General features: G+C 49.8%; 10 protein-coding genes and 2 long non-coding RNA genes across 25 annotated transcripts in view; 7 read left to right on the forward strand and 5 right to left on the reverse strand.

Annotated features, from left to right (window-relative positions):
• Positions 1 to 9570: 9570 nt before the first annotated feature.
• On the reverse strand, positions 9571 to 25021 carry LOC132380628 (proteolipid protein 2-like). The gene is made up of 5 exons (XM_059949568.1): positions 24768 to 25021; positions 15172 to 15327; positions 14337 to 14429; positions 13505 to 13598; positions 9571 to 10645 (listed from the first exon to the last, which is right to left on the reverse strand). The coding sequence occupies exons 1-5, from the start codon at positions 24873 to 24875 to the stop codon at positions 10623 to 10625; spliced, it is 474 nt and encodes a 157-aa protein (XP_059805551.1). The 5' UTR covers positions 24876 to 25021; the 3' UTR covers positions 9571 to 10622.
• A 278-nt stretch (positions 25022 to 25299) lies between these two features.
• LOC132380629 (membrane-associated guanylate kinase, WW and PDZ domain-containing protein 2) lies at positions 25300 to 77500 on the reverse strand. Of its 4 annotated transcripts, none has more exons than XM_059949570.1 (15): positions 77410 to 77500; positions 72408 to 72695; positions 70798 to 70914; positions 70209 to 70328; positions 62910 to 63062; positions 60569 to 60731; positions 60244 to 60281; positions 55262 to 55441; positions 50167 to 50619; positions 49412 to 49684; positions 45490 to 45559; positions 44958 to 44994; positions 44294 to 44437; positions 44006 to 44144; positions 25300 to 26553 (listed from the first exon to the last, which is right to left on the reverse strand). In XM_059949570.1, exons 2-15 carry the CDS (start codon positions 72691 to 72693, stop codon positions 25799 to 25801), a joined length of 2928 nt encoding a protein of 975 aa, XP_059805553.1. In that variant the 5' UTR covers positions 72694 to 72695; positions 77410 to 77500; the 3' UTR covers positions 25300 to 25798. The 4 variants fall into 4 exon arrangements, with proteins under 4 accessions (XP_059805553.1, XP_059805554.1, XP_059805555.1 ...); XM_059949571.1 differs by lacking the exon at positions 77410 to 77500 and adding an exon at positions 76327 to 76466; XM_059949573.1 differs by lacking the exon at positions 77410 to 77500 and adding an exon at positions 42948 to 43038 and having other exon boundaries at positions 26410 to 26553; positions 72408 to 72824.
• On the forward strand, positions 60288 to 77394 carry LOC132380632 (uncharacterized). 2 transcript variants are annotated; one of them, XR_009507829.1, is made up of 4 exons: positions 60288 to 60466; positions 70234 to 70443; positions 76391 to 76475; positions 76567 to 77394. It is a non-coding gene; the product is annotated as an uncharacterized LOC132380632 (long non-coding RNA). The 2 variants fall into 2 exon arrangements; XR_009507828.1 differs by lacking the exon at positions 76567 to 77394 and having other exon boundaries at positions 76391 to 76516.
• Positions 77501 to 77619: 119 nt separating the features above from the next.
• LOC132380631 (uncharacterized) lies at positions 77620 to 81066 on the forward strand. Its single transcript, XM_059949575.1, has 2 exons — positions 77620 to 77962; positions 78625 to 81066. The coding sequence occupies exon 2, from the start codon at positions 79790 to 79792 to the stop codon at positions 80879 to 80881; it is 1092 nt and encodes a 363-aa protein (XP_059805558.1). The 5' UTR covers positions 77620 to 77962; positions 78625 to 79789; the 3' UTR covers positions 80882 to 81066.
• A 2866-nt stretch (positions 81067 to 83932) lies between these two features.
• On the forward strand, positions 83933 to 104654 carry gpkow (G patch domain and KOW motifs). The gene is made up of 11 exons (XM_059949574.1): positions 83933 to 84124; positions 91190 to 91350; positions 93283 to 93422; positions 94046 to 94152; positions 96728 to 96932; positions 97800 to 97932; positions 98226 to 98352; positions 101616 to 101742; positions 102227 to 102296; positions 103498 to 103583; positions 104075 to 104654. The coding sequence occupies exons 1-11, from the start codon at positions 83970 to 83972 to the stop codon at positions 104204 to 104206; spliced, it is 1443 nt and encodes a 480-aa protein (XP_059805557.1). The 5' UTR covers positions 83933 to 83969; the 3' UTR covers positions 104207 to 104654.
• Positions 104655 to 108341: 3687 nt separating this feature from the next.
• timm17b (translocase of inner mitochondrial membrane 17 homolog B (yeast)) lies at positions 108342 to 127384 on the reverse strand. The gene is made up of 6 exons (XM_059949578.1): positions 127224 to 127384; positions 118643 to 118742; positions 116249 to 116312; positions 115598 to 115726; positions 109017 to 109127; positions 108342 to 108606 (listed from the first exon to the last, which is right to left on the reverse strand). Exons 1-6 carry the CDS (start codon positions 127247 to 127249, stop codon positions 108527 to 108529), a joined length of 510 nt encoding a protein of 169 aa, XP_059805561.1. The 5' UTR covers positions 127250 to 127384; the 3' UTR covers positions 108342 to 108526.
• A 205-nt stretch (positions 127385 to 127589) lies between these two features.
• Positions 127590 to 143703, forward strand: pqbp1 (polyglutamine binding protein 1). The gene is made up of 7 exons (XM_059949577.1): positions 127590 to 127742; positions 129161 to 129285; positions 134660 to 134771; positions 140135 to 140235; positions 141171 to 141278; positions 142771 to 142834; positions 143117 to 143703. The coding sequence occupies exons 2-7, from the start codon at positions 129219 to 129221 to the stop codon at positions 143262 to 143264; spliced, it is 600 nt and encodes a 199-aa protein (XP_059805560.1). The 5' UTR covers positions 127590 to 127742; positions 129161 to 129218; the 3' UTR covers positions 143265 to 143703.
• A 10855-nt stretch (positions 143704 to 154558) lies between these two features.
• On the reverse strand, positions 154559 to 163539 carry LOC132380635 (sialic acid-binding Ig-like lectin 14). Of its 2 annotated transcripts, XM_059949579.1 has the most exons (3): positions 163456 to 163539; positions 157280 to 157363; positions 154559 to 155165 (listed from the first exon to the last, which is right to left on the reverse strand). In XM_059949579.1, exons 2-3 carry the CDS (start codon positions 157317 to 157319, stop codon positions 154750 to 154752), a joined length of 456 nt encoding a protein of 151 aa, XP_059805562.1. In that variant the 5' UTR covers positions 157320 to 157363; positions 163456 to 163539; the 3' UTR covers positions 154559 to 154749. The 2 variants fall into 2 exon arrangements, 1 of the variants encoding a protein (XP_059805562.1); XR_009507830.1 differs by lacking the exons at positions 157280 to 157363; positions 163456 to 163539 and adding an exon at positions 156069 to 156398.
• A 13249-nt stretch (positions 163540 to 176788) lies between these two features.
• On the forward strand, positions 176789 to 213281 carry LOC132380637 (coiled-coil domain-containing protein 120-like). Of its 6 annotated transcripts, none has more exons than XR_009507834.1 (11): positions 176789 to 176929; positions 188925 to 189042; positions 189800 to 189883; positions 190718 to 190851; positions 193890 to 194009; positions 196324 to 196504; positions 197960 to 198071; positions 206104 to 206190; positions 207122 to 207444; positions 209791 to 211393; positions 212968 to 213281. XR_009507834.1 is itself a non-coding variant. In XM_059949585.1 (10 exons), the coding sequence occupies exons 3-10, from the start codon at positions 189832 to 189834 to the stop codon at positions 213072 to 213074; spliced, it is 1116 nt and encodes a 371-aa protein (XP_059805568.1). In that variant the 5' UTR covers positions 177125 to 177332; positions 188925 to 189042; positions 189797 to 189831; the 3' UTR covers positions 213075 to 213281. The 6 variants fall into 6 exon arrangements, 1 of the variants encoding a protein (XP_059805568.1); XR_009507832.1 differs by having other exon boundaries at positions 176790 to 176929; positions 189797 to 189883; XR_009507831.1 differs by lacking the exon at positions 176789 to 176929 and adding an exon at positions 177123 to 177332 and having other exon boundaries at positions 189797 to 189883.
• An 8139-nt stretch (positions 213282 to 221420) lies between these two features.
• On the forward strand, positions 221421 to 236724 carry praf2 (PRA1 domain family, member 2). The gene is made up of 3 exons (XM_059949586.1): positions 221421 to 221659; positions 234836 to 235053; positions 235481 to 236724. Exons 1-3 carry the CDS (start codon positions 221472 to 221474, stop codon positions 235618 to 235620), a joined length of 546 nt encoding a protein of 181 aa, XP_059805569.1. The 5' UTR covers positions 221421 to 221471; the 3' UTR covers positions 235621 to 236724.
• Positions 236725 to 238129: 1405 nt separating this feature from the next.
• LOC132380639 (uncharacterized) lies at positions 238130 to 246680 on the reverse strand. The gene is made up of 2 exons (XR_009507836.1): positions 246562 to 246680; positions 238130 to 244293 (listed from the first exon to the last, which is right to left on the reverse strand). It is a non-coding gene; the product is annotated as an uncharacterized LOC132380639 (long non-coding RNA).
• Positions 246681 to 246897: 217 nt separating this feature from the next.
• The window catches only part of tfe3a (transcription factor binding to IGHM enhancer 3a), a 48748-nt gene continuing 11791 nt past the window's right edge, over positions 246898 to 283854 (forward strand). The window contains exons 1-7 of one of the 4 annotated variants that reach the window (XM_059949582.1): positions 250060 to 250249; positions 251553 to 251669; positions 258422 to 258491; positions 274914 to 275133; positions 280893 to 281120; positions 282024 to 282119; positions 283843 to 283854. The exon at positions 283843 to 283854 is cut by the window's right edge and continues 103 nt beyond it. In XM_059949582.1, coding sequence (XP_059805565.1) covers positions 274960 to 275133; positions 280893 to 281120; positions 282024 to 282119; positions 283843 to 283854 — 510 coding nt within the window. In that variant the 5' untranslated portion in view covers positions 250060 to 250249; positions 251553 to 251669; positions 258422 to 258491; positions 274914 to 274959. Of the gene's footprint in view, positions 247155 to 250059; positions 250250 to 251552; positions 251670 to 258421; positions 258492 to 264893; positions 265618 to 274913; positions 275134 to 280892; positions 281121 to 282023; positions 282120 to 283842 lie in introns of those variants that run through there. The other 3 variants (XM_059949580.1, XM_059949581.1, XM_059949583.1) reach the window with 3 other exon arrangements.

Below are 283854 nucleotides of genomic sequence, written 5' to 3' on the forward strand. Positions count from 1 at the left end.
GAGCTTGGCTGTCCTGACTTATACTCTCTATATTGTGTTGTGGTTGGTCTGGAGTTGCTGTTGTTTTTTCTTGTGTTGTGTGGGCTTGGGGAGGACACTAAGTTTACTTGTCTTCAATTTAGGTGCTTTTTTTTAAATTCTCTCTCTCTGTATCATATTGTCATTGTATGCTTAATTTTGCACTGTATTAATGTTCCTTATTGTAATTTGGGTTTTTTTAATCTGTAAAATGTATTTAAAAAAAATAAAAAATATTTTCTTAAAATTATCGAAATTCAGAATGATGAGGAAGCAACAATGCTTCTCAAAAATATTGGCTTTGTGGTATATGACTGTGAACCACATACTGACAAAAAACAGAACCCGCTTGGACATTGTTACGCATCGAGTCTTAAAGCTTTTGCTGTCCCAACTTGAACCAAATACTTCACCTCTTGTTAAGGATCACTTTGACGTCAAACCCATTGTACAGCGCAGAAACTGTGCAAGTTAGGTTTAAAAACCAATAAAATAATTAAATCAGAATAATTTTCCCGTGTTAGCATATGGTAGACATGTTTTGTGCACTACGGAGGCGCTGGAGAGTATATTGTGCCTAAGAGGGGCCTTGGCAAGCATGAAAGTGCTTTAAGGTGGTGTTGGGCTCACAATGGTTGTGAAACACTGGTGTGGATTCATATAGACCAAGTCAGACCAAAACGGCCCTCGGGCCTAACGAGTCCATGCTGACCACAGTGTGCACCCGGCTCGTCTCTATTGCCTACGTTCAGCTCAGATCCCTCCAACCCTTGTGTCCTCAATATATCTATCCAAGGGCTTCTTAAATGATACTATTGTACTATACCTGCCTCAACGACTTCCTCTGATAACTCGTTCGATATACGGACATGTTACCCTCAAACTCCCATTTAAAACTTTGCCCTCTCACCCTGCACCGGTGTCCACTGACTTTGAGCTCCCCTTCTCTCGGGAAGAACACCATCCACGTTCTATGCCTCCCATTATTTCACAATTCAGTAACCCCTCGTTCTCTGGTATTCCTTTAACCGAGGTTTTCAAGTATTTTTTGATCCTTCTCCAGTCGATCCATGGCTTTTCTTTCACAGGATTTACCAAAACTGTAAAAACGTTCAAGGTAAATGTATTATGGGTTGGTGTCTGTCCATCGTGTCCGACAATGACCCAAAACCTGAGGTTTTAAAGTGAGAAAAGCCCTTGCTCTGGGGCAGTTCCACTCTCGACCACGGAAGTCCAGGTCCAGTGGGACCAACAAGCGTCACCAACTCCATTGTTTGCAGCGGGTGACCATGGCTTCTTCTGTGCTCTGGCATGCACTTCGCTCTCCGTGCAGCGTTGCCTTCTTGGCCGCTTGATTATATTTATTGAGATACAGGCGGATTTCGCCCTTCCAACCCTTCAAGCCGTGCCGTTCACCAATCCCCTAATTCAAACACTGAACAATTAACCTACAAACCAGTACGTCTTTGGACTGTGGGAGGAAACCAGGACACCTGGAGGAAGCCCACGCGGTTACGGAGACAACATATGAACTCCTCACAGGCAGTGCTGTGCTAACCACCACGCTACCGTGCCACCGAACTCGCTGTAGAGCTCACCGGCGCCATCTGCCGGAGATGACTTCCAATGCTAGGACAGGCGGCGGCCCTCAGCCGGTTCAGCCCGCCTGTAACACCGAGTGTTACATGCATACAGCTACTTGGAGCCACAGGTGAGAGCTGGATGTCCACTGGGGACCAAAGATGAGCAAGCCACTTTACCAGAAGCGCTACCCCTCCCTGGACACCCCATGCACCCAATTTATTATCAAAGTACAGTTACGTTACCATACACTACCTACACATTCATTTACTTGCGAGCATTCACTGGAACAAGGAATCAATTAAAAGCTGCACCAAAACACTGACATACAATGGAACAACCCTGAAGTCTGAGGAAATGACTTTGATCATTCACCTTATCCATCCCCTGCATCATTTATTAGCCTCCTTTGAGATCGACACTCTCTGCCCCGCGTGGGCTTTCAGGACCTCCAGTCAAAGTAGTTTCCTTGTAAATCTTCTGCACCTTCTCCAGCTTGATAATGTCTCTGCTACAACAGGGGGGGCAAAACTGTACTTAACACTCCAAGTGCGCCCTCACCGACGGCTTATGTAACTGCGACATAATGACCCCGCTCCTGAACCTCATACCCTGACTGATGAGGGTCAGCATGCTAGCTGACTTCTTCAACGCGCTGCCAACTTGCGCGTCCATCTCCAGCGAATTCTGTACCTGCACTGCTCTGTTCTACCACACTTGACCGTGCCCTATTACCTCTAACTGTATAGATCCTGCCTGCTTTGAATGTCCGGAATGCATGACGTCACAGTTGTCTAAGTTCAAATCCATTTCTCATTCTTCAGGCTGTCTCTACAACTGACCACATCTTTTTGAAAATCAAACTGCTGCAGCAAGCTCCCCGATTTAATGCCATCACGGGTAACGTTCCCCCTATTGTTTTTACAGCTGCAGGGCGTCAGAAGGGGGATGAATAGGGAGGGGCGCATAGGAAGCGATCCCTGCAGAAAGGGGAAAATGGGCGGAGGGGCGGATGTTACGGAGAATTATGTGCTGGATGCGGAGGCTAGTGGGGTGGTAGATGATGACAAGATATGGCGGCTGGAAGATGGGATGAGGGAAAATGTGCATGAAAGAGATGCCGATGAGGACAACATCCTTGGTGGAGAAAGGGAAACCCCTTTCTTTGAAGAAGATGTACATCTCATTAATTCTGGCATGAGAAGCCTCACCCAAAGAGCAGACGCGGCGGAGATGGAGGGAATAAGAGAAGTGGGTGGCATTTTTAAAATTGACGGGGTGGGAAGAGTTATAGTCCGGAGAACTGTGAGAGTCCGTGGGTTTTCAAAAGATATGTAGTTAGACTTTCTCCAGAGATGGAGCAGAGAGCTCGAGAAAGAGGAGGGCGGTGTTGGAAATGGACCAAGTAAATGTAAGGGCAGGGTGGAACTTCGAGGTAAAATCCATGAAATCGACGAGCTCAGCATGCATGAAAGAGGCAGCACCAATGCAGACGTCGATGTAGTGTAGGATGAGTTGGAGAGCGATGTTGGTGCAGCATTGGGACGTGGACTAATCAACGTAGCCGACGGATAGGTAGGCAAAGCTTGCACCCATGCGACAGCTCACGGCTACACCTATGGTTTGAAGTAAGAGGGAGAAGCCGAAGGAATAATTATTGGGGTTGAGGACCAGTTCCACCTGACGGGGGAGAGTGGTGGTGGTGGGGGTGGGGAGAATTCTAGTTGGGTCTGTCGTCCAGAAAGAAGTGGAGAGTTTTATGGCCCTCCTGATGGGAGATGAGGGCATATGGGGACAAGACATCCATCGTGAAAATGAGACGATCTGGGCCAGGGAACTTAAAGTCATTGAAAAGATCAAATCAAGAGCATATGAAGTGTCATGGAAGTAGGTATAAATGGACTGAAGGGACTAAAACAGAGTTGAGGTATGCAGACACAAGTTCAGTGGGGCAGAAGCAGGCAGAAACAATAGGTCTAACTGGATTGTCAGGTTTATTTGTGTGCGTTCATTCTGTGCTGCATCTGCAAGGCTGAGTCCGGCGGCTCCGTAGAACTCAATAGCGGGGGTATTCCCTTCTGCCGCCGGCGTGGGATGACGAGTCAATCGGGGACCCTGAGGACTTGTGGAAACTGTGTGGTGGTTTCTTTCGAACTTATAGTCTTTTAACATCTCTGGACTATTTTTACTGTGCCCATGGTCTGTTTTTTTTTTATCAATTATGACATTGTTTGCACTGTTGTAACTGTGCGGTTTTATGTAGCACTTGTATTTGTTTTCGTTTTTGGTTTGTAGGTGGTAGAGTTGGTTTCCTGACTTGGTGTGTCTGGGTAGTCTTGTTTAGTCTGTTGGGTTTGGAGCTCCTTTCCGGGAACGTGCTAAGATGGTAGCTCGATATAAATACGCAGCAGCCTCTCCGGACTCTGGATTTAGAGATTGCCAAACGTTATGTGGAGTTTCTGGTGTGGTCTGTTTTGTCGTGCACTTTTGTGATATCATTCTGGAAGAATGTTGTTTCACTTTTTAACTGCATTGCAGTTGTGGTTTCTAAATGACAATAAACCGAAATTCAATTCAATTCAACTCAATTGAATTATGAATCTTGGGTAGGAGCTAGGAACGGGAGGTGTGGGGTAAGGGAACTATAAAGTTGGTGGCAGTAGATGGGAGATTCTCAGAGTCGGTGTCAGTGTAGGAGAAAATGGCCTAGTGGCTGCTTAAGGGGCACTTTTTAATGTTTTTGTAATATGCATACTATGAATATGTCGAACGAAAAGCGAAAATTGATTTTATTTATTAATTAATGTGTACGATGAAATACAATGCACCTTTTTTCTCATCTTCTTTTATTTCAGCTGCGTGGCACCAGAGGATATGTGCACGAGAGCATCTCAGTTCCTGTACGGCCACGCACTCACACGGCTCAGAGGAGAGTCACCGGTACTCCTCTGTTCCTCTGTCCTACCACACTTAACTGTGTCCTGCCATTCACTCCATAGGTCCTACCTGGTTTGAACGGTCGAAATGCATCACCTCATACTTGTCTAAACTGAAATGCATTTTAAGTTCCTCAACCCATCTCCTTAACTGATCACGATCTCCTGGAGAGTCATGGTTACCTTGTTTCCCTATCAACATGAACCTCTTGATTTAATATTATCACAAGAGTTGAGGTCTCTGTTGTAGGCACTGTTCCCTCTCAGCTGCACAGTCACACAGTAACTGAAATGCTCCCACACACAGAACTTTGGTTGCCACGCAACTGGTATTTTCTGCGACATAATGTGAACATAACCTTGAAATTGTATTAATATAACCGTGAAATCTATGTTAATATCGTTGTGAAATACCCTGTAATTATGTTAACGAATATAATCCATATTTTTTCTAAATAATAAACGTACCACAAAATTTACTTCGAAACATTTTAGAAATTCAATGCATTTACATTGCCAGTGTTTCAAGTTACAACGCTGTTACAAATTGTAAGAATAAACGCAGAATGAAAGTTGGTAGCTCATTGTTAATAATCCGCCAGCCTGCTGAACACCGATGGCATCTAGTCAAAACATTTTACTTTTGCCGATGTGCCTGTCTGTTGTTTTGACTGCCTGACATCTTTTACTTGTATTGGGAACTATGGTTTGTATTTGTTCCATGTACATATTACAAAAAAAACACATAGCAAGAGGATAAGATGTGAAAGAATAGGACCTATCAAGTGTGAGAGTGGGAAAGTGTATATGGAACCGGAGGAAATAGCAAAGGTTCTTAATGAATACTTTACTTCAGTATTCACTGTGGAAAAGGATCTTGGTGAATGCAGTGATGATTTGCAGCGGACTGAAAAGCTTGAGCATGTAGATATTAAGAAACAGGATGTGCTGGAGCTTTTGGAAAGCATTAAGTTGGATAAGTCGCCGGGACCGGATGAAGATGTACCGCAAGCTACTGTGGGAGGCAAGGAAGGAGATTGCTGCGCCTCTGTCTCTGATCTTTGCATCATCAATGGGGACAGGACAGGTTCCGGAGGCTTGTAGGGTTGCGGATGCTGTTCCCTTATTCAAGAAAGGGAGCAGAGATAGCCCAGGTAATTATAGACTAGTGAGTCTTACTTCAGTTGTAGGTAAATTGATGGAGAAGATCCTGAGAGGCAGGATTTATGATCATTTGGAGAGGTATAATATGATTAGGTATAGAAAGCTGGCTTTGTCAAAGGCAGGTCGTGCCTTACGAGCCTGATTGAATTTTTTGAGGATGTGAATAAACACATTGATGAAGGAAGAGCAATTGATGTCGTGTATATGGATTTCAGCAAGGCATTTGATAAGGCACCCCATGCAAGGCTTATTGAAAAAGTAAGGAGGCATGGGATCCAAGGGAACATTGTTTTGTGGATCCAGAAATGGCTTGCCCACAGAAGGCAAAGAGTGTTTGTAGACAGGTCATATTCTGCGTGGAGGTCAGTCATGAGTGATGCTCATCAGGGATCTGTTCTGGAACTCTTACTCTTCCAGATTTATATAAATGACCTGGATGAGGAAGTGGAGGCAAGGGTTCGTAAGTTTGCTGATGACACTAAGGTTGGAGGTGTTGTGGATAGTGTGGAGGGCTGTCAGAGGTTGCAGCGGGACATTGATAAGATGCAAAACTGGGCTGAGAAATGGCAGATGGAGTTCAACCCAGATAAGTGTGAGGTGGTTCATTTTGGCAGGTCAAATATGATGGCAGAATATAGTATAAATGTTAAGACTTGGTAGTGTGGAGGATCAGAGGGATCTTGGGTTCCGAGTCCATAGGATGGTCAAAGCAGCTGCGCAGGTTGACTCTGTGGTTAAGAAGGCGTACGGTGTATCAGCCTTTATCAATCCTGGGACTGAGTTTAAGAGCCGAGAGGTAATGCTACAGCTATATAGGACTCGTGTCAGATCCCACTTGGAGTACTATGCTCATTTCTGGTCGACTCACTATAGGAAGGATGTGGAAACCATAGAAAGAGTGCAGAGGAGATTTTCTAGGATGTTGCCTGGATTGCGGAGCATGCCTTATGAGAACAGGCATTTTCTCCTTGGAGCGACGGAGGATGAGAAGTGACCTGATGGAGGTGTATAAGATAATGAGAGGCATTGATCGTCTGGATAGTCAGAGGGTTTTTTCCAGGGCTGAAATGGCTGTCATAAGAGGGCACAGGTTTAAGGTACTGGGAAGTAGGTACAGAGGAGATGTCAGGGGTAAGTTTTTTATGCGGAGAGTGGTGAGTGCATGGAATGGGCTGCCGGCAACGGTGGTGGAGGCGGATACGATAGGGTCTTTTAAGAGACTTTTGGATAGGTACATGGAGCTTAGAAATATAGGGGGCTATGGGTAACCCTAGTAATTTCTAAGGTAGGGACATGTTCGGCACAACTTTCTGGGCCGAAGGGTCTGTATTGTGCTGTAGGTTTTCTATGTTTCAACATGTTTAAAACCACGCAGTTTTCAGGCTGTGTAAATATTTCCAGCTCAGAGCAGAGGTTGTGTGCCAAATCCTGGACGTTTCCCACACAGATGAATCGCCATAACCCAGGATCAATCCATGGTCACTGATGTGTGGAGACAGTGCTTTTACCCGCTGATCTTATTACTAAATGGCCATCGCATTCATGATGGCCCAGAGGGCCTTTTCTTCTGCTGTACTGGACCTGAGGGCTGGGCTGCCGGTTCGGTAGATTGAGAGCAAGGAGGGATAAGGTGGGCCCAATGGCCGGCTCTTCTGGGAGGAATCTTCGGTTCTGCTCCCTCGATAATTACCACCGAGGACACGGATAGTTTGGACCTTGATCTGCAGACGTGTGCCAAATGTGAGGGCAAGTTATTGTTCATAGCGTGAGGGAGGTGGGACGGCGAGGAGGGAGCAGCAATGAGGAGGGAAATGCCGACTGTTGGATGGGCAGTGAGGAAGACCAGTGAAATCTTGAAACCCGTGGCCATGGGACACAGTGCTTTTAAGAAGGCGTATGGTGTAATGGCCTTCATCAACTGTGGGATTGAGTTCAAGAGCTATAAGGTAATGTTAAAGCTATACAGTATAAGACCTTAGTTAGACCCCACATGGAGTACTGTGTTCAGTTCTGGTCACAGAATGTGGATGCTGTAGAGAGAGTTCAAGGATGCTGTCTGGATTGGAGAGCGTGCGTTTTCAGAATAGGTTGAGTGAACTCGGTCTTTTCTCCTTGGAGCGACGGGGGGGCGGGGTGAGGGGTTGCCTGAAAGAGGTGTATAAATCGGTAAGAGGCATTGATCATGTGGCGAACCAGAGGCTTTTTCCCGGGGCCGAAATGGCTTACGAGAGGGTGATATTTTAAGGTGCTTGGAAGTAGGTACAAGAGGGGCGTCAGAGTTAAGTGTTTACACAGAGTGCGGTGGGTGCGTGGAATGCACTGCCAGCAACAGTGTTAGAGGAGGATACAACAGGGTCTTTTAAAAGACTCTTAAATAGGTACTGGAGCTTAGAAAAGCCCAGGATCAACCCATGGTCACTGGTGTGTGGAGACAGTGCTTTTACCCGCTGCTCTAGGCTATGCGTCAGGGAAATTCGAGGCAGTTTCTAGACTGGTTACATGGTCGGCACAACATTGTGGGCTGAAGGGCCTGTCATGTGCTGTCGAGTTCTATGTTTCTATATGCCCTTGGTGGCAGTTGATTACCGAGGGGCAGAACTAAAGAGATCGCCACAGGGTACCTGGCGGTTGGATGTGGGGGGGGAGGAAGAAGTATTGGACCACAGGAGGGGCGGCGAAGAGACGGTTCCACCCTTGTGGACAGAAAATGAATCTCCGCACTGCTGAAAGGGAGGCGATGAGAAGCCTGCCGGAGAGGGGGGTGAGGTGGAAGCACCAGTCCAGGTACGGAGTGGGGTGGCAAGGTGTGCGGACCGGGAGGTGCGGCCGCGGGGGAAGCGAGAGAAGTTGGAGCGTGGCCCGGCTGAGTGTAGAGGGAGGGGGCTGTAGGTCGGGGGGGGGCAGCCCTACCGCTTCACTCTACCGCCAAGGGGGCTGAATTGTCTGCCACCGGGGGCGGGATGTCCACAACCACTTTTCTAGAGGGGAGGGTCTATCCTGGGCCCAACACATTGAAACAATTGCAAAGGCGGCGGCCCGCCTGCGACTGTACTTCATTGCGGGTCTCAAGTGATTCTAGCAAACTTCTACATTTGTACCATGGAGTGCGTTCTTACTGGCAGGATCTGCTATGGAGTGACCTCTGCACGGGATTGCAAGAACCTGCAGAGCGTTGTAAATTCAGTCAGCTCCATCACCGGCACTAGCCTCCCCAGCATCCAGGACATCTTCAAAACTCGATGCTTCGCCACCCAGGACATGCCCTCTCCTCGTTACTGCCATCAGGGAGGAGGTACAGACTCCTTGAATTGTTGAGTGTGCGCCTTCAGAACTTCTTCCCCTCCGCTCTCAGAGTTCTGAACAGTCCATGAACTCTACCTCCTTCACGGTTTCCCCTCTTTCTTTGCAGTCCTGTTAAAGGGTCTCGGCTCAAAACATCGTGTCATTTCCCTCCAAAAACTGCTGCCTGACCCTCTGAGACCCTCCAGCATTTTGTGTTTCTACCCCGATATTCTTTCTTTTAACAATTTTGTTATGCAATATTTAAGCTTTTGCGCTGTACCGTTGTCGCAAAACAAGTTCTCACGTCATTAATATAAATATGTAAAATATTCTGCAGGTGCTAGAAATCCAGAGTAACACACACACAAACAGAATGCTGGAGGAACTCAGCGGGCCGAGAACCTTATTTTCTGACCTCGCTGGTGCCCCTTGCGGCGGGATGACCTCAGCTCCCTGGAGTCTCGGGCGTCCACCACAATGGGAACCGAAGGTCAAGTGCAGGGCAGGCTCGCAGTGGGAAGGAAACTCGCCCCACCCCGCAATGCAGCCACCCCGCCCACCCCAACAAACAACAAGCAACAGTCGCAGGTTCTGCAGCAGGATCAGTGTATTAGATCGGGAAACATACATTACTGTGCAAACATTGGCCCGAGATTATCAAATTCACGCCGTCAGTAATGACAGGAGCAAAGTCAGGCCACGGAAACCGGGGCCAACATAATCTGATATTTCCCCTAGAAACCGACAATGAATCTGTGTTTGTGTCTGTCTGCTTGTTTGCGTCTGTGTACGTCTGTCTGTGTGTGTGTCTGAATATCTGATGTTGGTATGTTTGTCTGTATGTGTGCGTGTATACGGAGTTTGCACGTTCTCTGCAGTTCCCTCCCCCAACTGCTCCGGCTTGCTGTTTCATCCCAACGACCACCTGCGGGGATAATTGCCCCAGGTGTGATGGCGAGCCGGGCAATTGCTTCAGTGCGGCCCTCGACGAGGTCTCTGTGTGGAAAACTAATCCGGAAGATTGAGGCAACAGGGGGTTCAAGGCGAGCTGGTGAATTCAATGCAGAGCTGGGGAAAGGAGTGAGGGGGAGGGGGGAGGGGCTGCTTTTCCGACCGGAACTCTGGGATCGGTGCAGTAAGCACAACTGCGGCTGGGTGCCGGGACCCTTGCGCTTGTCAGACTTGGATTGACAAAGTAAGAGGGGCCTCGAATAAGTCGGTGATTTGCCAGAGTCATCGTCCAAGATTACAGCAACGATATTGATCAGGTGGGTGGATCATTGGCAGATTGCATTTATTCCGGACGAGGGTGAGGTCGTCCGGAAAGTCAGATAAGGCCACAGATACAGTAACTGGCAGGGTGCGCTAAATGGTTTTTTTTAAAACGAACAGAGAGGGTTCATGGTTCTAGGAATTAGGTCAGACAATGGGTAGGATGGCGAACGCGGTTTCGTGCTAGCGTGCCTTCATTGGCATTGGATGCAATGGCGGGGGGAGGGGGCAGAATTAAGACATGTGAGATCGGGACGTGTTCCTGAGTCGTTATGTCTGGCAGTGCTGGGTTCTGGAGCCAAGAGTCCGGAGCTCCTGTTCCAGGATTCCTCCATCCCTCCTCCTCCTCGTCCTCCTCCTCCTGCGGGGTTACGGCGAGTTATCGGAGGGTTCTGTGGAGAGACAAGGGAAGTGGTGAGGGAGCAAGTGTCTATCAGCCAGGGCAGCCTCCTCCTCGCCGCTTCACCGCGATAGCAGCCAAATGTTCTTGGAGTCCCAGCTAAGGGCATCGTCGCAGACAGGGAGGGTCAAATGGAAGCCACATTACACAGAAGGAGGAGGGGTCTCCAACCCCCCCCTCTCCCCCACAGAGGGACCAGAGAAGCACTCAGTGACAAATCGAAGCCCAATCCCCAGTTCCCCGCTGCTCGCTCCTGCAGAGCAGACCTCTGTACCCTTTCCAATGATTCCCCATCCTTCCTATAGTCAGGCAACCAGAACTGGACACCAAATGTGGCCTAACCAGAGTTTTATAGAGCTGCGTCCTTCGCCTATGACTCTTAAACTCTATCCCTCGTATTATGGAAGCTAACACCCCATAAGCTTTCTTAACTACCCTACCTACCTGTGAGGCAACTATCAGGGATTGGAGGGCGTGAACTACAGTTGCAAGTTTGTGAACCTTTGCAACTATCTGGTTTTCTGCATTAACGACTCTGATCTTCATCTAAGTCACCTGGAACTTGCATGACTGACAGCAGAGAAAAGCTGAGAAGAAGCTACTGAAACAATGAAGGAAGCCATGCACACAGCCAGAGACGGAGGACCTGCAATGCTGCCCTAGACGCAAGGGGAGTAATGGGCAAGGGGAGTTTATCCAGGGGGTGATAAGCAGCAGTACGAGTTCGGTGTCGGGGGAGATCATTCAGGGTGAGTGGGTTAAGGGGGTGGAAGTTCCCTAAGGGTGACAAGGAGAGGGGAAACAGTACAGCATGAGAGGCAGGAGTTCAGCAGTGTTGGGGAATTTCAGTGTCAGGGGTAGTTCAGGGTGAGTGCAGCTGGGCGAAAGGGGGAGTTCAGATTTGGGGTGACGGACAGTGGGGAAAAGGTTCAGCATGGGGGGGTGGAGTTCGGTACGGGGGTAGTTCAGTGTGAGCGGGCCAGGGGTGGAGGTTAGCCTGATGGCGACAAGTGGTGGGGGCAAAGTTCTCGTGGGATGGGGGGGGTGTAATGAGGACAGCGGTGTGAGTTCAGAGTATGGGTGACGGAGGAAAGAGTTCAGTGTGAGTGGGACAGGGGGTCAGTACAGCTTGGGGGTGGTTGGTCAGGGAGTAGGGGAATGGTTCAGTGTGGAGGGGCCAGTTCAGTGTGGGGGTGTAGGGGAATCATGGAGAGCTCAGAGTGGGGGTGGCGGAGGAAAGAGTTCAGTGTGAGTGGGGCAAGGGGGTGACAGGGATAGAGGGGCAGATTTCAGCTGAGAATAGAGTATTCAGGGTGGGGCATGACGGAGGGCGCAGTATAAGTGGGATGGGTTTCAGTATGAATGCCTGGGGCAACAGGGAATGGGGAAAAGAGCAGCATCAGGGGAGTCATTCCGGGTGAGTGGGGTACAGCTGGTGCGTACCCTAGAGGGCCAGGGAGTGAGGCTAGAGTTCAGCGTTCAGAGGGCAGTGAAGTGTGAAGGTCACAGGTCAAGGTGCTGGGAGACAGGATGAGTTGGGGGGGGAAGGATTTCAGAGTGGTGACGGCAATGTCAAAGTAAATTTTATTATCAGACTATATATGTCACTATATAACCATATAACAATTACAGCACGGAATCAGGCCATCTCAGCCCTTCTAGTCCGTGCCGATGCTTACTCTCACCTAGTTCCACCGACCTGCACTCAGACCATAAACGTCCATTTTTTTTAAATGACAATATCGAACCTGCCTCTACCACTTCTACTGGAAGCTCATTCCACACAGCTACCACTCTCTGAGTAAAGAAGTTCCCCTCGCGTTACCCCTAAACTTTTGCCGCTTAACTCTCAAATAATGTCCTCTCGTTTGAATCTCCCCTACACTCAATGGAAAAAGCCTATCCACGTCAACTCTGTCTAGCCCCCTCATAATTTTATATACCTCTGTCAAGTCCCCCCCTCAACCTTCTACGCTCCAAAGAATAAAGGCCTAACTTGTTCAACCTTTCCCTGTGCTGAAACCCTGAGATTCATTTTCCTTTGAGTATACTCAGCAAATCTAGAGAATAATAATTGTAAACAGGATCAGTGAAAGATCAACCAGAGTGGAGAAGATAAACTGTGCAAATATAAATAAACAGCAATAATTAACGAGAACATGAGATAAGGAGTTCTTAAAGTGCGATCATTGGTTATGGGAACATCTCAATAGATAAGTGTAGTCATCATTTGTTCAAGAGCCTGATGGTTGAGGGGTAGTAACTGTTCTTGAAGCTGCTGGTGCTGGTCCTGAATCTCCTGTACCTTCTACCTGATGGCAGCAGCGAACAAAACAAGAGCGTGGCCTGGGTGGCGGGGATCTTCGAGGGTGGGTGTTGCTTTCCTGCAACAGGTTGGTGGGTGATAGAGGGCAGAACTGGAGTTCAGGGTTGACGAGGGAGCAGGAAGAGGCTGTTGAGGAGTTCAGCATTGGAAGGGGTATCTCCGCACACCCTGACATTGGCGTGACTACTTTGCCAGCCCCTCCACCACAACGTAGCCGGGTGGCACCGGACTTCGGAGCGAGGGCTCCCGAGTCCAAATCCAGCCGGCTCCCTTGCACGCTTTCCATCCGTGCTGGGTCGAGCGTCGAGCTAGCAACTCGGCCTCATAAAAATAAGAAAGCCTGCTAAAAAAAAACGCTATCATGACGGCGCCCCGATGACTCCACTCGGAGATAAGGGCTTTCTTCTTCTCCACCACAACGGGAGTCCCTGTAAACACGCGGAAAGCTGGGGAGACGCAACTCACCCCACCTCCCCACCCCCTGGCAGAGACCCCACCCACCCCGCCCCTGCCCCTGCTTCTGACCTGTGGGCGCAGGAGTGTGTCGTTTCAAATTCAACATCTGGAAGGCTATGTAACCGTCGTAGGCAAAGATGGCAGCAGCTATCAGGGAGAGAACCTGGGAGGAGCAGGAAGGGCCAGCAAGGATGGGGGAGGAAGGAGAGATTGTGGGGGAGAGGGGTGAGGTGGTTGGTGTTGGGGGGAGAGGGTGGACAAAGAGTGCATCGGAGAAGTTAAACACTGAATAACACTGGTCCCATCCCCATTGTCTCAGTGATCACTCATCCCGCCCCTCATGGCTATTCCCCAGTGCTCCCCCCCTCAAAAAACAGCAGCAAAGAGCAAACTGCCCCACTGTGGTGGGGGCAGTGGAGAGGGCTCTGCCTCACTGTGGTATGGGCAGCAAAGAGGGTCTTGCCCTGCTGAGGGGGGGTGGAGAGGAAGGATCGCCCTATACCAAGGCAGAGGCAATGGGGAGGGAGCACAGTGCTGAGGGAAGGGCAGCAAAGAACGATCTCCCCCTCCAAGGGTGGGGTAGAGAACAGGGACCTCCACTGCCACAAGATGGGAGACAAAGAGGCATCTTCATGTCATGGGGAAGGGAGAGCAGAGGGGGAGCTCCCTGCTGCATGAGAGGGGCCTTCCCCACCCACCCCGCTGCAGGAGGGTCTGTGAAGGGGGATCTCCACCATCACAGTGAAGGCCATGAGAAGGGGCTCCCCAGCCATGGGAGGTGTGGTGGGATGTTGACCCTCACTCACAGTGTTGCCATCCTCCAAGCCCAAGCTCTGTTTGAGCTGGACATGTCTCTGCTGTACCACGCGCCTCAATCACCTCCCGCAACCCCGACACTTACCCCGGCAGTGATCGTGGCTCCATACCCATTGATAACTCCAATTATCCCAATAATTATGTAGATGATCACGGCGATGCCGCACCGGATGAAGTCCTGCATGGGGCGAGAGGGTAGGCATAGTCCACTCCATCCGACAATCACAGAACCTTCAGCCTTAAGTACTCCCTGCTGACCATGGGGTCCACCCAAAGTCAGTTGTGATGGGACACTCCCCACTTGCTTGGGTGGAGTTGGTCCATGCACTCCACATCCACCACATTACCTCTTCCCCATCTACAAGTCGGGAGTGTGATGGGTCACTCCCCACTTGCTTGGGTGGAGTTGGTCCATGCACTCCACATCCACCACATTACCTCTTCCCCATCTACAAGTTGGGAGTGTGACAGGACACTCCCTACTTCCCTGGGGTGGATGCATCTCTAACAATTCTCAGTGAGCTCAACACCATCTGGGATAGAGAAGTCTGCTCATTTGGCCCAAAACACCCTCCCTCCTCCACGGTCAAGACTATTACCCAGGACTATTCCAATTCCAATATCTCCTCCTGAACCTGCCTCCCTCTCCCACCAGCAGGACCAGAGGAACTTCATCGCCCACAGTTTTCCCCCTCCTTTCCAGAGTCCCAACTCGGGGATCAACCAGCCATTCTTTCACCATCAGAGCCTAGTGCCAGAACTTCTCCCTCCACACTCCCCCCCCCCCCCACCCCCGTGACTACACCGTGGAAGCTCCTTCCCCTGAAAGGAGCTTAGATCCCGAGGAACAAAAAGGAAGATTGGGGATCCTACAAGATCTAAAGAAGAAAAGGCAGAGGAGAGAGAAATGGGGACCTTACCGTGCAGGGCCAGTGGATGAAGGAGAGTGACTTGTCGTAGCCGTTCATGAAGATGATGAAGATAGCCAAGCTTAAGAAGAACTCGACGAGGGGAGCGGTCGTGTACCCAACTGAAACTGAGGCACAGAAGCAGATGAAGATGATCAAGCTGATTACCTGTGGGTGGAGAGGATCAACACAGGTAAGCATCCAGGTGAAAATTGCAGTCAATCCTCCCTGCCTCTCTCCAGACCAATGACTCCTCTCCTATTGTAATTGTACCACCTCTATGACGTCCCCTGGGCAGGCCTTTCTCTAGGTGAAACACTTACCCCTCAGGGCCCCTTTAAACCTGTGCCCTCTAGTTTTAAGACTCCTCTATCCTGGGGAGAAAAAGAGTGTGACCATCCGCCATATATACACTGCTTGTGGTTTTATAAACATCAAAGGGTAGTGGGGTAGAGATGTGTCTATCAAAGGAGGTGTGAGGCACTCCCCTTTGTTAGCCTGCAGGTCACCTTTGGGCAAGATGTTGCACCAGCTTATCCCTCCCCCCCCGATCAGGGTCATGTTAAACCATGGGAGCAGGTGGTGGATGGTCATATGAGCAGCTGGGGCATATCGCAAGTGCTGGTTATAGCCACCCCTGACGCCAGACAGACAATCTCAGAAGAGTATTGATAATGACTGTTGGGTGGGTGTGGTCCACCCATCTTGTAAAGGCACTGCCCCAATGGTAAACCATTTCTGTACAAAAATTTCCCAAGAACAATCATGGTCATGGAAGGCCCATGATAGCCCACATCATACAACATGGTCGTAAAGAACAAACAATAAGGTCACCCCTCAGCCTCCTTCACTCCAGGGAAAACAGTTCCAGCTTGTCCAGCCTCTCCTTATAACTCAATCCCTCCAGTCCTGGGAACATCTTAGTGAATCTTTCTTGCGTCCTTTACAGCTTAATGACATCCTTTCTATAGCTGGGAGACCAGAACTACACACAGTACTCCAAGTGCACACTTACTGACATCTTGTAGAGCTGTAACATCTCAACTCCTGTTCTCAGTGTCCTGCATGATTATGCCCAGTGTGCCAACGTCTTCTTCACCACCCTGTCTACCTGCATCACCACTTTCAAGGAACCATACCCTGCTGTTCACTGTGAAAGTCCCGCACTGTGTTTGACTTTCCAAACACAACCTTCATGCTTTGTCTGAGTTAAACTGCATCTGCCGTTACTCGGCCCATCTCCCCAGTATATCTCAATCCCATACAGACCAGTCTGTGGATGCCAGACTGGGATTGTTCAGCAAATACAGGTAGACAGGAGAGTGAAAAATCTCCAGCTGGGCAACCCCGGATTACGGTACCAATCTAGATAGCCTTACACCTGTGGGTGCATGACACATGCCCTTCAGTGTGTCTGCAGTAAGACTTGGGGAGAAAAACCCCTGTGCCTAAACATTACCTGGGTCTGGCTGCAGGACACTGAAAGGTGAATGGTTGTTTAACATTACAGAAGAACCTAGGTCAGCTAGGAAGGTGGGCTGAGGAACAGCAAATGCAGTTTAACTTGGACAAGCGTGAGATCTCGTATTTTCAGAAGATAAACCAGGGCAGGACTTACACAGTGAAAGGCAGGGCCTTGTAGAACAGAGAGACCAAGGGGTACAGTGCATGGGTCCCTGAAAGTGGTGTCACAGGTAGACAGGGCAGTGAAGAAGACGTTTGGCACACCATCATACAGAACATTGAGCTACAGGAGTTGAGATGCTACAGCTCTGCAAGATGTCAGTAAGAGTGCACTTGGAGTGTTGTGTGGAGTTCTGGTCACACGCTATAGGAAGGACGTCATTAGGCTGGAGCAAGAGCAGGAAAGATTCTCCAGGATGTTCCCGGGACTGGAAATATATTTATCTATTCATTCATCCATTTGTTGAGATGCAACATAGAATAGGTCCTTCTGGCCCTGTGAGGGCAGCAGTCCCTCAGGCCTAACCAATGTGCTTTGGACTGTGGGAGGAAACCCATGCAGTCACAGGGAGCACGTACAAACTCCTCACTGACCTCACTGTCCTCACTGACAGCAGCAGGAATTGAACCAGGGTCGTATTGTCCAAATACTATGCCTGAGTTACAAGGAGAGGCTGGACAATCCAGGGAGGTTTTCCCTGGAGTGAAGGAGGCTGAGGGGTGATCTTACAGAGGTTTATAAAACCACAAGGTTGCAGAGAAGGTGGATGGTCACAGTGTTTATCCTCGGGGTAAGGGAGTCTAAAACTAGAGGGCACAGGTTAAAGATGAGAAGGGGCAGATTTAAAGGAGACCAGAAGGACAACTTTTTCCCCTCAGAGGATGGTCTGTATATGGAACGTGCTGACAGAAGAAGTGTTGGAGGCAGATCCATGAACAACATTAAAACATCTCAATTCCTATGCTCAGTGTCCTGAACAATGAACGATATTAAAGACTTAGCAAGATGTGAGCCAAGCACTTTTGTATAGCAGGGCGACAAGAACTGTACACAATACTCCAGTGGAGTTTCAGCAATCCCCTCCTTTTTAAATGTAATTGTATCTGCCTCTGCCACATCTTTTGGCAGTTTGCTCCTTTGGCTCCATGGATAAAGAAGGGAAGATAGTGACTTTACCACATTAGGAGTTGGAAGAGATTTGGTACGTCAACAAAAACTCTAGATGTACTGTGGCGAGCAGTCTAACAGGCTGCATCACTGTCTGCTGTGGGGGTGGGGGTAGCTACTGCACAGGACCGAAAGAGGCTACCGAGGTTTGGAAATATAGTCGGCTCCATCTTGGGTACTAGCCGACAAAGTACCCAGGACATCATCAAGCAGCAATTTCTCAGAAAGGCAGCGTCCATTATCAAGGACCTCCAGCGCCCAAGGGCATGCTCTTTTCTCACTGTTACCATCAGGCAGGAGGTACAGAAGCCTGAAGGCACACACTCAGCGATTCAGGAACAGCTTCTTCCCCTCTGCCATCTGATTCCTCAATGGACATTGAACCCCTGAACGCTACCTCGCTTTTTTTAATATATATTATTTGTTTTTTGCACAATTTTTAAACTATTCAATATACATATAGTGTAATTGATTTACTTATTTATTATTATATTTTTCTTCTGCTTCTTTTTCCATGTTACGTATTGCAGTGAGCTACTGCTGCTAAGTTAACAAGTTTCAGACTCATGCCAGTGATAATAAACCTGATTCTGATATCTGCCCTGTAAATCTCTCCAGCTCCTCAAAGCAAACCAGGCAGAGCCTGATTTTCCTTCTCAGAATCTGCTGCGAATTTTTTTGATTCTACATCTCTTTTTCAGGGGATGAGGAGGAAGTGAGGCAGGAGCTCTGCCTGTTCAGAAACCACCCATCCTCGCCCTCCCACCGGCAGCTGCCGTGCCTACAGAATTGGCTCGGTCCCATGTGCCAGCCATCGCCCTCTCCAGCCCTTGCACAACAGGGTCATTGATGTGAGGACACGCCCCCTGCATCTACTGCCAGCAGTTTGGAACAGAGCAGGCCAGACAAACACACAGAGAGACACGTCCCAACGGCAGACCGGCACTAGAAGGTGGGGGGGAGTGGAATGGGGAGGGAGAAGGGAGGGACAGTGGAGAGAGTGGGCGGAGGGGGAAGGGGGTGTCAGGGCAGCAGAGGGAGGGGGAAGAGATGCGTTGAATGGGGAGAGAGGTCTGGTGTATAGGGGGAGCGAGGAGGAGAGCATTGGGATGAGTGGAATGGGGGAGAGATGTGCGGAGTGGAGGGGGAGTGAGAGGGAAGGGATGAATTGGGGAATGGGAAAAAGCAGTGACACAGAGAAGGGAACGGTGAAGACAGAAAGATATCAGGAAGAAATAGAGGAGACACCCTTGAGGGACTGACCATCAGGGTACAGGGTGAGGGAGGTATTGGGGGTGTGGGGGGGGGGGCTGTTGAGGGCAGGGGCAGCAAATAACGTGGGATGCAGGGCTGTCCCAGAACCCTGCATTTAGCCCGCATGTCTCTGAACTTTTCCTATCCATATACCTGTCCAAGTATCTTTCAAAGGTTGTTCCTGTACCTGCCTCAACCACTTCCTCTGGCAGGGTCGATCCATATTGTCACCAACCTCTGGGTGAAAAAGTTGCCCTTCAGGCTCCTATTAAATCTTTCCCCCTCACCTTAAACCTGTGCCCTATACTTTTAGACTCCTCTGGCCTGGGGTAAAAGACTGTGACCTCCACCTTATCTACGCCTCTCATGGCTTTATAAACTTCTATGTCACGCCTAAGCCTCCTCCACTCCATGGAGTCCCAGCCTGTCCAGCCTCTCCTTACAACTCAGTCCCTCCAGTCCCAGAAACATCCTGGTGATTCTTGCATGTCCATAAGACATAGGGACAGAATAGGCCATTCAGCCCATCAAGTCTAACTCCAAGTGTAGTCTGACCAATGTAAAGCTTCAGGGTTACATCACTGCTTTGATCCTTTCAATGTGGATGCTCACATTGCATTTACCTTCCTTACCACTGACTCAACCAGCATGTTAACCTTTGGGAAATCCTGCACGAGGACTCCCAAGTCCCTTTGCACCTCTGGTTTCTAAATTTTCTACCTGATTAGAAAATAGTCTATGCCTTTATTCCTTCTACCAAAGTGCACGACACTGTATTTCATCTACCATTTCTTGACCCATTCTCCCAACCTGTCCAAGTCCTTCTGCAGACTCCCTGCTTCCTCAGCACTGCTTGCCCTTCGACACAGCTTCGTATCGCTCACAAGCTTGACCACAGCCATCAATTCCCCCATCCAAATCATCGACACATAACACGAAAAGAAGAGGTCCCAACACAGACCCCTGCGGAACACCACTAGTCACCTGCATCAACCGAAAAGGCTCCCTTTATTCCATATAACCACATAACAATTACAGCACAGAAACAGACCAACTCGGCCCTTCTAGTCCATGCCGAACGCTTACCCTCACCTGGTCCCACCAGCCTGCACTCAGCCCATAACACCCCATTCCTCTCCTGTCCATGTACCTATCCAATTTTTTTTGTAAATGACAAACTCGAAACTGCCTCTACCACTTCTACCTCATTCCACACAGCTACCACTCTCTGACTACAGAAATTCCCCCTCGTGTTACCCCTAAACTTTTGCCCCCTCTCAACTCATGTCCTCTTGTTTGAATCTCCCCTACTCTCAATGGAAAAAGCCTATCCACGTCAACTCTATCTATCCCCCTCATAATTCTAAATACCTCTATTAAGTCCCCCCCTCAACCTCCTACACTCCAAAGAATAAAGACCTAACTTGTTCAACCTTTCTCTATAACTCAGGTAACGTTCTAGTAAATCTCCTCTGCAAAATTCCCAATCTTTGCCTCCTGCCACTCAGCCAGTCTTCTATCCATGCTATCACAAACAAGAGAAAATCTTTAGATGCTGTATATCAGAGCAGCACACACAAAATGCTGGAAGAACTCAGCAGACCGGGCAGCGTCTTTGGATAAGAGTACAGTCGACGTTTCAGGCCTCCAGCATTTTGGGTGTGTTGCTTCTATCCATTAGAGTATCTCTCCCGTAAAACCATGGGCTCCTATTTTCTTTAGTAGCCTCATGTGTGGCATCTTTCCAAAGGCCTTTCTTGCCCCCCTTCCAGTTTAATGACATTCTTCCTATTGACCAGACCTATGACCAGAACTGCTCACAATACTCGGAGTGCAACCTCACCAATGTCTTGTACAGGTATAACGGGACATCTCAACTCTTGTACTCAGTGCCCCGACCCATGAAGGCCAGTGTGCCAAATGCCTTCTTCACTGCCCTGTCTACCATGTAGCTATTTTAATGGAAACACATACCTGTACCCATAAGACATAGGAACAGGATTAATCAGGCCATTTGGCCCATCGAGTCAACCCTGCCGTGGCTGAGTTATTACCATCGATACTTCAACATTAAGAGGATCTCAGCATCCACCGCCTGCTCAGAGTGCATTCCAAATTCTAACGCTATCCGAGGGGGCAAAATACTCTCTTTTGGGCCCTGTGATGAACTCTGATGAGTGCAAATTGTCAGAGTTCATCACGGGGTCCATGGGCAGGACCAACTGTGAATGGCTGAGTCCTCGGCGGCGTTGCAGAATAGAGGGACTCGGGTATCGTAAGCAGTTTTGGGCCCTGTATCCAAGGATGTGTTGGCGTTGGAGAGTGCCCAGAGGAAGTTCACGAGAATGATTCCAGGAATGAAAGATTACCATATGAGGAGCGTTTAAAGGATCTGGGCTTGTACTCGCTGGAGTTTAGAAGGATGAGGGCGGGGTATCTCATTGAAACCTATTGAATAGAGTGGATATGGAGAGGATGCTTTCTGTAGTAGGGGAGTCTAGCATCAGAGGGCACTGCCTCAGAATACAAGGAGATCCCTTCAGAACAGATTTGAGAAGGAACGTCTTTAGCCAGAGTTGAATCTGTGGATTCGCTGCTCTTGACTGACAGACTGCACAGAGTAAAAATGTTGCCAGGTCTGGAGGACCTGAGTTATATGGAAAGACTGAATACGTTAGGACTTTATTACTTGGAACATTAAAAAAATTGAGAGGAGATTTGATAGAGGAAAGCAAAATTATGAAGGGTATAAATAGGATAAATGCAAGCAGGTTTTTTTCCACTGATGTTGGGTGGGACTACAACTGGAGGTCATGGTTTAAGTGTGAAAGGCGAAATGTTTAATGAAAACATGAGGGGAAATGAGAGTGTGGAAAAAGCTGCCAGCGCAAGCGGTGCAGGTGAGCTCAAATTCAATGTTTAAGAGAAGTTTGGCTGAGGACATGGTTGGAAGGGGTACAGAGGAATATGGTCCCGGTGCAGGTCAATGGGATTAGGTAGTTTCAATAGTCTGGCATATACTAGATGGGCCAAAGGGTTGTAGTTTTCTATGACTCTACAGGCAGCAACACCTCCACCATAATTATCCACAACACCGGGTGCTCCACAAGGTTGCATTCTCTGTCCTGTCTCTCCCCCCCCCCCCCCCCCGCAAACAATCTGCTCCCTGAACACTCGCGGGTGCATGGCCAGATTCTTCTGTAATTCTACCTACAAGTCTGCAGATGACACCACTGTCGTGGGCCGTGTCTCCAATAACAATGAGTCAGAGTACAGGAAAGAGATGGAGAGTTTCCTGCCGTGGTGTCGTGACAAAAAAAAACTTTCCCTTGAAGTCAGCAAAACGAAAGAGCTGGCAATCATCAACTTACAGCTCAGCACATCACAAAAACCAGCCTCGCCTCCACGGACTCTGCCTCACTAAAGCAGCCAGCAGGATCAAAAACCCCCACCCACTCCAGACGTTCTCTCTTCTCCCCCCACCAATCAGGCAGAAGGCACAAAAGCCTTAAAGCACGTCCCACCAGGCTCAGTAGAAGCTGTCTGGACAGGATGGAGATGTGTCTCTACCAAAGGAAGTAGAGGGAGCTCTTTCCCTGTAATACCTTACAGGTCACTCTTGGGCAAGGTGTAGTTTTAATCCTATCAGGGTCACATGAACCCACTGTAGCAGGTGGTGGACAGTCGTATGAGCAGGTGGTGGATGGCCTGCGGGTGCAGGTGGTGCAGGTGGTGGGTGGCCTGCGGGTGGTGGATGGCCTGCGGGTGCAGGTGGTGAATGGCCATATGCGCAGCTGGTGCAGGTGGTGAATGGCCTGTGGGTGCAGGTGGTGCAGGTGGTGTGTGGCTGTATGAGCAGCTGGTGCAGGTGGTGAATGGCCTGCGGGTGGTGGATGGCCTGCGGGTGCAGGTGGTGAATGGCCATATGCGCAGCTGGTGCAGGTGGTGAATGGCCTGCGGGTGGTGGATGGCCGTATGCGCAGCTGGTGCAGGTGGTGAATGGCCTGCGGGAGGTGGATGGCCTGCGGGTGCAGGTGGTGAATGGCCATATGCGCAGCTGGTGCAGGTGGTGAATGGCCTGCGGATGGTGGATGGCTGTATGAGCAGCTGCTGCTGCTGGTGAATGGCCTGCGGGTGGTGGATGGCCGTATGAGCAGCTGGTGCATATCGCAAGTCCTGGTTGGGCGACCACAGATTCCGGGCTTTAGTGAAGAGTATTGATAATGGCTGCGGTGGGGGAGGGGGGTTGGAACAGAGCTTCACTCTTGTGAAAACACTGCCCGGAAGAAGACAATGGTGAACCAAAACTTTTCTGGAAAACTTTGCCCAAAACAATCGTGGTTAAAAGAACTCGATTGCCCACTTCATACAACACGGCCCATAATGATGATGATGAAAAGATTCCTTAGTATAAACAAGAGAAAATGATGCTGGAAATCCAAGCAACACATGGAAAATGCAGGTGGAACGCAGCAAGCCGGGCTGCACCTATAGAAAGAAGCACTGTCGACGTTTCAGGCTAAAACCCTTCAATCCTTTCCGTTCTCCAGCTCTACACCCCTTTTGCCAATCACCTTTCCAGCTCTTAGCTTCACCCCACCCCCTCTGCATTTCACATTTCCCCCTCCCACTTTCAAATCTCCTACTATCTTTTCTTTCAGTTAGTCCTGACGAAGGGTCTCGGCCCGAAACGTCAACAGCGCTTCTCCCTGTAGATGCTGCCTGGCCTGCTGCATTCCACCAAAATTTTGTGTGGGTTCCCTTATAGTATGTTAAGATGGACTCTTGAATTCAGTCTACCTGGTCAAGACCATCCACTTTGCCGTTTACCCGCACTGCACGCTCTCTCTGACTGTGACACTTTATTCTGCATTCTGTTATTGTTTTATCTTGTTCTACCTCACTGCTCCGTGTAATGATCTGATCTGTATGAACAGTGTTCAAGACAAGATTTTCACTGGGTCTTGGTACAGGCAACAATAAAAAAAAATCAAGGTGGCACCGTTGGTGTTCCAAGTATCATTCCCTCCTGCTGAACGTCCTCACGTCTGATGGGATTTCCCCCACCCCCGGATTTCAATGGATGGAGGAGAGGGACAGTGGACCCCATCCGACCATCTGAGTGAACCTGGGTCCCTCACTGCCCGTCTCTCCCAGCGAGAGCTGCCTGCGCCTCAATGGTCCCGAGGTACTGCGCGGTAGGTTAGTGTCTGCGCGGCAAGTGAGCAGATGGGCGGGAAGGAAGAGGGGAGGGGAGGCAGCGGCAGAGCTGTGTGCAGTGGTTAGGAAATGACTCACTGTGCACCTGAGTCATCAAAGCTCGATGGAAGATGGAGGTGGGGGGGGGGTAGGGAGGGGGAGAGTGAGGGAAAGGGGAGGGGAGAGTGAGGGAAAGGGGAGGGGAGAGCGAGGGGAGGCACTGGAGGGGGGTTAGAGTGAGGGAAAAGGAAGGCAGTGGGAGGGGTGAAAAATGTTTAAGAGGGTGGGGATGATTGGTGAGGGGTAGGGCGTTTGAGGGATGAAGGCGAGACATGAGGTTACAGTTTGGAGGGGTAGGGTCGGATGGTAAGGGGAAGGATGAAGGCTGGAATGGAGAGAAGTAGGGGTGTGAGGGCGGAACGGGAGAGAATGGAGGTGGGAGGGAAAGAGAATTTTTTTGCATATGGGAGCCAAGCGCTGTTCGGCGGAGCCCCTCCCCGGTGCCCAGGCCGCTGCCTCTCACCATCTCCGCCAACAAGATGGTTCCTTTCCTGCTGCAGGCATAGGCTTTGAAGCGGCCGAGAATCCCGCCATCCTGATCGCCCGCTCCTTGCGTCTCCTCTCCGGCCATGGTGTGTGGTACTGGACGGGTTCTGGAGCAGGAAGAGGGCAGGCGGGACGGAAAACTTCCGCCGATTTCCCCTCACCGCAGCTCCTTTCCACTCTCTTTAACTGCTTTTCACTCAACCACTCCCCTTTCCTCCTCCTGTTCATTCACACCTCCCGCCCCTTTTTTCATTCCTTAACCCTTTCTACACCCTCAGCCTCTCTACCTCTACCCCGTTCTACTCCCTTTCCCACTCACTACATCCTCACCCTCCCTCCAGCCCGTCCCACTTCCTGCTAAACCCTCCTCCACACCATCTCTAACCCCTCTCCCTCCACCTTTCCCCCTTACTCCTCCACCCTCCCCACACCTCCTGCCCCTCCACGCCTTCACCCAGTAGTAGGGTTAATTCAGTTATTAAGCTGAAGACAGGACCAGTTGGAATTGTGTAAAGAGATTTTAATTAATTCTCAGCATGGAATATATACAAGCAGTTTTAAATCATTAAAATACATGGACTCTCTATAAACCAATTATATAATTCTCTCTGTTTCTTTCCGGTGGTGTGACGAGCGTCCCATCCCACTTGGGAATGCCGGTGGGGTATCAGAGCGGGGATCCCGGGGTCAGCCGGATCTGGGGCAGTGGGGTTTCAGGGAGATTGGGGATCCCCTCGCTCTCTTCGCGTCTCCCTTACTGCAGAGCTCCCTCGGTACTGCCGGCTCCGATACTCCACTCCCACGGAGATCCCTCACTGCCGTCCCCCGGAGCGCGGAGCTCCCTCGCCATCCGTCCTGCAGCACGGCGATCCCTCACCGCCCCTCCTGCAGCAGAATTTCCTCCTCACCGTCCCCCTCCTTCGGCGATTCCCTCGATTTAGGGGGAAATATTCAGCTCAACCTGGTCAACCTCCAGCCCCCTCCCGTCTAACGCCCCCTCCCCACCGCTCAGCCCGGCGTCCAGCCCGCCACCTCGGCCAGCAGCCTGTCCCTCGCCGGCACCCTCCAGGGCCCCGGAAGGACCGGAGGCCTCAGCCGGTCCCCACCTCGCCGCCCGCAACGCGGGCACCGTCTCCCGACGCGACACTGGACACGGCCCCTCCTGGTGGAGACGTCGGGAACCTCCAGCTGCTCTCCCACCAGCGAGTTGAGCAGCCGCTGCCGCTCGAAGGCGCAGAGCTCAGCAGACCCCGGCCACCACCCGTCTTCGTCGCTATCCCGGTCAGTCCCGCTGCAGCTCTCTTCTCCGGGCGAGAGGCTGGGCTCCCGAGGGACGGTGTTCCGGGACGGGGGCTCCTGCGTCTGGGCGTCCTGGCTCAGGAGCTGCCGAGGGCGAGTTCTAACGGGCTCGCCCAGCTCCTGCGGTCTCGACAGACAGTCAGGCCGCTCGGACCTGGAACCGGAAAAGGCCAGGAGCCCGGGCTGGTCGGTGAGAGGCCGATCCTCGGCCCCGTCCACTGAGGAGCTTAAAGGACCCGGGACGGCTGAGCTATCAGCGTCACTCGGTAGTGCCTCCGGGTCAGCCGAAACATCCCACTGGCGGCGGTCGGGCCGTGGGGAGGGTAGCGATGCAGGAGGGGGCTGGGTCTCCCGCAGAGAGTGCTGCAGTTTCGTCCCCGCTTGCAGGATGAGCGACAGCAGCTCCTGCGGATTGGAGGACACGGCCTCGCATCCTCCCTCCATCCCGTCCACCGTTTCAGGAGCTGCGGAGGAGAGAGGATCAGAGTGTCACAGAACATCACGGGAGCAGAGTGATAGTCCTGCGAAGAGGGAGCTTCACTCTGTGTCTGACCCCGGGAGTGTGTGATGGGACAGTGTGGAGGGAGTTTCACTCTGTGTTTGACCCCAGGAGTGTGTGATGGGACGGTGTGGGGGGAGTTTCACTCTGTGTCTGACCCTGGGAGTGTGTGATGGGACGGTGTGGGGGGAGTTTCACTCTGTGTCTGACCCCGGGAGTGTGTGATGGGACGGTGTGGAGGGAGTTTCACTCTGTGTCTGACCCCTGGAGTGTGTGATGGGACCGTGTGGAGGGAGATTCACTCTGTGTCTGACCCCAGGAGTGTGTGATGGGACGGTGTGGGGGGAGTTTCACTCTGTGTCTGACCCCGGGAGTGTGTGATGGGACAATGTGGAGGGAGTTTCACTCTGTGTCTGACCCCGGGAGTGTGTGATAGGATGGTGTGGAGGGAGCTTCACTCTGTGTCTGACCCCGGGAGTGTGTGATGGGACGGTGTGGAGGGAGTTTCACTCTGTGTCTGACCCCTGGAGTGTGTGATGGGACCGTGTGGAGGGAGATTCACTCTGTGTCTGACCCCAGGAGTGTGTGATGGGACGGTGTGGGGGGAGTTTCACTCTTGTGTCTGACCCCGGGAGTGTGTGATGGGACAATGTGGAGGGAGTTTCACTCTGTGTCTGACCCCGGGAGTGTGTGATAGGATGGTGTGGAGGGAGCTTCACTCTGTGTCTGACCCCGGGAGTGTGTGATGGGACGGTGAGGGGGGAGTTTCACTCTGTGTCTGACCCCGGGAGTGTGTGATGGGACAATGTGGAGGGAGTTTCACTCTGTCTCTGACCCCGGGAGTGTGTGATAGGATGGTGTGGAGGGAGCTTCACTCTGTGTCTGACCCCGGGAGTGTGTGATGGGACAGTGCAGAGGGAGCTTCACAGTGTCTGACCCCGGGAGTGTGTGATGGGACGGTGTGGAAGGAATTTCACTCTGTGTCTGACCCCGGTGTCGAGGGAGTCGCTCTGCTCTGTGCCTGGCAGTATGCATTTAGAAATAACACACACTGGAACAGTGAGTCTGGACTTGTTGGAATGTTGATGGAAACACCCTCACACAGCCCAAAGGGCAAAACTCCTCCCAGCAGTTCAATCTATCTTCTGGAAACATTCCCTTGGGACACCACTCCATGCAGGGAAAAGAATGTGGTTAGTTGTGGATCTGACATGGGACAGTGGAATCAGTTTGGGGACTGACACAGGACTGTGGGGAGAGAGTGGGACAGTGGGATTAGTTTGGGGACTGACACAGGGCTGTGGGAAGAGAGTGGGACAGTGGGATTAATTTGGGGACTGACACAGGGCTGTGGGGAGAGTGTGGGACAGTGGGATTAGTTTGGGGACTGACACAGGGCTGTGTGGAGAGAGTGGGACAGTGAGATTAGTTTGGGGAGTGACACAGGGCTGTGTGGAGAGAGTGGGACAGTGGGATTAGTTTGGGGACTGACACAGGGCTGTGGGGACAGAGTGGGACAGTGGGATTAATTTGGGGACTGACACAGGGCTGTGTGGAGAAAGTGGGACAGTGGGATTAGTTTGGGGACTGACACAGGGCTGTGTGGAGAGAGTGGGGCAGTGGGATTAGTTTGGGGACTGACACAGGGCTGTGGGGAGAGAGTGGGACAGTGAGATTAGTTTGGGGACTGACACACGGCTGTGTGGAGAGAGTGGGGCAGTGGGATTAGTTTGGGGACTGACACAGGGCTGTGGGGACAGAGTGGGACAGTGGGATTAATTTGGGGACTGACACAGGGCTGTGTGGAGAGAGTGGGACAGTGGGATTAGTTTGGGGACTGACACAGGGCAGTGGGGAAAGAGTGGGACAGTGGGATTAGTTTGGGGACTGACACAGGGCTGTGTGGAGAGAGAGGGACAGTGGGATTAGTTTGGGGACTGACACAGTGCAGTTTGGGATGATGTCACCCCCCCCCCCCCCCCAGTCGCTCACCGCCAGTGTTTTTCAGTGTGTGAAACTCAGCTGTCGGGCTCTGATTGCGCTGGCAGGGCCGTTGCTATGGAGACCCAGTAAATTAACACACAAATACTGCACTCCCTGATGGAAATTAACCCTTCCACTGCCAAACCTGGATGGCATAACACTCCACGCCCCCTTGTCTGGTCTGTCTGAATATTGCCTACCCTGCCCCTCTATTTCTCCTATAGTGGCTCCCTTTACTTAAATTGCTTACCACAGGCAGGCAGGTGCTACTCAATGGATCTTCCTGTCTCTGGTTCACAAACGAAGCACCCCAACTCTGATCAGCATCAGAATCCCACTACCCCACCCTTCCCTACACCTACAGATTGTCCTTCACCCAGGGCTTCTTAGACAGCCCCTCCCAAACCTGCCCTCCATCTGCTACCCTCCAATGAATAAATTCATAGCCTGTCCAAACTCAGTCCCCTGAGTCCTGGAAGCATCTTGTTCTGTGCTCTTTCCAGTTTAACATCATTCCAACAGAAGCGCTGGGAACCCCTGCTCCATAAGATCATCCCTCCGTCTGCTACCCTCCAAGGAGTAAAGTCCTAGCCTGTCCTAATTTTCCCCACAACTTCGTCTCTTGAGTCCTGGAAACATCTTGGCCTGCACTCTTTACAGTTCCACATTGTTCCCATGGCAAGGTGACCAAGACTGAACTGATGTGGCTTCTTACACACGAGCACGATGGCATCGCAAACTTTAGACTGCGGGCCTAGGCATTAAAAAAAAAGTTGGGAATCTCTGCTCTAAATCTTTCCCACCCGTGTACTTGCCTCAACCACTTCCTCTGGCAGCTCATTCCACATAATGACCACTCTGTGTGAAGAAGTTGCCCCTCGGGCCCCCTTTAAATCTCTCTCCTCTCGCTTTAGCTCTCTGCTCGCTGCTGAAGAAAGAAGGTTCAAGAGTCTCAGGACGCGCCACTGGGTTCAAGAATAGTTACTGCCCTCAAGGGGTACCTTGGGGTACCGCAAGGCTCAGTGCTGAGACCCCAGTTGTTTACAATATATATTAATGATTTAGACGAGGGAATTAAATGCAGCATCTCCAAGTTTGCGGATGGGGGTGTTCGCTGTGAGGAGGATGCAGGATGACTTGGATAGGTTAGGTGAGTGGGCAAATTCACGGCAGATGCAATTTAATGTGGATAAATGTGAGGTTATCCACTTTGGTCGCAAGAACAGGAAAACAGATTATTATCTGAACGGTGGCCGATTAGGAAAGGGGAGGTGCAACGAAGGTGTCATTGTACACCAGTCATTGAAGGTGGGCATACAGGTACAGCAGGCTGAGAAAAAGGCAAATGGTATGTTGGCATTCATAGCAAAAGGATTTGAGTACAGGAGCAGGGAGGTTCTACTGCAGTTGTACAAGGCCTTGGTGAGACCGCATCCAGAGTATTGTGTGTAGTTTTGGTCCCCTAATCTGAGGAAAGACATTCTTGCCATAGAGGGAGTACAGAGAAAGTTCACCAGATTGATTCCTGGGATGGCAGGACTTTCATGTGAAGACTGGATCGACTAGGCTTATACTCACTGGAATTTAGAAGATTGAGGGGGGATCTTATTGAAACGTATAAAATTCTAAAGGGATTGGACAGGCTAGATGCAGAAAGATTGTTTCCGATGTTGGGGAAGTCCAGAACGAGGGGTCACAGTTTAAGGATAAAGGGGAAGCCTTTCAGGACCGAGATGAGGAGAAACGTCTTAACACAGAGAGTGGTGAATCTGTGCAAATCTCTGCCACAGGAAACAGTTGAGGCCAGTTCATTGGCTATATTTGAGAGGAAGTTAGATATGGTCCTTGTGGCTAAAGGGATGAGGGGGTATGGAGAGAAAGCAGCTGCAGGGTTCTGAGTTGGATGATCAGCCATGATCATACTGAATGGCGGTGCAGGCTCGAAGGGCCGAATGGCCTATTATTCCTGCACCTATTTTCTATGTTTCTCAACCATCAGGCTCTTGAACAAAAGGGGGCTAACTGCACTCACTTGCCTAATCATCGAGACATTCCCCCAACCAAAGATCTCACTTTCAAGGAGGCTTTATCTCAAAGTTCGTTTCAGTTTCAAAGAATGAATAAATTATACAACCTTGAGATTTATCTGCTTACAGGCAGCCACAAAACAAGAAACCCAAAAGATCCCAGTTTTAGCAAAAGACCAACACCCAATACGCAGAGAGAAAAAAAAGCAAATTATGCAAACAATAAAGTAAGCATCAGCACGCGGAACAAAATTGAGTCGTTATCTCATGTTCTTGTTATTTATTGCTATTTATTTATATTTGCATTTGCACTGTTTGTTGTCTTCTGCACTCTAGCTGATCTTTCACTGATCCTGTTTACAGTTACTATTCTACAGATTTGCTGGGTACGCCCGCAGGAAAATGAACCTCAGGGTTGTATATAGTGACATATATGTACTTCGATAATACATTTACATATTTACTTTAAACTCCTGCTCTCGGGTTTGTGATTCCCCAACTCTGGGATACATTGACTGCATCTATCCTATCCAGGCCCCTCGTGACTTTCTACGGCTCCATGAAGTCACTCTTCACTCTGTAATCTTCATAATTATAAATCCTAGACTGTGCAATCTCTCCCTATGACTCAGTCGCTCAAGTCCTGGCAACGTCCTTGTAAATCCTCTGGTTTGCATTGAATATTTAATATCCGAGTAATATTTTGTGTGTGTAACAATTACATAGATATATAACAGACACACACCGTACATATATCTATATACTGTATATATTGGTTAATTAAGCTTTCTTGTTCATTTAATTCATTACAGGCTGTATGTGTAAATAAATGTTGAGGCTTTAGGATGAGGGTTCACTTGGAGTATTGTGAGCAATTTGGGGAGAGGGTTCAGAGGATGTTCACGAAAATGATTCCAGGACTGAACGGCTTGTCATATGAAGAGCTTTGATGGCTCTGGACCTGTATCCACTAGAATTCAGAAGAATGAGGGGTGACCTGTCAAATAGTGAAAGGCCTCGATAGAGTGGATGTGGAGAGGACGTTTCCTATGGTGGGGGGAGTCTAAGACCAGAGGGGACAGCCTCAGAAGTGAGGGGCATCATTTTAGAACAGGAATGAGGAGGAATTTCTTTAGCCAGAGGGTGGTGAATCTGTGGAATTCATTGCCACGGGTGGCCGTGGAGGTCAAGTCACTGGGTATATTTAAGGCAGAGGTTGATAGATTCTTGATTAGTCAGGGCATGAAGGGGTATGGAAGATGGAGAATGGGCCGGAGAGGTAAAGTGATGAAATAGCAGCCTCCAAGAGGACTATAACCTTGTCATGGTTTGGAGGCAACCCAGAGAGCTATGTTGGCTGGAGTCAGGCCTTTATGGTAGGGGTACCCATGCCAAGCAGGTCAATGGGTACAGGCCAGACCAAGAGTGGTCCATTGGTCCTCCACGTGTGGGGGTTCAACTAAGAGCAGAGTTAAGCCCTGACAAAATTGTTATGGAAACAGCAATGAAGAATCCTTCCACATCTGAGTGCGACTGTATTCCTGAGTCTCCGCCCGGGACTCGTGAGACTGACAGCAGTGAGAACCAAGAGTAAGCTACCGACATGATGGAGGACCTTCATTGCTGCCCTCAGGTTCACAGCGAATCTGAGGAATTTGTTGCCACAGATGGGTGTGGAGGCTGAATCATAGGGTGCATTTAAAGCAGAAGTTCACTGAACGTCCTGTTCTAGTCTGACTTCCCAGAATGCAATGTCTCCCAATTCTCCGAATTGAAAGCCATTTGTTAACCCACTTACCCAGGTGATCAAAAGATTCCCATATATTCCTTGACTGTCTACACCACCACTTTACTGCAAATTTACTAGCCATACCTTATATGAACAATTTGGATGTGAATGTATAAGTAATGAACAATGGTTCCAGCATTCATCCCTGTGGCACACCATTAGTTCCAGTGTGAGAGACAACCCTTGACCACCACCCTTTGCTTCCTACCATTGAGCCAATTCCAAATCCAATCATCTGGCTCTCCCTTGATCCCATGCAATCTCGCCTTCTAGACAAGTCTGCCATGAGGGGCCTTGTCACAGGCAGGCTCGTCAGAATCTCAGACGCTGATGAGGTGATGTGCAGGAGTGACACAGATTGACGAGTTGAATGGTGTTGCACCAACAACCTTGGACTCAACATCAACAATTTCAAGAAACTGATTGTGGCCTTCAGGAAGGGGAAATCAAGGAAACACACTCCAGTCCTCATTGAGGGATCAGTAGTGGAAAGGGTGAGCAGTTTCAAGCCCCTGGGTGCCAGCATCCGTGAAGATCTATCCTGGGCCAAGCATATCGTGCAATTACAAAGGTAATCCCTGGTTAAGATTTTTACTGCTGTGCTGCAGGTACAGTACTTCACGTTAGCAGTTCTGTGAGAGCAGTCCGTTCTGCTTTCAGCATGTTTGGGTTTGGGCTAAAGATAAGGGGCGACTTAGGAATGCTGTGTCAGCCAGTCAGGATGGTGGAATTGTGAGAAGGTTCTACAGAACGCTGGGCAGAGAGGATTTTGTGTCGCACACTGGCGTGGGTCCAGGTCTTTTGGGGGGGGGGGGGGGAGTTGGGAGAAGAATGGAGGGAAGATGGCTGAGGAGGCTGCCCCGTACCACGCAGTGCTTAGTGCAGATGAATGGCTATATCCCGTCAGGGAGCCCATTTGTCTGACATGGATTTCAAGCAACATTTCATGCAGACTGAGGGTCCAGCGCACAAGTTAAAGACAACCTCAAGGTGAGCTCCAATTTATGTGCACATTTGGATGGGGTTAACTGTAATGGGCCCATTTTAATTTTGTTTTTATTTTCCCTACTAACTGTTCAATAAAGCTAAAATTTGTAAATATGCTTTCTGCATAATTGTATGCAGTGCATGATCTGTTATTTCTTGCCTACGGGCAATTGCAAGTGGGCAGCATTTACACAGCATTCGCTCAGATTGGGGTGGGGGGGACAGTCGCAATATCCCAGCTCTCCTGCTCTAGTGAGACCCGTCATATCGACCCTAGAAATACAGCGTTCGAGAAGGGAGGTTTTCTCACCACTGAGTCCATTGGTCTGCTTGAGAGGGGCTAGCCAGCCATGTTTATCCAGGTAAAAAGGGATATCATTGTGGGGGCTCGACCGGGATCTGATTCACTATATCACCATGTATTTGCTGTATGAATTGATGAGGTGGGTTGCGTGTTTAAACTAGTGTCCGGGAAAGTGATTAAGATAAGTGATTATGGACATCGCAGAGATTAAGCTTTAGTTCGATGCAAAGAGATTAATCACAACTAATGCTTGTGTTCTGAGTGGGGTGGATATCCAAATTGTTGCTTAGGGTTTTAAGTACTGTTAAAGTATTAGGGAAAGTTACCCTCGTTGAATGGCGTTTTGATCAATTGGCTGTAAGTTAGTTCAGAACAGCACGGACACGATGGGAGTGTATCTGCCAGGTATGATTGGAGAGACGAGGCCATGCTTTTAAAGAAGAGGGGAGGGTAGTCAAGGGTGAATAATTGGGAAGCGAGTATCCCGTAGCTGAGGGTGAAGACTTTAAAGACAAGTTGCTCTCGTTTCTGCATTGTGAAGGGAAGTAGTCTGTTGTGAAAGAGCTAATGAGTCTTTCAGCGGTTGGTTTAAATTCTGAGCTCATTTTGACTATTACATCACGGGTTGATAAATGCAGAAGGATATCTGCAGAGAACCAAAGTTATTTTAGGCTGGTAGTGTCTCTGGTGACAAACCCATATCCAATGGGGAAGAAGAATATGAGGCTTGGGCCGAGCAGACTGGAGTGGCAGTGCTCAGATAAATGAGAAAACTGAGACCAATAGAGAGCTTAAGGGGGTCCAACGGTTGATATAGTGAGGTTCCTCAAGGCAGAGAATTACCTGCCAGCTCTGAAAGATGCTTTTGGCTCTGCTGGAAGTGCAGCCGGTGTAGAGAGAAGTTTAGTCACACAGTCCAGGAGGAAGGAGAAAAGATGGCTGCCTACATTTTCGGGTTAAAGAGGCTGCTGCATTTTTTGTGGGACAAAGGGAGCATTCAACCGTCTTGAGAGGAATTGCTCGAGGATGGAGCAAGTTGTAAAGGGCGCGCTGTCACATGATGTGATTCACATGACCCGCAGGATGCGCCCTCCTCCACCTTTTACTCAGAGAAGTTGGAGAGGTGGAAAACGCGTTTGAGGAGCAGGAGGCTTCCGTCAGTGGGGCAAAGCCCTCAGCAGTAGCCCCTGCTGCTAAAGCAACCCCTGATGTCACACAAGTGGGGGTTTTGCAGGACGCCGTGCAAGATCCGGGATTTTTCAGGTGATATTGACCCACTGGCGGGTCATAGCGAGGTAAAGGGCTGCTGCTGAGCGGGGTCCCTCAGCCGGGGAAATGACCGATATTTTCTCTTACAACCGTGGAGAAAATGACCATTTCAAGCGGGAGTGTGAAGGACAGAAAAATCTCCGGAAAGTAAATCTCCGGTTAATCGAACAGATAAGAGGAAAAACTATGGAGGGACCCAGTAAAGAAATGGGCAGGCATTTTGGAGAGGATACATTCCTACCAGTGTAGGAAGGGCAGCATTTACACAGAATTCGCTCAGATTGGGGTGGGGGGAGGGAGTCGAAACAACTCTGCTCTTCCGGCCCACTCGACATACAGAGTTCGAGGAAGGTAGTTTTCTCAACACTGAGTCAATTTTCTTGTTAGCGAGTGGCTAACAAGCCACATTTCCTCAGATGTCCGGTAAAAAGTGGTTTACTTGATATACTTGATTAGGAGTTTGAGGGGATTAGATATGTCAGCAAACACTCCAGCAAACCTACACAGATATACCGTGGTGAGCATACGAACTGGTTGCATCGCAGTCCGGCATGGAGGGGCCACTGCACAGGATCAGGAAAGACTGCAGAGGGCAGAATACCCGGCCAACTCCATCATGGGCACCGGCCTCTCCAGCACTGAGGCCATCTTCACTGTTGCCTTAAAAAGCTTCCATAATAAAGAACTGCTCATCACCCGCGCCATACCCTCTTATCACTACCATCAAGGAAGAGGTACAGGAACCCAAAGACAAACACTGAAATTCTAAAAACAGATTCTTCCCCCCGCTATCAGATTTCTGAGAGGACACTGAACCAACCCACAGCTCATTATTTTTGTCTGCTTTCTGCACACTTGCTCAATCTTACCCCTTGTTTCAATTCCCACCATTTTTACATGCGGCACTAGACTGTTGTCGCAGAGCAGCACACACACTGCACAGGATCGGAAACCGCAGGAAGTCGGAAAGTCAGTCAGCTCCATCAGGGCCACTACCCGTCCAGCATCCAGGACATCTTCAAGGAGCGATGCCTCACGAAGGCAGCCTCCATCGTTAAGGACCCCACCATCACCTGGGACATGCCCTCTTCTCATTGCTACCATCAGGGAGGAGGTACAGAAGCCCGAAGACACACACTCAACATTTTAGGAACAGTTTTTTTTTCCTCTCCACCACTGGATTTCTGAATGGACAATAAACCCATGCACACTACCTCAGTATTTTAACTCTCTTCATGCACTACTTAGATATTTTAATATATACATCAAATTTCACAACATATGCCAGTGATATTAGACCCAATTCGGATTCTGATTATGGACAGTGTCCACTGCCCTATCTATCCTTTTGGTTAACCTCTTCCAGGGACTCCAAGACAAGATTTCCCACAGACACACAAAGCCATGCTGACTAACTGTAGTCCGATGTTGCCTATCCAAAGGCTGGTAGACCCTGCTCCACAGAACCCCCACAGTAACTTGCCTGGCACACCACACTGAACACCCTGGCTTGCTGATCCTGCCCTTCCTAAACAGCACAATGGCGTTAGCCATGTCTTTCGGAACTTCCGTTGGTGAACGATGGAGGTAATATCTCTGCAATTTTGACTCTGGCCTTCCTACAAAGTCCAAGGATGCACTGGGTCAGGCCCTGGTGATTTATCCACCGCAGTCTGTGTCCAGGGAGAATTGGAAGATTCTCTGGAGTCTTTTTGCAGTCTCTGCCACCACCTCCCTCTTCAAATGATGATGCACTCCCTCTGGATCAGGAGACTTGTTTACTTCAATGATCATAGCATTTCTGGAGTTACCATTGAGATATGGGCGGCAACCTCTTCCTCAGTAAAAAAAAAAAGTGTTCTGTGTGTTTTTAATCAGCTTCAGTCATTCCTACGAACACGACTGCAGTAAGGTCGGTGGCGAGGAAGACAAACTCAATGTTAGCATTCATTTCGAGAGGACTGGAGTGTAAAAGCAAGGATTTAATGCTGAGGCTTTGTAGGGTACTGGCCAGACCATGTTTGGAGTACTGTAAGCAGTTTTGGCACCCTCCTCTAAGGAAGGATATGCTGGCATTGGAGAGGGTCCAGAGGAGATTTACGGAATGATCCTGGGAATTAAAGATTTAAATGTACAAGGAGCTTTTGATGGCTCTGAGCCTGCAATCGCTGGAGCTTAGAAGAATGGGGGGGGGGGGGGGGTGGAGGAATCTCATTGAAACCTTTCAAATATCAGAAGGTTTAGATACAGTGTACATGGCGAGGATGCTTCCTATAGCGGCCACTGCCTCAGAATAGAAGGATGGCACTTGAGAACAGAGACGAGGGTGAATTACTTCAGCCGGAGGGCAGTGAATCTGCGGAATTCACTGCAATGGACGGCTCTGGAGGCTGAGTCACTGGGTATATTTAAGAGATTGACAGTTTCCTGATTAGCAATGGAGTCAAAGGTTATGGAGCTTAGGCAGGAGAATGGAATTGTGAGGGATATTAAATCAGCCATACTAGAATGATGGAACAGCTCGATGGGCTGAATGGCCTAATCTGCCCTTATGCCTTAACTCCGCTCCACTTGGCAAAAGCACAATTTCTTGGTGCCAGCCACTTGAATGCCTATCCCTATTCCGACACGTCAGTCCGCAGCCTCTCGAGGTGAGGCCACTCGCAGGGTGGAGGAACAATACCTTATATTCGGTCTAGCTAACCTCCAACCCAATGGCATGAACATTGGCTTCTCATTCTGGTAATTTTTTCACTCTCCCCCTTGCCTCTTTTTCCGTTCCCCAGTCTGGCTTCTTGCCTCTTCTCTTCACCTGCCTAACGCCTCCCCTTGCTGAGTGTGTGCCTTCAGGCTCCTGATGGTAGCAATAAGAACAGGGCACGTCCTGGGTGATGGGGGTCCTTGATGATTGACGCCGCCTTTTTGAGACACCGCTCCTTGAAGGTGTCCTGGATGCTGAGTAGGCTGGTGCCCATGGTGGAGCTGACTGAGTTTCCAGATATATCTGTGAGTTTCCGAAGATAGCTGTGGAATCCCTTGGGATTGCCTTTAACCCTGCCTGCCTGATCCATCACACGGCTTCTCTCTGCCCTCCCACTCCTCCCCCAAGAGCACTCCTCAGAACATACAGGAAAAGGCCATTCGGCCCACAATGTCAAGCCAAACTAATTAAACTAGCATTCAAATGCCCAAGTAATCTAGCCCCTTCTGCCTACACAATGTCCATACTGTGACGGAGAGAGCGCGGTAAGCACACTCCTGGCAAACGGGCATTTATTTACACATGTTCAGATAGCGCCTCAGTTGCCATTGCAGTGAGTGTGCGCACCTCAATGTCTTCCCCCAGTTCATTCTCGTAATGGGTCCCAAACCGAGCTGATGTGCTCCAACTGGAGTTTACAGCAGAATATTCCATTTCTTTAGGAGTGGGGGATGTGTAAATCTTTATCTATCTATACTATATTTAAGGCAGATTATTTTGTAAAATGATTGTAACTACATTGTGGGATCCATTATTGTGGGGGGACCAATATCCTAGCAGGAAGGTTTGCTAGGGCTACAGGGCAGACATTAAACTAGTAAGATGGGGGGGCAGGAATCAATTTGAGGAAACTATGGGAGAGGAGGTTAGTTCACCAGTAGAGCAAGTAAGTAGACAGTGTGTGAGGGAGGAAAGGCTGGTGATGGAGAAGGGATGCACTCAGCCTGAAGATGTAGGGGAGAAGAAAGAAAAGGATAATAAATTTGAATGCATTGTTAGGGATGGAAAGAGAGGAGGAGGTGGAGAGGATCTTAAATGTATCCATTTTAATGCTAGGAGCATTGTAAGAAAGGTGGATGAGCTTAAAGTGTGGATTGATACCTGGAATTATGATGTTGTAGCTATTAGTGAAACATGGTTGCAGGAAGGGTGTGATTGGCAACTAAATATTCCTGGATTTAGTCACTTCAGGTGTGATAGAGTAGGAGGGGCCAGAGGAGGAGGTGTTGCATTGCTTGTCCGAGAAAATCTTATGGCGATGCTTTGGAAGGATAGATTAGAGAGCTCCTCTAGGGAGACTATTTGGGTGGAATTGAGGAACGGGAAGGGTGTAGTAACACTGATAGGAGTGTATTATAGGCCACCTAATGGGGAGCGTGAGTCGGAAGAGCAAATGTGTAAGGAGATAGCAGATATTTGTAGTAAACACAAGGTGGTGATTGTGGGAGATTTTAATTTTCCACACTTAGATTGGGAAGCTCATTCTGTAAAAGGGTTGGATGGTTTAGAGTTTGTGAAATGTGTGCAGGATAGTTTTTTGCAACAATACATAGAAGTACCGACTAGAGATGGGGCAGTGTTGGATCTCCTGTTAGGGAATGCGATAGGTCAGCTGACAGATGTATGTGTTGGGGAGCACTTCGGGTCCAGTGATCACAATAGCATTGGCTTCAATATAATTATGGAGAAGGACAGGACAGGACCTAGAGTTGAGATGTTTGATTGGAGAAAGGCTAACTTTGAGAGATGCGAAGGGATTTAGAGAGAGTGGATTGGGTCAAGTTGTTTTATGGGAAGGATGTAATAGAGAAATGGAGGTCATTTAAGGGTGAAATTATGAGGGTACAGAATCTTTATGTTCCTGTTAGGTTGAAAGGAAAGGTTAAAGGTTTGAAAGCACCATGGTTTTCAAGGGATATTAGAAACTTGGTTCGGAAAAAGAGGGATGTCTACAATAGATATAGGCAGCATGGAGTAAAGGAATTGCTCAAAGAATATAAAGAATGTAAAAGGAATCTTAAGAGATTAGAAAAGCTAAAAGAAGATACGAGGTTGGTTTGGCAAATAAGATGAAAGTAAATCCGAAAGGTTTCTACAGTTATATTAAAAACAAGAGGATAGTGAGGGATAAAATTGGTCCCTTAGAGAATCAGGGTGGTCAGCTATGTGTGGAGCCGAGGGAGATGGGAGAGATTTTGAACGATTTCTTCTCTTCGGTATTCACTAAGGAGAAGGATATTGAATTGTGTAAGGTGTGGGAAACAAGTAAGGAAGTTATGGAACCTATGACAATTAAAGAGGTGGAAGTACTGGCACTTTTAAGAAATTTAAAAGTGGATAAATCTCCGGCTCCTGACAGGATATTCCCCAGGAACATGAGGGAAGTTTGTGTAGAGATAGCAGGAGCTCTGACGGAGATCTTTAAGATGTCATTAGAAACTGGGATTGTGCCGGAGGATTGGCGTATTGCTCATGTGGTTCCATTGTTTAAAAAGGGTTCTAGAAGGAAGCCTAGCAATTATAGACCTGTCAGTTTGACATCAGTGCTGGGTAAATTAATGGAAAGTATTCTTAGAGATAGTATTTATAATTATCTGGATAGACAGGATCTGATTAGGAGTAGCCAGCATGGATTTGTGCGTGGAAGGTCAAGTTTGACAAACCTTATTAAATTTTTTGAAGAAGTTACGAGGAATGTTGATGAGGGTAAGGCAGTGGATGTAGTCTATATGGACTTCAGCAAGGCCTTTGACAAAGTTCCACATGGAAGGTTAGTTAAGAAGGATCAGTCGTTAGGCATTAATGCTGGAGTAATAAAACGGATTCAACAGTGGCTAGATGGGAGATGCCAGAGAGTAGTGGTGGATAATTGTTTATCAGGATGGAGGCCGGTGACTAGTGGGGTGCCTCAGGGATCTGTTTTGGGCCCAATGTTGTTTGTAATATACATAAATGATCCGGATGATGGGGTGGTAAATTGGATTAGTAAGTATGCCGATGATACTAAGGTAGGTGGTGTTGTGGATAATGAGGTGGGTTTTCAAAGCTTGCAGGGAGATTTATGCCGGTTAGAAGAATGGGCTGCACGTTGGCAGATGGAGTTTAATGCTGAGAAGTGTGAGGTTCTACATTTTGGCAGGAATAATCCAAATAGAACATACAGGGTAAATGGTAGGGCATTGAGGAATGCAATGGAACAGACAGATCTAGGAATAACTGTGCATAGTTCCCTGAAGTGGAGTCTCATGTAGATAGGGTGGTGAAGAAGGCTTTTGGAACGCTGGCCTTTATAAATCAGAGCATTGAGTACAGAAGTTGGGATGTAATGTTAAAATTGTACAAGGCATTGGTAAGGCCAAATTTGGAATATTGTGTGCAGTTCTGGTCACCAAATTATAGGAAAGATATCAATAAATTAGAGAGAGTGCAGAGATGATTTACTAGGATGTTACCTGGGTTTCAGCACTTAAGTTACAGAGAAAGGTTGAACAAGTTAGGTCTCTATTCATTGGAGCGTAGAAGGTTGAGGGGGGATTTGATCGAGGTATTTAAAATTTTGAGAGGGATATATAGAGTTGATGTGAATACGCTGTTTCCATTGAGAGTAGGGGAGATTCAAACAAGAGGACATGATTTGAGAGTTGGGGGCAAAGGTTTAAGGGAAACATGAGGGGGTATTTCTTTACTCAGAGAGTGACAGCTGTGTGGAATGAGCTTCCTGTAGAAGTAGTGGAGGCCAGTTCAGTTGTGTCATTTAAGGTAAAATTGGATAGGTATATGGACAGGAAAGGAGTGGAGGGTTATGGGCTGAATGTGGGTAGGTGGGACTAGGTGAGATTAAGAGTTCAGCACGGACTAGGAGGGCCGAGATGGCCTGTTTCCATGCTGCGATTGTTATTTGGTTATATGGTTATTAAATCCTACGTTAACTTTGTTGGTAATTAACGATGCCGATTTAAAGGAGCTCTTTGCTCTCAGTGAGAGCTGCAATGAGTTCACACTGGACAAATGGTATGGAGCTGTATACGTTTTCTGGTAAATATCTTTTAGTAAACATTGGCAGTTTTCTTGTCGCTATTTTGGACACACTTAATAAACACACTTGCACTATAGTGCGAAGCAACTCCAGCCATTTTTTTCTTCACTCATAATCCACATATCTAATACACACCCTTCCATTTTCTGCAAATAACAGCCCCTTCAATGCCTTTATCATCTTTGGCCCCACAACCACCCTGGCACCAAACACTCCGTTCAAAAGAAAAACTTGCCCTACACATTTCTTTCAACGTACCCCCACTCACCTTAAATGCATTCCCTCAACCATCAGGCTCTTGCTAACTTCACTTTCCCTGCCATTGAAATGTCCCCACAGCCATTCGACACACTTCATCTCATGTTCTCGAAATTTATTGCTTATTTATCTATATTTGCATGTGCACCGGGTGTTGTCTTCTGCACTCTGGTTGATCTTCCTTGATCCTGTTATAGTTACTATTCTACAGATTTACTGAGCCTGCCCGCAGGAAAACAAATCTCAGGGTTGTATATGGTGACATATTTGTACTTTGATAATAAAATTTACTTCGAACTTTTTCTATATAGGAGACGTTTCGACCCTGGAAAATGGCGATCGGCTCTTTTGATGCCTCTCAATCTTCTCAACCACTCTCAGGTCTCCCCCCCCCCCCCCCACCCTCCACTGTTCCAGAGAAAACAACCAAAGTTTGTCTAACCTCTCATTCCCTCTAATCCAAATGAACCTGTTCTGCACCCTCTCCCAAGTCTCCTGAAATGGAGCAACTAGAATTCACTGCAATACTTCAAATGCAGTCCACCCAGAGTTTTATAAAGTTGCAATGTACATTCCTGACTCCTGAACTCAATGCCTCGATTAGTAAAAGCAAGCACGTTGAATGCCTTTAAAAGCGCCCTGTCGACGTACAGCCACTGTCAGGGAGCGGTGGACTTGGACCCCAAGATCCCTCTGTGCATCAACTTTATTAAGAGTACATCAGCTCCCTTTCAAGACTTCCCTGGATGCATCATTTCTCTGACCACATCTACGACTCATCTATATCCCACTGTACCATTTGGCAGACTCCTGCACTGTGCTCAATGCCACCACCTTTGTGTTAACCCTTCAGCACAAGCTCCATCCCAAACCGATGCATGCTTCCACATACTCCCCGCCCCACGACACGCGGCAGGGGAGGGGGGCAGGGGGAACGGTACCCACCGAATATTGTCAGATCGCCCCAGGAGGAAGTAGCAGGGCTCCCCGTGCCTGGAGTTGGTGACACAGACGGACATGTTGGAGGGGCTCCTCGCTAAGAGACGGACAGACACAGAGAGGGAGAGAGAGAGAAAGAAAGAGACAGAAACACAGAGACAGAGTGAGGGAGACAGACAGAGAGAGGGAGAGAGAAAGAGAGACAGAAACACAGAGAGACAAACAGACAAAGAGAGGATGGAGAGAAAGAGAGACACAGAGAGAGAGAGAGAAAGCAAGAGACAGGCAGGCAGGCAGAGAGAGAGAGAGAGAGAGGGGGGGGAGAGAGAGACACACACACACACAGAGGGAGGGGGACAGACAGAGAGAGGGGGGATGGGGGGGAGGGGGGAGGGGGAGAGAGAGATGGGGGAGAGGGGGGTTGGTGACAGAACGGAGGAGAGACGACAGGGTGAGAGGGTGAGGAGGGGGTGATTTTGGAGGCGGATTGGAGAGGGAAGCGGGTGGAGAGAGGGTGAGAGAAAGAAAGAGAAAGAAGAGAGATGGAGAGGGGAGGGGAGAGAGTGGGCGACAGGAGAAATGGAAGGGGTAAAGAGAGTGAAGGAAGATAGTTAATCCCAGTGAAGTATTCAGAAAATAGACAAGCTGGAAACAGTTCTGACAGTCCCCTTTTCAGCACAAGGAACAGAATTTCTTTAAAGAGCCTCTGAGGTGTGAGAAAGTCTCTCCACACTGTTAGAGCGCCATCATGAGTGAGCCACTGCCTCGGGCTCGAGGGATCTGGTTCAATCCCGAACTCCACCTCTCTCTGCACCAAGTCTGCCCCTTCTCACTGTAACCGCGTGGGCTTCTCCGGCTGCTTCAGATCCCAGCCGCGTCCCAACGAGCGTGCAGAAAATGAGGGTGAACAGTTGCGCCGCAGTGTGTGGGTGAGGAGGGGGATGAGGATGGGACTTTGTGGAATGAACACTCCCAGAGCCTGCTTTGCATGCCGTGGCCCAGATTCGGAACGGAGGGTCTCTCCCTGGGAAGGAGGCACACGCGATCCCGATGCCAGGACTCACCGTATTCCGGGACCAGTCCGTTCCCACAGCGCATGAGCAGCTGGAGGGAGGTGGGCGCATGTTTGATCAGGTCGATGGCCTGGGAATGCGTCAGCCCCAGCGTCTTCTCCCCGTTAATCTCCACCAGCTGGTCACCCACCTGTGGAGGACAACAGAGGGGTAGACATGGTACACACATCCCTCGCCTCGGCACCTGCCTGGCCCCCTCGCCGCCGCACCGGCCCGGCCCACCCCGACATCGGCACCGCCCCCTCATCCCCACACCAACCCGGCCCGCCCCTGTCATACCCTGATTTTACCACTGTTCATGGCTGGACCGCCTGCGATCATCCCCAGCACGTACAGATCCATGTCGTACTCAACGCCCCCTCGAACACTGAACCCAAAACCGGTCGGTCCTCGCTCCAGCTCGACGGTGTAGTACTCCAGGTCCTGGCGGGGGCGAGAGATGTAGTGATGGGGAGAGGGGAGAGGTGTTGGGAGGGAGAAGGGGTGGAGTGGGGGAGAGGGGGTGGGGATAGGGGGCGGGAGAGGATGAGAGGTGTCAGGGAAAACGGTGGGAGAGTGAGGAGGGAGCAGAGAGGTGAAGGTGCATGGTAAAGTGGAAGCAGGAGGGAAGAGGTGGGGGTAGATAGTCAGGGGTGGATTTGGCAAGATAGCAGGGGAAGAAGGGTTGAAGGAGGAGGATATGGATGGGAGGTGCAGGGAGGTGGAGGAAGGTGGGGTCACTACCAGAGGTAAGTTTGGAACTACTGAACATTATCCCCCCCCCCACCCAAATGACCCAAAGACCCAAAACTCTCCCTTCCCCCTACTTCAGACACCTCCCTCTCCCTCCTCACCCTTAACCATTTCCAAACTCCCCCTTCCACAGCCACACTCTCTCACCATTCGCACACCCCCCCCAAAAACCAACTAACTCCAACCCTGATAAGTGAAGAGCTCCCATTACCTGACTTTGTCCGATTCCGCTCGGATGTTTCCCGGAGCTGCCGGAGGAAAGACAAGTTCTGGGAGTCAATGATCTGGGAACAAGGGACTCCCCCGCCTCCCCTCCCCGAGGACCCCACACCCACCCCGGCCACAGGACACCCAAGAAACTGATGCTTCAACCCAGGGAACTGGGACCCAGGTTTAGCTGGGGTAGTGAGGGGGGTTTAAGAAGGGTGGCGAGGGACCCCGCAGATGGAGAGGGTTCGGTAAGCAGGGATCTCCTCACTATGAGGAGGGGAGGGGCGGGAGGTAGGAAGGGTGGTGAGGGGTAGTGGAGGAGTGGGGGAATGGTAAGGAGGGTGGGAAAGGGGGTAAGGAGGAATCTCCCTGATGCCAGGGGCATGGAGGGACCTTCACAACAGTAGGGGTGGGAGGGAAGGGCAGTGAGGGATCTCTCTATTGCTTGAAGGGATCGCGAGGCAGCTCCACCGTGAGGGCCCACTGAAATCTGTCTCTCTACACACCAACGCCCACAGACAGGCGCAGCTCACCTTCCCCGTGCAGTCGAGCGGCTCCGAATTCGACCCTCCCCTTTTCGGGGATCCCATTTGGCAGAGGGGTCTGCAAGAGATGGAAGAAAGTCACAGATTGGACATGTTGTGTCTGACCCCGGGAGTGTGTGATGGGACGGTGTGGAGGGAGCTTCACTCTGTGTCTGACCCCGGGAGGGTGTGATGGGATGGTGTGGGGGGGAGTTTCACTCTGTGTCTGACCCCGGGAGTGTGTGATGCGACGGTGTGGAGGGGGTTTCACTCTGTGTCTGACCCCGGGAGTGTGTGATGGGACGGTGTGGAGGGAGCTTCACTCTGTGTCTGACCCCGGGAGTGTGTGATGCGACGGTGTGGAGGGGGTTTCACTCTGTGTCTGACTCCGGGAGTGTGTGATGGGACGGTGTGGAGGGAGCTTCACTCTGTGTCTGACCCCGGGAGTGTGTGATAGGACGGTGTGGAGGGAGTTTCACTCTGTGTCTGACCCCGGGAGTGTGTGATGGGACGGTGTGGAGGGAGTTTCACTCTGTGTCTGACTCCGGGAGTCTGTGATGGGACAGTGTGGGGGTAGTTTCACTCTGTGTCTGACCCCGGGAGTGTGTGATGGGACAGTGTGGGGGTAGTTTCACTCTGTGTCTGACCCCGGGAGTGTGTGATGGGACAGTGTGGGGGTAGTTTCACTCTGTGTCTGACCCCGGGAGTGTGTGATGGGACTGTGTGGAGGGAGTTTCACTCAGTACCCCAATTTCCCTCAGGATCAATAAATTATGTCTGTCTGTCTATCTGACCCTGGTAACAATTGTAATGGATTCCTGTAGTAACTTTCAGGTGGAATACGTCACCTCCTTGCCCCCTCCTCACACCCCCTCTCATTCCATGACCACACAAATGTTACATTTCTGAGGACCACCCTTTCTGAGTACAGTTCCCACCTGTGGGAACATGGTTCCCAGTGTTGGGAACACTGTCTTCCTCCAGCTCCACAGTGTCCCTGGCCCTAGAACATGCCTGCACCAACCTCCCAGGAGGAATGCAGGATGTCCCAGTAAACATACTAATGACCCAGAGCACAACACAGCTCAGTCCCTTAGGAATGTGCAACCAGCCTCCAGGGCCAATCTCTGTCCCACTCTCTCCCCACAGTCCTGTGTCAGTCCCCAAACCAATCCCACTGTCCCACTCTCTCCACACAGCCCTGTGTCAGTCCCCAGACTAATCCCACTGTCCCACTCTCTCCCCACATACCTGTGTCTGTCCCCAGACTAATCCCAGTGTCCCACTCTGTCCCCACAGCCCTGTGTCAGTCCCCAAACTAATCCCACTGTCCCACTCTCTGCCCACAGCCCTGTGTCAGTCCCCAAACTAATCCCACTGTCCCTCTCTCTCCCCACTGCCCTGTGTCACTCCCCAAACTAATCCCACTGTCCCACTCTCTCCCCACTGCCCTGTGTCACTCCCCAAACTAATCCCACTGTCCCACTCTCTCCCCACTGCCCTGTGTCACTCCCCAAACTAATCCCACTGTCCCACTCTCTCCCCACAGCCCTGTGTCAGTCCCCAAACTGATCCCACTGTCCCACTCTGTCCCCACAGCCCTGTGTCAGTCCCCAAACTAATCCCACTATCCCACTCTCTCCCCACTGCCCTGTGTCACTCCCCAAACTAATCCCACTGTCCCACTCTCTCCCCACTGCCCTGTGTCAGTCCCCAAACTATTCCCACTGTCACACTCTCTCCACACAGCCCTGTGTCAGTCCCCAAACTAATCCCACTGTCCCACTCTCTCCCCACTGCCCTGTCACTCCCAAAACTAATCCCACTGTCCCACTCTCTCCCCACTGCCCTGTGTCAGTCCCCAAACTAATCCCACTGTCCCACTCTCTCCCCACAGCCGTGTCACTCCCCAAACTAATCCCACTGTCCCTCTCTCCCCACAGCCCACTGTCAGACCCCAAACTAATCCCACTGTCCCACTCTCCCCACAGCCCACTGTCAGACCCCAAACTAATCCCACTGTCCCACACTCTCCCCACAGTCCTGTGTCAGTCCCCAAACTAATCCCACTCTCTCCCCACAGCCCTGTGTCAGTCCCCAGACTAATCCCACTGTCCCACTCTCTCCCCACAGTCCTGTGTCAGCCCCCAAACTAATCCCACTGTCCCACTCTCCCCACAGCCCTCTGTCAGTCCACAAACTAATCCCATTGTCCCACGCTCTCCCCACAGTCCTGTGTCAGTCCCCAAACCAATCCCACTGTCCCACTATCTCCCCACAGCCCTGTGTCAGTCCCCAGACTAATCCCACTGTCCCACTCTCTCCCCACAGTCCTGTGTCAGCCCCCAAACTAATCCCACTGTCCCACTCTCTCCCCACATACCTGTGTCTGTCCCCAGACTAATCCCACTGTCCCACTCTCTCCCCACTGCCCTTTGTCACTCCCCAAACTAATCCCACTGTCCCTCTCTCCCCACAGCCCACTGTCAGACCCCAAACTAATCCCACTGTCCCACACTCCCCACAGCCCACTGTCAGACCCCAAACTAATCCCACTGTCCCACACTCTCCCCACAGTCCTGTGTCAATCCCCAAACTAATCCCACTATCCCACTCTCTCCCCACAGCCCTGTGTCAGTCCCCAAACTAATCCCACTGTCCCACTCTCTCCTCACAGCCCTCTGTCAGTCCCCAGACTAATCACACTGTCTCACTCTCTGCCCACAGACCTTCGACTGTCCCACTCTCTCCTCACAGCCCTGTGTCAGTCCCCAAACGAATCCCACTGTCCCACTTTCTCCCCAGAGCCCTGTGTCAGTGCCCAAACTAATCCCACTGTCCCACTCTCTCCCCACAGCCCTGTGTCAGTCCCCAAACTAATCTCACTGTCCCACTCTCTCCCCACTGCCGTGTCAGTCCCGAAACTAATCCCACTGTCCCACTCTCTCCCCATAGCCATGTATCTGACCCCAAACTAATCCCACTGTCCCACTCTCTCCACATAGCCCTGTTTCAGTCCCCAGACTAATCCCACTGTCCCACTCTCTCCCCACTGCCCTTTGTCACTCCCCAAACTAATCCCACTGTCCCACTCTCTCCACATAGCCCTGTTTCAGTCCCCAGACTAATCCCACTGTCCCACTCTCTCCCCACTGCCCTTTGTCACTCCCCAAACTAATCCCACTGTCCCACTCTCTCCACACAGCCCTGTGTCAGTCCCCGGTCTAATCCCACTGTCCCACTCTCTCCACACAGCCCTGTGTCAGTCCCCAAACTAATCCCACTGTCCCACTCTCTCCAGACAGCTTGGTGTCAGTCCCCAGACTAATCCCACTGTCCCACTCTGTCCCCACAGCCCTGTGTCAGTCCCCAAACTAATCCCACTGTCCCACTCTCTCCATACAGTCCTGTGTCAGTCCCCAGACTAATCCCACTGTTCCACTCTCTCCCCACAGCCCTGTCAGTCCCCAGACTAATCCCACTGTCCCACTCTGTCCCCACAGCACAGTGTCAGTCCCCAAACTAATCCCACTGTCCCACTCTCTCCCCACAGTCCTGTGTCAGTACCCAAACAAATCCCACTGTCCCACTCTGTCCCCACAGCACTGTTTCAGTCCCCAGACTAATCCCACTGTCCCACTCTCTCCACACAGCCGTTTCAGTCCCCAGACTAATCCCACTGTCCCACTCTCTCCCCACAGCCCTGTGTCAGTCCCCAGACTAATCCCACTGTCCCACTCTGTCCCCACAGCCCTGTGTCAGTCCCCACACTAATCCTACTGTCCCACTCTCTCCCCAGAGTCCTGTGTCAGTCCACAAACTAATCCCACTGTCCCACTCTCTCCCCACAGCCCTGGGTCAGACCCCAAACTAATCCCACCGTCCCATTCTCTGCCCACAGCCGTCCCACTGCCCCGCTCTCTCTCCTCACCTGTTAACAAATCATCCCAGATTACTGCTTCCATGGAGGAGGTGAAGAGCCGGGAACCCTCCTCGTCTCGCCGGGAGGGAGTGTCTCTGGGTGGCTGCCCCATGGTGTCGGCACTGGGGAGCTCACGTCCCACTGGCCTGCCTCCGCCCACTCCCTCAGCGCCTCCGTCTCCGGCCACTGGCTCTGAGATGGCGAGCAAAGGCTGTGCAGAACCGTCAGCCGAGCATCGAACCGAATCCGGTGAGTGTCCTGGACCATCCCCAGCGTCCGTTACTGCGGGAGGAGTGGAGGAACTTCAGTGGAGCCTGGCCCAGAGCCCGCCACACCCTCCCACCCAGCCAGGGAGGTTGGGGTGGTGGGGGGGGGGGGGTGAGTGAAAGAAAACAAGAGGAGGGCGAGAGAGAAAGCAGGAACGAGAGGTGGCATAGTGGGGGAGAGTGGGTAAAGAGAGGGCTGAGTGGGGGTGAGGGACGGGAGAGCGGGCACAGTGAGGGTGAGTGACGGGAGAGCGGGGGAAAGGGGGCAGAGTGGGGGTGAGGGACGGGGGAGTTGCAAGTTACGATCAGGGAGGGAGGCAAATGACGAGGACATTTGAAACAGGGTATCTTGGGACGCAAGTCAGCCCGAAGTTAATGTTGAGAAGAGTTGTGGGGGTGCCACTCTGGGGATGGATTCAGCCCAGTTCGGCAGCGAGGTCCCTGGATGCGGTGCAGTCACGGAAGCGGGTGGGGACGCGTCCGGCCGCTCTCACTCACCTGCCCTCCGCACCAGCAGGATGGAGTCCCCGCCGCGGGTGTGCGCCCTCAGCACCTGCTCCAGCTGCGCCTCGCTCAGGCCGCGCACCCGCTGCCCGTTCACCCGCAGCACCACGTCACCCTCCCGCACGTCCGGGCAGCAGCGCCAGTCGCTGACGGCCGCCACCCGGGCCTCGCCGTCCTCGCCCCACGACACCGCGAAGCCGGGTCCGCTCGGGCTCTGCATCACGGCGACGGGCAGCACGGCGTACTGGGGGCCGGGCCCCGAGGCGCGGGCGGCCCGGGCCTTGGCCTCCGACAGCAGCCGCGGCTCGACGTCGTAGAGCGGGGGGAAGCCCCGCCGCAGGTGCAGCCCCACCGGCCGGCCCTCGGCCACACCCTGGAACAGTCTCACCACCTGGCCGTGGGTGGAGCCCAGCACCGAGGCCCCGCCGATGGCCACGATCACGTCGTCTGCCAGCCAATAGGAGAACACAGTTAGGGCCCCGCCCACACAAGGCTCCTCCCTATTTTCAATTGCCCTGCCCTCACCCCACTAGCCCCACCTCCTCCGATTTTGCTCTGCCCACTTCAGTTTACCACCCCCTCAATGCATTAACCCCGCCCACCTAGCCTGGCCACGCCTCTTATCTGATCCTGCCCCCTCTGCCTTGACCCGCCCCCCCCAACACCACCCCTGTCCTACTCTGCTGGCCCCACCACAGTTCACATTCACTGTCCAGGTCCTGCCTTCCAGTCAACAATGGCCCTTGCTTCCACCTTGGCTCCACCTTCTACACCTGCCCCGCCCACATCTGCCCTGGCCCCACCCTCGACTTCGCCTCAGCCACCTGCCCATGCACCGCACCCCCACCTACTTCCACATTGGCCCCACCCTTGTCCACTTCACCCCTGCCCAGAACGTCTCCGCCCACCAGTTGATCCCAAGGGGTTTTGACAAGGGTGCGCCTTTGTCATGCAGCAGGAAAACAGGCCATTTGGCCCAACTTGCCCCTGCTATCCACAGCTCCCCTCTCATTTCATCACATTTGCCCACATCCCTCTAAACCCGAGGGGTTCACGGACCCTAGGTGGAGACTCCTGCTTTAAACCTTTCCTCTCAATGTACCTGTCCAAGTGTCTTTTAAATCTTGTTCATTTACCCTCTCACCTTCACTCACCTGTCCACTCAAGTTCCTGACTCCCCGATTTTGGAGAGTAAGAGAAGATGGGTTCACCTCGTGCCCCTCGTGGTATTCCCCTAGCTCGGTAAGATCCCCTCTCAGTCTCCTGCCCTCGCCCACTCAACCTCTCCTCGTATTTCACTCGTTCAAGGCCCGGCAACAACACCGTCAACCTAACAACCTCTTCGACAGCATGGTGGAGCGGCGACTTGCAGTGCGCCTCCCACTGCCGACCACCCAGGTTCAATTCCCGTTGCCGTCTGTACGGCGTTGGTGCGTTTTCCCTGTGACCGTGCGGGTTTCCTCCGGGTGCTCCGGTTTCCTCCCGCATGCCAAAGGCGTACGGGTTCCCAGGTTCATTGGTCACATGGGGCTAATTGGGTGGCTCAGGATTGTTGGGCCAGAACCATGCTAGATCTCTAAATCTACGGGAAAAAGACCAACAGAGGCAGTTGAGTGTCAGATCTAAAGGAGGTGACAGATCCTTTAAGAAGGGTCTCGGCCCAAAGCATTGATTGTTTATTCATTTCCTGACCTGCCGAGTTCCTCCAGCATCGTGCGTGTGCATGTGTGAGTGAGAGAGAGAGACTTTGGATTTCCAGTATCTGCTCTGCAGTGTCGGTGATGCTGGGTGGACCATATGGCCATCTTCTGGGTCATAAAGTTGCCCCTCAGGTTCCTAATAATTCTCTCCCTTCTCTTAAACCTGTGCCCTCTACTTCTCGATTCCCACGCCCTGGGGGTGGGGGAAAGGGTATATTCACCCTATCTGTGCCCCTCAAGTTCTTATACACCTCCGTAAGGTCACTATTTTAGGTTTTAAAATGGTTGTTGTGACATGTCTAGTTTGGCAGTGCTCACACGAGACGTGCTGTCGGAGAGGCTACATACTGGCAGGGAGAGGCTTACACATTCATCTCCTTTCGTAAGACTGCTAACCCACGGTGGAAGCTGAAAGTGAGACCCAATCATTCTCCATAAGCAAAATGCCCTTAGTAATAAGACCAGCGGGTCCAAACACTAACTTCGCTACCCCATTCTATCCTCCATGTGGGCGGCGACTCCTACGAGTGTAGAATTTTGGGTCACTGTTTTTAAAAAAAACTGCTGTTGTCCCGGGCAACAAGAAACACTATCCAGAATACTGTAGTAACACACAAAAATGCTGGAAAAACTCAAGGCAGCATCCACAGAGGGGAATAAACTGTCGACGTTTCGGTGAACAGGGGACTTCCGGCAGACGCCGAGAATCGAAAGCGACACACACACACAAAATGCAAGAGGAACTCAGAAGGTCAGGCAGCATCTATGGAAATGATAAAAACAGTCGACATTTCATCGGGACTAGAATTGAAGGGGAAAGACAACAGAATAAAAAGGTGGGGAGGGGAGGAGATAGCTAGAAGGTGATAGGTGGATGGGAAAGGTTAAGGGCTGGACAGGAAGAAAGCTAAAGGAGAGGAAAGTAGACCATAAGAGAAAGGGACGGAGGAGGGGACCCAGGGGGAGGAGATAAGCAGGTGAGGTCAGAATGTTGTACAGAAGAGGGGAGTGGGGGGGGGAGGAATTTTTTTTACCACAAGGAGAAATCAATATTCTTGGGAATCAGTCTGGAGGAACGAGATGCCAGCGAAGACACGTTCCCCGGAAGGATGTGGCCAAAGAGTCGGGGGGTGGGGGGGGCAGCAGAGACCGCAGAGGGAGAGAAGTGCAGTGAGAGAAGATTGAAACTTCTGCGGAATCGGCATCTCCCCAAGTGACATCGCAAAGGAGCAGCCTATCATAAAGATGGGAAATTCTGAACTTCCCCGTGTTTACGGAATTCTCTACTTCCCTGAAACGTGGCAGTGATTTGCGTGCTTTCGATGTTTCGTCAGGATGGGAGTGTCGGGGGGGGGAAGGAGGAACAGCTTGTGGGAACAAACGAGGGAGGTGCTTACAGGCAAATGCATCTGGAAGGATGTTGGCCAAACACGGGCATGTGGGACCTGCTTCGGTGGGAAACTTCACTGAGGTACATAGAACAGATACACTGGTGGCCACGTTATTGCAGAGGGACTTAACCCTGAAGGTTAACTTGCAGGATGAGTCGGTGGTGAGGAAGGCAAATGCCATGTTAGTATCCAGTTCAAGAGGTCTCGAATACAGGGGCAGGGATGTGATGCTGTATAAGGCACTGGTGAGGCGTCACCTTGAGTATTGTGAACAGTTTTGGGCTCCTCCTCTAAGAAAAGATGTGCTGATGTTGGAGAGGGTCCAGAGGAGGGTCACAGGGCTGATTCCAGGAGTGAAACGGTTATCATACAAGAAAGTTTTGACAGCTCTGGGTCTGCACTCGCTGGAATTTAGAAGGATGAGGGGGGAATCTCACTCAAACATTGAAAGGCTAGACAGAGCAGATGTGGAAGGATGCTTCCCATGGTGGGCAAGTCTAGGACAAGAGGGCACAGGGGTGTCCATTTAAAACAGAGATGCAGAGAAATTTCTTTAGCTCAAGGGTGGTGAATTTGTGGAATTTATTACCACAGGCAGCTGCGGAGGCCAGGTCACTGGATGTGTTTAAGGCAGAAATTGATAGGCTCTTGATTGGGCACAGCATTAAAGGTTACAGGGAGAAGGCCGGGGAGTGGGGCTGAGGCGGGGAAAAAAGGGTCAATCATGATTGAATGGCGGAGCGGGCTTGATGGGTCAAATGTCCTAATTCTGCTGGGTCTTTTCCATCGAGCTTCTGCCCGATTGGCTGATCAGATGTTTGCATTTACAAGAGGCGCAGCTAATAACGTGGCCACTGAGCACAGGTACAGGCCATTCAGCCCACAATGATGAGCCTAACTCATTAATCTTGTAACTATAGGAAAGAGCTGTGCTGTTCTTTGCCTCAAATCACGAACAGCTAATCCTTTCTGCCTACACAATGCCCATCATTCTCCATTCTCCGCACATTCTCGTGCCTAAGAGCCTCTTAAGTGCACCTTTCATACCTGGTTCCACCACCACCCCTAGCAGCACACTCCAAGCACTCGCCTCTCTGTGTAAAAGAAAATCTTGTCCCACACACCTCTTTCAGACTTCCTCCTCTCTCCTTAAATGCGATCCCTCTGGTATTAAGACATTTCGACAAAAGGGAAAAAAGCTCTCTGTATCTCTTGTCGCCTTACAAACCTCTCTCAGGTCTCAGCCGCTCCAGAGAAAACAACCCAAGTTTGTCCAACCTCTCCTCATGGCCGATGCCCTCTAATCCAGGCAGCATCCTGCTGAACCTCTGCACCTTCTCCAGAGCCACAAGATCCTTCCTCTATGGGGTGTCTGGAACCAATCCAGATGTGGCCTCACCAGTGTTTTTTTCTTAAATGGTGTAAATCTTGAACTCTATTAAAGGCAATGCTTTCTCCACCATCCTATCGACATGTGGAGCCACTGACCATGGCAGACCCCAAGGACCATAGAGAGACTTTTATGAAGGGCCTGTATCACTGCTGTGTGACTTCTGGCCTGGGAAGAGGAGCTAGCAGGGACTCACAGGGCTGAATTGTCCCCAGCTAGCCATTAAAGCCAAAATCCTGCAGACATTCAAGAACCCGAGACAAAACAGGGAAGCGCCATAGTGTAGGGAAACGCCCAGCAAGTCAGCTGGTGTCTCGGGAGATGGAAATACCTACAGACAGACAGCTCCCCCCACCCATGGACCTGCTGCATTGAGATGGTCCCATCACCTCCCCACAACCGCACCTCCGACTTCAGCCAGCGAGTAGTACAGCCCAGGGAGGAATTACTGATGGACCTGTGGTCTGTGCCTTGGACAGCTTTCCCCTGGAAACGAAGGCTGGGAAGGTTGGACCCACCCACTGTGCTCTTCGATCCCAGGTCTGGCGTTAGGAATCTGCCCACTCACCGCCACCCCAACAGCCCCCACCAACCAGGCCCCAACTCACAGACGCGGAGGTCAGCGTTCCGGTCAGCTGGGCCCCCAGGGGCCACGCTGACGATCTGCAGCAGCTCGGAGCGGCGGTTGCCGCCGGCGATGGTGAAGCCGAAGGTGTGGTTGGTCTTGGTGACGGTGGTGAAGACAGAGTGCCCGGGCATGTGGGAGACGTCGGTGGGAGACGGGGCATCTGCAGGGAACAGAGAAGGGTGCAAGGGTGAGCAGGGGTAGGCAAGGGAGGTTGGGGAAGTGAAGAGTGGGGGAAAGGAGGTGGGGTGGAGGAGTAGGAGAAAGAGGGGGATGGAGGGCAGTAAGGGGGGTATGGGGAGAGGAGAGGAGGTGAGAAGGAGAGAGGGGTGGAAAGGGGAGGAGGGGGATGGTGTGGAGGGCAGTGGGTGTTGGGGGAGGTAGAGTAATGAGGAAGAGATGGTGGTGATTTAGAGAGAGGGTTGGAAATGACAGTGTTCAGACGAAGAGCTGGTGAACGTCCCAAATCCCTGGGACCGGAACTGAGCCCAAGCCAAGTGCCAGCCTGAGGGATAGTGTCCACCTACACCCAGCCCTCCCTCCTCCCCCCCACAGTCCCCTTGCCCTCACTCCCTCTGTTATCTGAGAGGGTGAACACAAGGAAGGAACAGGGAATGGCCCAAAAGTTTCAGCCAGTCAGGCAACAGCCGGGGAGGGAGAACAATCGTCAACGTCTGTTGTGCAGGACCCTCCAGCAGATGGGACAAGGGAGGAAGTGTAGGAGAGGCAGTGGGAGAGGGGAGGAAGTGTAGGAGAGGCAGTGGGAGAGGGGAGGCAGTGGGAGAGGGGAGGAAGTGTAGGAGAGGCAGAGGGAGAGGGGAGGAAGTGTAGGAGAGGCAGTGGGAGAGGGGAGGCAGTGGGAGAGGGGAGGAAGTGTAGGAGAGGCAGTGGGAGAGGGGAGGCAGTGGGAGAGGGGAGGAAGTGTAGGAGAGGCAGAGGGAGAGGGGAGGAAGTGTAGGAGAGGCAGAGGGAGAGGGGAGGAAGTGTAGGAGAGGCAGTGGGAGAGGGGAGGAAGTGTAGGAGGCAGTGGGAGAGGGGAGGAAGTGTAGGAGGCAGTGGGAGAGGGGAGGAAGTGTAGGAGAGGCAGAGGGAGAGGGGAGGAAGTGTAGGAGAGGCAGTGGGAGAGGGGAGGAAGTGTAGGAGAGGCAGTGGGAGAGGGGAGGAAGTGTAGGAGGCAGAGGGAGAGGGGAGGAAGTGTAGGAGAGGCAGTGGAAGAGGGGAGGAAGTGTAGGAGAGGCAGTGGGAGAGGGGAGGAAGTGTAGGAGAGGCAGTGGGAGAGGGGAGGAAGTGTAGGAGAGGCAGTGGGAGAGGGGAGGAAGTGTAGGAGGCAGTGGGAGAGGGGAGGAAGTGTAGGAGAGGCAGAGGGAGAGGGGAGGAAGTGTAGGAGAGGCAGTGGGAGAGGGGAGGAAGTGTAGGAGAGGCAGAGGGAGAGGGGAGGAAGTGTATGAGGCAGAGGGAGAGGGGAGGAAGTGTAGGAGGCAGAGGGAGAGGGGAGGAAGTGTAGGAGAGGCAGTGGAAGAGGGGAGGAAGTGTAGGAGAGGCAGTGGGAGAGGGGAGGAAGTGTAGGAGAGGCAGTGGGAGAGGGGAGGAAGTGTAGGAGAGGCAGTGGGAGAGGGGAGGAAGTGTAGGAGAGGCAGTGGGAGAGGGGAGGAAGTGTAGGAGAGGCAGTGGGAGAGGGGAGGAAGTGTAGGAGAGGCAGTGGGAGAGGGGAGGCAGTGGGAGAGGGGAGGAAGTGTAGGAGGCAGTGGGAGAGGGGAGGAAGTGTAGGAGAGGCAGAGGGAGAGGGGAGGAAGTGTAGGAGAGGCAGTGGGAGAGGGGAGGAAGTGTAGGAGAGGCAGTGGGAGAGGGGAGGAAGTGTATGAGGCAGAGGGAGAGGGGAGGAAGTGTAGGAGAGGCAGTGGGAGAGGGAAGGAAGTGTAGGAGAGGCAGTGGAAGAGGGGAGGAAGTGTAGGAGAGGCAGAGGGAGAGGGGAGGAAGTGTAGGAGAGGCAGAGGGAGAGGGGAGGAAGTGTAGGAGAGGCAGTGGGAGAGGGGAGGAAGTGTAAGAGAGGCAAAGGGAGAAGGGAGGAAGTGTAGGAGAGGCAGTGGGAGAGGGGAGGAAGTGTAGGAGAGGCAGTGGGAGAGGGGAGGAAGTGTAGGAGAGGCAGTGGGAGAGGGGAGGAAGTGTAGGAGAGGCAGAGGGAGAGGGGAGGAAGTGTAGGAGAGGCAGTGGGAGAGGGGAGGAAGTGTAGGAGAGGCAGTGGGAGAGGGGAGGAAGTGTAGGAGAGGCAGAGGGAGAGGGGAGGAAGTGTAGGAGAGGCAGTGGGAGAGGGGAGGAAGTGTAGGAGAGGCAGTGGGAGAGGGGAGGAAGTGTAGGAGAGGCAGAGGGAGAGGGGAGGAAGTGTAGGAGAGGCAGTGGGAGAGGGGAGGAAGTGTAAGAGAGGCAAAGGGAGAGGGGAGGAAGTGTAAGAGAGGCAGAGGGAGTAGGGAGGATGTGTAGGAGAGGCAGAGGGAGAGGGGAGGAAGTGTAGGAGAGGCAGTGGGAGAGGGGAGGAAGTGTAGGAGAGGCAGTGGGAGAGGGGAGGAAGTGTAGGAGAGGCAGAGGGAGAGGGGAGGAAGTGTAGGAGAGGCAGTGGGAGAGGGGAGGAAGTGTAGGAGAGGCAGTGGGAGAGGGGAGGAAGTGTAGGAGAGGCAGTGGGAGAGGGGAGGAAGTGTAGGAGAGGCAGTGGGAGAGGGGAGGAAGTGTAGGAGAGGCAGTGGGAGAGGGGAGGAAGTGTAGGAGAGGCAGTGGGAGAGGGGAGGAAGTGTAGGAGAGGCAGTGGGAGAGGGGAGGAAGTGGGAGAGGGGAGGAAGTGTAGGAGGCAGTGGGAGAGGGGAGGAAGTGTAGGAGAGGCAGTGGGAGAGGGGAGGAAGTGTAGGAGAGGCAGTGGGAGAGGGGAGGAAGTGTAGGAGAGGCAGTGGGAGAGGGGAGGAAGTGTAGGAGGCAGTGGGAGAGGGGAGGAAGTGTAGGAGAGGCAGAGGGAGAGGGGAGGAAGTGTAGGAGAGGCAGTGGGAGAGGGGAGGAAGTGTAGGAGAGGCAGTGGGAGAGGGGAGGAAGTGTAGGAGAGGCAGTGGGAGAGGGGAGGAAGTGTAGGAGAGGCAGTGGGAGAGGGGAGGAAGTGGGAGAGGGGAGGAAGTGTAGGAGGCAGTGGGAGAGGGGAGGAAGTGTAGGAGAGGCAGTGGGAGAGGGGAGGAAGTGTAGGAGAGGCAGTGGGAGAGGGGAGGAAGTGTAGGAGAGGCAGTGGGAGAGGGGAGGAAGTGTAGGAGGCAGTGGGAGAGGGGAGGAAGTGTAGGAGAGGCAGAGGGAGAGGGGAGGAAGTGTAGGAGAGGCAGTGGGAGAGGGGAGGAAGTGTAGGAGAGGCAGAGGGAGAGGGGAGGAAGTGTAGGAGAGGCAGTGGGAGAGGGGAGGAAGTGTAAGAGAGGCAGTGGGAGAGGGGAGGAAGTGTAAGAGAGGCAGTGGGAGAGGGGAGGAAGTGTAAGAGAGGCAAAGGGAGAGGGGAGGAAGTGTAAGAGAGGCAGAGGGAGAGGGGAGGAAGTGTAAGAGAGGCAGTGGGAGAGGGGAGGAAGTGTAAGAGAGGCAAAGGGAGAGGGGAGGAAGTGTAAGAGAGGCAGTGGGAGAGGGGAGGAAGTGTAAGAGAGGCAAAGGGAGAGGGGAGGAAGTGTAAGAGAGGCAGAGGGAGAGGGGAGGATGTGTAGGAGAGGCAGTGGGAGAGGGGAGGAAGTGTAAGAGAGGCAAAGGGAGAGGGGAGGAAGTGTAAGAGAGGCAGAGGGAGAGGGGAGGATGTGTAGGAGAGGCAGAGGGAGAGGGGAGGAAGTGTAGGAGAGGCAGTGGGAGAGGGGAGGAAGTGTAAGAGAGGCAGTGGGAGAGGGGAGGAAGTGTAAGAGAGGCAAAGGGAGAGGGGAGGAAGTGTAGGAGAGGCAGAGGGAGAGGGGAGGAAGTGTAAGAGAGGCAAAGGGAGAGGGGAGGAAGTGTAGGAGAGGCAGTGGGAGAGGGGAGGAAGTGTAAGAGAGGCAAAGGGAGAGGGGAGGAAGTGTAGGAGGCAGTGGGAGAGGGGAGGAAGTGTAGGAGAGGCAGTGGGAGAGGGGAGGAAGTGTAAGAGAGGCAAAGGGAGAGGGGAGGAAGTGTAGGAGGCAGTGGGAGAGGGGAGGAAGTGTAAGAGAGGCAAAGGGAGAGGGGAGGAAGTGTAGGAGGCAGTGGGAGAGGGGAGGAAGTGTAGGAGAGGCAGTGGGAGAGGGGAGGAAGTGTAGGAGAGGCAGTGGAAGAGGGGAGGAAGTGTAGGAGAGGCAGTGGGAGAGGGGAGGAAGTGTAGGAGAGGCAGTGGGAGAGGGGAGGAAGTTTTGGAGAGGCAGTGGAAGAGGGGAGGAAGTATAGGAGAGGCAGTGGGAGAGGGGAGGAAGTGTAGGAGAGGCAGTGGGAGAGGGGAGGAAGTGTAGGAGAGGCAGTGGGAGAGGGGAGGAAGTGTAGGAGAGGCAGAGGGAGAGGGGAGGAAGTGTAGGAGAGGCAGTGGGAGAGGGGAGGAAGTGTAGGAGAGGCAGTGGGAGAGGGGAGGAAGTGTAGGAGAGGCAGTGGGAGAAGGGAGGAAGTGTAGGAGAGGCAGTGGAGGGGAGGAAGTGTAGGAGAGGCAGTTGAAGAGGGGAGGAAGTGTAGGAGAGGCAGTGGGAGAGGGGAGGAAGTGTAGGAGAGGCAGTGGAAGAGGGGAGGAAGTGTAGGAGAGGCAGTGGAAGAGGGGAGGCAGTGGGAGAGGGGAGGAAGTGTAGGAGAGGCAGTGGAGGGGAGGAAGTGTAGGAGAGGCAGTGGAAGAGGGGAGGAAGTGTAGGAGAGGCAGTGGAAGAGGGGAGGAAGTGTAGGAGAGGCAGTGGGAGAGGGGAGGAAGTGTAGGAGAGGCATTGGGAGAGGGGAGGAAGTGTAGGAGAGGCAGTGGGAGATCCCAGAGGTGAACACACTCACCCTTCACACCTGAACCCATCCTCTCTGGGTTATGGGACCTGGAATACAAACAAGGGAAATATTACGAGGTGCAGCGAGGGGAATGAGGCACCTCAGGGTCACGGAGAGCGGCAGGGAGCGCTCCTGTGTCATGGGCAGGGACCTGGGGCGTGACATTCCTTGAGTGCAGAGTGTCACAGTGGCGGATGTGGAGCGAGGGGGCGTGAGGCGCATCGGAGGCACGGTGAGGGGCGCGGGTCACGTCGGTATCACCGCGGGGAGCACAGGGCGTCATGCCGAGCGGGGCGTCAGTGCCACGGCGCGCATGCGCGGCCATTGTACATACTCCACACCGTAAGCTGTTCCGGCCGCGGTGCCTCGGCTCTCCTCGAACGTCCCACCTGTACCGGTGAGCTGCTCTCTCCCGGTCTCCAGCGTGGGACCCTCGTTCACGTTGGCCGTGCGAGGTGTGTGTCCGGGTTCTCTCCCCTGCTCACCACTGCCGGCCCCTGGGTGTGGGGATCAGAGCACCCAGCATTAGTCCAGCCGCAGGCCAATCCCATGTCAATGGACAATAGACAATGGGTGCAGGAGTAGGCCATTCGGCCCTTCAAGCCAGCACCGCCATTCACTGTGATCATCCACAATCAGTACCCCGTCCCTGCCCTCTCCCCATATCCCTTGACCACTATCCTTAAGATCTCTATCTAACTTTATTGAAAGCATCCAGAGAATTGGCCTCCACTCCTTTCTGAGGCAGAGCATTCCATAGATCCACAACTCTCTGGGTGAAAAACTTTTTCCTCAACTCCATTCTAAATGGTCTACCCCTTATTCTTAAACTGTGGCCTTTGGTTCTGGACTCCCCCAACATCGGGAACATGTTTCCTGCCTCTAGCGTGTCCAATCCCTTAATAATCTTATATGTATCAACCCCCAAAAGCCCCTCATTCACCCTTTCCTGGATCAATTGTCCCATTGACGGACTCACTTACGTACCACCAAGTCTCACAAATTCCAAACCCCAAACATAGTCTGATCCTAGGAACGGCAGAACTCGATCATCTTGCTCTCCGTCTCTCTTTCCACCACTCTCTCACACTCCCTGCCTTTCCTTTTCTCTCTCTCTCTCTCTCTTTCACACTCTCCATCTCTCTCCCGCACTGTCTTCCTCCCACACACTCCCTGCATCTCTCTCACTCCCCGCCTCTCTTAGAATCCCCATCCCTTTCTCTCACATTCGTCTTTCTCATTTTCCCTCCCCCCACCAACTCTCTTTCTTCCTCTCTCCATTTCTCCCCTTCTCTCTTGTCCCATTTCTCTATCCATCTCTCACTCCTCGACTCTCTCTTCCTTTCTGTCTCTGACTCTGTCTCTTGTTCCCTCCCTCACTCCCCGACTCTCCCTCCCTCACTCCTCGACTCTCCCTTGATCTGCCTGCCTGTCTCTCTCCCCATTTCTTCTCCGCATTTCTTGCCATCACTCTACCTCTCCTGTCTCCATCCCCACATCCCTCACTCCGTCTCTCTGTAATTGTTTCTCTCCTTGTTCATTACCATGTATGTTCACCATATTGAGTACTGGAATAAGGACCAGAACAGTGCTGGAATAGGCCATTCAGCCCACTCTGTCTGTGCTAAACATGACGTCAAATTAAACTAAATCTCTATTGCTTGCCTGTAGTCCAAATACCCAACAATTCCATGCACTTCTACGACAGACACTTAAACATCAATTCTATCGATCTCCACCACCTCCCCTGGCAGCAAATTCCTGGCATCCACCTCCCTCTCTGTGACACATCTTTTTTAAATTTTCCACCCTCACACCTTAAATGCATGTCCTTCAGTATTAGACACTTCAAGCCCATGAGTTTCTTAACCCCTGAATGTCTCCCTTTCTCCCCTCCTTTCTCTCCTATTTGAAATTCTTCCCCCATCCCAAACCGCTCCTGCCCAAAACTTTTCCTTCTCCCCTCCCATACCAAACTCTTCCCCACCATTCACCCAAAACTCCACTCCGCCTGAAACTCTGCCAGCTCCCCCTCTCACTGAAAATCTACCCCTTCTCAACTGAGATTCCCCTTCCCCTCCCAGCCAACTCTTCCTGCTCCCCTCCCCCTCCAAAACTCTCCCCACCCCTCACACAAAACTATTGCTCTTCCCCTCCCACCCAAAACTCTCCACCTTTCCCTGCCTTCAGAAATTCTCCCAGCTCCCCTGCTTGACCGAAACTCGCCCACCTCCACTTCCACCTGAAACTCACCCACAACTGCTGCCCTTGCCCCCATCCAAAACTCTCCCCGCTCTCTTCCCGTCCACAACTTTACGCCTTCCCCTGCCCTATGAAACTCTCCCCCCAATCTCTCACCTGAACCTCTGCCCTCTTCCCTCAATCTGAAATTTTCCCTGCTTCCTCCCGTCCAAATCTATTCCCTTCCCACTCCCCTCAAAAACTTTCCCAATTTCCCACCACTCCCAACCTCTCCACCACAAATAAAACTCTATTACCCACCGAGGCTATCTTCCACCCAGACCAAACTCGGAACCCCACCTCCCCAACAACATTGCCCACATCCACGCCCTTTTCCCTCACTGATTGCCCTCCCTGTAATCATTCTCTGTGAGGTCCCACTGAGGATATTAAGGAAGTGGGTGAACTGCCCTTCCCAGCACGGAGCCCCTCACCACTGGTCTCCGTGGACCCCCCTGCACGGCCGGCCTCCTTTTCCAGGTTCACCAGGGACCTGGTGCACTGGGTATATCTCAGCTCGGTCAAGTCCACGCTCAGAGATTGGTCAACGGGCACCAAGGGGGGCACTGGGGTCCCATAGTAGTTCCCTATGACAAGAGGATAGAGCATTAGAGAGAAAATTCCATCAGACCACAGCGCCATCTACACCATCCCATCACACACTCCCGGGGTCAGAGTGAATCTCCCTCCACACCGTCCCATCACACACTCCCGGGGTCAGACACAGAGTGAAGCTCCCTCCACACCGTCCCATCACACACTCCCGGGGTCAGACACAGAGTGAAGCTCCCTCCACACCATCCCATCACACACTCCCGGGGTCAGACCCAGAGTGAATCTCCCTCCACACTGTCCCATCACACACTCCCGGGGTCAGACACAGAGTGAAGCTCCCTCAACACCGTCGCATCACACACTCCCGGGGTCAGACACAGAGTGAAGCTCCCTCCACACCATCCCATCACACACTCCCGGATTCAGACACAGAGTGAAGCTCCCTCCACACAATCCCATCACACACACTCAGGGTCAGACACAGAGTGAAGCTCCTTCCACACCGTCCCATCACACACTCCCGGGGTCAGACACAGAGTGAAGCTCCCTCCGCACCGTCCCATCACACACTCCCGGGGTCAGACAGAGTGAAGCTCCCTCCACACTCACACACTCCCGGGTTCAGTCAGAGAGTGAAGCTCCCTCTACACAGTCCCATGACACACTCCTGGGGACAGACACAGAGTGAAGCTCCCTCCAAACTGTCCCATCACAGACTCCCAGGGTCAGACACAGAGTGAAGCTCCCTCCACACCATCCCATCACACACTCCTGGGTTCAGACACAGAGTGAAGCTCCCTCCACACAATCCCATCACACACACTCAGGGTCAGACACAGAGTGAAGCTCCTTCCACACCGTCCCATCACACACTCCCGGGGTCAGACACAGAGTGAAGCTCCCTCCACACCGTCCCATCACACACTCCCAGGGTCAGACAGAGTGAAACTCCCTCCACACCGTCCCATTACACACTCCCGGGGTCAGACACAGAGTGAAACTCCCTCCACACAGTCCCATGACACACTCCTGGGGACAGACACAGAGTGAAGCTCCCTCCACACCATCCCATCACACACTCCCGGGTTCAGACACAGAGTGAAGCTCCCTCCACACAATCCCATCACACACACTCAGGGTCAGACACAGAGTGAAGCTCCCTCAACACCGTCCCATCACACACTCCCAGGGTCAGACAGAGTGAAACTCCCTCCACACCGTCCCATCACACACTCCCGGGGTCAGACACAGAGTGAAACTCCCTCCACACAGTCTCATGACACACTCCCAGGGTCAGACACAGATTGAAGCTCCCTCCACACCGTCCCATCACACACTCCCGGGGTCAGACACAGAGTGAAGCTCCCTCCACACAGTCTCATGACACACTCCCGGGGACAGACACAGAGTGAAGCTCCCTCCACACTGTCCCATCACAGACTCCCAGGGTCAGACACAGATTGAAGCTCCCTCCACACCGTCCCATCACACACACTTGGGGTCAGACACAGAGTGAAGCTCCCTCCACAACATCCCATCACACACTCCCGGGGTCAGGCACAGAGTGAAGCACCCTCAACACCGTCCCATCACACACTCCCAGGGTCAGACAGAGTGAAACTCCCTCCACACCGTCCCATCACACACTCCCGGGGTCAGACACAGAGTGAAACTCCCTCCACACAGTCTCATGACACACTCCCAGGGTCAGACACAGATTGAAGCTCCCTCCACACCGTCCCATCACACACTCCCGGGGTCAGACACAGAGTGAAGCTCCCTCCACACAGTCTCATGACACACTCCCGGGGACAGACACAGAGTGAAGCTCCCTCCACACTGTCCCATCACAGACTCCCAGGGTCAGACACAGATTGAAGCTCCCTCCACACCGTCCCATCACACACACTTGGGGTCAGACACAGAGTGAAGCTCCCTCCACACCATCCCATCACACACTCCCAGGATCAGACACAGAGTGAAGCTCCCTCCACACTGTCCCATCACAGACTCCCAGGGTGAGACACAGAGTGAAGCTCCCTCCACACCGTCGCATCACACACTCCCGGGGTCAGACAGAGTGAAGCTCCCTCCACACTGTCACATCACACACTCCCGGGTTCAGTCAGAGAGTGAAGCTCCCTCTACACAGTCCCATGACACACTCCTGGGGACAGACACAGAGTGAAGCTCCCTCCACACTGTCCCATCACAGACTCCCAGGGTCAGACACAGAGTGAAGCTCCCTCCACACCATCCCATCACACACTCCTGGGTTCAGACACAGAGTGAAGCTCCCTCCACACAATCCCATCACACACACTCAGGGTCAGACACAGAGTGAAGCTCCTTCCACACCGTCCCATCACACACTCCCGGGGTCAGACACAGAGTGAAGCTCCCTCCACACCGTCCCATCACACACTCCCAGGGTCAGACAGAGTGAAACTCCCTCCACACCGTCCCATTACACACTCCCGGGGTCAGACACAGAGTGAAACTCCCTCCACACAGTCCCATGACACACTCCTGGGGACAGACACAGAGTGAAGCTCCCTCCACACCATCCCATCACACACTCCCGGGTTCAGACACAGAGTGAAACTCCCTCCACACCGTCCCATCACACACTCCCGGGGTCAGACACAGAGTGAAACTCCCTCCACACAGTCTCATGACACACTCCCAGGGTCAGACACAGATTGAAGCTCCCTCCACACCGTCCCATCACACACTCCCGGGGTCAGACACAGAGTGAAGCTCCCTCCACACAGTCTCATGACACACTCCCGGGGACAGACACAGAGTGAAGCTCCCTCCACACCGTCCCATCACACACTCCCGGGGTCAGACACAGAGTGAAGCTCCCTCCACACCATCCCATCACACACTCCCGGGGTCAGACCCAGAGTGAATCTCCCTCCACACTGTCCCATCACACACTCCCGGGGTCAGACACAGAGTGAAGCTCCCTCCACACCGTCCCATCACACACTCCCGGGGTCTGACACAGAGTGAAGCTCCCTCCACACCGTCCCATCACACACTCCCGGGGTCAGACACAGAGTGAAGCTCCCTCCACACCGTCCCATCACACACTCCCGGGGTCAGACACAGAGTGAAGCTCCCTCCACACCATCCCATCACACACTCCCGGGGTCAGACCCAGAGTGAATCTCCCTCCACACTGTCCCATCACACACTCCCGGGGTCAGACACAGAGTGAATCTCCCTCAACACCGTCGCATCACACACTCCCGGGGTCAGACACAGAGTGAAGTTCCCTCCACACCATCCCATCACACACTCCCGGATTCAGACACAGAGTGAAGCTCCCTCCACACAATCCCATCACACACACTCAGGGTCAGACACAGAGTGAAGCTCCTTCCACACCGTCCCATCACACACTCCCGGGGTCAGACACAGAGTGAAGCTCCCTCCGCACCGTCCCATCACACACTCCCGGGGTCAGACAGAGTGAAGCTCCCTCCACACTGTCACATCACACACTCCCGGGTTCAGTCAGAGAGTGAAGCTCCCTCTACACAGTCCCATGACACACTCCTGGGGACAGACACAGAGTGAAGCTCCTTCCACACCGTCCCATCACACACTCCCGGGGTCAGACACAGAGTGAAGCTCCCTCCACACCGTCCCATCACACACTCCCAGGGTCAGACAGAGTGAAACTCCCTCCACACCGTCCCATTACACACTCCCGGGGTCAGACACAGAGTGAAACTCCCTCCACACAGTCCCATGACACACTCCTGGGGACAGACACAGAGTGAAGCTCCCTCCACACCATCCCATCACACACTCCCGGGTTCAGACACAGAGTGAAGCTCCCTCCACACAATCCCATCACACACACTCAGGGTCAGACACAGAGTGAAGCTCCCTCAACACCGTCCCATCACACACTCCCAGGGTCAGACAGAGTGAAACTCCCTCCACACCGTCCCATCACACACTCCCGGGGTCAGACACAGAGTGAAACTCCCTCCACACAGTCTCATGACACACTCCCAGGGTCAGACACAGATTGAAGCTCCCTCCACACCGTCCCATCACACACTCCCGGGGTCAGACACAGAGTGAAGCTCCCTCCACACAGTCTCATGACACACTCCCGGGGACAGACACAGAGTGAAGCTCCCTCCACACTGTCCCATCACAGACTCCCAGGGTCAGACACAGATTGAAGCTCCCTCCACACCGTCCCATCACACACACTTGGGGTCAGACACAGAGTGAAGCTCCCACCACACCGTCCCATCACACACTCCCGGGGTCAGAAACAGAGTGAAACTTCATCCACACTGCCCCATCACACACTGCCGGGGTCAGAAACAGAGTGAAACTTCATCCACACTGCCCCATCACACACTCCCAGGGTCAGATACAGAGTGAAGCTCCCTCCACACCACCCCATCACACACTCCCGGGGTCAGACACAAACTCCCTCCACACTGCCCCATCACACACTCCCAGGGTCAGACACAGAGTGAAGCTCCCTCCACAACATCCCATCACACACTCCCGGGGTCAGGCACAGAGTGAAGCACCCTCTGCACTGTCCCATCACACACTCCCAGGGTCAGAAACAGAGTGAAGCTCCCTCCACACCATCCCATCACACACTCCCAGGATCAGACACAGAGTGAAGCTCCCTCCACACTGTCCCATCACAGACTCCCAGGGTGAGACACAGAGTGAAGCTCCCTCCACACCGTCGCATCACACACTCCCGGGGTCAGACACAGAGTGAAGCTCCCTCCACACTGTCCCATCACACACTCCCGGGGTCAGATACAGAGTGAAGCTCCCTCCACACCGTCCCATCACACACTCCCGGGTTCAGACGCAGAGTGAAGCTCCCTCCACAATATCCCATCACACACTCCCGGGGTCAGGCACAGAGTGAAGCACCCTCTGCACTGTCCCATCACACACTCCCAGGGTCAGAAACAGAGTGAAGCTCCCTCCACACCGTCCCATCACACACTCCCAGGATCAGACACAGAGTGAATCTCCCTCCACACCGTCCCATCACACACCCCAGGCGTCAGAAACAGAGTGAAACTCCCTCCACACTGCCACATCACACTGTCCCTGGGTCAGACACAGAGTGAAGCTCCCCCCACACCGTCCCATCACACACTCCCAGGGTCAGGCACAGAGTGAAACTCCCTCCACACTGCCCCATCACCCACTCCCGGGGTCAGACACAGAGTGAAGCTCCCTCCACACCGTCCCATCACACATTCCCGGGGTCAGACACAGACTGAACCTCCCTCCACACCATCCCATCACACACTCCCGGGGTCAGATACATAGTGCATCTCCCATTAAACTTTCTCATTACCCATTCTCAGCACAGGCAGTTGAGCGACTTGAAGGTCGGAGAAACAGGTTAGAGTTATAAAGCATTTTATAGAGAGGAAGTTGCGTGGGGGATTTGTGCAGGAAGTTCCGGAGCTCAGAGCCCAGGAGGGTAGGTGATGAGTGTAGCTTAGGACAAGTCACAGGGAAGGGGAGGGAGGGGTTCACGCAGATAGGAGGTGTGTTGAAGGGAGGGAAGGGGCAACAGAGACAGGGCGGGGTGTAGTAGAGGCAAGGGGCAACAGAGACGGGGAGGAGTGTAGGAGAGGGAAGGAGGTCACGGAGACGGGGAGGAGTGTAGGAGAAGGAAGGGGTCACGGAGACGGGGAGGAGTGTAGGAGAGGGAAGGAGGTCGGAGACGGGGAGGAGTGTAGGAGAGGGAAGGAGGTCACGGAGACGGGGAGGAGAGTAGGGAGTAGGAGAGGGAAGGAGGTCACAGAGACGGGGAAGAGTGTAGGAGAGGGAAGGAGGTCACGGAGACGGGGAGGAGTGTAGGAGAGGGAAGGAGGTCACGGAGACGGGGAGGAGTGTAGGAGAGGGAAGGAGGTCACGGAGACGGGGAGGCGTGTAGGAGAGGGAAGGAGGTCACGGAGACGGGGAGGAGAGTAGGGAGTAGGAGAGGGAAGGAGGTCACAGAGACAGGGAGGAGAGTAGGAGAGGGAAGGAGGTCACGGAGACGGGGAGGAGTGTAGGAGAGGGAAGGAGGTCACGGAGACGGGGAGGAGTGTAGGAGAGGGAAGGAGGTCACGGAGACGGGGAGGAGAGTAGGGAGTAGGAGAGGGAAGGAGGTCACAGAGACGGGGAAGAGTGTAGGAGAGGGAAGGGGTCACGGAGACGGGGAGGAGTGTAGGAGAGGGAAGGAGGTCACAGAGACAGGGAGGAGAGTAGGAGAGGGAAGGAGGTCACGGAGACGGGGAGGAGTGTAGGAGAGGGAAGGAGGTCACGGAGACGGGGAGGAGTGTAGGAGAGGGAAGGAGGTCACGGAGACGGGGAGGAGTGTAGGAGAGGGAAGGAGGTCACGGAGACGGGGAGGAGAGTAGGAGAGGGAAGGAGGTCACGGAGACGGGGAGGAGAGTAGGAGAGGGAAGGAGGTCACGGAGACGGGGAGGAGTGTAGGAGAGGGAAGGAGGTCACGGAGACGGGGAGGAGTGTAGGAGAGGGAAGGAGGTCACGGAGACGGGGAGGAGTGTAGGAGAGGGAAGGTCACAGAGACAGGGAGGAGTGTAGGAGAGGGAAGGAGGTCACGGAGACGGGGAGGAGTGTAGGAGAGGGAAGGAGGTCACGGAGACGGGGAGGAGTGTAGGAGAGGGAAGGAGGTCACAGAGACAGGGAGGAGAGTAGGAGAGGGAAGGAGGTCACGGAGACGGGGAGGAGTGTAGGAGAGGGAAGGAGGTCACGGAGACGGGGAGGAGTGTAGGAGAGGGAAGGAGGTCACGGAGACGGGGAGGAGAGTAGGAGAGGGAAGGGGTCACGGAGACGGGGAGGAGTGTAGGAGAGGGAAGGGGTCACGGAGACGGGGAGGAGAGTGAGTGATGAAAGGGGTCACGGAGATGAGGAAGAGTGTAGGGGAGGGTGGATTCACAGAGATTTGGAGGGGGTGTAGGGGAGGGAGGAGTTTACAGAGATGGGGAGGAGTGTCGGTGTGGGAGGAGGTAATGGAGACAGGGAGGGGTGTAGGAGAGGGAGTGGCTATTGGAGACGAGGAAGGGGTTACAGAGAGGGAGTGTGTTATAAGAGACGAGGATGAGGGAATTGGGTTGTGGGGTGGTTTCACACACAGACAAACATACCATTGAACCTGTTGCTCTCCAACAGACCACCGGCTCGGTCGAGGGCCTGGAACTCGGAGGGGGTGATGAAGTGATAGTCCTCGCCCGGCACCTCCCCCTCCCGAGGGACCCGCGTCGTGCCTGTGGGAATGGGAGCCGAGATTCCAGTCGGGATGCGAGGAGCTGGATCGGTGCTGTGGCGGTGGTGTTGAAGAGGAAGGTGCAGTAAGGATGGGGGGGAAATGGTTTCGAACAGGTGAGGAGCGAGCGGTGAGGAGGTCATGCTGTGGGAGAGAGAGCGGAGGGCGCTTCATGCCGAGGGAAGAGAGGCGAGGAGGGATTGAGGGCAGACGGTCAGTGTGGGGTGATTGTGGGGGGGCGGTGATGATGGAGCAGTAAGGAGGGATATCTATGCAGTTGAGAGGGGCGATGAGGAGGGAGCAATGCGGGAGGGGCGGTGAGGGGGGAGCAATGCGGGACTCACGAGGCCCGGCGCCGAGCGAGGGATGGTGCGGAGGGAACACTGCGGCGGGGCAGGGAGCAGGGAGGGTGGAAGTGCTGGGGAGGGATGTGCAGCGAGGAGGGAGCACCGTGGGGATGCCGGACTCACAGGGCACAGCGCGGAGGCAGAGGTTCCGCCGGATGGTCTCCTGGAGCTCGCTGTCCGCCGTGCCCGGCGCAAAGGCTTGCTTCAGAAAGTGTCTCAGGTCCGCGTTCAGCTGCGAGCCTTGGGGGGCGGGGGTGGAGGGGCGACAGGGGAGAGACATCAGCCTCGCGCGCTCACCTCTCCCTCCACAATCCACCCCTGCCACAGCGTCCCAAGGGTCTGGAGACTCCTGGCGGAGTCCAGCCCACCCATTTCCACCCCTACCCCCCGGATTTCCACCGACACCACTCTCCCCAGATTCTCCCCCTCTCTCACACACACTGGGGCAGGAAAATCGATCCCGCACTTTCACTGGGACAAGGAGGGAACCAGAGTGACCGGGGGAACCCACAGGGCCAGAATTAGGCCATTCAGCCCATCATGTCTGCTCCTCCATTCCATCATGGCTGATTTTTTAATCCTCCCAACCCCGTTCTCCTGCCTTCTCCTCCTGACGTTTGACATCCTGACTAATTAAACCACTCAACCTCAGCATTAAATACACCCAACCACAGCCGCCTGTGGCAATTGATTCCAGATTCACCACCCTCTTCTACAGAAGTACGTCCTTCTATTCTGAGGCTGTGCCCTCTGGTCCTGGACTCCTCCACTACAGGAAACATCCTCTCCCAATGCACTCTATCGAGGCTTTTTAATATTTTATAGGTTTCAATTAAAATCCCTGCCATTCTAATAAACTAAAGTGAATACAGGCCCAGAGTCATGAAGTGCTCTATATGAGTTAACCCTTTCATTCCTGGGAGAATTCTCATGAACCTCCTCTGAACCGTCTCCAACGCCAGCACATCCTTTCTCGGATCAGAAGCCCAAGACTGCTCTCAGTCCTCCGTGCGGTCTGAGCAATGCCTTATGAAGCCTCCACATCACATCCTTGCTCTTATATTCCATACGGGGAGTGTTTGATGGCTCTGGGCCTGTACTCGCTGGAGTTTAGAAGAGTGAGGGGGGAGGGATCTCATTGAATCCTGAAAGGCCAAGATGGAGAGGATTCTTCCTCCAGTGGGGGAGCCCAGGACCAGAGGGCACAGCCTCAGAAAACGAGGACTTGCTTTAGAACAGAGATGAGGAGGAATTTCTTGAGCCAGAGGGTGGTGAACCTGGGATTCATTGCCACAGACAGCAATGAAGGCCAAGTCATTGGGTATATTTAAAGCAGAGGTTGGTAGGTTCTTGGTCAGTCAGGGTGTTAAAATTTACGGGGAGAATGGGATTGAGAGGGATAATAATTCAGCCGATGGGCCGAGTGGCCGCAATCTTATGGATGTGGGCACAAACACACACACACAAACAGAGAGAGGGTGGGAGTCAAACCCGGGTCTCCAAAGCCCTGAGATAGCGACTCTGTCCTCTGCACCACCTTCCCCCTCCCTCCCAGACAACCCTGTCCCAGACGGAGACCGAGACCACCCCCGCCCCTGCAGACAGGCTCCCGTCTCCACCTCTCCCAGACGGCGTCTCTGCTACCTGTCCGAGATGTAGGTTCCCCACACCTCCCGGTCACGGATGTCGACTCCCCCCACCGCGCAGTCTCCCCCCTCCGCGCGACGGCCCACCTGGTGGGACGGTCTTGATGTGCACCGGGCCCTCCAGCCGTTCCAGGACGTCGAGGGTGTCGCGGAGGGTGAGGCCGGCCACCGGGGCGCCGTTCACCTCCAGCAGCAGCTCGCCACCACGGGATCTCCCTGTGCCCGGCCCGGGGGCAGCACCCAGGGTCAGCAGGCGCCCATTCTCGGCCCCGCCCTGCAGGCACAGCTCCAGCCGCCCTTCCGCGTCCCGGGGCACCTCCACCTCCCGCACTCGCTGCGTCCAGTGGGGCGGACCCAATAGCCTCCTTAACATCACTGGAGTGGAGGGGCAGGGTGGTGTGGGAGAAAGGGACAGAAAAGGAGGGTGTCACGCCACCGAGCAGTCCGCCAGCGCCGTGCCCATCCTGGCTGAGCAAACCCGCCCAATATTGGCAGAGACCAAAGGTCACAGCCCTGGCTGTTCAATAACTTGCTGTTGCCCCGTCAACAGAGCAGGGAAATGGCTCAGCTCACCACACCCACCCAGCGTCAGACACAGGGTGAAACTCATCCACACCGCCCCATCACACACTCTCAGGGTCAGAAACAGCGTGAATCTCCCTCCACACCGTCCCATCACACACTCCCGGGGTCAGACACAGAGTGAAACTCCCTCCACACCGTCCCATCACACACTCCCGGGGTCGGACACAGAGTGAAGCTCCCTCCACACCGTCCCATCTCACACTCCCGGGGTCAGACACAGAGTGAAGCTCCCTCCACACCGTCCCATCACACACTCCCGGGGTCGGACACAGAGTGAAGCTCCCTCCACACCGTCCCATCTCACACTCCCGGGGTCAGACACAGAGTGAAGCTCCCTCCACACTGTCCCATCACACACTCCTGGGGTCAGACACAGAGTGAAACTCCCTCCACACTGTCCCATCACACACTCCTGGGGTCAGACACAGAGTGAAACTCCCTCCACACTGTCCCATCACACATTCCCGGGGTCAGACACAGAGTGAATCTCCCTCCGCACCGTCCCATCACACATTCCCGGGGTCAGACACAGAGTGAATCTCCCTCCACACTGTCCCATCACACACTCCCGGGGTCAGACACAGAGTGAAGCTCCCTCCACACCGTCCCATCACACGCTCCCGGGGTCAGACACAGAGTGAAGCTCCCTCCACACCGTCCCATCACACACTCCCGGGGTCAGACACAGAGTGAAACTCCCTCCGCACCGTCCCATCACACACTACCGGGGTCAGACACAGAGTGAATCTCCCTCCGCACCGTCCCATCACACATTCCCGGGGTCAGACACAGAGTGAATCTCCCTCCACACTGTCCCATCACACACTCCCGGGGTCAGACACAGAGTGAAGCTCCCTCCACACCGTCCCATCACACGCTCCCAGGGTCAGACACAGAGTGAAGCTCCCTCCACACCGTCCCATCACACACTCCCAGGGTCAGACACAGAGTGAAACTCCCTCCGCACCGTCCCATCACACACTACCGGGGTCAGACACAGAGTGAAGCTCCCTCCACACCGTCCCATCACACACCCCCAGGGTCAGACACAGAGTGAAGCTCCCTCTGACTGCTACCAAGCAGGTTCTCGGCACAGGGTGGTGCTCACATTTTTGGGACGGGCTCCCGTGATCCCCCCACCCCCTTGGATGTCAAACACCTTCCCAACATTTTTGGATTTGACTGGTGTCTGCTAGCGTTTCTGTCCCAAGGACCCGCTGCATCCACCTCCCTTCCTGTCTTTCTCTCACACCCTTCTCCCCCCACCTGTTTCCCCCCTGCATTCCGAAACTCCTTTCCCTCCTTTCCCAGTCCTCTACCCTTCCCCATGTATCTCACACATAAGTATCTCTGTACCACTGACTGCACAACCATGGCTGCGGGAGTGTGGTGACATAATAGGGCTGTGTCGGAAAAGAGGCCTGAGTAGAGAGGGCAAAGTCTGGCTGGGAAGAGAGTGGGAGGGAAGAGGTTAATGCCTTCATTATATTTTTTTCTCTGCCTTTGGTGCTGCTGGCGTGCAGGCCGGCAATGAAGCTCCTCCGTCTCTGTCTATCCACAGCATTGCACGCAGATATAGGATTCTTCATGGCTGTTGGCATAGCGATTGTTTCCCGACCAGTCGGGGTTGGTCACCCTGAGCTGAACCCCCGAACCTGGTGGACCACTCCTCCACCCTTTGACCTGTTTGGCATGGGTGGCTCTACCAAGAGCCAAAATTACAAGGCCTAGACTCCAGCCGACATACCTCTCCAGGTCACTGGGGCATGCAAGCCTCCAACCCCACTGACAAGGTGGTGTTCCTCTTGGAGGAATGTCTTCATGGAATAAGAGTTAATTAGAGGTCTATTTCCCCACACTGCCTTATGCTCACGGAGATATCCGGTAAGAAATAAGGCCTTTTGGCCCACTGAGCTGCTGCTAGCCCAGTTACACCAACCCCATTTTATTGTAGACCATAAGACATAGGAGCAGAATTAGGCCATTCCACCATTCCCATATGGCTGATTTATTATCCATCTAAACCCCACTCTCCTGCCTTCTCCCCAGAACCTTTAATGCCCACACCAATCAAGAACCCATCAACCTCCACTTAAAGTATACTCAGTGACTTGGCCTCCACAACGGTCCACGGCAACAAATTCCACAGATTCACCACCGTCTGGCTAAAGAAGTTCCTCTTCGTATTTGCTCTGAAGGGAGGCCCGTCTATTTTGAGGCTGTGCTCTCTGGTCCACGACTCCCCACTACTGGAAACATCCTCTCCGCGTCCAGGTTTTTCAATATTCAGTAGGTTTCAATGAGACTCCCCTATCAATTCTTCTAAACTCCAGCGAGTGCAGGCCCAGAGCCATCAAACGCTCCCCACACGTTAACCCTTTCATTCCCAGGATCATTGTCTTGAACCTCCGTTGAACCCTCTCCAACATCAGCACATCCTTTCTTAGATAAGGGCCCTAAATCTGCTCACACTACCACAGTGTGGTCTGAGCAACGCCTCAATGTTCCATCCTTTATTTAAATCCAACTGTGTGCCCTCCTCACCCACACTACAGGGCAGTTAACCTACTGACCCCAGACATTGTTGGAAGGTGTATAAAATCATGAGTGGCATAGATGGGGTGAATGCACACAGTGTTTATAATCAGCTGCTCCGTACATGGAGCGAGCTGCCGGAGGAAGTGGTTGAGGCAGGTACATGAACAACATTGGACAGGTGCATGGGGATATGGGCCAAGTGCAGGCAAGTGGGACCAGCTCAGATGTTAATCTTGGCTGGCATGGACCAGATGGGCCGAAGGGTCTGTTTCGCCACTGATTCCATGCCACACTGGAAATACAGAGGAGACATGGCAATGGTGAACAAGTGGCTGTTAAGTTTCTGAGTCAAGTTCCTGCAAGGTGGTTCTCTCCTGCGGCCAACTGCCCTCAGCAAGAGAAAGGCAGGGTTTGGGTCACGGACATTAATAATAGACCTGGGAGCTCGGGCAGAGAAGTGGCAGATGGAGTTTAATCCTGGCAAGTGGGAGGGCAAATGTAAAGGGACAGTACAAATTCGAGGACGGGTCATTAAACAGTTTTGATATACAGAGGGATCTTGGGGTTCTAGTCCACAACATAAGAACATGAGAAACAGGAGCTGGAGTCGGCCATCTGGCCCATCGAGCCTGCCCCACCATTCAATAAGATCTCATCTCCATCTATCTGCCTTTTCTCCATGACCCTTAATTCCCCTACTATGCAAAAATCTATCCAAAAATCTTGTCTCAAATATATTCACTGAGGTAGCCTCCACTGCTTCATTGGGAAGAGAATTCCACAGATTCACCAGTCTCTGGGAAAAGCAGTTCCTCCTCATCTCCGTCCTAAATTTACTCCCCCGAACCTTGAGACTACGTCCCCTAGTTCTCGTCTCACCTACCAGTGGAAACAACTTTCTTGTCTCTATCTTATCAATCCTTTTCATAATTTTATGTTTCTATAAGATCTCCTCTCATCCTGCTGAATTCCAGCGAGCACAGTCCCAGGCGATTCGACCTCTTCTCACAGTCTAAGCCGCTGATCAACCTGGTGAGCCTCCTTTGCACCACTCCCAAAGCCAGTTTGTCCTCCTGAAAGTGACAGGGCGATAATGAAGACGTGTTTGTCTTTATTAATCGAGGCACTGAGCTCGAGAATCAGGAAGGTTGCGGAAAGATGTCACGAACTTGCAAAGACTGCGGTGGAGACTTACACGAGGATGTTGCCAGCCGAGGGACGGAGGTTGGTCGGGCCATAACTTTATTCCTTGGAACGCAGGAGGCTGAAGGGGTGGCCCAACAGAGGTGTATAAAAACCATGGGGGCACAGATGGGATGAAAGCGCAAGGCCATTTTCCCCATGGTGGGGAAATGAAGAACCAGAGGCAATAGGGTGAGAGTGGAGAGAGGCTTAATAGGGACCCAAGGGACAACTTTTTCACGGAGGGCGGGCTAGGTGGAAGGAGCTGCCAGAGGAAGTGGTTGAGGCAGCGACATGAACAATATATATTTTTTAAAAACTCTGCTAAAAAATGCTTACAGGGAAACGCAGGTGGAAATCTAGGTCGGCATGAAGGAGTTGGGCCGAAGTGCCTGTTTCGGAGCAGTTCTGTCTTATGACACCACGTCCCTGGTGCAGTTGCCCATTTCCACACCACCATCCATACCCCCCCCCCCTCCAATCCCTCTCCCGTTATCCCCCCACCCTCCCTCCTCTCCCTGTGGCCTCTCCCGATTCAGTCGCCAACCAACCCCCATGGCAGAACCTCCCACCTCCTACCTACCCCACCTCCAGAGCGTCCGAGGGGAGGATGGTGCTCGCTCAGAGAGGGAGCGGTGGACGATGCAAACCCAGAGAGATGCAGGCGAAAATTTGCAAACAGGATTGATTCTCACATATTATTGACTCGCAGATATTTGCAATTACTGACTTGGGACGTGAAAGGGAGCGGCTGCAGTGCGGAGGGAAGCGGCCCACAATTTACCTGCAGCGGAGGATGCTTCAAACCCGTCTCCTCCGATACTTTCCTGCCTTCATCCCCAACCATTGCCCAGCGGCGGATTGACAGGTGGTGCCCAGGGAGAGAGCGGGAGGGAGGGCGAGGCTTCTAGGTCTGTCGATCAAACAGAGCCACGCCCTCCCCGTGGACCCACCCTCACTGCTATTGGGTGGACTTGGAGACGTCCCGCGGTTAGGCGCCCCATTGGATAACACGCCTGCCAGTAGTCAGCGGGCCAAGCTACATAACAGCGATCTGATAGTCCATTGGATAGCATGCCTGCCAGTCTTCAGTGGGCGGGGTAAACGTTCGGAGATCCGGCGCCCCATTAACCAAAGTGCCTGCCAGTCTTCAGCGGGTGCTGTCACCTGATAGGTCGGTGCTCGGGAGGCAGGGCGGTAGAAGGAAAGGGGAAGTATCCAGGGAGCTTGAGGACCGAGGGACAGTTAGGAAGGTTCGGGGACTGTGGCACGGCGAGTGAGGGCCTCCAGGGCCGCACGTGTAGTCGGCGGGACCGGGGATCCGGGCCCGAGGGAAGGTATCTGCCAGTACACACAACATGGCGATGCCCCCATGTCTCTACGCATGCGCGGCCAGTGATTTTTTTTAGAATGTGATTTAATATGTTCGAAATAATATCATGCTGATGCTGTCATCCCAGGGTGATAAAAGGTCTGGGCTCCCTGCCATAACTTCTTCCTCAGCCGTTTACCTCTTGCACCGAACACCACCCAGTTTATCACACTGTCCACCCTCCCATCCCATCGTTCTATGGCGGCTTCTGCCCCTTTTCTTTCCAATCCTGATAAAGGGTCTGAGCCCGAAATGTCCACTGTTTTTTTCCCTCCGTGAATGCTGCCCGAGCTGCTGAGTTCCTCCTGCATTCTGCGCGTGTTATTCTTGATTAACAGTATCTGCAGATTGTATGGTATCATAGATCCAGCTCTGACTGGCAATCTTAGTATAGACAACACTGTAAACGTCTTAGACCCACACAGATGCAGAGAGAGAGAGAGTGCTTTCGAGTTTGGCACGGTACTGTATATTGGTAAAATAGGAAAGTGATTGAGAAACGGAAATGCGAATTGAATTGACTTTATTACTTACATCCTTCATATACGTGCGGAGTAAAAATCTTTACGTTACGCTTCCCTCTAAGTGTTCAATATAGTAAATTTTTAAAAATATTATGTACAACAGGATTGTCAACTGCATCACGTAGTGGGTAAATGCTGTCGTCCTGATGTTCGGAGAGTCAGTCTATCGTCTCCGATGTGACTATCAGCACTTGAACAAGAAATACGAAGGAAACCGCAGAAATTAAAAGTATACTGTAAAATTGGAATGGAGTGCGCAACAAGGCCGCCGTATGCGGCAGAATACTTTGACCATCAGACTTAGCAGCAGAATTAGGCCATTTGGCCCATCGAGTCTGCTCCGCCATTCAGTCATGGTTGACACTTCTTTCCCCTCCTTCGTCCCACTCCCCGTCCTCTGCCCGTAACTTTTGATGCCGAGGCCAATCAAGAAAATATCAATCTCTGCTTTAAAGACACTCAACGACCTGGCCTCCACAGTGGCATGTGGCAATAAATTCCACACATTCACCACCCTTGGCTAGAGAAATTTCTCCGCATCTGTTTTAAATGGACATCCCGCTATCCTGAGGCTGTGCCCTCTTGTACTAAACTCTCCCACCATGGGAAGCATCACACATCTGGTCTGTCTAGCTCTTTCAACATTTGAAAGATTTCAATGAGATCTCCCCCATCCTTCTAAATTCCAGCACGTACAGGCTCAGAGCTAACAAACGTTCAGTCCCCGAATCATCCTTGTGAACCTTCTCTGAACCCTCTCCAATGCCAGCACATCTTTTCTTTGATGGTGAATCTCATCAGCAGGAATGACGAGTCAGCATACAGAGAAGAGGTGCAGCAGCTAATGGACTGGCGTAGAGACGACAACCTGTCTCTGAATGTGAATCAAACAAAAGAGATGGTTGTTGACTTCAGGAGGGCAGGGAGCGACCACTCCCCGCTGAACATCGATGGCTCCTCAGTAGAGATTGTAAAGAGCACCAAATTTCTTGCTGTTCACCTGGCGGAGAATCTCACCTGGTCCCTCAACACCAGCTCCATAGCAAAGAAAGCCCAGCAGCGTCTCTACTTTCTGCGAAGGCTGAGGGAAGTCCATCTGCCCCCCCCCCCCCCCATCCCCATCACATTTTACAGGGGTTGTATTCAGAGCATCCTGAGCAGCTGCATCACAAGTATCCCACAAGGATCTGTTCTGGGACCTCTACTTTTCGTGATTTTTATTAACGACCTGGATGTGGGGGTAAAAGGGTGGGTTGGCAAGTTTGCAGATGACACAAAAGGTTGGTGGTGGTGTAGATAGTGTAGAGGATTGTCGAAGATTGCAGAGAGACATTGATAGGATGCAGAAGTGGGCTGAGAAGTGGCAGATGGAGTTCAACCTGGAGAAGTGTGAGGTGGTACACTTTGGAAGGACAAACTCCAAGGCAGAGTACAAAGTAAATGGCAGGATACTTGGTAGTGTGGAGGAGCAGAGGGATCTGGGGGTACATGTCCACAGATCCCTGAAAGTTGCCTCACAGGTAGATAGGGTAGTTAAGAAAGTTTATAGGGTGTTAACTTTCATAAGTCAAGGGAAAGAGTTTAAGCAACGTGATGTAATGATGCAGCTCTATAAAACTTGGGTTAGGCCACACTTGGAGTACTGCATCCAGTTCTGGTCGCCTCACTATAGGAAGGATGTGGAAGCATTGGAAAGGGTACAGAGGAGATTTACCAGGATGCTGCCTGGTTTAGAGAGTATGAATTATGATCAGAGATTAAGGCTTTACTGTTTGGAGAGAAGGAGGATGACAGGAAACATGATCGAGGTGTACAAGATGTTAAGAGGAATAGATAGAGTGGACAGCCAGCGCCTCTTCCCCAGGGCACCACTGCTCAGTACAAGTGGACATGGTTTTAAGTTAAGGGGTGGGAAGTTCAAAGGGGATATTAGAGGAAGGGTTTTCACTCAGAGAGTGGTTGGTGCGTGGAATGCACGGCCTGAGTCAGTGGTGGAGGCATATACACTAGTGAAATTTAACAGACTACTCGACTGGTATATGGAGGAATTTAAGGTGGGGGTTATATGGGAGGCAGGGTTTGAGGGTCAGCACAACATTGTGGGCCAAAGGGCCTGTAATGTGCTGTACTATTCTATGTTCTATGTTCTATCACTGCCTGGTTTGGAAATTGCACCATCTCAGAATGCAAGACTGCAGTGGATAGTGAGGTCAGCTGAGAAGATCATCGGGGTCTCTCTTCCCACCATAACGGACATCTACACCACACGCTGCATCCGCAAAGGAAACAGCATTATGAAGGACCCCACGCACCCCTCACACAAATTCTTCTCGCTCCTGCCATCTGGCAAAAGGTACTGAAGCATTCGGGCTCTCACAGCCAGACTGTGTAACAGTTTCTTCCCCCAAGCCATCAGACTCCTCAATACCCAGAGTCCAGTTTGGATGAACTCAGCAGGTCCGGCAGCATTCGTTGAAAGGAGCAGTCAATGTTTCGGGTTGAGACCCTTTGCCAGAACTAAAGAAGAAGGGGCCCTATAAAGAAGGTGGGGGGAGGGTGGAAAACCAATCAGAGGAAAGATCAAGGGGTGGGGGAGGAGAAACAGGGAAGGGATAGGCAGAAGAGGTGAAGAAGGAATCTAAGGAGAAAGCACTGTGGGTAGTAGAAGAAGGCAGAGCCATGAGAGATGATAGGCAGTTAGAAGAGGAGACGGAGTGAAAGTGGGATGGGGGAAGGGTGAGGGGGGGGGATTACCGGAAGTTGGAGAATTTGATGTTCATAGCAAGGGGCTGGAGACTACCCAGACGGTATATGAGATGTTGTTCCTCCAACTGAAGTTTGGCCTCATCATGGCAGTAGAGGAGGCCATGTATGGACATATCCGAATGGGAATATGAAAGAGAGTTGAAGTGAGTGGCAACCGGGAGATCCTGTCTGTTGTGGCGGACAGAGCTTAGGTGCTTGATGAAGCGGTCCCCCAACGTCTTGATTCGATCACGGCATCTGCAGTGCACTTTGTGTTTACTATTAATTATTGTACTGTCTTGTACTGTTTTGTGCTCGTTATGTAGGTCTGAAGTCTAGTGTAGTTTTGTGTTTTTTCATGTAGTCTAGTGTAGTTCTGTGTTGTTGTCAGGTAGTCTAGTCTAGTTTTGTGTTGTTCATGGAGCACCATGGTCCTGGAGGAACGTCGTTCCGTTTTTACTGTTTTACTGTACCAGCAGTTATGGTTGAAATGACAATAAAAGCGACTTGACTTGAAACTTGTTCACAATACTCAAGGTGACGCCTCACCAGTGCCTTATAAAGCCCCAGCATCACATCCCTGCTCTTCTAGCACTATTGAAATGAATGTTCACACTGCATTTGCCTTCCTCACCACCAACTTTACCTGCAAGTGAACCTTCAGGGTGTTCTGCACAAGGATTCCCAAGTCCTTTTGCATCTCAAATTTTTGGATTTTCTCCCCGTTTAGAAAATAGTGTGCATATTTATTTCTTCTGCTAAACTGGCTATGTTTTTACCAACATTGTCTGTCATTTGTCATTTTCCTGCCCATTCTCCGAATTTGTCTAAGTTCCTCTAGAGCCGACCTGTTTCCTCAACACTATCTGTCTATCTTTGTATGATCTGCAAACTTGGCAAGAGAGCCACCTATTCCATCATCTAAATAATTGAAAACCAGCATATAAAGATGCGGTCTCAACACCAATCCCTGCGGAAGACCCTTAGTCACTGGCAGCCAACCTGAAAAGGATCCTTTTATTCCCACTCACTGCCTCCTACCAGTCAGCCAATGCTCTCGCCGTGCCAGTAACTTTCCTGTGATACCACGGGCTCTTAACTTGCTAAGCAGCCTCATGTGTGGCACCTTGTCAAAGGCCTTCTGAAAGTCCAAATGTACAAAATTGCTGTCATTTAAAATTGGATAGGTGTATGGACAGGAAAGGAATGGAGGGTTATGGGCTGAGTGCAGGTTGGTGGGACTAGGTGAGAGTAAGCGTTCGGCATGGACTAGAAGGGCCAAGATGGCCTGTTTCCATGCTGTAATTGTTATATGGTTATATATAACATCCACTGCATCCCCTTTATCTATCCTACTTGTAATCTCAAAGAATTCCAAAAGGTTTTTTTTAGGGAGATTACAAGTAGGATAATTAAAGGGGATGCAGTGGATGTTGTATACACAAAGTACACTGCAGATGCTGGGGTCAAAGCCACCCGTACAACACGCTGGAGGAACTCGGCTGGTCGGGCAGCATCCGTGGAAACGAGCAGTCAACGTTTTGGGCCGAGACCCTTCACCAGGACTGAAGAGGGAGGGGGCAGGGGCCCTATAAAGAAGGTGGGGGGAGGGTGGAAGGTGCCAGGTGAATAACCAATAAGAAGAAAGATCAAGGGGTGGGGGAGGGGAAGCAGGGAGGGGATAGGCAGGAGAGGTGAAGAAGGAATGTAAAGGGAAAGCACCATGGGTAGTAGAAGAAGGCAGAATCATGAGAGAGGTGATAGGCAGCTGGAGGAGGAGGCAGAGTGAAACTAGGATGGGGGAAGGGAGAGGAGGGGGAATTACCGGAAGTTGGAGAATTCAATGTTCTTGAAGGGTCTCGGCCCGAAATATTGACTGCTCGTTTCCACGGATGCTGCCTGACCTGCTGAGTTGCTGCAGCATGCTGAATGAATGTTGTATATTTGGATTAACTTTCTATTAATAGTTCAATAGTATTAAGTGTTATTTGGTAACTGGAAAGACAGTATAGAGTACTGTGCAAAAGTCTTAGCTATATATAGAAACAACAACACACACAAAATGCTGGTGGAACACAGCAGGCCAGGCAGCATCTATAGGGAGAAGCGCTGTCGACGTTTCGGGCCGAGACCCTTCATCAGGACTAACCGAAAGGAAAGATAGTAAGAGTAGTGCCCCCGACTACTTTCAAATCTCTTACTATCTTTCCTTTCGGTTAGTCCTGACGAAGGGTCTCGGCCCGAAACGTCGACAGCGCTTCTCCCTATAGATGCTGCCTGGCCTGCTGTGTTCCACCAGCATTTTGTGTGTGTTGTTTGAATTTCCAGCTTCTGCAGATTTCCTCGTGTTTGAGCTACATATACTAAGTACTTATATATATATGTGTGTGTGTGTGTGTGTGTGCAGTTATGGACAAAATTATTTTATATTTGGAACTCTGTTAGAAATAAAAATTATTTCAAAAATTTCTTTCGAAGTATACAAAATCATAATGAAATAATTTCAAAGGGAGTGAAAGAATTGTCAAGAGTTTTAAGGTCGATTCCAAAACCGACTCCACAGGTTGCTGGGAATTGTAGTTCTGGGATCGGAGGCTGCCGGGATTGTAGTGTAAAAACAACTGCGACTACGTTTCCCGATGTGCATCGCGGCATTCGCGCCTGCGCCTTGCTTGTGCTCAGTGAGGCCCCGGGACAGAGGCGATGGAGCAGCCGCCGGAACCGCAGCGGGAAGAGCTCGAGGCTGAGCGGGGACTCGTCTCCTTCGGCTTCACCCGGACCGTCAGCAGACCCCGGGTGAAGGAGGCGGAGTCCGAGAGGGAGGCGGTGAGCAGCGTGGAGGGCGGGGAGGTGCTGAGGTGAGCAGCGACCGGTGTCCGGGGTGGTGGGGGAGAGACCTGTGCTGGTGGATGGAGTCTGAGGAGGGACTGGGGTGGTTGATTGAGGGGGAGACCCAGGCTGGGGAGGGGGCGAGACCCTGAGTCCTGGGAGGGGGAGCAACCCACAGACCTAGATGGATTGAGGATTGACGGGGGTGGGGAACATCGGGGGAATGAGACTAGAGTCCCCGGAGGGTCGGGGTAGAGACCTGGGGTGGTGAATTGAGGGGTTGACAGAATCAGTGGAGATCAGGGTCGGAGGGGAGCGACCCAGAGTCTGAGAGGGACATCGGGGGAATGAGACTAGAGTCCCCGGAGGGTCGGGGTAGAGACCTGGGGTGGTGAATTGAGGGGTTGACAGAATCAGTGGAGATCAGGGTCGGAGGGGAGCGACCCAGAGTCTGAGGGGGACATTGGGGGAATGAGACTAGAGTCCCCGGAGGGTCGGGGTAGAGACCTGGGGTGGTGAATTGAGGGGTTGACAGAATCAGTGGAGATCAGGGTCGGAGGGGAGCGACCCAGAGTCTGAGAGGGACATCGGGGGAATGAGACTAGAGTCCCCGGAGGGTCGGGGTAGAGACCTGGGGTGGTGAATTGAGGGGTTGACAGAATCAGTGGAGATCAGGGTCGAGGGGGAGCGACCCAGAGTCTGAGGGGGACATCGGGGTATTGAGACTCAAGAGTCCCCAGAGGGTCGGGGTCGAGACCTGGGGTGGTGAATTGAGGGGTTGACAGAATCAATGGAGATCAGGGTCGGGGGGGAGCGACCCAGAGTCTGAGGGGGACATCGGGGTATTGAGACTCAAGAGTCCCCAGAGGGTCGGGGTCGAGACCTGGGGTGGTGAATTGAGGGGTTGACATAGGATGATTGAGACCTGGCTTTCGGAAAGGGAGACCCAAAGTCTCGGGGGGTGGGGGGGGCGTTCCAGTAGGATGGGCTTCCACCTGGAGACCTAGGGTGACCCTGAGGCGAGGGTTTGAAGGGGGAAGCTGGCAGGGGAGGGCCTGGAGTCAATGGGAAAAGGGAAATCCAGAGGCTCGGAGGAGATCAGGAGGGGTGTGGCTGACCGGTGGTCTGGGGTGTCAAGATGGAGGCGGGACACCCACTGCTGGAGCTTGGACTCCTGGGAGAGGGTCACTGGGGTGGTGTCCCGTGGGTGGGGAGTGCTCACGCTGGGGCCTGGTGTCAGGAGATGGAGTGCCCAACATGTGCATTCTATGGTGATGGGGGTTATTAGGAAACTCCAAACTGGATCTCAGATTTAGTGTAGGGGCCCGTGGGACAAATGCCTCGGTAGCCATCGGCCACTCCTTATGCCTACTATTGGGTGACAGTGGCCTGGGAGTCCTGGACCTCTATTGGGTGACAGTGGCCTGGGAGTCCTGGGCCTCTATTGGGTGACAGTGGCCTGGGAGTCCTGGGCCTCTATTGGGTGACAGTGGCCTGGGAGTCCTGGGCCTCTATTGAGTGACAGTGGCCTGGGAGTCCTGGACCTCTATTGGGTGACAGTGGCCTGGGAGTCCTGGGCCTCTATTGGGTGACAGTGGCCTGGGAGTCCTGGGCCTCTATTGGGTGACAGTGGCCTGGGAGTCCTGGGCCTCTATTGGGTGACAGTGGCCTGGGAGTCCTGGGCCTCTATTGGGTGACAGTGGCCTGGGAGTCCTGGGCCTCTATTGGGTGACAGTGGCCTGGGAGTCCTGGGCCTCTATTGGGTGACAGTGGCCTGGGAGTCCTGGGCCTCTATTGGGTGACAGTGGCCTGGGAGTCCTGGGCCTCTATTGGGTGAGTGGCCTGGGAGTCCTGGGCCTCTATTGGGTAACAGTGGCCTGGGAGTCCAGGGCCTCTATTGGGTGACAGTGGCCTGGGAGTCCTGGGCCTCTATTGGGTGACAGTGGCCTGGGAGTCCAGGGCCTCTATTGGGTGACAGTGGCCTGGGAGTCCAGGGCCTCTATTGGGTGACAGTGGCCTGGGAGTCCTGGGCCTCTATTGGGTGACAGTGGCCTGGGAGTCCAGGGCCTCTATTGGGTGACAGTGGCCTGGGAGTCCTGGGCCTCTATTGGGTGACAGTGGCCTGGGAGTCCTGGGCCTCTATTGGGTGACAGTGGCCTGGGAGTCCAGGGCCTCTATTGGGTGACAGTGGCCTGGGAGTCCTGGGCCTCTATTGGGTGACAGTGGCCTGGGAGTCCTGGGCCTCTATTGGGTGACAGTGGCCTGGGAGTCCAGGGCCTCTATTGGGTGACAGTGGCCTGGGAGTCCAGGGCCTCTATTGGGTGACAGTGGCCTGGGAGTCCTGGACCTCTATTGGGTGACAGTGGCCTGGGAGTCCTGGGCCTCTACTGGGTGACAGTAGCCTTCCTCACTCAAGGAAGGACAGCATCATGGGGGAGTAGTGGAGGAGGCAATTTTAGAGATTCAAGTCAAGTCACTTTTTATTGTCATTTCGACCATAACTGCTGGTACAGTGCACAGTAAAAATGAGTCAACGTTTTTCAGGACCATGGTGTTACATGAAACTAGACTGAACTACATAAAAAAAAACAACACAGAAAAAACTACGCTAGACTACAGACCTACCCAGGACTGCATAAAGTGCACAAAACAGTGCAGCCATTACAATAAATAATAAACAAGCAAAGAGGCACAATAGGGGGCAGTAAGTTGGTGTCAGTCCAGGCTCTGTGTATTGAGGAGTCTGATGGCTTGGGGGAAGAAACTGTTACATAGTCTGGTCGTGAGAGCCCGAATGCTTCGGTGCCTTTTCCTGGACGGCAGGAGGGAGAAGTGTTTGTATGAGGGGTGCGTGGGGTCCTTCATAATGCTGTCCGCTTTGCGGATGCAGCGTGTGGTGTAGATGTCCATAATGGCAGTAAGAGAGACCCCGATGATCTTCTCAGCTGACCTCACTATCCACTGCAGGGTCTTGCGATCCGAGATGGTGCAATTTCTGAACCAGGCAGTGATGCAGCTGCTCAGGATGCTCTCAATACAACCCCTGTAGAATGTGATGGGGATGGGGGGTGGGAGATCGACTTTCCTCATACAGTGTGGTAATAGCCCCCTACCTCCCAATTATACCCATGTGACCAATTAACGCAGTACATCCTTGGACTGGAGGAAACCCAACCGATCACGGGTGGAGGGAGGAGGGAACACACAAACCTCTTACACAGAGATGCTACAAAACTTCCAGCTGAGGATCTTTTGGCCCCCGGCCCTGGTGGGAGTGGGCAGAACAGTCTGGGGTAGGAGTGGGTTGAGTTGCCTCGGTCAGGTGGGCACCTTGGGGTCTCATTGTTGGAAGATGGAGTCGTTCCAGGGTTTGGTATGGGTCTTGTTTTGCTTGGTGATTGGCCTGTGTGGATGGGGCTGCTGCCTCAGGACTCTGAAGAGACAGATTCAATCCCCACCTCTGCCGCTCTAGAGGGAACCAGAAAGTTAAACCCAAGCTGGGACCACAGAAAAGAAGTCGCAACTGAACTGCACCCTCACAACCCCTGTGCACCAAGGTGCACATTCATAATTTAGACCCAAAGATGGACAGAAGCAAGAGGAAGTTCACAAGTCGTGTTATGCCAGGTCAAGGTAGCAGTGTTGAGTGATGCTGAATCTCTTTCCAATATTTTTATTAGTTTCTACATAGAAGAATACAGAGTACAAGAAAGTGTATATAAAAGGTCAAAAAAGATTTTTAAAAACTACCAATTACATTATATCAGTTCTTAACAACAATCTCATTACTTATGTAAGTTAATCAATAGTTACGTTGAAATATACTAATTTATTACAAAAAAAAAGTGTCTAACCCCTACCAAGACCGGAGCTGTTCATTAAGGAGAAAAGAAGGTAAAATACCTTCTCATATAATAAAAATTAATAATAGCCAATATCTGAGTTTGAGCAACAAATTGAAGGTTTTCAAAATAATTCAGAAAAGGTCCCCACAATGTTTGAAAGTCTTGACGAGATTCAGGAATTGAACAATGAATCTTCGATAAATCTAAGCATGACATAATGTCGCGTAACCATTGAGCACGACTCTGAGGGAAAACATCTGAACCTCCAGTGACCCCTCTTAGTTTTCTATACGGTTGGCATCCGTCTATCTCAGGACAATCGTCATCACAAGCCTGGATTATGGGGATCCTGAAATGGACAGTCGTCAAGATCTCCCTCTCAGCCTCACCAGTGTATCCAAAGGAAAGCTTATGAAGCTATACGTTTGGCACTAGCTCGGCTACGGGAGCTGCCGGGAGGACGTTCAATGACATCCAGCCGCCTTATTAGGGGCTCCACTCCCGATCTGCTGTCTGGGTTTACTCCCGTAGCCTTTGTGTCTCCCGAGGCTGCCCACGAGGCAGTGGGGCTATTTACCCGTAGCTGGGTCACAAGCACCAGGCCGTGTCCGCGCACCAGTGGGCCTGCGCGCTGTACGTGTGCGGGGGCCAGTCGTCCCCCCCCCCCACAGTCCTCTGCGGTTCAGCCCGAGTCCGAGAGGTGTTCAGTTTCTGTGTACCGCCAGCGAAGAGGCACTACGTGAGGCTTGCTGTACACTGGCAGGGACAGACTTGCGCCTCTTGGCAAGACTGCGAGCCAGTGGTGAGAGCGACAAGCACAGAACAGCTGTTCTGCCACATTTATACAATGTGCGTGTGTTTATAACACAAACTCTGCACTTCATATTGCTTTATTTAGTGAGACGGTTGGCGCTGAGGGGGAGAGAGGGGTTTAAATGGCAGAGGCTGTGCTAACAGACCAAATGAGGGTTCTTCCCCCCCCTCATTCTCTCCCACCCCCCACTCTCTGCCTCTCATTCTTTCAGCCCCTCTCTTTTCTCCCTCGCTGTCCTCCCAGTTGTCCCCATTCCATCCCAAACCCCAACGAACGTGCGGGGTCAGTGAGTGGGTCGGCCCTTGCCCCTCTGTGGGGTAGAGGGGGTGTTAAGAGGGATAGATGGTGTATTTAGGGTTGGGGAGGGAATGTGAGGGGGGTATTTAGGATGGAGGAGTGCTGAGGGACAGTAGGTGGTGTGTGTGTGCGTGCGCGTGCAGTTTTCCCCTGCTCACTCCGGTTCCTTCCCACATCCCAACAACATACAGGGGCAGTGGGTTAATCTGCCCCTCTCTCTACAGTTGCCTGGACATTATATTTGTCAGGGGGGTGTCTGGAGGGGGTATTTTGTCCCTCGCACACATTCTCTTCCCCCAGGGCCCTCTTCATCCTAAACCACCCCCCCATCCAACACACTCCCCACACTCAACTCCCTCCCCTCTCAATACACCCCCTTCCACCTTTAGCACGCTCTCTGCCATAAATACCCCCTTCACTAAATTCCCTCCTCCCTGAACTTAAGCAACGATGCCCCCCCAAATCCATAAATGAACCCCCCCCCCAGCACACCCTCTACAAAAAGCACCCCTCCCCTTTCTCTAAATTCCAGCTGTAATTATCCTTTCTCCCTCCATCTAAACTCTGTCCCTCGGCATGTCCTTCCACCCCAAGTTGCTTCCTTTTCTCTCTCCCTCCCACACCCCATGCTCCAGTTTTCTGAGGGTGTGTGAGAGAGAGAGAAGGTGATGTGTGGACATGGGAGGGAACCGGAGCGCCCGAGGAATCCCACAGGATCATGAGGAGAATGTGCGTTCTCCTTGTGACACAGTGTGTGTTTCCCCCATGGGTGCTCCAGTTCCCTCCCACATCCCAACGAATGGTTTGGTTTAATCGGCTGCTTCCTGGGGCGTATGAGATAGGGGGAAGCGTGAGTGTGTAAGCGTGGACATGAGGGGGAGTTGATGTGTGTTTGTAGCAGAGCCTGGTTCCGGGACCATGGGGATCCAAGAAGCAGGGATGGGAGTGTGGGTGCTGAGAACGTTCAGAGATCTTAAGCAGGGTTGGGGAGAGAGTGCAGAAGAGGTGTGAGAGGAGAAGGTATGTGTGAACGAGGGACAGAGGATTTACTGGAAGGAGGGAGGGACGGAACAGGCTCGAGGGAGGGAGGAAGTCACAGAACGGAAGATGGGGTGTGGGAGAGAGAGGAAAATGGGAGAATCTCATGATGGAGGGAGAAAGGAAGGTTGCTTTTTATAGAGAGCACGTTGAGGGAGGGGGTCTTCTATGGACTGGGGAGCATTGTTGTTTAAGGTTGGGGGTATTTAGTGAAGAGAGGCATGTTGAGGGGTATTAATGGCAGAGAATGTGCTCGGGGGGAGGTATTGAGGGATAGATTGTTGTGAGGTGTGTATAGGAGTGTTGAAGGGAGATTTAGGATCAAGGGCTGCTGGGGTGGGGGTAAGGGAATGTGTGTGAGGAACAAAATATGGAGGGAGTGACATGGTGGGATTTGGGAAAAATTGATAGAGCTTAGGAGGGTGGACAGAGAATTAGAGGTTGCATCTGCCTAATTTGTGTCCATTCCTTTCTCATTTTCCCCACTGACCCACATCTGTCCCTCTCTTACTCCCTCCCCCCACTGTTCCCTTCACCTAACTGACCTGTGTGCCTGTCTTCCTCTCCCTTCCCCCACTGACCTGTCCATCCCCCTCCCATCCTGCCCTATTGAACTGTTTCTGACCCCTCTCCCTTCCACCATTGACCCCATTTGTGCTCCTCTCTTCCCCCACTAATTGTCTGTCTCCCTCTCCCTTCCCCTATTGATTTGTGTCTGTCTCCCTCTTCCTAACCCCTTTGACTTCTGTCCGTCTCCCTCTCCCTTCCCCCTTTGACCTGTGTCCATCTCCATTTTCCTTCCCCTTTGTCGTGTCCACCTCCCTCTTCCTTCCCCCTTTGTGCCCGACTCCCTCTCCCTTCCCCCTTTGACTTGTGCCCAACTCCCTCTCTCTTCCCCCTTTGTCTTGTGTCCACCTCCCTCTTCCTTCCCCCTTTGATTTGTGTCCATCTCCCTCTTCTTTCCCCCACTGTCTGGTGTCCATTTCCCTCTTCCTTCCCCCACTGACCTGTGTATCCATCTTCCTCTCCTTTCCCTCACTGACCTGTGTCCATCCCCCCATTGACCCTTTTGTCTGTCTCCTGTCACTTACCCCCGCCAGCCTAAAGCCGCGGGAGAAGCCCCGGGAACTGATCGTGCCCCTCATCCGGAAGAACCGTTGGCACAAGCCGGAATCGGGGGCCATAGCAACGAAGGAGAAGGAGCCAGGAGAGCAGGAGGACCCCGAGGTGCTGTCGAAAGCCGTGCAGGAGCTGATTGAAGGTGCGGAGAATGGACTGGTGCCTGATTTGGGTGGAGTGTCCACAGACCCCTCAGGGCTGGCACTGCGGGTGGTTGATGTGCCAAGGGTCCCAGTGAGGGTAAGGCTAACTTTTGAGAGTGGCCTACCTCCACTCTCCTACTCTGTTTGACTCTGGACAGAATGAGAGTCTGTTCTTCCTCAGGACAGATCCTGTGCCGGGCCACGGGCAGAGAGCTTGCCATATTGGCACTGAACCACTATCAGCAGGCTCCAGTGCCTTCCACCGGTACCTACATAAGACATAGGAGCAGAATTAGGCCATTCAGCCCATCTGTGGGCAGAGTGGTTGCTGTACTGATCCATGATGTATCCGGACAGAATGCTTCTGTAGATCATTGTTAGAACTTGGTGAGAGTCTGCAGGGTCTGTGTGATCAATATTCCTGGCAAATTCACCATCGGAAGTTCAAACAAAATTTTATTGCCAGAGTACACATATGACAGACAGACATACTTTATTGATCCCAAGGGAAATTGGTTTTCGTTACAGCCGCACCAACCAAGAATAGTGAAGAAATATAGCAATATAAAACTGTAACCCCCTGGGTCGCCTCAGGCTCGCTCAGCTCGTTCTCGTCTAGGAGGAGCAGCCTTCGGCCCCGCCAAACTGGCTCATCAGCTGGTGTGGATGCTGTGTGATGTCCCTGCCTCGCCCAAAAACAGACAGTACACCATGAGTGATTAAATGAGTACAATTTATAAAGGTTACTATAACTAAGTGATTAATAACGATACAGTATATATGAAGAGAAAATTAAAGAAAAGGCGCCAAACTTATCAAAGTCCAAACCACTTCGTGCACAACCGTTGGAGCTCAATTACTGAAGTCTTCTGGCCACCATTCGATCCCCTCCGAACTCCTCGACTCGCAGCTCAGGACCCTCCGAACTCCTCGACTCTCCAAACAGCTCAGGACCCTCCGAGTGGTCAACCAAGCACATCTAGCTTCATTCCCCCCCCCCCTCGGAGAATCTCCCGGCCTCGGACCCCCCTTTGGGGTCCGATCCTCACCCAGCTTAGAGCATTGCGTCCTCTCTCTCGACCCCCTCGCGCCGATCTGCCCAAAAGCCCGTCAACAAAAGCTTACAGACTCATAAGAAAGAACATTAATCCCCATTTGGTTTACAAAGGAATACCATTCTCGTTATCAGTAAATTAGCATTCCTGCTAGTTAACAAAAAGAAGAAACCCTCTTTACAAAACCATAAATAATTAAATAATAATAAGCTAATCATGCGCAGTGGAAATAAGTCCAGGATCAGCCTATTGGCTCAGGGTGTCTGACACTCCGAGGGAGGAGTTGTAAAGTTTGATGGCCACAGGCAGGAATGACTTCCTATGACGCTCAGTGTTAACATCTTGGTGGAATGAGTCTCTGGCTGTATGTACTCTGTGCCAAGCCAGTACGTTATGGAATGGATGGGAGACATCGTCCAAGATGGCATGCAACTTGGCCAGCATCCTCTCTTCAGACACCACCGTCAGAGAGTCCAGTTCCACCCCCCACAACATCACTGGCCTTACGAATGAGCTTGTTGATTCTGTTGGTGTTGGCTACCATCAGCCTGCTGCCCCAGCACACACAGCAAACATGATAGCACTGGCCACCACAGACTCGTAGAACAACCTCAGCCTTGTATATGTGACCATATACAACCCTGAGATTGATTTTCCTGTGGGCAAACTCAGCCAATGTATAGATTAGTAACTATAACAGGACCAATGAAAGGCTGCCCTACTAGGGTGTTCAGCAGTGACTGGGTTTTACCCCTGCTGGGGCCAGCTCGGCAGCAGTGGGTAAATTGTATTGGTGGGGGGGCAGGTTGGGGGGGTATAACTGACCCACCGCTGCTGCTCCTCAATCTGTCTGCTCTTCCTCTCCCCTGGCCACAGAGTCCCAGAGGTACCAGGAGAAGTGGAAGGAAGGGACTCTGGATGACGGGACCCTCAGCATCCCTCTGCTGATGCAGAACCAGGCGCCCTGTGGATATGAAGACGGGGAGAAGGTCAATGTGGAGCTGCGGCCGGAGTCGGTGGGTCAGGGATGTGTTGAGGGGAGTGGAATGCTAACGTTTTTTTTAAGGTTGCGTCGCCCGACAACCCCTGATTTAACCCTAGCTTGATCACGGGACAATTTACAATGTTCAATTAACCTACCAACCAGTACATCTGTGGACTGTGGGAGGAAACCCACGCTGTCTCGGGGAGAATTTACAACCTCATTACAGGCAGCGGTGGGGATTGGTACTGTAAAGCGTTGTTGTGCCAGGGCGAGGTCTGGGCAGTAGCAGTGACAAGAAATGTTCCCCCATTACACGAATGCAGTATGGAGGGATTTCCCTGCCGTGGCCCCCACCGCCCATGTTGACATCAGAAAGGAGCTCTCCTGCCACGAGGCGGTTCTGAGGAGGGGGCTGCCCTCTTGGGAGGGGCAGTGAGAAGGGACGTACAGCCCCCCCCCCACTCCCCCTTCCATCAATTCATGTTGACGGGAAGGAGCAGGACTATCGAGAGTGTGAGGGAGGCTCTGGGGAGGCGGATGTTTGGCGCAGTGGGGCAGGGCTGTCCAGTGTGTGAAGGACGGTGGTGGGGGGCAGGGGTGAGGAAGTGGGACATTTCTCAGTGACTGACCAGCTCCCCCCGCCCCCCCGCTCAGTCCACAGCGGCAGACTACGAGTCGGTGCCTGTGGAAGCCTACGGCATGGCCATGCTGAGGGGCATGGGCTGGAAGGAGGGAGAGGGAATCGGACACACGTTCAAACAGTGAGTTGGGGTGCTGAGGAGGGGCCTGTCTAAGGCGGGATCTGTCGGTGTGGGCGGAGATTGTTAGACCGGATCTGTCGGTGTGGGTGGAGATTGATAGAGGCGGGATCTGTCGGTGTGGGCGGAGATTGTTAGAGGCGGGATCTGTCGGTGTGGGCGGAGATTGATAGAGGCGGGATCTGTCGGTGTGGGCGGAGATTGTTAGAGGTGGGATCTGTCGGTGTGGGCGGAGATTGTTAGAGGTGGGATCTGTCTGTGGGCGGAGATTGTTAGAGGTGGGATTTGTCGGTGTGGGCGGAGATTGTTAGAGGTGGGATCTGTCGGTGTGGGCGGAGATTGTTAGAGACGAGATCTGTCGGTGTGGGCGGAGATTGTTAGAGACGGGATCTGTCGGTGTGGGCGGAGATTGATAGAGGCGGGATCTGTCGGTGTGGGCGGAGATTGTTAGAGGTGGGATCTGTCGGTGTGGGCGGAGATTGTTAGAGGTGGGATCTGTCTGTGGGCGGAGATTGTTAGAGGTGGGATTTGTCGGTGTGGGCGGAGATTGTTAGAGGTGTGATCTGTCGGTGTGGGCGGAGATTGTTAGAGACGAGATCTGTCGGTGTGGGCGGAGATTGTTAGAGACGGGATCTGTCGGTGTGGGTGGAGATTGTTAGAGATGGGATCTGTCGGTGTGGGAGGAGATTGTTAGAGACGGGATCAGTCGGTGTGGGCGGAGATTGTTAGAGACGGGATCTGTCGGTGTGGGCGGAGATTGTTAGAGGTGGGATCTGTCGGTGTGGGCGGAGATTGTTAGAGGTGGGATCTGTTTGTGGGCGGAGATTGTTAGAGGTGGGATTTGTCGGTGTGGGCGGAGATTGTTAGAGGTGGGATCTGTCGGTGTGGGCGGAGATTGTTAGAGACGAGATCTGTCGGTGTGGGCGGAGATTGTTAGAGACGGGATCTGTCGGTGTGGGTGGAGATTGTTAGAGGTGGGATCTGTCGGTGTGGGCGGAGATTGTTAGAGGTGGGATCTGTCTGTGTGGGCGGAGATTGTTAGAGGTGGGATCTGTCGGTGTGGGCAGAGATTGTTAGAGACGAGATCTGTCGGTGTGGGCGGAGATTGTTAGAGGTGGGATCTGTCGGTGTGGGTGGAGATTGATAGAGGTGGGATCTGTCTGTGTGGGTGGAGATTGATAGAGGTGGGATCTGTCTGTGTGGGTGGAGATTGTTAGAGGTGGGATCTGTCTGTGTGGGCGGAGATTGTTAGAGGTGGGATCTGTCTGTGTGGGCAGAGATTGTTAGAGGCGGGATCTGTCTGTGGGCGGAGATTGTTAGAGACGGGATCTGTCGGTGTGGGCAGAGATTGTTAGAGACGGGATCTGTCGGTGTGGGCGGAGATTGTTAGAGACGGGATCTGTCGGTGTGGGCGGAGATTGTTAGAGACGGGATCTGTCGGTGTGGGCGGAGATTGTTAGAGACGGGATCTGTCGGTGTGGGCGGAGATTGTTAGAGGTGGGATCTGTCGGTGTGGGCGGAGATTGTTAGAGACGGGATCTGTCGGTGTGGGCGGAGATTGTTAGAGACGGGATCTGTCGGTGTGGGCGGAGATTGTTAGAGGTGGGATCTGTCGGTGTGGGCGGAGATTGTTAGAGACGGGATCTGTCGGTGTGGGCGGAGATTGTTAGAGACGGGATCTGTCGGTGTGGGCGGAGATTGTTAGAGACGGGATCTGTCGGTGTGGGCGGAGATTGTTAGAGGTGGGATCTGTCGGTGTGGGCGGAGATTGTTAGAGACGGGATCTGTCTGTGTGGGCAGAGATTGTTAGAGACGGGATCTGTCGGTGTGGGTGGAGATTGTTAGAGGTGAGATCTGTCGGTGTGGGCGGAGATTGTTAGAGGTGGGATCTGTCGGTGTGGGTGGAGATTGTTAGAGGTGAGATCTGTCGGTGTGGGCGGAGATTGTTAGAGGTGGGATCTGTCGGTGTGGGTGGAGATTGTTAGAGGTGAGATCTGTCGGTGTGGGCGGAGATTGTTAGAGGTGGGATCTGTCGGTGTGGGCGGAGATTGTTAGAGGTGGGATCTGTCGGTGTGGGTGGAGATTGTTAGAGACGGGATCTGTCGGTGTGGGCGGAGATTGTTAGAGACGGGATCTGTCGGTGTGGGCGGAGATTGTTAGAGACGGGATCTGTCGGTGTGGGCGGAGATTGTTAGAGGTGGGATCTGTCGGTGTGGGCGGAGATTGTAAGAGGCTGGAATTGATGTGAGCGGAGCCTGTGATGTGCTATGTCAGTGTGGGTGGAGTCTGTAAGAGGCGGGATAAGTCTGTGTCAGGTTGAGAGGGGAGGTGGCGTGGTAATTTCTACCCTTTTCCCTTTCTCTATTTTCAGTGGGGGGAGGGGACAGGGTCAGTGATTGGCGGGTGGATCAGAGGTCAGGGCCAGTGACGGGTGGGTGGGTCAGAAGGCAGGATCGGTGATTGGCAGTTTGACCAGAGGTCACAGTCAGTGACTTGAGGTCGGTCCAGAGTGCAGGGTCAGTGCCTGATGGGTAGGTGACGCCTGCGATGATCTCTGTCTCTCTCTCTCCCCCCCGAGGGACGTGAAGCCGTTGGAGCAGAAGCTACGGCCGAAGGGGCTGGGACTGGGGGCGGACCGGTCCCTGGCTCGGGACCTGGAGCCGAGCCGCCCTGCCAGGCCCCCGAAACCGGGCGAGGAGCAGATGGAGGAGGAGCCGGAGGGCCCAGCTCTGGGCAGGAAGGTTCAGATCCGGCAGGGACCCCACCGGGACCTATATGGACAGGTAAACCACATCCAAAACCTCCCCTCCTCGAACACTCCCTTCATCAGCACCCATGGGACCCTCTCATCGAGAGCTGCTGGTCTGGTAACCCTATGCAAAACGTCACCTCCTGGGATGCACCTTCTGTCTCTCACACACTCGTGGGACCCTCCCCACCAAGAGCATTATGGAGAGAGAACCTCTTGCCTCCTCGTCTCCCTCTCCTACCCCAACAGATAAATAACCCCGTTTCATTCTCTACCCCCTTCCCCCCACTGGGTGTGAACGAAGGCCTACGAGTGTCAGTACCCCTGAGGTTCTCTCCTGGGTCTCGTGTTGCGATACGATTACAAAGGAAGCAAGCCAGCGGCTGTATTTCATCAGGACTGTGGTTCGTCACCTAAAGACGTGTACAGATGTACCGTGGAGAGCATCCTAACTGACTGCCCCGCAGTCCGGTCCAGGGGTGGGGGAGGGAGGGCAGGGCTTCAGCACGGGGTCGAAAGCAGCTGCAGAAAGTTGTGAACGCGGTCCAGCCCATCATGGACACGAGCCTTCTCAGCCTCACAGAGGCGGTGTCAATTATTGAGGACCCCTGTCACCCAGGACATGCCCTCTTCCCATTGTTACCATCAGGGAGGGGGTACAGCAGCCTGAAGGCACACATCAACGATTCAGGAACAGCTGCTTCCCTACCACCAATGAACATTGAACCCAGGAACACTTCCTCGATGTTTTCCCTCGTTTGTACAACTAATTAATTATATATATTATTATTATTTGGTTTTTATTACTACATATTGCAATGTACTGCTGCCATAACATGACAAATTTCATGGCATGTGCCGGTGATACTAAACCTGATTTTGATTCTAACCACCCCCACAGATCGAAGGGCTAGACCCTGACAATGCCCGCGTGGTGGTGCGGCTGGCGCTGGGCAACGAGGCGGTGACCGTCAGCCAGCACGGGCTCAGTTACGTCAGTGCTGGAGAGTACCAGCGTTACAGCCGGGACCTGAGTGAGTTTGGGGGTGGGGACTGCGCTGGTCGGCTGCAGCCCGCGCTGGGACTGTGCGTGTGTACGAGCCCGGCTCGTCCCCTGGCCCGTGTAACACCGAGCTCCCCTCGATAGCAGGCGTACGCACGCAAGGAGGCAGAGAGATATGGTTAGAGAGATGATGTGGATAGAGACGCCAGTACATGGCGGGGGAGGGAGGGCAAAGAGAGACACGGGTGAGGGCAGACACTGGGGAGAGAGCTCTGGATGGGGGAGGCCTCTTTCAGCTCAATGTCTTCTCCTTCACTCCCACAGGCCGGTTGAGCACCGCCCACAGAGAAAGCCAACGGCAACAGGAGGCCACGCAGAGCAAGGAGATCGAGAAGGAGAGACACATGGAACACCGGGACAGGAAGAGGAAGCACAAGGTCAGCTCAGAGAGGTGAGTCCGACCCCGTATCTGTGGGGGGAGTACTGAGAGACCTCAGCGAATGAGGGTAGGACACAGAATCAATGGCACAGAAAATTCAATAAGAGATCATATAGTATGGCCAAGTGAAATAGGAATTGATATGAAAGGTGAGGGGGGTAACGAATTAAGAGTATTATATATGAATGCACGAAGTATAAGGAATAAAGTAGATGAGCTTTAGGCTCAGTTGGAAATTGGCAAGTAAGATATTGTGGGAATAACAGAGACGTGGCTTCAAGCGGACAGGGCCTGGGAAATGAATATTCAAGGATGAATAGCAAGGTCTTATCGAAAGACTGACTGGCAGACGGGGTGGGTTGGCACTGTTGGTGAGGAATTATATTCAGTCCCTTGCGAGGGGGGGACATAGAATCAGAGGATGTAGAGTCAGTATGGATAGAACTGAGAAATTCTAAGGGTAGAAAGACCCTAATGGGAGTTATCTGCAGGCCCCCAAAATTGGCATGTCGCAAAGGTAATGATACAGTTGTCATGGGGGATTTCAACATGCAGGTAGACTGGGAGAATCAGAATGGTACTGGACCCCAAGAAAGGGAGTTTGTGGAGTGCCTCCGAGATGGATTCTTAGAGCAGCTTGTACTGGAGCCTACCAGGGAGAAAGCAATTCTAGATTTAGTGTTGTGCAATGAACCGGATTTGATCAGGGACCTCGAGGTAAAGGAGCCATTAGGAGGTAGTAACCATAATATGATATGTTTTAACCTACAATCTGAGAAGGAGAAGGGAAAATCAGATGTGTCAGTATTACAGTTGAACAAAGGGAACTATGGAGCTATGAGGGAGGAGCTGGCCAAAGTTCAATGGAACAATACCCTAGCAGGGAAGACAGTGGAACAACAATGGCAGGTATTTCAGGGAATAACGCAGAAGGTGCAGGATCGGTTCATTCCAAAGAGGAAGGAAGATCCTAAGGGGAGTAAGGGGAGGCCGTGGCTGACGAGCGAAGTAAAGAACAGTATAAAAATAAAAGAGAAGTATAACAGCAAAGATGAGTGGGAAACCGGAGGACTGGGAAGCTTTTAAAGAGCAATAAAAGATAACAAACAAGGCAATATGCAGAGAAAAAATGAGGTACGAAGGTAAACTAGCCAAGAATATAAAGGAGGACAGTAAAAGCTTCTTTAGGTATGTGAATAGCAAAAAAATAGTTAAGACCGAAATTGGGCCATTGAAGACAGAAACAGGTGAATTTATTATGGGGAACAAGGAAATGGCAGACGAGTTGAACAGGTACTTTGGATCTGTCTTCACTAGGGAAGACACAAACAATCTCCCAGATGTAATAGTGGCCAAATGAACTAGGGTAATGGATGAACTGAAGGAAATTTATATTAGGCAAGAAACGGTGTTGGATAGACTGTTGGGTCTGAAGGCTGATAAGTCCCCGGGACCTGATGGTCTGCATCCCAGGGTACTTAAGGAGGTGGCTCTAGAAATCGTGGACACATTGGTAATCATTTTCCAATGTTCTATAGATCCAGGAACAGCTCCTGCGGATTGGAGGGTGGCTAATGTTGTCCCACTTTTCAAGAAAGGAGGGAGAGAGAAAGCAGGGAATTATAGACCAGTTAGCCTGACGTCAGTGCTGGGAAAGATGCTGGAGTCAATTATAAAAGAGGAAATTACGGCACATTTGGATAGCAGTAGAAGGATCAGTCCGAGTCAGCATGGATTTATGAAGGGAAAATCATGCTTGACTAATCTTCTGGAATTTTTTGAGGATGTAACTATGAAAATGGACAAGGGAGAGCCAGTGGATGTAGTGTACCTGGACTTCCAGAAAGCTTTTGATAAGGTCCCACATAGGAGATTAGTGGGCAAAATTAGGTTACATAGTACTGGGGGCAGAGTACTGACATGGATTGAAAATTGGCTGGCTGACAGGAAACAAAGAGTAGCGATTAACGGGTCCCTTTCAGAATGGCAGGCTGAGACCAGTGGGGTACCACAAGGACCGCAGCTGTTTACAATATACATTAATGATTTAGGTGAAGGGATTAAAAGTAACATTAGCAAATTTGCTGATGACACAAAGCTGGGTGGCAGTGTGAAATGTCAGGAGGATGTTATGAGAATGCAGGGTGACTTGGACAGGCTAGGTGAGTGGGCAAATGTATGGCAGATGCAGTTTAATGTGGATAAGTATGAGGTTATCCACTTTGGTGGCAGGAACAGGAAGGCAGATTACTATCTAAATGGAGTCAAGTTAGGAAAAGGGGAAATACAACAAGATCTAGGTGTTCTTGTACATCAGTCAATGAAAGCAAGCATGCAGGTACAGCAGGCAGTGAAGAAAGCTAATGAAATGCTGGCCTTTATAACAAGAGGAATTGAGTATAGGAGTAAAGAGGTCCTTCTGCAGCTGTACAGGGCCCTGGTGAGACCCCACCCGGAGTATTGTGTGCAGTTTTGGTCTCCAAATTTGAGGAAGGACAGTCTTGCTATTGAGGGAGTGCAGCGTAGGTTCACAAGGTTAATTCCCGGAATGGCAGGTCTGTCATATGTTGAAAGATTGGAGCGACTGGACTTGTATACACTGGAATTTAGAAGGATGAGAGTGGATCTGATTGAAACATATAAGATTATTAAGGGATTGGGCACGCTGGAGGCAGGAAGCATGTTCCCGCTGATGGGTGAGTCCAGAACTAGAGGCCACAGTTTAGGAATAAGGGGTAGGCCATTTAGAACAGAGGTGCGGAAAATCTTTTTCACCCAGAGGGTGGTGGATTTGTGGAATGCTCTGCCCCAGAAAGCAGTGGAGGTCAAGTCTCTGGATGCTTTCAAGAGAGAGTCGGATAGAGCTCTTATAGATAGCAGGGTCAAGGGATATGGGGAGAGGTCAAGAACGGGGTACTGATTGTGAATGATCAGCCATGATCACAGTGGATGGCGGTGCTGGCTAGAAGGGCCGAATGGCCTACTCCTGCACCTACTGTCTATTGACATGCACTGTAAATAGTGGGCAGTGTCGAGGAACAGAGGGACCTCGGTGTACGAGGGTAGGACACACACTGTGAATGATGGGGAACTGTCACTGAGGATCTGGTGATGATGTAGCAGGGGTGAGGAAGGGGAAGTGTGACGGGGAGAAGGATATACTCCGGGAGGGGTTGCGCTCTGCCCTCACGGGGAGGCGAAGTGGGAGTAGTGAGGAAGGCGGTGGGTTGCCAGAAGTACCCAGACAGCTGACGGTCACCGCTCTGCCCCCACAGGGACAGGAAACGGGACAAGCGGCCCAGCAGCCCCTCTCCACGGCGCTCCCTGTGTTGGCTGCGCAGTGACCTGTTGGTCCGGCTCATCGACCGGCGCTACCAGAAGGGAGCCTACTACAACTGCAAGGTAACCCCGGCTTGGGTCATGGCACTGGAGGTCAGAGGGCGAAGGGCAGTGACGATGAGGGGGAATGGGAGGTTGCTGATGAGAGGAGGGAGGTGAAGGAGAGGGAAGTTCAGGGACGGTGTGAGGTATGTAAGGATGGGAAGGCAGGAGGATGAGGTCAGTGATGAGGTGGATGGAGGTCAGTGGGGTGGGGTAAGTCGGAGGTCAGTGGGATGGGGAAAGGGCAGGGGTGGTAGAGGTGGGGGAAGATCGGTAGCTGGTGCCGTGGACATCAGGTGGTGATGGGAGAGGAAGAAATATGGGAAGAAGAGAGAGGGAAGGTAGACAATAGTAGGGGAGAACATTCAGAGGTTTGGGGTGTACAGGAGAAGGGAAGGGGTGAGTGTGGGGAAGGAGGGGAGAGTAAAGGAGAAGAGGACAGGGTATGTGATCCCTTTCCACACTGATTCTGATTTTCTCTCTCTCCTACCCCCCACCCCCCCAGGTCACCATCGAGGACGTGCTGAGCACCGACTCGTGTGTATGCCGGACTGACAGTGGACGGCTTCTGGAAGGTGGGAATCCCAGGACAGTGGTGGGGGGATGGAGGTGGTGAAGCACTGAGGGGGAGGCAAGGAAGGGCAAACTACCCGAGGTTGCATAGCTGGGGCCTGTCTGACGGTGAATAGTCCAGAGCAAATGGCTAAGTGACAAGAAGGCATACGGTACGCTTGCCTTCAAAGTCAGCTTGCCCACAGTTTTGTTTATCGATTACACAGCGTGGGACAGGCCTTCGAGACTCACAAACAGCAATGCACCAATTTTACCTGAGGACAATTTACAATGACCAATTAGCCTACCAACCGATATGTCTTTGCACTGTGGGGGGGGGGGGGGGGGAAGCCCACACGTTCCACAGGGAGGATGCACAGACCCCTTACAGAGGGCGCCAGGATTGAACTCTGAACTCTGGCACATCGAGCTGCAATGGAATCGCACTAATCACTGCGCTACCATGGTGACCCAAGACTGAAGGAGCTGGTCAGCGGCACTTATTTTGGCTGGAAGTCCCTGACCAGTGATTACCGCTGTCTAAAGCTCTGGTTAGACCGTAGCTGGCCTTCAGTGTTTGGTTCTGGTCACCCCGTTACGGGAATAAGATTTGGGGGGCTTTGGAGAGGGTGCAAAAGATGCTGCCTGAGTTACAGTGATGCACTTATAAAGTGAGGTTGGACAAACTTGGGTTTTCCTGCAAAGCAGCAAGGGCTGAGAACTTGATTAAGATTATGAGGGTTAGATGAGAGGCCAGTACCTTTTCCCCCCGCAGGATCAAAATGGCTAATTTTGGTGGGCGAGTATTTAAGGTGAGAGGATTTACTGATGTGCAGGGCAAACCTGGTACCGCAGTACTGTAGTTATTACAGCTTGGGCTGTCAGGAAGTTCATTCCCCGCGGACTCTGCAGGGACTTTGTACATCCCTGCTGAGGAGCGCGTGGGTTTCCTCCTACAAAGAAGTATCGGTTAGTTGGGTCGTTAGAGTTTGTTGGTGGCTCGACAGACCTGTTCCATGCTGTTTCCTAAAATAAAGTTATTTTTTTATACACAGTGCTGGTACTGCCAGGGTTGGTGGTGGTGGAGGCAGATACACTAGAGATCCTCTTTATAGAGGCACATGGAAGTGCAGAAAACGTAGATAGGATATATATTGGGTTTTTGAATATTGACATAGGGGCAACATTGTGGGCCGAATGGTCTCACCCTCCCTCTCCCCACAGGGATTAAACAGTCAATGCTGGAGACGGTGATTCCCAAGTCGGATTCTGCTCACATCATGGTGGTGCTCGGCGAACACAGAGGCGCGGTGAGTGAATCTACCCCCCCCCCACGCCCCGTGCGCTTGCACACCCCTTTGTTACCTCGCTGCTGGGGGTGGGAGGGCGCTGTGTATACACAGGGTTCTCAGTAGCTGAGCTTGGGTGCTTCCCCAGACGCTCTTCTCCTCCCTGGTTGGACGGAGTGCTGATTGATACCCACTGGTCCTGGGGACAAGAGGGAGCTCTGACAGTAGGGCTCGGGGTGGGGGGGGGGGTCCACCCGCAGACACTCCTGTGTGGTGTGCATGTGTCTCTGTCTCTCTCGCTCACCCTGGTGCTGTGAGCGGGAAAAAGCTGTGTGTCCATCCACAGGGTTTCTGTAGCTGGGCTTAGGTGCTGCCCCTGACACTCCTGTGTGTGTCTCTCTCTGTCACCCTGGTGCTGTGAGCAGGAGAGAGCCGTGTGTCCATCCACGGGGTTGTCAGTAGTTGAGCTCGAGTGCTCACCCTTGACGCTCCTCTTCCCCTCTCTTTTGCAGGTGGGCCGAATACTGAAGCGGGACAGAGCAAAGTGCCAAGCGCTGGTGCAGCTCCAACATAACGAGGAACAACTCCTGCAGCTGGACTACGACACCATCTGTCACTATGTAGGGGCATCAGGGGGCGACTGAAGGAGTCTGTGGATGGGAGAGCGAGACAGTCCCTATAAACCCCTCAGCATTTCCCTCTCCACTTGTTCTTTCCATGTCTGCTGACACTCAGCGCTAGAGGGAGCCAATCTGAGTGGCTGAACTGATGGCCCCTCCTTGTCTCCACCGGGGACCTGGCTCCACCTCCCCTGTGAGGTTTTGACCCCCATCTCCCTGGATTTGGCCCCATTCCTCGCAGTGACCCGCTGCTCCAGCAGGGGGCGGGCACCCCTGCCCACAGATGCCCCCGGTGGCTACTGCAACTCAGGGTCAAGTGTGGTGGGAGATTGAAGAGGAGTCGGCATTGCTGGGTCTCATGAGGGCTGGGTGACACTGGCTTCCGGGGGAGGGGGGGGTTTGTACCTCCCTGCTGGCCCATACAGGACCCATATTCCATAAACTGGTGAATAAAAGCTTAATGTTACAGATGTGACAATGTGTCTGTGTGTCTAGGGAGAGGGCTGGGTGAGGTGGGGGCATAAATATTTGAGAATGGGACAGTGAGATTAGTTTGGGGATGGACACAGGGCTGTGCTAATTTTCCTGAAGGTTTCTTTTATCACACGGGGAGGTGTGAGTGCCTGGTGTAGAGGTCAGTACAATAGAGGTGTTTAAGAGGCTCTTGGCCAGGAATATGAATCAGGGAGAATGGATTAGATGTCATCAACTTGATTAGTTCAGCGAAACATCAAGGTGGAGATTCCAGTTAATCAGGGCAGCCATTTATTTGGGGAAAATCTTAAAGAACAAAGGCTAATCATCAAAATAGATGGGATTCTAAGTTCCAGTCGGGTGAGGCAGATACAGCAATCGGACACAAAGGCTTCTCTATTCATGGGACGGACAGAACTGATTTAGAAAAAGCAAAAGGTGGAGGTGTGTGTGTGTTTCATCATAAACTCTCGGTGGTTCTCCGATGTGTCGGTTTTGTCAAACTCGTTCTTCTGACCTTGAATACCTAATGATCAAATGCTGCTTATTTTACATACCAAGGGCCCAATAGTCCTGACCGCTGTTCACACACCACCAGTGGCCAACTGTAATCAAGTGCTTGAGATACTGGAGTGTGCTGTCTCCAAACAAGAAACAGTCCATCTCGCCGGATTTCAAATCTTAGTTGGGGACTTCTGGCTAGACTTGTTTGAAGAAAACCCTTCCCAATTATAATCAGCATATAAGCTGTAACACCAATGTCCCAACACACTGGACCACTTTTACACTAAGATAAGAAATGCCTACCATTTCATGGCCAAACCACACTTCGGTAAATCCAATCACTTGGCTGTTCTACCAGCACACAGGCAGAGGACAAAGAGCAAAGGTCTGGAGGTTAGGACAACAATGAGGTGGCCACAGGAGCAGCTAAGTGATTATTTCGAGTTGGTGTGCTGGGCTGTGTTCAATGGTCATCTGTGGAGCTGAAGAAATGCACCATTGTTGTCATGGGCTTAAGACTGTTGTAGATGAGTCTTTCCCAACAGGATGCTCTGGATGAAGTATCAGATCTGCAGTCTGCTGAAGGCCACATCACAGCCATTCAAGTCCTGGTACGATCTCCAGAAATCCATCTCATGGGCTACGTGGCAATTCTGGATTAAATCTGAATCAACAAAGGAAGCTTGACAGTTGTGGCAGGGCTTGAGTACTGTCACCTCTTATAAACTTAAATCAAGTGATGTAGGTGACAACAGGGCTTCACTTCCAGATGAGGCTCAAAACCATGAACTCCCACAGCCCCCGACGATCCTGTGATCTCAGTCTCCGAGTCTGTCACGCGAGCAGCCGTGAAAGGCATCCAGCCTAGACCTGGGCCAAGTATTAGAGACCTGTGCTGATCAACCAGTTGGAGTGTTCACTGGGTCAATAGCATTCACTTTGTCAGAGGTGACAGTACTCGCCCAGCCCTGCCACAGCTGTCAAGCATCCAATTGTATTCCAGAATTGTCACTTTGCCCATGGATTGGCTTTCCAGAGACCGAACACAGACCTCTTGGATCTTAAATTAACAAGTGCAAAAGAGGAATGGAGAGGAAGTGTATATGGGTTCAATGCCCATTCAGAAATCTGACGGCAGAAGGGAAGCCATTCTAATATTGAGTGTGCGACTTCCGACTCCTGTACCACCACCTCAATGGCAGTAATGAGAAGAGAGCAGGCTGAGGGTCCTTGTGACAGATGCCATCTTCTTGAGGTACCTCCTCATGAAGATGTCCTCCATGGTGAGGAAGGCTGTGCCCATGATCTACAGTCTCTGGTGTTGGAGCCCCAGCACACCATCATGCTCTAGACTGACATCCTTCTCCTTGGTAAATTCTGATGCTAAGATCACCATTCAGGGCCACTGTTGAGCCTCCTGTGAGCATCTGCCCCCAAGATCCCAGTGAGTGACCTCGTCTCAGCTGCCTTCATCTCCCTGCAGAGGTTAGCCCCCCCCCCCCCACCCTCTTGCTGTGCTCCACTCACCCTGTGATTCCCCAGACAGGAACATTTCAGGTCAGATTCGCAGAGCAACACACCATGGATTCAGGCCCTTCAGCCCCTCCGGTCCATGTCAACCATGGTGCCCAGCCGGCTTGTTCCAACTTCCTGCAGTCAGACCATATCCCTCCAAACCCCACACCTTTGTCTCAAAGTTATTCTTAAATGATTCTGCAGTATTGTACCTGCCTTAACCCCACTTCCTCCAGCAGCTCTTTCCAAATACTCACTGGGAGACAAAGTTGCCCATCAGGTTCTCATCCCACCCTAAACCTGCGTCCCCTTGTCCTGGACTCCCCTACCCTGGGGGAAAGACTGTCACCGCCCATCTTGTCTACACTCCTCCTGGCTTTAATGAACCTTGAGTGGCAAGGTGGAGATGCGTCTCTACCAAAGGAAGCGTAAGGCACCCCTTCTCTCCGTAGCCCGCAGGTCACCCTTGGGCAAAGTGTAGCACCTGCTCAGTCCAACAGTCAGGGACACATGAAGCCATGGGGTCAAGAGGCGGATGGTCGTAGAGCAGCTGGTGCAGATCACACCTGCTGGTTTTGTGACCACTGAAGCCAGGCAGACAACCTGTGAAGAGTTTTGATAGTGGCTGGGGTCACCCGTCTTGTAAAGACATTGCTTAGAAGGAGGCAATGGCACACCACTTCTGTAGAAAAATTTGCCAAGAACTATCATGGTCATGAGACCACGATTGCCTTTGTCATGCAACATGACACATAACAAACACACGAGACCATGATTGCTTTCGTCATGCAACATGACACATAACAAACCAATAAAGGTCACCCCTCATCCTCCTGCGTTCCAGAGAACAAGACCGAGTCTCACCCAATAACGAGGCCCTCAAGTCCTGCCAACACCTTCTCTAACTCTTCCCAGTTTACCATATTGTCTCTATAAAAGGGCGAACAAACCTGCACATCAAACTCCAAGCAGAGTCTCATCACCTACTGTGATGACATGCCCCAACTGATGAAGGCCAGCATGTCTCTCCACTTTCAACAAACTATGTACTTGTGCTCCTAGTTCCATTATACTCTACAGTGCCCTCCTCACGTGACTTGGCGCGCATCCGCTTGGCAGAGTTCAGTCCTCACCTCTCCTCCCATGGCATGGTGCTCCCTCTTCCCTGCCCCTCCGGTGGTGTGGCACTCCCCCCACAGTGTTCACCCCCCTCCTACTGCACAGAGCTCCCTCGCAGCCTCTCCCACAACACAGCACTCCCTCTTCGTGCCGGGAGCAGTTCTCCCAACTTGCACCGGGCTGCAGTTGCAGGGGTGGGGAAGGGAGGGGGGCAGGATTCTGAGACCCCAAAACCACAGACCCCACCCTGAAACAAGCTCACCCATCAGCGTACTGGAGAGCAGCAGGATATGAGATCCTAGCAGAGGGAGCGAGAGGGTGGTGGGAACACTACAGATCACTACCCCATCCCAATCATCTTCCCTACCCAAGCCCTTGCGGAGAACCCTACATCAGGACTTGAGGTGATGCCCAGCACAAGGAACTGTGAGGGTAGATCAAATGGGAGGATGGAGGAGTTGGGGTGGAGGTTTGATCCTTGCCTAACCCCACCCAGCCCCTCCCCAGAGCAGCCAGGAACTAGCTCTGAAAGAACCACAAACCAAGACAAGAGACAAATACTTTATTCCTGTACCACTCTCTCTCCCCTTTCCCTCTGGTGAGTCTCCCCAGCATGGAGGGGAGTGACCAGATCGGCCGGAATTGCCGCCCCTCGCTCGCTCCTCGCGCTGGGGCTGAGGAGGAGAGGGCGTCTCACCTCCACTCCGCTCCGCCTGGCCCCCACCACCCAGGCTACTGGTAATAGCTGTAGCTGCCGTAGGTCGAGGAGTCCTTGGGGGGCAGCTGGCTGGGGTCCTCAAGCGGTGGGCTGGCTGTGGATGAGAGAAGAGGAGGGGTAGAGGAGGTGGGAGAGAAACACTGTGAGGGTGGGACACCACCCCTACCTGCCACACACCCACCCTTCCCTTCCCCTCTCCGTCTCTGCCCATCACCACCTCTCTCCCATTCCCTCACCATCTCACCCCCCCTTGATCCCACCCTCCCCCTTCCCTCACCACCTCCCACTTCCCTTCACCCTGCCTCTCCCCTTCTTACTCCTTCCTGCTTCTTCCCTTTTCTTACCCCTCCCACTTGCCATCACCAACTCGCTCCCTACCCCTTCCTCCTGCCCCCACTCCTCTCCATCTTTTTCCCTCCATTCTCCCTCTCATTGCCTCGCCCTCCCTTCCTCTCTCCCCCCTGCACTCAGACTCCCACTCCGCCCCACTGGGATGTTACTCACGGTTTTGGAATTGCTGTGCAGTGTACCGGGTGAGGAGGATACCCACCCCCTCAATCAGAGCCAGAAGGATGCCCCCCATCATGGCCGATCCCACCATGGCCAGAGGCCCACCTGTGGGAGCAGAGCGTCTGCCTGTTAGCCTAGGTGCAAAGAGTAAATCCTCCCCATCGGTAGGCTGTTTGACTCGTCATTCCCACAATTACAGCACCCTGCTGCCCCTCACTGGGGCATCCGACCCATCACCCCCACACTGATCCCCTGCCCCGGAGCCCTCTGCAACCTGGGTATCCCACATCCTAGACTGCTCCCAGTGACACTCCTACCACACTGTGCAGGATGGTGTTCCTAGTACTATCCACCCTCCTGGGAGGAATGTCACCCTCATCCCATCTCAGAGTCTCTCTCTACTCCCCCCTCCCCAACTCCCACACCAACCCAGGGAGAACAGACCCAGTCTCTGTGGTCTCTCCTTGTAACTGAAATGCTCCTTCCTGGGCTCTCCTCTGCACCATCTCCAGTGCGGTCACCTCCTTCCTATAGCGTGGAGACCAGAACTGTACAGCTGTGGGCTGACCAGTGGTTTATAAAGTTGTATTGTCACCTCCCAGCTGTTATATCCTGTGTCCCAGCAAATGAAGGCAAGTATCCATGCTGTCCTCCTCTCCACCTTATCCACCTGCGCTGTACACCGAGCTCCCTGTCCCTCAACACTCCCCACCATTCATGGCACCAATCCTCCCTTGTACACCAAGCTCCCTGTCCCTCAACACTCCCCACCATTCATGGCACCAATCCTCCCTTGTACGCAGAGGTCCCTCTGTCCCTCAATACTCTCCACCATTCACAGTGTGTGTCCTACCCTTGTACACCAATGTCTCCCTGTCCCTCAATACTCCACCATTCACGGTGTGTGTCCTACCCTTGTACACCAATGTCTCCCTGTCCCTCAATACTCTCCACCATTCACGGTGTGTGTCCCACCTTTTACACCGAGGTCCCTCTGTTCCTCAATACTCTCCACCATTCACGGTGTGTGTCCTACCCTCGTACACCAAGGTCTCCCTGTCCCTCAACACTCCCTACCATTCATGGCACCAATCCTCCCTTGTACACAGAGGTCCCTCTGTCCCTCAATACTCTCCACCATTCACGGTGTGTGTCCTACCCTTGTACACCAAGGTCTCCCTGTCCCTCAATACTCTCCACCATTCACAGTGTGTGTCCCACCCTCGTACACCAAGGTCTCCCTGTCCCTCAGTACTCCCTACCATTCAGTATGTGTCCTACCCTTGTACACCAAGGTCTCCCTGTCCCTCAATACTCCCTACCATTCAGAATGTGTCCTACCCTTGTACACCAATGTCTCCCTGTCCCTCAATACTCTCCACCATTCACGGTGTGTGTCCCACCCTTTTACACCGAGGTCCCTCTGTCCCTCAATACTCTCCACCATTCACAGTGTGTGTCCTACCCTCGTACACCAAGGTCTCCCTGTCCCTCAATACTCCCTACCATTCAGTATGTGTCCTACCCTTGTACACCAATGTCTCCCTGTCCCTCAATACTCCCTACCATTCAGAATGTGTCCTACCCTTGTACACCAATGTCTCCCTGTCCCTCAATACTCTCCACCATTCACGGTGTGTGTCCTACCCTTGTACACCAATGTCTCCCTGTCCCTCAATACTCCCTACCATTCACAGTGTGTGAAATCTGTGTTCCAAAAGGCATCAGATAGCCATGAATGATGTGTCCGAGCTGTCTAGATACGCAAGCCTGGGCAGGACGATATGGAGAGCGAGCCACTGTCCATGTAGCAAACTCCAAGCATCTGATGAACCCAAAGGAATGGCAGAGACCAACAGAGTTTGGGACTCAACACAGGACTGCTGTAGAGATTCCAGCTCTATAATTATCCCTCAGCGTTTACTTCCAAAGCCTTCCCCAAGAGTGGGTACAGCCGCAAGGCACTGCAGGTTTGAGATCAGAGTTTTCCTTCTCCTGGAGGAGCTGCCAACCACGGCTGACGAGCCCCGTTTATCCGAAGCAACTGGTTTTAAGGCATCAGAAACCTGCCTTTGCCCCTTCTCCAGAAGGCCTCGCCTCCTGTTTATCAGCATTAAACAGCTCAGCACAACGGGGAAGTGGCCTCCCCTCCATGGACTCTGACTGTAAGAAGACAACTGAAATAAGGTAGAGTCTTGGCATCAGAATCTACCTTGTCGTAATCTTGCATTTGATTACTTATGTGCACTGCACTTTCTCTGTAGCTGTTACACTTTATTCTGCAGGACAGCACTACAACACTCTACAGCTGCCGCCAAACAACAAACTTCACAATGTGCGTCAGTCATAGCACATATCAAGCACAGAAATAGGCCCTTCAGCCCATCCAGTCTGAGCCAAACTATTACCCCGCATAGTCCCATTGACGTGCACCCAGAAAATAGCCCTCTATTTCCATGTACTTGTCCAAAGAGTAAACCATGCGAACCAAAACTTGCTGAGGGCCAGATCAGTGGCATTCAAGTCTGGAGACTAAAAAGGCTGCAAGAGGTGCAGGAACGATCTCCGGGAAATGGGAATTCCGGATCAAACTTGAATCAACGAGGGACACTCAACAGCTGTGGCAGCGCTTGAATGCTGTCACCTCCTACAAAGTTAAATGAAGCGACATGGGAGGCAGCAGAGATTCACTTCCAGATCAGCTCAATGCCTTCTTGGTTCGCTTTGACCGTCAGAACATTGTGAACACCTAGGTCTCCTGGCGATCCTTTGATCTCAGTACCTGAAGCTGATGTGAGGGCTGCCTTCAGAAGGGTGAATTCCTGGCCACGTAATAAGACCTGTGCTGACTAACTGGCTGGTATGTTCAATGAAATCTTTAGCAGTGTGTGGTATCCACCTGCTTCAAGCAGGCTTCAATTACACCAGTGCCCAAGAGGAGTCTGGTAACCCGACCCGATTACCACGCAGTTACAGTTAGATCTGCAGTGATTTGAGAGGCTGATGAAGAAACTTATCACCTCCTGCCTGAGAGGAGACTTGGATCCGCTCCAATTTGCCTACCGGAGCAAGAGGTCCACAGCAGATGCCATCTCACTGGCTCTTCCCTCTACCCTGGAACATCCAGATAGCAAAGATGCAGACGTCAGGATGCTCTTTGTCGATTGCAGCTTGGCATTCAATACCATCATCCCCTCAAAGCTGGTCAAGAATCTCCAAAACCTTAGGTTGGTACCTCCTGGATTTCCTCATTCGTGGACCTCAGTCAGTTCAGATTGGTAACAACATCTCCACGATCTCCATCAGCACTCTGCACTACAGGGGGCTCAGCCCCTACTCTACCCACTTTACACCAACGACTGTGTGGCCGAACACAGCTCCAACACCATCATCAACTGTCAGCCGAATCAAAGGTGGTGATGAATCAGCATACAGGGGTGGGACTGAAAATCTGGCTGAGTGGTGCCCTGACAGCAACTTCTCACTCAAGGTCGGGCAAGACCAAGGAACTGATTGTGGACTTCAAGAGAGGGAAACGGTCCATAAGCCTGTACTCATTGGAGGATCAGAGGGAGAGGGTTAGTAACTTCGAATTCCTGGGTGTTACTATTCCAGAGAACCTGCCCTGAACGCAACACAGTGCAATTGCAAAAAAAGAACAGCACCATCTCTATTTCCTTCGGAATCTGTGGAGATTCAGCATGTCATTAAAATTCTGACAAACTTATAACAGACGTGTCGTGCAGAGTGTATTGACTGGCTGCATCGCAGCCTGGTACGGGATCACTAATGCCTTTGAACGGAAAATCCCGCAAAAGCTACTGGATTTGCCCCAGCATATCGCGGGTAACGCCCTCCCAACCATCAGGCATATCAGCATGAAACACTGTCGTAAGAAAGCAGCAAAGATCCTCCCCACTCAGGCCATGCTCTTTCCTCGCTGCTGCCATCAGGTAGAAGGCACAGGAGGCCTCAGGACTCACACCACCAGGTTCAAGATCTGTTACTACCCCTCAACCATCTGAACCAAAGGGAACTACACACAATTGCCCCATCATTGTGATGTTCCCCCAATCAATGATCTCACTCCATCTCATTATCACATGTTCTCATTATTTAATGCTATTTATTTATATTTACATTTGCACAGTTTATCTTCTGCACTCTAGTTGATATATCACTGATCCAGTCATGGTTACTATTCTGTAGATTTGCTGAGTATGCCCACAGCAAAATGAATCTCAGAGTTACACGTTTTAACATCTATGCATTCTGATAATAAAATTTACTTTGAACTTTGAAGACAAGCTTTTCACACTATCTCGGTACATGTGACAATAATTAACCAATTCTATTTCCAAAGTTTCATAACATATGTCAGTGATTATAGACCTGATTCATGAAAAAAAAAGAGCTGGTCATTGACTTCAGAAATGATGAGGTTCAGTGCACACACCCCAGTAACACAGCCAGCATAATCAAAGACTTACCCATCCCAGACATTTGCTCTTCTCCCCCCACCCTCTCCCATCAGGCAGAAGATACAGAAGCCTGAGAGCCCGTCCCACCAGGCTCAAGGACAGCTTCTACCCTGCTACTATCAGACTATTGACCAAACCCTCAGTGATTTACGACAGGTAGTCAAAACTGCCCAATGCAGGAGCCTACCCTCCATCAAGGGCATACAGTACGTACAGAAAGGTGCCAGCAACATCACGAAGGATCCTACCCACCCTGCTGATGGACTGTTTGTCCCGCTCCCATTAGAGAGGATGTCCTGCTTGGTGGCGCAATAATATCAGCGCCGGACTTCAGAGCAAAGGTTCCCGAGTTGGAATCCAAGTCGGGTTGAGCGTCGAGCTAGCAACTCAGCCTCGTAAACACAAGAATAGCTTGCTACGGAAACACCGTCATGACGGTGCCCCGATAACTCCACTGCCGAGTTAAGGGCTAGTCTTCCTCTTCATTCAAGAGGAGGCTATGTGGCATCTGAGCCAGAACCACCAGACTCAAAAACACTTACTTTCCCCAAGCAGTAAGGCTGATCAACACCTCCATCCAATAACCCCCCACCAGTACTCTCTGGACACTTGGGCTGAACTGTAATGAAATATGCCTTTTAATTTCGTGTTTCTATATTCTGCGTTTTTGTGTTTTTTTGTTATTGTTTGTACGGTGGGGGAGGGGGTTTGATGTTTTCTTCGGGCGGGTTAGATCCAGGGTCGTTCTTGTTTCATGACTGTCCGTGGGGAAGACGGACTTCAGGGTTGTAAACTGAAGACATACTTTGATAAGCAAATGCACATTGAACATTCAGCTTGATCATTTCCTGTCAAGCGTCACCTTACGTACAGACACTCCTGTGCCTAGTGTCACTGTATGGACAAATTATCAATCTATGTATATAAGCTATCTTATTGTATTTGTATTTATATTTATTGTGTGTTTTATTATTATGTTCTTTATCTTATTCTGCTGAATCAGATCCGGAGTAACAATTATTTTGTTCTCCTTTACACTTGAGTACTGGAAATGACATTAAACAGTCTCGAATCCTGCCTCTCGAGTAGCCTTGCCCGCTAGGAGGAGGTCGCTGTGTTTGTTTCCCTTGGCTCCATGGCTCCTCCTGCCTCCTCCAGAAATCCCCAGACATGGAGGATTTTGGCGGGGGTGGGGGTTGCTTAGATAAGTACTTCTAATCTAAGCAGGTCTGCGAACTTGCTTCTGCCTAGCAGGATGTAGAGCAGGTGTACGATACACTTGCCGCAGGCAGTGGAGTACAAGAGTCGGGAAGTCACAGTGCAGCTGTGTAAAGCTCTGGGCAGGTAACATCTGGAGCACTGTATACAGTTCTGGTACCCCCGCCCCCTGACCCAATCGCGGGAAGAACATGGCTTTGCAGAGGAAGCAGAAGAGATTCACCAGGACACTGCGTGGGTTAGAGAGTGTGGGCCATAAGGAAAGGCTGGACAAACTTGGGTCGTTTTCTCTGAGGACAAACCTGATAGAGGTTGATAAGATGATTAGAGGTAGAGATGGGGCAGACGATCCTCCCCTCCCATGAAGTCTCTCTACACTTTAGAATATAGAACAACACAGCACAGTACAGGCTCTTCGGCCCACAATGTTGTACCAACCTTAAACCCTGCCTCCCATATAACCCTCCACCTTGAATTCCTCCATAGACCTGTCTAGTAGTCACTTAAATTTCACTTTGCGCTGCCTCAGTAAAGCAGCCAGCAGAATCAAAGACCCAATCCACTCCAGACATTCTCTCTTCTCCCCCCTCCCATTAGGCAGAAGATATCACGTCCCTCCGGGCTCAAGGATGGCTTCTACCCGGCAGTAATGGACCTCTTGTGTAATAAGATGGACTCTTGACCTCACAATCTGCCTCGTTACGATCTTGCACCTTATCATTTTCCTGCACCGCACTCTCTCTGTAGCTGAGACACTTTATTCTGCATTCTGTTGTTGTTTTACCTTGTTCTATCTCAAGGCACTTCATGGGTGAATCGCTGTGGGTGTGGTATGAGGGAGAGTGAGGGGACGGGGGATAGGATGCGGTTACTCACTGCGGGAGGCCAGCACGGCCCCGGTCAGCGCGCCGCTGCTGATGGAGTTCCAGGGGTCCTCCTTGCCACGCAGCTTCACCAGGCCGCAGTCGATGGTGGAGAAGAGGCCGCCCCACACGGCAAAGCTGCCTGAAACACAACCAGAGCCCGGGATGATTTGCCAGGGGCAGAGGGCAGGTCACAGGGCATGGTCTCGGAGGGCTGGGGTCGTAGGTGCTTCCTGATACAAACCCAGGTCAGAGGTAATGGACGTCTCAAAGTCAGGGTCAGATCGAAAGTTACAGCTCGGTCAGGGTGTGCCGATGTAGCAGCCGGGCCAGTTCAAGGGTTACAGCTAGGTTAAGGTGTGTGGGTGTAGAGGTTAGGGCCAGGTCAAAGGTTACAACTGGGTCAGGGGCCAGGTCAGAGGTTGCAGCTGGGTTAGAGTGCCAGCGTCAGGTCAGGCTGGGGAAGGGTAGCAAGTGGGAGATTCGAGCTGGTTTAAGATTTTCAGAGCACAATGTCAATGTTTCAAGTCCTGGGAGCCAAGTCAAGGCTCAGGATAGAGGTCAGAGATCTGATACGTCCTGGGGGGTGGAAATCACATTAAGGGCAGTGGGAGGGGGGGTGGGGAGAGGAAATCGCAGGCTCAATCAGCCGTACAACACCTACCTCCAATCTGAGGAGCCCGGATCCTGACGGCATTGATGCTCCCTCTTAGCCGATGACGGACACCCTGGGGCAGGAGACAGAGAGAGATCAGCACCGGTGGAGGAGGGTGGGGGGAGAAACGACGAGGATGGGCGAGGAAGAGGGAGGAAAGGAGAAAACGTACGTGGGGAGGGAGAAGAGTGTCTGTGGAGGGAGGGGGGGAACAAAGTGCAGGGAGAATTGGAATTGATTTGTTACTGCCACAGGTACAGGAATACAGTGAAGAGCTTGTCTTGCACACTATTCATACAGGTCAGATCATTACACAGTGCCTTGAGGTAGAACAAGGTCAAACAATAACAGAATGCAGAATAGAGTGTCGCAGTCACAGAGAGAGTGCAGTGCAGGTTAATGATAAGGTACAAGATTGTAACGAGGCAGATGCGAGGTTTAGTTTGTTTTATTGTACAAGAAGTCCACTCAATAGTTTTACAACAGCAGGGTCGAAGCTGTCCTCGATCCTGGTGGGACGTGCTTTCAAGATTCTGTATCTTCTGCCCGACGGAAGAGGGGGGAAGAGGGATTGTCCTGGTGGGGGTCATAGACTATGCTTTACTGAAGCAGTGGGGAGCGTAGACAGAGTCCATGGAGGGGAGGCTGGTTTCCGTGATGTGCTGAGTCGTTCTCACAACTCTCTGTGGTTTCTTGGGGTCTCGGGCAGAGCAGTTGCTGTACCCAGCCGTGTTGTATCCGGGTAGATAGGATGGGACGAGGCAATGGTTGGAGGGGAGAAGGGAGAATGTCCGGGGTGGGTGGGGGTCTTTGATTATACCGGCTGCAGTGAGAAGTGTGGACAGAGTCCATGGAGGGGAGGCTGGTCTCCGTGATGTGCTGACTGTTGGGAGGGCAGTGACAGCGGAAGGAGAGCAAAGGACAGAATCAGTGATTATCAGTGGCAGGTCATGAAATTTGTTATTTTCTTGCAGCACCAAAACATTTTAAAGACCTCCGTAAGTTAGAAAAATTAACAGAGAGTAGAAGGGAGGAATAGTGAAGTAGTGTTCGTGGACCATTCTGAAATCTGATGGCAGAGGGAAGACTATTCCTGAAACATTGAGAGTGTGTCTTCAAGCTCCTGTACTTCCTGCCTGACGGTGCAATGAGAACCGGGCACGTTCTGGGTGGCGAGGGTCCTTAATGCTGGTGCCACCTTCTTGAGGCACAGCCTCGGGATCATGTCCTCGATGGTGGGGAGGGCTGTGCCCGTGATGGAACTGCCTGGGTCTGTGGCCTCTTGCCACGTGTATTGGCGATGTGGGGCGGGTGTTAGCAGAGGGGGAGAACTGGGATAGCGGGTGTTTGCAGGAGGAGAGTAGTAGGTTGGGAAAGGGGAGAGCGATGGGGGTGAAGGGGAAAGGGAACAGTGCAGAGTAAGACTATTGATAGGAGGATGCAACAGACGTGGAAGGAGGGAGAAGGACGAGATTGGTGGGAGGGGGAGTTTGGGAGAAGGGGTGGGGTAGAGTGTTGCTGATATGAGGAAAGAGGAGGGAGTGGAAAAGAGAGTATTGGTGGGAGGGGGAGATTGGGTGAGGTGGGAGGGGGAAGAATGTTGCTAATACAAGGAGAGAGGAGGGGGAATGTTAGCAGGAGGGTGGAGTAGACAAGAGAGCATTGGTGGGAGGGGGTTATTGGGAGAAGAGGGGAGAGAGAGAGACCCTTGGCAGAAGGGGTGAATGGACAGGGAGGGCAGCAGGAATTTTAGGAGGTTTGTGCTTGAAGCCAACAGGAATTATAGGAAAGATGTCAACAAAATAGAGAGAGTACAGAGAAGATTTACTAGAATATTACCTGGGTTTCAGCACCTAAGTTACAGAGAAAGGTTGAAAAAGTCAGGTCTTTATTCTTTGGAACATAGAAAGTTGAGGGGGACTTGATAGAGGTACTTAAAATTATGAGGGGGATAGATAGAGTTGACGTGGATAGGCTTTTTCCATTGAGAGTGGGGGAGATTCAAACAAGAGGACGTGAGTTGAGAGTTGGGGGCAAAAGTTTAGGGGTAACACAAAGGGGTACTTCTTTACTCAGAGAGTGGTAGCTGTGTGGAACGAGCTTCCAGTAGAAGTGGTAGGCAGGTTCGATATCGTCATTTTAAAAAAAAAAATTGGATAGGTATATGGACAGGAAAGGAATGGTGGGTTACCGGCTGAGTGCAGGTCGGTGGGACTCAGTGAGAGTAAGCGTTCGGCACGGACTAGAAGAACAAGACGGCCTGTTTCTGTGCTGTAATTGTTATATGGATATATGGACGAGCCAGAGGGAGTCCCGCCAACAGGGATGCAAGAGTTGTGGGTCAGCAAGAGAGGAATTCAAGGGGATGGCGTGTTTGGAGGTCTGACACTGACAGCAGCTTACCACTGGCGCATTCCTGAACCCTTTAATGGACTGGAAAATCCCTCCTCCGATGGCACCCATGGTGAAAGCCCCTCCACAGTCATCCACGATTCGCCAGGGGCTGCAGGGAGCAGGGATAGAGGGTGGGGAGAAGAATGCAGGGAGGGCCAGCAGAAGATTGAAGGGGAGGGGCAAGTATTGTACAGAGGGGAATGAGAGGGATACAAGAGAGAGGTGGGAGGACAGGGCAAGAGATGGGGGGAAGAGAGGGAGAGCAGGAGGAGGAGGGAAAAAACAAGAGGGGGAAAGAGGGAAGGAAGATGACCAGGAAAAGCAAGGGGAGGGGGAGTGCAGAGAGGGAAGTGACAGGGATGTTGATGTGGAGAGGGAGCGGATGGAACAAGAGTGAGAGGTTAAAGGGGAAAGCGTGAGAAGGAAAGGCGAGGGACGGAGAGAGAAGCGAGGGAGTGAGAGGAGGAAAGCAAGCGGGGAGAGAAGAGAGAAGCAGGAGGGAGAGAAGAGAGAGAAGCAAGGGGAAATAAGGGGTAAAGGGTAAGGTGCAAGGGGAAGAGGACGGAGAAAAGAGAGATCAAGGGTGAAGGGGGATGGAGCAAAGGAGGGGGTGGAGGGCAATGGGCGGAGGAAGTAAAGGAAACGATCAGTGAGGAATGTGACCACCAATCATCGTGGAGCAGTCCCCTTCTGAATACTCAAAGCCCTGCCCCCCAAAGACACACCAGTGGACAACCCTTAGCGTCACAAACACTCAGCGAGTCAGGCAGCTGCTGTGGAAGGAAAAGAAAAGTGATAATGCACAGCACAGAAACAGGCCCTTCAGCCCATCCAGTCTGTGCTGAACCATTTAAACCACCTACTCCCATGAACCTGCATCGGGACCGTCGACCTCCATCCCCCTCCCATCCAAGCACTATCCAAACTCTACTTACATGTTGAAATCGAGCTCACGTGCACTGCTGGCCCCGGCAACTCGCTCCACTCTCTCACCACCCTTGAGTGAAGAAGCTTCCTCTCGTGGTCCCCTTAAACATTCCACCTTTCACCCTTAACCCATGACCTCCCGCCTGTGACTACTGGTGTGGAACTTGGACCCAGTATCGAGAGCTCGCAAGTTGGTGATTATATATAAATGACGTGAACGATGACACAGACGAACGTCAAGCGCACAATTCAGGACCACGGTGGGGCGTCTCCGTAGCATAACAGTTAGTGCGACACTATTACAGCTTGGGGCATCGGAATTCAAAGAAGTCTGTAAAGAGTTTGTACACTCTCCTTGTGACTGCATGGGCTTCCTCCGGTTGCTCCAGTTCCCTCCGACAGTCCAAAGACGGACCAGTTAGTAGATTAATTGGTCATTGTTGCTGGGTGGCAGGCTTGCTGGGCTGGAAGGGCAGTTCTGTGCTGTATTTAAATGGGAACCCATGACATAGGGCTGAACTAATCAAACACATGGGGTGTCCGGGGTGGGGGGAAGCACCTCCGGTGTGGGGGCTTGCCGTATCCATTCCAGGGCAGCCGACTCACCCTTGCTCCCCACCGGACACTCGGCTCTCAGCTGGAGCTCCAAGTAGCCGTCTGCACGCAACAGCAGCCACACCCCGGTACACCGCTTTGACAGGTGGGCTAAACCAGGTGAGGGTAGCCAGCAGCCTCGTACCCCGGTGAGACAGAGACATGACCGTCCTAGCACATAAAGTCAGTGCCAGCGGACTGGCGGAAGAGATCTACAGTGAGATCCAATGGTCAGGAAGGCTAGGATTGCTCCGTGAAGAGCAAAGGGCATGACAAGGCACAGGAGACATCACGGTCACCCACTGCAACCAGGGAAAACCCCAGCTTGTGACGTTTGTTCGTTATTGTCATTCAACTGTACACATGTATACAGACAAATGAAACAACGCTCCTCCAGACCAAGGCGCACAACAGTAAATGTAACTCACACACAACACATAAAGTAATAGATACTTGTTATGCGCCGTGTCGTATGACGTGGGCGATCATGATCTATCCATGTTTGTTTTTGACAAATTTCTACGTTACTGGTTTGCCATTGCCCCCTTCTGGGCAGTGTCTTTACAAGACGGGTGACCCCCGCCATTATCAATACTCTTCAGAGATTGTCTGCCTGGCGTCAGTGGTCACATAAACAGGACTTGTGTTCTGCACCGGCTGCTCGTACCACCATCCACCACCTGCCCCCATGGCTTCACGTGACCCTGATCAGATGGCTAAGCAGGTGCTACGCCTTGCCCAGGGCTAGCGGATGGAAGGAGCATCTTACACCTCCACTCAGACATAGGAGTAGGTTCACTTAAAGAGTTCAGGGCCTGATGGGATATGCCTCAGTTTATGGAGGGACACATCACTGGCTTAGTGTGGTGTTGGCTCATTGAGAAGATTAAAGTGCACGGGGTCCACGGTGACTCGGCCATTTAGATCCAGAACTGGCTTGCCCACAGAAGAAGGCAGTGACTGAGAACTCTAATTCCATCTGGAGATCCGTGAACAGCGGTGGTCCGGGTCTGGAATTTACAACGCAGCTTTGCAAAACTTCTGGCAGGCAGGCCGCATTTGGGAGGCTTTGGAGAGGGTGCTGCCTGGATTGGAGAGCGATGATACCTGGATGAGCGATCAGGAGAGGTCAGACAAACGAAGGTAGTTTACTCTGGCACGTCGAAGGCTGATGTGAGACCTGATAAAGTCCTTAAAATTATGTGGACAGATAGCTAGTATTTTTGACACAGGATCGAAATTTAAAGTACAAAAGGGCATAGGTTTAAGGTGAGGGGAGTGATTTCCAAGGAGATATGTGGGCAAGTTTCTTTTAAAAACACAGAGAGCGGTCAGTACTGGGAATATGCTGCCAAGGGTGGTATTAGATGCAGATATGATGGGCAAGGATTCCCGACCTGGGGTCCATGGTCCTCTCAGTTACGGTAGGGATCCATGGCATAAAAAAATGTTGGGAACCCCTGTGCTAGAGACTTTAAACAGTTTTTATTTTATTGTGACACTGCATGGAATAGGCCCTTCCAGCCACACCGCCCTGATTTAATCCTAACCTCATCACGGGACAGTTTACAATGACCAATTAACCTACCAACCAATGTGTCTTTGGACCATGGGAGGAAACCAGAGCACTTGACGGAAACCCATGCAGTCACAGAGAGAGCGTACAAAATCCTCAGAGGCAGCGGCAGGAATTGAACCTGGATCTCTGGTACTGTAAAGCGTTGTGCTGACTATTACGATACTGTGCCGCCCAAACAGGGGTGGGTTTACTTCTGGGGCGCCCTGATATGGTGCTCTCGTTGCTGCGCAGATTGATGGATACGATTAAATATTCCCGTTTCGCCTGATACAACTGAGTATCACATCTGCTTCTGTGTCTACTGTTATACCGACGCTTTAATGTGATTGAACAATCTATCGCTGCTTAAAGCCGAAAAAAACCCAATGCTGATTGTGGCCGTATTTCTCGACGGACTCCTTGAAGGAAATGTGGCTGCTGATCAGGGATACAGCTGCATTTAAGAAAACAGGGTTTCCGACTCCCAATACCGACCATCTTGCTGACAGATGTAGCTTCTAGTAAATAAGATTGATGATCTCAGAGCTGGGGTGCTGCACCAGAGGGACTGGGACCATTTGCATACTTTGTTTCACAGAATCCTGGTTAACCCCTTCCGTACCGGGCGCAGCGATTCAGATTGACGGGTTCGTTATACATCGTCAGGATAGGACTGCCAAGTCTCTGGAAAGCAGAGGTGGAGCAGTATACCTCCTGATCAACTTCTCTTGGTGCACAAATGTATCAGTGCTGTCCCAATCCTGCTCGCCCGATCCTGCCGCAGGAAATTTCTGCCCTCATTTTGGTAGCGGTGTACATTCCACCTCAGGTCAATGTCTAACAAGGCGCTGGATGCTCTGAGCAATGAGATCAACAAGCACGAAACAGCACACCCTAATGCCTTCACCATCACTTTGGGGTATTCTAACCAGGCCAGCTTGAAAAAGTCACTAAATAATTGCCAACAACAAATCACTGGTAAGTACCAGAGGAATGAACACACTGGACCCCTGTTACACCAACATCAAGAATGCCTACTGTGCTATCCCGTGCCCTCCTTTCGGAAAGTCTGATCACCCGGCTGTACTTCCACTCCCTGACTATAGGCAGAGACTGAACCAGTAGTGAGGACCAAGAGGGTATGGACAAGGGAATCAGTGGGCTGGACAGTATTCAGGGATTCATCTTCAAAGCTGGACAAGTACGCTGCAGTTGTTACCAACTTCATTCTAAGCTGTGTGCATGAGTGTGTGCCTATGAAAACCAAAAGTCGTGGATGAACACCACTGCTCTACTCTCTCTATGCCCATGACCATGTGACTAGGTATAGTTCAAATGCCACCGATAAACTTGCTGATGACACAACCACTGCCCAAAGAATCTCAGATGGAGATGAGAGGGCGTGCAGGAGCCAGATATACCAGCTAGAGGAGTTGTGTCGCAGCAACAACACCAGTAAGAGAAAGAGATTATTGTGGACCAGGAAGGGTAAGATGAAGGAACACATCCCAATCCTCAGGGATCAAAAGTGGAGAAAGTGAGCAATTTCAAGTTCCTGGGTGTCAAGATCTCTGAGGACGTAATCTGCTCCCAACGTATTGATGCGGCTATAAAGAAGGCAAAACAATGGCTTTCTTCATCAGGAGTTTGAAGAGATTTGATTTGTCACCCAAAGCACTTGAAAACTTCTATAGATGTACCGTGGAGAGCATTCTGACAGGCTGCATCACCGTCTGGTATGAGGGGTGGGGTGACCATTCTGACAGGCTGCATCACCGTCTGGTATGAGGGGTGGGGGGGACCATTCTGACAGTCTGCATCACCGTCTGGTATGAGGGGTGGGGGGGGGACCATTCTGACAGTCTGCATCACCGTCTGGTATGAGGGGTGGGGTGACCATTCTGACAGTCTGCATCACTGTCTGGTATGAGGGGTGGGGGGGGACCATTCTGACAGTCTGCATCACCGTCTGGTATGAGGGGTGGGGGGGACCATTCTGACAGTCTGCATCACCGTCTGGTATGAGGGGTGGGGGGGACCATTCTGACAGGCTGCATCACCGTCTGGTATGAGGGGTGGGGGGGGACCATTCTGACAGGCTGCATCACCGTCTGGTATGAGGGGTGGGGGGGGACCATTCTGACAGGCTGCATCACCGTCTGGTATGAGGGGTGGGGGGGGACCATTCTGACAGGCTGCATCACCGTCTGGTATGAGGGGTGGGGGGGAGTGACCATTCTGACAGGCTGCATCACCGTCTGGTATGAGGGGTGGGGGGGACCATTCTGACAGGCTGCATCACCGTCTGGTATGAGGGGTGGGGGGGACCATTCTGACAGGCTGCATCACTGTCTGGTGTGAGGGGTGGGGGGGACCATTCTGACAGTCTGCATCACCGTCTGGTATGAGGGGTGGGGGGGGACCATTCTGACAGGCTGCATCACCGTCTGGTATGAGGGGTGGGGGGGACCATTCTGACAGGCTGCATCACCGTCTGGTATGAGGGGTGGGGGGGAGTGACCATTCTGACAGTCTGCATCACCGTCTGGTATGAGGGGTGGGGGGGACCATTCTGACAGGCTGCATCACCGTCTGGTATGAGGGGTGGGGGGGACCATTCTGACAGTCTGGTGTGAGGGGTGGGGGGGACCATTCTGACAAGCTGCATCACTGTCTGGTATGAGGGGTGGGGGGGACCATTCTGACAGGCTGCATCACCGTCTGGTATGAGGGGTGGGGGGGGACCATTCTGACAGGCTGCATCACCGTCTGGTATGAGGGGTGGGGGGGGGGGACCACTCTGACAGGCTGCATCACCGTCTGGTATGAGGGGTGGGGGGGACCATTCTGACAGTCTGCATCACTGTTTGGTATGAGGGGTGGGGGGGACCATTCTGACAGGCTGCATCACCGTCTGGTATGAGGGGTGGGGGGGACCATTCTGACAGTCTGCATCACTGTCTGGTATGAGGGGTGGGGGGGACCATTCTGACAGTCTGCATCACCGTCTGGTATGAGGGGTGGGGGGGGGGACCAGTCTGACAGGCTGCATCACCGTCTGGTATGAGGGGTGGGGGGGACCATTCTGACAGGCTGCATCACCGTCTGGTATGAGGGGTGGGGGGGGAACCATTCTGACAGTCTGCATCACCGTCTGGTATGAGGGGTGGGGGGGACCATTCTGACAGGCTGCATCACCGTCTGGTATGAGGGTTGGGGGGGACCATTCTGACAGGCTGCATCACCGTCTGGTATGAGGGGTGGGGGGGACCATTCTGACAGGCTGCATCACTGTCTGGTATGAGGGGTGGGGGGACCATTCTGACAGTCTGCATCACCGTCTGGTATGAGGGGTGGGGGGGACCATTCTGACAGTCTGCATCACTGTCTGGTATGAGGGGTGGGGGGACCATTCTGACAGGCTGCATCACCGTCTGGTATGAGGGGTGGGGGGGACCATTCTGACAGTCTGCATCACCATCTGGTATGAGGGGTTTGGGGGACCATTCTGACAGGCTGCATCACCGTCTGGTATGAGGGGTGGGGGGGGGGACCATTCTGACAGGCTGCATCACCATCTGGTATGAGGGGTGGGGGGGACCATTCTGACAGGCTGCATCACCGTCTGGTATGAGGGGTGGGGGGGGGGGGACCATTCCGACAGTCTGCATCACTGTCTGGTATGAGGGGTGGGGTGGGACCATTCTGACAGTCTGCATCACCGTCTGGTATGAGGGGTGGGGGGGACCATTCTGACAGTCTGCATCACCGTCTGGTATGAGGGGTGGGGTGGGACCATTCTGACAGGCTGCATCACTGTCTTGCATTGTGGGGGAGGGCTACTGCACAGGACTGAAAAAAGCTACAGAACGTTGTAAAATTAGTCAGCTCCATCTTGGGCACTAGCCTCCGTAGTATCCATGACATCTTTGAGGAGAGGTGCCGCAGAAAGGTGGAGTCCATTATTAAAGACCCCCCCATCACCCAGTATATGCTCTCTTTTCACCATTACCATCAGGGAGGAGGTACAGAAGCCTCAATGTATGCACTCAGCAATTCAGGAACAGCTTCTTCCCCTCTGCCATCCAATTCCTAAACATCCAGACATTGAACCCACGAGCACTACCTCATGTTTGTGCGTTGTATATCTGTTTTGTACTATTTATAATCTACACACACAGCTCTTGTAATTGCCTTACTTACTTATTCCTTTCTCTCTATATTATAATGTATTGCATTATATTGCTGGTGCGAAGTTAAAAACTTCACGACACATAAATAGCAAATAGAAAAATAGGCATCCATTAGTATCGTGAGACCATGGATTTGCCCTTGGAAGGTTACCAGGATGCAGGCCTAGGCAGGGTTGTATGGGAGACTGGCAGTTGCCCGTGCAGCGAGCCGTCCCCTCTCCATGCCACCAATGTTGTCCAAGGGAAGAGCACTAGGACTCAAGCAGCTTGGCACCGGTGTCGTTGCAGAGCAATGTGTTGTTAAGTGTCTTGCTCAAGGTCACAATGCGCTGTCAGCTGAGGCTTGAACCAGTGACCTTCAGATCACTAGACCGATGCCTTATCTACTAGGCCACGCACCAACCACGACACATGCTGATGATATGAAACCTGATTCTGATTCAAGTGGCTGTTTTATACAGACACATGAGTGCAGTGAAAGGAGGGAGAAGGGTCACAATAACAGCAGGGTAGAAGCTATCCTCAAGCCTGGTGGTACATGATTTCAGTTTTCTTTCTCCTGCCCCATGGGAAAGGGTAGGAATAGGAGCAGGAGTCGGCCATCTGGCCTGTCCAGTCTGCTCTGCCATTCAATGAGGTCGTGGCTGATCTGACTGTGGACTCATCTCCACCTACCCTCCTTTTCACCATAACCCTTAATTCCCCTACTATACAGAAATCTACCCGACCTTGACAAATATATTTACTGAGGTAGCCTCCATTGCTTGCTTCATTGGGCAGAGAATTCCACAGATTCACTGTTCTTTGGGAAAATCTCCACCAACCAGGGGTGAGATTACGATGAGCATGGATTCTCAGGGCAGCCCGTGCCCTGCTGCCCAAAGCACCCAATATTAGGATCCATCTTGTTTTGGGTTCCCTCTCAGTCTGGAGGGGAAACATTCACCATTTCACTTCCCACGGACGCTACCCGACCGATTTAACCACGTCACCTGAGAACATATCGCGCCATCAGTATTATTTAGAATTTGGCTCTATCTCAGTTTACGTTTTTTGCATAAGTTCTATTTATTTTCCGGTAAGATGTTCGTATATGTTAACCTATTCATACTTTGACAAAGTCATGGGCTGTCCGGATCACGTGACACTACCAGCGTCCTCAGCTAGCAGGTGACCACGTGATTTAGCTCCCTCCGAGGGACATCACGTGACTATATTCCTTGCTATCCGCTGCCTACGCAGGCGCAAAGCGTTCCACCACCCTCAACGCAAGACCGCCAGCGCCCGATGGGCCTCCCCCCGCATCCCGGCACCGTACCATGGTTCGCGGGCGTACTCCTCCATGTCGCTCCGCGGCCGACGGGCTCTCCCCGCCGCCGCCTGGTGACGACAGAGCGACGGCTCCGCTCCTTGTCACGTGCCCCTCCCTGCCTGGCGTCACGTTGGGCGCAGACTCTCCCGCCCAAAACGACAGCTCGAACGGCTGATTACGTCAGGTTATTACGTCAGACGTGCCAGGTGACGCAATTCCTCAGTAAATGCGATTTCTGCAGAAAATAAGAATGCCTTACATCGTGCGAAACTCGTGTTTGCTCGTCAAACGTTCTGGACATGTTGCTGAAGCGGTTTCGTTCTCTTGTTCTGATTGGATGACGTGCATGTCAATCAATGTGGTTTTTCCTCCTCCAGAAGACGTCACATGCCCCACCTTTACGGTCTCTGATTGGGCCGAAGGACCGTCCATCACCAGCAAGACTCGTCTATTTGTGACGTATACAACCTGCGACGGACGAATACGTTGATGGAACGCGACAAAACGGAGTCGCTGCGCTTGAGGGTGAGTGACTGAGGGCGAGATTGAGGGAAGGAGGGGATGAGGGACAATTAAGGGAATGCGCATGGTCACTTAGACTACTTATAACCGTAACCCTGTCTCTCTGAGCCGTTATCCCGTCACTCTGCCCTCTGACCCTTGACCCAGGCTGTAACCGTAATTAGTCATTCTGACTTCTGACCTAGGTTGTGACCGGAACCAGTCGCTCTGGTACCTGGCCCAGACTTTGTTCGTGATCCCGTAGCCCTGAGCCCTGCCCCAGGCTGAGACTGTAACCAGTCGCTCTGACCCTTGACCCAGGCTGTGTCCGTAACCCCGTCACTCTGACCCCTAACCCTGGATCTGACCAGGTGTAGAGTGTCCAAGGCTGGCATTTCTGCGACACGGGTCCCTTGGGGTCATAGGCAGCTTCACTCCCTTCTCCCTTATGTTGGAAGAGAGACATCATCACAGTGATAGATCCCTTTCATAGCTCTTCACGCGGTGCCCCACACTCGACATTTCCAACATCCTTTGGTCCCACGTGATTTCCAAACTCACCCCCTGCTCCATGTTGACAAATACAGTACTCTGCAAAAGTCTTAGGCAGCCCAGCAACATATATGTGCCTAAGACTTTTGCATAGTACTGTCTATGTCTCGATATACAACCCTCTGAGATTCATTTTCTTCTGGGCATACTCACTAAATCCAATAGCCATAATAGAATCAATGAAATACCACACCAACAGGGCAGACCACCGGTGTGCCAGAGATGACAAAACGTGCAATTACAAAAAGAAAGAAGAAGAATGTACAAATAAGCAATAAATATTGAGAACATGAGATGAAGAGTCACTGAAAGTGAATCCATAGGTTGTGGGAACGTTTCAATGATGGGGCGAGTGAAGTTATCCCCTCTGGTTCAAGAACCTGATGCCTGAGGGGTAATAACTGTTCCTGATCTTGTTGGTGTGAGTTCCTAATGGCAGTGGCGAGATGAAGTATGAACTTTGAACTTCTCACTGCCTCGGTAAAGCAGCCAAAATAATCAAACACTCCACCCACCCCTGACATACTCACTTCCCCCCTCTACCATCGGGCAGAAGTTTCAAAAGCCTGAAAACACGTCCCACCATCTCAAGGACAGCTTCTACCCTGCTGTTAGAAGACAACTGAACTGAACCTAGTACAATCTTTACCTCACAGTCTACCTCGTTATGACTTTAATCGTATTGTCTACCTGCACTGCACTCTCTCTGTAACTGTTACACTCTATTCTGCATTCTGTTATTGTTTTACTTTGCCCTACCTGGAATGCTCTAAGTAATGATCTGATCAAGCTTTTCCCTGTATCTTGGTACCTGTGACAATAATTAATGCCAACGAGGAATTGCATTACACCCAGTGTGTTTGACAGTAATCTGATTTGTATCCCCGCAGTTCGGCGCCTGGCGTCCGACGGCCTGAACGGGAAGACGTGCTCACCAATCTCCGCACCATGCCTCTCCCCCTGGCGCTCCAAGCCCGCCTGGCCAAGCGAGGCATCCTCAAGCATGTGGAACCAGGTATGTTCCCCACTTCCAACACCACCACCCCCACCTCTGCTGGAGGGAGACGACGTAGTGCGGTAGTGAAAAGTAAGGGCTTGGCCCGGTGGCTCCGCGGGTAGTGCTGCTAACTGGCAGCTCCGGAGACCCAGGTTGGATCCCTGACCAATCTGCTCCTGTTTGCCCCAGCATCCCTCACATGGTGGATTAGTCAGCCACTGTAAATTGCCCTCCGTTGTGTGGGTGAGGAGAATTCTCTTTGGGGTCTGAGGGTGCTAAAGCAGTTTATCAGAATAAGGGATGGCTCTCATTGAAACCTGTTAAATATTGAAAAGCCTAGATAGAGTGGATGTGGAGAGGATGTTACCTGTAGTGGGGAAGTCTAGGACCAGAGGAAACAGATAGAGTGGATGTGGAGAGGATGTTTCCTATCGTGGGGGAGTCTAGAACCAGAGGACACAGATAGAGTGGATGCGGAGAGGATGTTTCCTATAGTGGGGGAGTCTGGGACCAGAGGACACAGATAGAGTGGATGTGGAGAGGATGTTTCCTGTAGTGGGGGAGTCTGGGACCAGAGGACACAGATAGAGTGTGTAAAGAGGGTTTCTTCTTTTTGTTAACTAGCAGGAATGCTAATTTACTGATAACGAGAATGGTATTCCTTTGTAAACCAAATGGGGATTAATGTTCTTTCTTCTGAGTCTGTAAGCTTTTGTTGACGGGCTTTTGGGCAGATCGGCGCGAGGGGGTCGAGAGAGAGGACGCAATGCTCTAAGCTGGGTGAGGATCGGACCCCAAAGGGGGGTCCGAGGCCGGGAGATTCTCCGAGGAGGGGGGGGATGAAGCTAGATGTGCTTGGTTGACCACTCGGAGGGTCCTGAGCTGTTTGGAGAGTTGAGGAGTTCGGAGGGTCCTGAGCTGCGAGTCGAGGAGTTCGGAGGGGAGCAAATGGTGGCCAAAAGACTTCAGTAATTGAGCTCCAACGGCTGTGCACGAAGTGGTTTGGACTTTGATAAGTTTGGCGCCTTTTCTTTAATTTTCTCTTCATATATAGTATCGTTATTAATCACTTAGTTATAGTAACCTTTATAAATTGTACTCATTTAATCGCATATGGTGTACTGTCTGTTTTTGGGCGAGGCGGGGACATCACACAGCATCCACACCAGCTGATTACCCAGTTTGGCGGGGCCGAAGGCTGCTCCCCCTAGACGAGAACGAGCTGAGCGAGCCTGAGGCGACCCAGGGGGTTACATTGTGGGGTGCTCGTCCGGGATTGATTTCTGTGGAAGCTGTGTGATCACCCTCTTTAAATTGTGTCTGCGGCGAAGAGCTGGTGTGCCTTTGTGGGTGTGCGATTGCTGGTTATCGCGGTGTGTGTGTTGGGTGGGGTGGTTGCTGTTGGCTGACGAAATGGTGGTGGGACCATGGGTTGTTTGGAGATTGAGGAGTGAGAGGTTGAGAGAGGAGTTGGTAGTGGGCCCTAGGTATCCCCAGTTGTGTCCGAGCCTGAAGGGTTTAGGTGAGGGGGTACGGAGATCTCAGAAGGGTTAGGGAACTCCCAGATAGTTGGCCTAAGTAGCACCTGAAAAACGGCGTGAGGGTTACTGTGTGGGGAGAAGATGTCACTGTTTGTGCTTGGGTTACGGTATGTTGGCAGGAAAGGTGGCGAGTTATTTAGTAGTCATGAGGACATGACTTTTATTTGGTGGAGGGAGAGTGTAAAGAGGGTTTCTTCTTTTTGTTAACTAGCAGGAATGCTAATTTACTGATAACGAGAATGATATTCCTTTGTAAACCAAATGGGGATTAATGTTCTTTCTTCTGAGTCTGTAAGCTTTTGTTGACGGGCTTTTGGGCAGATCGGCGCGAGGGGGTCGAGAGAGAGGACGCAATGCTCTAAGCTGGGTGAGGATCGGACCCCAAAGGGGGGGTCCGAGGCCAGGAGATTCTCCGAGGGGGGGGGGATGAAGCTAGATGTGCTTGGTTGACCACTCGGAGGGTCCTGAGCTGTTTGGAGAGTTGAGGAGTTCGGAGGGTCCTGAGCTGCGAGTCGAGGAGTTCGGAGGGGAGCGAATGGTGGCCAGAAGACTTCAGTAATTGAGCTCCAACGGCTGTGCACGAAGTGGTTTGGACTTTGATAAGTTTGGCGCCTTTTCTTTAATTTTCTCTTCATATATACTGTATCGTTATTAATCACTTAGTTATAGTAACCTTTATAAATTGTACTCATTTAATCGCATATAGTGTACTGTCTGGTTTTGGGCGAGGCGGGGACATCACACAGCATCCACACCAGCTGATTACCCAGTTTGGCGGGGCCGAAGGCTGCTCCCCCTAGACGAGAATGAGCTGAGCGAGCCTGAGGCGACCCAGGGGGTTACAAGTGGTTGTAGAGAGGATGTTTCCTATAGTGGGGCAGTCTAGGACCAGAGGACACAGATAGAGTGGATGTGGAGAGGATGTTCCCTATAGTGGGGGAGTCTAGGACCAGAGGGCCCCGAAGGGGTGCTGTTGATCAGAGATAGTGTCACGGCTGCAGAAAAGGTGGACGCCATGGAGGGATTGTCTACGGAGTGTCTGTGGGTGGAGGTTAGGAACCGGAAGGAGTCAATAACTTTACTGGGTGTCTTTTATAGGCCGACCAATAGTTACAGGGATATCGAGGAGCAGATAGGGAAACAGATCCTGGAAAGGTGTAATAATAACAATAATAACAGGGTTGTCGTGGTGGGAGATTTGAATTTCCCAAATATCGAGAGGCATCTCCCTAGAGCAAGGGGTTTAGATGAGGTGGAGTTTGTTAGGAGTGTTCAGGAAGGTTTCTTGACACAGTATGTAGATGAGCCTACAAGAGGAGAGACTCTACTTGATTTGGGTTTGGAAAATGAACCTGGTCAGGTGTCAAATCTTGCAGTGGAAGAGCATTTTGGAGAAGTGATCATAATTCTATCTCCTTTACCATAGCATTGGAGAGAGATAGGAACAGATAAGTTAGAAAAGCGTTTAATTGGAGTAGCGGGAATTATGAGGCTATCAGGAAAATTGGAAGCTTAAATTGAGAACAGATGTTCTCAGGGAAAAATATGAAAGAAATGTGGCAAATGTTCAGTGGATATTTGTGTGGGGTTCTGTATAGGTATGTTCCAAAGAGACAGGGAAGTTACGGTAGGGTACAGGAACCGTGGTGTACAAAGGCTGTAATAAATCTAATCAAGAAGAAAAGAAAAGCTTACAAAAGGTTCAGAGAGCTAGGTAATGTTAGAGATCTGGAAGATTATAAGGCTTACAGGAAGGAGCTTAAGAAGGAAAGTAGGAGAGCCGGAAGGGGCCATGAGAAGGCTTTGGTGGGCAGGATTAAGGAAAACCCCAAGGCAGTCTGCAAGTATGTGAAGAGCAAGAGGATAAGACGTGAAAAAATAGGACTTATCAAGTGTGACAGTGGGAAAATGTGTATGGAACCGGAGGAACTAGCAGAGGTACTTAATGAATACTTTGCTTCACTATTCATTATGGAAAAGGATCTTGGTGATTGTAGTGATGACTTGCAGCGGACTGAAAGCTTGAGCATGTAGATATTAAAAAGATGATGTGCTGGAGATTTTGGAAAGCATCAAGTTGCATGGGTCACCAGGACCGGATGAGATGTACCCCAGGCTGGTGAGGGAGGAGATTGCTGAGCCTCTGGTGATGATCTTTGCATCATCAATGGGGACAGGAAAGGTTCCAGAGGATGGGAGGGTTGCAGATGTTGTTCCTTTATTCAAGAAAGGGAGCAGAGATAGCCCAGGAAATTATAGACCAGTGATTCTTACCTCAGTGATTGGTAAGTTGATGGAGAAGATCCTGAGAGGCAGGATTTATGAACATTTGGAGAGGTATAATATGCTTAAGAACAGTCAGCATGGCTTTATGAAAGGCAGGTTGTGCCTTACCAGCCTGACTGAATTTTTTGAGGATGTGACTAAACACATTGATGAAGAAAGAGCAGTAGATGTAGCGTATATTGATTTCAGCAAGGCATTTGATAAGGTACCTCATGCAAGGCTTATTGAGAAAGTAAGGAGGCATGGGATCCAAGGGGACATTGTTTTGTGGATCCAGAACTGGCTTGCCCACAGAAGGCAAAGAGTGGTTGTAGACGGGTCAAATTCTGCATTGAGGTAATCAGTGGAGTACTTCAGGGATCTGTTCTGGGATCCCTACTCTTTGTGATTTTTATAAATGACCTGGATGAAGAAGTGGAGGGATGGGTTAGTACATTTGCTGATGACTCAAAGGTTGGAGGTGTTGTGTGGAGGGCTGTCAGAGGTTATAGTGGTTATAGGTGCAAAACTGGGCTGAGAAGTGGCAGATGGAGTTCAACCCAGATAAGTGCGAAGTGGTTCATTTTGGTAGGTCAAATATGATGGCAGAATGTAGTATTAATGGTAAAACTCTTGGCCGTGTGGAGGATCAGGGGGATCTTGAGGTCCGAGTCCATAGGACGCTCAAATCAGCTGTGCAGGTTGACTCTGTGGTTAAGAAGGCATATGGTGTATTGTCCTTCATCAATCGTGGAATTGAATTTAGGAGCCGAGAGGTAATGTTGCGAATATATAGGACCTTAGTCAGACCCCACTTGGATTACTGTGCACAGTTCTGGTCGCCTCACTACAGGAAGGATGTGGAAGCCATAGAAAGGGTGCAGAGCAGACACCTCCTCCTCTGTAATCTGTACAGGTTCCATGAAGTTGATACCACTTTGCCTCACTTCCATAGACTCTGTATCCTTCTCCTGAGTAAATTCAAAGCAAAGAATCCATTGAAGATCTCCCCCATCAGTTTGGGATTCCAGAGGTTTTCACTCAGAAGCACATTGGGGGGGTGGGGTGCACAGAGTGGGGGGCCAGAAGAGCCTGTACCGTGCTGTATGTCAATAAATAAATAAAATCCTTCAACTCCAGTCGTATATACACACAGTCTGTCTCACCCCCTCCCACCCTCTCTCCCTCTTCCACCCCCTTCTCCCCCATTTCCTCCTACACTGACACCCTCTTCCCCGACTGTCTCCCCCCCCCGCCGTCTCTCTTCCCCCCACCCATCTCACCCCTGTCCCTCTCTTCCATCCACCCTCACCTCTCTCCACCCCTCCCTCACACACTCACAGTGCTGGAGATCATGCTCAAACCCAGAGCTCTGTATCTGTGATGCAGCATCTCTCCACTCTGATCTACTGCAGCTCTATCGCTGTGTACAGGGGAACAATATGTAGGGCAATGAGACTGCCCCAGGAGTCGGGATAAACTCGGTGGGCCACACGGTCATTGCTACACAACTGTTGACCCTTTGCTCTGTTTCGCCACCTTCCTTTGTCTGCCCTCCCAACATCCACCCAACCGCTCCACCACAGAGCCCGACGAGGAGATTATCGCTGAAGACTACGACGATGATCACATCGATTACGAAGCTACGCGGCTGGAGAATCTACCCCCCAACTGGTACAAGGTCTTCGAGCCCAGCAGGTGAGGCTCACTCTGTGTTGACGTCTCCCCTCTACCTCACTCTCCCTCTCTCTCACCCCTCCCGTGTCTGTCTCTCCGCACCTAACAAAGCCTCTCCATTCCCTATCCCTCTCCTTTCCCCAGCCATCCCCCTCCCCTTTCCCCAACTCTGCCTTCTGTGATACCCACCTCCGCTCTCATGTTCCCGCTCTTCTCACTGTTGTTGTGCATTCACTGCGGAATACCTTGGAGGTGACACAGCAAGATGAGCAGCGGGTAGGGACACTGTCTCCCAGCTCCTAAAACGCAGGCTCGATGTGTGTTGTCTGTTACCTGTGACCTGTGGGTTTCCCCCTTCGCTCCCGTGCACAGTTGGACGTACGGGGTCAGGGGTTTTCCCCCAGTGTGCGGGTTGAGTGGCAAGAGATGGCGTGACGGTGATGGGCGACGGGGAGCGATTGGTCTGAGTACCTACACTGTGGACAGCAAGTGTAATGGAAACAAATGAAGATAATTACAGGACATAAGACAGATCTGTCTCCAGTGCGAGGTGGTTCTCACCGAAAGAGATTAGTGGGATTTGGGGGAGCTTTGTAAAGCAGCAGTCAGACTGCATTTGGAGTAATCACAAAATGCTGGAGAAACTCAGCAGGCCAGGCAGCGTCTAGGAAAAGAGTACAGTCGATGTTTCAAGCCAAAACCCTTTGGCAGGACTACACTTTGGAGGGTCATGAGCAGTTTTGGGCCCCATATGTAAGAGAGGATGTGCTGGCAATGGAGAGGGTCCAGAGGAGGTTCTCAAGATTATTCCTGGGAATGAATGGGTTAACGATCGAGCGTTGATGGCTCTGGGCCTGTGCTCATTGCAGTTCAGAAGAGTGAATTCATTGAAACCTATCAGATATTGAAAGTGCTCAATAGAGTTGACAAGAAGGGTATGTTTCCTGCAGTGAGGGAGTCTAGGACCAGAGGGCACAGCCTCAGCGTAGAAAGACGTCCCTTTAGAACAGAAACGAGGAAGAATTTCTTTAGCCAGAAGCTGGTGAATCTGGAATTCATTGCCACAGGCAGCTGTGGAGGCCAAGTCATAAGGTGTATTTAAAATAAAGGTTGATTGCTTCCTAATTAGTCAGGGTGTAAAAGGTTATGAGGAGTATGGGGTTCAGAGGGATAATAAATCGGCCATGATGGAATGGCAGAGCAGACTCAATGGGCTGAATGGCCCCATTCTGCCCCTGTGTATAATGGTCTCTGTAACTGGGCGCTTTCCGAATGATACTGCTATTAAGCTGCTTCTGCCTGCCCTGAAATATCTCCAGTGGTGGGGGAGGTGGGTGTTGGGACGAAGAGAGCAACAGGGGAGGGGATTGGCTGCCCAGATTGAGGGGTAACTCGGTTCAGTCCACCTGCAAAGAAGTGCAATTGAATAGGAACAGCTTTAGTGGACGGTAGGGTGGGGGCTGCGGAGGGAAGAAGTGAGAATATCCGGGAGGGGTGTGGGAAGTACGGAGAGTTGGCATTGGAAGGAGGCGAGAGTTGTGGGGGGACGGGGAGGTGAGGGATGAAGTGTTGGGAGAGGAGGAAGAGACAAAGAGAAGGGAGCAGAGGGACATGCAGATGGAGGGTCGTGGAGGGGGGTGCATGGAAGGCCAGAAAGGGGGAGGAAACTAAGGGAAGGGGGAGGGGAGACTAGAGGGTCAGGGAGGGGGAAGAGGAGACTGGAGAGTCAGGGGTTTACTGTGGAAGGTCAGGGAAACATAGAAATATAGAAAATAGGTGCAGGAGTGGGCCATTCGGCCCTTCAAGCCTGCAACGCCATTCAGTATGATCATGGCTGATCATCCAACTCAGAACCCTGTACCTGCTTTCTCTCCATACCCCCGATCTCTTTAGCCACAAGGGCCATATCTAACTTCCTCTTAAATATAGCCAATGAATCGGCCTCAACTGTTTCCTGTGACAGAGAATTACACAGATTCACCACTCTCTGTGTGAAGAAGTTTTTCCTCATCTCGGTCTTAAAAGGCTTTCCCTTTATCCTTAAACTGTGACCCCTCGTTCTGGACTTCCCCAACATCAGAAACAATCTTCCTGCATCTAGCCTGTCCAATCCCTTTAGAATTTTATACGTTTCAATAAGATCCCCCCTCAATCTTATTCCAGTGAGTATAAGCCTAGTCGATCCAGTCTTTCTTCATAATAAAGTCCTGCCATCCCAGGAATCAATCTGGTGAACCTTCTCTGTACTCCCTCTATGGCAAGAATGTCTTTCCTCAGATTAGGGGACCAAAACTGCACACAATATTGTAGGTGCAGTCTCACCAAGGCCTCGTACAACTGCAGTAGAACCTCCCTGCTGCTGTACTCAAAACCTTTTGCTATGAATGCCAACATACCATTTGCCTTTTTCACCGCCTGCTGTACCTGCATGCCCACCTTCAATGACTGGTGTACAATGACACCCAGGTCTCGTTGCACTTCCCCTTTTCCAAATCGACTACTGTTCAGATAATAATCTGTTTTCCTGTTCTTGCGACCAAAGTAGATAACCTCACATTTATCCACATTAAATTGCATCTGCCATGAATTTGCCCACTCACCTAACCTATCCAAATCACCCTGCATCCTCCTCACAGCTAACACCGCCGCCCAGCTTCGTGTCATCCGCAAACTTGGAGATGCTGCATTTAATTCCCTCATCTAAATCATTAATATATATTGTAAACAACTGGGGTCCCAGCACTGTGCCTTGCGGTACCCTCTAGTCACTGCCTGCCATTCTGAAAAGGTCCCATTTACTCTCATTGTTTGCTTCCTGTCTGCCAACCAATTCTCTATTCACATCAATACCATACCCCCAATACCGTGTGCTTTAAGTTTACACACTAATCTCCTGTGTGGGACCTTGACAAAAGCCTTTTGAAAATCTGAATATACCACATCCACTGGCTCTCCCCATTCCACTCTATTAGTTACATCTTCAAAAAATTCTATAAGATTCGTCAGACAAATCCATGCTGACTTCTCAAATCCATGCTGACTTTGTCCGATGATTTCACCTCTTTCCAAATGTGCAGTTATCACATCTTTGATAACCGACTCTAGCATTTTCCCCACCACCGATGTCAGACTAACCGGTCTATAATTCCCCGGTTTCTCTCTCTCTCCTTTTTTAAAAAGTGGGGTTACATTAGCCACCCTCCAATCCTCAGGAACTAATCCAGAATCTAAGGAGTTTTGAAAAATTATCACTAATGCATCCACTATTTCTTTGGCTACTTCCTTAAGCACTCTGGGATGCAGACCATCTGGCCCTGGGGATTTATCTGCCTTTAATCCCTTCAATTTACCTAACACCACTTTCCCTACTAACATGTATTTCCCTCAGTTCCTCCATCTCACTAGACCTTCGGTCCCTTACTATTATTTATGTCCTCCTTAATGAAGACAGAACCAAAGTAGTTATTCAATTGGTCTGCCATGTCTTTGTTCCCTATGATCAATTCACCTGTTTCTGACTGTAAAGGACCTACATTTGTCTTAACCAATCTTTTTCTTTTCACGTGTCTATAAAAGCTTTTACAGTCAGTGTTTATGTTCCCTGCCAGCTTTCTCTCATAAACTTTTTTCCCTTTCCTAATTAAGCCCTTTGTCCTCTGCTGGTCTCTGAATTTCTCCCAGTCCTCAGGTGTGCCGCTTTTTTTTGCTAATTTATATGTTTCTTCTTTGGACTTGATACTATCCCTAATTTCCCATGTCAGCCACAGGTGCACTACCTTTCCTGGTTTATTCTTTTGTCAAACTGGGATGAACAATTGTTGTAGTTCATCCATGCGATCTTTAAATGCTTGCCATTGCATATCCATTGTCAACCCTTTAAGTATCATTTGCCAGTCTATCTTAGCTAATTCACGTCTCATACCTTCAAAGTTACCCTTCTTTAAGTTCAGAACCTTTGTTTCTGAATTAACTATGTCACTCTCCATTTTAATGAAGAATTCCACCATATTATGGACACTCTTTCCCAAGGGGCCTCGCACAACAAGATTGCTAACTAACCCTTCCTCATTGCTCAATACCCAATCTAGAAAGGCCTGCTCTCTAGTTGGTTCCTCGACATGTTGGTTCAGAAAACCATCCCGCATACATTCCAAGAATCCTCTTCCTCAGCACCCTTACCAATTTGGTTCACCCAATCTATATGTAGATTGAAGTCACCCATTATAACTACTGTTCCTTTATTGCACGCATTTCTAATTTCCTGTTTAATGCTATCCCCAACCTCACTACTACTGTTAGGTGGCCTGTACACAACTCCCACCAGCGTTTTCAGCCCCTTAGTGTTATGCAGCTCCACCCATATCGATTCCACATCCTCCAGGCTAATGTCCTTCCTTTCTATTGCGTTAATCTCCTCTCTAACCAACAACGCTACCCCACCTCCTTTTCTTTCTTGTCTATCCCTCCTGAATATTGAATATCCCTGGATGTGGAGCTCCCATCCTTGGTCACCCTGGAGCCATGTCTCTGTGATCCCAACTATATCATATTCATAACTATCTGCACATTCAATTCATCCACCTTGTTACGGATGCTCCTCGCATTGACACACAAAGCCTTCAGGCTTGTTTTTACAACTCTCTTAGCCCTTATACAATTATGTTGAAAAGTGGCTCTTTTTGCTTTTTGCCCTGGATTTGCCTGCCTGCCACTTTTACTTTTCACCTTACTTCTTCTTGCTTCTACCCTCATTTTACACCCCTCTGTCTCTCTGCACTTGTTCCCATCTCCCTGCCACATTAGTTTAAAGCCTCCTGAACAGCAGTAGCAAACGCTCCCCCTAGGACATTGGTTCCAGTCCAGCCCAGGTGCAGACCTTCCTGTTTATACCGGTCCCACCTCCCCCAGAACTGGTTCCAATACCCCAGAAATTTGAATCCCTCCCCCTTGCACCATTTTTCAAGCCATGTATTCAACTGAAATATCCTCCTATTGCTACTCTGACTAGCATGTGGCACTGGTAGTAATCCAGAGATTATTACCTTTGTGGTCCTACTTTTTAGTTTATCTCCTAACCCCCTAAGGGGAAGGGGAAACTAGGATCAGGGAGGGGGAGGAAACTGGAATGTTGGGGAGGGGGAGTTTGTGGCTGATCAGGGAGGGCAGGGGGGAGACTGGAGGGTGAGGAAGGGGAGGAAACTGGAAGGTCAGGGAGAGGGCAGAAACTGGAGGTTCAGTGGGGGGGGCAGAGGAGACCGGAGGGTCAGGGAGAGGGGGAGAGACTGTACAGGGTCAGGGAGTTGGGACAGATCGCGTAGGGTTGGGGAATGGGGAGGAGGGGATGGGCAAAACGACAGGCAGTAACTCTGGCCCCTTGCCCCCAGCGGCCTGCCCTACTACTGGAACATCGAGACCGACCTGGTGTCCTGGTTGTCTCCCACTGACGCGGCTGCTGTCATCACCAAGTCCGCCAAGAAGCTGAAAGGTGATTGGTCCGCCACCTGACGAGTACCCTGTTGTCCCGCCCCTCGTGCCCCCCTCGGCCCAGTTCCCGGTCACACCAGGCAACGACCCCACATTACTCAGCTCTCAGCCATATGGTCGGGGTGGGGGGGGGGGGGGGGTGGTTCTTCCCATTGGCCCCGCCCATCTCGTGTCTCCTCCTCATCAGCACCACCCACTCCTGGGCTCCTACAACCCCTCAGCTCCGCCCGCCGCTGGGCTCCCCCCACCCTTGGGGCTTCTCCCCTGGCCCTGCCCATTAAAGGCTGATTTATACTTGTACGTTGCATCTACGGCGTAGGTAACGTGTACCCTATGCCATACCCTACGCTGTAGGGTGACGTGCACCTCTCTAGAAAACTCACTCATGCCTCGCGGCGACGCAACACGCTACAACTGTGATTGGCCTGCTCGGTAGCATCACATTTCCTCTTACACATTTCCGGTTGCTTCTTCCCCGCCATGTCTGTAGGCTGTGCATACACCAATAGATGAACCAAATTGTCAAATCTACCTGCCGACATGCAAAAATGTTTGAAATACATTTCCTCGTCCGTGTCTCTCACAAAGAAACTCAACACAGTGGCACAGAAACCCCACCAGCAACTAGCGTTTCGGCACTCACCAACGCATGCTTGCTACAACGTAGAGCGACGCAGAAGTGAAAATCAGGGTTTTGGCATAGGCTGTAGCGTTGCCCGTACACACAAGTATGAATCAGCCTGAAGCCTCCTTTCCTTTCCTTCTGGTCCCATCAGACAGTTCAGTCCCCTCTAGGATTTGCCCGACTTGCCTCTACTCACCACGGGGTTCCTTCCACCCTCGCCCCTTTGTCCGCACCTTTTTGAGGTCTCCTCATGCCTCGGTGCTCCTCACCTACGTCGCTGCTGTCTGACGCCCCCATCCCGTGTCGTACAGAGCAGGAGGACGCACCGGAGCGGTTTGACCGGAACGAGCGAGAGGAGCCGAGGGAGAAGTGGCACTCCCGGAGGGAGGAAGGACATCGCCACAGCCGCAGCAAGAAGGGTGAGCTCCCTCGGAGGGGTTGGGGGGGGGGGCGGATTTTGGGGAGATGTTCCCAGAAGCAGGATGGAGCCCCAAGAGACTTACCCTTGGAACGGGGAAGGGTGGAGTGAAGTATGTTCCAGGAAGGAGAGGGAAAGGCTTTTGGGGAGAGCAAGAGCGAAGGCTGAGGCTTTATAAGGCACTGGTGAGGCCTCGGAGTATTGTGAGCAGGTTTGGGCCCCTTATCTAAAAGGATGTGCTGACGTTGGAGAGGGTCCAGAGGAGGTCCATCAGAATGAGTTCAGGAATGAAAGGGTTAACATACGAGGAGCGTTTGATGGCTCCGGGCCCATACGTGATGGAATTTAGAAAGAACGAGGGGGATCTCATTTCAACCTATCAAAAGTTGAAAGGCCAAGATAGAGTGGACGTGGAGAGGATGTTTCCTGTGGTGGGGGAGTCGGGGACCAGAAGAAGCTCTGGAATTTGTTGCCACAGATGGATCTGGAGGCCGGGTCATTGGGTATGTTTAAAGCAGAGGTTGCTAGATTATTGATTAGTCAGGGTGTGAAAGGCTACAGGAAGAAGACGAGATTGGGGTTGAGTGGATCAGCCATGATGAAATGGCGGGGCAGACTTGATGGGCTGAATGGCCTGATTCTGATTCTCTGTCTTATGGTCCCAGGGAGTGGGGCAGGTTGAGGAGTGTTCCCAGTGAGAATGTTAGGGAGAGGCAGACCAGTGGTGGATGGGTGAAGAGGTTCAATAGGATGTTGAGGTGGGCTGCCCCAGGAGGGACAGTGGTCCTGGAGAAAGGAAGGAGTCTCCATGGGAGTGGTGAAGGTGTCCGGCGATGGGCAGAGCGAGAGGCGAAGGGGAGGGCAAACCCAGACACGGTCACAGAATACACAGGTTTCCCCCGCTCTCTGAAAGTATAGCAGTCCTGTGAAACCTTTCGTAGGTCAAAATGTCGTAAAGCGACGAAACAGTTACCGTTAATTTATATGGGAAAAATCTTTGATCGTTCCCAGACCCAAAAAATAACCTACCAAATCATACCAAATAACACATAAAACTTAAAATAACACTAACGTATGGTAAAAACAGAAATGGTATGATAGATACACAGCCTAAATAAAGTAGAAATAATGCGTATGCAGTGTAGTTTCACTTACCAGAATCGGGAAGATTCAGCAAAAGCCGAATTGTGAAAAAAAAATCACGCACACCTGCCCGCGCAAGGCTTCACAGTCATGGCAGTCTTTCTCGGGGTAAACGCAAGTTTGAAACAGGCACCTTTTCTCATAAAAGCGAAAATCCTCTTCAGATTTCTTTCGGTCAGCGAAAACAGGTACTAATGTATGTCTTTCATAAAAGCAAAGTGGCATAAAACAAACGTATGTGGTGTGGTGTGCTGTGCCTGGTGGGGTGGATAAGGATTACAGCCGGTGGGGGGAGGGGGGCGAGGTTGAGGGCTTGGATACTGAAGACTCACTTCCATCACCCTCCGCAGGGAGAGATCGGAAGGAGGACAGTGTGGATCCTATGGACCCCAGTGCCTACTCCGACGCTCCTCGGTGAGTGTGAGACTACTTCCTCCATACTGAAATCCCAATCCACGCTCCCTCCACCACTACCCAATACCACTCCCCCTCTCACACCGTGCCCCTTTCCCCCCTCACACCATGGCTCCTCTCCCCCTGCGGTCCCTCTGCCCCTCTCGTCCCCCCACCCCACACTGCCCTCTAATCCACCTAGTCCCCGCCACAACCATTCCCCTCGTTCGTTTCTGCCCTCTCTCCCGCATTGCACCCCCCCTGCACCTCCCCATGTGCACTGACCCGTCCCCTCTGTTGCAGGGGTTCCTGGTCGACGGGCCTGCCCAAGAGGAACGAAGCCAAGACGGGAGCAGACACCACAGCGGCCGGCCCCCTCTTCCAGCAGCGGCCCTACCCCAGTCCTGGGGCTGTGCTCAGGGCCAACGCTGAGGCCTCTCGGGGCAAGTGAGGGGTGTCCCCATGCTCGGGTTCATTGGGGGTGGTGGCTGACGGGGAAGGAGAGGGTTATGTACTGGGCTGGGTTTATTCTTGGGAGTGGAGCCTCTGTCTCTCCTTTCTCTCCCTCTACCCTGTCTCTGTCTCCATGTCCCACCACTCTTCCTATATTGCTCACTCTCCTCCTCCTCTGCCCATTCCCTCTCTCCATTTCATTTTCTGTTTATCTCCCTCTCTCCCACACCTCCCCTACCAATAACCACTCAGAGGCTGCTGCTCAGGGAGTGGTGGGGGGAGAATGGGCTATCTATAAGATAGAGCTGTTTCTCTGCTGCCAGAGCTGCTGGGATAGCTTTGGCTCCATTATTCCGTTACTCAGTGAGCATTTGGATGCTGTTGCTCGCAGTTTTGTGGTTGTGGGGAAAGACACATTAAAAATGATTTTGATGCCACGCAGCTGTTATTTGTTCACTTGGGGGATTTCTGGGGGAAGGAAAAGAGAGGGAACAGGGAAGGGGAAAGGGTGAGGTACAGTCCTGTGCTAAAGACTTGGGTACATACTGCAGCAAGAAGAAGTTTGTGCAGTTGCCTGGTTTTCTGAATTAATTAGTCATAAAATGTGGTCTGATCTTCATCTAAGTCACAATAATCGACAAACACAATCTGCCTAAAATAATAACATGCAAACAGTTGTACTTCTCGTCAATACTGAATGCACCATTTGAACAATCACAGTCTAGGTTCAAAAGCAAATGTGAAATTCTGGAGTAACGCCTTCTACAAAAGTTATCTGGAGTCAGGTGTTCCAATCAATGAGGAGATCGGAGGTGTGGATTGTAGAGGTGCCCTGCCCTATAAAAAGACACACAAAGTCAGGCTACTGACAGAGCCTGCTATTCTCAAGAAAGATCTGTTAATGTGCACCATGCCTCGATCAAAATGACTGTCAGAGGACCTTGAAAGAAGTATTGTAGAGATGCACAAAGCTGGAAAAAGCATTTCTAAAGACCTGAGTGTTCATCAGTCCACAGTAAGAGAAATTGTCTACAAATGGAGGAAAGTCAGTACTGTTGCTACTCTCCCGAGGAGCAGGCATCCTGCAAAGATCACACCGAGAGCACAGCGTGCAATGCTGAAGGAGGTGGAAAAGAACCCAAGGGTAACAGCAACAGATATGTAGGTACCTCTAGAACTTGCTGAGGTCTCTGTTCATAAGTCTTTTCTAAGAAATACACTGAATAAGAATAGTGTTCGTGGAACGACACCACAGGTGAAACCTCTGCTCTCCAAAACAAAAAATCATCTGCACATCTCCAGTTTGCAAAAGACTACCTGGGTGTTCCATAACGCTTCTGGGACAATGTTCTGTAGGAGATGAGACAAAAGTTGAACCTTGTGGCAGGAATGCACACCAGTATGTTTGGAGGGAAAAGGGCATTGCACGCCAACACCAAAACCACATCCCAACTGTGAAGCATCGTGGTTTGGGGCTGCCTTGCTGTCTCAGGGCCTGGACAGCTTGCACATGTCGTGGGAACAGTGAATTCAAATTGTATCAAGGCTTTTTACAGGAGAATGTCAGGGTGGCGGTCCGTCACCTGAAGCCTAATAGAAGTTGGATGATGCATCTCGGCAATGATCCGAAAGACGAGAGTAAATCCACAACAGAAAAAGAAGAAATTTCTTGTTTTCGAATGGCCATCAGAGTACAGACCTTAACCGAATTGCATTGCTGTGGTATGGCCTGAAGAGGGCTGTTCATGCAAGGTATCACAGAAATATTGATGAACTGAACCTCACTGTTGTGCAAGTTTGATCAGCAGCTACAGGAAACGTTTGGTTATTGCTGGTAAAGGAGGTACCACCAGATATTAAATACGAAGGTTCTCATTCTTTTTCCAGCCTGGACTGTGAATGATTAAACAATGTGTTCAATAAAGACATGAAAAGTACAATTGTTTGTGTGTTTTGACTGAAGGTCTTAGCATGAAATGTTGACTGTTTAGTAATTTCCATAGATGCTGCCTGACCTGCTGGGTTCTTCCAACATTTTGTGTGCATTGCTTTGGATTTCCAGCATCTGCAGATTTTCTCATGTTTATAGCAAGAACACTGATTTCTCAACCTTAAAGTAATTTCTCCCTCCTCTCTTTTTCCATTCCCCATTCTGGCTCTGTTCTTATCCCTCCTCTTCTCCTCACCTGCCCATCACCTCCCTCTGACGCCTCTCCTCCTTCCCTTTCTCCCTTGGTCCACTCTTCTCTCCTATCACATTCCTCCTTCTTCAGCCCTTATCCCTTTTCCACCAACCAAATCCCAGCTTCTCACTTCATCTCCACCTCTGCCATCCACCCACCTTTCCCCTCACCTGGCTTCACTTACCACCTTTCAGCTTCCCCTCACCCGTCTTCTTATTCGGGTGTCTCCTGTCTTCATTTCCAGTCTTGAAGAAGGGTCTTGGCCCCAAACATCAGCGCTTTCTTCTCTCCATAGCTGCTACCTGACCTGCTGAATTCCTCCCAACATTTTGTGTGTGCTGCTATAGATTAATAGCATCTGCAGAATCTCTTGTGCTTGTGTTGTTTGTGTCTATGACCACACCAAGATGTGTGTGGGTGGCATGCCTTTGGACTGTGGGAGGAAACTGGAGCACCTGGAAGAAATCCACATGGTCATGGGGAGAACATACAAACTCCTTGCAGACACCAGTGGGAGTTGATCCTTGATCTTACTGCTTGCACGCTGCTGTGTTACGTTACTGTGTCACCCAGTGGGAGAGCACGGCCTCAGAATAAAGCAAAGTCCCTTTATTGACAAATTGGTTTATTAATGACACAAAGCACAGTGAGATTTCGATTGGCCTCATGATCAGTGAGGGTCTGATTTGCTCTCCACTGCTCTGAAGGCTCTGATTAGTCCTCTTTTGCTTTGTGAGGCTCTGATTGGCCCTTTTTTGGTCTGTGAGGCTTTGTTTGGCACTCCATTGCTCTAAAGTGCCTGATTTGATCTCTGTAGGTCTGTGAAATTCTGACTGGCAGTCTGCTGGTCTCTGAGGCGATAGTTAACCCTCCACCTGTGAAGAGTTTGTGTGGCCCCACATTTTTCATTGAGTTCCTTTTTAGGAAGGATGAGAGAGGAAAGAGGTAGGGAGTTGGAGCAAGGGGAATAATATCCATTGTGGCCATTCCACCCATCATGTGTATGGCAGCTCACAGGGCAATCCTGTTTCCCAGCAGTGTCACTGTAACAGATCACCTCACCAAGTTCACGCTGACTTGGCCATTTGGATCCAATGTAAGGGGAATGTTTACAGTAGATGACATGCTTCTTAATAGTACTAATCTATGGTCCAAGCCCATACTTCTCTGAGAGTTGGTAAGGTAGTAAAGGCAGCTTACAGCACACTTGTCCTCGTCAGTCGCCATGCTGAGCTTCAGAGTGGAGAGGCAGCTGCGTACAGCAATGGTGATTCAGGATTATTTATTGTGCTTTTTCGGTACAGGAGTGTAAAGGAGAAGGAAATGATTGTTACTCCGGATCTGATGCAAGGTCAGAAAACACACATTGAGTATAAAGAACACAATAAATATCAATATTAAAGTAATTCTATAAAACACAGTGTACCGGTAACTGCTATATACATAGTGGGGGTGGGTGGTTGAGGTACAGTACTGTGCAGAAGGCTTAGGCGCATATATTTAACTAGGCTGCCTAAGACTTCTCCACAGAGCTGTCGTAATTTGACTTTCCAGTTACCGAATAACACTTAATGCTACTGAGGTAATACAAAGCTGAGTACTCTTATTTCTGTTTCCCAATCACCTTTGTGTTTTAACCAATATACAGAATTGTACAAAATACTTAGACACCCAAGCTATATATACTTTCCTAATTCCTGTTTATCAACTAGTATTTACGGTCATGTGCACAAGTACACATCCAATGGAAGAGCTTGTACCAGCAGTGTCACAGACACATTTGGCAGGGTATAACCTCTCGGTGGCCACTTTATTAACTACACTTGTGCGCCTGCTCGTTACTGAAAATATCTGATCAGCCAATCATGTAGCAGCATCTCAATGCATAAAAGCATGCCGACGTGGTCTAGAGGTTCAGACCAAACATCAGAACGGGGAAATGTGATTTAAGTGACTTTGACCGTGGAATGATTGTTGGTGGCAGACGGGGTGGTTTGAGTATCTCAGAAACTCCTGGGATTTTCACAGACAGAGTTTCTACAGTTTACTGAGAATGGCTCAAAAAAAACATTCAGTGAGTTCTGTGGGTAAGAATGCCTTGTTATTGAGGGAGGTCTGAGGAGAATGGCCAGATTGGTTCAAGCTGACCAGTAACTCAAATAACCACACGTTGCAACAGTGGTGTGCAGAAGAGCGTCTCTGAATGCACAGCTTGTCGACCCTTGAAATGGATGGGCTACAGCACCAGAATACCACAAACATACACTCAGAGGCCACTTTATAGGTATAGGAAGTACCCAATAAATTGGCCACTGGGTGTACGTCGTGTGTCACCGAGCCCTGGGAAATTTTAGGTTTTCTGCTGCTCTAGTGCTGGTTGGATGAGCATGCCTCGTGTTTCGCCTGGGCAGCCTCCCACCTGACAGCAAGAGCAGTTCTGTAGGAGATTCTCGGCTGGAAACATTGACTTTATTTCTCTCCATAGATGTCGCCTGACCTGCTGAGTTCCTCCAGCATTTTGTGTGTATGTTGCTGTGGATTTCCAGCATCTGCACACTTCCTCGTGTTTATAGCAAGAACACTGATTTCTCAACCTTCCAGTAATTCCTCCCTCTGCTCTTTATTCATTTCCCATTCTGGCTCCCCTCTTATCCCTTCTCTTCTCCTCACGTACCCATCACCTCCTTTTGGTACCTCTCCTCCGTCCCTTTCTCGCTTGGTCCACTCTCCTTTCTCATCAGATTCCTCTTTCGGCCCTTTTCCAGCAATCACCTTCCAGCTTCTCACTTCATCTCCACCTCTGCTACCCACCCACCTTTCCCCTCACCTGGCTTCACCAATCACATTCTAGCTTGTCATTCTTTCCCTCCCGCCCCCCCCCCCCTTCTTATCCTGGCTTCTTCCCCCTTCATTTCCAGTCCCGATGAAGGGCCTTAGCCCAAAAAAAATCGCTCTTTCTTCCTCCATGGATGCTCCCTGCCCTCCTGAGTTCCTCCAACTTTTTGTGTTTGTTCATCTGGATCTGAAGCACCTGCAGAAACTCTTGTGTTTGTGAAATGTGTTACTTGCATCAACGACCAACACAGTCCAGAGATGTGCTGTGGGTGGCATGCAAGTGTCACTACGCTGACAGCACCAACATAGCATGCCCACAACTTACTAACCTTAACCCTTACATCTTTGGATTGTGGGAGGAAACTGGAGCCCTGGAGAGAACGTACAGACAGCAGCAGGAATTCATCCCTGATCTCAGAGTTTGCACAGTGCTCCATTACATTACTGTGTTACCCAATCAGAGAGCACAGCCTCAGAATAAAGGGAAGTCACTTTATTGGCAAATTGGTTTATTAATGTCACCACATACAGGGGTACAGTGAGATTTTGATTGGCCGTCTGATGATCTGTGAGATTCTGACTGGCTCTCCACTGACTGCTCTAAAGGATCTGATTGGCTTTCTTTCGGTCTGTGAGATTGTGATAGGCTCTCCACTACTCTAAAGGATCTGATTGACCCTCTTTTGGTTGGCGAGATTCTGATTGGCTCTCCACTACTCTAAAAGATCTGATTGGCTGCCTGCTGATCTGTGAGGCAATGGCCGTCCAACTCCCTGAGAGGGTTTTTGAAAAGTAACGTTTATGAAAAGAGTACATTCATGTCACCACATACAATCCCGAGTTTTTTTTCCCTGCAGGCTTATTCAGCAAATCGACACAATCAATGAAAGAGCAAGAGCGCAGAAAATAACAAATTGTGCAAATACAAATAAATAGCAATAAATAAAGTGAGCATGAAATAACAAGATGAAGAGTCCTTAAAGTGAGATCATTTGTTGTAGGGACATCTCAATAGATGAGTGTAAGTAATCTCTTGTTCATGAACCTGGTGGTGCAAGTCCTGAGGCTCCTGTACCTGCTATCTGATGGCAGCAGCAAGAAGAGAGCACAGCCTGGGTGGCGAGGATCTCTGATTATGGATGCTGCTTTCCTACAACAGCGTTTCATGTAGGTGTGCTTGACGGCTCAGAGAGCTTCATCTATTATGCATTGGGCTGAATCCACTACCTTTTGTAAGATTTTCCATTCAAAAGTATGGTTTTCCTATGCCAGGCCAGACTACAGTTTCCACTACACATCTATAGAAGTTTGTCAAGGTTTTTGACGACATGCCGAATCTCTGCTTCCTTCTAAGGCTTTCTTGTACTTTCTTTGCAGTTGGGTCCAGGACAGATCCTCTGAGATAGTGACACCCAGGAATTTAAAGTTACTGGCCATCTCCACCTCCAATCCTCCAATGAGAACTGGCTCATGGACCTCTGGTTTCCCACTCCTGAAGTCTACAAGTTCCTTGGTCTTACTGACATTGAGTGAGAGTTTGTTGTTATGACACGAGTCAGCCAAATTTTCAAACTCCCTCATTGTAAGGGAAAGGGGAAGATGAGAGAGGAAAGGGGTGTACAGAATTGGAGCGAGGGGGATAATATTCTTTGTGACCATTGTGTCTATGCCAGCTCACGTCAATCCTGTTTCCCAGTAATAGCCATGTTACGGATAAGCCCACCGAGTCCAGCGTGACTTGGCTGTTTGGATTCAAATGTATACAGTAAATGACAGGGCCCTTAATAGTGTGAATGTACAGAGAGATCTCAGGGTCCAAGACCACAGTTCTCTGAGCGTTGGTAAGGTAGTAAAGGAGGCTCATGGCACAGTGCTGGGCTTTAGAGTCGGGTGGCAGCTCGTGATTCAGGATGGGTTATTGCCATTCTTCAGTACACAAGTGTAACGAAGAACACAATGATTGTTACTCCAGATGAGAAGCAGAATTAACAAACAGAATAAGCTTGAAGAACACAATAAATGTAAATATAAAAGTAATTCTATAGATTACGATGTAACATAGACTGATTGTATGTACATAAAGACCATAAGACATTGGAGCAGAATTAGGCCATTCTATCATGGTTGATTTACTAACCCTCTCAATCCCATTCTCCTGCTTCCCCTCGTAACCTTTGCTGCCCTGACTAATCAAGAACCTATCAGCCTATGCTTTAAATATACCCAATGACTTGGTTTTCACAGCCATCTGCGCCAATGAATTCCACGGATTCACCACCCTCTGGCTAAAGAAGTTCCTCCTCATTGCTGTTCTGAATAGATGTCCCTCAATTCGGAAGCTCTGCCCTCCAGTCCTAGACTCTCCCACTGTAGGAATCATCCTCTCCATGTCCACTCTATCTAGCCCTTTCAATATTCAATAGGTTTCCCTCATTCTTCTGAATTCACACGCTATCTTTATTCGTTCTTTATATGCCGTGTTGTCTGATCTGAGTGATCATGGTCTTCCCATGACAATGATTGTTCTTGGCAAATGTTTCTACGGAAGAGGTTTGCCATTGCCTTCTGGGCAGTGTCTTTACAAGACAGGTGACTCCAGCCATTACCAACAGTCTTCAGAGATTGTCTGCCTGGCATCAAACCAGGATTTGAGATATGCTCTAGCTGTTTGTATGTCCATCCACCACCTGCTCCCATGGCTTCACACGATGGATCACTGGGGGCTGCTACTCCTTGCCTAAGGGTGACCTGCAGGCTGGCGGAGGGAAGGAGCGCCTTACACCTCCTTCGTTAGAGATGTATCTCCGCCCAATCTACACATAAAAATATTCGATAAGTTTCACTGAGATCCCTCCTAAACTCCAGCAAGTCCAGGCCCAGAGCCACCACACGTTCTTCACACATTATTACAGCTGCCTCTTCTCATAGCTCATCCCACATATCTACAACAGTCTGTGCAAAGAAGTTGCTAATCAGATCCCTTTCAAATCTTTCCCCTCTAGCCCAAATTCTATGCCCTCTAATTCTGGTTTGCCCAAGTCTGGGGCAAAAGGGCTTTGGCTTCGTTGCTTCCTAAAATCACGAGGGGCATAATTTGAATCGTTCCCTAATCCTGACCTTAGTGCATTGACAATAAAATGCACATGTTAATTGTTCTCTTCCACAATCTCCATCAGTACAGGTGCACCACAAGGTGCAAAGCCCCCTGCTCGGTTTGATTTCCACTTAAACGACTGTGTGGTCAATGCCATCTTCAAGTTTGCTGATGACACAGCTGCCGTAGCCCAAATCAAAGGCGATGACTCGGCATGCAGGAAGGAAGTTGAAAATCTAACCGAATGGTGCCACAGCAACAGCCTCTTGCTCAATGTCTGCAAGACTGAGGAGCTGTTTATTGACTTCAGGAGGAGGAAACCAGAGCTCCATGAGCCAGTCCTGAACAGGGGCTCAGGTGGAGGGGCTCAGCAGCTTTAAATTCCTTGGTGATGTTATTTTGGAGGACCAGACTTGGATCCAGCACGCAAGTGCAATTACGAGGGATGATTGATAATTTGTGGCCTAAGGTAGAAGGAGTCAATTTTTAGAAAACCTAGCACATTTACTTTTCACCCTCGTGGACCTCCTTGGGCGATAAGCCCTTGAGAACGAGGTTGCGGATGTCTGCACGAAAGGCCGATGTTGTCCATTTTCTTAGACAGTGCTTACTTGCAATTTTCAATTATTTGAAACAAATACCACAAAGGTTTATTAACTTCAAACTTTCTGCATAATCACTCAAAGAGTTGAACTGCACGTGCATGTAACGTGAGCTGTATAACTCATCTCCTTCTACCTCAGGCCACAAACTTATCAATCACCCCTGCTGTGGACCACTTCTACAAAGAAGGGATCCGTATGCTCCACGACTGCTGGACTAAGTGTGTAAATGTAGGAGGGGACTATATTGAAAAATAAATGTGCTAGGTTTTCTAAAATTGACCCCTACTACCTTCAGCCACGAACTTATCAATCACCCCTTGTATAAAGGAAACTCAGCTGTGCCTCTACTTCCTTAGGAGTTTGCGGGGATTTGACATGACATCTAAAATTTTGACAAGCTTTTATAGATGTGCGGTGGAGAGCATCGTGACCTAGTATGGAAAACACCAGTGCTATTGAACAGAAAATCCTACAAAAAAGCAGTGGACACGGCTCAGTCCATCACAGGTAAAGCCCTCCCCACCACTGAGCACACCTACACAAAACGCTGTCGCAGGAAAGCAGCATCCATCAGCAGAAACCCCCATCTTGTTCTCATCTTGCTGCTGCCATCAGGAAAAGGTACAGGAGCCTCATTCTGCACTAATTATTTAATTTAACTTTATAAAAATTTATATATACTTCCTGCAATTTACAGCAATGTTTGGGGTGTGGGGTAGAGATATGTCTCCATCAAAGAATAAGGCCCTTTTGTATTTGAAATTTCAACCCTGTCAAGAATATCAGCTGTCTGTTTATCCTTCTGTAACATTAAAGACTTTATCAGGTCTCCCATCAACTTCTGACGTGCCAGAGTAAACTACCTAGGTAGTTTACCTGTCCTGGTAGCTCATACTATCCAGCATCATGGTGAACCTCTTCTGCGCTCTCTCCAAAGCCTCCACGTCCTTCCTGTGATGCAGTACTCCAGACACGGCCTGGCCACAGTTTTGCAAAGCTGCGTCGTAAATTCCAGACCTGGACCACCATTGTTCGTGGAGGTCCAGATGGAATTTCAACCACTATCTTCTTCTTGTCAAGCCAATTCTGAATCCCAGTAGCCAAGTCACCGTGGATCCCGCGAACTTTAACCTCAATGAGCCGACACCACCCTGACCCAGTAACCATATCTCTCGCAACACACACAAAATGCTGGAGAAACTCAGCAGGCCAGGCAGCATCTAGGGATAAAGGTACAGTCAGCGTTTTGGGCTGCAACGCTTCGGCAGGACTCCATCAACTGTACTTTTTCCCCATAGATTCTGCCTGGCCTGTTGAGTTCCTCCAGCATTTTGTGCATGTGTTACTTTGCATTTCCAGCATCTGAAGATTTTTTTTTAAATTTTTTTCCCTTGTTTCTCTCAGTAAGTCCCATTTTGGCCCTGAATTCTACAGAGAACCTACTGTTATGTCTGGGTGGCAGGGTGGAGATAAGTCTCTACCAAAAGAGCTGTAAGGTGCTCCTTCCCTCTGTTAGCCTGCAGGTCACCTTTGGGCAAGGTGTAGCACCTGCTCAGCCCCACACTGATCAGGGGAGCCCTGGGAACAGGTGGTGGATATCACAAGTCCTGAATTATGCAACCACTAAGGGTATTAATACGGGGTGACCTGTCTTGTAAAGACACTGCCCAGAAGAAGATAATGGCCTTCTGTAGAGTTTGGCAAAGACAATCATGGTCAGAAACGCTGGTATCATCCCAAAGGCACTACACAATAGCATTAAACAATTAGGCCTTCATAGCAATATCTATGTACATCTCCAGAAATCCACAATACTATACACCACTAGAACAGTCCAAAAGTCCCTAGCACTTGAGAAATGAGAGTGCTTGGCTCTGCCTGTACCTCAGGTTTTGCCAGCTTGAGCTGAGAAAATAAATAAATAGGTATATAAATAAATATTGAGAACATGAATTGTAGAGACCTTGAAAGTGCGTCTACAGGTTGTGGGACCGGTTCAGTGTTAAAGTGAGCTGCTTCAGAAGCCTGATGGTAGAAGGGTACTAACTGTTCCCTCAGCTTCCCGAAGGGAGCATGACCTGGGTGGTGGGGGTCCCTGATGATGGATGCTGCTTTCCTGCAACAACGCTTCATGTAGATCTGCTCAATGGTGGGGAGGGCTTTACCTGAGATACCGTGCCACTATCTTACAGGAAGTCACTTTAGGACAAGGATCAGGAATATCTTTAGCCAGAGGGTGGTGAAACTGCGGAATTCATTGCCACAGGCAGCTGAGGAGGCCAAGTCATTGAGTATATTTAAAGAGCAAACACGAGGAAATCTGCAGATGCTGGAAATTCAAACAACACACACAAAATGCTGGTGGAACACAGCAGGCCAGGCAGCATCTATAAGGAGAAGCACTGTTGATGTCTCAGGCCGAGACACTACGTCAGGACTAACTTTCTTTCCTTTCTGTTAGTCCTGACGAAGGGTCTCAGCCTGAAACGTCGACAGTGCTTCTCCTTATAGATGCTGCATGGCCTGCTGTGTTCCACCAGCATTTTGTGTGTGTTGTGTGAGTATATTTAAAGTGGAGGTCGAGAGGTTCTTGATTAATAAAGGTGTTAAAGGTTATGATAAGCAGGAGAACAGGATTGAGAGGGGTAATGATCGGCCACGATGGAACGGTGGAGCAGAATTGATGTGCTGAATGGCCTAATCCTGCCCCTGGGTCTCATATCTCAATACTAACACCAAAAAAGTGGTTTTAGTAGTGAAATGTGATCACATGAAGGAGCCATGTACCAATACGATCTTCTGTATTTCTATGGAAAGAGTCTCACCAAGAACCTGGAGTTGGACGGGTGGTTTATAGGTGTGAGAGTAGAACCCTTCCAGTTCCACGTAGAAGAAGTAGACGTCACTGTCTGAACGTCTGAGGTTATCGATCCTCAGCGAGCAGTCCCTCTCGCTCAGGTTTCCAACAATCTTAGCTCGCCCCTTAAATTCGGACATCCTGTAGTCGGGGTTTTTTGTGTAACACACAGTGTACTTCCAGCAATACCAGTACTTGAACCAGGCCCCGTGGATGGACTGGTAAGGGTTCGAGGGGAAGTCGAAAGAGCAGGGGATCACCACGCAAGACTTGCTGATGGCGCGGTGGGGGAGGGCCCTCATGGTCCATTCGCTCGGCAGCACCCCTGGAATGGAAAGGGGACCAGAAAAGATGATTCAAGATTCAACATTGTTTAATGCCATTTTCAGTACAGAAGTGAAAAGGAGAACAAAATAATTCTTACTCCAGATCCGATGTTGCACAAAAAAAACAATTAAGATAAAGAATGCATAATTTAAAAAGCACAATAAACATAAATATATAAGATAGTTTATGCACTTAATGACCATAATGTGAAGCTAGGCACAGGAGTGTCTGTACATATGTTGACTCTAACAAGAAATGATAAAGTACTGGTGGTGGGGGTGTAGGATAGTGGGTGGTGTAGATCAGCCTCACTGCTTGGGGAAAGTAACTGTTTTTGAGTCTGGTGGTCCTGGCATGGGAGTGATGATGGGAGTGAGACAACCAGTCCATGAGCAGGGTGGGTGGGATCCTTCATGCCGTTATTGGCTCTTCGCTGGCACCTTTCTGTCTGCACGGCCTTGAAGGGGGTGGTGAGCTCTGATCCGTCTCCCTGGCAACCGTCCTCGTCTCAGCTGGGAGTGAGGAGAGTGACCAGCCTCCCTGTTCCACCGGCACCGTGTTTGTTTCTGTTTTACGTCCCATGGTAAAACACAGTGGCTACTGAGCGTGTGTTCGTGGTCTGCTGCTGCCTTAGCTCACCAACTTCAAGGTTCAACGTGTGCATTTGGAAATCCTCTCCTGTTGTAATGTGTGGTTATTTGAGTTACTGTCAGCTTGACCCAGTCTGGCCATTCTCCTCTGACCTCTCTCATTAAGAAGGTGTTTTTACCCACAGAACTGCCACTCACTGGATGTATTTTTTTTTGTTGTTTTTTGCTCCATTCTCTGTAAACTTTGTGTGTGAAAATTTCAGGAAATCCGCAGTGTCCGAGATACTCAAACTACCCCATTGGGAACTAACCATTATTCCACGGTCAAAGTCACTTCGATCACATTCCTTCCCGCATTCCGATGTTTGGTCTGAACAACAGCTGAACCTCTTGACCACGTCTGCATACATTGAGTTGCTGCCACAGGATTGCATCAACGAGTAGGTGTACCTAATAAAGAGGCCACTGAGTGTATGTCAACGTCTAAGATGTACAAGGCACGGTGCATAGGTCTACAGATGACACAGAAGCTGACATCATAGGTGGTGTATGTGGCCATCACAATTTCCAGGGGTACCTTGATCATCTAGGAATGTGGGCCGATGACTGGAAAACGAAGTTTAATTTGGTTAAGTGCGAGGTGTTGCCCCGAGTGGAGTCAAACACAGTGATCCATTCAACTGTATAAAAAATTAGAGGGAACATTGCCTGTGATAATATTAAACCAGGGGGTCTTATTGATAGTGGGAAAAAACATTAAGGGGAACGTTCGTGAAGGCAGTCACTCATGTTTTCCCCAGGGTTGGGCGAATCAAGATCTAGAGGGCACAGGTTTAGAGTCATAGAAAAGTACAGCGCAGAGACAGCCCCTTTGGCCCATCTAGTCTGTGCCAAAACATTTAGACTACCTACTCCCATCGACTTGCATAGCCCTGCCATCCACGTAGCTATCCAGACTTCTCTTCAATGTTGAAATCGAGCTCGCATGAACCACTTGTTCCACTCTCACCACCCTCTGAGTGAAGAACCTTCACCTCATTGAGGTGAGAGGGGAGAGATTTAATGGGAAGCTGGATGGAGGGGGGGGTGGGGGAAGCAACATTTTTAACTGGAGGGTGGGCCGTATACAGAATGGGCAGCCAGAGGAAATGGTAGATGTAAGTACGTTGATATTTAAAAGTCACTTGTACAGGTACACGGATAGGAAAGGCTGATAAGAGTGTGGACCAACGTTGAGCAAAGGGAGCTGGATTGGATGGGCAGCCTGGTTGTTGTGTTTGGGCTCCAAGGGCCTAATGTGGGGCAAAAGGGAATAGCTTGGAAAGGCTCCTTGCACAGCACGAATGAAAGGGGGCTGTTTCTGTGCCGTGTGACTATAATACTGGTGTCTCAGATAAAAGAAGGTCATGTGGAGTCAATCCTGGATAAAAAGGGGGACACGGGGTCTGCAGTGATTTGAGTCCCCCTGGTCATTCTTTGGGCATTTTCATTTGTGAGGGTGCTCACTCAGTTGCAACAATACCTTGGAGAAGGGATAGGAGGAAGAGAGACTTCCTGACCATCGTCCACTCTCGAGTACGCCGTCAGTCACCCGCTCCCAGGGGCTCTGGAAGAGAAAGCAGTTCAGTCAGGTTCAAGTTTATTTATAGTCAACTGGGAACATGTATACAGCTCAATGAAACGAAGTTCCTCTGGAACCAAGGTGCAAAACACAGTACATCACACACAGCACATAACAGACAATAAAAATATCTTCTGGACATACAAGTAGACAAAAGTATTACTGCTCCGGTGCTGTCATAAATAATGTGTACTGGGTGGTAGCAAAGCATTCAGAAGTCTCACAGCCTGGGAGAAGAAGCTGTTACCCAGCCTGACAGTTCTGGTACTCCACAGCCCTCTGTGCCAAAATTCTGCTCAATTTTCACCACCCTCTGAAGAAATTCCTCCTCACTTCATTACTAACGGGACGTCCCCTTATTCTCAACCTGTGCCCTCTGGTCCTAGACCCCTCCACTATAGGAAACATCCTTGCTACATCCACTCTATTTCGTCCTTTCAACATTCAATAGGTTTGCTAGGAATTATTCAAATTTTAGTTTAATTGTCATTCAACCGTATCTGAATACACAAACAAAATAGCGTTGATCGGGGCCAAGATGCAAAGTACAGTACCAAGAGTCGTACACAGCACAAGGTGCATAAATCACGTTTAAGACAGCAGTAAACATACAGTCATAGACATAGAAAAGTACAGCATGGAAACAGGCCATTTGGCCCATCTAGTATGTACTGAGCCATTTAAACTGCCTACACCCATTTACCTGCAACAGGTCACACAGATAAATAGTTCAAATCCCTAAGTGACATGTCCTGTAAATTGATGGGGCATGGGTGTTGAATGCAAGGACCAGCAGTTCTCAGCAGCCCATAAGCATGCAATCCAGCTGGTCTTCCATCGAACGAATACAGGAGGGCAACACCGACAGGAGTGGCCAGCCCCCAATCCATCATGGACACCACGCCACACTCCCTCCGGCGTCTCTCCTCCTGAACTGCTGCAACAGGCAAGCCTGAGGCACGAGGCCCAGTCCTCGCTGTCACTGAGGGGCATGCAGCTCCCACCAATATGCTAGTGAACTGGGCTTGCAGAATTTTCCACTCCCGGGTCCCGACAGGGTCTCGCGATCGCAAGGGAAGTATCTAAGAGAATCACTCGCAGTTACAGCGCACACTGACTTTGCGTATTGACTCTGAAACCTTTCTGTAGCAGGCAGTAACGTGGAGTGTGACCGGAAACCAGGAGCACATCGTAACGTGAATTGCAGAGTCCAATGCACAAACAGTGTCCATTCAAACTTGCCCAAACCCAAGACTCCACCATAATCCTCCAGCAGCATCAAGTGAGAGGAAGAGAGAGAGACCATTCGAATACAGGGACATTCTTCCGGCAACAGCGAGCGAGAGGCCAGTAGACAGCACTGACTACCCGCTCGCCTCACTCATTTTAATCGTCCTCAACACTTTCATCAGCAAGATAGGTGAGAAATGGAGTTAATCTCCAGTCTTCTTTTCCTTGAGGCCGCAAACTTCACTCGAAACCTCACCGAGCACCCTCAGAGTCAGCAAAGCCCCGAAGCGGTCAGTCGGCCCGAAAACACACCACCAAAATGTAGATCACGGGCTCCAACGGTAGCAGAACCACGTTTGAAAGAAAAAGAAGGCGTTGTCTGGAGGATGTCGACCTCGGTTTTATTCTGGAGGTAAAACCTGTTCACAATTTAACTTCAACTCAAACTTTGCCACCAGTGAAACCCGTCACTGGGTGTGGGATATAGTGACTCTGTCCCGTTGAAACCACACTGGGGAAGACAATCGACGGAGGTTCATGTTAATCAGGGATCATTAAAATAAGACCATAAGACACAGGAGCACATTGGGCCATTCAGCTTATTAATACTCTGGCATTTCTGCATGACTGATCCATTTCCCTCTCAACTCCATTCTCCCAGTAACTTTTGACACCCTGACTAATCAAGAATCTATCCACCTCCACTTTAAATCTACCCAATGACCTGGCCTTTACAGCCAACCACGGCAATGACTTCTACAGATTCTCCACCCTCTGGCTGAAGAAATTCCTCCTCCTCTCTGTTCTAAATAGACGTCCTTTTAACCTAAGGCTGTGTCCTCTGCTCCGAGATTCACCCACTATAGGAGACATCCTCTCCACATCCACTCTGTCTAGGCCTTTCAATATTTGATAAGTTTCGGTCATTTTTCTAAATTCCAGCGGATACGGGCCCAGCTCCATCAGAAATCAGAGGTGCAAAGGGACTTGAGAATCCTCCTGCAGGATTCCCTGAAGGTTAACTTTCCGGTTGAGCTGGTGGTGAGGAGAGCAAATTCATTTTGAGGGGACTATTCCCTTCCACAGGGAGTTCAGCTTCCCTTCACTCCCTGGTGAAAGAATCTTCAGAACATGCTCAGGTTCCGGTTTAAGATGATGCTGGTGAACCCTAGTGACTCTGTCTGGGAGCTGACAAAACAAGGAAAAGAGCTAAATACCTTGCTAGCCACACTTTTCCTGGCAAATGACTATCATCTGTAACTTCCCTTTGGACTTGAAGGCAATTCCATGAGGCAGAACCGAGGCGAGGCGGTGGGCCTGTCACCGAGAGCGAGGAAGACACGAGGTTCGATCGATTTTAGCGCCATGCCGAATCAGGAAGGTCTGTTTCAGGCCGAATTGTGGCAGCGGGGTCCGGGCACTAGAGCACACTGAAGTAATTGAACCCAATGTCTGGACAGAGATTTAAGCGCAGGGACAAATCGGAAGGGAGAGGTACAAGATGGTGAGGAGCGTATTGAGGTGACTAAACTCGATGTTCGGATGTTGATTTAGACGCCGGGCTGGATTGGAAAGGTCAGGGCGTTGGAGCCTGAGGTGGGGGATGGACACCTTAGCTCAATGCTGGAAACGACTCGACTCCGTGCTGAACTATGGATTCTCTTTGCGGACTAGCTCAGGACACTATTTGCTTGTGGTTATAGTTTGCATAATTCATTTTATTTTCTCTGCATGCTGGATGTTCGACTGCCTTCTTTTCTATGGGTTCTGTCAGGCTTGTTTGTTACGTGGCTGCCTGTTAGGAGACGAATCTCAAGGTTCTATAATGTAAACATACTTTGATAATGAATATACTTCAAACTTCGGGAAGGCACTGATTCACCATCTCCTGTTATTAGCTATAGTTAAGTGCATATCCCTTCCACAACGCACAGCTCAGGACAGGTCTGCTTTGTCACTGGATAGTCAGTCGAGTTATGCATATGTTGTAAAGAGATACAGTGTGGAGCAAGCTCTTTACAAAACTACAAAAGTGTATGTACACCAAAGTACACAAAATACAAGTATCAACAAGATGGGGAACAAATTTAAAGTAAAATTTGATTATTACAGTCTGTAAAACATCCTATTCCATGGCTGATCCCAGAAATCCCCAGTGGTACTGATTGTGACTGCATGCTCTCTCCCCAAGGACAGCCGGGCGCGCAGGTATCCCCGGAAGAGGAGAAGGCAGAACCCGGCTGTCCGCCAACTGGACCCATGAAAGACCACCTGGGCAAGATCCTCCGATTAGCCTGCTCCCTTCCATACTGGGAGTCCCATAGATCAGGAGTGTAACCAAACTGCAAGGAGCGTTCCCTTCAGATGCGCTCTGCCACGCTGTCCAGCTGCTCCCCATTTAACTCCAGCCCAATTACGGGAGTCACGCTTGGTGGCACAATAATATTGGCGCCGGACTCCAGAGCGAAGGTTCCTGAGTTCGAATCCAAGTCGGGTTGAGCGTCGAGCTAGCAACTCGGCCTCGTAAAATAAGAATAGCTTGCAACGGAAACACCGTCATGATGGTGCCCCGATAACTCCACTGCCAAGTTAAAGGCTATTCTTCTTCTAATTACAGGACCATTGAACCTACAAACCGGTACTTCTTTGGACAGCGGGAGCACCAGGAAGAAACCCACACACTTACAGCGGACTCCAGAATTAAACTCCTACGATTGCTGAATTCACTCCCACAAGGGCAGAGGGAGCAGCAGGTTTAAACACGTCCCACCATTCCCCGTGGCTGTGGCCACTTTATCACAATCTCCTGCTCTTCACCACCAGTTTCCTACCACCCTCATTTCCTCCATCTCCAAGCATTTCTCTTTCACCGCCTTAAATATACCCAATAATGCGACCACTGCCCTTGGCAGGGCCAGAAAATTCCAGAGAAATCCGACTTCAGAATCCAGTTTATTATCACTGACATGCACACATTGACCACTTCACTAATTTCACTTGCCTATCTCCTCACCTGCCTGTCCCCTCCCTCTGGTGCCCCTCCTCCTCCCCTTTCTCCCATGTTCCACTCTCCTCTCCTACCAGATTCCTCCTCCTTCAACCCTTACCCTCTTCCACCTCTCACCTCTCAGCTTCTTACGTCACCCCCCTCCCTCTCCCCCTCACCTGGTCTCACCCATCACCTGCCAGCTCGTACTCCTTGCCCTCCCCTCCTGATGAAGGGTGTCGGCCCAAACTAGCAGCCCTTTATTCCTTTTCGTATATGCTGCCTGACCTGCTGAGTTCCTCCAGCGTTTTGTGTGGGTTACTCTGGATCTCTGCAGAATCTCTTGTGTCTGTGAAACACGTTGCTTGCATCAACGACCATCGCACGCCAAACGACGTGCTAAGGGCCGCCCACAAGGCACCAACACAGAGTAACCTAAAACTAACTAACCCTAACCCGTACGTCTTTGGAATGTGGGCGGAAACCAGCGGGTGACTTGCGGTCACGGAGAAAACGCACAAACTCCTTGCCGACGATGGTAGGAGTTGAACCACGAATCAAGATTCAGGATTGTTTGTCTTTCCCTGTACGCAAGTGTAAAGGAGAATGAAATGGTTGTTATTCTAGATCCAATACAGCGCAAAAAAGCACAATAATTAAAAAACACGATATGTATATGTGATGCCCTGGTTCATATTTTTACTGTTGTGCTGTATGTACTTCATTTTGGCAGTTCTGTGAGAGCTCCTTGTTTTCAGCTTACGTTTGGGTCTTTGTGCAAGATCAGAGATGAAGAGAAATGTGGGCCATCCAGTTAGAATGGTTGGATGTAAGGGGGGGGGGGGGTTCTCTGATGAGGGACACTAAGATTGAGGTTTTTGGCTGGAGAGGGGTGAAGAAGGAAGACGCCAGAGAGGAGAGGTTGCAGGATTCAACCTGGAGTGGGGACAGTGATTCGACGAAGCCCGGGGTGAGATCGATTGAGGATTGATCACTTGGGGAAACTGTGAGCTCCAACTTGTGCACAGTAGGCTGCTCCATTAAAATGGGCCCTTTTTTGCTTGTTCTTTTCTTTACTAACCCTTTATTCAAATTAAGAATTATAAAGATAAATCTTATTATTATAGGTGGTGTATTGTCTGTTATTTCGTGGCACTAATTTGTAACAGGGTAGCAAATTACACACAGGGGGTTTGGGGTGGGCTCACAGTTCAATCTCACAAGTTTGTCGGGGCTAGAGATTGTCTTCCCTAGCCGAGGAAACCAGGGTGTTTCATTCAAGTACATAAGGTAACTTGTTATCAGATTGAGTGGCACTAAGCACAGGAGTGTCTGTACATAAGGCGACTCTGACAGGAAATGATAAAGTAGTGGTGGTTGGAGGGGTGGGTTAGTAGTTGGAGGTGTTGATCAGGCTTAATGTTTTGGGGAAAGTTACTGCCTTTGAGTCGGGGGACAGTAAAGTTTTGCGCTGCCTGCTTATGTTTCCATGCTGTCTGATTGGAGAGCACAGTCTCAGTTGAAAGAGTCATCTCTCTGATCATCTCTTGACCTTTTTTATGCCATGGACCAGTACCATGAAGCAAGGGGTTTGTGAACCCCAAGTTGGCAACCCCTGCTTTAAAGGGACTCCCCCTTCACTCATCTTCTATTCCCCACTCTGACCTCTTCTCCTCACCTGTCTATCACCTCCCCCTGGTGTCTCTCCTCCTTCCCTCTCTCCCATGGTCCACTCTCCTCTCCTAACAGATTTCTTCCTCTCCAGCTGCCCTACCACCATCGAGCTATCAGAATCAGGTTTAGTATCACTGGCGTATGTTGTGACTCAGCTGCAGTACAACGCTCCTTCCCCTCCACCCACCTTTTTTTTATTCTGGTGTCTTCCCCCTCCCTTTCCAGTCCTGAAGAAGGGTCTCGGCCTGAAACATCGACTGCTTGTTCATCTCCATAGGTGCTGCCTGGCCTGCTGAGTTCCTCAAACACTTTGTGTGTGTGTGTGTGTATGTCCCTTTATTGGCAAGGAGGTTTCTTAGAGTCACAGGGTACCGAGCTTCGGCAATAAACTTTACTTTGCACGCCATGCACGCAGATCATTTCATCACATCAGAACTTTTGAGGCCACGCAGAACAATAACAGAAAGCTGAAGAGCAAGATTGGAATTTGTTCATCGTCACGGGTTCTGAGGCACAGCGACAAACTTGTTTGCATACCATTCATACAGGTCAGATCATTACACAGTGCATTGAGGTAGAACTAGGTAAAACAATAATAGGTTCAATTTAACATCAGGTCTCCTTATTTGAGGAAGGGTATACTGGCTTTGGAGGTGGTGCAGAGGAGGTTCGCCAGGTTGATTCCAGAGGTGAGGGGGTTAGACTATGAGAAGAGGTTGAGTCGCCTAGGACTGCACTCGCTGGGATTCAGAAGAGTGAGAGGGGATCTTATAGAAACACATAAAATTATGAAAGGGACAGAAAAGATAGAGACAGGAAAGTTGTTTCCACTGGTAGGTGAGACGAGAACTAGGGGACGTAGTCTCAAGGTTCGGGGGAGTAAATTTAGGACGGAGATGATGAGGAACAGCTTTTCCCAGATGGTGGTGAATCTGTGGAATTCTCTGCCCAACGAATCAGTGGAGGCTACTTCAGTAAATATATTTTAAGACAAGGTTGGACAGAGGTTTGCACAGTAGGGTTATGGGGAGAAGGCAGGTAGCTGGAGATGAGTCCACGGTCAAGTGATGTTATTGGATGGTGGAGTAGGCTTCGACGGGCCAGATGGCCGACTCCTGCTCCTTGTTTCTCGTGTTCTTATCGCAAACACTCCCTCTCCATCGAGGTCACTCCTGCAACAACGAGAACAGAGACCAGCAACTTGCAGAATAAAGAGTTACAGTTACAGAGAAAGGGTGTGAGTAAGCAGTCCCGGGCGGAGACTCAGGATTCTTCATTGCTGTTTCTGTAACGATTTTGCTTTACCAGTCAGGGCATTTGGCCCTGAGCTGAACCCCCGAACCTGGAAGACCAGGTTCTGGCCTCTACCCTTTGACCTGTTTGGCATGGGTGACCCTAGCAGGAGCCAAAGCATAAAGCCCTGACTCCAGCCAACATAGCTCTCTGAGTCACTGAGGCACATGAGCCTCCAAACCCCGTGATAAGACTGTGCTCCTCTTGGAGAAGATAGACAACAAGACGAAGATGATAACGAGCTAGGTTGTGAGGTCGAGAGTCCATCTTCTCCTATTCAGGAGACTGATAACACAGGGTTGAAGCTGTCCTTCTCTACTGGTACCTATTGTGTATTTAATATTTCAGTAATATTTGACAATCTTGTAAATGTTGATTAAGCCTTCACGTTCATTTAAATAATTCATTATGCATTATATGTTAATTGCGTGCATCATACGATGTAACTCACGACGTAAACTCGGAGTTAGACCCCCGTTTCAGACTCCCAGGTTGTCATTTAAATTAGTTAAATGTTTTGAAGTTACAAAATGTAACAGTGCATGCTTTCAGGCTTTTGTATCTCCTGCCCTGGGAGGTAAGGAGACGAGAGAATGTCCGGGGTGAGTAGGGGCTTTGATCCTGCTGGCTGCTTTACTGAGGCAGAGGGAAGTGTAGGCAGAGTCTGCGGAGGGGAGGCTGGTTTCCGTGGTGTGCTGAGCTGTGCCCACCACTCTCTGCGGTTTCTTCTGGTCGCGGGCGGAGCAGTTGTCGTACCGAGCCGTGATACATCCAGATAGGACGCTTTCTGCGGTGTGTCAATAAAAACTGGTGAGAGTTGATGGAAACTTGCCGGATTTCTTCACCACCCGTAGCAAGCGGAAGAGCTGGTGAGTTTTCGTGACCATGGGCGCCTTACCTGGTTGGTGATGTTCACTCTGAGGAACTTGAAGTTCTCAACCATCTGGACTTCAGCACCAGCAGGAGCATGATTTGGGCATCATCCCCCTTCCCAAAGCCAATGAACAGCTCTCTTGTTCTGTTGACATTGAGGGACAGATTGAAAAGTTCAAAACAGAGACCAGGAGGGACTTCTTCAGGCTGAAGGTGGTGAATGTTGCCAAGGACAGCTGTAGAGGCCAGGTCATTCGGTGTACTTAATGCAGGGGTTGATAGCTTCCTGATTAGAAAGGATATCGAAGGTTGTGGGGAGAGGGCAGGAGAATGGGGTTGAGAGGGATAATGCATCAGCCATGATGGAATGGCAGAGGAGCTTGATGAGCTGAATGGCCTAATCTGGTCCCATGTCTGGCAGTAATGCACCTTCGCTCCATTTGCCAAAAGTGGAATTGGTGGCCAACCATTTTGATTCCTATCCCTGTTCCTGTCCCAATGTGTCGGTCCCCTTTTGCCACGCTCAGGGCAAAGTAGCCCTGTACTCCATGTACGAACATCGACTTCTCCTTGTGGTAATTTTTTCCCCTACCATTTCCCTCTTCAATACTCCACTCTGGCCTCTTACCTCTTCTCCTCAGCTGCCTATTGCCTTCCCCTGGTGCCTCTCCTTCCCTTTCTCCCATGGTACACTCACGTTCTTGGTGGCTCTCTCCTAGGAAGTTGAAAATCTTATTTGCAGAGGGAAATGGACAGTTGATGCTTTGGGTCAAGAACCTTCGTCTGGACCGAAGGAATAGAGAGGAGATGGTCAGTATAAAGGGGCAAGGGAGAGTGTGGCCCACCAGGTGATGGGTGGATCCAAATGAGGAGGAGGGATGGGAGGAGGTTGGGAGGTGAGAGGCGGAGGCAACAGAGGGCTGCAGGTGGTGGGATCTGATCAGAGAACAGGGAACCAAATAAGGGAGGAGGGGAACAGTGAGGGGAAGAGGGCCCAGTGTGATGGCCAAATGGGGAGGATAGAGGGGGGAAAGAAAAAGGGAAAAGGGGGCTGGTCTGGGTGCAGGAGAAACTGGTGAGACAAGGAGGTGAGAGTAATGAGACAGGTCCACAGCACAGAAACAGGCCCTTTGGCCCAACTGGTCCATACTAACCAAGATGCCCAACTGAGCCAGTTCTAGTTGCCTACAATTGGCCCATATAGCTCAAAACCCTCTGATGGTGTTCATGTACCTGCCTCAGCCACTTCCCCTGGCAGCTCGTTCCACAGACAGACCGCCCTCTGGGTGAAGAAGTTCTCCCTCTGGTTCCTAGTAAATCTCTCCCCTCTCACCTTAAACCTGTGCCCTCCAGTTCTTGTTTCCTCAACCCTGGGAAAAAGGCACCCTGTCTATAACCCTCTCAGTCTCCCAAAGTCCGGGGAATAAAGTCCCAACCTGCCCAATCTCTCTCGATAACTCAGTCCCTCGAGTCCTGGCAACATCCTCATAAATCTCTCTTTCCTACAGAAGGGTGACCAAAACTGAACACAATATTCTGAAGTTTTGCCTCACCAATGTCCTGTACAACTGTTACCTAACCTCCCAACTCCTATGCTCAGAGTCCAGGACGATGAAAGCAGACATGCCAAATGCCTTCTTCAGCATCCTAACTACCTACGGTACCCTACAAAAGTCTTAGGCATATGTAAAATAATTCTGTAAGGTGAAGATGCTTTCAAAAATAATGAATTGGAAAGTTTCAAAATATTGAAAAAAATACAATAAAGGGCAGTCAAGAGTCGACATTCAAATCAAAATAATATTTAAAAACAAGAGAAAATCTGCAGATGCTGGAAATCCAAGCAACACACACAAAATGTTGGGGAAGTCAGCAGGCCAGGCAGCGTCAGTGGAAAAGAGTACAGTCTACATCCCAAGCTGAGACCCTTTGGCAGGACTGGAGGGAAAAACTGAGGTGTAGATTTAAAAGCCAGGGGAGGGGAAAGAGACCTGAAGGTGAAACCTGAAATGGGAGGGGTGAAGTAAAGAGCTGGGGAGTTAATTGGTGAAAGAGATACAGGAGCTGGAAAAAGGGGATTCTGGTAGAAGAGGACAGAAGGTCACGGAAGAAAGAAAAGGGGGCCCAGAGGGAGGCGATGGGTGGGCAAGGAAGTAAGGTGAGAGAGGGAAAAGAGGATGGATTACCAGAAGTCCGATAAATCAATGTTCATGTCATCAGGTTGGAGGCTACACAACCTGATGTTGTGTGGGGTGTTGTTTCTCCAACCTGAGTGTGGCCTCATCGCGACAGTAGAGAATTGACGTATTGGATTGGGAATGGGAAGTGGAATTAAAAGGGTGGCCACTGGGAGATTCCACTTGTTCTGGTGGATGGAGCATAGGTGCTTGGCGAAGCCATTTCCCATTCTACGTCGGGTTTTACCGATATAGAGGAGGTCACACTGGGAGCACCAGACACAGTGTGTGACCCGAACAGACTCACAGGTAAAGTCTGCTTGGGGCCCTGAATGGTGGTGAGGGAAGAGGTGCAGGGGCAGGTGTAGCACTTGTTCCGCTTGCAAGGGTAAGCACCAGGAGGGAGATCAGTGGGGAGGGACGAATGGACAAGGGAGTCGCATAGTGAGGAATCCCCGTGGAAAGCAGAAAGTGGAGGGAAAGATGTGCTTGGTGGTGGGATCCCGTTGCAGATGGCATTTTTCCTCTCTCACCTTATCTGCTCGCCCACCCATCACCTCTACAGGTGTTCCTCCCCCCCTTTTCTTTCTTCCATGGCCTTCTGTCCTCTTCTATCAGACTCCCCCTTCTCCAGCCGTGTATCTCTTTCACCAATCAACTTCCCAGCTCTTTATTTCATCCCCCTCCCTTCAGGTTTCACCTCTCACCTTGTTTCAACCTGAAACATCGACTGTAATCTTCTGCATAGATTCTGCCTGGCCTGCTGAGTTCCTCCACTATTTTGTGTGTGTTGCCCAAATCAATATTCGGTGGGACCGCCCATCAATCCTCTTAGGCACACTGTCATTTAGTTTTATGCTAAAATCAGACGGCAGGCTGTTCCAAGCATCTCGGAAAACTTGCACAGTTCTTCGACAGATTTTGGCTGTCTCTCCAGGTAATCCCAGACAGCCTCAATGAATGATGTTGAGATCAGGGCTCAGTGGAAGCAATACCATCTGCAACTGGATAAAAATCTCAGGTGCCTAAGACTTTTTGCACATTTATGCATGCCACCAGGGAACCATGTACCTGTACCCCCTAGGCTCTACAACACTCCCCAGGATTCATTGTGAAAGTCTTGTCCTAGTTTGTGTTCCCCATGTGGAACACCTGTCACTAGCCTGAATTAAAGAGTAGGGGAGCAGGTTAGCAAAGTTGCAAATTTCCTGTGGACAACACACACAAAATGCTGGAGGAACTCAGCAGGCCGGGCAGCATCTATGGAAAAGAGTACAGTCGGCGTTTCAGGCCGAGACCCTGCCGAAGTTCCTCCAGCATTTTGTGTGTGTTGCTTGGACTTCCAGCATCTGCAGGTTTTTGCTTGTTTGTAATTTGATGTTGGTGTTGGGCTGCAGATGACCCGGGAGGGAGATGAGGTACTGTTCAGCCCCAAAGATTCAAAGTACATTTATTATCAATCTATATATGCAGTACACAGTCCTGAGATCTGTCCTCCCACAGAAAACCACAAAACAAAGAAAACTATGGAACCCGTTCAAAGAAAAACATCAAGCCCCTCCTATGCACAACCAAGAAAAGGCCAAATCATGCAAGCGGGGAAAAATTAGCATAAAGCACAGAGTATAAAACATCAAACCACAAAGTCATCGAAACAGTCCAGGAATGTTCAGGAATCTCCCAGTGGCCACACATTTTAATTCCAAGTCCCATTCCCATTCTGATATGTCTATCCGTGGCCTCCTCTACTGTCAAGATGAAGCCACACTCAGGTTGGAGGAACAACACCTTGTATACCAGCTGGGTAGCCTCCAACCTGATGGCATGAATATTGACTTCTCTAGCTTCCGTTAATGCCCCTCCTCCCCTGCTTACCCCATCCCAGATATATCTAGTGTTTTTCCCCTCCTTTTTTTCTCTCTTTCTGCCCATCACTCTGCCTGTTCTCCATCTCCCTCTGGTGCTCCCCTCCCCCTTTCTTTCTCCCTAGGCCTCCCATCCCATGATCCTTTCCCTTCTCCAACTCGGTCTCCCTTTTGCCAATCACCTGTCCGGCTCTCAGCTTCACCCCACCCCCTCTGGTCTTCTCCTATCATTTCGCATTTTCCCCTCCCCCTCCTACTTGCAAATCTCTTACTATCTCTCCTTTCAGTTAGTCCTGACGAAGGGTCTCGGCCTGAAACATCGACAGTGCTTCTCCCTGTAGATGCTGCCTGGCCTGCTGCGTTCCACCAGCATTTTGTGTGTGTTCCAGGAATGTTCAGTTCAGTTCAATTTAGCGCAGTGTCGTTCGTTGACTGCAGGCTACGGAGACGGTCTGCCCTGATCAAAGTCGCACAATATATAGTACTGATAAGAAAAGGAGCAACACAAGAGACACATACAACGTGAACCACAGAGTCTAATCTACAAACTGCACCAATTAAACCTTGCCCGAGACCCAAACCTCTGGCAGCACCAAGCGAGAGGGAGAGAGGGACCACTGAGATACAGACTAGCCCTGCTCCAGGCCGGCCGAGATCCCCTGACCCATCTGCCTGAGCTTGACCTGTCTGCCTGTCTTCTCGCTCCTGGAGGTCCCACGCCGCCAGGTTCAGGAGCAGCTGCTGACCTGAAGCCATCAGGCAACACACACAAAATGCTGCTGGAACACAGCAGGCCAGGCAGCATCTATAGGGAGAAGTGCTGTCGACGTTTCGGGGCGAGAACCGAAATGCTGTGTTCCACCAGCATTTTGTGTGTGTTGCTTGAATCTCCAGCATCTGCAGATCTCCTCGTGAAGCTGTCGGGCTCCTGGATTGGCTTCACTTGCCTCAACTCAACGAGACGTTTCTCCAAACCAGGGTGTAAAGCACTGCAGCACACGGAACACACAATAACTTAGGAAAGTAAGGATAAGATCGACAAATGAATTATGACTAGATTAAATAGTGTAAGGTACAGAACAGATTAACCAGTGACACTTCGAATACAGCAGGGAGTTCAGAAGCCTGACGGCCTATGGGAAGAAACTATTTCCCATCCTGACCATTCCTGTCTTTATTCATCAGAGTCTCCTGCCTGATGGTAGAAAGTCAAAGAGGACGGTGGATGGATGGGTGAGATCCTAAATAGTAAGAGTCCTGTGTAGACAGTGCTTCTGATAATTGTCCCTGATGGATGGTAGAGAGACCCCTATGATCCTCTCAGCCGTTCTCACGGTCCTTTGCAGGCTCAATGCTCTGCTCCTGTACCCGATGGAGATGCAGCTTGTCAGGATGCTGTCAATGGTGCTCCTGTAAAATACTGTCAAGCTGGTGGTGGGGGTGGGGGGGGCCTCTCTTGCCTCAATCTCCTCAGGAGGTGGAGGTGCTGCTGTGCCTTCTTGTTCGGGGAGGTGAGGAGGGACCAGGTGAGGCTATCAATGCTCAGTGTTAAACTGACTCCTCAGCCTGCGGACTCACTTCCAGAGACTCTGCTGCCTCGTGCTCTCGGCATTACTTGCTGACAATTCTTTTTTAAAAATTATTTGCGCTATTCGTCCTCTTTTGCACACTGGATGTTTGTCGGTGTTAATGACGTGCAATTTTTCATGGATTCCATTATTTCTCTGTTTTCCTGTGTGCTGCTGAAAGGAAATTAATCTCAAGGTATACATACTTTGATAATAAATTTACTTTGAACTTTTGTTCCTCTACACATGAGAAAATCTGCAGATGCTGGAAATCCAGAGCCACACACACACACACACACAATGCTGGAAGAACTCAGCAGGTCAGGCAGCGTCTGTGGAAATGAATGAACAGTCGATGTTTCAGGCCGAGACCCTTCTTCAGGACTGAGAAGGAGGGGGGAAGACACCAGAATAAAGAGGTGGGGAGGGAGGGGAAGGAGGCTAGCTGGAAGGTGATAGGTGGAGCCAGCTGGGAGTTAATCAGCCTTGGGAGAAGCAACTGAGTCTGGTGGTCCAGGCGTGGATGTTACACAGTGTCTTCCCTGATGGGAGTGGGACAGACAGTCCGTGAGCTGGGTGGGTGGAATCCTTAATGATATTGCTGGCACTTCTTCCTGTACCTTTCTCTCTATATATTCTTGAGGGCAGATAGGCCGATGCCCGTGATTCATTGCTGAGGTCACACTTGGTGTACTGTGTGCAGACCAGCTCACCCTGCGACAGGAAGCATGTGGGGGCTTCGGAGATTCACCAGGATGCTGCCTGGGTTAGAGGATGTGAGCTACAGGGAGAGGTTGGACAAACTTGGGTTGTCTTCTCTGCAGTGATGGAGACTGAGGGGAGAGCTGATAAGAGTTTTATAAGATTATATGCATAGTCAAAGTCTTTTCCCCAGAGGTAGAAATGTCTACCAGTCAAGACGAGAGGGCAAGATTTTTACACAGAGAGTGATGGGTTCCTCGAATTCACTGCCAGGGATGGTGGTGGAGGGAGGTGTTTAAGCAGGAATAGAGAGATCTCACGAGTTGAGTATGATGTTCTCCCAAGAGGTTGTCTGTTGAGGAAACACGGTCCCAATGTTGGGTGAGTCCAGAACCAGAGGCCACAGTTTAAGAATAAGGGGTAGGCCATTTAGAACGGAGTTGAGGAGAAAGTTTTTCACCCAGAGAGTTGTGGATCTATGGAATGCTCTGCCTCAGAAGGTAGTGGAGGCCAATTCTCTGGATGCTCTCAAGAAAGAGTTAGATAGAGCTCTTAAAGATACCTGAGTCGAGGGAAATGGGGAGAAGGCAGGAACGGGGTGCTGATGGTGGATGATGATCCCATCGAATGGCGGTGCTGGCTTGAAGGGCCAAATGGCCTAGTCCTGCACCTATTGTCTATTGAGTTGGTGGGTTCCTGGAATTCACTGCCAGGGATGGTGGTGGAGGGAGGTGTTTAAGCAGGAATAGAGAGATCTCACGAGTTGAGTATGATGTTCTCCCAAGAGGTTGTCTGTTGAGGAAACATGGTCCCAAAGTTGGGTGAGTCCAGAACCAGAGGCCACAGTTTAAGAATAAGGGGTAGGCCATTTAGAACGGAGTTGAGGAGAAAGTTTTTCACCCAGAGAGTTGTGGATCTATGGAATGCTCTGCCTCAGAAGGTAGTGGAGGCCAATTCTCTGGATGCTCTCAAGAAAGAGTTAGATAGAGCTCTTAAAGATACCTGAGTCGAGGGAAATGGGGAGAAGGCAGGAACGGGGTGCTGATGGTGGATGATGATCCCATCGAATGGCGGTGCTGGCTTGAAGGGCCGAATGGCCTAGTCCTGCACCTATTGTCTATTGAGTTGGTGGGTTCCTGGAATTCACTGCAAGAGGTGGTGGTGGAGAGAGGTGTTTAAGCAGGAGATCTCTCGAGTTGAGTATGATGTTCTCCCAAGAGGTCGTCTATTGATTAGTCCTCAGGTGGATGTGGAGCCCAATTTGGGATCCACAGATCCTGGTGCAGTGTGGAGAAGCGTGCGCGCAGTACTGTGCAAAAGTCTTAGGCACATAAACATATCTAGGGTGCCTAAGACTTTTGCACAGCATTGTAGTAGCTTTATGTATTGCACTGTACTGTTGCCATATAAAAAACAAATTTAATGACACATGCGAATGATGATAAACCTAATGCGGGTCATGAGTGAACTGCATGGCAATGAACTTTGGTACAAGAAATTAAAGTGTAGACTATTTCCTAAATGAAGAAAAAATTCAATAATCTGAAGTTCAAAAGGATTTGGGAGTCTGTGTGCAGGATTCCCTAAAGGTTAATTTGCAGGTTGAGTCAGTGGTGAGGAAGGCAAATGCAATGTTAACATTTGTTTTGAGAGAACTAGAATATAAAAACAAGGATGTAATGCTGAGGCTTTAAAAGGCACTGGTGATGCCACACTTGGAGTATTGTGAGCAGTTCTGGCCCCTTATCTAAGAAAGTATGTGCTGACATTGGAGAGGGTTCAGATGAGGCTCACCAACATGATTCTGGGATTGAGAAGCTTATCATGTGAGGAGCATTTGATGGCTCTGGGCCTGAACTCACTGGAATTCAGAACCTAATTGAAACCCCTTAAACATTGAAACGCCTTGAAAGAGGGGATATTTTCTGTGGTGGGAGAATCTAGGACCAGAGAGCACAGCCTCAGAATAGAGGGGTGTCCTTTTAGAGCGGAGATGAGGAGAAACTTCTTTAGCCAGAGAGTGGTGAATCTATGAAACTTGTTGCTATAGGTGGCTGTGGAAGCCAAGTCTTTATGCATATTTAAGGCAGATGTTGATTGATTCTTAATTAGTCAGGGCTTGAAGGGTTACAGGGAGAAGGCAGGAGACTGGGGCTGAGAGGGAAATGGATCAGCCATGATGAAATGGCAGAGCAGACTCAATGGGCCGAATGTCCAGTTTCTGCTCCTGTGTCTTTTGGTCTTCTGAAGAGTGTGAAGGGGGCAGAAAGCTGGGAATCATGGTTGGGAAAAGGGGAAGGGAGAGGGGAGGGAGCAGGAAGCACCACAGAGAGACACACTGTAATGATCAATAAACCAATAGTTTGGAATCAAATGACCTTGCCCGGCATCTCAGGGCTGCACTCAGTCCACCCTCTGCCCCATCACTCCCTTCCACCTGTCCCACACCTCTCCCACGGCGCGTCACCCTCGCCATTCCCAACATCCTTTGCTCCCGCCGGAGTTGGAAACTCGCCGTCTGCTCCACGTTGACAAACAGAGCGCTGTGGTGGCCGTGGCTCGTGGTCGGGTCCTATGGTACCTCCCGTCGCAGACGCTGCCTGTTCTCTGCGGCACAGCGGAAGACACCCTCGTGTTGCGCAGATTTCCAGATCTGCAGAAATACCCAGTATCCACTGCGTTCACCACCTTCCCAGTTTTTATCAGTATATTCTTTATTCTTTTTTTCTCTACAAGCAACAAAAAAATACAGCACATCCAGAAAAACCACGACCATAACAAAATCAAATTAAATATTGAGCAGCAAAAGGGAGAATAATATAAAGGCAAAAGTGAACCTACACAGCAGAGGGGCACCGTGCCAAAAACCTCAGTCCTCACCCTGTAAGAAAGTCCAATACAGGGCCCGATGTCCCCTCTGTCCTCATTACGTAGTCTCAGTCTCTCCAAATGTAAGGTACTTGCCAGTTCTCTCAGCCGCAGATCGTATGTAGGCACAGAGTCCATTTTCCACATTTGCACGATTAACTTCCTAGTAATCACCATTCCAAACAATACAGCCATTTTTCCATAATTACTGGCTGAAGATAGGGAGCTTGTTGCTCCAAGGATGGCTATGAGCGGGTCCGGTTCCCACCACTTCCCTTAAGCCTCAGAGAAACAGTGAAAAATACTTCTCCAGTATGCGTAAAGCTTACAACGTGACCAGAATGAATATGACAAGGTACTGTTGTCAGACTTACATCTACTACAAACTGGCAGAACATCAGGGTAGAAGCTGTGCGACTCGCTTCCCAGTTTAATGTTGATGTTGAAGTGATCTCTGAATCAACTCCTTCGGCCCTCGCTGAGGCGCTGAAGAATTTGGCGTCCTATTCAGCACAGGCAGTGTGGGCCGAATGGCCTTGTTCCTGTACTGTACACGTTTCAGTTAGTTGTTCAAGGGTGCCGGGAGGAGAGAAGGGGGGTTGGCCGGTGGTGGGGGGGTGGTAGGGTGTCCCATGTGGAAACCCTGGGGGAGGGAAGGTCTGCAAACCAGCTTCTCCACCCCACCCGAGACTCACCTCACGCGGAAAGGATTGCCGCAAACGCGAGTGTTTGTGTGTGTGCGCGCGTACGTGGAGAGAGAGCAGGGACGGGCTGAGAGTGGAAGGAGATTAGCGTGGCCCAAGGTCACATTCCTTGCCCTTATTGGGAAGGCTCTGCCTCTGCCGATTACAGGCCAAAACTCAGCCTGGCTTCCCCGGAGAGGGTAGGTCTGCTTAAAGGGACGGCGGGCAGTGTTGGGGGATGGAGGGGTCTCACCTATACAGCACTGGCCAGAGCATGCTTGGAACATCATGGGCAATTCTGGGCCCTGTATCCACGGATAGGCCTGCTAGTCTTGGAGAGGTTCCAGAGAAGGTTTATGATTACCCAGGCTGAAAATTAAAGGCTTAACATATGGGGAGCATTTGACATCTCTTGGCCCGTACTCGATGGAATTCAGAAGGATTGGGGTAGGGATCTCATTGAAATGTCCCAGATACTGAAGGGCCTGGATAGAGTGCACATGGAGAGGATGTTTCCTATAGCGGGGACCAGAGGGCACTGCCTCAGAATAAAAGTATATCCCTTTAGAACGAAGACGAAGAATTTCTTTAGCCAGAGGTTAGTGAATCTGTGGAATTTGTTGCTATGGGCGGTTGTGGAGGCTTCGTCACTGCGCGTATTTAAGGCAGAGCTTGACAGATGATCAGGCCATGAAGCCTAACTCCTAGGCCTGGGTCAGGTTATTTCCAGGCCCTGATGTCCAGGTTGGACCTCGTGTCACTGAAGACCATAAGATACAGGAGCAGAATTAGGCCATTCAGCTCATCAGATCTACACTCTACATACTATCATGTTGATTATTTTCCTCAACCCCCATTCTCCTGCTTTCTCCATGAAGCCCTTACCCCCTTCGACAATAAGAACCTTAGTAAACCTTAGTCTGCAGTAAACACATCCCCTCCCTCCCCTTCTCTTTTTCTCTCCCTTCCCCCTTCCTCTCAGCTCTCTCCCTCCACCCCACTCTCCTCACACCACCTCCCATCCCTCCTCACCCTCTCCCCTCCTTCCCCTTCCCTTTGCACTCCGTCTCACTTTCCCCTTTCTTTCCTCCCAGTTCCTTAACCCTCTCCTCCCTCCTACCTATCAAACTCCCCTCACACCCCTCCCTTCTTTTCTCCCTGTCCATCCCCTCCCCCTCCCCTCCCCATCACCTTACCCCCTCCTCTCCCCTCAACCTCCCCGCCTCCCCTCCGTTCCTGCCTCCCTCCCCTCCCCTCCCCCAGCTCTTACTGCTCTTCCCCCTCCTCCTCCTCCCTCCCCACTTACTCTCTTCCTTCTTTTCTCACATCCCTCCCTTCTTTTCTCCCTCTCCATCCCCTCCCCACTCCTCTCCCTTCAGCCTCCCCTCCGTTCCTGCCTCCCTCCCCTCCCCCAGCTCTTACTGCTCTTCCCCCTCCTCTCCCCTCCCCCAGGCCGTTGCGGGGCCGGGCTCCACCTTTAACCTGCCCGATGAGGAATGCTCGGAATCCAGGCCACAGCTCCAGGAAGTCTCGGCGCTGCTGGCTGGAGGGACGGGGCGGGGAGTGGGGGCCGGAACAGGTCGCTCTGCGCTCCAGACCCCACAGAGTTGGGGGCTGAGTTCAGAGGTGGAGGTGAGAGAGAGGGAAGGAGAACGAAAGACACGGGGTGGGGAAGAAATAGTTTGGGAAGCGGAGAGAGGGAAAGAGAATACGAGGGGAAGGAGTGAGAGAAAGAGGGAAGAAGAGAGGGAAGGAAGGAGAGACGGGGGGAAGAGTTTGGGAAGCGGAGAGAGGGAAGGAAGGGGGAGGGAAACAGGACAGAGTGAGGGGGGAGGGGGGAGGAAAGGTGAAGGGGACTTGGCGGACGGGGTGGGTTTGCTGGAGTCGCTCCCTCCCCGTCCGGGACAGGTTGGACTCCTCCCCGGCGCCGGCCCGCGGGACGGGACTGGATCCTCCCTCCACCCCCGACACCTGCCCGCCTACAGTCCCGGAGCCGAGCCGATCGGAGCCGCTTTAGTTCGAGCACCGCGGAGAGGTGAAGCTGGGAAAGGGAACGGGGAGCGGGGCACGGTTCAGTGCGGCCCGGGATGAACCGGAGGGGGGAGGGAGAGGGGAGAGAGTTTGGGAGGGAGGGACAGAGAGATCGGGGAGGGGGGTAGGTTCTAATGTGAAAGAGGGAGGAATGCAGGGATGGAGCGAGTGTGAAAGAGACAGAGAGAAAGTGTGTATGGTAGAAGGAGGAAGAGTGTGAAAGAGAAGATGAGCGGGGGAATGGGAGAGTGTATGGTGGAGAGTAAGCGAAAACGGGAGAGAAACGGAACGAGTGTGTGCCGGGTGGAAGGAAGACTGTATCCCCACTGACGTTCATCCGGCTCCCTCACACTCACTAAGTGACCCCACTCCCCCACACCCTGTGTCACTGACTGTATCCCCACTGACGTTCATCCAGCTCCCTCACACCGTCCCTCAGTGACCCCTCTCCCCCACACCCTGTGTCACTGACTGTATCCCCACTGACGTTCATCCAGCTCCCTCACACCGTCCCTCAGTGACCCCTCTTCCCCACACCCTGTGTCACTGACTGTATCCCCACTGACGTTCATCCAGCTCCCTCACACCGTCCCTCAGTGACCCCTCTCCCCCACACCCTGTGTCACTGACTGTATCCCCACTGACGTTCATCCAGCTCCCTCACACCGTCTCTCAGTGACCCCTCTCTCCCACACCCTGTGTCACTGACTGTATCCCCCACTGACGTTCATCCAGCTCCCTCACACCGTCCCTCAGTGACCCCTCTTCCCCACACCCTGTGTCACTGACTGTATCCCCACTGACGTTCATCCAGCTCCCTCACACCGTCCCTCAGTGACCCCTTTCTCCCACACCCTGTGTCACTGACTGTATCCCCACTGACGTTCATCCAGCTCCCTCACACCGTCCCTCAGTGACCCCTCTCCCCCACACCCTGTGTCACTGACTGTATCCCCACTGACGTTCATCCAGCTCCCTCACACAGTCCCTCAGTGACCCCTCTCCCCCACACCCTGTGTCACTGACTATATCCCCACTGACGTTCATCCAGCTCCCTCACACCCTCTAAGTGACCCCACTCCCCCACACCCTGTGTCACTGACTATATCCCCTCTGACGTTCATCCAGCTCCCTCACATCGTCCCTCAGTGACCCCTCTCCCCCACACCCTGTGTCACTGACTATATCCCCACTGACATTCATCCAGCTCCCTCACACCCTCTAAGTGACCCCACTCCCCCACACCCTGTGTCACTGATTATATCCCCTCTGACGTTCATCCAGCTCCCTCACACTCTCTGTGACCCCTCTCCCCCACAACCTGTGTCACTGACTGTATCCCCACTAACGTTAATCCGGTTCTCTCACACTGTCCCTCAGTGACCCCTCAACCCCAGTGCCCTGTGTCACTGACTGTAACTCCACTGACGTTAATTCAGCTCCGTCACACCACTCCTCAGTGACCCCTCTTCCCCAACGCCCCATGTCCCCACACTCACCAGTGACAGCCATCACTTTCTCCCCAAACATGTTATACTGTGAGTCGGGGGTTGGATCTGTGGATTGTCACTGATCCATGTTGTGGGATGGGAGGCCGGTTTTCTCTGGTCTGTTTCCCAAGGCCCATAACCGGTCGCATAGCAACGGCCTTGGGTCAGACGCACATCCCCTTCCTGCTCTCTATCCTGTGCAGGTGTTGGGAAGTTCTGGCTGGGACGTTCCAGCTAAACTCTGGCGAACAGCCCGCGGATTCCTGGTATTCTGTCTGTGCTTGGGGCCGCCCCTGCCCCTGCTCTCAGTTCGGGATCTGTCCGAGCCGCCTCCTCCAATGAGCACAGGCTGACATTCCCAGGAAAACCAGCTTCCCTCTTGGCCACTGGGGCAGTGGATTCCTGATTTTGGTTGAGGGATAATTCTTTTCCCTTTTGCTTGGTTGCTCCGGTTCCCTTCACATGTCCCAACGAACGTATGGGGTCAAAAGGTGAATCTTCTCCACCTCTACCTGTGTGTGTGAGCAGAGAGGGAGAGAATCTTGCGGGGAGTTAACGGGATTGTGGCAGGAAAAAGGGAAGTGAAGGTGTATTGCATGCTTGCCGAAATGTGGATAGGATGTTTCCGATAGTGGGAGAGTCTGGGACCAGAGGGCACAGTTTCGGAATAGAAGGGCGTCCCTTTAGAACAGAGATGAGGAGGAATTTCTTTAGCCAGAGGACGTTCAATTTATTGCCATAGAGGCCGTGTCATTGGGTCATTTAAAGTGGATATTGATAGGTTCTTGATTAGTAAGGGCGTGAAAAGTTACAAGGAGAATGTGGTTGAGAGGGATAGTAAATCAGTCATGATTGAATGGGCTAAATGGCCTAATTTGCTCCATTACACAGTACAATGAGGAATTTATTGATTGAGATACAGTGTTTAACAGACCCTTCCAGCCCTTTAAGCCCTGATTTAACTCTAGCCTAATTATGGGACAATATACAATGGCTAATTAACCTACCAACCAGTACCCTTTGCACTATGGGAGGAAACCAGAGCACCTGGGAAAATCCCAGACGGTCAAGGGGAGAATGTACAAACTCCTCACAGGCAGAATGGGAACCAGGTTTGGTATCACTGGCATGTGTTCTGAAATTTGTTGTTATGTGGCTGCAGTACATTGCGATACATAAAATCTGTGAATTACGGTAAGAATCATTTTAAAAAGTTAAATAAGTAGTCCAAAAAGGGGAAGAAAACGGTAGTGAGGTAGTGTTCATGGGTTCAATGTCCATTCAGAAATTGGATGGCAGAGGGGAAGAAGCTGTTTCTGAATCTTTGAGTGTGCGTCTTCAGGCATCTGTACCTCCTTGCTAATGGTAGCAATGATGAGAGGGCATGTCCTGGGTGATGGGGGGGGGGTCTTTAATGATGGATGTCACCTTTCTGAGGCATCGTCCCTTGAAGAATGTCCTGGATGCTGGTGCCCATAGTGGAGCTGACTGAGTTCACAATTTTCTGCAGCTTATTTTGATGCTGTAGAAATTTGCGAGCATCTTTGGTGACAGACCAGACCTCCTCAAACTTTTAATCAAATACAACCATTGTCATGCCTTCTGTGTCACTGCATCGATCTGTTGAACCCGGGATCAATCCTCAGAGATACTGACATCCAGGAACTTGAAATTGCTCACTCTTTCCACTTCTGATCCCTCGATGAGGAGCAGTGTGTGTTTCCTTGTCTTGCCCTTTGTGAAGTCCACAATCAGTTCCTTGGTCTTACTGACATTGAGTGACAGTGGCAAGAATTGAACCCTGATCTCTGGTACTGTAAAGCCTCATGCTAGACACTATGCTACTATGCCACCCCAGGGAAAACGGTAACAATGTACTGTGCTATAATGTTTCTGCCTGCTGGGGAAGGAGAGAATGTTCTTGGTGGCGAGCCTTTATGCTGGTTGCTTTATATTCCAAGGGTGTGGGGGCTTTGGAGAGCTTTGAAGAAATTCATCAAGATGCAGACCGAATTAGAGGCTGTGACCTATAAGGAGAGGTTGGACTAACAGGTTGTTTTCTCTGGAGCTTCAGAGGCTGAGAAGAGACTGTACAGAGGTTTAGAAAATTATGTGAGGTGTAGATAGAGTATCACACACAAAATACTGGTGGAACACAGCAGGCCAGCAGAATCTATAGGGAGAAGCACTGTTGAAAGGGGGTGCTCCCCTCCCCCCCTTTTTTCTCCCTAGGCCTCCCGTCCCATGATCCTTTCCCTTCTCCAGCTCTGTATCCCTTTTGCCAATCACCTTTCCAGCTCTTAGCTTCACCCCACCCCCTCCGGTCTTCTCCTATCATTTCGCATTTTCCCCTCCCCCTCCTACTTTCAAATCTCTTACTATCTTTCCTTTCAGTTAGTCCTGACGAAGGGTCTCGGCCCGAAACATCGACAGTGCTCCTTCCTAAAGATGCTGCCTGGCCTGTTGCGTTCCACCGGCATTTTATGTGTGTTGCTTGAATTTCCAGCATCTGCAGATTTCCTCGTGTATGGAGATGGAGTAGACAGCTTTTTGTCTCCAGGGTGGAAATAGTCACCGAGACCCAGAGTACAGTGCATAATGCTCTGTGGCCCATCTAGTTCACGCTGAACCATTTAGACAGCCTACTCCCATCAGTCTGCACCCGGACCATAGTCTGACCATCCACATACCTGTCCAAACTTCTCTTAAAAGTTGAAATCGAGCTCGTATGCACCACTTGTTCTGGCAGCTCGTCCCACACTCGCATGACCCTCTGAGTGAAGAAGTTCCTCCTCATGCTCCCCTTAAACCACTCACCTTTCACCCTTCACCCATGACCTCTAGTTGCTGTCCCACCCAAACTCAGTGAGAAAAGCCTGACTGCATTTACCTGATCTGTACCCCTCATGATTTTGTACACCTCTATCAAAACTTCTCTCCATCTTCCACTTTCCAAGGAATAAACCTGTTCGATCTTTCCTCGTAACTCAGGTCCTCCAGTCAACACCCTTGTAAATTTTCTCTCTGCTATTTCAATCTTATTTACACCTTTCCTGTCGGTTGGTGACCAAAGTTGCACACAGTACTCCAAATTAGGCCTCAGCAATGTCTGATACAACTTCAAGTTTACATCCCGTCTGCTGTATTCAGTGCTTTGAGTTGTGAACGCAAATGTGCCAAAAGCTTTCTTTACAACCCGACCTACCCGAGTTGCCACTTCCAGTGAATTACGGACCTGTATGCCCAGTTCCCTTTGCCCTGTAAGACTTGCCCTCTGCAAGCCATGACTGTCTTACTGTCTACTACACTTCCAAACTTGGTGTCATCTGCAAATCTGCTGATCCGGTTAACCATATTATTATCCAGTCACTTTTATAGACACTGTTTAGTCTCCTGCGCAAAGAAAAAATTTAAATCTTCCTCCATCTCTTTTGTGTCCACACATTCTGATCTTCCAGAGGACCAATTTTGTCCCTTACAGTCCTTTTGGTCTGAACATAGCTGTAGAATACTTTAGGATTCTCATCCATCTTGTCTGCTAGGGTAACATCATGTCTTCTTTTAGTCCTCCTGATTTCTTTTGTAAGTCTTCATTTGCATTTCTTGTACTCCATAAGTACTTCATTGGTTCCAACTTGTCTATACCTACTGAGCACCTCCATTTTATTTTCTTAACCAGGGTCTGAGTGTTTCTTGAAAACCAAGATTCCCTGCAGTTGGTATCTTTTCCTTTTATTCTCACAGGCAAATACAAACTATGTACTCTCAAAATTTCACTTTTGAAGGCCTCCCACTTAGCATGTACACCTTTGACAGAAATCACTCTGTCCCAATCCACACTTGTCAGATCATGTCGGATACCATCAAAATTGGCCTTTTTCCAAAGTAGAATCCCAACTCGCAGACCAGACCTGTCTCTTTGCATATTTACTTTGAAACTTTGATCACTTTGTGATCACTGGATGCAAAGTGTTCCTCTGCACAAACATCTGCCACCTGCCCTGTCTCGTTCCCTAACAGCAGATCCTGTATCACACACTGTCACTGAGACTACTATGTACTGATGAAGGAAACTTTCCTGAACAAATTTGACAAACTCTGTCCCACCTAATCCTTTTACAGTATGGGAGTCCCAGTCAATATGTGGAAAGTTTAAAATTAACTACTATAATCTCTGATCTCTCTACAAATCTGTTCTAATTCCCGCGGACCATTTGGTGGCCCCGTTAACGTGGTCATACTTTTCATATTCGTCAGTTCCACCCGTAAAGCCTGACGAGATCCGTTCTCCAGTCTGTCCTGACTGAGCACGGTTGTGACCTCTTCCCTGACTAGGAACGTGCCCCTCCCCCCACAATCCCTCCTGTTCTGTTGTGTCCAAAACAACAGAACCGCAGAATTTTGAGCTGCCAGTCTTGCCCTTCCTGCAACCAAGTCTCACTAATGGCTGTAATATCATAATTTCCGGTGTTATTCATGCCCTGAGCTCATCTGTCTTTCCTACGATACTTCTTGCATTGAAATGTAGGCAGCTCAGGACTCCATGCTCAATCTTTTGACTCTTGACTTTGGCTGAAGTCTTGCCAATGTCTGCCTCCACATCCTCTCCACTAACTGTTCTAGCACTCTAGATCCCATCCCCCAGCCACTCCAGTTTACCCCACCAGGTGCAAATTTTGACAGATGCTGGAAATCCAAACCTCTTCAAACTACCAATGAAATATAGCTGCTGTTGTGCCTATTTTGTCCACGATAGATCCTCAGAGACGTTGACACCCAAGAACTTGTAATTGCTCATTCTCTCCACTTCTGATCTGTTGACGAGGACTGGTGTGTGTTCCCTCATCTTACTCTTTCTCAATCCTCAATCCTCAATCAGTTCCTTGGTTTTGCTGACGTTGAGTGACAGTGGCGGGAATTGAACCCTGATTGTGCTCCGGTACCGTAAAGCATTCTGTTAACCGCCACGCTACCTTGGCATCTCAGATGAAACAGTACATTCAAGTTTCTGCCCTCTGGGGGAGGAGAGAATGCCCAGGGTGAGTGTGTCTTTAATTCTTGATCTGCATTAGTTTCCGGGAAGGGTGTGGGGGCTTTGGAGAGGGTGCAGAAGTTCACCAGGATGCTGCCTGGACTAGAGAGCATAATATAAGGAGCGATTGGACAAACTTGGGTTATTTTCTGTGGAGTGTTTGAGGCTGAGGAGAGACTTGAGAGAGGTTTATAAAATTACATGAGGTGTAGGTAGAGTAGAGAGCGGTATTTCCCCCCCAGGGTTGAAATGTCTTAATACCTGAGGGCATTTACCTACTGACTGATTGATTAAGATACAATACTTCCAGCCTTTCGAGCTGTGAAATCCAGCAATCAGACAGACAGACATACTTTATTGATCCCGAGGGAAATTGGGTTTCGTTACAGCCGCATCAACCAACCCAGTCCCCTGATTTAATCCTAGCCTGATCACGGGACAATTTACAAAGACCAATTAACCTACCAAATGGTACATCTTTGGACTGTGGGAGGTATCTGAATCACCCGGAAGAAACCCATGTGGTCAGGTGGAGAACATACAAGCAGTGGTGGGGATTGAACCTGGGTCGCCTATAATGTAAAGGCTGATATATAATTCTGCGTCAAGTGAACGCTGTAGGTACGGCTTAGCCGCGTAACCTATGCTGTACCGTACGCCCTTGTTCAACATTTATTAGCTCCAACTCCAACATGATGCGCTCAGTCGCCATTAGAAACCCCACCGCCAACTAGCGTTTTGGCGGTGAATTGCAGAGCGACGCAGACACACCAACGCACAGGTGTAAGTGCTCACTGCGACGTAGGCTACTATGCAGAAGTCTTAAAGCTTTGTGCTAACTGCTGCACTATGATCTGAGATGTGTGTGGCAAGTTTTTTGCATATAACACAGTAGAGGGTGCCTGGAATGGCCTTCCAGGGCTGGAGGTGGATGCAGATATGATAGAGTTGTTTGAGAAGCAGGGAATGGGGGGAGGTGGAGATTGTGTAGGCAGCAAGAGACTGATTTAGTTAAACATTTAATTACTAGTTTCGTAAGTTCGACACAATGTGGTACACCGAATGATTGAGGAAATCCTGTTCTGTGCATTTCCATGTTTTGTTTCCAGTGAATTGAGATCAGTGCTGATTGGTGGTTGGTAGCACAGATGAGATGGACCAAAGGGACTGGGGTTAATCTCTCACCTGCTCTTCCTGTCCTACTCTCAGGGCAGGCTCTTGGGAGGGGGGCAGAGGGGAGACGAATCTGTCTCAGTGGCTATGTCATAACTCCTCATTCAGCGGAGGTGTCCGATGAGGGGAAAACTGCCACAGATTCTCAGCAGGTCAGGCAGCATCTGGTGGGAGGGAACTGGAGTTAACGATTCAGGTTGAAATTGATTCAGGTTTATTGTTGTTTTGTGGAAGCTGTTCCGTGCAAAGACATAAAATTACTCTGTTTTAAAAGAGAGAACTGTACATTGACTGGCTGCATTCAATGCTCCTTGAATGGAAAATCCTGCAAAAAGTGGTGGATACAGCCCACTGCATCATGGGTAAAGCCCTGCCTACCATTGAGCACCTCTACGTGAGACGCTGTCGCAAGAAAGTAGCATCCATTATCAGGGACTCCTACCAACCAGTTCTTGTTCTCCTCTCGCTGCTGTCATCAGGAAGAAAGTACACAACCCTGAGGACTCGGACCACCGGGTTTATGAACCGTTACAACCCCTCAAACATCAGGAAGGAGGTGCAGGAGCCTCAGGACTCATACCATCAGGTTCAGGACCACTTACTACCCCTCAACCATCAGGCTCTTGAACCAAAGGGGATAACTTCACTCAACTTCACTTGCTCCATTATTGAAATGTTCCCACAACCTATGGACCCACTTTCAAGGACCTTTCATCTCACATTCTCGATATTTATGGCTTAATTTTTTATTATTATTATTTATTTTTGTATTTACAGTTTGTTGTCTTCTGCACTCTGGTTGAATGCCCAAATTGGCCTGGTATTTCATTGATTCTATTATGATTATTGGATTTATTGGGTATGCCCCCTAGAAAATGAATCTCAGAGTTGTATATGGTGTTAAAAAACCTTGAGGAACATCTTCCCTGATAGTATGCGTTTCCCTGATGGTATGCATCTTCCCTGATGGTATGCGTTTTCTTGATGGTATGCTTTTCCCTGATGGGTATGCATCTTCCCTGATAGTAATCAGAGAGGCATATTCCGGGTGGTGAGAGTCCTTCATGATGGATGTCGCTTTCTTAAGGCACTGTCCTTTGAGGATGACCTTGTTGGTGTGTTTTTGAACCGATCGTGTGATCTGGGACTTTGCTGTCTCTGAGAAGGTTCCACGATGTTGTGGGCCAGGAAGCCTGGAGTCAGGACGTCTCCATAGATTTTTTTTTGTTTCGCAGCAGTCTGTGTGGGAAGACGAATCTCGGGGTTGTAGACTGCATATGTACTTTGATAATAAATGTTCCTTGGTTGGCAAACACGAGGAAATCTGCGGATGCTGGAAATTCAAGCAACACACACAAAATGCTGGTGGAACGCAGCAGGCCAGGCAGCATCTATAAGGAGAAGCACTGTTGACGTTTCGGGCCAAGACCCTTCATCGGGACTGACGAAGGGTCTCGGCCCGAAACGTCGACAGTCCTTCTCCTTATAGATGCTGCCTGGCCTGCTGTGTTCCACCAGCATTTTGTGTGTGTCACTTCTTTGGTTGAGGAGGGTTGTGTCTGTGATGGAGCTGGCTAAGTCTACAACCCTCCGTTGTGATCCTGTGTACCACTGTCGTTGATGGAATCTCAGATGGCGATGAGGCGTGATGGATCAGCTGGTTGAGGGATGTCACAACAGCAACCTCAGTGAGATTGTGGACTTCTGCAAGGGGATGTTGGGACGTTTTGGACTTCTGGAAGGGGACTGAGGGAGAACACACTCCAGTCCTCACCGAGGTGTCAGAAGTGCTTTCAGCATCTCAGAGGACCTTCCCTGGACCCAGCACATTGATGTAATCACCAAGAAGGAACGCCAGCAGCTCTACTTCATTAGGAGTTTGAGGAGATTTCACCAAAAACTCTAGCAAATTTCTATAGATGTATGGTAGAGATCATTCTAACTGATTGCATCACCATCTAGTATGGAGGCTGTGATGCACAAGATCAGAAGTCACTGCAGAGGGTTGCAGACGCAAGTCAGCTCCATCACGGGTACAACTGTCCGCACTACCAAGGACGTCTTCGAGATGCAGTGCCACAAATAGGCAGCATCAATCTTGAAGGACCCTCACCATCCGGGACATGGCCTCTTCTTGTTTTTGCCATCAGACAGGAGGTACAGGAGCCTAAGGACACACTGTCTGCATTTTAGGAACAGCTTCTTCCCCTCCGCCATCAGATTTCGAACAGTCTTCAAACACCAGCTCACTATTCCTCTTCTGCACTGTTTACTTATGATAAGTCACAGAAATAAATAAATGTTATAGTTTTACTCTGTACTGCTGCCACAAACCTCAAAGGGAACTACAGCATGGAAACAGGCCCTTCAGCCCATTGAGTCCATGCTGACCTGATAGTCTGCCTTGTCCCTTCGACCTGCACCTGGACCAGAGTCCTCCATACCCCTCCCATCCATGTACTTAATCAAACTTCTCTTAAGTATTGAAATCAGACCCACATCCAGCACTTGTGCTGGCAGCTCGTTCTGCACTCTCACCACCCTTTGAGTGAATCACAAACGAGAGAATCTGCAGATGCTAGAAATCTGAGCAACACACACAAGCTGCTGGAGGAACTCAGCAGGCCAGATTCTTGATGCTACCTGACCTACCGTATGTTTGTATGTGTTGCTCTCTGAGTGAAGACATTTCCCTCTTGTTCCCCTAAATACATTTCACATTTCACCCATGACCTCTAGTTCTAATCTCACCCAACCTCAACAGGAAAAAAGTCTGCTTGCATATACCCTGTCTATACCCCTCATAATTTAGTATACTCCCCTCATTCTCCTACGTTCCAGGGAATAAAGTCCTAATTGATTCAACCTTTCTCACGAATAACTCAGGTCCTCAAGTTCTAGCAATGTCCTCATCAATTTTTCTCTGCAATCTTTCCATCTTATTGATATCTTTCCTATAGATAGGTGACCCCAGCTTTTAAACCTCATTCAAGAGCTGGCCTAGTCTACAGCCCACTGCAGCCTCTTGCTGTCCTATACAATAGACAATAGGTGCAGAAGTAGACCATTCGGCCCTTCAAGCCTGCACCGCCATTTTGAGATCATGGCTGATCATCTACCATCAATACCCGGTTCCTGCCTTGTCCCCACATCCCTTGATTCCCCTATCCATAAGATACCTATCTAGTTCCTTCTTGAAAGCATCCAGAGAATTGGCCTCCACTACCTTCCGAGGCAGTGCATTCCAGACCCCCACTACTCTCTGGGAGAAGAAGTTTTTCCTTAACTCTGTCCTAAATGACCTACCCCTTATTCTCCTATGACCTATGTACGGGGCTCTCTCCTCACCAGTCCCTGTGGGACAGATGTCCCACGGATTAACCACTGCCCAGGGGCAGAACTTGAGTTTCCAGGGCTCCCCGTCTTGCCTCATCCCAAGTTACCAGCGTCACTCATTACAGAGGAGGAGGAGGCAGTGTGAGGGAGAAGTGAGGCATGACAGGCAGGCTGGTATCAGTGCTTGCCCCTGCTGTCGGGCTTTCCCATTGGTGCTGCTCTCCAGTGTTCGCTCGTTGGAAGACTAGCTGTATTACCTTCCACAGTGAGATGAGGAACTGCTGTGTGTTTGTTCTTATGGAAACCTGGCTCCAGGGCAACATCCCATGCACCATCAACCTTCAGGCCATGCCATTCAAGGACGTGCTAATATTATTTTGTGAGCCTGTGTGCTGGATCTTAACTATATGCACTGTATGTATGTACTGGTCCCAGAGGATAATATTTCATTTAGCTGTATACATGTGTATGATTGAATGATAATTTAACTTGAACTGACAGAACAGAAACTGGATCGATAATTATTTTTTGTGTAACAACTCACCCCTTTCTTTTTTGTCTTCAGTGTGAGACAGTCCTGTTAGTCAACACTGTAAATACTTTAGGTTCTGCCTGAGAACATTGTCCCAACCATCCCGGGGCAGACAGGAGCAATGACTGATGATAGTGACTAACCTATGCAGGTGAGTACAGCCAGGTATGGACTCAAACTGACTCGGGTCAACTCTGTCAGACAGAGTGAAGCTCCCTCCTCACCGTCACATCACACACTCCTGGGGTCAGACACAGAGCGAAGCTCCCTTCCCATCGTCCCATCACTCACTCCCAGGGTCAGACACAGAGTGAAGCTCCCTCCACACCATCCCATCACACACTCCTGGGGTCAGACACAGAGCGAAGCTCCCTCCCCATCGTCCCATCACACACTCCCGGGGTCAGACACAGAGTGAAACTCCCTCCACACTGTCCCATCACACACTTCCGGGGTCAGACACCGAGTGAAGCTCCCTCCACATCGTCTTATCACACACTCCCGGGGTCAGACACAGAGTGAAGCTCCCTCCACACCGTCCCATCACACACTCCTGGGGTCAGACACAGAGCGAAGCTCCCTCCCCATCGTCCCATCACACACTCCCGGGGTCAGACACAGAGTGAAACTCCCTCCACACTGTCCCATCACACACTTCCGGGGTCAGACACCGAGTGAAGCTCCCTCCACATCGTCTTATCACACACTCCCGGGGTCAGACACAGAGTGAAGCTCCCTCCACACCGTCCCATCAAACACTCCCGGGGTCAGACACAGAGTGAAACTCCCTCCACTCTGTTCCACCACACCCTCTCGTGGTGGATGGGGCTTTGTGTCACTGCCTCTCCCTCTGTGCCTTGCCCTCTTCTCCTTCTCCATGAGATAATACCCCCTCCTCTCACCAGCAGGAAGGTCAAATCCCCTCCCCGTCACTGGAGGCATGGAGGTCGAAGGTGTGGTGACCATGGCAACTGGTGACTTTCGCTCTCCTGGTAGGTGAACCCGTGATGGTGAGGGTGTGTCGGGGAGGGTGTGTCGGGAAGGGTCTGGGGTGGGTTGGGGGGCATTGCTGGGAACGCACTGTTCAGTTATTGGATGTAGGGACCAGCTTTTCACAAAACCAGACTGAATTCAACCCAGCAGGAGCGGGTGCAATTTGGACTAAAGCTTACCAAACCAGACTAGGTGGGACTGACTAGACTCCACTGGACTAAGTTGAGTTTGGACTGGAGTGGATTATGTTCCGATCAGACTGTAGTCAGTTTCTATTCCCCACTCTGGCCTCTTGTCTCTTCTCCTTACCGGCCTGTCACCTTCCCCCGGGTCCCCTCCTCCTTCCCTTTCCTCTATGGTCCATTCTCCCCTATCAGACTCTTTCCTCTCCAGCCCTTTACCTTTCCCTCTCACCTGGCTTCACCTTTTACAGTCTAGCTAATCTTCCTTCCTCTCCCCTGATTCTGGCCTGTTCTCCCTTCCTTTTCAGCTCTGACCTGAAACGGTGACTGTTTATTCATTTCTGTAGATGCTGCCTGACCTGCTGTGTTCCCCCAGCGTTTTGTGTGTGTTGCTTTGAAGTCTTTGGACAGGACTGAACTGGGGTGACCAGAGCAACTGAGTAAGTTCAGAGTGGACTGGAGCAGATCTGTTCGTTCTGGATAGACCAGGGCCAGAGTCCACTGGACACTTGACTAAACCAGAGCGGAGCAGAGCAAGTTTGGACTGGAGTGCATTAGGCCAGAAATTGAGACAGGATTACACCGAACTGGAGTGAATTTGGACAGACGGTGGTTTCAGTGTTTGACCCTCACCCCTGACTGACCCCACAGGATTGCCGCGGTACACCAAAGCGGGGCAGTCGAAGGGGGAGCGGAGGATCGAGCTGGTGCTGCGGCGGCAGAAGATGGAGGAGAACCTACGGAGGAAGATCGGGGAGCTGAGGGCTCTGTGTCTGCGGGAGGCTGTGAGTGTGGGGGTGTCGGCTGGGTCAGGGGACCTGGGACTGGGGGTGCCACCCCTCTATTCCCCTCTGCCGCCCAGCCCCTCCTGCATCACTGGAACAGCCCCTACTGATCCACGAACCATCCAGATTCAGAACAGGCCCTTGAGCCCATCAGGCCCCTGCTCACCCACAAACAAACCCATTTCATTCCCTCCCCTGTCATCTAGCCCCCCCCAACAACAAACATTCCCCAGATAATCCCTATCATTTCCCTTCCACATTCTCCTTCATCTCCCACCCAGTTAATTCACAACCTTACCCCCCATCGTCTATCTGCTCCAACCCCATTCACCTTCATCACTCTTGTCCATAGATTCCACCATCATCTAACCCCTCCTGCACACTCCCCACATACCCCTCTTCATCAACCCCTCTCCACATTTCCCTTCATCTTCCTCCCCCCTCCCCCCACCACTGCAATAAATCCCCCCTCCCCACTCGACACATACACACTACAAATAGCAGAGTGCGGGATCGAACCCAGTTCTCCGGTTCCCCAAGACAGCGACTCTACCCGCTGCACCAAGTGTGCTCTGCCTTTCCCCAATCCGATTATTACTCACCAAATTCCCTTCCCCTGCTTCCTTGACTGTGCAGACTTCCCTGACTATAGTTTGACCAGGGCCTGTTCTTCTCTCTCCACAGCAGCTGCCTGCCCCGCTGAGTATTTCCTGTAGTTTATCTCCAAATTACCCGCATCTACAGCCTTCCTTTTGATAGCTGTGCTCTACTAATCCCTCGTTCTTTACGCTGTCAGGGACAGTGGGGGGATGGGGTATGTTTTTTCCCTTCCAGTCAGCAGGGATCATTGCAGAATATTGGAAGACATGGCTATACCATCTCAAATAAAATACAGGAGCCGAATTAGGCCCTTCAGCCCATCGAGACTGCTCTGCCATTCCATCCTGCCTGATTTATTATCCCAGTCGCCTGCCTTCTCCCCATAACCTTTGACGCCCCAACCTATCAACCTCCACTTTAAACATATCCATTGACTCAACCTCCACAGCCATCTGTGGCAATGAATTCCACAGACTCATCACCCTCTGGCTAAAGAAATTCCTCCTCACCTTTATTCTAAATGGACACCTTTCCATTCTGAGGCTGTGCCCTCCAGTCCTAGATTCTCTCATCCCCTCCATGTCCACTCTCTCTAGACCTTTCACTATTTGATAGGTTTCAATGAGATCCCCTCTCATTCTTCTAAATTCCATTCTAAAAGCCATCAAACAATCTTCGTACACTAATCCTGTCATTCCCGGAAACATTCCTGTGAACCTCCTCTGGACCCTCTCCAACGCCAAGCGCATCCTTTCCTGGATAAGGGCCCCGAAACTGCCAACAATACTCCGAGTGCCTTATGAAGTTTCAGTGTCTGGTCCTGGGGATTTATCCATCTTCAGTTCTGTTTCATTCCCCAGTGCTGTTTTATTTTTTCTTGAACTTCAGGAGGATCTTGATCAGCTGGGGAGGTGGGCTGAGGAACAGCAGATGCAGTTTAATTCCGATGCGGATTGTTGCAGCTGCTCAAGACGCCAGTGAGACCACAAAATTGTGTTCAGTTTTGGTAAAGCCGTCCTTAGACTGGAGTGAGTTCAGGGAAGATTTACGAAGATGTTACAAAGACTCAAGGGACTGAATAACTGTGAGAGGTTAGGTAGAACACGGTTTTATTCTTTGGAGAACGGGAGACTGAGGGGTGACCTTAAGGAGACGTATATCATCATGAGGGGTGAATGCACAGTCCTTTTCTCCAGGGCTGGTGAGTCAAGAACTTCAGGGCACAGGTTTAATGTGAGAGGGGAGAGGTTTAATAGGAACCTGAGGGGCAATGTCTTCACCCAAAGGCTGGTCTGTACATTGATTGAGCTGCCAGAGGAGATGTTTGAGGCAGGTAAGGTACTGTCCAAAACTCTCAGGTCCATGTACTGTACTACTGCCACACACAAAATAAAATCACATTTCCTGACATACGTGAGTGATGATAAACCTGATTCTGATATGGGTCTCTATTGTGGACTGAGAATGGGACGGGGGCAGAGAGAGGAGGAACCATAAGACAATAAGATACAGGAATAGAATTAGGCCATTTGGCCCATTTTGTCAAGGCTGATCCAATTTTCCTCTCAGCCCCAATCTCCTGCCTTCTCCCCATATCCCTTCATGCCCTGACCATTCAAAGTATCTATCAACCTCTGCCTTAAATATATATAAAGACAGTCCCCACGGCTACCTGTGATAAAGAGTTTAACAGATTCACCACTCCCTGGCTAAAGAAATTCCTTCTCGTCTCTATTCTAAAAGGATGCCCCTCTATTCAGGGGCCGTGTCCTCTGGTATTAGACTCTCCCAACCATGAGAAACATCCTCCCCACATCCGTTTTATCAAGGCGTTTCACCATTTGATCATGGTTGGGATAAAGGGAGGGGTGGGAACCACCAGAGAGACATTCTGTAATGATCAATAAATCAATTGTTTGGAATCAAATGACCTTGCCTGGTGTCTCAAGGCCGGGTGTGTCTGCATCCCAGCACTCCGTTTCTGTCCTCCACCCCTCCCTCGTCATCCTCATCATCCTTTTCTTCCGCCAGATCTCTCCGGTCCACATCGGCAAATACAGTACTGAGCAAATGTCTTCGGCACCCTGGCTATGTACATGTGCGTAAGACTTTTGCACAGTATTGTATATTAACAAATTTAAAAACCACTTGAACAAGTACAATGCCCATAGAGATTCAGAGGGATACACATCAAATATGAGCATATGGACTGGCTTAGATGGGCATCTTGGTTGGCACTGAACAGTTGGACCGAATGGCCTGTTTCTGTGCTCTGAGCTCACCAGTGGCACAGAAGGTACATCCTGGTCCGATCCCGACCTGCCCCATTGCCCATGTGTGGCGTCTGCACCCTATCCCTGTACCAACCAAATGCCAGCACCGTGTTGGGTCTCTGTGCCTCTCCTCACCCCCTCCCTGGTGCCTTCCTCTCGTTCCAGGAGCTGACCGGCCAATTGCCCATGGAGTACCCGTTGGAACCTGGGGAGAAACCGCCACTGGTGATTCGTCGTTCTGGAGGGGTGTACCGAGCCTCGGAACCGAGCGCCCATTTGGGAGGGGTAAGTGGTGTCCTGGGAAAGTGTCAGGCCTGGAATCTGATCTAATCCAGGGATTCTGGGGTTTATATATAGAATAACAGATCCCCAGGAGTGGGTTACAGGCTAGGATCTAATCCAGGGATTTGGGGGTTTATATATAAAATAACAGATTGCTGGGAGTAGGTTACAGGCTGGGATCTGATTGGGGTTCCGAGGGGTTACAGTGATGCTAGGAAGTTTAGAATTTTCTCTGTTTCTGCATAAATATGACCAAAAATGTGATCAGATCAGATCTTCACGCGTCCTAAGACTAGATAACTAGATAAAACTAGATAAAGAGAACCCAATTAAATAAGTAACACAAAATGTCATACTTGTTCATTTATTTATTGAGAAAAAAGATCCAATATTACATGTATTTGTTGGAAAAATGTATGGGGTAACGCCTTCTGAAAAGCTATCTGGAGTCAGGTGTTCCAATCAATGAGTTGAGATTGGAAGTGTGGATTGTAGAGGTGCCCTGCTCTATACAAAAGACACATAAAGTCAGGTTAGACAGAACCTGCTCTTCTCATGAAAAATCTGTTTACGTGCACCGTGCCTCGATCAAAACAACTGTCAGAGGACCTGAGAAGAAGAATTGTAGAGATGCATGAAGCTGGAAAAGGCTACAAAAGCATTTCTAAAGACCGGAGTGTTCATCAGTCCACAGTAGCAGAAATTGTCTACGATCAGAGGAAGTTCAGTACTATTGCTACTCTCCCTAGGAGAGGGCGTCCTGCAAATATCACACCAAGACCACAACGTACAGTGCTGAAGGATGTGAAAAAGAGCCCAATGGTAACAAAAAAAGACCCGCAGAAATCTCTAGAACTTGCTAAAGTCCACTATAAGAAAAAACACTCAACAAGCATAGTGTTCATGGAAAGACACCATGGGGGAACCAACTGCTCTCCAAAAAAAACATTACAGCGAGTCTCAAGTTTGCAATGTTTTCAGATGTTCTACAATGTTTCTGGGACAATGTTCTGTGGACAGATGAGACAAAAGTTGAATTTACGGCAGAAATACGCACTGCTTTGTTTTGAGGAAAAAGGGCACTGCACACCAACACCAAAACCTCGTCCCAACCGTGAAGCGTGGCGGAAGAAGCATCGTGGTTGGGGGCTGCCTTGCTGCCTTGGGGCCTGGACAGCTTTTAATTGTTGAGGGAACAATTAATTCAAAATTGTATCGAGACATTTTACAGGAGAACGTCAGAGAAGCAGTCCATTACATGAAGCTTAAAAGAAGTTGGATAATTCAACAAGACAATGATTTGAAAGACGAGAGTAAATCACAATTTTGTGGGCCGAATGGCCTGTATTGTGCTGTAGGTTTTCTATGTTTCTAAATCAACGACAGAACGGTTTAAAAGGAAGACAATTTGTGTTTTGGAATGGCCGAGTCAAAGTCCTGACCTTAATCCTTTTGAAATGTTGTGGAAGGACCTGAAGCAAGTAGTTCATGCAAAGAAGCCCATCAACATCCCAGAGCTGAAGCTGTCCGTTTGGAAGGAGGAATGGTCTGAAATTCCTCCAAGCCAATGTGCAGGACTGATCAACATTTACCGGAAGCATTTGGTTGAAGTTATTTCTGTACAAGGAGGTCACACCAGTTACTGAAAGCAAAGGTTCACATACTTTTTGCAACAAATACAAGTAATATTTGACCAGTTTTCTCAATAAATAAGTGAACAAATATACCTTTTTGTTGTATTATTTATTTGATTAGGTTCTAGATTTAGGACTTGCATGTGGACCTGATCACATTTTAGATCATATTTATCCAGAAATAGAGAAAATTCTACAGGGCTTTCAAACTTTCTGGCACCACTGTGTCTATATATAGAATATATATAGATTCCCAGGAGTGGGTTACAGGCTGGGATCTAATCCAGGGGTTCAGGAGGTTTATATATAGAATAATATATCTGGGAATGGGTTATAGGCTGGGATCAAATACAGGAGTGTGGGGGTTTATATATAGAAGAACAGATCCCCAGGAGTGGGTGCCGGCTGTGGTATAATGCAGGGGAATTATATATAGAAGAACAGATCCCCAGGAGTGGGTTACAGACTGGGATCTAATCCAGAGGTTTAGGGGGTTTATATATAGAGTAACAGATCCCTAGATGGGTTACAGGCTGGGGTCTAATCCAGGGGTTTAGGGGGTTTATATATAGAGTAACAGATCCCTGGATGGGTTACAGGCTGGGGTCTAATCCAGGGGTTTAGGGGGTGATGGGTACTGGGAGAGTCCGAGGTTCCACCTCGTGTGTATCTCCTCTCTGCAGGCACGCCTGAGGGAGCTGGAGCGGCGGTTCGAGATGCAGCAGCAGGCTGCTGTGTCAGCGCAGGGGCTAGGTGTGAGCGCGGACGGGATGCGAGGCCGATGGGTGCGCAGGTACGGACGCAGCCTGCAACACCGGCTCGGCGATCCTGCCACGGAGCTTGGCCCGTCGTCTGCGTCCAGAGGTATTGGAGGAGAGGTTTTACTGACAGGGTGTGGAGGGAGCTTCACTCTGTCTGACCCCGGGAGTATGTGATGGGGCGGTGTGGAGGGAGATTCACTCTGTGTCTGACCCCAGGAGTGTGTGATGGGGCGGTGTGGAGGGAGCTTCACTCTGTCTGACCCCGGGAGTGAGTGATGGGACGGTGTGGAGGGAATTTCACTCTGTGTCTGACCCCCGGGAGTGTGTGATGGGGCGGTGTGGAGGGAGCTTCACTCTGTGTCTGACCCCCGGGAGTGAGTGATGGGACGGTGTGGAGGGAGGTTCACTCTGTGTCTGACCCCGGGAGTGTGTGATGGGACGGTGTGGGGGGAGCTTCACTGTGTCTGACCCTGGGAGTGTGTGATGGGATGGTGTGGAGGGAGCTTCACTATGTGTCTGACCCCGGGAGTGTGTGATGGGGCGGTGTGGAGGGAGCTTCACTCTGTGTCTGACCCCCGGGAGTGAGTGATGGGACGGTGTGGAGGGAGGTTCACTCTGTGTCTGACCCCGGGAGTGTGTGATGGGACGGTGTGGGGGGAGCTTCACTGTGTCTGACCCTGGGAGTGTGTGATGGGACGGTGTGGAGGGAGTTTCACTGTGTCTGACCCCGGGAGTGTGTGATGGGACGGTGTGGAGGGAGTTTCACTGTGTCTGACCCCGGGAGTGTGTGATGGGACGGTGTGGAGGGAGCTTCACTCTGTGTCTGTGTCTGGGAGTGTGTGATGGGACGGTGTGGAGGGAGCTTCACTCTGTGTCTGACCCCGGGAGTGTGTGATGGGACGGTGTGGGGGGAGCTTCACTGTGTCTGACCCTGGGAGTGTGTGATGGGACGGTGTGGAGGGAGCTTCACTCTGTGTCTGACCCCGGGAGTGTGTGATGGGACTGTGTGGAGGGAGCTTCACTCTGTATCTGACCCCAGGAGTGTGTGATGGGACGGTGTGGAGGGAGCTTCACTCTGTGTCTGACCCCGGGAGTGTGTGATGGGACGGTGTGGAGGGAGATTCACTCTGTGTGTGACCCCGGGAGTGTGTGATGGGACGGTGTGGAGGGAGCTTCACTCTGTGTCTGACCCCGGGAGTGTGTGATGGGACGGTGTGGGGGGAGCTTCACTGTGTCTGACCCTGGGAGTGTGTGATGGGACGGTGTGGAGGGAGCTTCACTCTGTGTCTGACCCCGGGAGTGTGTGATGGGACTGTGTGGAGGGAGCTTCACTCTGTATCTGACCCCAGGAGTGTGTGATGGGACGGTGTGGAGGGAGCTTCACTCTGTGTCTGACCCCGGGAGTGTGTGATGGGACGGTGTGGAGGGAGATTCACTGTGTGTGACCCCGGGAGTGTGTGATGGGACGGTGTGGAGGGAGCTTCACTCTGTGTCTGACCCTTACCCCTTGCATTCGAGAGCTCTCTGCCTGCTGACCTCTGTGTCCCTTTCCAAACAGACGTGCGGGGAGACGGGCAGACCATCGGCCGAGGAGACGGCTGGACTTTGCTGCCGACTGACATCTACTACCAGACGCGAGGCAGACGGAATTCCTACGCCAGTCCTGTACGGTACGGTGGTGGGCCCTCTACACTAAAGCAACAGGGTTTCTGGGTTCTCACACAACACTTGGAGTATTGGAATGTCACATTAACCTGTTCATGAATTTGGTGAGACCACACTTGGAGTATTGTGTGTAGTTCTGGTCGCCCAGGTAGAGGAAGGATGTGATTAAGCTGGGGAGGGGGCAGGACAGATTCACCAGGATGCTCCCGGGACTGGAGGGATTGAGTGGCTGGACAGGCCGGGATTGATTTCCCTGGAACGAAGGAGGCTGAAGGGTGGCTTCCCTTCCCCCCCCCCCCATCCCCAAGGTACACAGGATTCTCAGAGGTATTGAGAGGGTGGAGATTGTAAATCTTTAGGGAGGGGTATCTGAAACAGAGAGAGAGAGAGAGAGAGAGAGATGCCTGTTTCAGGGCACCTATTGTCAGAGAGTACCACAGCTTAGGCCCTTCAGCCCATCCAGTCTATGCTGACTTGTTTTGCTGCCTCATCCCATCTATCCACACTCAGTCCATTATCTCGCCGATCTGGGTACCTATCTAAACATCCCTTAAGTGTTGAAGCCGAGCCTACATCCACCAACCCCACGGGCAGCTCATTCCACAATTGCACCAGTCTCTGAGTGAACAGGTTCCAATTAAATGCTTCACCTTTCACCCTCAACCCATGACCTTTGATTCTAGTCTCAATGAGCCTATGGAAAAGGCCTGCTTGCATTTACCCTACCTGTACCCCGCCATTCCATCACGACTGATTTATTATCACTCTCAGCCCGAAGACTTCGCCTCCACAGGCATCTGTGACTGAATTCTACAGATCCACCACCGTCTGGCTCAAGAAGTTCCTCCTCAATTGTGTCCTTCTATTCTGAGGCTGTGCCCTTTGGTCCTAGACTCCCGCACTGTAGGAAACATCCGATCAAATTTCAAAGTAAATTTTATTTTCGAAGTACATATATTTCACCATATACAACCCTAAGGTTCATTTCCTTGCGGGCATACTCAATAAATTGATCGGATAATAACCATAACAGGATCAATGTAAGACTGCCCAGCTACTGGCTTTCAACCAGTGTGCAGAAGACCACAAACTGTGTGTATGTAAATATAAATAAATAGGAATAAATATCGAGGACATGAGATGAAGATTCTTTAAAAGTCCATCGGTTGTGGGAATATTTCAATGATGAGGCAAGGGAAGCTGAGTGAGGTCTTCTCACGTCCACTGTACCTAGGCCTTTCAATATTTGATATGTTCCTCTGAGAGGCCCCCCCTCATTCTGGCAAGTACAGGCCCAGAGCCATCACACACTCCTCGTATGTCAACCCTTTCATTCCTGGGATCATTATTGTGAACCTCCTCTGGAGCCTCTCCAAAACCAACACACCCTTTCTTAGATAAGGGAACCTGTTATACATTTCTTCACGTAGTGTGTGGATATAGATTAAATCTCTATCACCTGTTATACAAGTCGGATCATCATCGGAATAGGTTTATTATTGTCACGTGTGCCAAGATAGTGAAAATCTTGTCTTGCATACTGTTCTTACAGATGAGATCATTACACAGTGAGTTGAGGTAGAACAATAACAGAACGCAGAATAGAGTGTCGCAGTTACAGAGAAAGTGCAGGTAAAGGTGCAAGGTCAAAAGGTCCGCTCAGGAGTCTGATAGAAGCTGGTGGGACGTGCTTTCAGGCTTTTGTGTCTTCTGCCTAATGGGAGCGGGGAAGAAGAGAAAGTGGGGTGGGGGGATGGCACTGCAGAAAGTTGTGAACTCAGTCAGCTCCATCGTAGGCCTCCAGGCCATCCTCAAGGAGCGATGCCTCAAAAAGGCAGCATCCATCATTAAGGACCTGCCCTCTTCTCATTACTACCATCAGGGAGGAGGTACAGGAGCCTGAAGGCACACACTCAATGATTCAGGAACAGCTTCTTCCCCTCTGGTATCTGATTTTTGATTGCACATTGAACCCATGAACACTACCTCACTACTTCTTTGCATTACTTATTTAATTAATTTTAACAATGATATATATATTCACTATAATTTGTAGGTTTTATTATGTATTGCAATGTACTGCTGCCACAAAAGCAACAAATTTCACAACATATGCCCGTGATATTAAACCTGATTCTGAGTGCCCGGGGTGAGTGGGCTGGCTGCTTTACTGAGACAGAGGGAAGTGGACACGGAGTCCGTGGAGGGGAGGCTGGTTTCCGTGATGTGCTGAGCCGTGCCCACGACTCTCTGCGTTTCCTGCGGTCACGGGCAGCTTGGTTGCCGTGCCAAGCGGTGATGCAACTGGATGGAACGCTTTCTATGGTGCACTGATAGCAGTCGGTGGGGGTGGAATGGGGCTTGCAGAATATCTTACAAATTCCTGCTGGCGCCACAGTTATCTCAGTGATGCCTCTGCAGTTGATCACACTGTCCCCAAAGACATCCCCAAGTGTAACTCTCACTTCGGCTAGCGGATTAATATACGGGGTGTTAGCCCCCCCGGCCTGGTCAAACTTAAGAAATCTTGTTTGGGTGTGTCCCCTGTTACAAACTAGTACTCCGAAATAACAAACAGCACACAATATGCGATTAAACGATTAATCTATATAATTCTTACTTTGACTATATGGTTAGTGAAGAAACAAAAAAAAAAGAAAATAAGGGCCCAATCTTATTAAACAATCTGTTGTGCAATGTTGGAGCTCACTGATAGGCCGATAGGCCACCATTGACCTCCTCCGATCATCGCTGCCCTTCGGGCCCTCGCTCCAAGTCCACTCCGTCCAGCGGTCTACCAACTCCCTCCATCCATGTCTTCTCTACTCATCTCTCCCTGGCCAAAAGACCGCGAAAATCTCTCTTCCAGACTCACAAGAAAGAACAGCAGCATTCCAAACCCCATTATCTCTAGACATAACCCAAACATTGCTGCGGTTACATTATCAGTGAAGCCCTACAGCATGTTACACATGCATTTAGCATGTTCTCTGGGACAGTCAGCAAGTCCCACGACAGGAAAGCAGGCCCATTGGCTCAACTCATCCATGCCGAGCAACGTTGCCATCCAAGATGCTTTGCATGTATTTGACCCATAACTTTCCAAACCTTTCCTATCCATGTACCTGTCCAAATGTCTTTTAAATGTACTGGCCTCAACTACTTCCTCTGGCAGCTCATTCCATAGAGTACCCTTGGGCACACATATATAGCTGGGGTGCCTAAGATTTTTGCAGAGTACTGCAGTAATTTTATGTATTGCTGCCCCACAAAAAAACAAATTTCACGACATGTGAGTGATGATAAACCTGATTCTGAAATGGGTCTCTATCGTGGGCTGAGAATGGGAAGGGGGCAGGGAGAGGGAAATCATGTTCGGAAAAGGGGATGGGAGAGGGGAGGGAGCGGGAAGCACCAGAGAGACATTCTGTAATGATCAATAAGTCAGTTGTTTGGGATCAAGTGACCTTGCCTGGTATCTGAGGGCTGGGTATGTCTGCACCCGCACCAACCGTGGCACTCCTGCTCTGCCACCTGTCTCTCACTCCTCCCACGGCGCCGCACCTTCGTCATTCCCAGCAGCCTTTGCTTCTGCCAGATTTCCAAACTCGCTGTCCGCCCCACGTTTACAAATACAGTACTGTGCAAGAGCCTTAGGCACCCTAGTTATTTAGCTAAGATTTTAGCACAGTATTGTGTACCGACTACCCTCTGTGTGAAAAGGTTCCTGCTAAAACTCTGCTCCCTCACCTTCAGCCTGTGCCCTCTCGTTCTTGATTGCCTGTCCCTGGGGAATAGGACTGTGGTCACTCATCCAATCTCTGCCCCTCGTGATTTTACACAGCTCTATAAGGTCGCCCCTCAGCCTCCTGCGCTCTAAAGAAATAAAATCCTAGCCTGCTCAACCTCTCCCTGGAAGTCAATCCCTCAATTCTTGGCAACTTCCTTGGATGTTGGAAAAATACAGGACACAGAAAAGCCCCTTGGCCCCTCTAGGCCATGCTGAGCCATTTAAACTGCCTACTCCCATCGACCTGCACTGGGACCATAGCCCACCATACCCCTCCCATCCATGTACCTATCCAATCTTGTTTTAAACATTGATATCAAGCCTGTATGCAGCACTTGCGCTGACAGCTCGTTCCAGACTCTCATCACCCTCCGAATGAAGAAGTTCCCCCCCCACCCCCCAAGTTCCCTTTAAATTTTTCACCTTTCATCCGTAACCCATGACCTCTGGTTGTAGTCTAACCCAACCTCAGTGGAAAAAGCCTGCTTGCATTTACCCTTTCTATACCCCTTATGATTTTGTATACCTCTATCAAATTTCCTCTCAATCTTCTGAGTTCCAAGGTATAAAGTCCTAACCTATTCAATCTTTCCATATAAAGCAACTTATAACTTCCTTGTGAAGTTTCTCTGTACAACTTCAACCTTATTTACATCTTTCCTGTTGGTAGGTGACCAAAACTGCAGAAAATACTCCAATTTAATGGCAGCTTTCCCATAGCAGGGCAGCCAAGCCTGAGCACAATACTCCACAGGCAGTCTCACCTCCCCCATCCCCACTCCACACCCCCCAGCCTCGTGCGCCTTCTCATTGCCATTTCAGATTCTGCCAACAACGGTGGCACCATCGGCGTATTTGTGATGGCACCTGTTGCACTTGGAGTTTTGTGAGCTGTTTTGATCAGTGAAAGGGTGTGCTGGCATTGGAGAGGGTCCGGAGGAGCTTCACGAGAAGGATCCCGGGAGGGAAAGGGTTAACGTTTGAGGCTCCGGCAGTCGAAGGTTCTGGGAAGGAGGATGGGGTTGAGAGCCATGATGGAATGGTGTGGCAGTCTCGATAAGCCCTAATGAAATTAGATAGGGTGGTGAAGAAGGTGTATGATATGCTTGTCCTCCTCACTCACGGCATCGAGGGTAAGCATTCTTCTTCTCCTTAAGCCCATCGCCTCTACTGGGGCAAATGCCGCTGGCTGCAGGTCGCCAGAGTCCTCTAGCCTGGCCCTGTGACTTCTGCTTTCACCATACAATTTCGTACATCTACTAGGCAAAGATTCTTTCTCTCCCAGAGACGAGTCTTTGGAGTTTCTGTAGCTCTGGGTCTTTACGGGATGAATTGAATTGACTTCATGATTTACATCCTGCATATACATGAGGAATAAAAATCTTTACGTCTCCATCTAAATGTGCAATTTATAGTAATTTATGATAAATAGTACGAACAGCAGGATAGTCAATATAACATAGAAATACAGTTGTGTCAGCATGAATTAACCAGTCTGATGGCCTGGTGGAAGAAGCTGTCCCGGAGCCTGTCGGTCCTGGTTTTTATGCTGCGGTACCGTTTCCCGATGGTAGCAGCTGTGGTTGGGGTGACCCGGGTCCCCAGTGATCCTTCGGGCCCTTTTTACACACCTGTCCTGAAGTGTGGAAAGTTCACATCTACAGATGCAGAGCCCTGCGATAGAGGGAAGTAAATTTCCCGTATCAGGCAGTGATGCAGCCAGTCAGGATGCCCTCAATTGTGCCCCTGTAGGAAGTTTTTAGGATCTGCGGGCCCCATGCCAAACTTCAACCATCTGAGGTGAAAGAGGCACTGTTGTACCTTTTTCCACCTCACAGCTGGTAGCTACAGACCACGTGAGAACCACGGTGATGTGAATGCCGAGGAACTTAAAGCTGTTCACTTTCTCAACCCCAGATCCACTGATGTCAATAGGGGCTAGTCTGTCTCCATTACTCCCGTAGTCCACAAGCAACTCCTTTGTTTCTGTGACGAGGGAGAGATTGTTTTCTTGACACCACTATGTCAGGGTGAAGACTTCCTCTCTGTGGGCTGCCTCATTATTATTTGGGATTAAGCCAATCAGTGTAGTGTCGTCAGCAAATTTAATTAGCAGATTGGAGCTGTGGGTGGCGACACAGTCATGGGTATACAGAGAGTAACGGATAGGGTTTCTAGCTCCATGCCAACCCTCCTCCTCTCACAGCCGGGCTTGAGACCATCCACGGCGGAGTTAGAAAGTCAGGTTGCGGCTGTACAGGTCTTGTCCCAAGCTCTGCTCACCTCACGGCAGGAAGGGTGGGGAGGGTGCAGAAGAGATTCAGGAATATGCTGCCTGGATTAGAGAACAAGGGCTATAAGGAGAGGTTGGACAAACTTGGGTTGTTTTATCCAGACTGGCAGAGACCTGCTAGAGGTTTATGAGATTATGAGAGGCATAGACAGGCAGAATCTTTATCATGAGGTCAAAAAGTCATCATCCAATACTTAAGATGAGGGAAAAATTTGTTACACCGAGAGTGGTGGATGCCTGGAATGTGCTGTCATGGGCGGTGGTAGAGGGAAATATGACAAGAAATGTTCAAGGGACTTCTGGACCTGTTAATGTGAATATGCAGATATCCTGTCTGACTGCGTCAAGTCAAGTCACTTTTATTGTCATTTCGACCATAACTGCTGGTACAGTACACAGTAAAAATGAGACAATGTTTTTCAGGACCATGGTGTTACATGACACAGTACAAAATCTAGACTGAACTATGTAAAAAAAAAACAACACAAAGAAAGCTACACGAGACTACAGACCTACACTGGACTGCATAAAGTGCACAAAACTGTGCAGGCATTACAATGAATAATAAACAGGACAATAGGATAGTAAGATGTCAGTCCAGGCTCTGGGTACTGAGGAGTCTGATAGCTTGGGGAAAGAAACTGTTACATAGTCTGGTCGGGAGAGCCTGAATGCTTCAGAGCCTTTTCCCAGACGGCAGGAGGGAGAAGAGATTGTATGAGGGGTTTGTGGGGTCCTTCATAATGCTGTTTCCTTTGCGGATGCAGCGTGTGGTGGAAGTGATGGGTGTGTGATGGCGGGAAGAGAGACCCCGGTGATCTTCTCAGCTGACCTCACTATCCGCTGCAGGGTCTTGCGATCCAAGATGGTGCAATTTCCGAACCAGGCAGTGATGCAGCTGGTCAGGATGCTCTCAATACAACCCCTGTAGAATGTGATGAGACAGACCTTGCATGGGAGCACCAATGCCCAGGAATGAAAAATTCCACAGAAGGGGTTGGACTCAGCCTAGTCTATCACAGGCAAAGCCCTCCCCATCACTGAGCACATCTACAGGGAGTGTTGCCACAAGAAAGTATTGTCCACCATCGAGGACCCTCGCCTCCCAGGCCGTGATCTCTTCTCACTGCTGCCATCGGGAAGGAGGTACAGGAGGCTGAGGTCCCACACCACCATGTTCAGGAACAGTTATTACCCTTCAACCATCAGGCTCCTGAACCAGTGTGGAGAGCTTCACTCACCTCAACTCTGAATTGGTTCCACAACCTCCAGACTCACTTTAAAGGACTTTCCTACTCATGATCTCGATGTTATTTTTTTTATTATTAATTGTAAGATTTGTCTTATGCACACTGGTTTGTTTGCCAGTCTTTATTTATAGATTTTATAATTCTCCTGTAAATGCCTGTGAGAAAATATGGTAGTATGTGTTATGTACAGTACTGTGAAAAGCTCTGAGGCTTAAGGCTTTTGCACAGCACTGTCTTAGTCAACGTGGAGTGGAGACCGAGTTTGTAAATCTGGCGGGAATGGCGAATATGGAGTGCCAGTGGGAGAAGTGGCAGAGAAGGACTGCCGGGGGGGGGGGGGGGGGGGTGCGAGTGCAGAATAACCCAGCCCTGAGACCCCAGGCAAGGGTATTTAATTCCAGGCAAATGGTTCATTGATCATTACTGAGTATCTCGCTGGTGCTTCCCACTCCATCCCCTCTCCCTGTCCCTTTTCCCAACCATGATTCCCCTCTCCCTGCCTCCTACCCACTCTCAGTCCACAATAGAGACCCATATCGTGAGAACATTCGGGATCTCACAACCAGACTATGTAACAGTTTCTTCCCCCAAGCTATCAGACTCCTCAATACCCAGAGACTGGACTGACACCTTACTGCCCTCTACCGTGCCCATTGTCTTGTCTATTATTTATTGTAATGCCTGTCTTCTCCCTCTCGCTGCAGGATGCTCCAGAGAAGTATGTCGGGGGCTGGCAGACGCAGTGAGCCCTGTTCTCCCATCGTGTACCGGGACAGGGCAGGCAGGCACAGGTGAGAGTCCCAGGACAGGGGCACTGGGGAGTGGCGGAGCTGGAACTGACGTGGCTTAATGTGGGGGGTGGGGGTTGTGGGCTGCTGTGGAGCCGGGCCGGTCTTTAGGAGAGGAAGAATGCAAATGTGGGAGGAAGGGGCATTTCCCCAGGCTCTCCCCCAGTTGACAGAGGAGCAGTAGTTTGGTGTGGGTCAGGTGAAGGGGGAGGTGGTTAATGGTACACGTGGTCCGGGTGCTCTGGGGAGGGGAGAGGAGGATGTACAGATGACTTCACTCAGTGAGGGAGGGGTCGCTCTCTGTTGCCTAACGTGTTGGTTGTCTTCACCCTCACTTCCATTGCACTCCCACATCACCAATCACCCCTTCCCCTCTCGCCCACTGATCAAACCCTACCCCTCTCATCCCACCAATCATCCCTTCTCTCGTCCCACTAATCACCCCTCCTCTTGCCCCACCAATCACCCCTTCTTACCCCACCAATCAACCTTTCCCTTCATGCCTCACCGATCATCCCTTTTCCTTTTGCCTCTCCAATCACCTCTTCTCCTCCCACCTCACCAATCATCCCTTCCCCTCTCGCCCTACCAATCTCCCCCTTTGCCTCTTACCCCTCCAATCACCTTTTCCCCTCCCCACCAATCAACCTCCTCATCTCCCTCTCTTCAATCATTCTCGCTCTCGAACTACCGTGGGTACTTCTCCCCCACATTCATGTTATCCTCCCCACCCCCCCGTCCACTCCTCCCATCCTCCCTCTCCCCCTGCCCCATATGCCTTCACATACTCTTTAATCCTCCCCTTCCTCCCTGCCATTTCTACACGTCCTATCTTGCTCCAACCTCCACCCTCCCCCCCCCCCATTCTCGCAATTCACCCCACCCCATCCCTCTCACTACCCCTGCTTTTCTCCCACCCCTCCCTTTGCTCCAGGCCCTCCCTGCCCAGTCCATGTGCTGACGCCTGGGACCCCCCGCTCGAATCCCGGAGTGAGACAGGGGCAGACCGAACGTCGGTGGCCGGCGGGACCCGGCGGAGCAGCAGCTCGGAGGTGCTGGGCAGGGCCTCGCGGGGCGGGGCTGGGAATTCAGCACTCCGATTGGCCGCGGGCCGCTGGCCGGAGCGGCCGCCTCCCCCAGGTCCTAATGCCCGCCTGCCGGACCGGGACCGCGAGCTGCACCGGGCGCTGGCGCTCGAGGGACTGCGAGACTGGTACGTGCGGGCGGCGGGACAGCACCGGCGTCACCACACTACAGGTAAGGGCTGGGGGACCGCTCGGCCCATCTGGGGGCTGATGGGCATGGGATAAGAGGCTAATTGGTTGCTTCTAAGGCTGCTTGGCCCATCCTGAGTCTGAGAGACAGGGATACTAAGCTGAAAGGACCATCTTGAAACTGCTGGACACTGGGCAGGAGGCCAGTTGCCCCCTCGCTACGGACGGCAGCCTGCTTGGACATTCTCTCTGGGGCAGAAAGAAGTAACAAGACCTCTTTCAGGGTTGCTAGCGAGGAGGTGACCACTCAGCCTGTTTGCCCTGTTCCTGAATGTGCCAACCCAACCACACATTGACCAATTGTCCTCAGTGGGGAGCGGAGCAGTGAGGACTGTCTCACAGCTCAGCGACAGGCCCCTCAGGCCATCGAATCTGTGCTGACTGATTTTACTCCGTTGCCATCCTCTCCCATCTCTCCCCCCCTCTCCCTCTCTCCCCCTCCCTCTCTCCCGCCCCCGCATATTGTCCACAGAAACAAGCCCTTCATCCCATCTAGTCTGTGCCAAGCTGTTACTCTGCCTAGTTCCATCAGCCCACAGCTTGACCATTGTCCTGCATACCCCTGCCATCCATGTACTTACCCAAACTTCTCTTAAATATTGCAAGTGAACCCCCATCCATCACTTCCACTGGCAGTTCATTCCACATTGAGTGATCCTCAGGTTCTCCTTAAATATTACTCTTAACTTATGACCTCTAGGCTCACCTAACCGGAGTGGAAAGTATGACCACCTTAACAGACTACCCGACAGTCCGAGGGATTAGAGAAACAAATTAGCAGAGAGATCACAGACTGTTGCAAGAAACACAAGGTTGTCATAGTAGGTGATTTTAACTTTCCATGTATTGACTGGGACTCCCATACTGTAAAAGGACTAGATGGGATAGAGTTTTAGAATTGTGTTCAGGAAAGTATCCTTAATCAGTACATAGTACAGTTGGCCCAATGAGAGTGAGTGTGATACTAAATCTGCTATTAGGGAACGAGACAGGGCAGACGACAGAAGTTTGTGTCGGGGAACACTTTGCATCTCGTGACCACGATGCCATTAGTTTCCAAATAAATAAGCAAAAAAAAAATAGGTCTGGTCTGTGGGTTGAGGTTTTAAATTGGAGAAGGGCAAACTTCCAGGGTATCAGAAAGGATCTGGCAAGTGTGGATTGGGGCAGGCTGCTTTGTGGATAAAACCTTTACTTGGTAAGTGGGAGGTCTTCAAAAGTGAGGTTTTGAGAGTACAAAGCTTGTACGTGCCTGTCAGAATAAAAGGTAAAGATAACAAGTGTAGGGAATCTTGGTTTTCAAGAAACACTCAGACCCTGGTTAAGAGAAAAAAGGATGTGCATCGCAGGTATAGGCAGGTAGGAACAGATGAGGTGCTTATGGAGTACAAGAAATGCAAGAGAACACTTGAGAAAGAAATCAGGAGGGCTAATAGAAGGCATGAGGTTGCTCTTGCAGACAATGTGAAGGAGAATCCTAAGAGACCGTACAGGTATGTTAAGAGCAAAAGGATCGCTAGGGACAGAACTGGTCCTCTGGAAGACATGTGTGAACTCAAAAGTGGAGGAGGAGATTGTAAATAAATTCTTTGCATCTGTCTTTACTCAGCAGATGGACATGTTGTCTCTAGAGAGGAGGTAAAGCAGCAGGAGGTGTGACATATTTAAATTTTCCTCAGCGACAGGTGAGGTGCCAGAGGACTGGAGGATAGACGATATAGTTGCGCTTTTCAAGAAAGGCTCTAAAACTAAAACAAGAAACAATAGGCCAGTGAGCCTGACATCAGTGGTGGGAAAGTTATTGAGGGACCGGATATGGGAGTATTTGGATGGACACGGACTGATAGTCCGTGATATAAGGACTATAAGGATAGTCCGCATGGCTTTGGTAGGTTGTGTCTAACCAACCTCTTAGAGTTTTTCAAAGAAGTTCAAGTCAAGTCAAGTCAGTTTTATTGTCATTTCGACCATAACTGTTGGTACAGTACACAGCAAAAATGAGACAACGTTTTTCAGGACCATGGTGTTACATGACACAGTACAAAAACTAGACTGAACTACGTAAAAAACAACTACACTAGACTACAGGACTGCATAAAGTGCACAAAACAGTGCAGGCATTACAATAAATAATGAACAAGACAATAGGGCAGTAAGGTGTTAGTCCAGGCTCTGGGTATTGAAGAGTCTGATAGCTTAGGGGAAGAAACTGTTACTTTGTCTGGTCGCGAGAACCCGAATGCTTCGGTGCCTTTTCCCAGAAGGCCGGAGGGAGGAGAGTTTGTATGAGGGGTGTGTGGGGTCCTTCATAATGCTGTTCGCTTTGCAGATGCAGCGTGTAGTGTAAATGTCCGTTATGGCGGGAAGAGAGACCGCACGATGATCTTCTCAGCTGACCTCACTATCCGCTGCAGGGTCTTGCGATCCGAGATGGTGCAATTTCCGGACCAGGCAGTGATGCAGCTGCTCAGGATGCTCTCAATACGACCCCTGTAGAATGTGATGGGGATAGGGGGGTGGGGGGAGATGGACTTCCCTCAGCCTTCGCAAAGCAGAGACGCTGCTGGGCTTTCTTTGCTATGGAGCTGGTGTTGAGGGACCAGGTGAGATTCTCCGCCAGGTGAACACCAAGAAATTTGGTGCTCAGTTGCAAGGAACGTGGATGAAGGCAAGACAGTAGATGTTGTGTACATGGACTTTAGCAAGGCATTTGACAAGGTCCTGATGGGAAGCTGGTAAAGAAAGTTCAGTCGCTCAGCAGTCAAGGTGAGCTAGTAAATTGGATTAGACATTGGCTTTGTGGGAGTGTTAGTAGATGGTTGCCTCTCTGACTGGAGGCCCGTGACTAGTGGTATGCTGCAGGGATCGGTGCTGGGTCCGTTATTATTTGTCATCTGTCTCAATGATCTGGATGATAACGTGGCTAACTGGATCAGCAAATTTGTGGATGACACCAAGATTGGGGGTGTGGTGAACAGCAGGAAGGCTATCATGGCTTGCAGTGGGATCTCAAATGACTAGAAAAATGGGTGATGGAATTTAATGCAGACAAGTACAAGATATTGCACTTTGGGAGGACCAGCCAGGGTCGGTCTTACACAGTGAACGGGGGGGGGGGGCACTGAGGAGTGTGGTAGGACAAGGGATCTGGGAATACAGGAATAATTTATTGAGTGGCAACACAGGTAGGTAGGGTCATAAAGAAAGCTTTCAGGACATTGGCATTTATAAATCAAAGCACTGAGTACAGGAGATGGGATGTTATGTTGAAGATGTCGGTGAGGCCTAATTTGGAGTGTTGTGTGCAGTTTTGGTCACCTAGCTACAGGAAAGATGTAAATAAGATTGAAAGAATGCGGAGAAAATTTACAAGTATGTTGCAGGGTCTGGAGGACCAGAGGTATAAGGAAAGATTGAATAGGTTAGGACTTTATTCCTTGGCACATAGACGATTGAGGAGATTTGATAGAGGGATACAAGATTATGAAGGGTAATGATAGGGGGAGATGCAAGCAGGCTTTTCGACTGACGTTGGGTGGGAATACAACTCGAGGTTATAGGTAAAAGGTAAAATGTTCAAGGGGAACATGAGGGGCAACTTCTTCACTCAGAATGGTGAGAGTGTGGAATGAGCTCGATTTCAACATTGAAGAGAAGTTTGGACAGGCACATGGATGGTAGGGATATGGAGGGTTATGGTCCTGGTGCATGTCGATGGGAATGGGCAGTTTAAGCGGCTCAGCGTGGACTAGAGGGGCCAAATAGCCTGTTTCCCTGCTGTAGTTTTGTATGACTCCATGACTCCAAAGTGCCTGCCTACGTTCACCCTATCAAGATTCAAGATCGCTTAATGTCATTTCTTGCAAACAACTGTAAAGGAGAACAAAATAATTGTTACTCCAGAACTGGTGCAGCTCAGGAAACACAATAAGGTAAAGAACACAAGAATAATTTAAAATAAACCAAAATTAATATAAATACATAGCTTGTATACACAAATTGATTGCATATTCATAAACTGACAAGTGAAATTTTGTATACTTCTATTAAATTTCCCCTCATTTTCCTACGCTCCATAACCTATTCAACCTTTCTCTGTAACTCAGGTCCTCAAGTCCTGGCAGCATCCTTGTAAAATTTCTCTGTACTCTTTCAATCTTATTGATGTCTTTCCTGTAAGTAGGAGACTGTGACTGTTTATCCTTGTTGTAATCTGGACCTCACCCCAGGGGAACTAATGGTTGGCGGGAGCTGTTAAACTAGAGTCATTTGGAACAGAAGAGGCTGTTCTACCCATTTTGACTGTGCTGGCCCACACCAGGGCTGCACACACTTCGCTGCTCTTGATTTGGGGCTTGTTTGGAGCCCTTGCCCCCAGCGTGGAGTTAAAGGGAAGGTGTGGAGAAGGAACAGCGGTTGGGTGGGGGGGGGGTGGTTGAGGGAGGGGAAGGGGAGTCATCCATGGACTGCAGCGTGTGCGGATGAGGAGGGTATCCGTTGGGATGTGGGGGCGTCAGTAACTGGATGGCTGAGGTTTAACAAACTGCAGGGATGGGGAGTGACGTCTGCTCTGGGGAAGTGAGTGGTCTTGGTGTCAGAGGCATAGAGGTGGGATTAGGGTGTCACTCAGCCATGGGGGAGGTGGGGGGGTGTGTGGAGAGCGTTTGGCTCACTGAATCAGAACTGGTTCCCAATATCGGCATTGCATTAGACTCGGCTCTCTTACCCACAGTTTGATTATTTTTATTGGCCTCTTTATCAAGTCAAGTGAAGTCAAGTCGCTTTTATTGTCATTTCAACCACAACCGCTGGTACAGTACATAGTAAAAATGAAACAACGTTCCTCCAGGACCCTGGTGCTACATGAAACAACACAAAACTACATTAGACTTCAGACCTACACGGAACTATGTACATATACATAAAGTGCACAAACCAGTGCAAGACAGTACAATAATTAATAAACGACAATAGGCACAGTAAAGGGTAAATTACAATATAATAATAAATAATGTAAATGTAAACAATATTTAGCAGGAATTGAGAAAGAAATGAGTAAAAATTGCAAAGGAAGTGGAGTGGTGTTCAGTTGTCTGTGTGTGTGTATGTAAAAGTTGGTGCCAGACTGGACTCTGGGTATTGAGGAGTCTGATGCCTTGGGGGAAGAAACTGTTACACAGTCTGGTCGTGAGAGCCCAAATGCTTCGGTGCCTTTTGCTGGATGGCCGGAGGGAGAAGAGTTTGTATGAGGGGTGCATGGGGTCCTTCACAATGCTGTTAGCTTTGTGGATGCAGGGTGTGGTACAAATATGTGTGTGTGTGTGTGTCTGTCTGTGTGTCAGCGTGTGTGCTTGTATGTTGCATCTCTGTGTGTTTGGTCACACAACGTGTGCCTGTTGTGGTGTGGAGATGTCGCTGGCAGACCCAATGTGTGTGAGGGGGTTGGGGAGGGGTGTCTGTGTGAACCCTGCCCCTTCATCACTCACCCTCTCCCTTCTCCTCGCAGGGGCGGACTGGCCCTCGATCTCCCACCACAGACCCACCCTCGACTGGCGGACGCCGGAGGTTCTGACCCAAAGGCCCAGGGTCACCGACCACAGTCGCTGGTGCTGATTGGACGATTGGAGGGGGTGGGGCCATGTTTCAGGATGGGATGGGTTGGAGGGTGGGGGTGGGGGAGAGAACCTCACAGCACCATATCTGGCCTAGTTACTGACTCCACCCTGTTACCTTGGCTCCTCCATTGTTAGCCAGCCAATGGTGTTCGTTGACTCTTCCTGCCCCTCCTGGGGTCGCCACTCCCCCACCCCCACCTGAACCTTACCCTGCCCACATCTCCATCCCATCCTATGTGGGGCAGCTCCTGCCCTTGGACCTGGGCCCCCTCTGCGAGGGATAGGGGCGTAACTCTCTCCCTCTGTCCCACCATGGGGGCCAGCTGAGCCATGGGGCCGTCTGAGGTGAAGTATTTAGGGCTTGGGGGGGGTTGAGTGTGTGTGGGGGGGAGGGAGGGAAGGTTTGGTCTGAAGGCCTGTTCCTGGAGTCAGGGTGTGGGACATCCAATACCCACCCTCTCCATTCCTGTCCCTTCCCATCACCTGATCTCCATTCCACTACCTCCTCTGCCTCACGTCACCTACCCTCCACTTTTCCCCCTCATTGTGCCCCTTCTCATTATCTCCTCCCCTCCCCCTCACTTTGCCCCCTCAATACATCCCCTCCCTCCTGGTTAATCCCCCTTATCCCACTACCTTCCCCTCACTTTGCCCCTTTCCTCATTACTTTCCCCCTTGCCCTTTCGCCATTACCCACACACACCCCCCCACCCCCTCCCTCTCACCTCACGTCAATATTCCCCCTGGACCTCCAGGCCACGCCCATGGTGCAGTCCTGATCCACCGGGAATGAATGCGTTTCCTCAGTCATCCCCTGGGAAAGTCGCAGCGCCGTTGGCCTTCCTGGCTGCCTGGTGTGTGACGTCGGTGTACAGTGTACGGGGGGGTGGGGGGGGGGAGACTGTAATGCTCTCCCGATCGCGGCTTCTTGTATAACAGCACATGTAGCCCCTAATGGGTCACTCTCAGACGTGTATAAAGCAATGGGATTAAACTGTGAGTTTGTCAAGCATCTGAGAGTCTCCTTGTTACTGAGAATCTGCCCACGGACATTGAGACACTTGCACACACCTCAGTAAACTACAGCACACAAAACAGCCCTTTGGCCCACCTAGTCTGTGCTGAAGAATTTAAACTGCCCACTCCAGTCGACCTCCTCCATAGCCCTACTATCCACGTACCTATCCAAATCCAAATCGATTTGTGCTGGCAGCTCGTCCCACGCTCTCACGACACTGAGTGAAGAAGATCCCCCTCAAACTTTTCACATTTCACCCTGAACCCATCACCTCCGGTTGTCACCCCACACTATCTGAGTGGAAAAATCTTACCTGCATTTAGCCTATCTATTCCCCTCATAATTCTGTACATCTCTTATCAAATCTCCCTCAATCTTCTACGTTCCAAGAAATAAAGCCCTAACCTGGGGTAGGCAACGTTTACCACTGAAAGAGCCAATATGGACCCATTTCCCACAGAAAAGAAAACACTGGGAGCCACAAAACCAGTTTGACATTTAAAATGAAATAACACTGCATACAACGGTTTTTTTTTTGCCTTTATGCTATGTATAAACAAACTATAATGCGTTGCATTTATGAAATTGATGAAATCCTGCAGAGAAAACGAAATTACATTTCTGCATGCAACAAAAACATTTTGAACTCCGAAAAAAAGACGTTGGGTTGAAGGTTACTCCATAGTTAGCCTACCTTGGATTGAAGAATTAAAAGAAAGCGCGCACTGGCGGGTGTCAGGCATTGGCAGTGGTGATGTATATTAATAGCGATAAAAAACACGTTGTAGCGGTGTAGCGCTAAAATAAAGACACTGCAGTCAAAGGTGACTTTATTCGAACTAAACAGCCTTGCTTTAAAGCCTCCCTCAACCCGTCCCCGTGGGCGCAGATGCTCCAAAAGACACGTACTCACAAACCCCCGTAGGCTATCTCCCTTAGCCGGAACAGTGACTAATTGTGAGCCGGTTCGGATGTGCCAGGAAATGTGGTCTCCACAACGTTTTTAGATTATACAAGATCACCATAATCTTCAAATTTCGAATTACATTTCAAAAACTAACAAACCACGGGGAGCCGCAGCACAGAGATGAAGGTTGCCGACCCCCGGCCTAACCTATTCAATCTTTCCCTATAACTTAGGTCCTCCAGGCCCAGCAGTATCCTTGTAAATTTTCTCTACTCTTTCAACCTTATTCACATCTTTCCTGTAGGTAGGTGGCCAAAACTGCATACTGTGCTCCAAATTAGCCCTCACCAATGTCTGATACATCTTCAACATAATGCCACATCTCCTGTAATCAATACTTTGATTTATGAAGGCCAATGTGCCGACAGCTTTCTTTACAACCCTTTGAACCTGTGACACTACTTTCAATGAATTATGGACCTGTAAAACAACCTTTCTGCCCATTTCATCTATGCTGACTGTGGTTCCCGTCTAAGCTAGTCCCTGTTGCCTGCGTTTGGCCCAGGACCCACAGATAGCTGACTTGGCCAGCCCTAGGAGAAAGTTTTCTAAGGGGCTAGCAGAGATTCATGAGAATGATCATGGAAACCAAAGGGTCAACGTGTGAGGAGGGTTTGATGGCTCTGGGCCTGTACTTGCTGGAATTTAAAAGAATGGGCAGTGGGGTCTCATTGAAGCCTTACTGAATATTGAAAGGCCCAAAATAGACTGGACATGGAGAGGATGTTTCCTATAGTGGGGGAGTCCAGGACCAGAGGGCACAGCCTCGGAATAGAAGGGCTACCCTTTAGAACAGAGGGGAGGAGGAATTTCTTCAGCCAGAGGGTGGTGAATCTGTAGAGTCTGGAATAGATTGCTCTAGAGGCTAAGTCATTGGGTATATTTAAAGTGGAGGTTGATAGTCAGGGCGTCAAAGGTCACGGGTGGAATGGGAAAATAAGTCAGCCCTGAAGGAATGGTGGAGGTAGCCTGGGAACTGTGCACAGTTTTCCCGGTGTGAGAGGGAGACGGGAACTGTGCACGGTGTTTCTGGTGACAGAGGGAGATGTGAACGGTGCACGGCGTTCTGGTGGGAGGAGGTGGAAACTGGAGTTTTCCCCTGTGTGAGACAGAGATGGGAACTGCAGACGGTATTCCTGGTATCAGAGGGAGATGTGACTTGGCATGGTATTCCTGGTGGGAGATGGATATGGGAATTGCATAGCGTTGCTGGTGGGAGAGGGACCTCAGGAAAAATACATAAGAGTTTCCAGTAAGGGAGGGAACTCACAACAGGATACAGTATTTGCAGTGAGAGATGGTGACGGGATCTGTGCATGGTGTTCCAGGTGGGAAAGGGAGACACGGACTGTACACACTGTTCCTGGTGGGAGAAGGAGACCAGAACTTTGTACAGCATTCCTTTTGTGGGAAGAGAGAAAAAGGAACTGTGCACGGTATTCCTGGTGGGAGAGCGAAACCGGGAACTGGTATACCGTGTTCCTGTAGAGAGTGAGTACTTGGGAACTGCTTATGGTGTTCCCAGAGGGAATGGGAACATGGGAACTGCATATGGCATTGGAATCTGATGGAACAGTGAATAGCATTCCCATTGTTGGAGGCCTGGCCTGCTTACGGACAGTCGGCATAGCTTTGTCTGGGGCAGATTTTTCAAGGCTTGATGAGGGTAATATTCAAAGTAAATTTTATTATCTAAGTACCAATATATCACCATATACAACCCTGAGATTCATTTTCTTGGTGGGCATACTCAACAAATCCATTATAGAATAATAACCATAATAGAGTTAATGAAGGACTGCTTGAACTTGGATGTTCAACCCGATTGCAAAAGACAACAAACTGTGCAAATGCAAAAAGAAAGAAAAGCAATAAATATCGAGAACATGAGATGAAGAGTCCTTGAAAGTTATGGGAACAGTTCAGTGTTGGGGTGAGTGAAGTTATCTTCCTTGGTTCAAGAGCCTGATGGGTGAGGGGTAATAACTGTTCCTGAACCTGATGGTGTGAGTCTTGAGGCTGCTGTACCTTCCTGACGGCAGCAGCGAGAAGGAACCATGATCAGTGGGTGTTATCTACCTGGACTTTAGTAAGACATGTGACAAAGAGACTCGTGGAAGATTGTTTCAGAAGATAATCCACGTGATCCAGGGTAAATTTCAAGCTTGGATTTAGAACTGGCTGCCCCATAGCAGAATTGGGCATGTACTGAGATACGCTGTAAAAACTTCTTACATCCAGATCTGCCCAGTGGCAGAACTAATACAGCCCCAGGGCACCTGCTGGGTCCTAAACTGAGCTGATGAACACCAGTTGGCTTTATGCTGGCATTCACGTCTTAGTTACTTACTGCCTGTTACGCTGCTGGCACTCAGGGCAACAATGAAGGTCCTGGGCCATCCTCTCTACTGTGGCCCAGGTGTGGTTCAGGGACCTCATTTCTGCCCGTATGGGATGGCACCAAGGTTCTAATGGAGTGCTGTTTTGATAGAGTTGGCTTCCCTTCTCATCACATGCCCAATCTATCTCCAATGTTTCCTCAAGATTGTGGGCATGTCCTCCTCCCAACCCTGAAGGAGTCATACACCATACGAGGCAGAATATTTCTTTAGTAATGAGTTTGGTTCCTGTATTTTAAGGCAGATGTTTATTTTATTTTGTATATTTATTTTTATTTGTTTATCTGTTTATTTTGTAATGTGACTGTAATCACATTGTGGGGAGCGTCAAATTCTGATTCATTTAGATTGACCTTAACTTTGTGGATAATTAAAGATAGTATGTTATTAAAGGAGCTGATTGCCTTCAGTATCCGAGAGAGCTCGGGATGCTAGGAGTGCACACTGGACGTAAAGAAGTCCGTTATTATTATGGACACTTTCAACGACTCTTCGTCTCATGTTCTCGATATTTATTGCTTATTTACATTATTATTGTTCCTCCTGTTTAGATTTGCGCAATTTGCTGTTTTCTGCACTCTGGTTGAATGCCCGGGCTGGGCAGTATTTCATTGCTTCTCTCATAGTTATTATTCTATAGATTTGCTGAGTATGCCCACAAGAACGTGAATCTCAGGGTTGTATATGATGACATGCTGTACTTTAGCAATGGCATTTATTTTGAACTTTATTGCGTTTTCTTGTAGCTATCTTTTTGTAAACGTTGCCATTTTTTTAACCAATTTTCACTAATTTTTGTAAGTTTGACTTTTGACGTACCTAATAAACACCCTTGCACGAAAGTGCTGAGCAATGCCAGATATGTTTTCTTTGGTAAAAATTTAAAGGTCATAAAACACAAGAGACTTTGCAGATGCTGGAAATCCAAAGCAACACACACACACACACACACACACACACACACACACACACACAAAATGCTGGAGGAACTCGGCAGGGCAGGCAGCATCTATGGAAAAGAGTAAACCACCGACAATTCAGACCAAAGCCCACATTTTTAACAGATGGTTAGCGTAACTATTAAAGCGCCAGCGATCTGGGTTCAATTCTGCCGTTTATACGTTCTTCCTGTGACTGTATTGGTTTCCTCTGGATGCTCCAGTTCCCTCCCGGTGTGTGGGTTAGTAGGTTAATCTGCCCAGTGACTGTAGCTGGGCAGCACGGGCTCGAGTAAGGTCAGAAGGAGTTGGGACCGTGTTACATTTGCACAAAGTACCGATGAGACTGCACTTGGGGTGCACCACACTCCTCACCACCAACTCGTACATGGGACACACACGCACATTCTCCATCTGCAGCTGCTATGCAGAAGAAATACACAAGTTAGCCTGCCTCCCCTGACAGCACACGCAGTCATGCAGCCTGTACAGATTTAACCTCCCGGCCCTCTACCCTCAGCACCAGGCAGAATGAGTGGGTTCACTCCACCTCGCTTGACCCCACAGGCAGCAGTGAGTTAACCCTTCCCTCCTTCCCTGTTTCTTATGTTATGACCTTATAGAGGTTCATAAAACCATGAGGAGCGTAGATAAAGTGGATGGTCACAGTGTTTTCCCCAGGGCAGGGGGAGCTAAAATTAGAGGGCACGAGTTTGAACTGAGAGGGGAGAGATTTAAAAGGGACCCAAGGGGCAATATTCAGGAACAGTTAGTGTTCTAATAACCATTCCTTTGTTCCATCTGAACATTTTAATTCCAATTTCCTATTCCTGTTCTGACGTGTCAGTCCACAGCCTCCCCTTGAGCCGTAGTGAGGCCACCCTCCGGGTGGAGGAGCAACACCTTGTATTCCATCTGGGTAGCCTCCAACCAGATAGTATGAATATTTGTTTCTCCGTCCAGTGATTGTTTTCCCCTCCCCTTTTTCTATTCCCCACCTCTTCTCACCTTTCACTGGGACCCCTCCTCCTTCCCTTTCTCCCATGGCCCACTCTCCTCTCCTATTAGATTCCTTCATTTCCAACCCTTTACCCAAGCTTCCCAAATGGCTTCACCTACCACCTTCTGGTTATCTTCTTCCCCTGTCCCCACCTGAAGAAGCGTCTCGGCCTGAAACATCAACTGTTTATTCATTTCCGTAGATGCTGCAGAAACTCAGCAGGCCAGGCAGTATTTTGTGTGTGATGCTTTGGACTTCCAGCAACCAGACATTCTCGTGCATCAGGCTCCTGAACCAGCACGAAAAGTCAAGGGGATATGTTGTAACTTTATATAACTCTGGTTAGGCCACATCTGGAGTACTGCATACAGTTTTGGTTGCTTCACTGTAGGAAGGATATTGAGGCTTCAGAAGAGATTTACCAGGATGCTGCCTGGTTTAGAGTGCAATAACGGGAGACTGGACAAACTTGGGTTGTTTTATCTGGAACAGCAAAACTGAGGGGACATCAGTTTATAAGATTATGAGAGGCATAGATAGAGTAGACAGAGAGTATCTGTTTCCCAGGGTTGAAATGTCTAATACCAGAGGGCACGAACTGAAGGTGAGAGGGGATATGTTCAATGGGGATGTGAAGAGATTGTTTTTAACTCAGAGTGAAGGGTGCCTGGAATGCGCTGCCTGCTAAATAATTATAGGCTATTAAGAGACATTTGGACAGGCACATTAAATAGATGGAGGGATATTGGCATGGTGTAGGTAGGAGGGTTTAGAGTTTGTGGGCTGAATTGCCTGTTCCTGTGCTACGTACTGAGGCGCACTTTCAAAGACTCTTTACAACTCATATTCTCAGTCATATTTCCTCATTACTGCTGGTTTGTAAATGTTTATTGTATTTTTTAAAAACTGCAGCAAGAAAATCGAGTTGAGTCGTTCAAGTTTTTAATTATCAATCAATTAGACACAAATACCCATGAACACAGCAAAATCAAGTAGCATTACTCTGGGGCCAAGGGGCAAAGCGCAGTACCAAGATTCATACACAGCGCAAAGCACACACAGTACTGTGCAAACTGCCTTGGGCACATGCAGTATAATATGAGCTAGGGCGTTTGAGACGATTGCACAGTACTGTAGAAATTTTATACATTGCACTGCTGTCACAAAAAAGAAACATTTCATGACATATGTGAGTGATGATAAACCTGATTCTGATATGGGTCTCTGTTGTGGACTGAGAGTGGGAAGGGGGCAGGGAGAGGGAAATCATAGCTGGGAAAAACGGAAGGGAGAGGGGAGGTAGCGGGAAGCACCAGACAGCCAGTCTGTAATGATCAATAAATCAATTGTTTGGAATCAAATGCCTTGTGTCTCAGGTCTGGGTGTGTCTACACCCGTGCCACCTTTTTCCCCCACCCCCTCACACTTCTGGCACTTCTCTACCACCCATCCCACATCTCTCCCATAGCACTCCACCCTCACCATTCCCCACATTGTTTGCCAGATTTACAAACTCACTCCCCACTCCATGTAGACAAATACAATACCGGGTCTTAAGTCACCCTAGCTATACATACAGTATGTGCCTAAGGACTTTTGCAAAGAACTGTATAGCACATATAAGATTGATGTAAAAGTACAAACAAAAGAAGTTATATAAATGATTTGGGTTATAATGGTCTTTGTCAGTATAAAGGGGTCAGCACAATATCTGTTTGCTTGTCAGATAACTCTGACACTCTCCAAATCCAACTAGCTGTCAGAGATGGCGAGGGCTCTAGGTCAAGAGGCAGGAAATGGGACCAACCGGACAATTCAGTTACGTGCCTGTCAGCACTGGATGGGCTGAATGGAGTTCTGCTATGTAGATGACGTAATGCTAAAATTTGCATACGACGCGGGAGGTAGATCCACGCACGACGCGAATACGTTCGACGTATTAGAGGAGCTCAGCTCGGCGACGCAGGCGCAGTGAAGGAGATGAGACGGGCGGACGGCGGTGCGTCTGCGCAGTCAGCGCGCTGACTCGGTTTCTTACCCCACCCCACCCCCCTCCCCACCGCCGACGCCGCCATGGCTCGGCACTCCGAGGTGCAGTTGCCGCCGTTCCGCACAATGGACGACTTCTTGTGCAGCTCGGCCCGATTCAGCCTGCCCGATATGAAGGATCCATTAAGATGGAACAACCGGGTGATCAATAACCTGCTCTACTACCAGACCAACTACCTGGCAACTGTCGCCGGCATCCTCCTGCTGGTCGGGTCAGTACGCGCTCCGCTGTCTCCCGCCCCCTTTCCCTCAGCGATTGGTTGGTAACGCCGTCACTCAGGGAGCGCTGCCACTTGCATTGCGTAATCTGCGCGTTGTTATTATGATGACGTAATCATGGGGCGGTTCTGTAATGCGTTCCCGTAATTTATTTGCTACCTGCGTTGACATTCATGTCTTCTTTAGCGACTATTGGTTCTGAAATGTTTATCGCCCACTGTAGGGGGTAGGACAACAGCTGTAACTGGACCGCGCCTATGGTCTTATCTCCCATTGGTAGTTGAGCCGTCACTCAAAATAGGTGCTCCCTTTTAATTGGCTCTACCCACCAAGCTCCGTTCGGTACCACCTTTTTCTCCTTCTTCGCTCATTCATTGGCTGAGCCGTACAGTCAGTCGTGCGTCGATGATTTGTTTGAACAATGCAGATCGGGCAGCCTGGCATTAAAGGGATGTGCGCAATCAGGGGCTTATTTTTTTTAAATGCCGATAATTATTCCCATTTTACGTTAAATGACAGAAGCGCAAGGAAAATCAGAATAGCTTTATTCTCTCTGACATATGTCGTGAGATTTGTTTTGCGGCAGCGGTACAGTACAAGACGTCAATAAATACAGGAATAGCGAGGTAGCGTCCATAGGACGCTAAATTTGATGGTGGAGGGGAAAAATAATTCCTGAATCGTTGAGTGTGGATCTTCAGGCTCCTGTACCTCCTAACTGGTGGTACTAATGAGAGAAGAGAGCCGTCGTTTTGAGACACCTGCTGCAGAAGATGCCCTCATGATGGGAAGGGCTGTGCCCGTGATGGAGCTGGCTGACCTTACAAATCTCTGCTACTTTTTTGTTCCGATTCTTTGCGTTGGAGTATCCATACCAGACGGTGATGCAACCAATCAGAATTCTCTCCACAGTTAATCTGTAGATTTGTTAGATTCTTTGGTGACAAACTGAATCTCCTCAAACTCCTAAGAAACTGTGGTAACCTGCCTCAATGACTATTATCGAGTAGCACTTACATCCACAGTGCTGAAGTGTTTTGATGAAACGCATCAACTCCTACCTGAGAAGTGACTTGGATTTGTTTATTGTCACGCCAGGTCCACAGCAGATGCCATCTCATTGACTCTTCACTCAACCCTGGAACATCTGGACAGCAAAGGTGCAAACATCAGGAAGCTCTTTATCGACTACAGCTTAACATTCATTACCATCATCCCCTTAAAACTGATCAATAAGCTTCGAGAGCAACTGGATCCTCACTTGCAGACCCCAGTGAGTTTGGAGTTGGCAACAGCATCTCCTCCACAATCTCCATCAGATGCAGCACAAGCCTGTGTGCTTAGTCCCCATTTCTACTCGATTTATATTTATGACTGCGAGGGCTAAGCACAGCTCCAGTGCCACATTCAAGTTTGCTGTTGTGGGCCGAGTCAAAGGTGGTGATGTATCAGCATAAAGGAGGGAGATTGAAAATCTGGCTGAGTGGTGCCACAGTGAGCACCTCTTTCTCAATGTCAGCAGGACCAGGGAGCTGTTGATAGACTTCAGGAGGATGAGACCAGAAAAACTTGAACCAGTCCTCAAAGGATCAGAGGTGGAGAGGGCCAGCAACTTTAAATTCCTCAGTGTTACTATTTTGGAGAACCTGTCCTGGGCCCACCATGTAATTGAACGACATCGCCTCTATTTCCTGAGGCGTTTGCAAAGATTTGGCATGATATTGGAAACTTTGACAAGCTTCTTATAGACGTATAGTGGAGAGTATATTGACTGGCTGCATCACAGCCTGGTAGGGAAACACCAATGCCCTTGAACAGAAAATCCTACAAGAAGTAGTGGATACAGCCCAGTCCAACATGGGAAGAGCCCTCACCACCATTGAACACGTCTCATCGGAGTGTTGTCACAGGAAAGCAGTGTCCGCCATCAGGGACCCTCACCTTCCGGGACACGCTCTCTTCTTGCTGCTGCCATCAGGAGGAAGAAACGGGAGCCTCAGGACTCACACCAACAGGTTCAGGAACAGTTATTGCCCCTCAACCATCAGGCTCTTGAGCCAACCACTGAACTGTTCCCACAACCTATGGACTCACTTTCAAGGACTCTTCATCTCATGTTCTCGATATTGATTGTTTATTTATTTATTATTACTTATTTCTTTTTGTGCATGCTCAGTTTGTTGTCTTTTGCACTCTGGTTGAACGCCCAAGTTGGTGCGATTTTTTCATTGATTCTATGATGGTTGTTATTCTGTGATGGATTTATTGAGTGTGCTGGCAAGAAATGAATTTTGGGGAGGGGTACTGTAACAGATATGTACTTTAATAACATTTACTTTGAACTTTGGAGTATAGCCACTGGTGTGCCTTCGTCGTGACTGTATCAACACATTGGGCCAAGGATAGATTCTCCAAGATGTTGAAGGCCCAGGAACCTAAACCTGCTGTCCCTTTACACGTCTGACCCCTCAATAAAGACTGGTGTGTGTTCTATTTAATAAATGTCAGGAAGAACACTTGAACTGCCATGGAAACAGAAGCTAGGGATCTAGCATTGATGATATGGGCCAAATGGCTTGTCTCTACACTGTATAATTTGCTGACTTCTTCCAATTTAAAGTCGCAGTTACAGTGACCCAATGTGTCACAGTCCGTCTGCGTTTTGGGAATTTAATTCTTCCTCAGATTCTTTATCAACTATCTCTCCCTTAATTTAAATATATGCCCTCTAGTTTTAGACCTTTTGCCATGTGGAAGAGTCTCTCCAACTCTCTCACTGCCCCTCATCATTCTGTCCCGGTTCCTCCCTCCCGCCACCTCAGTCTCCTCCACTCCAGTGAGAACAGACGGAGCCTCTCCAGTCTGTCCTAACTGAAATGCTCCATCCTGGGGAATCTCCTCTGCGCCCTCTTGAGTGTAGTCATCACCTTCCTATAGTGTGCAGACCAGAACTGTACACTGTACTCCAGCTAGTTTATAAAGTTGTACTGTAATCTGCTCCTGTACTCTGAGTTCCAGCTAATAAAGGCAGGTATCCTGGCACCTTCTTCACCACTTTATTGAAGACAGACCGTTCTGAGACGCATCAATAAAAAATGCTGAGAGTTAACAGAGTTGTGCCAAATTCCTTTAACTTCCTGGGGAAGTAGAGGCTTTGGATAGCTTTCTTGGCTATTTTGTCCACGTGGTTGGACCAGGACAGGCTATTGCTGATGTTCATTCCCAAGAACTTGAAGCTCTCAACTTGAAGTGCATCTATACCAAATACAACCCTGAAATTCATTTTCTTGTGGGCATACTCATTAAATCTACAGAATAATAACCATAACAGAATCAATGAAAGACCACTCAACTTGGGCCTTCAACCAGAGTATTGAATTGAATTGACTTTATTATTTTTACTCTTCCTATACATCAGGGGTAAAAAATCTTTATGTTACGTCTCTGTCTATATGTGCAATGTGCAATTTATTTTAATTTATAATAAATAGTATGTTCAACAGGACAGTCAATATAACAGAAATATAATTAATAGACAATAGGTGCAGAAGTACACCATTCGGCCCCTCGAGTCTGCACCGCCATTCTGAGATCATGGCTGATCATTCACTATCAATACCCAGTCCCTGCCTTGTCCCCATATCCCTTGATTCCCCTATCCATCAGATATCTATCTAGCTCCTTTTTTTCTTGAAAGCATCCAGAGAATTGGCCTCCACCGTCTTCCGAGGCAGTGCATTCCACACCTCCACAAATCTCTGGGAGAAGAAGCTCTTCCTCAACTCTATTTTAAATAACTGACCTCTTATTCTCAATCCATGCCCTCTGGTACTGGACTCTCCCAACATCTGGAACATATTTCCTGCCTCAATCCTATCAAATCCTTTAATTATCTTAAACGTTTCAATCAGATCCCCTCTCAATCTCCTCAATTCCAGCGTGTACAAGCCCAATCTCTCCAATCTCTCTGCGTAAGACAGCCCTGCCATCCCAGGAATCAACCTAGTGAATCTACGCTGCACTTCCTCAATTGCCAGAACGTCCTTCCTTAAACCTGGAGACCAAAACTGTACACAATATTCCAGGTGTGGTCTCACCAGGGCCCTGTACAAATGCAAAAGGGACATCCTTGCTCTTGTACTCAATTCCCCTTGTAACAAAGGCCAACATTCCATTTGCTCTCTTCACTGCCTGTTGCACTTGCTCATTCACCTTCATTGACTGGTGAACTAGGACTCCTAGGTCTCTTTGCATTTCTCCCTTACCTAACTCTACACCGTTCAGACAATACTCTGCCCTCTTGTTCCTGCTTCCAAAGTGGATAACTTCACATTTATTCACATTGAATGACATCTGCCAAGTATCTGCCCACTCACCCAGCCTATCCAAGTCTCCCTGTATTCTCCTAACGTCCTCTTCGCATGTCACACTGCCACCCAGTTTAGTATCGTCAGCAAACTTGCTGATATAGTTTTCAATGCCCTCATCTAAATCGTTGACATAAATCGTAAAGAGCTGTGGTCCCAATACAGAGCCCTGTGGTACCCCACTAGTCACCTCCAGCCAGTCCGAGAAACACCCATTCACTGCTACCCTTTGCTTTCTATCTGCCAAACCAATTTTCTATCCATGTTGAAACCCTGCCCCCAATGCCATGAGCTCTGATTTTACTCACCAATCTCCTATGTGGCACCTTATCGAATGCCTTCTGAAAATCTAGGTACACAACATCCACTGGCTTACCCTCGTCTAACATCCTTGTTACACCCTCAAAAAACTCCAACAGATTAGTCAAGCATGATTTGCCCTTGGTAAATCCATGCTGGCTTGGCCTAATCCTATTTCTGCCATCAAGATGTGCCACTATTTCGTCCTTAATAATGGACTCGAGCATCTTCCCCACGACTGACGTTAGGCTAACAGGGCGATAGTTCTCCGTTTTCTCCTTCCCTCCCTTCTTGAAAAGTGGGATAACATTAGCCACTCTCCAATCTTCAGGAACTGATCCTGAATCTAAGGAACATTGGAAAATGATTACCAATGCATCCGCAATTTCCTGAGCCACCTCGTTTAGAACCCTCGGATGCAGACCATCTGGACCCAGGGATTTATTAGCCTTCAGTCCTACCAGTCTACTCATCACAGTTTCTTTCCTAATGTCAATCTGTCTCAATTCCTCTGATATCTTATGACCCTGGCCCATCCATACATCTGGGAGATTGCTTGTGTCCTCCCTGGTGAAGACAGATCTAAAGTACGCATTAAATTCTGTTGCCATTTCCCTGTTTCCCATAACAATTTCTCCCAATTCATTCTTCAAGGGGCCAACATTGTTCTTAACTATCTTCTTTCTCTTCACATAGCTAAAAAAGCTTTTGCTATCCCCTTTTATATTCCTGGCTAGACTGAGCTCATACCTGATTTTTTCTCTCCGTATTGCTTTTTTAGTTAAGATCTGCTGTTCCTTAAAACTTTCCCAATCATCTGTATTCCCACTCATCTTAGCCCTGTCATACTTCTTTTTCTTTAATGCTATACAATCTCTGACTTCCTTTGTCAACCACTGTGGCCCCTTCCCCCTCTTGGAATCCTTCCTTCTCATTGGAATGAACTGCTCTTGCATCTTTTGTATTATGCCCAAGAATATCTGCCACTGCTGATCCACTGTCTTTCCTGCCAGGGCATCCGCCCATTTAACTTTGGCCAGCTCTTCCCTCATGGCTCCGTAGTCTCCTCTATTTAATTGCAACACTGACACCTCTGATCTGCCCTTATCCCTCTCAAATTGTAGATAAAAACTTATCATGTTATGATCACTACTTCCTAATAGCTCCTTTACTTCAAGATCACTTATCAATTCCTGTTCATTACATATCACCAAGCCAAAATAGCCTCGTTTCTGGTTGGCTCAAGCACAAGCTGTTCCAAAAATACATCCCTTAGACACTCCACAAACTCCCTATCCTGGGGTTGAGCACCTACCTGATTCTCCCAGTTTACCGGCATGTTGAAATCTCCCATAACGACTGCATTACCTGTAGCACATGCCAATGTTAACTCCCTAATCAACTTGTACCCAATATCCACGCTACTGTTTGGGGGCCTGTACGCAACACCCATTAGGGTCTTTTTACCCTTACTGTTCCTCAGCTCAATCCACACACACTCTACTTCCCCTGTTCCCAAGTCACCTCTTGCTAAGGACTGAATCTCATTCCTCACCAACAGGGCCACCCCACCCCCTCTTCCCATATTTCTGTCTCTACGATAGCACGTATACCCTGGTACACTCAATTCCCAGGCCTGATCCCCTTGCAGCCATGACTCCGTTATCCCAACAATATCATAGTTCCCCATTTTCATCTGAGCTTCAAGCTCATCTGTCTTATTTCTGACACTACGCGCATTCAAGTATAGAATTCTTAGCCCACTCCTCCTCTCTTTGCTTAAAACACTGTCTACTGTACCTAACCCAGCTCCTTGAACTTCCATCGGGCTAATTGCACCCTGAATTTTGATGACCTTCTCAAGATCACCCAAACCTTCTACACATTTAACCCCATGCTCCTTCTGACCAACTGGATCTGGATCCCTGCCCCCTGAACATCTAGTTTAAACCCCTCCGAGCAGCACTGGCAAACACTCCTGCAAGAATGTTAGTACCCCTCCGGTTCAGATGTAGACCGTCCCTTCGAACAGATCCCAATGTCCCTGGAACAAAGACCAATTATCCAAAAACCTGAACCCTTCCTTCCTGCACCATGCTCTCAGCCTCGTATTAATGTGCATAATCTTTCTGTTCTTCGCCTCACTCGCACGTGGCACAGGTAGCAATCCCGAGATTGTCACCCTGGAGGTCTTGCCTTTCAGCTTCACTCCTAACTCCCTGAACTCTCTAAGCAGGACCCCCTCACTCACCTTACCTACATCGTTGGTCCCTACATGGACCACTACATCTGGGTTCATGCCCTCGTTCTCAAGAATAGCCTGCACCCGATCTGAGATGTCCCGGACCCTGGCATCAGGGAGGCAACATACCATCCGAGACTCCCGATCTGCCCCACAAAATCTCCTATCTGCCCCCCTAACTATAGAATCCCCTAAAACTATTGCTCTCTTCTCTTCCCTCCTCCCCTTTCTAGTTGAGGGTTCAACCTCTGTGCCAGAGGCAGGACCACTACTCATTCCTGGTAGGTCATCCCCATCAACAGTATCCAGTACGGTATACTTATTGTTAATGGGAATGGCCGCAGGGGTGCTCTGCTCTCTCTGCCTGCTCCCCCTGCCTCTCTGGACCGTCACCCATCTGCCTACTTCTTGGTGTTTTGGTGTGACTACCTCCTGATAACTCCTATCTATCTCTGCCTCTGCCTCCCGAATGATCCGTAGTTCATCCAGCTCCAGCTCCAACTCCCTAACTCGGGCTGATAGGAGCCACACCTCTTGCAGGTGTGGTCATCAGGGACAACTGTGTTGACCCTGACTTCCCACATACTGCATACGGAGCACACCACTGCTCTGACTGTCTCCCCCATACCTGAACTGGATTAATAGAATAAGTCTAAAAAGCACCTAGCGACCTTACCTTCTTCCCCTCAGCGAGCAATCACACAGGCTTACCGAAGTCCCCTTACGCCGAAGCCCACTTAGCCAAAGCCCAGGACTCTGCTTCCACGGACTCCGCTGCCCGCTCTGAAAAGAAGTCCTGCCTTTTAAAGTGCGCGCTCGACGCTGACGTCACTCGCGCCTGCGCAGTTCCCCCTCCTCCACAGGTATTGACCAGGTAGGCTTAAATCCTACCTACACGGTCGAATTTTCTGAGCTCCCAGCTGAATCACAAGCTGTAACTTGCTCCCGATTCAAATTGTATATTTGATAATTGTATCGGCATGAATTACAAAGAGATCTAGGAGTCCTTGTTCATCAGTCACTGAAGGTGAATGAGCAAGTGCAGCAGGCAGTGAAGAAGGCTAATGGAATGTTGGCCTTTATTACAAAGGGGATTGAGTACAAGAGCAAGGGAATCCTTTTGCAATTGTACAGGGCCCTGGTGAGACCAAAATTGTGTACAATTTTGGTCTCCAGGGTTAAGGAAGTTCATCCTGGCTGCAGAGGAAGTGCAGAGTAGATTCACAAGGTTAATTCCTGGGATGTCCGGACTGTCTTACGCGGAGAGGTTAGAGAGACTGGGCTTGTACACGCTGGAATTAAGGAGATTGAGAGGGGATCTGATTGCAACATATAAGATTATTAAGGGATTGGACAAGATAGAGGGAGGAAATATGTTCCAGATGCTGGGAGAGTCCAGTACCAGAGGGCATGGTTTGAGAATAAGGGGTAGGTCATTTAGGACAGAGTTAAGGAAAAACTTCTTCTCCCAGAGAGTTGTGGGGGTCTGGAATGCACTGCCCCGGAAGGCAGTGGAGGCCAATTCTCTGGATGCTTTCAAGAAGGAGCTAGATAGGTATCATATGGATAGGGGAATCAAGGGATATGGGGACAAGGCAGGAACCGGGTATTGATAGTAGATGATCAGCCATGATCTCAGAATGGCGGTGCAGGCTCGAAGGGCCGAACGGTCTACTTCTGCACCTATTGTCTATTGTCTATTGAATTAATCAGTCTGATGGCCCGGAGAAGCTGTCCCGGAGCTTGTTGGTCCTGGCTTTTATGCTGCAGTACCATTTCCCGGATGGCAGCAGCTAGAACAGTTTGTGGTTGGGGTGACTCAGGTCTCCCAATGATCCTTCGGGCCCTTTTTACACACCTGTCTTTGTAAATGTCCTGAACAGTTGGAAGTTCACATCTATAGATGCACTGGGCTGCCCACACCACTCTCTGCAGAGCCTTGGCAATTGAGGGAAGTACAGTTCCCATACCAGGCAGTGATGCTCCCAGTCAGGATGCTCTCAATTGTGCCCCTGTAGAGTGTTCTTAGAACTTGAGGGGCCCATACCAAAATTGTTCAACAGTCTGGAGTGAAAGAGGTGCTGTTGTGCCTTTTTCACCACACAGCCAGTATGTATAGACCATGTGAGATCCTCGGTGATGTTTATGCTGAGGAACTTAAAGCTGTTCACAGTCTCAACCCCAGATCCATTGATGTCAATAGGGGTTTAGCCCATCTCCATTCCTCCTGTAGTCCACAACCAGCTCAGCATTTTTGCAATGTTGAGAGAGAGGTTGTTGAATTGACACCACTGTGTCAGGGTGATGATTTCTGCTCTGTAGGCTGCCTTGTTGGTATTTGAGATTAGGCCAATCGTCAGTAAATTTAATTAGCAGATTGGAGCTGTGGGTGGCAGCACAGTCATGGGTATACAGAGAGTAAAGGAGGACAACAATCTCTGCAAATTCAAAAAGAAATAAATAATTGTAAGAAATTATTTTATTAACAAAGTTATCTGCAGATTTTCTCAAAATGCGATATGTATTTCATTTTTGCTGTTTAAGATAAAAATTAGGTTGGTTAAATTATGCCCATTAAATTAGCCAATAGGATTTGTCTTATTAATTTTTTTGAGAGAGACCACGAGAAAAAGAACAAGGAGTAATTATCAAGAGAGAGAGAGCATGGGATTGAAGGTGGGGAAGAGAAGGAAAATGGAAACGGACAACAAACATTGCAGAAGAACATGGTGAAATGCTCAAAGAACCCACTTGGAAGGACACAGATACTGATGTTGGAACATCTTCATGCAAACTGGAGAATATGCAGATAACTTTTAACTAGTTCCAGTAGTTGGAAAAAGTTGGACGTCCTTTCCTTGGACATTGTGCAAATATTTGTTTCCTGGGGTGGGTTCCTCTGTGCAAAACCATTTTGGTATTGTGAGTAAACAAAGTGAAGCAAATTGGATTGATTATGCAACAATGAGCTCCAACAACTAAGTGCTTGTATTAGGCTAATATATGTATGCATGATGGGCTCTTTTCCTTATGTTGTATTATGGTGTTTGTTATAGTTTAAAATATTTTGTCAATACAATTTGAATTTAAGTCTATACTGTTGTGAATTACATTATTGCTTCATGGTGAATTTGCTTGGGTGGTCAGTGTTCATTCAGGTAACGGATCTGTGTTCCCTGAAAGGAACATGCAAACTTTTGTGCGTGTTGTGCTTACCTGAATCAGATTTATTTATTGGGAATGGGTTTTTTGTCGTTATTTCTATGCATTATTGAGTTATGTTACAGTTAGCTTGTATTCACATTACATACAGTGAGAGGGTAACATAAGTGAATAAACAATAAATATCGAGAACATGAGGTGAAGAGACCTTGAAAGTGAGTCCATTGGTTGAGAAAACATTTCAACAATGGGGTAAGTGAAGTTGAATGAACTTATCCCTTTGGTTCACGACCATGATGGTTGAGCGGTAATAACTATTCCTGAACCTGGTGGTGTGAGTCCTGAGGCTCCTCTATGACAGTAGGAGAAAAGACTATGTCCTAGGTGGTGAGAGTCCCTGATGATGGACTCTGCTTTCCTGCGACAGTGTTTCACATAGATGTGCTCAACGGTGGGGAGAGCTTTACTTATGATGGACCGAATCCACTACTTTCTGTAGGATTTTCCATTCAAGAGCATTGGTGTTTCCACACCAACTTTTGACCTCGGCAGCGTTGATGTAAACAGAAACGTGCACCAGCGCCCTTACTGAAGTGAATGACCAGATCTTTGGTGTTACTGACATTGATGAAAGGTTTGTTGTCATGACACCAGGTTTCTAAGCTCTCTATCTCCTTCTTGTCCCCTGAATTATCACTATTTGAGATACAGCCCACAACAGTGGTATCTAACTTGCAGGTGGAGTTAGACGGCTTTGTCATGACACGTCACTAGAATCAGATCAGTTACAGGTTTCCCCCGTTGTCCGAAGGTAGATCGTTCCTGTGAAACCGTTTGTAAGCTGAAATGTGGTAAAGCGAAGAACCAATTACCATTAATTTATATGGGAAAAATTTTTGAGCATTCCCAGACCCAAAAAATAACCTACCAAATCATACCAAATAACACATAAGACCTAAAATAACATGAACATACAGTAAAAGCAGGAATGATATGATAAATATACAGCCTATATAAAGTAGAAATATTGTATGTATAGTGTAGTTTCACTTATCAAAATCGGGAACACAGCAAGCCAAAATTAATTTGGAGAAAAAAATCGACACGTACACCCATATGCACACAACTGCCCGCACAAGGCTTCACAGGGTAAACACACATAACAGCGAGCTGCCGTAAAGCGAACATTCTAAAAACCGGGGCCTCCTGTATGTTATTCTCACTGATGTGAAATTTGTTCTTTTATAGCAGCAGTACAACGCAAGAGATAAAAATTATTATAAATTACAATAAGCATATATAAAAGAGGGCAAAATAGAGTGACAGTGTTCATAGGTTCGTGGCCCATTCTGAAATCTGATGGTGGAAATGAAGAAGTTCCTGAAATGTTGTGTATTGGTCCATACCGGAAGGTGAATCAGCCAGCTAGAATGCTCTCCACAATACACCCATGGAAATTTACTTGAGTCTTTGGAGTCATACCAAATTTCCTGAGACTCCAAATGAAATATAACCGCTGGCGTGCCTTCTTCATAATTGTATCAGTATGTTTGGCCCAGGATGGATCTTCTGAGGTTTTGACGCCAATTGAATACGACCATCATGGAGGAGGTACAGAAGCCTGACGACCCATGCTCAATGGTTCAGGAACAGCTTCCTCCCCCCACCATCAGATTTCTGAATAGTCCATGAACACTTTACACGAGGGGTGGCCAACCGATGGCACATTGCACCCCAGTGATAATAATAAAAAAGTAAGCCTACTCATGCAAATAGTATTAACCAAAAACCGATTTGTAGAAAAAAAAACTACAACAGGAATTCAAACTAGGAAAGAAGGACTTCTGTTCTGCAGTGTGTCGCAGGCTTTTGCCAGTCAGTTTACAATTGACACTCGTATGCTACGGAGTTGTGCTTTGGTCATTTTTTTGTGAATATTTGCAGTTTTGTACTTTTTCAAAAAGTTTGTTTTTACCCATCACAGTGCAAAAGAAAAGCAGGAAGTGATAGTCGGTGTGAATCCAATGAACAATGGGAAAATGAGTTCTTATTTATAGCGGGTCCGTCAGGAAAACCGTTGTGCATTGTTTGTGAAAACACTTTCTCACATAATAGAAGACATGATCTTAATAGACACTATAAAACTCAACAAGGTAAACTGAAGCTAGTGCTTGGGTCTGAGTTATGGAAAGAATATATGATTAAGAAAACGGAAGAAATCAAAAGGACAAAATATATTTGTTAAAGGAAGTTGTGAAAGTCTCATTAAGGTAAATAACGTTCATCTTGTTTTTATATTAAATCAATATATCATCTAAAAATGCTAAATATGTCTATATTAACATTTTTACAAGAATTGAATGGAGGTACAAGAGTTATATGGTGCATCTGAACTCGTGAGTGAAAAAATCGACGCATGGAATGTAAAAGGTTGGCCACCCCGGCTTTACACCTCATTATTTTTGCACTTTTGCATGTAATTTATGGTAATTTTATCTACTTGCACTGCACTGCCAAACTCTACGTCATTATTACTCTGTGATAGCAAATCTGAACTCCAGCCGGGCTGCGGTAGGAGGAGGCCTGGGCATGGGGGCTAGCAACCCCATCCCGTAAAAACCCAGAGCTACAGAAACACCAACCTCACCCCTGGGAGAGGAAGGATGCTCGCCTGGAATATGCATGAAGTTTTGTAGTGACAGCTACAAGCCACTGGGTTTAATGAAATGCAGTAGAACATTTTTCATGCTTTGTAAAATGTTGCGAGCTGCGTCCAATTTCAGCTGCATGGCTACAAAGGCTATGTTCGCGGGAGTATTTCCGTCAACACGGGGCCGTGCACCCATGCAGCTCAGAGGGAACCGTGATTTTCAGGGTTCTGTACCCTCTCCCTGTTGGTGGTAATGAGAAGAAGGTGGTGAGGGTCCTTAATGATAGATGCTGCCTTCTTGAGACATTGCCTCTTGAGGATGTTCTTGATAGTGGCGAGGGTTATGCCCATGTTGGAGCTGGCTGCATCTACAACCCTCAGCAGCTCCCTATCCTTCCTGCTCCTGATTCCGATTCTGAGACTGACCCGTCTCCTGCCCCTGCCGCAGGTACATCGAGCCGCTGAAGACTCTGCTGGGTGGGGCAGTCGTCTGTCTCTTCTTCCTGGGCTTCGTGTGGTCAGCCGAGAACAAGGCGGTGGTGCGGCGGCTGCGCAGAAACCACCCCGGCCTCTGTGTGCTGGCTGTGCTGGCCGCCAGCTACTGCCTGCTATCCCTGCTGGGAGGAGTGGCCGTCTTCCTCTTTGGCATCACTTTCCCCATGCTCTGTAAGTGACTGCTCTCGCCGCGTCGGTGGAGGGTGGGCAGGCGGTTGGGTCGACCTGTGAACGTTCCCTTCTGTCTTGCCCTTGTTCTGCCCCCAGTCACGCCCTGCCTCCTTTCCTTGCCCTTCACGTGAGGTTGTTGCATTGGAAGAGAGGCAGCGCAGCGGCTTGTCCCTCTAGAAACCAAGTCCTATCCCTAGCATTGACTGTGTTGCTTGTCTGTGCCTTTGTGTGTGTGTTTCTGTGTGCGTGTGTGTGTTAATCAGCCCCATCCCGTGGGAGGGGAGGAATTCAGGGGAAGTTGACAGGAATGTGAGTGGAGTGAAATGGGATGGGCTAGCACGGTTAGCACGGACAGGATGGGATGGAGGGCATGTTCCCCTGTTTGGATGTCTCTGTGACCACCCTCTCTGTCTCCCGCCCCCTCCAGTGATCCTCATCCATGCCTCTCTCCGCCTGCGGAACCTGAAGAACAAGATCGAGAACAAGATCGAGAGCATCGGCCTGAAGCGCACCCCGATGGGCATCCTCCTCGAGGCTCTGGGTCAGGAGCAGGAGGCAGGGTCATAGAAACCGTCCGAAAGGTCCAACCCCCCCCACACTCACGCCATCGCTCATCCTCTCCAGCGCACTGCTTGAAGGAAGGGACCATCCCAGGACAGAAATGATGTTTGTGTTTATGTGTCTGTCTTCACCCTCCCCCTCTCGTCTCTGCTCTCTACCCACCTCTCTCCACTTCCAACTGCCCCTTCTACCCACCTCCCTCCACTTCCAACTCCCCTCTCTACCCCTTCTCTTCCCCTCACCCCTCTCTCATTTCTACCCCATCTCTGCCTTCTCTTCCCCACTCACCATCCCCCTCACTCCCTTCCTCCTTCTCCCCCCACCCTCTTGTCTACCCTCCCACCACCTCTCTCCCCCTCCTACCTGCCACCCTTTCCCTCTGATATTTCTCTCCCTTTCATTCTTACATCCCCTCTCTCCCTCTCCATCTTTCTCTCACCCTGCCCACCTATTCCCTCCACATCCTCTTCCCCCTCTCTCTTTTCTCACCCTTTCCCTCCTCCTCACTCCCCCATCCCTCTCCTTCTCCCACACTCTCTCCCCGTCCTCTCTGTCTTCCTCTCATTCTCTCTCTTCCTCCCAGGAGGCTACATTCCCACTTTGTTCCCATATCCCTATGCCAACTTCCCACCCCCCCAACTCTGTGGACCGAACGCTGGCCGATGACAGCCTAGGGGCAGCTGCAGCCGTAGCCTGAAGTAAACAGCAAATTACGAGGGATCATCCCTTCCTCCCTCCTGGATATCTCTCTCCATAATCTGCACTTTGACAGTTCAATGCAAAGAGGGATTTGGTGACTGAATGGCAAAAGGTTTCTGTGTTGGGAGGGCTTTGGATTCGTGGAAAAGGGTTTATGGGGGAGATGTTCCTGTAAGTTCCACAAGGGAGGAGCAGTGGGGTTTGTGATCTGCTGTCAGAGTATCTGGGGCCAGATTTTGTGTTGTGCCTGCTGGGAGGGAGGACTTCCGCCATCAATAGCTGTTATTGTCAGCCAGTGCATGTCTCAGTACCGCGCGTATGTATGAGATTCAGTGTATTGCCATAATCTTCAGCATTCCTTGAATGTAAAGACACTAATGTGTACAGTTCAGTAAATTTTTTTTTACTCAACTTCATTGTTGTCATGTCCATACACACAGGGTATAAACACCATGAAAATTAACCTCCCTCCCCCTCCCCTCCTCCTTCTCTCCCCCGCCTTCTCTCTCCTCCCCTCCCCTTCCCCCTCTTCCCCATTCTTGTCTCTCCCTTTCTGTCCCCTTTCCCTTCCCCCTTCACCACTCCCCCTCTCCCTCCATCTCTCCCCTAGATATAGGTTATGAGGATGTTTACAGGGCTTGACTGCCAGGCGGTTAAAAAAAAGTTTCTCCTCATCTCTGTTCTGAAAAAGCAGTGCTAAATCTACTTAATCTTGTGGTTTTGTCCCCTGGTTCTAGTCTCACCAGTGGAAACAACTTTCCTGCCTCTATCCTACATAATTGTATATGTCTCATTCTCCTGATTTCTAGTGAGTATAGCTGATCTCTCCTCATGAGCAAAACCCCACATCTCCAAAGGTTCAAAGGTTAATTTTATTGTCAAAGTAAGCATGTACAACTCTTATGTTTGTCTTACTCCAGATAAAGAGAGACCCTGGGTGTTGATGATAAAAAAGACAATAACTCCTCTCCACCCCAACCGGCGTGAAAAAGAAAAGAAATAAAACTGGCAGACTCCAAAATATCCAGCACCCTGCTCCCTCGCTTGCAGCAAAAATAGCCACAATAACAATCCTCGAGTGAAAACACAGTGACAGTAAACACCCAACTCCCCCAACACACAAAAAATTAACAGATCACCCTCCCCCCAGCTATCGACCACAAGAAAGAAAACACCAAAAAACTTAAGGAAATCAATGATCACGTAAATCTCAGCATATGGGAGACACAACCTTCACAAGAAAACACGTACTGTAAATTAAGCATAAATTGGACAAAACTTTTACAACAAAGAACCACCAACTAAGAACTAAAAAAAAGATCGGACTCGATGGACTTGGAAAAAATGAAGCAGAGAACTAGAGGGTCTCAGTGTGCTGAGGAGTACCTTTGGGGGCAGACCCTTCGTCAGGTCTGACAGTGTGGATTTTCTCGTGTCAATTAGAATCACTTTTATTATCACTGAGCAACACACAGAAAATGCCGGAGGAACTCAGCGGGCCAGGCAGCATCTATGGAGAAGGGTAAACAGTCGGCATTTCAGGCCGAGACCCTTCTTCGGGACTGGAAAGGAAGCAGGGAAGTCAGAGTAAGAAGGTCACTGACGTGGTCATGGAATTTGTTGTTTTGTGGCAGCAGGACTGTGCATTACATAAAAATTAATATAATTACAATAAGAAATAAAATGATTAAGTATTGTAAAAAGGGAGGAGAATAATTCATGTGTTCGTGGACCTTTCAGAAATCCGATGTCCCAGATTGAGAAGATCCTCCACAAGTGTCACCACACTTTCAGAGCCAATAACTCTAACGCCATAAGATACAGGAGCAGAATTAGACCATTTGGCCCATCGAGTCTGCTCTGGCATTGCATCACGGCTGATCCATTTTTCCTCTCAGCCCCAGTCTCCTGTCTTCTCCCCGTAACCCTGAACGATCAAGGAACTATCAATCTCTGCCTTAATAAGACTGTTAGATATAGGAGTAGAATTAGAACCAACAACAGTAACAGGCTCTTGAACCAATGGGATAACTGTACTTCATTAAGCATCACTTGCCCTGTCATTGAAATGTTCCCACAACCAATGGACTCACTTTCAAAGACTCTTCATCTCATGTTCTTGATATTTATGGCTTATTTATTTATTATTTCTTTTTTGTATTTACACAGTTTGTCGTCTTCTGCACTCTGGTTGAATATCATCTAGTTGGTGTGGTCTTTCATTGATCCTGTTATGACTATCATTCTTTAGATTTATTGAGTATGTCTGCAAGACCACACCAGGGAGGAGGCATACATGGAACAATTCAGGGATAGCTTCTTCACCTCTGCCATCAGATTCCTGAATAGATATTGAGCCCATGAACACTACCTATTTTTTTTCTTTCTTATGCACTACTAATTTAACTTTTTTAATATGTATACTTACTGTAATTTACAGTTATAATTATGTATTGCAATGTACTGCAGTAGCATAAAAAAAGTCCGTGATATATGCTAGTGATATTAAACCTGATTCTGTATGTGCTGACTTTGATATTAAATTTACTTTGATCTTTGAAAACCCTTTCCCACCTTCCTACCGACTTGTTCAGAATAACGAGTCCACACTGAGTGACATAGTCCCAGTTGTCATGTTTGGCCCACACCTCTCTTAACCACATACATCTCTAAACATTTTTAGATGTTGTTACCACTTCCTCCAACACCTCATTCCACATATCCACTGCCCTCTCAACGAGGTCGAGAACGGAGCCTAATGGCAGAGCGCAGACCCACAATCAGCTCCATTTCTCACCTACTGAGCAAGATCGAAATCTACGAGGATGAGCGTGAAGTCAGCCATGGGTCTTGGTCAAAGTTTGATCAGTGTGGTTTTTGGGCTGGATTCATTTTTAGAGGATTCTGCAGTTCGCGTTTGTGTTAAATGTTTCTGGTTATATTACTATTTTCTGTGATTTTGATCGGGGGCGGACTGGCTTAGTCAGTGAATGACAGCGTTAAATTGAACAAAACTGAACATTTGTAGCTTGTTTCAATGACTGCGGTTTGACGTTTAGTATTCTGTGTCTCATTTGCTTGTGGCTTTTGCTGCTCCCACTCCCTATTAATGCGACCAATGGGGTGCGCCTCAAATAGCCTGTGACAACCAAATCCAGACCCTGGCCGTCACGTGTGGCTTTACAACTGAGCCCAGCAGAACCTCATTTACTGACATAATTGGTTTCTGGCGCCTTAAAACCAGTCGCTTCGGGCAGACGGGACTCGTCAGCCGCGGTTGGCAGCTCATCTAGGGGAGAAGGAAACCTCTGATCTCGAACCTCCGCTGCCTTGCATGTACTGGGTGATGGGGATCCTTAATAAATGGACGCCACCGCCTTTTGAAGGTTTTCTCGATGGTGGGGAGGTGGTAATGCAGCTGGCTGAGTCTACAACCCTCCTGCAGCCTTTTCTGATCCTGTGCAGTGGCCCCTCCATACCGGACAGCGATGCAACCAGTTAGAATGCTGACCATGGTAGCTACGTCAAAATTTGCTGGACTCTGATCATAGCAAATCTGTGTACTTGAGGGGGATGTTGTGCAGTCTAGAACTTTATCCCTTAGAGCATCGGAAACTGAAGTGTACAGAATATTTAAGTAACACCGGTTTGGAAGAGTCCACATTGGTAGCAGGTGAGGTATCATGACTGGGTATAAAAGTAGGGTCCATCAATGGGTGAATGTACACTCATTTCCCCAGAGTTGGAGAATTAAGAACTGGAGGACACAGGTTTAAGGTCAGAGAGCAGATATTTAAGAGGAACCCCAGCAACATCTTTTCAAAGTTCAAAGTCCATTTATTATCAAAGTATGTATACTATATACACTCCTTGAGTCATGACTCCTGTCAAGCAGGCACAAAACAAAGAACCCCAATAGAACCTATTTTTAAAAAAAACAGTCTGACAACCAATGTGCAGAGAGAAAAAAAACAAATTGTGCAGACAATAAAAGTAAGCAAATAGCATTCAGAACAAAAGTGAGCCCAAGGACATGAAGCCCGGCATTATTGCAGCTGGAGCAGGCCACAACTTCAGTTCAGTGCAGAGCTGAGTAAACCCATGGGGCAGTGAGCAGAAGTGGTCCAACCCTTGCCTCTGGTCCCAGCACCCTGCATTTTTCCACCCAGAGGGTGGTCCGTATGTGGAACGAGCTGCTGGTGGAAATGGTTGACGCCGCTACATTAACAATATTTAAAAGTCTTTTGGATAGGTACACAGATGAGGAAAGGTTCAGAGGTATATGAGTCAAATAGGCCTAGTTTAGATAGGGCTATTGGATGGGCCAAAGGGCCTGTTTTCCTGTTGTATGACTCATTGAGATAGAGGACAGTCTCAACCTGAAATGGCGACTGTCATCATGCCTCACAGATGCTGCCTGAGCTGCTGAGTTCCTCCAGCAGATTGCGAATTGCTCCAAATTCCAATGTCTGTGGTCTCTGCCATCTCTACACTGGTCTCAGCTTCTCACAAATATTTTCCTCGCCCTACTGCACCACTTCAAACCAGCGCTTCCTCCTCTTTCACATAAAAGAGCTGCAGATGCTGGAAGTTTGAAAGGAAAACACAAATTGCTGGGAATACGGTTACTAAACAATCCTCACTGCCACACCCCTGTCCACTTCCCTATTCTGCTAACCCTCTCATTCAAACTTTCATACACACCTCCTCCCAGAGAGGCAAGGGTGTGACACTGAGGCTTTGGAAGGCATTAGTCAGGTGAGATTTGGAGCATTCACCCCAAATGTTGACAGTTCCTCTCCCCTCCACGGGCATTGGTCAACCTCTGAGACATTGTTAGTTGCTCCAGAATCCAGCATCTGCAGTGCTTACCCTTCCCTTTCTGTCCCACACCATCCACCCCCTCCTCCCCTTCTCTTAACCATTGTCCCCTCCCCACCATTCACCCCTCACCTTCCCCTCTCCCTCCCCACTCATCCCGCCCCATCCACCCCTCACTGTCCCCTTCCTTCTCCATCTTGCCCTCTGCACTCTACCCCTCCTCCTCCCCTTCTCTTACCATCCTCCCCTCTCCCTTTCCACTTGTCTCGCTCCATCCACCCCTCTTCCATTCCTTCTCCACCTTTCTGTCCCACACCATCCACCTCTACTCCTCCCCTTCTCTTACCATCCACCCCCACCTTCCCTACTCGTCCCACTACATCCACCCCTCACTCTCCCCTTCTTTCTTCATCTTTCTGTCCCACACCATCCACCCCTCACCTTCTGTACTCGTCCTGCTACATCCACCCTTCACTGTCCCCTTCCTTCTCCATCTTTCCCTCTGCACTGTCTACCCTTCCTCCTCCCCTTCTCTTACCATCTTCCCCTCTCCCTTCCTACTCGTCTCGTTTCATCCACCCCTCACTCTTCAATTTCTTCTCCACCTTTCTGTCCCACACCATCCACCCCTCTACCTCCTCTTCTCTTACCATCCACCCCTCATCTTCCCCTCTCCCTCCCAACTCGTCCCACTCCAGTCTGGAATGCACTGTTGGGGCTGGTGTTGGATGCAGACAAGTTAATGATCTTTAAGGACGACGGTGGCTGTATTTCATTGGGAGTTTGAGGAGAATTGGTATGTCACCAAAAAACACTTGAAAAGTGTACAGAATATTTAAGTAACACTGGTTTGGAAGACTCCACATTGGTAGCAGGTGAGGTATCATGACTGGGTATAAAAGTAGCGTCCATCAAAGGCTCAGTCTTTGCAAGCAAGGATGGGTTGTGGCTCACCCCTTTGTGCCAAAATTTGTGAGAGAATTGTTAGTCAGTTCAATTTCCCAATGCAAGATTGCAGAGAATTTAGGTCTTTCAACATCTACAGTACATAATATTGTGAAAAGATTCAGAGAATTCAGAGACATCTCAGTGCATAAAGGGCAAGGTTGGAAACCACTGTTGAATGCGTGTGATCTTTGAGCCCTCAGGCAGCACTGCCTAAGAAACCGTCATGCTACTGTGACAATTATAGCCACCTGGGCTCGGGAGTACTTCGGAAAACCATTGTCACTTAACACAGTCCGTCGCTGCATCCAGAAATGCAACTTGAAACTGTATTATGCAAGGAGGAAGCCATACATCAACTCTATGCAGAAACGCCGGCAAGTTCTCTGGGTCCGAGCTCATCTCAAATGGACCAAAAGACTGTGGAACTGTGTGCTGTGGTCAGATGAGTCCACATTTCGGCTAGTTTTCAGAAAAAAAACGGGCATCGAGTTCTCCGTGCCAAAGATGAAAACGACCATCCTGATCGTTATCAGCGAAAGGTGCAAAAGCCAACATCTGTGATGGTATGGGGGTGCATCAGTGCCCACGGCATGGGTGAGTTGCATGTATGTGAAGGTACCATTGACTCCGAGGCGTATATTAGGATTTGAGAGAGACATATGTTGCCATCAAGGCAACGTCTCTTCCCGTAACATCCATGCTTATTTCAGCAGGAGAATGCCAGACCACATTCTGCACGGGCTACAACAGCGTGGCTTTGTAGACACAGAGTACGTGAGCTTGACAGTCCAGATCTATCTCCTATTGAAAATGTATGGCACATCATGAAGAGGATCAGACAACAGACTGTTGAGCAGCTGAGGTCTTATATTAAGCAAGAATGGACAAAACTTCCAATTGCAAATCTACTACAATTAGTATCCTCAGTTCCAAAACGATTAAAAAGTGTTACTAAAAGGAAAGGTGATGTAACACAATGGTAAACATGCCTCTGTCCCAGCTTTTGTTGCGTGTGTTGCAGCCATCAATTTCTAAATTTGTGTATATTTACAAAGTTGGTCAGTAAACTATTGAAAATCTTTTCTTTGTACTTTTGTCAGTTAAATAAAGGTTCATGTGAATTAACATATCACAGATTTTTGTTTTGATTGCATTTTAGAAAATGCCCCAACTTTTCTGGAAATGGGGTTTGTATATACCATATTGCAATGTACTGCTGCCACTAAGTTAAAACACTTCACAACATATGTCGGTGATATTAAACCTGATTCTCATTCACAAGATAGACATATGAATCTACAGAGAGTAGAGAGGGGGATATGGACCAATGAACAGGCAGATGAGCATATTACGGCATTGTGTTCAGCACAGACTTTGCAGGCCAAATGGCCTCTTCCCATGTTGCCCTGTTCTATACTTAATATTTCCTTGAAAGGGAGCCGTTCAGCCCATCAAGAAAATGCGAGCAGGAGTGGGCCCCTCTGCCCTACCGTTTACTGTGCAGAACAGACTCGATGGGCCGAGAGGCCTAATCCTGCTCCTACTCTCAGTGGCCACTTTACTACAAACACCAGTACCCTCCTGCTCTTTAATGTAGGTATCTAGTCAGCCAATCAATGCATAAGAGCATGCAGATGTGGTCAAGAGGTTCAGTTGTTGCTCAGACCAAACATCAGAATGGGGGAAGGAATGTGACCCAAGTGACTTTGACTGTAGAATGATTGCCGGTGCCAGATGGGGTGGTTTGAGTATCTCAGGAACTGCTGATCCCCTGAGATTTTCAGTCTCTAGCGTTTACAGAGAATGGTGTGAAAAACAAAAAAAAAGTGAGTGACAGTTCTGTGGGTGAAAATGCCTTAATGAGAGGTCAGAGAATGACCAGATTGGTTCAAGCTGACAGGACAGTGACAGTAACTCAAATACTGTAACCACATGTTACAACAGTGTGTACAGAAGCATCTCCGAAAGCACAACAGGTCGAACTGTGAAGTGGATGGGGTACAGCTGCAGCTGACCACGGACATGCACTCAAAGGCCATTTTATGAGATACAGAAGGTAACCAATAAAGTCACCACTCAGTCTGAACATGATCATTGCTCATCTATGCTGGCCATAGATCCTCCTACGCCACTTTCAGTTCCACAGTTTGTCAGCCTCCTCCTCAGTGATTCAGAAGATCCTTACTTCAGGGGTAGAAGATCCAGCGCTTTCTGGGAAAAGAAATTTCCAGGCACTTCCTTACGTAGGATTTTGTCGAGGAAACGTCGCCTGTGAGCTGTCCCCGGTACAGCCTTGGGTGCATTGGTTGTAATGTAAGCAACGCATTTCACGATAAGTATTGGTGCATTCACTCAAATCGAGTGTGATGTTTTCTTTCGGGTTTGTCAATTGGTATCTCTCTCAGCCTCTCCCACCCTACCCTATGCTGCCCCCCCATACCCCCAAATACCTCCCTTTTCCCAGATTCTTATCTCCCCCTCTCCCTGGACTAACCCACATTTTTCCCCCCCTCCGCCTTCCCCTCAACCACTCACCAGAGTGCCTCCATCTCCCACTCTCCCTCCCCCTCTCGCATTCCCGTCTCTTGTCACCCATCTAGCTCCCCTTTCCATAAGACCATAAGGTACAGGAGCAGAATTAGGACATTGGGCCCATCGAGTCTGTTCCGCCATTCCACCGTGGCTGATCCGTTTCCCTCTCAGCCCTAATTGCTCTGATAATCAAGGTCTGCCTTAAGTATACTCAATGACCTGGCCTCTACAGCTGTCAGTGGCAACAAATTCCACAGATTCACCATGCCCTTGCTAAAGAAATTCCTCCTAATCTTTGCTGTAAGAGGATGCCCCTCTATTCTGAGGCGGTGTCCTCTGTTCCTAGACTCTCGCACCATAGGAAACATCTTCTCCACATCCACTCTAACAAAGCCTTCCACAATTAGATAGGTTTTCATTTGGGTCACCCCTCATTCTCCTGAATTCTAGTAAATACAGGCCCAGAGCCATCAAAAGCTCTTCATATGACAAGCTGTTCAATTCTGGAATCATTTTCTTGAACCTCCTTTGAATCCTCTCTAGTGTCAGCATATCCTCTCTAAGATAAGGTTCCCAAAACTGCTTGTAATACTCCAAGTGAGCCCTCACTGATGCTTTCTAAAGCCTCAACATTATATCCTTGCTATTATAGCACTTTTATTTCCTGCGGAGCATCAAGAAAGCTCACCTCTGTCCCAGGATACTGACGGACTTTTACCGCTGTACCATTGAGAGCAAACTCACCAACTGCATCTCAGTGAGGTATGGTAATTGTCCCGTATCAGACCGCAAAGCTCTCCAGCAGGTGGTGAAAACTGTCCAGCGGATTATTGGCACCCAATTTCCCACCATTGAGAACATCTACCATAAACACTGCCTGGGCAGGGTGAAAAGCATGATCAAGGATGCATCTCACCCTAACCATGGACTTTTTAAACTCTCCTCCCATCCAGTAGGCGCTACAAGAGCCTCTGTTCCTGTATCAGCAGGCTCAGGAAGAGGCTGTGACCCTGCTGAGTCTCACATCACAGCGCTAAGCAGTATTGCGCCCATATTGTACTGTCTCAGTACTTTTATAGCTGTGTGCTGTAGCACTTACTTTTTATTCGCAGTTACTTTGTAAATAACACTATTCTTTGCATTTCTCATTAGATGCTAACTACATTTCATTTGGCTTTGTATCTGTACTCGGCACAATGACAATAAACTTGAATCTAATATTCCAGTCCTCTTGTAAATAATATTAACACTGCATTTGCTTTCCTCACCACAGACTCAACTTGCAAATTAACCCCAGGGAGTCCTGCAGAAGGACTCCAAAGTTCTTTTGTACCTCAGATTTTTGAAAATTCTCTCCATTTGTAAAATAGTCTTCATTTCTTCTACCAAAGTGCATGGACCATACATTTACCGACACTGTATTTGACCTGCTACTTATTTGCCCATTCTCCTTGTCTAACTCCTTCTGTAGCCTCTCCTGCAAAACTACCTGCCCCTCTAGTTGTCTTCATATCATCTGCAAACTTTGCAACGAAACCACCAATTCCACCATCAAATCATCGATATATAACGTAAAAAGAATCTGTCACGACACAGACCCCTGTAGAACACCTCTAGTCACCAGCAGCCAACCGGAAAAAGCTCCTTCTTTGCCTCCTGCCATGCAGTCACTGCTTTATTCATGCCAGAATCTTCCCTGCAATACCATCGCTCCCACCCGCCACCTCACTCCCCCATCATTCCCCACCTACTGCTTTCCCTCACTCCTTCCCCCTCTTCCCCCACCCCTTCTCCCTTCACCCTGCCACCCATTCCAACCTTCACCCACCCTTCTACCCCTACTTCTTCCCTTCCTCCACCCCCTACATTCCCCTCCTTCCCCCAACCCCCATGCCGTCCCCCCCACCGCACCCCCTCCCAACCCCACCCTATCCCCTATCCCCTCACCCCCTGTCCCTCTGCTGCCAGGACGTTCAGCGATGCCCCTGTAGGTCGGAGGGCCCACAGTCTCCCTCTGCGACCGGGGTGGCGGGTGTTGTTGTAACAATGTTTTTCCAGACGGATCCTCCTCCTCCATCTCCAGGCCTGGAGACGTCCCGCCCTTTCCTCCTTCCGCCCAATCATCACCCCGATCCGGGACAGCAGCCGGTCGGTGTTGTCACTCAACGCATTTCCCATTGGCTTCCGCGCCTGTCGGTCAGTACATGTAGCACTGTGATTGGCAGCCGGCGTTTAGCGCCCCCCCCCCGGCAAACGAGGCCCACGCCCAGGTCCGCCGGCTGACTCACTTGTTTTTCCGCCCCGGTTTCGCGGTTTGTTTCGGGCCTCTGGTTAAAAGCCGCTCCGGAGGGCCGGTTTGCGTCTTGGTGAGCGGCGCCAGTCGAATCCGCAGGGCTCCCGTCGATCTCGGTGCCGGTCCCGGTCCTGGTCCTCACCGCGGAGATGTCGGATGACGGTCCGAAAACTGCCGACCCCGGGCTCCCATCCGAAAATCTGTACGTGGTGGTGGACTGCAGTTCGGAGCTGATTAACCTGCTGAGGTGAGACGGAAAGAAGGGACCTGGGGGTTGGGGGAGAATGGGGACCCGGGAGATAGGGGTCAGGGGACATTGGGGGTGAGGGGGAGAGGAGGTGGCAGAGGCAGTGGGATGGGGAAGAGGTGAGGGTGGATTGAGTGGAGGAGACGATGGAGTGAGATGGAACTGCTGAAGCTGTAGGGGAGATGAAGTAGTGAGAGGGAAAGAGGCGAGGGATGCAGCGAGTGGGGGCAGAGGGAGTGAATGGGGCATTTGGGGGAAGAGGGCATGATAGGGAATTTTGGAGAGGTGGATGAGGGGGGAGAGTGTAAGTGGCATGGATGAGTTAGTTCTCTGGTCAAGTGGGGTGCAGTGGATGTCTGAAGGGGTTGCTGATGATATCTGGGTGATCATGGAGAGGGGAGCCCCCACAGCCCCAGCAATGACCCTGGGGTCACTGTTGGAGTCATTGGTCAGCGCCTGTCATTGTGAACCGAAACCACCTTTCCATATGGGTTGTCTCATCAGTGCCAGTTTCATGTGTGTCCCTGTGCCACCTCGTTTATCCCCAGACACCAGTCGCCTTGCCTAACCCCTCGGTTCTGAGACCTGGAGTTGACTTTTGTGGCTAAGGCTGTCCTGCCCTTCTGCTGAAGTACGCAATTGGGGTCAGAACGGGGCAGGAGAAGACCACCATCCCTTCCTACCTGTTGTACAGCTCTCAAAGTCCTTTACCTCCCCAGCCTGTCCCTTGATTTCCTCCATGTCTTGAAATCTATGGACCTGTGTGTGGGAGTGTGGAATGAACTGCCAGATGAAGTGATAAATGCGGGATCACTTTTAACTTGGACAGGTACATGGATGAGAGGTGTGTGGAGGGATATGGTCCTGGTGCAGGTCAGTGGGACTAGGCAGAAAAATGGTTCGGCACAGCCAAGAAGGGCCAAAAGGCCTGCTTCTGTGTTGTAATGTTCTGTGGTTCTCTGAGTCGCCTTTGGTCGAGAGAGAAATCTTCCCTGAGGGAGTGTCCTTATCAATGACTTTGCCTTTCCTTTTTCTAAATTCTCTTGAAAAGCGATTGTGAAATGTACTTGTTGTGACAGAGGCGGAGTTTGGCAAGATGCAAAAGTCTGCAGATGCTGAAATCTAGAGCAGTGACTGAGATTACAGGCAGTATAGAGGATCCATAAACAGCACTGGTGCACAGGGGCACCTTGAGGTGCAAGACCAGCATTCGTTTGGTATGCGCCTTGTTATTTGACGTGGGCAGATATAGTTGCTCCATGACCGTGATTGCTCTTGGCAAATGTTTCTACAGTAGTGGTTTGCCATTGCCTCCTTCTGGGCAGTGACTTTACCAGATGGGTGACACCCCCCCTCCCACCCCCAGCCTTTATCAATACTCTTCAGACGCCAGTGGTCGCATAACCAGGATTTGAGATCTGCACCAGCTGCTCATACGACCATCCACCACCTGCTCCCATGGCTTACGTGACCCTAATCGGGGAACGAAGCTGATGCTACACCTTGGGTGACCTACAAGCTAGCGGAAGGAGGGAGCACCTTACACATCTCCACAGGTCCACACAATGGCCACACAAGTAGATGGCGTGGTTATGAAGGTGCTTTGCCTTCTTGCCTTCATCAGTCAGGGCATCGAGTACAAGAGTATGGTAGACAGAGTATCGTGTGTAGTCTGGTCACTAATTGCCAGGAAGGCTGAGGGCATTTTGGAGAAGAGCTTCACCAAGATGCTGCCAGGATTAAAGGGCATAAGCTACAAGGAGAGGTTGGGCAAACTTGGGTTGTTTTCCCCGAAATGGTGGAGGTTGAGGGGAGACCTGAGAGACGTTTATAAAATTGAGAGGCAGAGGTGGTCACAATCTTTCTCCTAGTGTAAGAATGTCAAAATCTAGAAGACATGCATTTAAAGTGTTTGTGGAGGTGGGAGGAGGAGCATGTTGGTCCATGGCCACCTCTTGTGCTAAGATAAGGCCATCCTTTCAGTGGATGAGTAGTACCCTGTATTCCTTGGGAACCTTCCATTCTGATGGCATGAATATCGATTTCTTCCGGTAAACAAATACTCTACCCTTCCTCTATTCTCCACTCTGACCTTTTACCTCTTCTCACCTGTCTATTATTTCCCCCTGGGTCTCCTCCTCATTCCCTTTTCCTGTGGTCTCCTCTCCTCTAGCCCTTTACCTTTCCCACCCACTTGGCTTCACCTCACACCTTCCCCCTAGCCTCCCCCCCCCCCCCCCCAACCTTTTTACTCCGGCATCTTCCGCCTTCCTTCTCAGTCCTGAAGAAGGGTCTTGGCTGCTGGTGCGGCCTTTTATATATTGGTGAGACCCGACGCAGACTGGGAGACTATATCGCTGAACACCTGCTCAGTCCGCCAGAGAAAGCAGGATCTCCCTGTGGCCACACATTTTAATTCCACGTCCCATTCCCATTCTGATATGTCTACCCATGGCCTCCTCTACTGTCAAGATGAAGCCACACTCAGGTTGGAGGAACAACACCTTGTATTCCATCTGGGTAGCCTCCAACCTGATGGCATGAACATTGATTTCTCTAACTTCTGTTAATGCCTCTCCTCCCCTTCTTACCCCATCCCTTATGTATGTATGTATTTATTTATTTATTTCCCCCTTTTTTATTCTCTCTCTGCCCCTCTCACAATCACTCTCCCTGTTCTCTGTTTCCCTTTGGTGCTCCCCTCTCCCTTTCTTTCTCTCTAGGCCTCCTGTCCCATGATCCTTTCCCTTCTCCAGCTCTGTATATCTTTTGCCAATCATCTTTCCAGCTCGTAACTTCACCCCTCCTGTCTTCTCCTATCATTTCAGATTTCCCCCTTCCCCTCCCACTTTCAAATCTCTTACTATCTTTCCTTTCAGTTAGTCCTGATGAAGGGTCTCGGCCTGAAACATCGACTGTACTTCTTCCTATAGATGTTGCCTGACCTGCTGAGTTCCACCAGCATTCTGTGTGTGTTGCATCAACTTGCGTTCATTTCCATAGACCTGAGTTCCTCTGGCATCTTGTGTGTTACTCTGAGCCTCCAGCATCTGCAGAATCTCATGGTGTTTATAAGTTCAAAGATGAGATGTGGGGTGAGTTTGTTCTTGTAATACAAAATATGGTGGGTGCCTTGATGGTGGTGGTAGGCAGACATGAGGAGGGATATGGATCATATTTAGGCAATAGGGATTCAGTTTAGTTTGACATTGTGTTCAGCACAGACATTGTGGGCTGAAGGGTCTGTTCCGTGTTGTAACAACCTGTTTCAAGTGCCTGCACCCAGTCTCCATAGGATGAAACCATTTGCTTCATCAGGTCCACACAGTGTGCAGGAGTTGCAACTCGGCGTGATCTCCTGCTGCTGTAACCCATCTAGCTCAAGGTTCGACGTGTTCTGCGTTTAGAGACGCTCTTCTTACACCACTGTTGTAAGGCGTGGTTATTTGAGTTACTGTCGCCTTCCTGTCAACTTGAACCGGTCTGGCCATTCTCCTCTGATTAACAGGGTATTTTTGCCCACAGAGCTGCCTTTCAATGGATGATTTTTGTTTCTTGCTCCATTCTCTGTAAACTCCAGAGTCGGGGTTCCCAAACCTTTTCTTAATATACCATTGACAGAGGAGTCTGCATTAGGAACCCCTGTTCCAGAGCTCACCTCTAACAACCTATGATACTCCGGAGACTGAGGGAAGCCTCTGTGACTCTCCAAGGACAGCAACCCAAGTTTGTCCATCCTTCCTCTGAGTCTGTTCTGCACACTCTCCAAAGCCTCCACATCCTCCCTCTAATGGGAAAAACCAGAAATGAACGCAATACACAGAACGTAAAAGAGTACAGCGCAGGAACAGGCCATTCAACCTACAAAGCTAAAAAAGCGAATCGAAAACACTCGAGCGCTAATATCTCCTCTCTACACCATGTCCATATCTACCCCCCCACCCCCATCTTCCTTAAACTCATGTGCCTGTCTCTCCAAGGCCTCCACCACCATACCAGGCCATGCAGTCCAGACATCCATGACTCTGAGTGAAAAAAGAAACTTGCCCCTCACATCCCCCTTGAACCTACCACCCCCATTTACCCCCAATGAATGCCCTCTGGTATTAGACATTTCAGTCCAGGGAAAACTATTCTCTATCCTCTTTATCGAAGCCTCTCATAATCTTGTAATCCTTTCAGTCTCTGGTGCTCCAGAGAAAACAACCCAAGTTTCTCCAGGCTCTCATGATAACACCTGCCCTCTAAACCAGACAGCATCCTGGTAAACCTCTTCCCCAAAGTCTCAACCTCCCTCCTATAGTCGGGCGACCCAAGAGCATCCAGCCTCAGCAAGGTTTTACATGGCTTCCTGGCTCTTGTATTCAACAATGTTTTCCTCCTCTCTTCCCCTTGTAGTGTGAATTCGGTGCAGCCAGAGTCGGGGATTGTTGCTGATATCGACATCGGTGAGCTTCTGTATCCCAAAAGTTCGGAGAGCTACTACACATTGAAAAGCCAGCCCATCACTGAAAGGTTAGTCAAATATCCCTTGGTGAGTGTCGTAGCAGATCAAAGGTTCAAAGAACATTTATTTGCAAAGTGTATATATGCGGTATGCAGCCCTGAGATTCACACAACAAAGAAACACCATGGAACCCATTCAAAAAAAAATCTAACTCCCCAACATGCAAAAAAAATCAAGCAATTGACAAAAAAAGAGAGACAAGAATGCAGAATATAAAACACAGAATTACCAGAGTCATCAAAAGGGTCTGGATATACTCAGTCCAGCTCAGTTCAACCCAACACAGTGCTGTGTCGTTCATTATCTTTAAAATCCCCAACTAAAATCGCACAAAATAGCAAAAAAAACGAGTGACCAAGAACCAGAAATACACCATTACGTGATCTGGACTCTGAAAACTCTCACTCACTCACCCCTCAAACATACTTTATTTTACTTGTGTGCCAGGAGACGAGTGTGGCCCCTGTCACCCACACTGGTCTGAAGTCTGGACAGAGAAATGTCATTTTCGTATAGAGTTGTCAGCAGTTACAGATATTGTGTATGTTCAGATTCCTTATTGGATGGAGCAGTTTGAGATGAGGTGAAAGTACGGATACAAGACGCACACAGCAACTAAGGGGCAATGGTTTTTACGGACTTTGAAGTATCATCGGTTGTTAGCTTGTTGCTTCTATTGAGAATGGCGATTGATCTTGATGGTAAGGAATTCAAACATACAGTGCAACAGGTACAACAAGCTAGAGGAACTCAGCAGGTCGGGCAGCATCCGTGGAAACGAGCGGTCAACGTTTCGGGCCGAGACCCTTCATCAGGACACAACGGTGTCCTCTAGTTCTCAGCCCGAAACGTTGACTCCTCGTTTCCACGGACGCTGCTCGACCTGCTGAGTTCCTCCAGCCTGTTGTACATGTGGCTTTGACCCCAGCATCTGCAGTGTACTTTGTGTTTATCAAATGTACAGTGATTGACTGAGCTGTAAGAACAGTAATTCATAGTGTAAGAATGCCAGTTCTAGGGACCTGGTAGAGCAGTGCCAGAGACGGCGTCGGAGGGCACGATGTGAGCCTTTACAGGTGGGGTGTAGCGGTTTTGCTGGGCTGCTGACTGCAGAACCTACTCTCTTCCTTGGCATTACAGGGGCTGCAAAGAGCAGGGACTGTCTAGCCTCCAGATGGCAGTGGATCAAGAGGAGTGCTGGACACAAGCTGGCTGGGTCGCCCATGCGAAGGTGTTTGATGTTGAAAGACCTGGAGCACCCAATGACCCCAGGTTACATCATTGATGATGTGTCCCATCACATCTTAGATAGGTAGATACTTTATTGATCCCAAGGTAAATAACTGTGTCACAGCAGTGTTACAAGTGCACAGATATACAAAGATTAGGATGTAGTGGTGTGCTACACGCAGCGCTGAAATAACGACACGTAGTCGGTGAGCTGCAGTTGCGAAAGAGGTTTATTTAAACTTCGCGGCCTCGCTTTAAAGCCTTCCTGTTCCTGCCCTCCCTGGGCGGGAATACTGTATTCACAGTCCCGTCCCACGTGTGGGCTTTTCCCCTTGCTGGTGACGCAGGCTCGGTGTCCTCTTTGGGACCGGCCTCAATGCTGACACGCGCCACTTTGTGAGCCGGTTCGAGTGCGCTGGGAAGTGGGTCGCCACAAGAAGAGAATTATGAAAGAATAAAAAATAAGTTAACTCAAACGGTCTAACAGGAGGGGGTCATCACTTCCCCGGCTATAGGTTGCCTGATGGCTGAGGGTAAGGACGAGCCTCTTTGGAGCAGCATCAAAATATTGGTATTAACAGTCAGTCGAAACCTCAGGCTGACGATCAATGATGCTTTGATGTGGTGGATCATACATCACAGTTTCTTACTTGCAAGATCAGTCACCATTCACAGTAAAGGTGCTAAGTCAAGGTGCTAAATCATTAGAAACTGCAAGCTGACAACTGACGATGCTTGAAGTTAGTAAACCAATTGTCCCCTAGTTGGTGTCTGTGTTTGCATCCTTTCATTATAGTTTTATCTCAAAATGATTGCGAGAAACTGCTATGCAATGGGAAGCACTGCTCTTTGAAGACCTTGCTTTCCTGTCCTATGTGCACTTCTCTAGTCTGTTCTTGCCCAGATGTTGTTTGCCTTACCGCAACTTCTCGAAGCTCCTGATAGCCTCCCCCATCCCCCAGTCTCTCAGCAAGGAAGCAGGCCCTTTGGCACAACATATCACAGATAAGATGCCATATCCTAGCTAATCCCAACACGAGGAAATCTGCAGATGCTGGAAATTCAAACAACACACACAAAATGCTGGTGGAACGCAGCAGGCCAGGCAGCATTTTGTGTGTGTGTTCAAGCTAGTCCCATTTGTGTTTGGCCTGCATCTCTCAAAACCTGGGGTGCAAGGACCCCGTTGCTTAAAGGTATTGTCCCATGGCATAAAAAAGGTTGGGAACCCTTGTTCTAAACCTTTCCTATTCGCGTACCTGTCCAAGTGTCTTTTAAATGTTGGTTGGATCATATTTGTTAGCTTTCTTGAGCCCATCACCCCTACTGGGGCTGAGGCTGCTGACAGCGGTTTGCCAGAGTCCTCTGTCCTGGACCAGTCATTCAAGTTGTCCCCTTGGTGTAGCCCATCCTGTCAGCAAGAAGTGTGGACAGTCATGGAAGGAGTGTTGTGTTCCTAGAACAGGGCCCATATCACTATCTTCCCTAACACGAGACTGTGAGCAGTTTTGGGCTCCTCACCTAAGAAAAGATGTGGTGGCATTGGCAATGGTTCAGAGGAGGTTCACAAGGGTGATTCCAGAAATGAAAGGGTTATCATACGAGGAACATTTGATGGCTCTGGGTCTGTACTCGCTGGAATTTAAAAGAATGAGGAGTAGGATCTCATTCAAACCTTTTGAATAGTGAAAGGCCTGGACAGATAGATGGGCAACATCCTTTCCACATGGTTGGGGAGCCTAGGACAAGAGGGCACATCCTCAGCGTTGAAGGACATCCATTTAAAACAAATGCGGAGAAATTTCTTTAGCCAGAGGGTGGTGAATGTGAGATTTATTACCACAGGCAGCTGTGGATGTTAAGTCATTGGGTGCATTTAATGCAGAGCTTGATAGGTTCTTGATTGGACACGGCATCAAAGGTTACGGGGAGAAGGCTGGGGAGTGGGGCTGAGGAGGGAAGTGGAGGATCAGCCATGATGGAATGGCAGAGCAGCCTCTATAGCCCAAATGGCCTAATTCTGCTCCTATGTCTTACGGTCTTGTCATCAGCTCGTGCATCAAAGAGTTGACAGTAATGTTTTTATTGACTTAGTCTATGAATTGTAGCCCATCACCCCTACCTCGGCAAGGGCTTCACCTCTCCCTGGCCACTTCCCACGCTCAGTGCACAGTAGAGACCATATAAGAGTCATGTTTACCATCACTCAGATGGTAGAAGGTTGATCAGCCCTGTGGCTTCCATGGATTTGTGCTTTTCACCATATAACATCATAATCTTTGAGGTGACGATCCTTTCTCTCCCAGGGATGAGGTCTTTGGAGCTTCTGTTGGCATTTCTGTAGCTCTGGGTTTTTATGGGACGGGTTTGCTAACCCGGTGCCCAACCCTCCTCCTTTTGCGGCCAGGCTTCGTTCTGTCCACGTCCATGGCAGAGTTCAGATTTGCTATCAGTGAGTTATAGATCCAGTGACTTGGCCTCCACAGCCATTTGTGGCGATGAATTCCACAGATTCACCACTCTCTGGCTAAAGAAATTCCTCCTCGTCTCCATTCCAAGGGATGCCCCTCTAGTCTGAGGCTGAGTCCTCTAGTTCTAGACTTTGCTACTATAGGAAACATCCTCTCCACAACCTGTCTATCAAGGCCTTTCAACATTTGATAAGTTTCAATGAGATTCCACCCCTTCCCCTTCATTCCTGTGAATTCCAGTGAGTACAGACCCTGAGCCTTCCATCGCTACTCGTATGATAATCCTTTCATAAGACCACATGTTAGAGGAGTAGAATCAGTCCATTATGCCCATCGAGTCTGCTCCACCATTTCGTCACAGCTGATCTATTTCTATCTCTGCCCAGATCATTCCCGCCAGCCATTGGAACCCTCTCCAAGGCCAGCACGTATTTTCTTAGATAACAGGCCCAAGGCTGCTCACCACTCTCCAGTTCGCTCTGACCAATAACCTTATAAGCCTCAGCACTACATCCTTGCTTTTAGTTTGCAGTCATCACCACTGACTCAATCTATAAGTTAACCTTTAAAGAATCCTGCACGAGGACTCCCAAGTCCCTTTCCGTTTTTCTCCCTGTTTAGAAAATACGTTTTTATTTCTTCTACCAAAATGCATGACCATACACTTCCCTACACTAGGTTTCAATGAGATCCTCCCTCTCCCAGGGATGAGTTCTGTGGAGCTTCCGTTGGTGTTTCTGTAGCTCTGGGCATTTACAAGATAGAATTACAAACCCCGTGCTCAAGCCACCTCCTTTCGCAGCCCGCGGTGGAGCTCAGATTTGCCATCATGGAGTTATAATGACGTGGAATTCATTGTTTGGGGGTAGAAGTACAGTGCAAGTAGATAAAATTACCATAAATTACAAGCAAAACTGCAAAATAATAAGATGTAAAGTGTTCATGACCTATTCAGAAATCTGATGGAGAAGATGTTCCTGAATCATTGCATATGGGTCTTTAGACTTCTGTACCTCCTCCACGATGGTAGTAATCAATTGGCATCAAAACCTCAGGAGATCCATCCTGGGCCAAATATATTGATGCATTTATGAAGAAGGCACAACAGCAGTTATATTTCATTAGGAGTTTGACGGGATTTGATATATCACCAACAACTCCGGCAAATTTCTACTGATGTACCCTAGAGAGCAGTCTAACTGGCTGCATCATCGTCAGGTGTGGGGGGGCCACTGCATATGATCGGAAAAAGGTGCACTGGGTTGTAGACTCAGCCAGCTTAATCGCGGGCACAATCCTTCCCCACCATCGAGAACACCTTCAAAAAGTGGTGCCTCAAGACGCTGGCATCTAACAATGAGGACTCTCAGTGTCATACAGAATTGAAACAAGCAATCTTAGCCCTTCTCGTCCGTGCCAAATGCTTACTCTCACCTAGTCCCACCGACCTACACTCAGCTCATAACCCTCCATTCCTTTCCTGTCCATATACCTATCCAATTTTTTTTTAAAAAAATAACAATATTGAACCTGCCTCTACCACTTCTAATGGAAGCTCGTTCCACACTGCTACCACACTCTTGAGTAAACCAGTTCCCCTTCGTGTTACCCCTAAACCTTTGCCCTCTAACTCTCAACTCATGTCCTCTTGTTTGAATCTCCCCTACTCTCAATGGAAAAAGCCTATCCACTTCAACTCTATCTATCCCCCTCATAATTTTAAATACCTCTATCATCCCCCCTCAATCTTCTACGCTGCAAAGAATAAAGGCCTAACTTGTTCAACCTTTCTCTGTAACTTAGGTGCTGAAACCCGGGTAACGTTCTAGTAAATCTCCTCTGTACTCTCTCTATTTTGTTGACATCTTTCCTATAATTCGGTGACCAGAACTGTACACAATACTCCAAATTTGGCCTCACCAATGCCTTGTACAATTTTAACGTTACATCCCAACTCCTATACTCAATGCTCTGATTTATAAAGGCCAGCATACCAAAAGCTTTCTTTACCACCCTATCCACATGAGATTCCACCTTCAGGGAACTATGCACCATTATTCCTAGATCTCTCTGTTCTACTGCTTTCCACAATGCCCTACCATTTACCATGTGTGCCCTATTTTGATTAGTCCTACCAAAATGTAGCACCTCACATTTATCAGCATTAAACTCCAACTGCTGTCTTTCAGCCCACTCTTCTAACTGGCCTAAATCTCTCTGGAAGCTTTGAAAACCTACTTCATTATCCACAACTTACCACCAATTTGCCACAATCCAATTTACCACCCCATCATCCAGATATGCCCTCTTGGGAAAAGTTATAGGATGCTGAAAACACACACTTAGTGTTTTAGGAGCAACATCTTCCCCTCTGCAATCAGATTTCTGAACACTATCTGATACATAGGTATGTATATATGTGTGTGTGTATATGTATCTGTAATTTTTATGCATTGTTGCTGCAAGACAACAATTTTCCTGACATGCAGTACTGTTAAAAAGTCTTAGGCACACATATATTTAGGTAAGGTGTTTAAGACTTTTGCACAGTACTATATTAATTTTGTGTATTGCACTGTACTGCTGATGCAGAAAAAAACAAATTTCATAACAATTGAGTTATGATAAACTTGATTCTAATATGGCTGTCTATTGTGGACTGAGAGTGGGAAGGGAGCAGGAAGCACCAGAGAGACTTTCTGTAATAATCAATAATCCAATTGTTTGGAATCAAATGACCTTGCCTGATGTCTCAGGGCTGATTGTGCCTGCACCTCTCTCTCTGCCCCGGCGTTCCTTCTGTGCCACCTGTCCCACACCCCTCCTGCGATGCTCCACCCTCGCTGTTCCCAACGGCTTTTGCTCCCACCACATTTAGAAACTCCCTCTCCGTTCTAGGTTGACATACAGTACTGTGCTAAAGTGTTGGGCACCCTAACTACAGTATTTGGGCCCGAGACTTTTTTCACAGTACTGTACGCCAGTGACAATAAACCTGTGACTTGTTCTGATGTATCTACCTCAACTATTTCCTCTTTCAACTTTTTTTTCACATCAAGAGTGAAACGAGCTCCCAGAGGAAGTGGTAAAGGGAGGTACATTTGCTGTGTTTAGCAGACATTTGGACAGGTAAGGCCATTAAGATGCAGGAGCAGATTTGGACCTTTCAGTCTGCTGAGTCTGCTTTGCTGTTCCATCGTGGCTGGGTTTATTTTCCCTCTCAACCCCATCCTCCTGCCTTCCCATCTCCCTCTTCCTCTCACACTGGAAGCAACCGTGTGCACAGTCCCCAAGTTCCCTCTGCCATTCCATCATGACTGATTTATTTTCCCATTTTTCTGCCTTCTCCCTATAACTTTTGATGCTCTTACTAATCAAGAACCTATTAACCTCAGCTTCAAATATACCCAATGACTTGGCCTCCACAACCATCTGTGGCAATGAATTCCACAAGATTGGCTATTCTTTTGCTGAAGAAATTCCTCCTCACCTAAAGGGACATTCTATTTCATGGCTGTGTCCTCTGGTCTAACACTCCCCACTATAGGAAACATCCTCTCCACAGCCATTCTATCCAGACCTTTCAGTATTTGATAGATTTCAATCAGGTCCCCCTCCCCATGTCATTTTTCTAAACTCTAGTGAGTACAGTCCCAGAGCCATCAGACACACCTTGTACATTCCCGAGTTCATTCTCGTGAACCTCCTTTGGACCCTCTCCAATGCGAACACTTCATTTCTTGGGTAAAACAGCTCACAATGTAGGTGCCATCTACAAATACACTGAGGATGTTGGCGGAATCCCAGATAACAACGAGAAAGCACTTGGGAGGTTGATAAGACTGCCGTAAGAGTATTAGGCTCAGTTTTGTTCGCCCTGCTATGGCAACGTGGCCCAGAGCCATCAAACACTCCTCATATATTAACCCTTTCACTGTCACTCCTCATATATTAAGCCTCCAAGAGGACCACAAGCAACACAGACAAAATGCTGGTGGAACGCAGCAGGCCAGGCAGCATCTATAGGGAGAAGCACTGTCGACGTTTCGGGCTGAGAGCCTTCGTCAGGACCACAATCTTGTTGTAGGGTTTAGAGGCTTGCGTGCCTCAATGACCTGGATAGTTATGTTGGCTGGAGGCAGGGTTTTATTCTTTGGTTCTTGGTAGGGTCACTCCTAGATTGGTACCCCATTCCTCCAGGTTTGGGGACTCAGCTCAGTACTAACAATCCTGACTAGTCGAACAAAATTGTTAACGGAAATACTTTGGTATTCCTGAGTCTCCACCCTGGCCTTGCATGACTGACGTAGTGAAAACTGAGAAGCTACTGACAGTGTGAACACCGTCAGGGATGAAGGATCTTCATTGCTGCCCTAAACACCAGCGGTGTAATGGGCAGTAAGTATTGACAGGAAGGCTTTAGAGCAGGGGTTCCCAATCTTTTTTTATGCCATGGACCCCAGCTTGGGAACCCTTGCAAGGCTAAATCCAGGAAAGTGAGAACAGCTAATGTAAGCAGCTTAGATGAGCTGGTGTACTATGCCTGTTAGCCAAGGTATAATTCCACGGCGCACGCACTTCCTGCATAGACACGTACCTTGTGCGTGTTTAGACACAGTGATTTTTGTCTCGTTTCACTTTCACCTTCCTCGAAGCCTGCCTTTGTGTCTGTGCAACCCACTTCCTCGACTCCAGCCTCTGTCCTTGCTCCTGTCCTTCCCTTGGTAGGAAGGGCCGGGTGTGTGTTAGCTCATCCCCAACGCCACCCCCCTCTCCCCCAACCTCCCACCACACCTGCGACCAAGATGCAAGAATGGTGCTGCTGAGGTTGGCGAAGTGACATTGGACCAGACTGGTCCTTGGCTTCATTCCAGGATTAGGTATTCACCGGAACATAAAGGGAAGAGCAGGAAATCTCATGCAGAATTCCAGCACGGATCCTCAGACTACATAGAGAAGGATAGCACCTTCAGCCCACGATGTTGTGCTGACCTTTTAACCTCCTCCAAGATAATTCTAACCTTTCCTTCTCACATAGCTCTCCAATTTTTTCTTTCATCCATGTGCCTGTCCAAGAGTCTCTTAAGCGTCCCTAGTGTTTGGGACAAGAAGGGAGAGTGAGCGAAAGCACCAGAGTATTAAATAGACTAATGGTTTGAAATTGCCTAGGGTCTCCATGCTGGGTGTGTGCTGCCACCAACTCCCCCCCCCCCCCCCCCCCCGCGCCTCTGACACTCCCGCTCCACGTTGACAAATTCAGTCCTGTGTGAAAGTCTTAAGAAATATAGTTTCAACCACTCTGACGACTTTTTTTCCAGTCCGAAGGTAGTGGGTATATGAAGTGAGCTCCCAGAGGAAGTGGTACAATTACAGTGTTTAACTGATATTTGACCGGGTAAGGCCATTAAGACATAGGAGTGGAACTGGGCCATTTAGCTCATCAAGTCTGCTCTGCCATTCTATCATGGCTGATTTATTATCTCTCTCCCTGTAACCTCTGACACCCTTACCAATGAAGAACCTCTGCTTTAAATATACCCAGTGACGTTGCCTCTACAGCTATTTGTGCTAATTGACAAAGTTCCTTACCCTTTGGCTAAAGAAATACCCCCTTGTCTCTGGTTCCTCAATTTTTAATCCATAAAAGACAGAAGCAGAATTAGGCCACCCTTGTTGAGTCTGCTGTGTTGTTTCATAATGTCTGATTTATTATCCTTCTCAATGGCATTCTTCTGCCTTCGCCCTGTAACCTTTGACACCCTGACTAATCAGGAACCTATCACCCACTGCTTTAAATATACCCAGTGACTTGACCTCCACAGCTGACTGTGGCAATGAATTCCACAGATTCACCACCTTCTGGCTGAACAAATTCCTCCTCATCTTTGTTTTAAATGGACGGCTGCGCCCCCCCCTTTTCTGAATCTACCCACTGGTCTTAGACTCCCCCAGTACTGGAAGCATCCTCTCTACCATCCACTGTATCCAGGCCTTTAAATATTCGATAGATTTCAATGAGAGGCCGCATTCTTCTGGACTCCAGCGAGTACAGGCCCAGAGCCATCAGACACTCCTCACACGTTAACCCTTTCATTCCTGGCATCATAGTTGTGACTCTGGTGTAGACCCTCTCTCCAGGCCAGCACATCCTTTCTGAAATAGAACTGCTTACAATACTCCCAAGTACAGAAATGATCTGCAAGCACGCTGATGACACCATTGTGGTTGGCAGAATCTCAATGGTTAGGAGAATGTGGTCGGGAGTATTGTGCCCAATTTTAGTTCTCCTGTTATGTGGAAAATGTCACTATGGCCCAGAGCCATCAAACGCTCCTTGTACATTAACTCTTTCACAAGCCTTTAGAAAAGGGGTTCCCACCCTCTTTAATGTCATGGACCCCAGGTTGGGAATCACTCCGTTATGAGGATATGGGTCAAATCCAGGCAAGTGAGACCAGCTAAAATAGACAGCTTGTATGAGTTAGTGTACAGTGCCAGTTCTCCCAAGAATCATTCTGTTGCACACCCACCTCCGTTTGGACGTGTGCTTTGTAGATCTTGTGCATGTTTAGACAGTAATTGTTTCACTTCCACCTTCCTCAAAGTCTGCCTTTGTTTCCGTGCATCCCATTTCCGCAGCTCCAGCTTCTGACCTTGCTCCTCTCCTTCCTGTGGTAGGAAGGCTGAATACTGGCTTGCCTCCACTCCCCCCGGCCCCCCCCCCCCGGGACCAAGGTGCAGGAGACAGGCCGCCCTCGGGGAGAACTCCACGTAGAGCTCTGTGTGCAGTGTTGTTGCTGGTGTCGGCAAAGCCAGACACCCAGTCCTTGGCTTCAAACCAGGACTGGGTGTTCACCAGAGAATAGAGGGAAGAGCAGAAAGTCTCGTGCAGAATTCCAGCACTGATTCACAGACCACAAATGCGAGCATAGAGCTGCACAGTACAGGCCCTTCAGCCCGCACTGTTGTGCTGACATCTTAACCTACTCCAAGATCAATCTAACCCTTCACTCTCACATAGCCCTCCATTTTTCTTTAATTTGCATGTCTGAGAGTCTCTTAAATATCCCTAAGACATCGGCCTCTGCCACCTATAGTAGGGCATACCATGCACTTGCCAATCTCTGTACTGAAAAAAATCAACTACCTCTGACATCTCCCCCAGTATGTTTCTCGACTGACCTTGAAAGGATATTCTCTGGTATAAGAAAAAAATTGCTGTCTGTCCACTCTTTCTATGCCTTTCTGTAATCTTATACACCTCTCATCACCTCCTGGGTGGCAGGGTGGAGATGCGCCTCTACGAAGGGATGTATAAGGCGCTCCTTCCCTCTGCGGACCTGCAGGTCACCCTTGGACAGGATGTAGCATCTGCTTAGTCCCCTGATCAGGGTCGCGTGAATCCATGGGAGCAGCCGGTGCATATCAAAGTCCTGATTATGTGGCTACTGACACCGGGCAGACAATCTCTGAAGTGTATTGATAATGGCTGGGTTCACCCGTCTTGTAAAGTTGCCACCCCGAAGAAAATGGCAAACCACTTCTGTTGTAAAAATTGCCAAGAAAAATGGTCAAGAACATGGTGACCTGGACAGCAGATAATGATGATTAACCATATCCACCCTGGAAAAAACAAGTCCCTGGTTGCCCATTTGATCTATGCCTCGTATCATCTTGTACACCTCTATCAAGTCATCTGTCATCCTCCTTTACTCCAAAGAGAAAAGTCCTAACTCTCTCAACCCTTCCTTAGAAGACTCTCTAATCCAGGAAGCATCCTGGTAAATCTCTCTGCACTCTCTCTACAGCTTCCACATCCTTCCTATAACGAAGTAAAATATGAATTTTCCTGTAATGAAAATTATTATATTAAAATTATATTTTCATTATATTGTGGACTCCAGTTAATTGGGACTCTTTGGGACCAATGTATGTTGGCCCAATGAAGCAGCTGCACCAATTCGCTGAAGGTTCATGGAAATAGTTTTTAAAAAGGTATAAAAATGATGAACTACTGTTTACAAACTTGCTCTCTGCTCCAAGTTGACAAATACAGTATAGTGCAAAAGTCTTGGCACCCCAGCTTTATATATATGCTCAAGACTGTTGCACAGTATGGAGAGGAGTAAGCAGTTGATGTTTTGGGCTTGAGATTCATTCCCCTCCCTAGATGTTGGCCAACTTACTGAGTTCCTTCACCATTTTGTGCGTGTTGCTTGGTGAGCGTCATTGAGAATCTTGGTTGGCATAGATCAGTTGGGCCAAAGGGACTGTTTCTGTGCCTTACATCCCATTGGTCCTCCACCCATGATTTTGGGCCCTCTCCCACTCCAGTAGCCTCTCTCAGGAACATTAGAATAAACAATAGAAGATTTGTATCTCCCAGTCTTTCCTCTGTGACCTTCCCACTAAACTTGACATGTCAAAATTAGATTCTCCAGATGCTGGAAACCTTGAGGAACTTGCACAGAATGCTAGAGGAACTCAGCAAGTCAGGCAGCATATACACTTAAGCCCATTACCCTGACTATGGCAAAGGCCACCAACAGCAACTTATCAGAGTCCTCTGTCCTGGGCCAGTCGTTCAAGTTGTCCCCAGGTGAAGCCCATCTTTGAAGATTCTTCCTCTCCCAGGTTTGTCTGTGGAGATTCTGTTGGCGTTTCTGTAGATCTGAGCATTTACGTGATAGAACTGGTAACCATATGCCCAACCCTGCTCCTTTTGCAGCCTGGCTCGGGACAGTCCATGGTGGAGTTGGGCAGCATCTATGGAGGGAAATAAACAGTTGCCGTTTGGTGCCAAGACCCTTTATCAGATCCAGTGTTGTCAGCTTATTCTGCTCCATAGATGCTTACTGACTTGATGAGTTCCTCCAACATTTCATATGTGTTGTTAACGAGCGTTAGCACGTTTAGAACAGAGAAAAATATTTTAATCTATTGTAGTGCCAAGTCACAGTGATACTGTACTGAGGTAATGACTCAGATTGTGCAATTTGGCTCAGGAAGCTGCAGTTCAACCTTGTGGTATGGATTAGGGAACACTATTTAAATTGGTTATAACACACATTTGCTCTTTGTCCCTAATAAAGTAGCCACTGCATAAATGTTTATGGTCTTCTGCTGCTGTAGCCCATCCACTTCAAGATTTGACGTGTTGTGCATTCAGAGAGGCTCTTCTGTTGTAATGTGTGGGTATTTGAGTTACTGTCAGCTGAAACAGCCTGGCCATTTTCCTCTGACCATTAACAAGGCGTTTTCACCCATAGAACTGCTGCTCGCTGGATGTTTCCTGTTTCTTATACCATTTTCCGTACTCATTCTGGAGCAGGGGGTTCCCTCTTAATAGAAACATAGAAAATAAGTGCAGGAGTAGGCCCTTCAGCCTTTCGAGCCTGCACTACCATTCAGTATGATCATCCAACTTAGAACCCTGTACCTGCTTTCTCTCCATACCCCCTGATCCCTTTAGCCACAAGGGCCATATCTAACTTCCTCTTAACAGAAATATATTAAGCTTTTTCTATTATAAACTTTTTCTTTTGCCATAGACCAATACCATTAAGCAAGGGGTTTGTGGACCTCAGATTGGAAAATACCTTCTCTAGAGACTGTTGTGCGTGACAATCCCAGGAGATCAGCAGTGTCTGAGATGCTCAGATCACCCCATCTGGCACCAACAATCATTCCACGGTCAAAGTCACTTAGATCGTGTTCCTTCCCCATTCTGATGTTTGGTCTGAACAGCAGCTGAGCCTCTTGACCATGTCTGCATGCTTTTATGCATCGAGTTGTTGCCACATGATTGTCTGATTAGATATTTGCATTGAGGAGCAAGTGTGTAGGTGTCTCTAGTAAAGTGGATGCTGAGTATAAATCTGAAATTTGAAGGAAACCGCAGTCTGTTTTGTGATATTTTAATAATATGCAGACACTTGGAAAGCCACCAATTTCTTCATGGCAGAGCCTCCACTAACAGTGAACGCTTTAAATTAAGAATCCTTTTTCAGAACGGAGAAAGAGGGATTAATTAAATTAGTGGTTTTAGGTTGCCAAAGCAGTGGTTGGAAGAGTGAATAGGTCAAAGGGAATATCCGTGAGTTGCCATAGAGATCTGTTGTTTCGTTACCAGGGGCAACTGTAGTATTGGAGGAAGTTGGCTGAGCTTGTATTAGGCAAGTCCCACGGCCGAGATGGAAGGCAACCTGCGATTTGGCAGGACATAGAATGGACACGGAGATGTTTCTATCAGAGGGTGAGTCTAGGACCAGCAGGCACAACCTCAGAATAGAGGGACATCCATTTAGAACAGACAGGAACTTCTTTAGCCAGAGGGTGGTGATTTTGTAGAATTTGGGAAGGCCTGGTCAGACGGAAAGGTTACAGGGACAAGTTGGGAGTAATGGGGTTAGAAGGAAATAGATCAAGATCCAGAGCAGGCTTGATGGGCTGAGTGGCCTAATCCTGTTCCTATGTCTTGTAGAATCACTGGCTGGAATAAGCTTAAATTTTCAGGATTGATTAAGAATGGAAAGTGCCTGAATTTTACACACCTGTCAAAAACAAGGCAAAGGATAGACTGGGTGGCTCTAGTCAGTTTAATCTCAGCAGTGGGAGAACTTTCTGCACCATTTTTTTTTAAAATTGAGATACAGGGTGGTATAGGGCTTTTCAGCCTTCAAGCTGTGCCACACTACCCCTCAGTTTATTCCTGGCCTTATAACAGGACTTTTTACAATGGCCAATTCAGTTGCTAACTGGCATGTCTTTGGACTGTGGGATTCCTCACCTGGAGGATCTTGCATTAATTAAGATTCTCTGGCGTAGATTAATTGGTGGCTACTCACATTTAAGTGGTTCTATGGTGAGGTAACGCTCGGAGGTGGTAAGAGTATCATACTGGATGCAGTGTACGTGGGCTTGCAGAAGACTTTTGACAAAGTGCCACACAACAGGCTTATCATCTAAGCAAAAGATTCTCAGAAGTTCAAATTAAATTTATATCAAAGTATATATCACCATATACTATCCTGAGATTCATTTTCTTGCAGGCATTCACAGTGAAACCAAGAAATAGAATAGAATCAATGAAAAGCTACACACAAAGTCTGCCAGCCAATGTGCAAAAGAAGGCAAAGGGTGCAGATAAGACATAGGAGAGGAATTAGGCCATTCAGCCCATCAAGTGTGCTCTGCCATTTGATCTCAAACCCATTCTCCTGCCTTCTCCTTGTAACCTGATACTCTGACTTAATCAAGAACCTATGCAAAAACAATACCAAGAACATGGGTTGTAAAGTCCTTAAAAGTGAGTCTGTAGGTTGTGGAATCATCTCAGTGTTGAAGTGAGTGAAGTTATACATGCTGGTTCAAGAGTCTGATGGTTGAAGGGTAATAACTGTCCCTGAATCTTGTGGGTGGGACCTATGGTTCTTGGATGGTGGGGGCCCTTGATGATGGATGCTTCTTTCTTGTGCTCAGAGGTGGGGAGGGCTTTAATTGTGATGGACTGGGATGTGTCTGTGTAAGCTTTTCTGTGCTTGGTTTGAAAATGATGTAAATGATGTGCCGGGGCTGGTGATATGTGTGGAGTAGTTTATTTGGTTATATTAGTGATACAATGTGGAACAGCCCCTTCTGTCCCAACGAGCCGCACCGCCCAGCGCCCCTAGACTAATCACAAAGCGATTTACTATACAATATCTAGTTAATCTAACTGGTCCATCTTTGAACTGTGGGAGGAAACCCACACGATCATGGGGTTAACGTACAAACTCCTTACAGACATTGCAGGAATTGAACCCCAAACTCTCAACTCCTCGAGCTGTTATAGCATCTCGCTAATTGCAACGCTACCGTAGCACCTCAGACAAGAAAGGTTGAGGGAGGTACGTGAGCAACATTAAAAAAAACTCTTGGACCGATACACTGATAGCGAAGGTTTAGAATGATAAATAGCACAGTTTCAGACAGGAATCTTGGTCTGGAGAGTCCGAGTTATTCGGAGAAGTTGGCCAGGGTAGATTTTTATTCCTTAGAATGCTGAAGACTGAGGAGCAATCTTATGGAAATGTTTTTTTTAATTGTTAAGGGTTAAACATGAGATTCTGCAGATGCGTAAAATGACGTCTGTCCTGATGAGGTGTCTCGGCCTGAAATGTCGACACTTTATTTCTCTCCATAGATGCTGCCTGACCTGCAGAGTTCTTCTGGTGTTTTGTGTGTGTTTTGCTTATGACGGGCAGGGATAAGGTGGACGGTGATGGTCTTACCCCCAGTGTAGGGGAGACCAAAATTAATGGTGACAGGAATGTTTAAAAGGGGATGGGGTAGTTTTTTCATGCCTAGGGTGGTATGTGGAAGCAAGCCAGAGGAGGTGGTTGAGGTAGTTACCATTGGATCAGTGTTATTCCCCGTAGAGACACAGTGGCCAAGTGGCCTAATTCCGCTCTTTGTCTTATGGTCTTATCTGTGCTCTTTCTAGCCCCCCCCCCCCCAACCCAAGACAGACTGGAAACTGGACCCAAGAACCAGATCCACACACACTTCCCTCTCTCCTGCATGCCAGCGGCTGTTCAAACACCCCCTCATACTCGTGCGTCAGATGTACGGCCACATCCTGTCTGGGGGTGCCTTGCGTGCAGGGGGAAGTGCAGCAGCTGAACTGAGCTGAAGCCCTCCCCCAGCAGGCTCAGCTCAGGCATGAGACCCGACCACAACCCAGCACCGGCGACCAGCTTCTTCTGCAGGCTCTGCACGACTTTCGTGTTGGTCTCAGAGTCACACAGGCAGGCCTGTCTATGCTGACCACTAAACTGTCTATGCTGACCACTTTGCCATAAGAGGACAAAATATACGAGCAGAATCAGGCCATTCTGACCTTTAAGTCTGCATCATGATTTAATATCCCTCTCAACCCCATTCTCCTGTCTTCTCCCCATAACCTTTCACGTCCTGGCTAATCAAGAACCTGTTAACCTCTGTTTTAAGTATATCCAATGACTTGGCTTCCACAACCATCTCTGGCAGTGAATTCTGCAGACTTGCCTCCCTCTGGCTAAAAAAAAAATCTTCCTCATCTCTGTTTTGAAGGGACATCCCTCTTTACTAAGGCTATGCCGTTTGGTCCTAGACTCCCACACTATAGGAAATATCCTCTCCATGGTCACCCTGTCCAGGCCTTTCAATGTTTGATAGGTTTCACTGAGGATTCCCCCCCACCATTGTTCTAAACTCCAATGAGTACATGCTCAGAGCCATCAAACATTCTTCACACATCAACCGTTTCATTCGCGGGATCATTGTTGTGAACCTTCTCTGGGCAATTTCCAATGCCAGCTTATCCTTTCTTAGCTAAGGGCCCAAAACTGCCTCCCATTACTCCAAGGGTGGTCTTTCATTGATTCTGTTATGTTTATTCTATAGATTTATTGAATATACCCGGAAGAAAATGAACCTCAGGGCTGTATATGGTGATATATATGTAGTTTTGATAATAAATTTACTTTGAATTTTGACCGATGCTTTATAAAACCTCAGCATTACAACCTTGCTTTTAATGTTTTAGTCCTCTCTCTTTCTGTCTAGCTGTGGCCTACATAAGATGATAAGGAAGTTTAAATCAAAGGAAGAGGGCATAATAAGGCATTATTTGGAAAGAAAAGAGCAGCTGAAACATTGGATTGAGATGTTTAATTCCGACTACATGGGACATGGAACACTACGGCATGGTGGTGTAGTGGTTAGCACAACACTTTGCAGTACAGGGATGTGGGTTCCTGACACTGCCTGTAAGGAGATTCCTCCCACAGTTCATTGGTTGGTAGGTAATTAGTCATTGTAAATTGTCCCGTGATTAGGGTCAGATTCAATTGGGTGTTGATGGGCGGTGCGGCTCCAAGGATTGGAAGAGCCTATTCCACGCTGTATCTCATTAAATAGATAAGTAAAAACAGGCCCTGATCTCTCTCACACCGGAGATTCTATCTAGAGCAAGGGTCGGCAACCCGCGGCTCCGGAGCCGCATGTGGCTCTTTGATCTCTGTGCTGCGGCTCCCCGTAGTTTGTTAGTTTTTGAAATGTAATACGAAATTTGAAGATTATTGTGATCTTGTACAATCTAAAAACGTTGTGGAGACCCCATTTCCTGGCACATCCGAACCGGCTCACAATTAGCCACCATTCCGGCTAAGGGAGATAGCCTACGGGGGTTTGTGAGTACGTGTCTTTTGGAGCATCCGCGCCCACGGGGACGGGTTGAGGGAGGCTTTAAATCAAGGCTGTATAGTTCGAATAAAGTTACCTTTGACTGCAGTGTCTTTATTTTAGCGCTGCGTGTAGCACACCGCTACAACGTGTTTTTTATCGCTATTAATATACATCACCACTGCCAAGGCCTGACACCCGCCAGTGCGCGCTTTCTTTTAATTCTTCAATTCAAGGTAGGCTACCTATGGAGTAACCTTCAACCCAACGTCTTTTTTTCGGAGTTCAAAATGTTTTTGTTGCATGCAGAAATGTAATTTCGTTTTCTCTGCAGGAGTTCATCAATTTCATAAATGCAACACATTATAGTTTGTTTATACATAGCATAAAGGCAAAAAAAAAACCGTTGTATGCAGTGTTATTTCATTTTAAATGTCAAACGGGTTTTGTGGCTCCCAGTGTTTTCTTTTCTGTGGGAAATGGGTCCATATTGGCTCTTTCAGTGGTAAACGTTGCCGACCCCTGATCTAGAGTAACACACAGAAATTGCTGGTAGAACTCAGCAGGTTAGGCAGCATCAATGAAAAGTGTTGTGTATCTGATATTTCAGCAATACCTGAGTAATCTTGTATGTGTGTATTATATATCTAAATAGATTATTTATACATATATAAAATATATAATATATGTTAAGCTTTCTTGGTCATTTAAATAATTCTTTACAGGTTATATGTAAAGATATGTGAATTGCATATGTCATGTCATGATGCTACCTTGTGATACACGCATGCTTGCTTGAAGTAAACATGAAGTTAGATTCACATTTTGGACTCCTGTGTCTTCCTTTGAAGTAGTTTAATATTATGAAGTTACAAAACATATCAGAAATGAACACACACAAAATGCTGGAGGAACTCAACAGTACAGGCAGCATCTACGGAGATTAAGTTGACGTCTCAGGCCGAGACTCTTCATCAGAACTGAGAAGGAAGGGGGAAGATGCCAGAATAAAAAGGTGGAGGGGAGGGGAAGGAGGATAGCTATAAGGTGGGTGGGTAAAGGTAAAGGCTGCAGAAGAAGGAATCGGATAGGAGATGAGAGTGACCATGAGAGATGGGGAGAAGGCTGGAGGTGATGAGTGGAAAGGGTAAAAGGCTGGAGAAAATGAAACGTGATAGGAGAGGAAAAGATCTTGGGAGATGGGGAAGGAGGAAGGGCACTGGGGGAGGTGATAGGTGGATGAGGGGTAGAAGTTGGGGGTCAGAGTGGGAAAGCCAGCATTTTTCTCTCAGGGATAAAATCAATAATATTAGAGGGCACATATTTACAGAGAGAGTCTCAGCATTTTGTGTGTGTTCCTTCACCCCATGATGTAGTTCTGAACTAATTATACTGGTAATTAAGACTTTAATCCCTTCTGCCTACACAATGTCCATATCCCTCAATTCTCTGCACATCCATGTGCTTATCTAAGAGTCGGTTAAATGCCTCTATTGCATCTGTCACCACCTCCACTGCTGGCAGTGCGTTCCAGCCATCCACCACGTTCTGCATTACAAGAATAAACTTGCCCCACATCTCATCTTTGAACTGATAAACACAGGAGGTTCTGCAGATGTTGGCAATTCAGAGTAACACAGAAAATGCTGGTGGAACTCAGCAGGATGGGCAGCATCTATAAAAATGAATAAACAGTCGCCGTTTTGGGCCGAAACCCTTCTTCAGGACTGAGAAGGAAGGGGGGAGAGGTTGGGAGGCTAGCTGGAAGGTGATAGGTGATGGGTGGGAAAGGTAAAGGGCTGGAGAGGAAGGAATCTGATAGGAAGGACAGTGGACCATAGGAGAGAGGGAAGGAGGAGGGGACCTGGGGTGGGGGGGGGGGGGGGGGAGTAATAGGTAAGTGAGGAGGTGAAAGGTCAGAGTGCAGAGAAAGGGGCATGATGGGAATTTGTTCATGGGAAGGAGATGGATTATAAGGTGTTGCTGTTCCATCCTGAGTGTGGCCTCACCTTGGTGCAAGAGGAGGCCTTCAACCAACATGTTGGAATGGGGATTGGAATCAACATTTTGTGGGTGTTGCTTTGGATTTCCAGCATTTGCAGACTTTATCATGTTTAGAATATGAACTTAACCCTTCTCAACTTCAGTGCATGCCCTGTGATATTGAACATGCACTGAGAAAATCCTGGCTTTCTGCCTCTGCCTTTCATAATCTTACAAGCCATTGTCTGGTCTCCCCTTGGCCTCCATCGCTCCAGAGAAAACAGCAAGTTTGTCCAACCTCTCCTTGTAGCACACGCCTTCTAATCTGGGCAGCATCCTGCTCAATCTGTTCCGCACCCTCTCCAAAGCCTCTGCACCCATCCTGCAGTGGGGGAGACCAAATCGGAGGCCACAATATTGTAGCGATTAGCACGACACTATTGCCGCTCAGGGGGTCGGAGTTCAGAGTTCAATTCTGGCACCCTGTAAGCAAGTTTCTGTGTTCCTTCCCATGAGCATGTGGGGGTTTCCCCTGGATTCTCCAGTTTCGTCCCACGGTCCAAATATGTGCCGGTTGGTCGGTTAATTGGTCCTGTGATCAGGCTACAGTGAAGTTGATGGGTTGCTGGGTGGTGCAGCTCAAGGGGCCAGAAGGTGACAGTATCTCAAATAACCATGTGTTACAACAGTGGTGTGCAGAAGAGCATCTCTGAACGCAAATCACACCAAACCTTGAAGCAGATGGGCCACAGCAGCAGAAGACCACGAACGGCTATTTTATTAGGTACGGGAAGTACACCCTATCCTCGTTATAAGCGGGGGATGCGTTCCTCGCAGTCGTCGCACAGTATGAAAATGCATAATTTGAATAATTATTTAAATGGAGAATGCGGGGATATGTTCTGGAGGGCTTCCTAAATATGTTTTATATGTAATTTATTCACATTTTCATACCAATATGACACAAAAGCAGTACCACAAGGCAACATTCGTATTATATTTCATCAATTTAAGTTAATATTCAACGTAATCATAGAGCATGGTAAACTAAGAGAGGCTTCATCTTAGTCTCCTTCGGCATTGGAACACATAAGCAGAGTCAACCTATCCTTTGCTGCCTTGAAACCTGATGTGATTTTTTCATCCTTACTTATGTAAGTGCATTTCAGCATACGCTTCCAAAAAAGCCCGGTCTCGTCTGCATCAAACACCAGCTTTGGTGTGATACCTAACTCAGCTATCGTAGGCTGCAACTGCAAAGGGTGGCGTTCAGCAGCTTCGTGGTCAGCACTAGCCTGCTCACCACGCACAGCTAAATTGTGAAGGCTGTGACATTTTAACAAACTTAGAAAACCATCCCCTACTTGCATTAAAGCTAACAGTATCACTTGACACTTCCTCACCAGCCTCTGGACAAAGGCGACCATAAATTTCCAAAGCTTTTACATGAAGATGATTAGAACTAAGAGTTGTTTTTTTCTTTGTTTCATGCTCAATGTACAAGCTCAACGTTTTCTCCGTTTTTGTCATAATCGGGTTACGCACTTTGGTTAACAATCTTTGAAGACCCTTGTGATGAATCAATCACTGCACTTTTTATTTTCTCGGCATTTTTCTTTATGTTTCTGATCGTGGACTCACCCAGGCCAAAGTAGCATCCCAGAGCTGTGTTACCTTCACCTGACATGGCCCTGTTTATAATTTCCAACTTTTTTTCAAGTGTTGAAGAGGTTCTCTGCCACTTGGCTGATGGCCCAGGACTTGACTTCAGACGCTTAGGAGGCATAGTTAAATATTTCAAGCACAAGATCAGTAACACCGTGGGTAATAACAACAAAAGTTTAAGAATGCAAATCGCACATCAACATGCTGCCAAAACCACTGCGAGACTGGCGGGAGTGAGACTGTGAGGGGTGCGCATGGAACTTGCATTGGCAGAAAAGCAGTGCTTCTCGTCCCAACAACCTCGCATAACTGAGAATCCGCATTGTCTGAAGACGCATATAATGAAGATAGGGCACCAACAATGTGGCCAATTACATTATACAATCATGAGAGGCATATTGGTTCATCCTTACCATGGTAGGGGATCTCAACAACAAGAAGGCCTAGATTTGAAGTGAGAGGGAAGAGATTCAAAAAGGATCTGGGGGCAAAGTTCTTTTTCTTTCCCTCTCCTTTCATGGGGGGTTGATATCTGAAACGTGATACCATCTAAGCTGTGCAGGTGCATGGCCACGCAGTAACTGAAATGCTCCTGCACACATACCCTCCTTTGCTGGGCAGTTAGAATATTTTATATAATGGTAATGTAATTTTGAAGTTATGCTAATGTCATTTTGACATCTATGTTAATGTAATTCTGTAATATAATTAATGGTGTTAATGAATATAATCTATAAATTTTCTAAATAAGTAATGTACCACAGCTTTTATGTTGAAACATTTTAGAGCTTCAATGCGTTTACATCACTGCCTCAAATTGTAACAATAAACACAGAATGGAAGTCGCTAGCTTATTGTTAATAAACCAGCTGAATGCCGACGGCATCTAAGTTTAAAAGTTTATGAAACATGAAAGATTTCCTTTGTTGCACTACATTTCATTTATAATCATCAGCATGGGTGATCACGTGGGTGATCACAGTCTTTCCATGACCATGATTTTTTTTTGGCAAATATTTCTCCAGAAGTGGTTCACCATTGCCTTCTTCTGGGCAGTGTCTGAATTTCTGAATTTGCTCTCTGTTTTGAAAACAGTCTATGCATTTATTCCTCCAACCAGAATTCCATTGCTGAGGAAGAATTAGTGATAGCCGATACTGTGCTACCTCTTCCACGTTCCCTGCCTTTCTATCCATTCTCTTCCCTCTTTTGCACAATTTAATTAGTTTTGTGGCTTACAGTAAATGTTGTCTTGCACGTACTGCTTTTGCACACAATAAATTTCATAATGTTTGTCAGTGATAATAAATCTGATTATGATTCTCTCTTCCCCCCCATGCTCACTCTCTCCTTCTCCCTCTGCTCCTGCCCCTACCCCTCATCTTCCCTCTTCCTCCCACTCCCCCTCTCCCACTCCCCCCTCCCACTACCCACTCTCTACCCCCTCTCTCTAATCCGCCCCCCTCTCCCCTCCCTCTACCCACTCCCTCTAACCCCTCCCTCTACCCCCCCACTACACCGCCCTCTGCATCTACCCCCCACACCGGTATTCCACCCCTCACTTTCACTCCTCCCTCTCCCTACCATTCACCTTCCCCTCCTTTCCCTTCTGTCTCTGCACCATTGTGTTCTCCCTCTCCTTTCCCCTCCCCAACCCTTGCTCTCCCCTCTTCACCCTCTCCCCCCCCACCCCCCCAGCACCCCCTTGGAGCTGCGGGACAGCCGGTCCGCTCCCCACTCGGCCATGTGCTCGCGGGTGCAGTTTCGCCAACAGCTGATGAGGGAACAGGCGCAGGAGCAGGAGAGGCGCGAGCAGGCGGCCGCCCAGAGGCAGCTGGAGCAGCCCCCCGCCCCTGCCGCCCGGCCCATCCCTGTCGGCATGCCGACCACCGCACACGTCCCCGCCAACATCCTGAAGGTGGGTGGGGAGGGGACAGGCATCGTCACCATGGAAATGGGAGGCGGGTGTGAGGAGGGTGGAGACGTGGAGAGGGTGGGGGTAGTCTTCAAGGGGGGAGGAGGGAGGGGAGAACTGGAAGATGGGGTCATTGTCTGCTGGGAGGGAGGGAGTGATGGAGGGAGGTCCACCCTTTGGCTAAAGTAGTTCTTTCTCATCGCTGCTGTAAAGGGATGCTCCTCTATTCTGAGGCTGTGCCCTCTGGTCCTCGACTCCTCCACTGAAGAAACGTGAAATGACGAAGCAGAACTAGGCAATTTGACCCCACAGATCTGCTCTGCCATTCATCATGGCTCATTAATTATCAATCTCAGCCCCATACTCCTGCCTTCTCCCCATCCTCTCCATATCTGCTCTATACAGACCTTTCAGTATCCAATCTCTCTCCTCCCCCACCATATGTCTCATCTGTATGTGTGTGTGTGAGTGTGCCTTCCTTCTGACCTGCTGCGCTACCCCTGGTTGCTCTGGTTCCATTCTACATCCCAACAAATGTGTGGAGTGAATGGGTTAATCCTGTCGTCCTGCTGGACGCCTATCCAGAGTTTGACAGAGAGAGAGAGAGAGAGAGAGTGTGTGTGTGTGTGTGTGTGTGTGTGTGTTTGTGGGGAAAGTGCAATGCTATCAACATGGAGGGCCTGCTCCAGTGCAGGATGTGCCAACTCAGCCATGTCCTTGTTCTTTTTCCTTCTGTAAACTCGCATGCCATTTATCTGCTTCTGCAGAGCCCCTGATCCTGACAGGAACTTTCTCCCGAGTGGCCAGGGGCAACTAAAGGCACGGTCTGTGAGTGTGGCCTTTAGCCTTCAGTCCTGTTTGGCCGGAACTTTCCCTGCCTGGGGCCTGCCAAGTTGTGGAAGTCATGGAGCAGTAACACATCCTTTGGCCCAAACGGAAGATGCCAACCATCCAAGTTCCCAATCTCAGCTAATCCCATGTATTCATTTATTTAGAGACGCAGTCAGAACAGGCTCTTCCTGCTTCAGTCAGCAACCCACCTATTTAATCCTAAGCCTAATAGCAGGACAATTTACTGGGACGTCTTTGGGATGTAGAGTGTGGAGCGTGGCCACGTGGTAAAGGCGTTGGACTAGTGATCTAAAGGTCGTGAGTTCAAGCCCCAGTCGAGGCAGCGTGTTGAGTCCTTGAGCAAGACACTTAACCACACATTGTTCCAGTCCACCCAGCTGAAAATGGGTACCGTCAAAACGCTGGGGTTAACCTCATGATAGACTGGTGTCCTATCCGGGAGGGGAGTCTCGTACTCTCAGTCGCTTCACGCCACGAAACCGGCATAACCACCGGCCTGTTGGGCCTATAAGGCTCGGGGCAGACTTTAACTCTTAACTTTGGGATGTAGGAGGAACCTGGAGCACCGTGTGTTGTTCATGGGAACCTGTGAGTTCAAACCTCTTGCAGAAGGAGCAAGAATTGAACTCCGAGCACCGAAGCCCTGGGCTGCATTAGCACCATGCTGCCTGCCAAGCTACCTTAGCATTACCTGCATTTACCTTTAATCCCTCTAAACCAGGTCCATGGACTCCTTGCTTAATGGTATTGGTCCATGGCACGAAAAAGGTTTGGTACCCCTGCTCTAAGCCTTTTCCATCCATGTACCTGTGCAAATGGCTTTTAAATGTTGTTATTGTACCTGCCTCAGCCACTTCCTCATTCCATGTACCTACCACCCTCTGGGTGAAGAAGTTGCCCCTCAGGCCTGTCTTAAATCTGTCTTAAAACTGAGCCCTCTAGTTCTTGATTCCCCAACCTTGGGGGAAAGGACTGTGTGCCCCTGTCTGTGCCCCTCATGACTTTGTACACCTCTATGAGGTCAACCCTCAGCTCTTGATTCCCCAACCCTGGGGAAAAATACCGAGTTGAACTTACCCTATAAATACCCTGTATGATTTTATGTACCTCTATAAGGTCACACCTCAGTCTTCAATGCTCTGGAATTTAGACGGATGAGAGGGGATTTGATTGAAACATACAAGATTATTAAGGGATTGGACACACTGGGGGCAGGAAACATGTTCCTGATGTTGGGTGAGTCCAGAACCAAAGGCCACAGTTTAAGAATAAGGGGTAGGCCATTTAGAACGGAGTTGAGGAGAAAGTTTTTCACCCAGAGAGTTGTGGATCTATGGAATGCTCTGCCTCAGAAGGCAGTGGAGGCCAATTCTCAGGATGCTTTCAAGAAAGAGTTAGATGAGCTCTTAAAGATAGCGGAGTCAAGGGATATGGGGAGAAGGCAGGAACAGGGTACTGATTGTGGATGATCAGCCATGATCACATTGAATGGTGGTGCTGGCTCAAAGGGCCGAATGGCCTACTCTAGCACCTGTTGTCTACTGTCAAACTCTCACTATAACTCTCTACAACCTCCTGTAAAAGGCGACATGGTAGTGTAGCGGTTAGCATCACACTGTTACAGCATCAGTGACCATGAGATATAGGAACGGGATTAGGCCATTCAGCCCATTGAATCTGCTCCGCCGTTCCATCATGGCTGATCCATTTCTCTCTCAGCTCCAGTCTCCTGCCTTCTCCCCATAACCCTTCATGCCTGGATAATCAATAGCCTATCAACCTCTGCCTTAAATACAGACTTGGCCTCCACAGCTGCCTGTGGTAACAAATTCCACAGATTCACCACCTCCGGCTGAAGAAATTGCTCCGCACTTGCCCTCTAACTGGACGTCCCTCTATTCTGAGGCTGTGCCCTCTGGTCCTAGATTCCGCCCACCATCCTCTCCACATCCACTCTATCGAGGCCTTTCAGCTTTCGGGGTGAGATCACACCCCTCCCACCTCATTCTTCTGAATACCAGTGACCTGAGTTCAATTCCTGCCGCTGTCTGTAGGAAGTTTGTACATTCTCCCCGTGACTGGGTTTCCTCCAGGTGCTCCAGTTTCCTCCCGCCTCCCAAGGACGTTCGGGCCAGTAGGTTAATTGGTCTCATGAGTGTAAATGGGCTGTGGTGACTTGTCAGCTGTTAACTGTGCTGTATCTCCAAAGAAAAATAAAATCACTCAGTCCCTCCAGTCCCTGGAAATCTTCTCTGCACGTTCTCCTGTTTAATGACGTCTTTCCCAAAACAGTTTGCTGCCGGACTGTACAGAGCGCTCCAAATGCAGCCACAACAGCGTCTTGTACAACTGCAATATATTGTTCCAACAACTGGACTCAGTTCCCTGGCCAGTGAAGGCAAGCGTGCCAAGCATTTTCTCAATGGCCCTGTCGACCTGTGACACCTCTTTCCAGGCCCCTGGGTCCCTCTGTTCCACGATACACGCCAGGGGTTCCAACGTTCACTGTGGAATCGCTGCCTTGGTTTGACTTCCCAAAGTACACCTCACACCCAGTTGAGGATTCAGGAGGAATGCGGTCGTGCCAGAGCGTGGCGGCTAGCTGCTCAGGGTGAGGTCACAGTGAAGATGGTGCATGCTGGGAAGTGAGCAACAGAAGGATCTGGACCATCTGGGAAAATGGCAGCTGAGATTTAATGCAGACGAGAGTGAGGTGTTGCAACTTGGAAGGACAGAGTAGGCCAGGACATATGCAGTAGGGCACTGAGGAGAGTAGTACAACAAAGGGATACGGGAATATGAATCATAATTCCTTGAGAGGGTTTTAGAAAGAGATCTTTTGGCACACCAGCCTTCATACATCAGGGTATTGAGTACAGGAGTTGGGATGTTATGCTGAAGTTGTATAAGATGTTGGTGAGGCCTAATTTGGAGTACTGTGTGCAGTTCTGGTCACCTACCTACAGGAAAGATGTGAATAAGATCGAAAGAGTACAGAGAAAGTTTACAAGGATGTTGCCAGGACTCGATGACCTGAATTACAGAGAAAGGTTGGATAGTTAGGACTTTATTCCCTGGAGCATGGGAGAATGAAGCATTTTTTTTCCCATGAATAATTCTGTAAACAGACAAGTAGAACTGGATCCCATTTATGAGCCAATGCTGGCAAATTTCCAGCCAATGCACAGAGTTTGGCATGCAACCAATCAGTGATCAGAACCCCTCCCTATGTCACAATTGAGTTTCTGCAATAACAACCAATCAACTGATTGATAAGTATATAAAAGCCATGCATTGGGACAACACACACTGATGATGTCTTCATACAGTGATGAAAAATCTACAAATGGATTGGCAAGGTTGGAGAACATCAACCACCCGAGCTACACACTTTCCTATATTTCTATCTAACTCTCTAAATTCTCTTTTCAGGACCTCCTCCCTTTTCCTACCTGTGTCATTGGTGCCATTATGTCCCAAGGCTTCTGCCTGCTGACCGTCCTCCTTTAGAATGCCATGGACCTGCCAAAATGCCCCTGAACCTGGCCTCTGGTGTTTCCATCACACCCACAGAATCTTGTCTCTATTCCTCTAACTGTGGAATTCCCAATCTCTACTGTAGTCCTCTTCTCCCCTCTCCTTCTGAGCTAGAGTACCAGACTCTGTGCCAGAGGGGGACCCGGTTACTGTGGCTCCCTCCTGCTGGGTCCTCCCAACCCCAACAGTATCCAAAGTGCGTACTTATTATTGAGGGGAACAGCCTCAGGCGTTCTCTGCACTGGCTGCCTTTTTCCCTTCCCTCTCCTGTTAGTCACCCAGGTTTCTGCTCCTGCAACCTCGGGTGACCACCTCCCTGTTGCTCCTATCCATCCCCTCCCCAGTTTCCTATACGAGCTGAAGATCATGGATCTGCAGCTCCCCTTCCTTAATATGTTCTCTGTGGAGCTGCAACTCGGTGCATGGTGCCGACGTGCTTATCCGGAGGGTGTCGTGGTTTCTCGTGCCCCACAAACGACCAGGAGACGCAAAAGATTCTTCAAGAAGGGTTAAACTTTAATTGCAAATCAAAGCTGAGACAGTCATTGAGCTAGTCGCTGATTGCCCATCGATCCTTGTACATAGCATTTTCTATAACAATCTCCTGGTTTAGTTGCTTTAGCATATCCAATCGGTTTACAGTTGCGTCTCACAGGTACATCCCACTATTGTTTCTACCCATTGACTTAATCATGTTCTAATCTACATCTCTTAACTACCTCTCATTAACACACCATTATCTTCTACATTCTTAAGATTTCATTCTCCTACTAAATTGGACACATGCATAGCAAATAGCAAACTTAGACTACATAATCTACATCAAAGCTGACTACATAGTTTTGATAACACAGCAAACAATGCAGCTTTTAAACTCCAATATGGTCTTCCAGAATTCTCACCTACCACAGGATGTACAAAACAGTGTGGAGCCATTCTTACTGCACCAACTGTGCATTAACAGATGAAGAAGGAGCTTCTCAGAAACTTACTTCAGCCAAGCCTGTTGTCAGCGAACCCGCTGATCCAAAGCATCCCCACTCTTAACACTGGTCCCCTCCAACAGTAGCCGCTCTGCTTGTGTCTACCTTACTTTTACTTGCCCTTGCTGATGAATCGCAATGCGACTGGGCTGGAGGGGAGCAGCCGAAAGCCCACTTTACAGTTTCTTGCAGTCATGGGGAGAGCAGTTGCATCCAGATGGGATGCTTTCTATGCTGCCTTGCCAAGTTTCTTTAGCCTCTTGAAGGGATGAGGGAGATATGAGCCAGATGAGGACGGATGGGACAAGATTTGAATGAGGGATATATGAGAGGGGCCGAAGGGCCTGTGTTGACTGTTGTGATTCTGACCGGCTCTGGCGCCCCCTGTAGGTGCAGACCCATCTGGAAAACCCCACCAAGTACCACATCCAGCAGTCTCAGAGGCAGCAGGTCAAGCAGTACCTTTCCACCACCCTGGGCAACAAGTCGGCCGCCTCCCAGGCAGTGGCCGCTGCCACCTCGCCCGGACCCCAGGAGCGGACGCCTTCCCGGGCCAGTGGGAGCACCCCCGGCAGCCCCATGGTCCTGCTCAACGTCGGCTCCAACCCTGAGACGGAGGTGAGTGACTGGGGAGGGAGGAAGGGAGAGGTTCGATCATGTCGCGGAGCAAAAGTTTTCAACACTCCCTCAGCAGTGGTGGGGAGGGGTATGCGACGGGGAATGGGGGCTGGCGGGAGTCAGCACAGCCCTTGATTGGCGGAATGGCGGTTTCCCACTGCGTGAATCATCTGTCTGGTATAATAGGTGGCCAGCAGGGTTGAAGGGCCTATGTCTGTGCTGGGGAGACTTGGGAGGGTGGTAGTGGTGTTTAATAGGTCAACAAGATGTCCCAGAGTTGTTTGGTCATCCTAGTTTGATCTTAACTGGAGAGTATTTTGGTTGAACAGTTACTGGGAAGGGGGAGCGGAATAGGAGGCTGGAGGGCCTCGACAGGTCCCACAGCATCTGTGTTAGTGGGGGGAGGTATGGATTTTGTGTTGAACACCTTCAACTGGTTTCATCCTCGACTGTCCCCAGAGGTGCTCCATCAGCTTGATTGTAGCACCTCTCCTGACTGCATCCCTACACGGAGAAGGATGGGGGAGTCGACTGGACATAGCAAGAGCTGGGCAGGTGGAGGGTTGTTTCAGAAAGGGAGGAGTGGGAGGGTGCACGTTAGGGGGCTGGGGATTGTCTTTCCAAGTGCCCAGGGTGTGAGGTGCATTGTTACACGACTGGCTAGAATGATATTCACAAGTTGATTCCCACCTCCCCTTCCCTCCATCACCTACCCCACTAACCCCTCCTCATCTTCCTTCCCCATTTCCCTCTTCTCATCCCCTAATACGCCTCCACCCCTCCCCTCTGCCCTCTCCCCTTCCACCTCCCACCCTCCCCTCCCCCTCCCTTCCCCCTCCCATCTGTCTCACCCCCTGCCCTTCACCTTCCTACCGCTCCCCCTCCCTACTTCTTCCACCACAGATTGACGAAGTCATCGATGAGATCATCAGCCTGGAATCGAGCTACAATGACGATGGTTTGAGTTTGCTGGACATCGGGGTGCAAATGCCCAACACGGTGAGTGTCCGTTTCTTACAGGGGTTTCCAGCAGTCTGGGGAACTCCCCCCCCGTAGTGGACTCAGTGTCATGGCCATCTGCTATATCTGGTGCTTGCAGTGTGGTCTCCTATTGGTGAGTGGCAATTGTTCCACTCCATCCGCCATTAGAGGTGGGATTTCCCGGCGGGCCTTCGTTTCAGTCTGACTTCTCGTTCCCAGGTGCCTGTCCATGGCTCCCTCGCCACCATGAGGGGGGCACACTCAAATTGGACAAGCAACGTCTCCTTCCTTCTTGGTAGCCTCCAACCTGATGGCATGAGTGATGATTTCTTTAACTTCTAGAAATTTCTCCACCCTCCCCTTGCTATCTTTTTCCATTCCCCATTCTCGTTCCCCTTTTACCCCTTCTCCTCACTTGCCCATCACCTCCCTTTGATTCCTCTCTCTTTCCCTTTCTCGCATGGTCCACTATCTTCTCCTATCACTTGTCTTCTTTTCGGCCCTTTGGTGAACGGTAGGGCACTGAAGTGTGCGTTAGAACAAAGGTTTCTGGGAATACAGCTCCATAGTTCTTGGAAGTGGCATCATAGGTAGATAGGGTTGTAAAGAAAAGTTTTTGCAGCATTGGGATTTATGAATTAAAGGGGTGCAGGAGTTGGGATGTTATGCTGAAGTTGCATAAGGTTCAGGTGATGCCTAATGTGGAGTCACAGTAACACACGCAAAAGGCAGCATTAATGGAAAAAAAGTACAGTCGGCCCGAAATGTCGACATCGACTCTACGATTTTCCATAGATACTGCCTAGCCTGCTGAGTTCCTCCAGCACTTTGTGTGTGTTGCTTGGATTTTCAGCATCTGTAGGATTTCTCTTGTTCCTGATGTGGGGTATTGTGGGCAGTGCTTGTCACCTACCTAAAGGAAAGTTTGATCAAGTGTAGAGGCAATTTGCAAGGAGGTGGCCAGGATTTGAGGCCCCGAGTTGTAGGGAATGGTTGACTAGGTTAGGACATTTTTCCCTGTAGCATGGAAGATTGAGAGGAGATTTGATGAGAGGTACAGGTAGGGTGAATGCATGCAGGCTATTTCCTGTGAGGTTGGGTGAGACAAGAACTAGAGGTCATCGGTTAATGGCAAAAGGTGAAATATCAAAGGGGAACCTGAGGGTGAACTTCTCCACTCGGAGGGTGGCACAGGTGTGGAACGAGCTGCCAGCGGACGTGGTGAATGTGGGTTTGGTTGCAACAGTGAAGAGCTAGGTACATGGATGGGAGAGGTATGGAGGGCTGTGGTCCAGGTGCGGTTCGATGGGACTCGGCAGCGAAACCAGGCTGGCATGGACGAGATGGGCTGAAGGGCCTGTTTCTGTGCTCTATTGCTCTGTGGTGAAGCTGGCTGGGTTCCAGCACTACTTCTGTACTTGTGAGTTGGATTCCCACACCCGGCCGTGATGCCGTCGCACAGTAGAAGTTGGTCAGAGTCTTTGACGACATGCTGAATCTCCTCCTCACGAACTGCTCGTGTGCCTTCCTTGTGGTTGCATCAATGTGCTGGGCCCAGAGTAGGTGTGAGAGAGAGAGCAGTGGAAGTTGCTCAGCCTTTCCACGGTGTCTGAGAGACCAGAGTCGCTGGCGCCTTCCGTCCAGGACCGCCCTTCTTACGGGGTCCCTAAGATGGTTGTCTAATGGACTCTCTGCTTCCCTTACCTCCTCCCTGCCGCACACCCCGTTTCTGTTCCCATAGCTGCCAGTGTCT

Source organism: Hypanus sabinus, chromosome 24, assembly GCF_030144855.1.
Source record: "Hypanus sabinus isolate sHypSab1 chromosome 24, sHypSab1.hap1, whole genome shotgun sequence".
Taxonomy (NCBI): domain Eukaryota; kingdom Metazoa; phylum Chordata; class Chondrichthyes; order Myliobatiformes; family Dasyatidae; genus Hypanus; species Hypanus sabinus.

What these genes read in the sequence shown, in the direction of transcription:
- pqbp1 (XM_059949577.1), top strand. Translation starts at nt 129,219, where the DNA reads ATGCCTCTCCCCCTGGCGCTCCAAGCCCGCCTGGCCAAGCGAGGCATC. An exon ending in AAGGTCTTCGAGCCCAGCAG is followed by an intron (nt 134,772 to 140,134) that starts GTGAGGCTCACT and finishes CCTTGCCCCCAG; the next exon opens with CGGCCTGCCCTACTACTGGA. An exon ending in GCCTACTCCGACGCTCCTCG is followed by an intron (nt 142,835 to 143,116) that starts GTGAGTGTGAGA and finishes CCTCTGTTGCAG; the next exon opens with GGGTTCCTGGTCGACGGGCC.
- LOC132380635 (XM_059949579.1), bottom strand. Translation starts at nt 157,319, where the DNA reads ATGGTCAGGAAGTCTCTCTTCCTCCTATCCCTTCTCCAAG. An exon ending in CCTCCTATCCCTTCTCCAAG is followed by an intron (nt 155,166 to 157,279) that starts GTATTGTTGCAA and finishes TTTCCATTCCAG; the next exon opens with GGGTGCTGCCGAGCGAATGG.
- praf2 (XM_059949586.1), top strand. Translation starts at nt 221,472, where the DNA reads ATGGCTCGGCACTCCGAGGTGCAGTTGCCGCCGTTCCGCACAATGGAC. An exon ending in GGCATCCTCCTGCTGGTCGG is followed by an intron (nt 221,660 to 234,835) that starts GTCAGTACGCGC and finishes CCCCTGCCGCAG; the next exon opens with GTACATCGAGCCGCTGAAGA. An exon ending in CATCACTTTCCCCATGCTCT is followed by an intron (nt 235,054 to 235,480) that starts GTAAGTGACTGC and finishes CGCCCCCTCCAG; the next exon opens with TGATCCTCATCCATGCCTCT.
- gpkow (XM_059949574.1), top strand. Translation starts at nt 83,970, where the DNA reads ATGGAGCAGCCGCCGGAACCGCAGCGGGAAGAGCTCGAGGCTGAGCGG. An exon ending in TGGAGCTGCGGCCGGAGTCG is followed by an intron (nt 93,423 to 94,045) that starts GTGGGTCAGGGA and finishes CCCCCCGCTCAG; the next exon opens with TCCACAGCGGCAGACTACGA. An exon ending in ATCGGACACACGTTCAAACA is followed by an intron (nt 94,153 to 96,727) that starts GTGAGTTGGGGT and finishes CTCCCCCCCGAG; the next exon opens with GGACGTGAAGCCGTTGGAGC.
- LOC132380631 (XM_059949575.1), top strand. Translation starts at nt 79,790, where the DNA reads ATGACACAAAAGGTTGGTGGTGGTGTAGATAGTGTAGAGGATTGTCGA.
- LOC132380629 (XM_059949570.1), bottom strand. Translation starts at nt 72,693, where the DNA reads ATGTTAAGGAGGCTATTGGGTCCGCCCCACTGGACGCAGCGAGTGCGG. An exon ending in GATGGGTTCAGGTGTGAAGG is followed by an intron (nt 55,442 to 60,243) that starts GTGAGTGTGTTC and finishes TGTTCCCTGCAG; the next exon opens with ATGCCCCGTCTCCCACCGAC. An exon ending in GCGGAATCGGACAAAGTCAG is followed by an intron (nt 44,438 to 44,957) that starts GTAATGGGAGCT and finishes CGCCCCCGCCAG; the next exon opens with GACCTGGAGTACTACACCGT.
- LOC132380628 (XM_059949568.1), bottom strand. Translation starts at nt 24,875, where the DNA reads ATGGCCGGAGAGGAGACGCAAGGAGCGGGCGATCAGGATGGCGGGATT. An exon ending in GAGCCACGATCACTGCCGGG is followed by an intron (nt 13,599 to 14,336) that starts GTAAGTGTCGGG and finishes TGCTCCTCCCAG; the next exon opens with GTTCTCTCCCTGATAGCTGC. An exon ending in ACACACTCCTGCGCCCACAG is followed by an intron (nt 10,646 to 13,504) that starts GTCAGAAGCAGG and finishes GTCTCTCCACAG; the next exon opens with AACCCTCCGATAACTCGCCG.
- timm17b (XM_059949578.1), bottom strand. Translation starts at nt 127,249, where the DNA reads ATGGAGGAGTACGCCCGCGAACCATG. An exon ending in CCGGGCTCCTCAGATTGGAG is followed by an intron (nt 115,727 to 116,248) that starts GTAGGTGTTGTA and finishes GTTGTGTTTCAG; the next exon opens with GCAGCTTTGCCGTGTGGGGC. An exon ending in TGCACAGCAATTCCAAAACC is followed by an intron (nt 108,607 to 109,016) that starts GTGAGTAACATC and finishes TCTCATCCACAG; the next exon opens with CCAGCCCACCGCTTGAGGAC.
- LOC132380637 (XM_059949585.1), top strand. Translation starts at nt 189,832, where the DNA reads ATGGAGGTCGAAGGTGTGGTGACCATGGCAACTGGTGACTTTCGCTCT. An exon ending in TGGTGACTTTCGCTCTCCTG is followed by an intron (nt 189,884 to 190,717) that starts GTAGGTGAACCC and finishes CTGACCCCACAG; the next exon opens with GATTGCCGCGGTACACCAAA. An exon ending in GACAGGGCAGGCAGGCACAG is followed by an intron (nt 206,191 to 207,121) that starts GTGAGAGTCCCA and finishes CCTTTGCTCCAG; the next exon opens with GCCCTCCCTGCCCAGTCCAT.